Source organism: Natrix helvetica (genome assembly GCF_964273705.1).
Source record: "Natrix helvetica genome assembly, chromosome: 5".
In the NCBI taxonomy this organism is placed as follows: Eukaryota; Metazoa; Chordata; class Lepidosauria; order Squamata; family Natricidae; genus Natrix; species Natrix helvetica.
The window spans coordinates 1,822,440-2,024,939 of record NC_138551.1 but is presented as its reverse complement, the minus strand read 5'-3'; the positions used below and the strand labels follow the sequence as shown (position 1 = coordinate 2,024,939).

The window sequence follows — 202,500 nt, the reverse complement described above, 5'->3', positions numbered from 1 at the left end:
AGAGAGAAAGAAAAAATCTAAAATGCAGCAGAAGGAAAACAAAAAAGAGAGAACAGAGAAGTGGAAGAAAAATGCAAATTCTTCTCTTTTGGCGAAATCAGGCAGACTGAAGGGCTTGCAATGAATGAATGAGTGAATGAATGAACAAACAAACAAACAAACAAATGAACAAATGCATCTAAAACCCAGCAGAAGAGAGGAGATAAAGCCAAGAAAGAGAATTGGGAATAAATGGCAGGATCCCTGCCACGCCAAGGCCCGGCCTCTGCTCCGAGCCAGGGGCACTGTTAACACGGCCGAGGAAGCCGGTGCCAAGAGGGGCGTTTGCTGGAGCTAAGCAAAGGGGAAGAGGGCTGGGGGCAGCCCCACAGACGAGGAAGGGCTCTTTGGACCTTCTGGAAAGAGGAGAGCAGAGTAGATGGGGCGGGATGGGCTCCAGGTCGCCCAACCTCAGGGCAGGTGAGACTCTGCCGCAGGTGGGATGACAAGGATCGGGTTTGAAAACTCAGCCTTGCTTGGCTGCCATCCGGGGGGGGGGGGGAAGGGCAGGGTCGTCTCGGGAGTCCCACACCCAGCCTATAAAGACCTACATGACAAGTTTGGCTCCTGGGAGGAAGAGGAAGCTGTCAGCAGCAGACTTGATGGCCAGGGGCCACGAGGAGGGAGGGGAAGCGGATGGGGTGCTTTGGCGAAATTCTCCTGGCACCTGCAGGCAACTGGCTCCTACGAGAGGTTTCTGCAGCTTTTGCAAGGCTTTGCTGTTGGCTGCTTGGCTGCAAGGAATCTAGTTAAACAAAGACAAGAACTAGGGGTGAGAATAGAAGAGGAGAAGAGAGAAGAGAGAAGAGAAGAGAATAAATATTGGAATGAAGAATAGGAGAGGGGAGGAGAGGAGAGGAGAAGAGAATAAATATTGGAATGAAGAATAGAAGAGAAGAAAAGAGAAGAGAATAAATATTGGCATGAAGAATATAATAGAAGAAAAGAGAGGAGAAGAGAAGAGAATACATATTGGAATAAAGAATATAATAGAATAGGGGAAGAGAGGAGAAGAGAGGAGAGGAGAAGAGAAGAGAATAAATATAGGAATGAAGAATAGAATAGAATAGGAGAAGAGAAGAGAAGAGAAAGGATAAATATTGGAATGAAGAAGAGAAGAGAAGAGAAGAAATATTGGAATGAAGAAGAGAAGAGAAGAAAAGAGAAGAGAATAAATATTGGCATGAAGAATGTAATAGAATAGAAGAGGAGAGGAGAAGAGAAAAGAGAAGAGAATAAATATTGGCATGAAGAAGAGAAGAGAAGAGGAGAGGAGCTGCAAGGGATCTTGGAGATCTTCTAATCCAGCCCCCTGCTTAAGCAGAAGAACCTCTACAATCTCAGACAATTGACTGTCCAATTTCTTTTTAGAAATGTAGTTTTGGAGCACCCATGACTTCTGGTGTCAAGTCATTCCACTGGTTAATTGTCCTCCCAGTCGGGAAAGTTCTCCTTAGTTCTAGGTTGCTTCTCTCCTTGATTAGTTTCTACTCATTGCTTCTTGTTCTACCCTAAGGTGCTTTGGAGAATAGCTTGACTCCCTCTTCTTTGTGGCAACCCCTGAGATACTGGAAGACTGCTATCCTGTCTCCCCTAGTCCTTCTTTCTCTTAAGCTAAACATACCCAGTTCCTGCAACCGTTCTTCATATGTTTTAGTCTCCAGTCCCCTAATCATCTTTGTTGCTCTTCTCTGAACATGTCATGAAAGTAGTGTTCTAGTATCTCAGGGGTTGTCACAAAGAAGAGGGAGTCAAACTATTTTCCAAGGCACCTGAGGGTAGAACAAGAAGCAATGAGTGGAAACTAACCAAGGAGAGAAGCAACTTAGAACTGAGGAGAAACTTCCTGACAGTGTGAACAATTAATCAGTGGAACAGAAGTTGCCTCCAGAAGTTGTGAATGCCCCAACACTGGAAGTCTTTAAGAAGATGTTGGATGGTCACTTGTCTGAAATGGGTATATGGTTTCTTGCTTAAGTAGGGGGTTGGACTAGAAGACCTCCAAGGTCCCTTCATCTCTATTATTCTATGTTATCATGAAAATAAGGATTTAGGAGCAACAAGATAGCAGCATTCCAGTATTTGAGGGGCTGCCCCACAAAAGAGGGGGGGCTCAACCTATTCTCCAAAGCACCAAAGAAAGCAGAACAAGAAAGAAAGGATGGAAACTAATCAAGGAGAGAAGCAATTCCTGGAGGAGGAATTTTGGATGGTTGGAACCATCCAACCATCCATCAGATTATAACTGCCATTTTGTTACAATGGTGTGGAAAAAAATGACTTATGATTTTTTACATTTAATGACCATTGCAGTATCCTTGTGGTCACATGATCGAAGTTCAGAGGCTTGGCAACTGGCATGTACTTACGACGGTTGCAGTGTCCTGAGGTCACGTGATCCCGTTTTACGGCCTTCTGACAAGCGAAGTCAACGGGGAAACCAGATTCTCTTAGCAGCTGTGTGACTATCTTAACAACTGCAGTGCTTCACTTAGCAACGGTGGCAAGGAAGGTGGTAAAATGGGACAAAACCCATGGAGCAACTGTCTCACTTAGCAACAGAAATTTGGAGTTTGATGTAAGTTGAGGACTCCGTGTAATCAGTGGAACAGCTTGTTATGGGTGCTGCAATGCCGGAGGTTTTCCAAAGGCGATTGGGCAGCCGTTTAGCCGGAATGGTGCATGGTCTCTTGTTTGGGGGGGGGTTGGACTAGATGACCTACAAGGCCCCTTCCAACTCTGTTTATCTGTTAAATAATATTAAACAGATAATATGAATAATATGATGAATAATAGATGAGTTAATGAATAAGGGATGAATGGATGGATGGATAGATGGATAGATGGATGGATGGATGGATGGATGGATAGAGATGGATGGATGGATACAGATAATTAATAATTACCGTATTAATCATAATTATTGGATGGATGGATGCTCTTCTTTCACAGGGACTAAAACCTTATCACCCCAAATCTCAATCAGGAAATAAAATCCTGGCATCCGCCTTCCACTTCTTATCAGAAACCTTGGCCCAGAGGGACTCAGCCATGCCAAAGAGGTCACTGTGACCAGGGTGTCATTATTTGAGGAGTTTAATCCTTGGGAGAAACAGGAGGACTCAGAGTTGAAAATTCTCTTCTATAAAAATTGAATCAACTCATAAAATTTTGATTTACATGGTGCCAGGAGACACACTGGGAACTCAAGAAAGAGGAGAGACTTTGAAGAACTCATGAATGCATGGGGGGGGGAGGCGGACAGGGGTTACCACAAGGACACGGGGGCCCAAAAAGTCAAAATGGCAGCTGCAATCAAAGCCCCACTACCCCTTTTACACATGCCAGGGCTGCCATCTTGACTTTTCAAAGCAGAAGGCCATAGGTCCCCCCAATCCAAGACAAAACCAAGACAAAATGGGACACCCCATTGCCAAACTGTGGATAATAACAGAATAATAACAGATTAACAGAGTTGGAAGGGACCTTGTAGGTCATCTAGTCCAACCCCCCCTCCGCCCAAGCAGGAGACCCTACCCCATTACTGACAGATGGCAGCCCAGCCTCTTCTTGAAAGCCTCCAGGGATAAAACTCCCACAACATCCGAAGGCAATTTCTGTTCCATGGGTTGACTGTTCTCCCTGTCAGGAAATTCCTCCTTATTTCCAGGTTGAATCTCTCCTTGGTCAGTTTCCATCCATTGTTCCTTCTCTGGCCTTCAGGGGCTTTGGAGAACAGTTTGACCCCCTCCTCTCTGTGGAAGCCCCTGAAATATTGGAGGACTGCTATCCTGTCTCCCCTGGTCCTTCTCTTCATTATATTAGACATATTCAATTCCTTCAACCGTTCTCTATATGTTTGAGTCTCCAGTCCCCTAATCATTCTGATTGCTCTTCTCTGTACTCTTTATAGAGTTTCCACATCTTTTTGATAGATTTGCAGCTGGCTGAGAAATCACACTCAACAACGTAGTTCCTTAATGGAACTACATCTACAGCTCCCACAACTTCCGAAGGCAACTTTGGTTCCACTGGTTGATGGTTTTCCCTGTCAGGAAATTTCTCCTTATTTCCAGGTTGAATCTCTCCTTGGTCAGTTTCCATCCATCGTTCCTTCTCTGGCCTTCGGGGGCTTTGGAGAATAGCTGGACCCCTTTCTCCTCTCTGGAGTAACCCCTCAAACATTAGAACACTGCTTTCATGTCTCCCCTGGTCCTTCTCTTCCCTAGACCAGCCAGGCCCACTTCCTGCAACCGTTCTTTGTATGTTTTAGCCTCCAGTCCTCTCATCGTCCTTGTTGCTCTTCTCTGCTCTCTTTCTAGAGTCTCAACATCTGTTTGACATCACGGTGACCAAATTTAGATGCAGTATTCATCACTGGAGTCTTTCAAAAAGAGACTGGATTGCCATCTGTCAGAAATGGTGCAGAGTCCCTTGCTTGGGTGGCGGGTTGGACTAGATGACCTCCAAGGTTCCTTCCAACTCTGTTAATATGTTTAAGTACGGTCTTACCAAGGCCTTATAAAGCGGTAGTAACAGGAGGCTGAACATCCGTGCCCTCCCCGCAGAATCACGGCCTCTGCTCCGATCCCAGTGAACTCCTATGCCAGTTTGAGCCCTGGCACCCTCGGTGGCATTTCTGGAGCGAGTCCTCCATTCAAAACCCCAACAGCTGCATTGGGTGGGCGCCTACCTTACTCCCACGGCTGGATCGGAGCTTTGAGATGGTGTCCAGCGCCCGGGGCTCAGCCCTGGTTGGACCCAGGATGAAATGCGAAGCATCTTGGTCATCTGAACCATGCCAAGCAGTTCAAATATTGGGCAGAGAGGGATGGCATGCCGCAGGCATGTCTCTGGCATCCTATTCTGGCACCTTGAGCTGAAAGCGGAGAAGGAACTGGCTGGGGGAACAGCTTGAAGGGTGAAGATATGGAAACGAAACACGGCATTTAGATTCATTCTCACTTTCCGGTCTGTTTTAATTTGGAGTGGGGGGCTCTGGACTTCTCACAGCCTCCTACAACAATTACAGCTAGTCCTCGACTTATAACAGTTCGTTTAGTGACCGTTCAAAGTTACAATGGCACCCAAAAAGTGACGTATGGCCATTTTTCTCACTTATGACCGTTGCAGCATTCCTGGGGTCACCTGATCAAAATTCAGACGTTTTGGCAGCTGTCTCGTACTTATGACCGTGGCAGTGTCCTGGGGTCACGCGATCCGCTTTTGCGACCTTCTGACAAGCAGAAGTTAACGGGGAAATCGGATTCACTGGACAACCGTGTGACTAACTTAAAAACAGCAGAGATTCGCTTAACAACAGTGGCAAGTGAGGTCGTACAATGAAGTAAAACTCATTTAATAAATGTCTCACTTAGCAACGTACATTTGGGGTTCAGTCGTGGTGGTAAGTCGAGGACTATCTGTACTTTAAAATCTGCTTTGATTTGAGGATCTGGGTTCAGGTTTGAGTTGGTCAAAGTGAGTTTAGTTGGAGAAGTCCGTGGAAAGTTTGAAAATTTAGCTCAATCAATGGTGGCTAAACTTGGCAACTCAAAGACTTCTGGACTTCAACTCCCAGAATCCCCCAGGCAACCCTTCAGTCCACTGCTCTGGCTGAACACTGGGTGGGGGCGGGGGGGTTGAGTGAGCCTCTGATCCAAATGGTGTCCTTTCTTCACCCCCACAGACGGCCCTAGACAGATGCTCAGCCCCCCAAGATCCTTCACAGGCTTCACATTCCATAGTGGGATACTCAGAGACCCTAGTCCTCATTAGACCGTTGACTGGTGTATATGTTGGGGGAAAAGACTGTAGTTCCTCCTGGCTCTTTTTTTCTTTCTTTCTTTCTTTCTTTCTTTCTTTCTTTCTTTCTTTCTTTCTTTCTTTCCTTCCTTCCTTTTTCTTTTTTCTTTCTCTTTTTTCTTTCCTTCCTTCCTTACATTTTTCCTTTTTCTTTTCTTCATTCCTTCCTTCTTTTTCTTCTTTCTTTCTCTTTCTTTGTTCTTTCTTTCTTTCCTTCCTTCTTTTTTCTTCCTTCTTCTTTCTTTCTTTCCTTCCTTTTTTCCTTTTCTTTCTCTCTCTCTCTTTCTTTGTTTCCTTCCTTCCTTCCATTTTCCTCTTTCTTTCTTTCTTTCACTTTCTCTCTTTCCTTCCTTCTTTCCTTCTTACCTTTCTCTTTCTTTCTTTCTCTTTCCTTCCTTCTTTCCTTTTTTCCTTTCTCTTTTTTTCCCTTCCTTCCTTCTTTTTTCTTCTTTCTTTCTTTCCTTTATTCCTTCCCTCTTTTTTCTTCTTTTTCTTTCTTTCTCTCTTTCTCTCTCTCTCTCTTTCTTTCCTTCCTTACTTACTTTCCCACTCTCTCTTTTTTTCTTTCTCCCACCCTCCCTCCCTCCCGTCCCTTCCCTTCCTCCTCTCTGCCAACACAACTCCCTTCTAACACTGAAGGTGTTTCCTAGTTGGGTAATGAAACATCTGCATTAATACAACCAAGCAAGCACCCAGGACCCCTCATTTCAACCCTGAGCCCCAAATATTCCCCTTTATTAAGACCCCCAACCTCTGGCCAGGCAGGCAGGCAGGCAGGCAGGCAGGGGGGCTGGGTAAGACCTTGGGTGTGGCCAGGTGGAGCCCTTCCGGGAGAAAGCTGCTCCTGGAGCCATAAAATTCCTCCCCAGTCCAGAGAGAGCCATCCGGGGCATAACTGGAACATCTCAGGATCAAGGCATACTTAAAAGCCGGCAATTATCTCCTGTCGGAGGCCGAAAGGGAAAGAGCTCATTGCTCTGCTAAAAGTTCCCTTCTTGCTCTCATGTAGGGACATGAAACAGGTGTGGGCAGCTGGAAGCACCACGCAGACCTGCAAAACAGGGGGGGGGGAGGCGTTTGCAGGAGCAAGGCTGCATTTGACGCATGTAAGAAGGATGGATTCCTCAATTAGGCTGGGGTCCTTTGGGAAGGAGTTTCTCAACCTGGACTGTTTGAAGATGGGTGGGCTTCAATCCCCAGAATTCTCCAGCCAGCAAAGCAAAGGAGGAGGAGGAGGAGGAGGAGGAGGAGGAGGAGGAGGAGGAGGAGGAGGAGGAGGAGGACTGTGGGGTCCTTGGTGCTTTCTGAGCTGGGTAGTTTTCTTGCAGACGTTTCATGACCCATCTAGATAACATCATCAGTGCTAGAAGGGAGGAGGAGGAGGAGGAGGAGGAGGAGGAGGAGGAGGAGGAGGAGGAGGAGGAGGAGGAGGAGGAGGAGGAGGACTGTGGGGTCCCTGGTGCTCTCTGAGCTTGGTGGTTTTCTTGCAGACGTTTCATGACCCAACTAGGGAGCTTCATCAGTGCTAGAAGGGAAGGGAGGAGGAGGAGCTGGCTGGGGAATTCTGGGAGTTGAAGTCCCTTCATCTTGAAAGGGCCCAGGGTTGAGAGATCCTGTTTAAGGATATGGAAATAACACTCCAGTTATGGAGATCTTGCAGTTTTCACAGCCGTGAGAAGGAGGGAAAGAGGATTTTCATAGACTACAGGTAGTCCTCAACGTATGACCATTCATTTAATGGTACAACAGCACTAAAAAAAAATGTGACTTTTTCACACTTACGACCGTTGCAGTGTCCCTGTGGTCAAATGAACAGATTTTGCATTCTTGCCAACTGCATTCTCGCTGTATAATGGGGGGGGGGGGTGTCACGAGATCCCCTTTTGCGACCTTCTGACAAGCAAAGTCCAGGGGGAAGCCAGGTTCACTTAACAACCGGGTGACTCACTTAACAACTGCAGTGATACAGCAGAATATTAACAGAGGAGTTGGAAGGGACCTCGTAGGACATCTAGTCCGACCCCCTGCCCAAGCGGGAGACCCTACACCATTTCTGATTCACTTAACATCTGTGGCAAGAAAGGTTGCAAAGTGGGGGCAAAACTCACTTAACAACTGTCTTGCTTCACAACAGTAATTTTGGGCTCAGTTGTGGTCGTAAGTCGAGGTCTAAGGGGAATAAAGGAACCCTGGGAATTCTGGGAGTTGAAGTCCTCACCTGTTTAAGCATCCTGGCTGGGGAATTATGGGAAATGGTCTTAGCAGCCAAACCTTGTTCTCCCCCGTTGTGAAACCACTAAGGATGATTGTGTCCCTCAGATTCACAGAAAAATAGGATTTTCCTGCAAGCGTCTGCTTCCCGTCCGCTCTCTGGGTTCCCTCCATAGACTCACGGAGGCTGAAAAGGTGTGTGTGTGTGTGTGTGTGTGTGTTGTGATCCGTGCTGCTTAGCCTACTGGGGAAACTGAGGCCTGGCTTTGTATCCCCACCTGGTTTCTTTGCAAACAGGCCTCGTGTGGGGTCAACCTAGCCTCCGCGTGTTGCGTTCGGTGGATTTTCAAGTTGTGCGCTTGGTGCGAGTCCAACCACAAAATCTGGATGAGGCTGGCCCCACCTTCCTGTAGATCAGAGTTTCTGCAGCTTTTGTGGACTTCAATTCCCAGAATTCCCCAGGGAGTGTGCTGAGTGGGGAATTCTGGGAGTTGAAGTCCAGAGCTGTAAACTGAGGGATTCTGGGAGTTGAAGTCCAGAGCTGTAAACTGAGGGATTCTGGGAGTTGAAGTCCAGAGCTGTAAACTGAGGGATTCTGGGAGTTGAAGTCCCTGCATCATGAAAGCTGCTGAGGTTGAGAAAGGCTGGCCTCGATGGGGCAGGTAATTTCCCACTCCAGCGATTCCACCCCTCTTGAATCACCTCTGAGTACATCCTCAGTCACAAAACACGGCGTAGGCCTGGGTAACTGTCCACAACATGGAGGCCAAACTCTGGAGGCCAGCCAGGACTTCACCGAGAGAGCAAAAGCTCTATCGCCTGCACAGCTTTCTACAGCAGGATTAAACCTTGCCCAAAAGGCAAGCGGAAAGGATAAATTTAGAGCCAGGGAGGGAGGGAATGAAGGGAGGGAAGGAGGAAAGGAGGGAGCGAGGAAGGAGGGAAGGAAGTATGGCAAAATAAGAAAGATGGGAGGGAGGGAGGAAAGAGAAGAAGGAAGGAAAGAAGGAAAGAAAGACAGAGAAGACGGAAGGGAGGAGAGAAAGAAGGAAGGAAGGAGAAAAGGAAGAAAGATGAAAAAGAAGGGAGGAGAGACAAAGGGAGGGAGGAAAGAAAAGAGAGGGAGAGAGGGAGGGAGGAAGGAGAAAAGAAATAAATAAAAAGAAAGTTCAGAGAGACAAAGGGAGGGAGGAAAGGAAAGAGAGGGAGAGAGGGAGGGAGGGAGGAAGGAAAGATAGGGGAATAAAAGAAAAGAAGAGAAATACGTGTTCTTTTTTTTCCCAAATCATTTTTCATAACACTTCTGAAAACTACATGGATATTTTCATGAAATATGCGAAAGCTGAACTGGACTTGAAAGAAATATTGTCCTGTTTGAGAAATTGGTTTAAAAAAAAAAAGGCAGCCTTAAACCATGAAAACTGACGACAAAGAGCTAAAGGCCCCCATCCAAAAGTACAAAAAAGTTTTTTTTTCAATTTTTCAATTTTATTAACAAACATGTAAAATACACACACACAAAACTTAGACGTACAACACATTTACACAATGCAATACAAACAGGAGCTTCCTGTTCTTTCTAATAGCAATTATCAATCGATATCGCTCACCTTATATTATTTCCCATTCAATTGTATTTCATTTGGGTTTCACCATTCTTAACTCTCTTATTTTACTCATAACTATTATTTTTGAGTTTTGTTATATTCCTTCACTGATTCTTGTTTCTTTTCTCTATCCACCTATAGCATTTATCCCATATCTGGTAGAATTCTGCTGCTTCTTTTCCCTGAATTTCTTTAGTTAGTTTGTCCATTTCAGCACAGTCCATAACCTTTCTTATTATTTCATCTTCGCTTGGAGTTAGTTTGTTTTTCCATTTCTGGGCAAAGGCAATCCTTGCCGCTGTAATTATATGTAATATTAAATACTGAATTTCTTTTTTATGTTTCACAGACATTATTCCTAATTTAAAAAATCAGGTTTTCATTCTATTTTAACATCCGTTATTGCCTCCAGCCAATTTTTGATCTTTTTCCAAAAAATTTTAACCTCCTCACAGGTCTACCATAAATGGTAATACGTTCCGTGTATCGATTCACATTTCCAACATTTTGGGGAGGTATTTGTTGAGATTTTAGCTAAACTTGTTGGTGCCAGGTGCCATCTATAAAACATTTTGTACTGATTTTCCTTGTATGCAACTGATAATGTCATTTTAAAGTTTGTTCCCCAAATTTTTTCCCATTTGTCTAGTTCCATATTATAGCCAAAGTTCTGCGCCCATTTTATCATTTTTTCTTTCACAATTTCCTCTTCCATTTTATACTTCAGGAGAAATTTATATATTCTCCCTATCATCTTTCTATCTGAGCTTTGAATAATTTTATCCAATTTGTGTGGTTCTGTTTCAATGTCATATAATTTGGTATCTTTATTGTATTTTGTTTTGATTTGAAGCCAGTCAACTTTCATGCTCTGTTCCGCCAATTCTTCACTTGTTTTTAAATTTCCCTATCAATTAAGTCTCTATATCTTAGCATTTTGTTCAAATCTATAAAATTTGGATGGGTCGTCCTTTCAGTCGGTGATAGCCAATTCGAAATTTTCACATAGTGGATTTTTTTTTAATTTTGAGCCATTTTTGCAATAACGCTCTTCTAATTAAATGTTTTTGAAAGTATTTGTGCGTTTTATTTTTATCATCCCATAGGAATGTATGCCAGCCTGCTTGCAAAATCATGGCCTTCCAAGGTCAAAATTCTTTTATTCTTTAGCTCTATCCAGTCCTTCACCCATATTATTGATACTGCTGATGCGTATAGATCCCAATTTGGTAATGCTAAACCTCCCCTCTCAAAAAATAAATCTCAGCCACTAGAGGGCAGCATGGTTAAAATCAGCCCCAGAATTCCTATGGGAACAGAATAGGTTTTCCCTTCTTATTTATTTATTTATGTTTTACAAAAGGCATTTGGGCTAAAGGCAGAGGGGGCCCTTAAGTCTCCTAAAATTAATGCCCCCCCCCCAAAGCCCTCACTGGGCATCAGAGGATCTGATGATGGTAATTTCTGCATTTTGCATGCTTTGTGTAGCCGTTAAAGCAGAGTTTCTTAAGCTGGGAAATTGGGAGACAGGTAGACTTCAGCTCCCAGAATCCCCCAAAGCCATCCCTGGGAGTTCTGGAATTGAAGTCCACTCATCTTGAAGTGTACTGGCTGGGATTCTTTGAGGGGAGTTGAAGTCCTCAGCTCTTCAAGCATCCTGGCTAGGGAATTCTGGGAGTTGAAGTCCACCACCTTGAAGTTAACAAGGTTGAGAAATGCTGGCCCAGAGCCCATCACTCCCCATCGTAGATGACAGACTTCATTTGCATGATTACTTGCCGTTCTTAATTCACATCCTTTGCATGATGAGGTTGGGATGATGTGTCACTGCTTCTCGCCCCTGGGCCGGCCCCTCCCTGGAGAAGTCCACCCTGTGCCCAGGAAAAGGCCTCTGGGGTTCTCTTCTGAAGACAGGTGGAAAGCTGCCTTTCATCAGGGGGGGAGCTGGCCCGAAGGAATGAGGGAGAGGGCAGGCAACAGGCAGGAAGTTGGCAAACTCTTTCTTTCTTTCTTTCTTTCTTTCTTTCTTTCTTTCTTTCTTTCTTCCTTCCTTCCTTCCTTCTTTCTTTCTTTCTATCTCTCTCACACACACACACTTTTCTCTCGCTCCTTCCTCCCTTTCTCCATCCCTTCTTTCTCTCTCTCTCACACTTTTTCTCTCTCTCCCTCCCTCCTTCCTCCCTCCCTCCTTCCTCCCTCCCTCCTCCCTCCCTCCCTCTTTCCTTTCTTTTTTCTTTCCTTTCTTTCTCTCACACACTTTTTTCTCTCTCTCCCTCCTCCCTCCCTCCCTTTCTTTCCCTTTTTTCTTTCCTTTCCTTTCCTTTCTCTCTCTCACACACTTTTTCCCTCCTTCTTTCCTTCCTCCATCCCTCCTTCTTTCCTTCCTCCATCCCTCCTTCTTTCCTTCCTCCTTCCCCTCTTTTTCTTTTTTTTCTTGCATTCCTTCCTTCATTCCTCCCTACCTCCTCCTCCTCCTCCTTCTCTATCCTTCCTTCCATCCTTCTTTTTTCTTTTCTTTCCTTCCTTCCCTCTCTCTCTTTCCCTTCCCCTTTCTTTCTGAATATTCACACCATTGGAGGAATAAAATAATCTTCTGCAGGATTTCCATTGGCTGGCATGAGAGCTTAAGTGGAGTGGTGTTTTCACCCAGGTGTTCCTTCAGAAAGCTTCTGTAGCCTTTCTAGGCCAAATTCCTCCAAACCTGGCTCTCCAAAGGGTGGGACTTTTAAAGTCCCCAGAATTCCTCGTCCTGGGAGATGATGGGAACAACTGACCTCCACGTCTCCATGGAAGTTGGCCCACAGATTCTCCCGTCAACAAATCAGAGGAAGAAAAAAATTGGACGTCCTGGCTAGGAGGACAGAAGATTGGAAGCCAATTTGTCTCCACCTCCATGGCTTGAAGGTGGGAGTTGAAGCCCACCCATCTTCAAGCCATCAAGGTTGAGAAGTATTGAGCAGCGCGCATCAGTATGGGAGCCCAACCATTGTCTTCAAGGCCAGTTGAAGCTTCTGAGGGGCCTTCAAGCCAGCCCCACCACCACCACCATGGGGATGGAGGGTCCCAAGATCCACCTGCAGGGGGAAGACAATGGCAGAGAGCCCCCCCCCCCCCCTGCTTCCCAGAAAACTCGGTTGGCTTCCATGAGAAATAAAACCAGGGTTACGTTGGCCTTGCCTTGGCCCAGCACAGATTTCTTCTTCTTGCAGCCCCATAAACCTCCTTCACCCTCTCCCCCCCCCCCCCCAAATGCCATCTTGGACTACATGCACACACACAAAAGGCTCCTGCTGTGTGGTTGTGTGCATGTTTCCTGACAGTGAGAACAATTAATCAGTGGAACAGAAATTGCCTCCAGAAGTTGTGAATGCCCCAACACTGGAAGTCTTTAAGAAGATGTTGGATAGCCATTTGTCTGAAATGGTATAAGGTCTCCTGTCTAGGCAGGGGGTTGGACTAGAAGGCCTCCAAGGTCCCTTCCAACTCTGCTATTGTATTGTATGGTATGTTTTTCTCCGGTATGCAAAAGGTCAAGAGAAGGATGTGAATCAGGCAGGGAAGCAGACCTGTGGGGTGGAATGGGGGTGGGTGGGTAGGGGGTTGCAGCTCAAGTTGTCCTTCTCTAGGGTGAGTTAAGACAGCTGATGGAGCAGCCTACAAAGCTTTGGCTGTCTCCTGAAAGGGGGAGGGTTGTTGAGGGGAGGGGGCAGGGCACACCCCATAGAGTTGCATTTCCACGCATGCAGAATTTTGGAGTTTAGAGTTCTAAATTTAACATTTCAGAATTCAGACTTCCAAGTTTAGCAGAATTGGGAAGTTGAGGAATTTAGGTAGTCTGCATCTCCTGCCTTTCCAGACCTTCTCCCTCTTTCTTTCACTCTTTATCCTAAGAGCATCTCCCAGGTTGGCTGGGAATTGTGGGATTTATACGTCCATCATGATGATGATGATGAGAGAGAGAGAGAAGCAGAGAAAGAGACAAATCAAAAGAAAGAGTGAGAAAGAGAAAAAAAAACACCTGAAAGAGAAAATGGGAAAAGAGAGAAAGTGAAAATAGAAGAAAGACAGAGAGAAAAACAGAATCAGAAAGAGAGAAGTAGAAAGAAACAAAGAGAGAGAAACAAAAGAGAGAGAAAGAGAAAGAAAAAAAGGGAGAAACCAAGAAACAGAAAGAGAGAGTGATAAATGGAGAGAAAGAAACAGAGAGAAAGAGAAAGAGAAAAGGGAAGGTTGCAAATCCTTCTCCTGGGTGGCTGGAGGCAAAATCAGGACGAGAAAAATCAGGCTTTTAAATATGGATGATCCAACAACTCCTTTATTCTCCTCTAATCCTGCAAATCTTGGGAGGGGGGGGGGAGCTAAAGATCCCACTGGCTTCATTACTCATGAGTTAATCCAGTTTTGCTTTGATGTTTCATGCCATGCTTCACATTGAGCCAAATCAGTTACTTCTTGGTAAAGCTGGTAAAATGTGGGATAGAAGGTAGCATCACCACCACATGAATTCCTAACTGGCTGATAAACCGTACTCAATGAGTAGTCCTTAATGGTAGTATAGCCACAAGCAGTGGGGTACCACCCTAGGGCTACGTCTTAGGGCTCTTCCATATCTTTGTAAATGACTTAGACGAAGGAATAGAATAGGAACTCTTTAAATTAATAGAAGCAACAGAAGTGGAATATATTAAAATCAAGATCACGCAGAGTGCTAATATCACTTTACAAAGCCTTAGTAAGGCCACACTTGGAATATTTGCATCCAGTTTTGGTCACCACGGTGTAGAAAAGATGTGGAGACTCTAGAAAGAGTGCAGAGAAGAGCAACAAAGAGGATTAGGGGACTGGAGGCTAAAACATAAGAACAATTGCAAGAAATGGCATGCCCTTCCAATATCTCAGGGGTTGCCACAAAGAAGAGGGAGTCAAACTATTCTCCAAGGCACCTGAGGGTAGAACAAGAAGCAATGGGTGGAAACTAATCAAGGAGAGAAGCAACCTGGAACCGAGAAGAAACTTCCTGACAGTGAGAACAATCAACCAGTGGAACAACTTGCCACAAGAAGTTGTGTTTGCTCCATCACCACCAAATCTGGAGAGGACACCCAAAACTGTTGGAGGTGGGAGGAAGCTTTGATGTCCTCTCCACACTGGGTGTCATCTTAATGGTTGGTCAGATGACAGCTGTGGTGAAGGTGATCTTAAGGGCCCAGGAGCTGCTGAGTTGGTTCTGCAGAGGAAGGATCTTCCTTGCACTGCCACTCTCTGCTTTGGCCCAGCAACCAAATAGGGCAGGGAGGGGCTTCAATGGACAACAGGCAGTCCTTGACTTACAGCGTTCGTTTAGTGACCATTCAAAGTTACAGCGGGACTGAAAAAAGCGACTTAGGATTGTGTTTCACACTTACGACTGCTGCAGTGACCCCATGGTGATGGGATCAAAATTCAGAGGCTTGGCAACTGACTCCTATTTATGACGGTGGCAGGGTCACGTGATCCCCTTTTGCGACCTTCTGACAAACAAAGTCCATGGAGAAGCCAGATTCGCTTAATAACCGTGCGATTCACTTAACAGCCGTGTTGCTAACTTCACAACTGCACCGATCCACTCGACAGCCGTGGAACAGAGCAGAACAGAAGAGAATAATACGAGTTGGAAGGGACCTTGTAGGTCATCTATTCCAACCCCCCTTAACTAATTTAACCACTGCAATGATTCACCGAACAACTGCGGCAGGAAAAGTCGTAAAAATGAGGCCAAATCTACTGAACAGATTTCCCCCTTAGCAACAGAAATCTTGGGCTCCCTTGTGGTCGTACGTCGAGGACTACCTGCGTTCCATTCTTAATGGTTGTAAGCTAAGGACCCCCTCAGTTTGCAAAATGGAAGCAGAAGCTTCCTGGCAGGAGTTCCAGCCATTGTTTCTGTTTGACAAATTATAATGAACTAGCTGGGTACCCATGCTTCGCGACGAAAGCATGGTGATTGGGCTATGCGGAGAAATTGGCTCAGTGGTGGTCGGTGATTGAAACACATACGGGAATATGCTTGAGTCCGGAAGCAGCTCCAGAGGTGGAAGGTACCGACGTTTAGTACTGTGGGGAGCCATAGGCAGCTCCTGAGTGAAGGAGTGGAACATCTGCCAGTTTGAACTGAGGTAACGGAATGTGAGGCAACTGGCAGTTAGAACAGAGTTCTTTCCAGGTGGGGAGGGGGAGTAGAACTCCTTAGCATCAGAGCGTGTTAATTAATGTATAAAACTGTGATGGCAAACCTATGGCACATGTGCCAGTGGTGGCACACAGAGCCCTCTATGTGGGCACATATGTCATCGCCAGCTGTTTTCCAGCACTCTGGCTTACGCAAAGACCAGCTGTCTGGCATGCAAGTGCGCATGAGGACCAGGTGGCTGGTGCGCATGCGTGCACTGGAAACTCAAAGACTGGGGGGGGAGCGCATGCATCTGCACTGGCCACCTGGTCTTCATATTTCCTGCACTCCGGTGTATGCTCATGCATGCGCATGCGAGCATTCCGATTTGGCCCCTTGGTGCCGAAAAGGTTCGCCCTCACTGACATAAGAAATGCGAATGCTCTGATGGTCATTTCGAAAAGCCCTTTCCTAGCAAGCACCTAGAAGCCGAGAGGACACACAGGGGCCAAATTTCTAGTTTGTAGGCTTTACGGTTCTGGGGATTTCATGATGATGCGTGAGTGGTATTTTGCTTTCATAGATATATATAAGATAAAATAAAATGCATCGTCAGAGAGGTTCTGTCAAGAGCATCGTTCTCAAACTGGGGACGTGGTCCAGGCACATCTGCCTTTGCCCCCCCCCCCGGGAGTCCCTGTCCCGGCACACCTGCAGGCCTCAATCCGTCTGTCAGGAGCACCAGCTGGTGACAGCATCGTCCTGGCCCGGCGGCTGCGAGGGGACAGGGACAAATAAGGCCAGATTCCAAGGTCCAAGGTCAGGGACGCATTCTTATATTAATACCCCTTCACGCCTCCTCGCAAGCATCCCGATGACTTCAGGGGTGATGCTGAGGGGGACTTTCCATCGGACGAGGCCAGTTGTCTTCCTCACTGGAGGGTTTGAAGAAGAGGCCGGACAGTCACTGGCCTGAAAGGGTATAAGGTCTCCTGCTTGAGCTGAGGGGCTGGACTAGAGGACCTCTGAGGGGTTGGGGCTTCTGGTGGCAAGTCATTCCACTGGTTAATTGTCAGGAAATTTCTCCTTAATTCCAGGTTGCTTCTCTCCTGGATTAGTTTCCCTCCATTTCTTTTTTCCTTCACTCATTCATTCATGCCTTCCTTTCTTTCTTCTTTCCTTCTAGAATCATAGAACTGCAAGGGACCTCAGAGGTCTTCTAGTCCAGCCCCCTGCTCAAGCAGGAGACCCTGTACCATTTGAGGCAAAAGACTACCTAGTCGCTTCTTGAAAACCCTCCAGTGATGGAGCTCTCACAATGTCTTGTGGCAAGCTGTTCCACTGCTTAATTGTTCTCACTTAGGAAATTTCTCCTTAGTTCTAGGTGGCTTCTCTCCTGGATTAGTTGGGTTATGAAACATCTGCAAGCAAACTACCAAGCTCAGAGAACACCAAGGGCCCCACAGTCGTTGCCCCCACCTCCTCCTCCTCCTCCTCCTCCTCCTCCTCCTCCTCCTCCTCCTCCTCTGCAAACCCCTCTCCCTTCTATCCCGGATGATGTTATCTAGTTGGGTCATGAAATGTCTGCAGGAAAACCACTCAGCTCAGAGAGCACCAAGGACCCTACAGTCCTCCTCCTCCTCTCCACAAACTCCCTTCTAGCACTGATGACGTTACTTAGTTGGTCAATGAAAGGTCTGCAAGAAAGTCACCGAGCTCAGAGCGCACCGAGGATCCCCCAGAGAAAAACCTGCAATTATCCCTGCATGTCTGTTATTTTAGGACCTCCTGCTGGTAGCCTGACCAACCTCTTGGCTCCTCAGAGAAATGCTGAAAGCCCAACAGCATCATTGGAAGCAGAAAGAGGGCCAAAGGTTTCAGGAAGCAGGCATTCTTTGCCCCTTTCCGGAAAATAATTTCCAATCGTTGGATAATTTTAGACCGGCCTTAACAAGCAAGTCCTGGAGGGCATAACACCAAAGATGTCATTGGAAGGAAACTGTGTTTTCCTTACTTTGACCACCATCCTGCAGGGGAATTCACTGGAGAAAGCAAGGAGAAGAGTTAACAGCAAAAGGAAAACAGGTGGCTGGAGACCCTCAAAACTGACCCCAGCCAGAGCATGAAACAACTCAAAGAAGCAGGGCAAGATGGGGAGGGATGGGGAGGCCACCTGAGCCAGAGAATCACCAAGAAATGACTGAACGGAGCACGACATCATCATTGAGATCGGACAGGGTGGGTCCGCTCCAGGTCAGGGAGGGAGGGGATGGGAATGAGAAAAAGGGAGGGGGAGAGCAAGGGGAGGGAGGAAGAGGAAGAAGAAAAAGGAAAAAAAGATGAAGTCAGAGAAGAAAGGAAGGAACGATAAGGAGAGGAAAGATGATAAAGGAAGGAAGGAGATGGGAATGAGAAAAAGGGAGGCAGCAAGGAAAGTAGGAAGGAAGAAGAAAAAGGAAAAAAAGATGAAGTCAGAGAAGAAAGGAAGGAAGGATAAGTAAAGATGATGAAGAAAGGGAGGGAGGAGGGAAGGAAGGAGATGGGAATGAGAAAAAGGGAGAGAGAGGAAAGAAGGAAGGAAGGAAGGAAGGAAGGAAGGAAGGAAGGAAGGAAGGAGAGAGACATGGCCTTTAGAATCGCCAAGAGTTGAACACGACTGAATGGATAATATCGTCATCAACATGTTGATGTTGAACAATGAACAGAGAGAACAATCCACTGGTGGAGCAGAAGTGGCCCCCAGAAGTTGTGGGGCTCCATCCCTTGAGGTTTCTAAGAAGAGACTGGGCAGCCACCGGTCTAGAGTGGTCGAGGGTCTTTTAATTGAGGAGGGGATTAAAGTAGAAGCCCACCAAGGTCCCTTCTGGCTCTATTCCGATGGGTCGAAGATCATCCAATCGGCCTTAATAGGCAGGCAAACGGAGAGCATCTCAGTGCCTTCCAGGTCCCCAAACTTGGGAACTGAAGCAGTTGCCCGAATCCCTGCTTGGGAGCTGATGTCATGGAGAAAAGAATAGCCCAGTTTAGTTCCACCTGATGGGATCATCGCTCCGTTTTTACCCATTTCCACGAAGTCGCCCTTGACTCAAGATGGGCTTCCTGCGGTCACTCAACGCAGGTCATCCTTCCAAGGCCTCCTCTCCAAGCCTCTTCCATCCCTGCTGGGTCCCCAGGACCTCCTCTTTGGCCATTCAGAGCCGTGACGGACGGGTGATGGGAGAGAGCCCTTAGCAAGACCCCAGGGCTCGGACATGAGACGCACGGAGGTGTTTAGGTCATCGATATATTTCAGAAGTGACCAAATCGGAAAACCGTCCTTCTACCGTCCAGGGCTCATCACTCAAGCAGCTGCTTTCAAGAGTTTGGAGTAACAGACACCGAAAATAAGCTCAGCAACAAATAAACAAGCTTGTTTCATTTCATCCTTTGGGAAGGTCAGAAAACGAGATTATTATTATTATTTTGCAGGAGTCCTCTTGATAGGAATCGTGAGCTCATGGACTCCAAAATTCAGATTTATGACCAGTTGTTTCATTTTGCACAGTTCAATTACAAGATTTGAGAATTGAAAAAAACGTTCGTAGATTTTCACGGGTGTAGGTATGCTGGCGGGAGGTATCGTCACGTTTATTCACCTACCTGATATCTGGAAACCAGCCCTAGTCAACAAACGAGCCCCCCCCACCCCCCCAGGCCATTACAACACAAAACAACAACGGACACACAGCCAGCACCAATCAGCACCAATCTACCAATCATGATACAATCACGCAGCCAATCAATCCAATTACTGAAACAAAGCCAGCACTCACACACCCCCACCAAGATTTATAGAAAGACGGCAGCTCTGATCACGCTTTAAGTCCAAAGCCCATCCTGAAGATGGCGAGTGGCACCTCACCGAAACATTGCCAAGACAATCTCACTCTTACATGGAAAAAGACCCGAATACAACAAGACCAGCATACCTACACCTGTGAAAATCTACTAACACACACACACACACACACAAACACACAGATATAATCAGAGTTTCCTCAATTCTCTATTCTTATCCTTGAACTGTGCAACATACACACACAGAGATGTACATATATACATATATACATACATTATATTGTATGTATGTATGTAGGTTAAAATACAAAATACAAAAAAGAAAAAAGAAGACAAAAAAGAAAAAAAGGACAAAAAATAATCAAAACATTAAAAAAGGTGCATCAAAAAAATCACCACATATGCATATCTTATCCCTACTAATTGAATACTCATTCATACATCGCCTGCAGCATTAGTCCCCATCCCTTTCAAAATGGGCCTTCTTTAAACTACTAAATATATCTGCAAATTATCAACCTGTTTCCTGTAAGTTATATTAGTGATAAAGTAGTTAACAGAAAGAATAATGCCACACAAAAAAATTAAAGTTTCAAACTGTTATTGTAGTCCTCTCAGAGAAAGTGAACAGGGGGTTGGACTACAAGACCTCCAAGGTCCCTTCCAGCCTACGATTCTCTGTTCCACGTACTAAGAAGTGAACTCAAAACCCCAACAATGAGGGGACTGGAGGCTGAAATACACGATGAACAGTTGCAGGAACTGGGCCTGGCTAGTCTAGGGAAGCGAAGGACCAGGGGAGACAGGAGGGCATCCTCCAATATTTGAGGGGCTGCCACAGAAAGGATTTCCTCCAAGCTATTCTCCAAGGAAGAATGGATGGAAACTGACCAAGGAGAGATTCAACCTAGAAATAAGGAGGAATTTTCTGACCGTAAGAACCATCAACCCATGGAACAGAAGTTGCCTTCGGAAGTTATGGGAGCTTCATCCCTGGAGGCTTTCAAGAAGAGACTGGACTGCCATCTGTCAGAAATGATAAAATGTCTCCTGCTTGGGTGTGGGGTTGGACTAGATGACCTACAAGCTCCCTTCCAACGCTTTTATTCTCTATTCAATGGAACAGAAATTGCCTTTGGAAGTTGTGGGAGCTTCATCCCTGGAAGCTTTCAAGAAAAGACTGGTCTGCCATCTGTCAGAAATGGTGCAGGGTCTCCTGCTTGGGAGGGAGGGTTGGACTAGATGACCTCCAAGCTCCCTTCCAACTCTGTTGATCTGTTACTCATCCTAAACACTCTGGTTGCTTTCACAACCCCCCCCCCCCGGGTAGGTCTGCAGCAGATTAGCATCCAAAATCACCCCTCATCCTTGTCTAGACTGAGAAATTGGAAAGACACTCTGGGAAAAGTTAACATGGATTCTACTTCCACAGCTGCCAAGGGAGCTCTGAGGAGAAGTCCCTCAAGGCCAACCAAGTTGTGATAAAGTATCTCAGAAACTTTGCCATATGCAGAGCAGTGTTCTCCAACATTGGCCACTTGAAGGCGTCTGGACTTCAACTCCCAGAATGATGTAGAGAGAGATAGCTTTTGACCAGGTAAGAAGGGTGAAGTTTCAAACCGGACCATCTGGGAGATGCGCTCCAAGAAGACCCAACCTTCCATTGATCAATCGGAGGCAAATCTATTTATTTACCTGGCTTGGTTCCTCTCCATGCTTCGCTTTCATCACGGCTCCACCCAAGGTGTGTGGGTGGCTAATTCCACAACCAGGTGAGAAGCTTTCCCTTCTCCTGCAAACTTGGAAGCCTCCTCTGTCCCCGAGAGCCAAACTTCATCAAGGGAAGCCTTCTCCTCCCACCCGCTTCAGGGGCCTGGAGCCAAAGAGGTGGAAGATACGCATCTCACTGTTGGGAAACCGAAAATTACCTTCCCCCAGCGGTTGGCCAAGTCCCTGGGCAGCGTTCGTTTCCTTCCAACTTCACCCCTGGCCCCCATCCGAGATGTTTCCATGGGATGCAAATCAGCCAGGATGTCGCAAGGGAAATCCAAAGAAGGAGGGGAGGGAAATGGGAGAAGGTTCACCCTGGTGCGTTCTCCTTGAGCCAAGGAAACGCTGGAGAAGTTGCGCCATCTTTGAAGTAGAGGAGCAGCGGAAGATTCTGGAAGGGCTGGTTAGGCGAACTCGACTGGATGAGTTAGTCTGGGAGGCAGCCACCGACCGGCTGGGTTTTGCATGGGGTCGATGAATGTAAGAGCTGCGTTAGGCACACACTTTGAAACAACGCAACAAACCATGACACACACCCCCGCCCCCTTAGGAGTTGTTTCATCTCAAAGAGGAGAAGCCCTGAGCTTGGTGGTTTTCTTGCAGACTTTTCATGACCCAGCTAGGGAACGTTATCATGGTAGAAGGGTGAGGGGTTTGTGGGGAGGAGGAGGAGGAGGAGGAGGAGGAGGAGGAGGAGGAGGAGGAGGAGGAGGAGGAGGAGGAGGAGGAGGAGGAGAAGAAGAAGAAGAAGAAGAAGAAGAAGAAGAAGAAGAAGAAGAAGAAGAAGAAGAAGAAGAAGAAGAAGAAGAAGAAGAAGAAGAAGAAGAAGAAGAGGCCTGAGGGGTCCTTGGACCACTCTGAGCTTGGTGGTTTTCTTGCAGACATTTCATGACCCAACTAGGGAACATTATCAATGCTAGAAGGGAGTGGCGTTCTCAGAGAGGAGGAGGAGGAACCATTTCAACTGGATTTTGCAGTTTGGTCCATCTCTTGAGTCCTTCCCAAGGAGCTGAGATAAGGAGATAATGTTGTTTGATGCTGTTAAAGGTCTCAGAATAACAGAAAAACAGACTTGAACCTTGAAGATCTTCTAGTCCACCACCCTGCTCAAGAAGGAGACCCTATAACATTCCAGAGAAATTGCTCTACAATCTCTTCTTAAAAGCCTCCAGTGATGGAGCAGACACAACCTCTGGAGGGAAGCTATTCCACGGATTAATTGTCCTCACTGTCAGGAAACTCCTCCTTAGTTCTAGCTTGCTTCTCTCCTTGGTTACAATTTCCATCCGTTGCTTCTTGTCCTGCCTTCTGGTGCCTTGGAGAATAGCTTGACTCCCTCTTCTTTGTGGCAACCCCTGAGATATTGGAATACTGCTATCATGTCTCCCCTGGTCCTTCTTTTTCATCAGACTAGCCATGCCCAGTTCCTGCAACCGTTCTTCATGTGTTTCAGCCTCCAGTCCCCTCTTTATCCTTGTTGCGCTTCTCTGCACTCTTTCTAGGCTGGGTCTCCACATCTTTTTTGTGTTACTGTGACCAGAATGGAACACAATATTCCAAGTGTGGTTTCACCAGCGTGGTATGAAGGCGTTGTTATCGCTTCTCATGATCTTGGTGCTCTCTCTCTGTTGAAGACACCGTGCGTTTCTGCTGTGGTTCATGAGTGGGTGTCCACTGTCTCCTTCTCAGGATCACCTGAGATTTCAGTCTGGGATTACCTGGTCTTCTCCCATCTTAGTTTGCCTTGGAGGGGGAGATGAAGATGTATATGAATATCTTTCCCAGATGTTGCTCCTCATTCATGAACATCTTCACGATGAGTTGGCAGCTGACCCCGAGGTGCCTTACGGACATGACTTGACATCTCCTTGCTTACATTGTGGTTATGATTCAGTGGTGGGTTTCAAAAATTTTTAGAACCTCTTCTGTAGGTGTGGCCTGCTTTGTGGGAGTGGCTTGCCAGCCATGTGACTGGGTGGGAGTGGCGTGGCAGTCATGTGACCGGGTGGGCGTGACCAACTTGTAAAATGTGGTGAAACTCACTTAACAACACACTTGCTTAGCAACCAAAATGTTGGCTCAGAAACTCTGGCATTGAAGTGTGCAAGTCTTAAATCTGTCGGGTTACAAGACCTTTGCACCTTTAACCCTTTGGGGGAAAAAACCCAGGGGTTTTCAAACTTGAGAGCTTTAAGACTTGTGGACTTCAACTCCCAGAATTCCTCCTCCAGTCATGTTGGCTCAGGAACTCTGGCATTGAAGTGTGCAAGTCTTAAAGCTGTTAAGTTACAAGACCCTTGCACCCCTAACCCTTCAGAAACCCCCTCCCCAAGGGGGGTTCAAACTTGACAGCTTTAAGACTTGTGGACTTCAACTCCCAGAATTCCTCCTCTCACTCTTCGTCTTGATGATGTGTGGACGGGTGCGGGGAGGGAGCTGGAACCGGTTCTAAACGGCACAGTAGATTTGTGGAACCTCTTCTATGGAAGAGGTTAGAACTGGTGGGAACCCACCCCTGTTATGATTCCACCCCAACGTCTTCTTTCAACTCTCAACTCCCGAACTCCCCATGGGGACCTGAGGTTGGGTCAGCCCCATCTTTGGAAGGAAGCCCAAGTGTGAATCCCATATCTTTGAGATCATGGAGATTCAGAGAGGAGATGTAATCTTGTTGGACTTGTTGCTCTTCAGATCCAAGGTCTTGAGAAGAAGAATCATACCACAGACCTTCCCTATTCCAGGATCATTGTCACAGCTTAGAGTAGGAGGTGTGTTGGCCAATCAACTGGGCCAGGGTTCTCCAATCTTGGCAACTATCTGTGGACTTCAACTCCCAGAATTCCTAAGCCAGCAAAGCTGGCTGAGGGATTCTGGGAGTTGAATCCCACAAGTCTTAAAGTTGCCACGTTTGGAGAAGCCAAAACGTTTCCTTCGCTTCCTTTAAGGCAAGCCAGCATTGGACAGTGAAGATATAAGAGAAAGAAGAGCTGGCAAGCAAGGACACAAGATCCTCGCTAGATCCTCAAAGATCTGCTCTCAGATTTCTCTTGGCTCCTTCACTCATATACATTTCCAAACGAGGTAGTCCTCAACTTCCAACATCCATTTAGTGACCAATCGAAGTTACAATGGGACTGAAAAAAGGGTCTTACGACCGTTTTCCACACTTACGACTGTCCCTGCGTTCATGTGATCAAAATTCAGAGGGTTAGCAACTGGCATGTACTTACGACGGTTGCCGTATCCCGGAGTCACATGATCCCCTTTTGAGTTCTTCTGACAAGTGAAGTGAACAGGAAAGCCAGATTCACTTAACGACCATGTGACTGACTTAACAACGTCAGTGATTTGCTTAACAACTGTGGCGAGGAAGGTTATAAAATGGGCTCATTGATGGACTCACAAACGCTTCCTTATCAGCTGGTTTCGAAGTTTGGGTCGTCCACGTCCCCCCCATGGTCACGTAACTTGGCAACCGTCTTACCTTTACGGCTGTTTGCGGTGCCCGGTGGTTACATGACCACAATTGGCCATGTTTTTGCTAGAAACCACGTTTATTTCTGATTTCTAGCCAACCTGAATGGGTTCGCTTAATGACGGCCGCATTCGATTTATGATGGCTGCAAAAAGAAAAAAAAAGATTGCAAAATTAGCTTTGGTCGTTCAGTGGTCCACTTTGCAACCGTCCCAAGTCACGACCGTAATTGTGAGGCTCAATAACAGTCGTAACTCAAGGATTGTCTTATTTTTTTGCCTATTGCATATATTGGAGGAGGGGCTCTTTGTGTAGAGCAGGGGTGTCTAAACTTGGGAACTTTAAGACTTGTGGACTTCAACTCCCAGAATTCCCCAACCAGCATGGCTGGCTGGGGAATTCTGGGAGTTGAAGTCCACAAGTCTTAAAGTTCCCAAGTTTGGACACCCCTGGTGTAGAGCTTTGCAACACACCAGGAACGTACGTTTGTGTGTGTGTGTGTGTGTGTGTGTGTGTGTGTGTGTCTTTTAAAGCACACTTTCTTTTTCCCTTTGCCATCCCAGCTCTAATTGGCCCTTCGGCTTAGTTAAATCTCAAAGCAGGATCACCCCCACATCAAACCGAGGGATAATTGCTCCCCATTGCATCACCGCTAACGGACTCGTCATGTCTGTCTCCTCCTTCTTTTCTCTGAAAAATACATTATATTTTCTCTTTGAAGGGAAGGTAAATATTTTGGCGTTCCAGCTGGCCGGGTGCATCACCGTTTCTTGCACATCTGCGTTTAAACCCCTGGCTTTGAAATGTCCAGATAGCGTTCCTTTTCCTTTCTCCCTAGCACACCATCTGCCAAGAAGGATCGCTTAGTGGTACCCTTTTCCCTGAAGTTGCTAATTTTCCAGCAGCTGCCACTTCTCAATTGGCCGTATAACGGTGGTCCTTGATTTTTCCCTGAAATCAGCAAATTTTCTAAAACTTCTCCAGTTTTGAAAGAGATGAGAGGGAGTCTCTGGATTGAGTTTGTCTAAATGTGTCTAGTCTGATAAAAAGAAGGACCAGGGGAGACAGGATAGCAGCCTTCCAATATTTGAGGGGCTGCCCCAAAGGGGAGGGTCAAGCTATTGTCCAAAGCCCCTGAATGCAGGAGGAGAAGCCAAGGGTGGAAACTGATCAAGGGGAGAAGCAACCTGGAATTAAGGAGAAACTTCCTAACAGTGAGGACAATTAACCGGTGGAACAACTTGCCACCAGAAGTTGTGGGAGCTCCATCAGTGGAGGATTTTAAGAAGAGACTGGGCAGCCTCTTGCTTGAGCAGGGGGCTGGACTAGAAGACCTCCAAGGTCCCTTCCAACTCTGTTGTTCTGTTAGTCGTGGGATCTCCGTCACTTGAGGTTTTCCAAAACAGACTGGACAGCCACTGGTCTGGAATGGTGTAGGGTTTCCTGCCTGAGCAGGGGGGTGGACTAGAAGACCTCCAAGGTCCCTTCCAACTCTGCTGTTCTGTTCTCTTAAATCTTGTGAGAGCTGCTGCTTTGAGGGAGAGGGAGGGAGGGAGCACATAAGGAGAATTAGAGTGTGTGTTAAAGAGAGGGTGTGTGTATGTGAGCGTGCATGTGAAAGAGAGAGGAGGGAGAGAGAGAGAAAGAGTGTGAAAGAGAGAATGTGAAAGAGAGAGAAGGAGAGAGAGAGAGAGAGAGCATGTGTGAAAGAAAGGCAGGGGAATTTCTGCATTTAACCACCCATGAAACCAGTGACGTGCGGTGAGGTTTATGGCTGGTGAGGCTGGTGACGTCATCAGGAAGGCGGGGAATGGCACACGTGATCCTCCAGCACACGTGATCCCATTCCCCGCCTTCCTGAGCGTGCTCTGCCGGTTCGTGCTCCACAGTCCTCGAAAGCAACTGGGGAACTATGAGAACCTTCCTGCCTCTGCTGGACTTTGCGCGCTCCTCGTGGCCGGATGGATGTAGCCAGAGCGACGCCGAGGCAGTCCAGCGGGCGAGCGACCGAGGATCAGGCTGCCTGATCCTCCATCGCTCGCTCACTCGCTTGCTCTTTTGTCCGCCTGGACCGCCTCGGCGTCGCTCTGGCTACATCCATCCGGCCACGCCCGGGAGCTGCGGAGGCCGAAATGTTGTCAGCGCTCCCGGATGACGAAGCCACAAAAGCGACTGGGGAATGAGGAGAACCTTCCTGCCTCTGCTGGACTTTGCGCGCTCCTTGCGACTGCAATAGACGTCCAGAAGTGGCTTTTGTGGCTAATGGGGTTTGGGCTTCCAGCCCAACAGTCCCTGCCACTTCTGCACATCTATTGCAGTCGCGAGGAGCGCACAAAGTACAGCGGAGGCAGGAAGGTTATTGGTGCTTTCGAGAACCCTCCTGCCTCCGCTGGTGGCCCAGCTGGCACCGCCCCGCGCGCGCTCCTCCTCCTCCTCCTCCTCCCTCCTCTTCCTCTTCACTCCCCAAAAGCTCTTCTCCTTACCGGAACTTAGCGGAAGCCATGTAAAAGGGATGGGAGGAAATATATATTATTATTATATATTATTATTTCATGAAGAGAGGTGAGGCTCTGCCTCCCTTGCCTCCCCAGAGCACACGTCCCTCAATGAAACAGCATCCAAAACTGGTCTGCAAGATGCATGGAGAACATCTTGAGATCTCAACCAGGTGCCCAACCCCAGATCTCCTCCTTGGAAACGGCAGCATTCAGCATCCCTCTGGGGACCACCACCAAATGCCAGTGAAATTCCAGAATCTTTGGGCTGCTCCCTTGGAGACTGCCCACCCCCACCCCCACGGCCCCCAACCTTCAAAGAAGCAGACCCTTGTCCCTGGGCTGTGTGTCTGCTGGCAACCCTTCGCTTTGCCTTGGACTGGCAGTCGGAGGGTGTAGGTGTCTCTGCCACAGGCTACGAGGAGGAGAGGAGAAATACCTTTGCAAGGTGAGGCCAGGTGTATTCGGGTGGGGCCAGAGGAAAACGATGCACAGGGCGACTCCAGCATCTGCCTGCTGAGGTCGCGCATCCTCACTTTTAATTACACCTCGGTTGGAAAACTTGCATGATTTGGCTCATTTCGCCCAGCATCATCTCCCCGTGCGCAGATTGCATCGGCAATTTTGCAAAGGTGCACCTGGTGCACTGTGCCAAGCAGAGGTGTTGCCAAGAAGGGGTGGCCGGGATAAGGCGGGCGAGCCGCTGGCACCGTCATGGGCAAGGTGCAAGATTTGGAAACTGGCACCCCTTTTAAGAAGGCTGAAGGGGTGTCTGTGCCTTGATTTATCTCCTGAAAATCAAGAACTATGTTGGGTTTTTTTAAAAGAGAGTGAGAAAGGGAAAAGAGAGAGAGAGGAGAGAAAGAAAGAGAAAGGAAGTGAGAGAGTGAGTGAGAGAGAGGAGAGGGAAAGAGAGAGTGAGAAAAGAGAATGGAAGAGGAAGGAAGTGAGAGAAAGAGGGAGGAGAGGGAAAGAGTGAGAAAAGAGAGAAAGAGAGAGAGAAATGGAAGAGAAAGGACAAGGGAAAGAGAGAGAGTGTGTGAGAAAAGAGAAAGGAAGTGAGAGAAAGAGAGAGAGAGGAGAGGGAAAGAGAAAGTGTGAAAAGAGAGAAAGAAAAAGAAAGAGAGAGGGAGCAGAGAGGGAAAGAGTGAGAAAAGGGAATGGAAGAGAAAGTGAGAGAGAGAGCAGAGGGAAAGAGAGTGAGAAAAGAGAAAGAGAGATAAGAGAATGGACGAGAAAGGAAGAGGAAAGAGAGTGAGAAAAGAGACAGAAGGAGAAAGAAAGTGAGAGAAAGTGTGTGTGTGTGTGTGTGAGAGAGAGAGAGAGAGAGAGGGGGGGGGAGAGAGAGAGAGAGAGAGAGAGAGAGAGAGAGAGAGAGAGAGAGAGAGAAGAGATGAAACTGTGCAAGAGATTTGGAGATCTAGACAGATTGGTTGGAAGGAAATTAAATGCCTTCCTCTCGGGCAGGAACATTTGGGGAAAATGATGGTCCTCTCCCTGCAGCCTTGGAAAGGAATCTTAGAGTAATTACTACTTAAGGAGGATCGGAGGGAGGGCTCAAAACGGTTGAGATGGCATGGATGGGTGTGTGTGTGTGTGTGTGTGTGTGTGTGTGAGGAAGGATGTGGGGTTCAGTTCCATGCCTTGACTTTTTGGGCAGGTCAGGGGTTCTCCCCCCCCCCCCCCCCAGCACACGGTCTCCTTTTTGCACAGGTATTGGAGGTTGGGGGGCTCTGTTAATGCTGCACCCCATTATCCAGGGAGGGGTGACTTGTGGAAAAATGACCCCTCAACAGTGTTGGAAACGTGTGCAATTATCTTTCATTTCGTCAGCTGTGGGGTGCGTAGGAGGAAAGGGATTTCAAAATTCAGCATGGGGAAAACAGTGGTGTTTGGCTGAATTGAGCGGAGGGGGAGAATCATTTTTCCCCCGTCTGTGAGAAGTTTTAGATCCAAACATATTTTATTCCTTGCACTCTTTCCGTCTTCCCTTAAACTCTTTAACAGAATCCACCATGGACTGAGAATCAGAGCCTCGGCTGGATGATGGACAATCAAGCTGAAACTAAGTCAATGAAGAAAAGAAAAAAAGCAATCAGGAGAAAAATCTTCTACTCCAACTTCCTCAAACCCCTAAATAACTTGCCAAGACCTAATCCACATATCAAAGGAGAAGGTCTGCAAACATAATGACAGTAAAGGTTCCCCTCGCACATCTATGCTCGTCTGTTCCCGACACTAGAGAGCAGTGCTCATCTCCGTTTCAAAGCCAAAGAGCCAGCGCTGTCCGAAGACATCTCCGTGGTCATGTGGCCGGCATGACTCAACGCCAAAGGCGCACGGAACGCTGTTCCCTTCCCACCAAAGGTGGTTCCTATTTTTCTACTTGCATTTTTTACCTGCTTTCGAACTGCTAGGTTGGCAGAAGCTGGGACAAGTCACGGGAGCTCCCTCCGTTACGTGGCACTAGGGATTCGAACTGCTGAACTGCCTAGCTTTTGAACGACAAGCTCAGCGTCTGAGCCCCCGAGCACCACATCCCACAAGCGCAACGGAGCTCATGAATTAGGTCTCCCAGCAGAAGTGCATGTTCACCGGAACACACAGACACAGACACGCGCCCCCACCCCTCAGGTGTCACCCTGCAACCAGCGTTTCCAGAGCCTGGACAAGCTCCCCCCCCCCATAAAACTCTGCTGCGGTGCCCCCATTTCTTGGGAGCTGGTCCGAAAAGCAAATGGTTTTGGCTCTGGGAATAAATATTCCTTTTTTCCCTCACGGCTGTCTGGAACTGGTTTTTATTTACTTTTGCGCAACCCCATCTCGAGCTGGAACCCCAAATTATTTTTCCAACCCTTCTTTCGGGGGTTAAGGGAAACCTGGCTTGATCTGCTTGAAGGTTGAGGCAAACTGAAGGGGGCATCATAGGTGGGCGCGCAGTTCAGCCCTGGTGTTTGACCGTTGCAAACTGCAAACTTGAAAACTTTCTCTGCTCAGCGTTCTGGACTTTGAAACTTTCGCTGAAGTTCAGACTGGGTTAAACTTTCGCTTTCTTGGGGTGTGACCCGCAGTTCGGGTTCGTCATAGCTGATTCAGCTTACCTCCTCTTTTCTTTATTTCTTTTTTCCGCCTTTTCTTTTTGACTTTATATCTTGCAGGGTAAAGAATCCTTCGCCTCCCGTCCTTTTGCCTTCTGCAAACAGCGCCTAAGATAACATAGACGGTGGTGACAGGGAAGATAAACCACAGAAAGACAGTAAAATGGTTAACTTAAGCCCTGCTTTAAACTAACTTTACTCAAAGGGAATGACTCATAAAACGCACATTAGGGATGATTGACAATATATCCTTTGTGCATTTCCTTCCTTCCTTCCTTCCTCATTCCCATATCCTTCTTCCATCTCCTATTTCCTCTCTTCCTTCTTTCCTTCTGATTTGCTTCCTTCCTTTTCCTCCCTCCCTCTCCCTCCCTCCCTCCTTTCCTTCCTTCCTTCCTTCTGCTCATTCTACTTTCCTTCCTTTCCTTCCCTCCCTCCCTCCCTCCCTTTCTTCCTCTCATTCTAACTTCCTTTCCTTCCTTCCTTCCTTCCTTCCTTCCTTCCTTCCTTCCTTCCTTCCTTCCTTCCTTCCTCTCATTCCAATTTTCTCCTTCCTCTGATTCCCATATCCTTCTTCCATTTCCTATTTCCTCTCTTCCTTCTTTCCTTCTGATTTGCTTCCTTCCTTTTCCTCCCTCCCTCTCCCTCCCTCCCTCTCCCTCCCTCCCTCCTTTCCTTCCTTCCTTCCTTCTGCTCATTCTACTTTCCTTACTTTCCTTCCTTCCCTCCCTCCCTCCCTTTCTTCCTCTCATTCTAACTTCCTTTCCTTCCTTCCTTCCTTCCTTCCTTCCTTCCTTCCTTCCTTCCTTCCTCTCATTCCAATTTTCTCCTTCCTCTGATTCCCATATCCTTCTTCCATTTCCTATTTCCTCTCTTCCTTCCTTCCTTCTTTCCTTCCTCTCATTCTGATTTGCTTCCTTCCTTTTCCTCCTTCCCTCCCTTCCTCTCCTTCCTTTCCTCCCTTCATTCTACTCATTCTAATTTCCTTCCTTTCTTCCTTCCCTCCCCCTCCCTCTCTTTCTTCCCTCATTTCTATTTACTTCCTCTCATTCCAATTTCCTTCCTTCCTTTTCCTATTTTCCTCTCCCTCCCTCTCTTCCTTCTTTCCTTCCTTCCTTTTCCTTCCTCCCTCTCTCTCCTTCCCTCCTTTCCTTCCTTCCTTCTGCTTATTCTAATTTCCTTCCTTTCTTCCCTCTCCCTCCCTCCCTTCCTCCTCTCATTCTAATTTCCTTCCTTCCTTTTCTTATATACCTCCCTACCTAATTTCCTTCCTTCTTTCCTTTTTCTGTCCTCCTTCCTTTTCCTATCTTCCTTCCTTCCTTTTCCTATCTTTCTTCCCTTCTTCCTCAACCTTAGCAACTTTAGGATGGGCGGACTACAACTTCCAGAATTCTCCAGCGAGGATGGTGGACTACAACTCCATGCTAGCTGGGGAATTCTGGGAATTGAAGTCCACCCATCTGAAACTTGCTGAGGTTGGGAGATTCTGGGTTACAGGAAAGGGAATATGCTTCCTTTGAAGAGCTGCTTGGAGTTCAAAACACCCCAAGGCTGAATCAACTGATCCCCCCCCCCCCGCCTCCATTTCCTCCGTTCCCCACTATCTCATCCTCCTCTAAGCTTATTTGTTTTTCTCGCCAGGCGTCTCCATGGCTCCTTTTGAGGGAGGAAAAGCATCTTGCTTTAGACTTCTCACCAAGCAAGGAGAAAAAGACACAATAGGTAGGAATCAACTCTAAGTTTTAAAAGTACAGCTTTTCATGTTGCTTTCAGCATGAGTCAAGGGATGGAGCCTGCCAGATTTGGGTGGAGAAGTTCAGCCTTTGAGAGAGAGCCAAAAGTGGCAAGTTTTAACCTGCTTTCAGAGAGGATGGAGAGGCATGTGTGATGGCCAGGAGCTCACCTGGGCAGGTAAGGGTCACCTGGACAGGTAAGGGTCACCTGGGTACAGGAAGGATTCGGAAGGATCTTGATGGACTTGAGCATTGGGCTCTGCCCAACCAGGAGCAATTCAGTGGTGAGAAAAGGAAGGTCCTGCACTTAGGCAAGGACAACCAAATGCACAGGTATAGAGTACCTGTGGACAACCGTTTAAATATGAGCCAACCATGTGCAGCAGCTGCCAAAAAAGCCAACACAGTTCTAGGCTGCATCAACAGAGGGATAGAATCAAGATCACGTGAAGTGTTACTACCACTTTATAAGGCCTTGGTAAGGCCACACTTGGAATATTTGCATTCGGTTTTGGTCACCAAGATGTAGAAAAGATGCTGAGACTCTAGAAAGAGTGCAGAGAAGAGCAACAAAGAGGATTAGGGGACTGGAGACTAAAACGTATGAAGAACGATTGCAGGAACTGGGTATCTCTAGCTTAAGAGAAAGAAGGACCAGGGGAGACATGATGGCAATCTTTCAATATCTCAGAGGTTGCCACAAAGAAGAGGGAGTCAAACTATTATCCAAGGCACATGAGGGTAGAACAAGAAGCAATGGGTGGAAACTAATCAAGGAGAGAAGCAACTTAGAACTGAGGAGAAATTTCCTGACAGTGAGAACAATTAATCAGTGGAACAAGCAGGGGGTTGGACTAGAAGACCTCCAAGGTCCCTTCCAACTCTGCTGTTGTGTTGCATAGAGAAGGTCATTGATGCAGAGGTGGATTGCTCCTGGTTCAGCCTGTATCGGACAACCAGTAGTAGCGGCGGTGGGAGGCTCCACCCACTCACCCTGCACACGCACAGAAGCATCACACACAGACGCGAGCAAATGAAATCCTTCCCCTGCAGGGATGGTGAATCATTTGGGCACTGAGGGCCAAAAAGGGAGAACTTTGCCCAGTGCTAGTATGTCAGTAGTGGGTTTCAATTTATTTTACTACCGGTTCGCTCATGCACTTGCACAACACTTGTGCGCATGTTCCAGAGGTGTCCAGGAGGTGGGCAAAGCCTCCTGCCACCACCACTATCAGTTCACCCGATCCTGGGCAAACTGGCAGAAACCCACCTCTGGCGCACGCATTTTGCACTTTACAAGGGCACACGCACTTTGCACGAGTGCACGCGCTTGTCTCGGCTTGCAATCAGGAAGAGGAGCTGCCCAGGGGGCATCACACACCAGAAAATGTACTTGCGTACCAGCCAGCACATCTTCCAGTTATTGTCGTGCATGTGCACAAGCTGATCAGCCGGCCGGTGTGCATGCTCACACTGGAAAATGGAAGACCAGCTCCTCCGGTTTCTGGCAATGCCCGCACGCACAAAGTCCAGCTGGGTGATGCTTTCCATGTGAGCCAGCCGGGGGCTGCAGCAGCCCAAAAGGCCGACGGAGTTCTAGGCTGCATCGAGATCACAAGGAGTAATAACACCGCTTGACATTTTGCATAGGGGATGTGGTGGCTCGGTGGCTAAGACACTGGGCTTGTCGATCAGAAAGGTTGGCAGTTCAAATCCCCAGCGCCACGTAACGGAGGGAGCTCCCCATTCCTTGTCCCTGCTTCTGCCAACCGAGCAGTTTGAAAGCAGGTAAAAAATGCAAGTAGAAAAATAGGAACCACCTTTGGTGGGACGGGAACAGAGTCCTGTGAGCCTTTGGTGTTTAATCATGCTGGCCACGAGACATCTTCGGACAGCACTGGCTCTTTGGCCTTGAAACGGAGATGAGCACCGTCCCCTAGAGTCGGGAACGACTAGCACAGATGTGCAAGGGGAACCTTGATCTTTACCGTATATTTTGCATGAGTGAAGCCACAGGTGGAATTCTGCATCCAGTTCTGGTCATCATGAAAGGAAAAAGGTGCTTCGCTGGCTGAGGAACTCTGGGAGTTGAAGTCCACAGGCCTTAAAGTGGCCACGGTTGGAGAGCCCTGGGCCCATTGAAGAGGAGGATTAGGGGGGACACGACAGCTGCCTTCTGATACTTGAGGGGCTGCCACAGAGGAGAGGATATTGACTTATTCCCCAAAGCCCCTGAGGACAAGACAAGAAATAAGGGAAGCTTGTTAAAGAGACATCCAACGTAGAAACAGGAAGAAATTTCCTGATAGAACAATTAACCAGTGGAACAACTTGCCACTAGAAGTTGTGGGTGCTCCAATGCTGGAGGTTTTCAAGAAGAGACTGGACAGTCATTTGTCTGAAATGGTTTGGGGTCTCCTGCTTGACCTGGGGGTTGGACTAGAAGACCTCCAAGGTCCCTTCCAACCCTGTGATTCTACGCTTCAGTGACTTTATGATTCAGTGATTTTCTGATTCTGCAGTTGTGTGATTTTCTGAGTCTGTGATTCTGAGGTTTCTGTGATTCTATGGGTTTTTTTTTTATTCTGTAATTTTCCAATTCTATGAAACCACAATTTGACTGTGTGTGGGTTTTTTTTTTTTTTGATGCTATAATTTTCTGATTCTGTGATTTTCTGATTCTGTGATTCTATAATTTTCCAATTCTGTGATTCTATAATTTTCTGATTCTGTGATTCTCCGTTTTTTTGATTCTGTGGCTCTATGTTGTTGTGATTATATGGTTGTGCGATCTTGCAATTCTATGATTCTGTGCTGCTCCTCCATCCGTCCCTCCATCCGTTCAGGGCCTGCCAGGATTCCCAAGAAAGCCCTTCTTCCCCTTCCATGTCGAGGGAGACGATTAATTCCTCTCCGGTAAGCTGCCGAACGTTTCCCTTAAATCGCCCTGGGGGCAAACTGCCTTTGACAAGGAGAGATTTAATGCCGTGAAAGGCTCCACTGGGATTCCCCTGAAGTCGGTTCCTGAGCTCAGCGCCTTCTGTGCATCTCCTCCCTCCGCGGTTCTGGAGCCCAGCGACTCCCACCGGACGCCTCCTCCCCCTCCCCCTCACCCCTGGGTTCAGCCTTTTTCTAAGGGCTGCTTTGTCATCTCGGGAGCCTTAAATCCTGGCCTCCTCTGCAGGCAGGTGCTGGAAGGAGTCCCAGGGTGGAGTCGCTGACGAGTTTCATTTTATCAGCAGTTGACACTGCAAGGAGCAGTAGCTCACCGTGTGAGGATCAAGCCGCTGAAGCAACGGGAAGCCTGCCAGGATCAGGGTGGATTCATCTCTTTCTCTTTTAACTAGGCCAACTCAAGTGGCAAAGAAAGTTGAAGGGGGTGAATTTTGCTTTATTTATTTTTTTAATCGGCTTTATAAACCACCCGTTTCCCGTGTCAGAAGGAAGTTTGGGGTGCAGGAGCGGTTTAAAAAAACATGGAGGTGGCATCACAAGGAAGCTGATCTCCTCCCCATTGGGAGAAAAAGGAGGGAGGGAGAGGGAAGGAGGGAGGGAAGGAGAGAGGAAAGGAACGAAGGAAGGAAGAAGAAAGGAAGGAGGAAAAAGGAAGAAAGGAGAAGGGAGAGGAAAGAAGGAAGGAGGGAGGGAGGGAAAATGGGAGGAAAGAAGGTAGAAGGGAAGGAAGGAGGAAGGAAGAAAAGGAAGAAGGAAGAAGAGAAAATGAGAGGAAGGAAGGAAGGAAGGAAGGAAGGAAGGAAGGAAGGAAGGAAGGAAGGAAGGAAAGGCTTAACTATGACACAAAAAGATGGAAAGCCATAGGCCAGGCTGTATCAGATTGAATCTGAATTCAAATCTCGGCTTGAACACAGAGCTTAACTGGTAGCTCCCGGTGGCCTCTCAGTCCAAGCAATTAATTTGGGGAGTGAAAAGGAAGGGAAACAAACACCCCTCAATGCATTAAAAAAAGGAGGAGGCATGGATTACACAGTGGTGGCAATCATTTTGACTTTTTTGACTGCCCTGGCAGGGACTTATTTTGGCTTAGACTAGACAGGGCTAAACAGGTCCCTCCTGTTACTGCAGAGAAATTCACCTGGTGTTTTGCCCAAATCTATATATACAGTATATTTGCCCCTGAATATGGAAATGCTGTTTCCAGCTCAGAAGATGCAGCTGCGCAATCCTCGGACGCCATCTTCCTTGAAGAGACTTATACACACCTCTGAATTTTAGACAAATGGGGCCTAAGAAACCACCAACAGGCAAGTCATTTTCGGCTCCCGCATCTGCCACCTCCAGTCCAAGCATGCAGCAAACGAAAATTACTTCATTGTTACAGCAAGAAGGGGCTGGAGAGGGCCCAAAAGAACTATCTGTTTCCCAAATGTTTCAAGAAATCATGAGGGGTCAAAATGAGTTGAAAAAAGAAGTGACAGAGCTTAAAGAGGGACTCAGAGACGTTAAACATCATATTGCAGAAAATAAACAGAGAATCGTGGTGTTGGAGGAGGGAGAGGCTGGGCTGGAGGAAGAGGTTAAAGCAATCTGGAAGGGAAATGTAGATCTGGAAAACTTTTTGGCAAAAGTAGAATTTGAAAGAATGTCCTTTTTTCTCAGATTCCAGAACCTACCAGAGACAGAAAATGAAGATCTTAAGGCTATTATGAGTACAATTTTAGCAGAATATAGCAAGAGAGATAAAAAACAGTTGTGGTGGGATATGGATCTGGTTTATAGGATTAATTCAACATATGCTAGAAGCCATAATGTTCCAAGGGAGGTGCATGTTAAATTCCTCAGGAGGACCACAAGGGATGAGGTGCTTGGGGCCCAAAGGGAGAGACCACTGAAATATAAAGATGAAGAAATTACCATTCTTAAACAGATTCCGAAAAAGATAAGAGAGAGAAGGAGGAAGTATTCCTCCTTATCAAAGAAATTATACAATAAAGGAATTTGGTTTAGATGGTTATTGCCAGAGGGAATGTTATCTGGGAGGGAAATAGGATTAGAATTAATACAGTGCAAGAGGCTGAAGCCTTCATCAAAAAACATTTCCCCCTCCTCGAGGACGAACATAGCAAAGGTAGTGAAAAGGATAGCAAGGTACAAGACAAGAAGGAGTGGGGGGCTGTGGCTCCCTCTGGGGACAGGGAGGAAGGAGCGATATCGAAAAGGCTCCGGTCACAAAAATAAAAGTATTTGAAATAATAGTAATTGTTGATATTCTAGAAAGTGACAAAGGAAAAATGATTGAACACATGGTTGACAATATAGAATAAGACTCTGTTTTCTGCTTATCTTTTACATTTTGTTTTTAAGATTGTAAAAACTGTGAGATTGGATGGATTTCTATCACTAGCGTGGGAGCTGCCAAAATTTTCTATGTATCCCCTTACCTTTTCCCATAAATGTTTAAAAACCAATATTTTTTTAAAAAAAGAAGATGCAGCTAGCTAGATAGATGATAGATGATAGATAGATAGATAGATAGATAGATAGATAGATAGGATAGATAGATAGATAGATAGATAGATAGATAGTTAGATAGATGATAAATAGTTAGATGATAGATAGATAGATAGATAGATAGATAGATAGATAGATAGATAGATAGATAGATATGATAGATAGATAGATAGATAGATAGATAGATAGATAGATGATAAATAGTTAGATGATAGATAGATAGATAGATAGATAGATAGATAGATAGATAGATAGATATGATAGATAGATAGATAGATAGATGATAGATAGATAGATGATAAATAGTTAGATGATAGATAGATAGATAGATGATAAATAGATGATAGATAGATAGATAGATAGATAGATAGATAGATAGATGATAGATATGATAGATAGATAGATAGATAGATAGATAGATAGATAGATAGATAGATAGATATGATAGATAGATAGATAGATAGATAGATAGATAAATAGATAGATGATAAATAGTTAGATGATAGATAGATAGATAGATAGATAGATAGATAGATAGATGATAAATAGTTAGATGATAGATAGATAGATAGATAGATAGATAGATAGATAGATGATAGATATGATAGATAGATAGATAGATAGATAGATAGATATGATAGATAGATAGATAGATAGATAGATAGATAAATAGATAGATGATAAATAGTTAGATGATAGATAGATAGATAGATAGATAGATAGATAGATAGATAGATAGATAGATGATAAATAGTTAGATGATAGATAGATAGATAGATAGATAGATAGATGATAGATATGATAGATAGATAGATAGATAGATAGATAGATAGATAGATAGATAGATAGATAGATAGATAGATAGATAGGATAGATGATAGGTAGATAGATAGATAGATAGATAGATAGGATAGATGATAGGTAGATAGATAGATAGATAGATAGATAGATAGATAGATAGATAGATAGATGATAGATATGATAGATAGATAGATAGATAGATAGATAGATAGATAGATAGATAGATAGATAGATAGATAGGATAGATGATAGGTAGATAGATAGATAGATAGATAGATAGATAGATAGATGATAAATAGTTAGATGATAGATAGATAGATAGATAGATAGATAGATAGATAGATAGATAGATAGATAGATGATAAATAGTTAGATGATAGATAGATAGATAGATAGATAGATAGATAGATAGATAGATAGATATGATAGATAGATAGATAGATAGATAGATAGATAGATAGATAGATAGATAGATAGATGATAAATAGTTAGATGATAGATAGATAGATAGATAGATAGATAGATAGATAGATAGATATGATAGATAGATAGATAGATAGATAGATAGATAGATAGATAGATAGATAGATAGATAGAGAGAGAGAGGATTGATAGATAGATTAGAGATAGATAGAGATATATTAGAGGAACATCAGACAAAATGGAAAGGCGTAAAAAAGAGCAGACATCGCAGACACAAAAAGATGATAATAATAACAATATTTGCCACAAATAGCTAGGCTGCTAGGGAAACCACACAGGGAGTTGTTGCTTTTAGGGACAACCGTGATGAACTGGGAGGATGTGGCTGTGATTGTTGTGATTTGTGTGGAATTAAAAGCAGGCAATCTGGAGCAGAAAATCCGACCATGAGAAAACAAGAAATGGAGTCAGACAGAAACTGAAAAAGCAGCCACTTCTGGTCCAGCTGAACTCGATAAAAAATGTAAAAAGAAACCCTATCAATAAAATGGAACATTTAATGCTTGTAATGCAGTGGGTGGAATTAAGGGGGGCTCGTCTCAAATCTGAGTCGCACCCTTGTGGCCTTCAGCCCCCATATGCATAATTGGGCACTTAGACGAAAAATAAATTTTATTTAATTTATACATTTTAATCAAAGCCCTAATCAGGTTAGCAACACATTCTTCGTTCTGAAAATCCCACATTTATGTTGCTAAGCGAGGCCGTTGTTAAGTGAGTTTTGCCCCCATTTCCTGCCACTGTTGTTAAGTGAATCATTGCATTTGTTCAGTTAGTAACACGGTTGTTAAGTGAATCTGGCTTCCCTGTTGACTTCACTTGTCAGAAGGATCATGTGGGAACCCCCCCCCCCCCACTCCCTGGGACACAGCGACCATCGTAGATATGAGTCAGTTGCAAAGAGTCTGAATTTGGGTCACTTAATGGCCGCGTGATTCACTTATTGACTGAGATGATTCAGTTAACAATTTTAGCAAAACAAGGTTGTAAAATCAGATGAGATTCAACTAACCATCGCCTTGCTTAGCCGGGGAAAGTCCACTCCCAATTGTGGTCGTACCAATCTGCTTTTCCGGACATAACTTTTTACACTTAGGAGCCCCTGGTCCCTGTCCACACATGGCCGACAGGCTGAGCTCTCTGGCCAGGGAGAAGTGCTTGGGAGGACGGGAGAGAAGTCAAGTCCAGGGGGCAGAAATGACCAGTGGACTCCAAGGGGATCCTGGAGCATCTCAGCTCTTGGGTAGAAATAGGACTGGCTGGATTTCTTCCTTGCACGCAACGACACAACTCGCCTCTTTGTGGGGCCTTTGTGAAAGTTGTGCTGTTCCGGCTGGTGGAATTTTGTGTCCGGAGAGAGACGGCTCTTTCTTATTGCATGCGGGGGGCCCTCTGCCCCCCCTGGACGCTGCAGGTTCCTGGAGGGAAGGTAGAGGATGAGGGGACCACAACGCTCTCTTCCAAGTTGCCTCCCCCACCCCCCCGTGCAATGGGGCCCTGCGCTGGACGGTTGGCTTTGGATGCAACGGACAGGTGTCCAGTGACAGGAGGGTCAGCCGGGCCTTTGCCCAGTTCCTCTGAGGGAGAAGGGCCTGGTGCTTTGTACCTTTTCCTTCCTTCCTTTTCTCTGTCTCTCGTTCCCTTCCTTCTTTCTTTTCCTTTTTCCTTTTTCCCTCCCTCCCTCCTTTCTTTTTCTTTGTCTCTCTTTTCCTTCCTTCCTTCCTTCCCCCCCTCTGTCTCTCTATTTTCCTTCCTGCCTTCCTTCCTTTTTGGTTTCCGTTTTCCTTTCTTTCTTTTTTCCTCCCTCCCTTCCTCTCTCACTCTCTGTTTTCCTTCCTTCCTTTATCTCCTTTCCTTCTCTCCCTCCTCTCTTCTCCTTATTCTTCCTGCCTTCCATCCTTCCCTCCCTCTTCCCTTCCTCTCCTTATCCTCTCTCCCTCTCTTCTTCTCTCCCTCCTCCCTCCCTTCATTCTTTCCTTCCCTGACTTCATCATCTTTCCCTCCTTCCTCTCCTTATCCTTCCTCCCTCCCTCCATTCCTGATGTGACCTAGAGCAGACCCATCCTGTCTGACCTTAATGATCAGGATTGGCGATTCTCTGGTCCAGGTGGCTTCTGCCCCCCTTCCGATCTTGCCCTGCTTCTTTGACTTGTTCGATGCTCTGGCTGGGGTCAGTTTTGATGGCCTCTAGCCACACCATTGTTTGGAGGCCTGGTTTCCTTTTGTGTCAGATCTTACAAATAGCCAAAAACAAGAATAGAATAGGATAGAATAACAGAATAGAATAGAATAGAATAGAATAGAATAGAATAGACTTAATGACTGGACAACAAGAACATTGTCCTCATTGCTGGCCACATTGCCAGCATCTTCCTGAAAGGTGCCACTTCGAAAGTGGTGCTCTAGATCTCTAGATGTTCTTGTTGTGCCCCAACCATTGAAGAAGAAGAAGAAGAAGAAGAAGAAGAAGAAGAAGAAGAAGAAGAAGAAGAAGAAGAAGAAGAAGAAGAAGAAGAAGAAGAAGAAGAACGGTGTCTCAAGAGCTGGGTGCTTCTGTTGACGCAGCTTAGAACGGCCACAGTTTTATGGTCAACTCCACACGCCACTTTTTTCTCCTCCTCCATGTTTGTGAAGGTTCCCTGGATGGGTAGGAGATGGTGAATAACTTCACCAGTTGTCTGAACACATAGAAGTGGAAGGACAAACCTCAAAACAATGTTTACCTTCTCTCCATCTACATTGGCCCTTCTCCCCATGCCGATTGTCCTAATGGGAGGTTACCTCCCTTCCTTCGAAATCTCCGGGGTTGGGCTGGCGTTCCACGGGAGAGTCAAGGAGATCTCCAGAGACTTTTCATTGAACCTCCACACCCCACAAAACAACAACACGGGCTGCTCCAGACTCACGTCTGGCACAGCAACTGTGGCTAAGGAACGAGCGCTGGAATTTCCCGCTGACCACCTGCTCTCGACTCAAGAGGGGAACTCCAGATCGGCCGGGGTTATTTTTACAAGCACTGAGATTATGCTGGCTGGAGAAAGCAGGAGCAGTCGGCAAGGGTGCCGTAAGATTGTTTAATTGGGAATGATGGGGAAGAGGATGGTGACAAAATGACAAAACTATTAACTATGCTCTCGCTCTCTCTCTCTCTCCCTCCCTCCCTTCCTCCCTCCTTCCTATTCTTCTCAATAAGCAATTCAGAATTCCCAGGAATTGTAGCCATGACTCAGAAATTCTTGGTTAGAAGGAGGTTTGGAAGATGAAATATCTGTCTTTAAAAAAAAAAAAGACGAATTTGTATTTGTATTTCTAATCCACCCAGAATTTATTGGAGTGGGCAGCTGTATCTCCTCCTCCCCCTCTATCTCTGCTTTTCCTCCTTCCTCCTCCCCTTTTTCCTCCTCCCCCCTTTCCTTCTCCTTCTTTAGCTCTTCTAATCTCTTCTCTTTCTTTTTCCCTTTTCCTTCCTCCTCTTCCTCCTCCTCTAGCTCTCCTTCTCCTTCCTTCGCCTCATCCTTTCCTCCTGCTCCTCCTCTGGCTCTCCTTTTCCTTCCTTCGCCTCATCCTTTCCTCCTGCTCCTCCTCTGGCTCTCCTTCTCCTTCCTTCGCCTCATCCTTTCCTCCTGCTCCTCCTCTGGCTCTCCTTCTCCTCCTTTCTTCTTTCCTCCTCCTCCACTAGTTCTCCTTGTCCTCCTCTTCTCTTTCTTCTCCTTCTCTAGCTCTCCTCCTCCCTCCCTCCTTGCTTCCCCTCCTCCTCCTCTGGCTCTCCTTCTCTTTCTTTAGTTCTTCTTCTCCTCTTTCTCTTTCTTTCTCTCCTTTCTCTCTCCTCCTTCCTTCTCCTCCTCCTTTAGCTCTTCATCTCCCGTCTCTTTCTATTTTCCGTTCCTCCTCCTCCCTATATAGATACAAGGTCCGGTAGCCCCTCCAGAACTACTCATAGACCACATACTTCTGGAAGTGTTGCTTGAGTTGAGTTAATTAATTATGGATTGTGTGCCCTTCATGTCACTGACAACTCCTAATGACCACATCAATGGATTTTCCTGTGTGACGAAAGTCCTGCTCCAGAAGGAAGTCACTGCCAGACTCTGGGTTGACTTCAAAGGGTAGACTTGGTTGCACAGACACGTGGGCTGATTTCTCAACTCAATCTCTTCTCCCTGCCCCCATAACCTGAATTGCTTGGGGCTGATAATGGGCCTGATAGCACACCCTGCTGAGGTGAAAGGTTGGGCCTGGAGAGGGAAATCAAGAACTTTCAGAAGAGGCAGGTCTTCGTGAATTAAATCTCTTGGCAAACACAAAGAGCCTCTCAAGTGAAGGAGATGGCACCTAAAGTTGACTTCTGAATTCCTGCAGCTATAGCTCTTGGTCTTCCTTCTTTTCCAGCCTCCATATCTATCATATTTCACACTAAAAACACATCCGTGCCTGGCCCGTCCTTCTTTCCTCAACTGACGGAAATACTTGTAGAAGACTTTGAGGGTTAAGGAACACTCCTAGTGTGTGTGTCTTCCCCCTTCTCCAGTTCTTCTTCAAAACTGCTGATTTACAAGACTGTCTATTTCTCCACTCCAGTTGAGTCTGGGGTGTTGCAATCTCTCCTACCTGGACTTGGGCCAGGACTTGGGAGAAAGATTCACCTCCCATGGAAGGAGGGACGGTGCTCACAGACAGTCGTCTGTTAATCAAGGATGGATCGGCCAAGTTTCAAAACTCCAGGTAGTCCTCATCTTACAATTCTTCATTTAGTGACCATTCAGAGTTACAACAGTGACTTATGACCAGGTCCTTGCACTTATGACTCTCTCGGCATCCCAAAGGCTATGTGACTAACACTTGGGTGCTTGGCAACCAACATGTACAATGTTTTGCCGCATCCCATCCCAGGGCCATTGGATCACCAGTCGCAACTTTCTCAGGAGGCCTGCAACAAGCAAGGGAGGGAACAAGATTCACTTAATGACCATGTGATTCACTTAACAACCAGGGTGATGGATGGATGAATAATAGTTAGACAGACAGATGGACTGGTGGATGGATGGATGGGTGGATAGAAAGAGTAGTAAAGCGATAGGTAAGTAGGTAGATGGATGGATGGATGGATGGATGGATTGATAGACAGATAGGGAGGAGTGGATGGATGGATGATAGATAGATAGATAGATAGATAGATAGATAGATAGATAGATAGATAGATAGATAGATAGATGATAGATAGATAGATAGATAGATAGATAGATAGATAGATAGATATAGAGTGATAAAGCGATAGGTAGGTAGGTAGGTAGGTAGGTAGGTAGGTAGGTAGGTAGGTAGGTAGATGGGTGGATGAATGGATGGATGGATGGATGGATGGATGGACAGATAGGGAGGGAGGTGGATGGATGGATGGATAACGGATAGATAGATAGATAGATAGATAGATAGATAGATAGATAGTTATAGAGTGATAAAGCTATAGGTAGGAAGGTGGATGGATGGATGGGTGGATGGATGGATGGACAGATAGGGAGGGAGGTGGATGGATGGATGGATAATGGATAGATAGGTAGATAGTTATAGAGCGATAAAGCTATAGGTAGGAAGGTAGGAAGGTAGGTAGATGGATGGATGGATGGATGGATGGATGGACAGATAGGGAGGGGGGTGGATGGATGGATAATAGATAGATAGATAGATAGATAGATAGATAGATAGGTAGATAGATAGATAGATAGATAGATAGATGATTGATAGATAGATAGATAGATAGATAGATAGATAGATAGATAGATAGATATAGAGCGATAAAGCGATAGGTAGGTAGGTAGGTAGGTAGGTAGGTAGGTAGATGGGTGGATGAATGGATGGATGGATGGATGGATGGATGGATGGATGGATGGACAGATAGGGAGGGAGGTGGATGGATGGATGGATAACGGATAGATAGATAGATAGATAGATAGATAGATAGTTATAGAGCGATAAAGCTATAGGTAGGAAGGTGGATGGATGGATGGGTGGATGGATGGATGGACAGATAGGGAGGGAGGTGGATGGATGGATGGATAACGGATAGATAGGTAGATAGTTATAGAGCGATAAAGCTATAGGTAGGAAGGTAGGAAGGTAGGTAGATGGATGGATGGATGGATGGATGGACAGATAGGGAGGGGGGTGGATGGATGGATAATAGATAGATAGATAGATAGATAGATAGATAGATAGATAGATAGATAGATAGATATAGAGCGATAAAGCGATAGGTAGGTAGGTAGGTAGGTAGGTAGGTAGATAGATGGGTGGATGAATGGATGGATGGGTGGATGGATGGACAGATAGGGAGGGAGGTGGATGGATGGATGGATAACGGATAGATAGATAGATAGTTATAGAGCGATAAAGCTATAGGTAGGAAGCTAGGTAGATGGGTGGATGGATAGATGGACAGATAGGGAGGGAGGTGGATGGATGGATGGATAATGGATAGATAGGTAGATAGTTATAGAGTGATAAAGCTATAGGTAGGTAGGTAGATGGATGGATGGGTAGGTGGATGGATGGATGGATGGACAGATAGGGAGGGAGGAGGATGGATGAATGGGTAGATGGATAGATAGGTAAATGATGGGTGGATGGGTGGATGGATGGATGGATAATGGATAGATAGATAGATTGATTGATAGAGTGATAAAGAGGTAGGTAAGTAGGTAGGTAGATGAATGGATGGATGGGTAATGGACAGATGGATGGACAGTTAGGGAGGGAAGTGGATGGATGGATAATAGATGGATGGATAGATGGGTAGATGGATAGATAGGTAGATGATGGATGGATGGATAGATAGATAGATAGATATAGATAGGTAGGTAGGTAGGTAGGTAGGTAGATAGATAGATAGATAGATAGATAGATAGATAGATAGATAGAAAGAAAAAGGTAAAGCTGCCCTTCTCCCTTCTTTGTCCTCTAAGAAGATCTCCACAAGCTCTTCTTCTTCTCTAACCCAGAGGACTTTTCCAAATGTTTCTGGCTCCCTTCTTCTAACCCAGTAGATTTCTCAGAAAGGAGCCTGGGATTTCCAGATTTCTCTGGAAGGGGCTGAGCCAGTCAAGGGTGGGAAAGGGCCCTGCAGGCGATTCCTGCATCCAGGAAGGTTTCAGAAGAAGGAACTTTCCTTTCGGATTCCTCCCTTGCAGCTTTGCGAGCAAAGTCTTGCGCTCGGAGGGTGAAGAGGCTTTTCCCAGCCCTGGGAGAACCACGAAACGCAGGCTGGGAATTGGATTATTTTTTTCCCCTTTTCTCTTCTCTCTCTCTCTCTCTTTCTCTCCAAAGATCCACCCTCAGGCAGAAGCATCCGAAAATCCAGGAGACGTTGAAAATTCAGCCCTTAAGTGTGACATGAAGCACAGTTTAGTTTTTTATTTGGTGAGAGCTAAAATTATTATTGTTTATTAAAGTTATCTGTCATACTCTCTTTGATAAGGTAACTCAAATAAATAATAAAAAAATAAAACAAAGCAAAGGAATAAAATAAAATAAAAAAAACAACAAAACTAAACTAAACTGGAGCACCGGGGAACTACCAGAGGACTGGAAAAGAGCTGATGTGGTTCCCATCTTCAAAAAGGGGGAAAAAAATTAGATCCAGGAAACTACAGACCTATCAGCCTGACCTCAATACCAGGACAGATTCTGGAAAAGATAATCAAGCAACGAATTTGCGAACACCTAGAAGCAAACAAAGTAATAGCCAAAAGCCAACACAGATTTCTCAAAAACAGATCATGCCAGACTAATCTTATTGCATTCTTTGATAATGTGACAAAATTAGTGGACCAGAGGAATGCCGTCGATTACTTGGACTTCAGTAAGGCTTTTGATAAGGTAGACCATAACCTACTACTAGATAAAGTAGAAGAATGTGGGTTAGACAGCATCACCACCAGATGGATTCGTAACTGGCTGACCAACCGCACTCAATGTGTAGTCCTCAATGGAACTGCATCTACATGGAGGGAAGTATGCAGTGGGGGACCCCAAGGCTCTGTTTTAGGCCCAGGACTCTTCAACATCTTCATCAATGATTTGGATGAGGGAATAAATGGGGAACTCATCAAATTTGCAGATGACACCAAGCTGGCAGGAATAGCCAACACTCCAGAAGACAGGCTTAAGATACAGAAGGATCTTGACAAACTTGAACATTGGGCACTATCTAATAAAATGAAATTCAATGGTGAAAAGAGTAAGGTTCTACATTTAGGCAACAAAAGCAAAATGCACCGGTACAGTATAGGTGGTACCTTGCTCAGTAGTAGTAACTGTGAAAGGGATCTTGGAGTCCTAGTGGACAACCATTTAAATAGGAGCCAGCCGTGTGTAGCAGCTGCCAAAAAAGCCAACACAGTTCTAGGCTGCATCAACAGAGGGATAGAATCAAGATCACGTGAAGGGTTGATGCCACTTTATGATGCCTTGGGAAGGTCACACTTGGAATACTGCATTCAGTTTTGGTCGTCACAATGTAGAAAAGAGTCTGGAAAGACTGCAGAGAAGAGCCACAAAGAAGACAAGAAGCAATGGGTGGAAACTAATCAAGGAGAGAAGCAACTTGGAACTAAGGAGGAATTTCCTGACAGTGAGAACAATTCATCAGTGGAACAGAATTTGCCTCCAGAAGTTGTGAATGCCCCAACACTGGAAGTCTTTAAGAAGATGCTGGATAGCCATTTGTCTGAAACGGTAAAGGGTTTCCTGCCTGGGCAGGGGGTTGGACTAGAAGACCTCCAAGGTCCCTTCCAACTCTGCTATTGTGTTGTGTTGTGTTGTGTTGTGTTGTATTGTATTGTATTGTATTGTATCTATCTATTTATCTATCTATCTATGTATCATTATCCATCCATTTATCCACCTCCCTCCCTCACCCCTTGCTCTCTCTTTCTCCTGCCTAAACAGCAAATGGATTTCATGCTCAAGGGCCATGCTACATTCCCAAGGAGAGGAATTAGCCAAGAGTCTCTTTAATTCCTCCCTTCCCACAGGCACATGGGTCCTTGGCTGCCATTCGGGGTCACCCTGGGAGCAAGCTTTGGCAAACAGAACATCAGGAGTCACTTTCCTGCGGAATATGATTTCCATGTAACATAGATTCCTTTTTTTTTTCCTCCTGGGGGTCTGTCTGAATTTAGCTCCTGATGAATCCCTCACTCATTCTCCAAAACCGCAAAACCGGTTTAAGTTTACAGCCCATCGGTTTGGGCAGAGACGAAGGCACGGAAGGGGTTGTGACCGGACTGCGAAACAGGGGCTGTCTGGAAAGTGGAGGTTTGATCTGATGTATTTATAACCCAGGTTTATTATTGGAGATCTTGTTGATGTCGCTCAGCTGCTACCCTCTTCTCTCTCTCTCTCTCTTTCTCTCTCTCTCTCTCCCTCTCTCTCTCCCCCTCTCCTTCCTTCTCTCTCTCTGTTTTTTTAAGGGTAGGTGGGTCCATCTTCACACTTTGGAATGCTGTGTCCAGTTCGGGTTGCCATGAGACAAAAAAGTTGTCGATTCTTTAGAAAGAGTTCAGAGAAGAGCAACACAGATGATTAGAGGATTGGAGGCTAAAACATCCAAAGAACAGTTGCAGGAATTGGGTACGTCTAGCCTAGAGAAGCACCAGGGGAGGCATGACAGCAGTCTTCCAATGTTTGAGGGGCTGCCCCAAAGAATAGGGGAATCAACCTATTCTCCAAAGCACCAGAAGGCAGGACGAGAAACAACGGATGGAAACGAATCAAGGAGAGAAGAAACCTGGAACTGAGGAGAAACTTCCTGACAGTGAGGACAATTAACCAGTGGAACAGCTTGCCACCAGAAATTATGGCCGTTCCATCACTGGAGATTTTTAAGAAGAGCCTGTAGAGCCATTTGTGTGAAATGGTCTTGGGTCTCTTGCTCGAGCAGGGGGTTTGACTAGAAGACCTTCAAGATCCCTTTCAGCTCTGTTATTCCACCATTCTATTAAAATGTGGTCCTGCAAGCAATTCTGGATACCCCAAGAAAGCACCGTTTGCTCCCCAAACTGTCCTGGCCATTGTCAGTTTGCTTCTGGCTCCAGTTCAAGGTGTTGGTTGTGACCTCTAGAGCCCAATGTCGCATGGGGCTAGGTTACCTACAGAATCATCTTCAGCTTGTTCCATCCCATGAGGCATGGGAAATATCATGCAGACGGTGTCACTTAAAGAATTGAGATCGGGGGAATACCGGAAGAGTGACTCATCTGCGGTTGTCTCCACCTTTTGGAATATTTCCCCCCTGCCCCGGGAAGTGAGGCAGCCCCTCCATCTCCTGACCTTCCAAAAAGGTGTGAAAATGTGGATCTGTGGCCTTGTGGGGGGAAGCATTCAGCCACACAAAAGCCTTCTGTTTACCTTCCAATTAATGTTAACAGCATTTTAATCATCCTTGCCCTTGCGCAATTAACTTTCATATGCTTTTAATATGTGAATGTTTGATTTGTACACTGTCCAGGTTCCCTCTAGGAAGGAGGTGGCTGGTTCAGAAATGTGATAAACAAACAAGCAAGCAAATACAATACAATACAATAGCAGAGTTGGAAGGGACCTTGGAGGTCTTCTAGTCCAACCCCCTGCCTAGGCAGGAAACCCTATACCGTTTCAGACAAATGGCTATCCAACATCTTCTTAAAGACTTCCAGTGTTGGGGCATTCACAACCTCTGGAGGCAACTTCTGTTCCACAGATTAATTGTTCTAACTGTCAGGAAGTTTCTCCTTACTTTTAAGTTGCTTCTCTCCTTGATTAGTTTCCACCCATTGCTTCTTGTTCTACCCTCAGGTGCTTTGGAGAATAGTTTGACTCCCTCTTCTTTGTGGCAACCCCTGAGATATTGGAAGGCTGCTATCATGTCTCCCCTAGTCCTTCTTTCTATTAAACTAGACACACCCAGTTCCTGCAACCGTTCTTCATATGTTTTAGTCTCCAGTCCCCTAATCATCTTTGTTGCTCTTCTCTGCACTCTTTCTAGAGTCTCCACATCTTTTTTACATCGTGGCGACCAGAACTGAATGCAGTATTCCAAGTGTGGCCTTCCCAAGGCCTTATAAAGTGGTCTTAACACCTCATGTGATCTTGATTCTATCCCTCTGTTGATGCAGCCTAGAACTGGGTTGGCTTTTTGGGCAGCTGCTACACACGGTTGGCTCCTATTTAAATGGTTGTCCACTAGGACTCCAAGATCCCTTTCACAGTTACTACTACTGAGCAAGGTACCACCTATACTATACCTGTGCATTCCGTTTTTGTTGCCTAAATGTAGAACCTTACTCTTTTCACCATTGAATTTCATTTTATTAGATAGTGCCCAATGTTCAAGTTTGTCAAGATCCTTCTGTATCTTAAGCCTGTCTTCTGGAGTGTTGGCTATTCCTGCCAGCTTGGTGTCATCTGCAAATTTGATGAGTTCCCCATTTATTCCCTCATCCAAATCATTGATGAAGATGTTGAAGAGTCCTGGGCCTAAAACAGAGTCTTGGGGTCCCCCACTGCATACTTCCCTCCATGTAGATGCAATTCCATTGAGGACTACATGTTGAGTGCGGTTGGTCAGCCAGTTACGAATCCATCTGGTGGTGATGCTGTCTAACCCACATTCTTCTACTTTATCTAGTAGTAGGTAGTAGTCTACCTTATCAAATGCCTTACTGAAGTCCAAGTAAACTATATCGACGGCATTCCTCTGGTCCACTAATTTTGTCACATTATCAAAGAATGCAATAAGATTAGTCTGGCATGATCTGTTTTTGACAAATCCATGTTGACTTTTGGCTATTACTTTGTTTGCTTCTAGGTGTTTGCAAATTCGTTGCTTGATTATTTTTTCCAGAATCTTTCCTAGTATTGAAGTCAGGCTGATAGGTCTGTAGTTTCCTGGATCTAATTTTTTTCCCTTTTTTGAAGATGGGAACCACATCAGCTCTTTTCCAGTCCTCTGATAGTTCCCCGGTGCTCCAGGATCTCTGAAAGATATAATCCAGTGGTTCTGAGATCTCGTCTGCTAGTTCCTTCAGAACCCTGGGGTGCAATCCATCCGGTCCTGGTGATTTGAACTCGTCTAGGGTAGACAGGTGCTCACTTACCATTTTCTTCCCTATTTCAATTTGTGTTCCTAATTTTGTGGTGCTGCTTTTGATAGGTTGGACTGTTTTATCCCTTTGTGTAAAGACAGATGCAAAACATGAGTTAAATAATTCTGCTTTCTCCCTGTTGCTTGTCACCTTCTTGCCACTTTCTCCCAGCAATGGACCATATAGTATCTGAGCTGAATTTAGCCCAAAGGAAGAAACAGAAGGTTGATTTTTTTCAACTTCCCCATTGTTCCCCTAAGTTCTGACATTGGGCTTTTAAAAGCACAGAATCTAAAGGCAAATAGCAGCAGAAGGTTGGCAAAAAATCCCAGAAGCTCAAGCCCTCACTCAGAGTTTCCACAGGGGTGCAAGAAGAAATCTCCACCCCAGCCCTTCTGTTGGGACCCTTTGGCGATAGCAGGTCCAGCTTTGGGGTGGGGGTTGAATCCAGTGTGGCAACAAGATTAGAAGCTGAGCAATCCAGAGCTGCACCAGCTCCAGATGTGGAAACATCTCTAAGAAAACCACCAGCAGAAAGCACTAAGAACCCCACAGTCCTCTTCCTCCTCCCCCCACTCTGCAAATCCCCCTTCCTTCTGACACTGATGATGTTCTCTAGTTGGACCATGAAATATCTGCAAAAAACCCACCAAGCTCAGAGAGCATCCAGGACCTCACAGTCCTCCACCTCCTCCCCCCACTCTGCAAATCCCCCTTCCTTCTGACACTGATGATGTTCTCTAGTTGGACCATGAAATATCTGCAAAAAACCCACCAAGCTCAGAGAGCATCCAGGACCTCACAGTCCTCCACCTCCTCCTCCCCTCTGAAAACCTCCCTCCCTTTAGCACTGATGGTGTTTCCTAATTGGGCCATGAAACGTCTGCAAGACCACCAAGGACCCCACAGTTAAACCCCGAGCTACAAATATTCTCTTCTAACGGTACCAGATGCTGCTCCTTGCAAGCGCAGCGGCGCGTCCCGGGAACGCGTCCCAGCGATGCTCAGTTCGCCAGAGGGCCGCTTTGCAATGCTGGGGCGGCGGTGACCGGCGGGATCTCATTGGCCAGACCCCGGAGAGTCTCACGCCCCCATCTTTGCAAATTGATGTCCACCAGAGGCTCCACCCCACCCCCCTGCAAGTTGAAGTCCGCCGTCTTAAAATTCAAACTTGATCCCTGCTGGGCACCTGGCCCCGCCGCTGTCGGCCGCTTGACTTTCTATGCTACCTCCAGACCCGACCGGAGAGGCGATGAGTCTGGAGCCGGGACGCTTTGCTTCCTTGCCATGCTGTCCCGAGGCTTATCTCCAAAGGTGAGTGGGGCCCCGACCTGGGGAGGGGGATCCCCCTTTTTCTGCTTTGGGGGCTCCCTCCCTGTTATCCTTCCCCCTCTCGGGTAGTGACAGCCGCGGAGCGCACGAAAGACGTCGCTGCGCCTTTGCGCAATTACGCACAGGGGGTCTCCAAAACCGGCCGCTTGCAAAGTGAATTGCATTTTGAGGAGGGGGCATTTTATCCCACTTTTGGGGTCTTGGGCGAAGCTCTCCCGCTCTCTATCTCGGCCGACGAAGCAGCAATTTTGGGGTGCCTGTGCCAGTTTCTTTGAGCAGGGACTTTCTGGAGGCTGGCAAGGCTGAGGAACGACGACGTTTTCCTGCTTCCCCGCTTTGCGCACCTTTGATGCTGGCTGCCAACTGTTGCATTCAGACGACAGCCTTAGCCAGGCGGAGTAAGGATCGAGGGCTGGATTTGCGGAAATGGGTGGATGGAGTGAAGGATTGAACTCGGTTAGGATTTGGGGGAGTGTTGGTTAATTTGTGTGAAGAGCCGCCTGTTAGGTTCACATGAGGGATTCAGACCCGAGTTTCTTAATGTTGGCAAATTTAAGACGGGTGGACTTCAGCTCCCAGAATTCCCCAGCCAGCATAGAGGAGGAAGGTATGTTGGGTAGTTTGCTGCCTTGAGTTATTTGTATAAATAATAAAGGTGGGATAAAAATGAATATAGATTTTTTTAAAAAAAGTATCCCACTCTGATGGTTTTATAGATTACAGATTAACAGAGTTGGAAGGGACCTTGTAGGTCATCTAGTCCAACCCTCCACCCAAGCAGGAGACCCTACACCATTTTTGACAGATGGCAGTCCAGTCTCTTCTTGAAAGCCTCCAGTGATGAAGCTCCCACAACTTCTGAAGGCAACTTCTGTTCCTTGGGTTGATTTGATTGTTCTCACGGTCAGAAAATTCCTCCTTATTTCTAGGTTGAATCTCTCCTTGGTCAGTTTCCATCCATTATTCCTTGTTTGGCCTTCGGGTACCTTGGAAAATAGCTTGACCCCTTCCTCCTCTCTGGTGTAGCCCCTTAAATATTGGAAGATGCTCTCCTGTCTCCCCTGGTCCTTCTCTTCACTACATTCAATCAATCAATCAAGCTTTTATTTCTAAACCGCGCCCTCTCCTAAACAGGACTCGGGGCGGTGTACAGTCATTATTAAAAACCATATACATATCAAAATAGAATACATATACATAAACATAGACATAAACGTAGACGGAGGAGGTAGAAAATATACTGTACCATATTTAATTAAAATACAAATAAGATTAAAATTCCCTTAAAAATTCCACAATAAAATGTTTGCCAGGAGGTGAAAGATGGAGCTATAAATCGGCTAAGCCAGCTAATTGGAACAGGTGGGTCTTAAGCTTCTGTCGGAAGGAGCGGAGGTCGTTAATAGTTCTAATATCGGAGGGGAGGTCATTCCAGAGGGTCGGGCCCATCACAGAGAAGGCTCTACTCCTAGGCGCCACCCGTTGGCACTGCTTGGCGGATGGCACCTGGAGGAGTCCCTCCCTGTGAGAGCGGATAGGTCGTAGAGATGTGTGGGGTGAGATGCGATCCCGCATTAACCGTTCTTCATAGGTTTGAGCCTCCAGTCCCCTCATCATCCTGGTTGCTCTTCTCTGCACTCTTTCTAGAGTCTCCACATCTTTTTTATAGTGTGGTGACCAAAACTGGATGTGTTTATTATATGCTTTTAATTATATATATATACATATTGCATGAATAAATAAATTAACATAAATAAATAAATTTATTTATTTATGTAATGTGTGTTGGGCCTGGTCTCTGGGTGTCATTTGAATTTCGTTGTATTGGCATACTGTGTATAAACGTACAATGACAATAAGGTATTCTTCTTCTAAATGCTCCCGGCTAGGGAATTCTGGGAATTGAAGTCCACCCATCTTAAAGTTGCCAACATTGAGATACACTACTCCAGGGAATTGTGTTGCCCCAGATGGTTAATTCAGCATTGGTATGAAAAGAATCCACTTGGCAGGGCAACAAGCAGAGATAGGGCCAGTGTTGGAACGCAGCGGTCCCTTCTACGCACTCACACAGCCTGGGATGGAAGTGTTGTTTCCCTTCGGCAGACTCACAACCATCCCTGCGGATTGTGTTCGCTTGGGTGCCAGCCCTGAGTGATGGCTGTGGTTGAAGGCGGACTTGGCCCTACGGTTTTCTGTGGCCCTCCCATAAGTATTGGTGGTGCTTGACTTACGACCACAGTTGAACCCAAACTTTCTGTTGTTAAGTGAGATGGTCGTTAAGTGAGTTTTGGGCCATTTTACGACCTTTCTTTGACACCGTGGTTAAGGGAATCCCTGCAGTTGTTAAGTTAGTAACACGGTTGTTAAGTGAATCCTGCTTCCCCTATGGACTTTGCTTGTCACAAGGTTGCAAAAAGGGGTTGTGGGACCCCGGGACGTCATAAATGGGATTGACTTCCCTCCAGAAGTTGTGGGTGCTCCGATACTCAAAGATTTTAAGGGAAGACTGGACCGCCACTTTTCTGATATAGTGGGGGGGGGGGGTTGGACTAGAAGACCTCCATGGTCCCTTCTAGCTCTGTTATTCTATAATTCTATAATAATTCTATAATTCTATTATAATTCTATTATAATTCTATAATTCTATAATAATTCTATAATAATTCTATAATAATTCTATAATAATTCTATAATAAGTCTATAATAATTCTATAATAATTCTATAATAATTCTATAATAAGTCTATAATAAGTCTATAATAAGTCTATAATAATTCTATAATAATTCTATAATAATTCTATAATAAGTCTATAATAAGTCTATAATAAGTCTATAATAAGTCTATAATAATTCTATAATAATTCTATAATAATTCTATAATTCTAACCTTCCTTCCTCCCTTCCTTTTTTAAAAGAAGGTTTTTAAGAAGAGAACAATTAATCAGAGTTTATTTTCAGAAGTCGTAGATGCTCTAACACTGGAGGTTTTTGAGAGGAGATTCAGCTACCATTTGTCTGGAAAGGTACAGGATCTCCTGCTTGAGCAGGGGGTTGGACTAGAAGACCTCCAGGGTCCCTTCCAACTCTGTTATCCTGTTAAAGGCATGCCAGTTGCCAAGTGTCCAAATTTTGATTATGTGACCAAGAGATGCCGCAACAGTTGCAAATGTGAAAAACTGTCCTTTTTTCAGTGCCATTTTAACTTTGAATGGTCACTAAATGAGTCATCGTAAGTTGAGGACCAACATTATTCAGGCCAGGCCTGATCGATGGAGTTCCTATGTGCCTCAGTTGCAAGTTTCATTGGTGGAGAGAAATGATTCCTTGTGCATGGATGATCAGGAAAAGCTGCCCCTTGCAGTGATTAATATCCAAAAATCAAGGTTCAGAATTCAGGAAATTTCTTTTTAAGATCAGATCAGATCAGGCCAATTCAAGAGTTATCCAGTCTAATTTTCCGGGGATGACTTATCTATTGCCAAGGCTGTCATGATCCTCCTGCTTAGTTATTTGAAGGTAGGCTGCGCTTGAATCTGAAGCTCCCACTTTGTTTGGATTTGTTGGCTAACTTCCGTTTTGTTTGTAATAATAATAATGCACATCTTCCATATAGGTTTTTTTTTTTTAATTTGAGTTATAACCATCATTCCAAATTGTCATTCGCGAGACAGTTTCATCTAGTGGTTAAAGCTCCAGGCTAGAAAGCAGGAGCCCGCGAGTTCAAATCCTGCCTCAGCCATGAAAGATGGCTGAGTGACTCTGGGCCAATCAGCAGGAAGCTGGGAGTTCTAGTCCCGCCTTAGACATGAAAGATGGCTGGGTGACTCTGGGCCAATCAGCAGGAGGCTGGGAGTTCTAGTCCTGCCTTAGACATGAAAGGCGGCTGGGTGACTCTGGGCCAATCAGCAGGAGGCTGGGAGTTCTAGTCCTGCCTTAGACATGAAAGGCGGCTGGGTGACTCTGGGCCAATCAGCAGGAGGCTGGGAGTTCTAGTCCTGCCTTAGACATGAAAGGCGGCTGGGTGACTCTGGGCCAATCAGCAGGAGGCTGGGAGTTCTTGTTCCCTCTTAGGCATGAAAGGCAGTTGGGTGATATTGGGCCAGCCTCTCTCTCTCTTGGCCCAACCCACCTCACAGGGTTGTTGTTGCGGGGGAAAAAGAAGGTAGGTTGGCTACAGTTGCTGCCTTGAGTTATTTGTATAAATAATAAAGGTTGGATAAAAATAAATAAACAAATATAGATATATTTTTTTAAGTATCCCAATATGAGCAGTTATTTTAATTATATTGTATACATATTGGATGGATGAATTAATGTAAATAAATGCTGCTGGTTATGGGAAATCTGGGAGTTGAAATCCACCCATCTTCAACTTGCCATGGTTGAGGAATACTTCTGGCTAGGAAGAGGGTCCCCAATCCCCCTCATTTTGTTGAAGCAAGCAGCTGCATTCCGTCTCTGCTGTGGTTTGATATCTACTCTGAGTCAGTTTTCAACGAAGCCCTGGAAAACATCGACGCTGGCCTCAAAGTAAATGGTGTTCGGATCAACAATTTAAGATATGCTGATGATACAGTTCTGCTTTGCCAGTAAGCATGAAGACCTTCAGCTCCTCATCAACAGAGAAATATCTGAAAAATACGGCTTGAAGTTTAATGCCTGAAAAACCAAGATCATGCTCGTCAGCAAACAATCCATTAATTTACCACCAATAAATTCGGAAGGAATGCCCACTAGGAAAAGTTGAAAGGATCATGTACCTCCGTTCTAATTTACACAAAAGCTGGGACATGACCACTGAAGTAAAGGTGTTCTGATCCAGGCTTCCTTAGAAAGCAAGAAACAAAGTCTGTGTCTCGGCAAAACCCCTTTTATTTACACGACTGTGAATTCCTTTCACTCACAGTCAGCAAGGCTTAGCAAATAGTCTTTCAGATGAATGTTTATCCACACGCACCTTATCTCGCTTGGAGAGCTGCCAGATAGTTTCCAAACTCAGGGCAAAGCAAAACTTGGCAGAGAGTCTCTTATAGTCACAAACAGAACTTCCCACTCTTGACATGACCGAAGGAACGAATTGTTTCCTGCAAAAGCCAATTATGGATGGCCAATTATGATTGCCAACATCTGATGATGGATATGGAAGAAGGAGGAGGAGGAGGAGGAGGGAGGAAGAGGAAGGGAAAGAGAAGGGAGAAGAGGAGTTAATGAAAGAGAAGGAGAAGAAAGGAGGAGAAGGAGAGCTAGAGGAAGAGGAGGAGGGAGGGAGGAGGAGGAGAGTTCGAGAAGGAGAAGAGAGGGAGAAGGAAGGAAGGAGGAGGAGAGATAGAGGAGGAGGAGGAGATACAGCTGTCCACTCCAATAAAGAAGAAGAAGAAGAAGAAGAAGAAGAAGAAGAAGAAGAAGAAGAAGAAGAAGAAGAAGAAGAAGAAGAAGAAGAAGAAGAAGAAGAAGGTGGTTAGATTCGGGCAATGAGAGGACAGACTCCAGACGATTGTGACAACAGCTCTTTATTAGTTAGGTAGTAGTGATCCAGCTGAATACGGGGTCGTGCAGCTCCCCTTTTATGGGGAGCTGGCAGACCTCCCGTCCAATCAGAACAACCCCTTGTTCCCGCCCTAGTGGCGGACCTGAGTGGAGACTACTAACAAAGAAGAAGAAGAAGAAACAACAGAAACTGTAGGACCATTTCAACAGGTTTTCAACAGTGTCTGGAATCCATAAAATGGGTAGCATGCTATTGTTGGTTGGTATACGGGCTGGGGAATTCCGGAAGTTGAAGTCTGCCCATTTCAAAGTAGTTGAGCATGTTTCATTTTCCCGACAATTCCTGGTGGTCTCTCATCCTAACCTAAGTTGGTCAAATACTGTTAAACTATGATCATTTCAGCATGCTTTCAGCTGTGTCGAGGCATCCATCATGGTTAGCCTATTCTTATTACTATTTGCTTTTATTTTATGGTATAATGGAATTGTTATTCAATGTCCAGGGTCCCTATGGATGAAAGTGGAGGTGTTCAAAAAAAGATTGAACAACCAGGATGGTATAAGGTCTCCTGCCTTGAATAGGAAGTTGGACTAGAAGACCCTTCTAGTCCTAGGATTCTAAGATTCTATTTTGTTGTTGTGAGTTGCGAAGTTGTGTCCAACCCATTGTGGCCCCATGGACGACGTTCCTCCAGTCCTTCCTGTCCTCTCCCATCCTCTGAAGTCCATTGAAGCTCACACCGACCGCTTCGGGGACTCCATCCAGCCGCCTCCTTCTCTGTCGTCCCCTTCTTCTTCTTTTGCCCTCCATCGTTCCCAGCAGGAGGCTCTTCTCCAGGAAGTCCTTCTTCCTTCTCATCAGGTGTCCAAAGTCTTTTGAGTCTCCTCTTCAGGATCTGGCCTTCTAAAGAGCAGTCAGGGTTGATCTCCTCTGGGACTGACCGGTTGGATGGCCTTGCAGTCCAAGGGACTCAATGCAGAATTCTATATATCTTGTTAATCTATGCATTAAATAAATCCATTTGTTGTGCTGGGAAATGTCTGGACTTGCGTCCAAGATCAGGGAAGGCACTTTTGCTCCAGGGACAACTGAGAGATGGGAGCAGAAAGGGCAAGATGATGGCTAAATCCAAGCAATGGTGGCTGGGGAATTCTGGGAGTTGAAGTCCACAAGTCTTAAAGTTGCCAAGTTTGGACAACCCTGGTATAGAAGATCAGTAAACACAGCTGTCAGGCCTGTAGTTATGTTCCTTTTAGGATCTTTGGCCTGCCACACTTTCTATTATTTCCCTATGCTGCTTCATTAGTGTAGTAGTTGGGAGGGGGGAATAGAAAGGAGTAGATTTGTTGTCATTCTTTTCTAGAAGCCAAGGTCATCTTTTGTCTCCGCACCTCGACACCTGACCAGAAGCAGAGGGGTGGAGATGCCAGCGTGGAAGAAGAAGGTTGGACCATGCGATGGATTTATGGGGTGTGGGGATAGATCATGAACTTTCAACTGGGTGGAATCCCAGAAAGCAAATCAGAGTTTGAATTCCATAGATGTGCTCAGATGTCTGACTTATTAAATTGGAACTTTATGGAAAGTTTTGTCTTGGATTCTGATTTAGTTCTGCATGATACTTGGAACACTGACAACAGCATCACAGGTGGGCATTTAGATCCAGAGGCCCCAATTCCTGCCATGGAGGCTGAGACGTCCACACATCTTAAAGTCTCTTAAGGTTGAGAAGCTGTTCATATTCTGCAGTCCTCCAGAAGTCCATCCATCTCAGAACATGGTGACTGGAAGATTCTAGAAACTGAAGTCCATCCATCTTAAAACATGGCGGCTGGAGGATTCTGGGAGTTGAAATCCATCTTAAAATGAGTGGAGAATTCTGGGAGTTCAAGTCCATCCATCTTAAAACATGGCAGCTGGAAGATTCTAGAAGCTGAAGTCCATCCATCTTAAAACATGGCTGCTGGAGGATTCTGGGAGTTGAAATCCATCTTAAAATGAGTGGAGACTTCTGGGAGCTGAAGTCCATCCATCTACATGTTGCTGAAGTTGAGAAACTCTGAGTGGCGGGAAGCATGCGTGTCTTCTGGACGCAATGAGATTTGCCACGGGGCTCCTTTTTCAGCCGATGTGCTGGGTGTCTGGTCCCACTCCTATTTTGCAAGCCTGTGCAAACGCAGGAAGGCCGACGTCCAACAGACGGTGTGAAATTGCAAACGGAATCGGCATCTCAGCTCCTTGGGCCGGAGGAATGTGGAGCAGGGCCAAGAATGGGGTCCCTGGAAAGCTGCCTTGGACTCTGGAGGCCGCTGGAGGTTCTGGTTACAAAGATGTTTGGATCCCTTCGCAATTGAGGGCGTCGATGCTTGGACCCCTGAAGGAGAGCCAAGAGGAAGCAAAAGGGAAGGAACCAGACACGTTTTGCTGACCCACTAAAGTGTTGAAGCAGCAATGGATGGAAACTTATCAAGGAGAGAAGCAACCTGGGATTAAGGAGGAATTTCCTAACAGGGAGGACAATTAACCAGTGAAACAGAAATTGTGGGTGCTCCAACACTGGAGGTATTTAAGAAAAGACTGGATTGAAATGTTGTAGGGGCCTCCTGCTTGAGCAGAGGGTTGGACTAGAAGACCTCAAAGGTCCCTTCCGACTCTGTTGTTCTTTTCATCTCTTCTCCGAAGCCGCTGAAGGCAGGAGAAGAAGGAGCAATGGATGGAAACTCATCAAGGGGAGAAGCAAGCGAGAAATAAGGAGGAATTTCCTGACATTGAAGACAATTAACCGGTAGAACGACTTGCCACAAGAGGTTGTGTTGCTCCATCACGGAAGGCTTTTAAGAAGAGACTGGACTGCCGTAGGTCAAAAATGGTCCTGTAGGGCAGAGATGGAGGACCTTTTCGGCACCGAGTGCCCAAACTGGAACGAGTGTGCATGTGTGCACCCCGAAGCACAGGAAACCCAGAGGCCAGCTGGTCGACGCATGTGTGGCTGTTTTTTGGGCGTTTCCAGGCTGCTTGTTAGGCCATTTGTGGACTGTTTCCGGCCGTTTTCGGGGTGATTTTCAGGTCAAAAACAACCTGGAAAATGGCCTGAAAAACAAACCCAAAACAGCTTGAAAACAGCCCAAAAACTGTCTGGAAACAGCTTGGAAAGTGGCCCCAAAAACAGCCTGGGTTTTGGGCATTTTTCAGGCCGTTTTCCAGGGCTCTGGCGACTGTGAGGCTATGGCACGTGTCCCCACAGAGAGAGCTCTACGTGCCACATCTGGCACATGTGCCATAGGTTCGCCATCACGGGTGTAGGGTCTCCTGCTTGATCGGGGGGTTGGACTAGAAGACCTCCAAGGTCCCTTCCAACTCTGTTATTCTGCTATTCTGTTATGGTGAGGGGCTGCCCCAAAGAGGAGGGAGTCAAGCTATTCTCCAAGGCACCTGAATGCAGGACAAGAAGCAACAGATTGGAAACTAATCAAGGAGAGAAGCAACTTAGAAGTAAGGAGGAATTTCCTGACAGCGAGAACATTGACCAGTGGAACAGCTTGCCACCAGAAGTTGTGGGTTCTCAATCCCTGGTAGGTGTTAAGAAGAAACTAGGCAGCCACTTCTCTTCCATGGTGCCACATTTTCTGGCCAGCTAAAGTGGGGGAACCGTAGAGCCCTTGTTCCTCCCCCCACCTTGCAAGCGTCCTGCATTTCTTGGCTCTGTTGGGCAAAGAGCCACCTGAGAGTGGGGGAGGAGGAAGCCTTTGGGGGCTGGAGAATTTGTGGCGAGTGGGGAGAGGGAGAGGAGGAACGAACTGAGGGGACAATAGAGGGATCCGCTCCCGTGTAATCCTTTAGAAGACGGAGATACGACTTGTGCAGACAGAAGGCTTAAGAGGGATGGGGAAGAAACCTCCCTGAAAGGAAAGGGAGCAGGGGGAGGGGGGAGGCTGAAGAAGAGGAGGAGGAGAAAGGAGGGGAGAAGAATAGGAGGAGGAAGAGGGGAAAGGGAAAGAGGAGAGAAGAATAGGAGGAGGAGATGGAGGAAGAGAAGGAGAAGAATAGAAGAAGAGGAAGAAGGAGGATGGGAAAGGGAGAGAGAAGAAGGGAAAAAGAGAAAAAGAAGTAAAAGGAGGAGGAGAACGAAGAGACTAGGAGGATGAGGAGGAGGAAGAAGGAGAAAGAGAAGAATAGGAGAAGGGGAAGGGAAAGGAGGAGAAAAAGGAGGGGAAAGAGAAAAGGGAGAAGAAGGGGAGAAAAAGAAGTAGAAGGTAGAGGAGGAAGAGGAGGAGATGAATTGTTTTAGAAATAATTGCTCCTTCCTTCCTTCTTCTCTTGCTCCCTTCTCCTCTCCATTCCTTCCCACTCTTTCCTCCTCCCTCCCTCCCTCCCTCTCATCCCTTCCCCTTCCTTCCTTCTTTCCTTCCTTCCCCTTTCTTCTTCCCTCCCTCCCTCCGTCCCTCCCTTCAGACTTCCTCCTGCCAGCCAAGGGAGGAGAGGAGAGGAAAGGAGAAAAGGGGAGGGGGGGGAAAACACAGCAGGTGCAACCTGTGCAAAGCCCCTCTTAATCCACCCCCACCCCTCCCCCTTTCCAGGGAGTCTGGCTGTCATTTCCGAAATGGGAGTGGCTGATTGGTAAACATCCCCCCCCCGCCTGATCTGGGAGGGAGGGGGATATAATTACCTACCTGGGTGCACCAGCCTTTGATCCCGGGGGGGGGAGGGGGCTGGGGTGCGTTCAGCCCCAGGGAGAAGTCGACTGGCAAGGCTGAGATTAAAGGCTCCTCCCCCCCCCAGCGGTGGGCTTTTGCGCGCCCACATTCCGACACTCAAAGCCCCCCAGATCCCTGGGAAAGGAACTCATCCAGGGCTGGGCTGGCACCCCCAGGGGGCACCTCCTGCACAACCCCCAACCCTGATTTTCACACCCCACGGATGAAAGGGGGCTCCCAAGGAAGGTCTGGGGAAAAAGCCCCTAAGGCAGCAGACTGCGAAAAGTAAGAGGGAAAAAGGGAGGGGCCCCTGACAAGAGAGAGCAAAGAAGGGGCCACTCTTCCCCCTCCTCCTCTCCACAAACCCCTCTCCTTTCTAGCACTGATGGTGTTACCTACTCGGGTCATGAAACGTCTGCAAGAAAACCACCCAGCTCAGAGAACAACAAGGACCCCCCAGTCCTCCTCTTCCTCCTCCCTCCTCCTCTTCTCCTCCTCCCCCAGCTGGAGGAGTTCAAGTGTTTGCCTTAATTTACACCAATTATTCTCTTGAGTTATATAGTTTTAACTAAAGATTAGGTGGATTGATAGATTGATCAATGAATTAATCAGTAAATACTTTGATAGATATAAATAGATAGATAGATAGATAGATAGATAGATAGATAGATAGATAGATAGATAGATGAAAGATAGATAGATAGTCATAGATAGAGTGATAGATGAGAGAGATTACAATAGAAAGATGATAGACAGCAATGAGAGAAACAAACGATGACAGATGCATGGATAGGTAGATAGAAGTACGGTAGATAGACAGAGAGATAGACAGAAATAGAGATAGAGAGATAGGTAGATGGATGGAGAGATAGATAGTGATAGATAGATAGATAGAAGGATGGATGGATGGAGAGATAGATAGATATAGATCGATAGATCGACAGATAGATAGACAGATAGATGATGGATGGATGGAAGAGACAGATATGGAGATAAATAGATAGATGGATGGACGGATGGATGGAGAGATGGATGGATGGATGGATGGATGGAGAGATAGATATATAGTGATAGATAGATAGATAGATAGATAGATAGATAGATAGATAGATGATGGATGGATGGAGAGACAGACAGATATGGAGATCGATCGATCGATCGATCGATGGATAGATGGATGGATGGATTGGAGAGATAGATAGATGGATGGATGGATGGATGGATGGATGGATGGATGGATGGAGAGATAGATGGATGGATGGATGGAGAGATAGATGGATGGATGGATTGGAGAGATAGATAGATAGATGGATGGATGGATGGATGGATGGATGGATGGATGGATTGGGGAGATAGATAGATGGATGGATGGATGGATGAATGGATGGAGAGATGGATGGATGGATTGGAGAGATAGATAGATGGATGTGTGGATGGATGGATGGATGGAGAGATAGATAGATGGATAGATGGAGAGATAGATGGATGGATGGATGGAGAGATAGATAGATAGATGGATGGGTGGAGAGATATATAGATGGATCGATGGAGAGATAGTGATGGATAGATAAATAGATAGATGGATATAGAGACAGACAGACAGACAGACAGACAGAAGGAAGATACCCAAACACAAATCAAAACCTTTCAAGATTTATCTAACATCACAGAAAAAAACAGACACCCCCCCTGGAGGAGACCCCCACTTTCTAGCCCAGGGACCCAAATGCCAATGGGAGGAACCAACCGACACCCCAAGCAGAGCTTCTCCCTCCAGAGATTTTGCCCTCTAGTAAAACCCTCTTTTCATGGAGTTTTCTCCCATGATCCTAAGTCCCCCGATCTCCTTTTGCCACCTTCCCACCAGCAAAGGCAGTGGGGAAGCCAGATTCACTTAACAACAACGTGACCCACTTAAAAACAGCAGTGATTCACTTAACGACAGTGGCAAGAAGGGTCATAAAGTGGGCCAAAACTCACCTATAACAACTATCTCACTTAGCAACAGAAATTCCGGGCTCAGCTGTGGTCATAAGGTGAGGGCTAATGTCCAGAACCTCAAGAACGGATGGAGGGAACCAAAAATCAAAATAATCAAAATAATTTTTCAGGTGTTTTTAAAATTTCTGCTCATTTCCACCAAGCGCATAAAGAAGCTACAGTTAAATACTTGACTTATGACCATCATGGAGCCCCAAATTTCTGTCGCTAAATGAGGCATTTGTTGAGTTTTGCCCCATTTTTACGATCTTTCTCGCCACCGTTGTTAAGTGAATCACTGCAGTTAATAAGTTAGTTAGGTGGTTGTTAAAGGAAACTGGCTTCCCCGTTTGTTTGCCAGAAGGTTGCAAAAGGGGATCATGTGACCCCGGGACACCGCAACTGTTTTAAGTACATGCCAGTTTCCAAACTTCTGAATTTGGATTACGCAACCAGGGGGATGTTGCAACAGTCCTGTGTGAAAAATGGCCATAAATCACTTTTTTTCCACTGCCATTGTAACTTCGGTCACTAAATGAACTAATTGTAAGTTGAGACTACCTGTCTATTTGCTTTTTCCCCTCTCTTTTTTTCTTTCCAAAATCCAGCATATTATTTTTTTGAAAAGTGACATTTCCAGTCTGGAAAAAGAATTTAAGGTACTTGAGGGGCAACTTTTCCAAATCCCATCTGGCTTTATTTCATCCAGGCACATTGATTGATTTTGCTCTCTAGAAATTCTTCTGTCCAAACAGGTTGAAAAATTGATCATGGAAATTCAGGGTCCTGTCAGAATTAATTACGGTGCACCAGGATGTTTCCGGGGAGGGGGAGGGAGGGGACGACATTCTTTTGGGTTTGACTTCGACAGGTTTAGCATGGGAGCTTCCGTTCACATCGAGGTTTTCTCGGGAAACGTTCAGCTGTCAGTTAGAAAAAGTTCTTCTTCTTACTGGCTTCTACGGTAGAAACATAAGTTTGTTGGAATGCAGATATCATCTGAATGCAGCAACTGTGTTTTGTTATCCTGGCTTGAGAGTTTACCATGTTATGTGAAAGCCGCCAGTATAAATGCTCAGGAAGCATAATATCCATCCATCCATCTATCCATCTATCCATCTATCTCTATCTCTATTTATCTGTCTGTCTGTCTATCTATCCATCTATCATTATCTGTCTATCTATCTATTATCTATCTATCTACTATCAATCTTCTATCTCTATCTATCTATCTATCTATCTATCTATCTATCTATCTACCTATCTTATCATTATCATCTCTCTACTATCAATCAATCAATCTTCTATCTATCCATCTATCATCTATCTATCTATCTATCTATCTATCATCTATCTATCATCATCTATCTTCTATCACTATCTATCTATCAATCATCATTATTATCTATCTATCTATTATCAATCAATCAATCTTCTATCTCTATCTATCTATCATCTATCTATCTATCTATCTATCATCTATCTATCTGTCTATCTATCTATCATCTATCTTATCATTATCATCTCTCTACTATCAATCAATCAATCAATCTTCTATCTATCCATCTATCATCTATCTATCTATCTATCTATCATCTATCATCTATCTTCTATCACTATCTTCTATCACTATCTGTCAATCATCATTATTATCTATCTATCTATCTATTATCAATCAATCAATCAATCAATCTTCTATCTCTATCTATCTATCTATCTATCTATCTATCTATCTATAGGTGAAACTCGAAAAATTAGAATATCGTGCAAAAGTTCATTTATTTCAGTAATGCAACTTAAACGGTGAAACTAATAAGACTCATTACATGCAAAGCAAGACAGTTCAAGCCGTGATTTGTCATAATTGTAATGATTATGGCTTACAGCTCATGAAAACCTCAAATGCACAATCTCAGAAAATTAGAATATTACATGCAATCAATAAAACAAGGATTGTACATAGAACAATATCGGACCTCTGAAAAGTATAAGCATGCATATGTACTCAGTACTTGGTTTGGGCCCCTTTTGCAGCAATTACTGCCTCAATGTGGCGTGACATGGAAGCTATCAACCTGTGGCACTGCTGAGGTGTTATGGAAGACCAGGATGCTTCAATAGAGGCCTTCAGCTCTTCTGCATTATTCGGTCTCATGTCTCTCATCTTTCTCTTGGCAATGCCCCATAGATTCTCTATGGGGTTCAGGTCAGGTGAGTTTGCTGGCCAATCAAGTACAGTAATCCCACGGTCATTGAACCAGGTTTTGGGGCTTTTGGCAGTGTGGGCAGCTGGAAAATGAAGTCAGCATCCCCATAAATCTCGTTTGCAGAAGGAAGCATGAAGTGCCCTAAAATCCCCTGGTAGACGGCTGCGTTGACCCTGGTCTTAGTGAAGCACAGAAGTCCAAAGTCCTGTTGCTCAGTGGTCCAAAGTCCTCTTTTCTGATGAGAGCAACTTTTGCATCTCCTTTGGAAACCAAGGACCCAGAGCATGGAGGAAGAATGGAGAGGCCAATCAAGCACAGGAATCCCACGGTCATTGAACCAGGTTTTTGGTGCTTTTGGCAAAAGTTGCATTACTGAAATAAATGAACTTTTGCACGATATCTAATTTTTCGAGTCACCTGTATCTATCACTATCTATCTATCTATCTATCTATCTATCTATCTATCATCTATCTATCTATCTATCTATCATCTATCTATCTATCTTCTATATCTATCTATCTATCATCTACCTACCTACCTATCATCTACCATCTATATCTATCTATCTATCTATCTATCTATCATCTATCTATCTATCTATCATCTATCTATCTATCTTCTATATCTATCTATCTATCATCTACCTACCTACCTATCATCTACCATCTATATCTATCTATCTATCTATCTATCTATCTATCATCTATCTATCTATCATCTATCTATCTATCTTCTATATCTATCTATCTATCATCTACCTACCTACCTATCATCTACCATCTCTCTCTCTCTCTCTCTCTCTCTCTCTCTCTCTCTCTCTCTCTCTCTCTCTCTCCCTCCCTCCCTCCCTCCCTCCCTCTCGATCAATCAATCTAATCTTTAGTTAAAACTATATCTCAGAAGTTGGTTTAAATGAAGCCCAAATTCTGGGGGGCTGGCTGGAGGACTGGCTGCCCCGTGGGTGGGGTGGGGGAGTGCCTTCCCTCTGCTGACACCCTGCAGAAGCATGAACCTATGCATCCAGCTTGCAATACCCACCGTGGCCACCCCCAAAAAGGCTGGAAAAGATCCAGAGGCCCGCTAGGGGGCGCCATAAGGCACTAACGACCCCTGGGAGGGCGCCAGGTTGCAGAAAGCCGCTTGCCTCTCTCCCTGGGAACGGAAGGCCTTTTGCAAGTTAGGAGGAAGGCAAGTCCGGACCCGTCACGGGCTGCAGCCGCTCCAGCCCCCAGTAGGGGGCAGCAGAGAGAAACGCGCCCTCTAAGGATGGCTATGCAAAAAAAAAAAACACAAAAAAAACACCCCACCTTTTTTTTTGCCTCCCAAAATGCAAAATTGCAACACCTGAACGGGGTTTTCTTCATCCCGGGGACCTCCGGCTGGGTTTGGGACTGCCTCTCCCAGAATTCCCGGCGGGACGGCTGAGGATTCTGGGAGTTCCCACGCAGAAACTTGCGGGAACTTGCAGGAACCAGGTGGGGAGCGCGCGGTCTCTTGGCTTTCCCCCCTCATTAGCATATGCAAAGGAGCTTTGCGGGAGAGCGGAGCGGCCGAGGCACGTGCCGAGGGAGCTGGGTAGGTTGCTTTCCCTCCTGCACCCCGCAAACCCCGAATCCTGGCTTGTTTCCCCAGGGAAGCGGACGCTGAACGTGGAATGATCAATTGCCCGGGTCTCTGCTTTGCTTTGGGGTAGGAACCCTGGGGGGGGGGGGGGGAAGAATACCTGGGGCTTTGCAGACACACACACCCCCCACGATTCCTTATAAATTGCAAATCATGGTTTCTCCTTGTGCTTGGTGTGGCTGTAGGAGGTGGAAGAATAAATGGAGGAGGGAGTCCTTCCATTATTTCATTATTTCCTTCCCTTCTTTCCTTTCCCTCTTGCCCTCATTCCTTCCTTTCCTCTTTCCTTCCTTCTCCTTCTCATTATCTTCATTCCCTCATTTCCTCTTTCCTTTAATTCCTATGGCCTTTCTTCTGTCCTTCTTTCTCATCCCCATCTCCTTTTCCTCCTTCCTTTCTTTCCCTCTCTTTCTCTTTCTTTCCCTCCTTCCTTGTGATTCCCATCTATTTCCTTCCTTCCCCTCCCCTCTATTTTCCTCCCTTTTTCCTTCTTCCCTTCCTTATACATTTTTATCTCCTTTCTCCCTCCCTCCTTCCTTCCTTATAAATTTTTTCCTTCCTTCTTTCCTTCCTTATAAATTTCTTCTCCTCCCTCCATCCCTCCATCCCTTCCTTCCTTTTTTCCTTCTTTCCTTCTAAATTTCTTCTCTTCCCTTCCTTTTTTCCTTCATTCCTTATAAATTCCTTCCTTTCTCTCCTTCCTTCCTCTCTCCCTTCCTTCCACCCTCTCCTCTCCTTCTCATTCCCATCTTTCCTCTTCTGTCCTGTGTTTGCATAAAGGCCCAGATATAATTATGAAATCTGAATAGAAAAAGCAGGTAACATCAGTTTCTAAAACACACAACATTCATGTAATATTCAATAATAGAATAACATTCAGGCCTTTGCAAACAAACTGTGACCCTGGACCAGAGCATCCCTGCAAAAGTTCATACAATACAATACAATAGCAGAGTTGGAAGGGACCTTGGAGGTCTTCTAGTCCAACCCCCTGCCTAGGCAGGAAACCCTATACCGTTTCAGACAAATGGCTCTCCAACATCTTCTTAAAGACTTCCAGTGTTGGGGCATTCACAACTTCTGGAGGCATTTTCTGTTCCACTGATTAATTGTTCTCACTGTCAGGAAGTTTCTCCTCAGTTCTAAGTTGCTTCTCTCCTTGATTAGTTTCCACCCATTGCTTCTTGTTCTACCCTCAGGTGCCTTGGAGAATAGCTTGACTCCCTCTTCTTTGGGGAAACCCCTGAGATATTGGAAGACTGCTATCATGTCTCCCCTGGTCCTTCTTTCTATTAAACTAGACATACCCAGTTCCTGCAACCGTTCTTCATATGTTTTAGCCTCCAGTCCCCTAATCCTCTTTGTGTCTCTTCTCTGCACTCTTTCTACAGTCTACGCATCTTTTCTACATCGTGGCAACCAAAACTGAATGCAGTATTCCAAGTGTGACCTTACCAAGGCCTTATAAAGTGGTATTAACCCTTCACGTGATCTTGATTCTCTCCCTCTGTTACAATACAATACAATAGTAGAGTTGGAAGGGACCTTGGAGGTCTTCTAGTCCAACCCCCTGCCTAGGCAGGAAACCCTATACCGTTTCAGTCAAAAGGCTATCCAACATCTTCTTAAAGACTTCCAGTGTTGGGGCATTCACAACTTCTGGAGGCAACTTCTGTTCCTCTGATTAATTGTTCTCACTGTCAGGAAATTTCTCCTTAGTTCTATGTTGCTTCTCTCCTTGATCAGTTTCCACCCATTGCTTCTTGTTCTACCCTCAGGTGCCTTGGAGAATAGTTTGACTCCCTCTTCTTTGTGGCAACCCCTGAGATATTGGAAGACTTCTATCGTGTCTCCCCTAGTCCTTCTTTCTCTTAAGCTAGACATACCCAGTTCCTGCAACCGTTCCTCATGTGATTTAGTCTCCAGTCCCCTAATCCTCTTTGTTGCTCTTCTCTGCACTCTTTCCAGAGTCTCCACATCTTTTCTACATCGTGGCGACCAGAACTGAATGCAGGATTCCAGGTGTGGCCTTACCAAGGCCTTATAAAGTGGTATTAACCCTTCACGTGATCTTGATTCTCTCCCTCTGTTACAATACAATACAATAGTAGAGTTGGAAGGGACCTTGGAGGTCTTCTAGTCCAACCCCCTGCCTAGGCAGAAAACCTTATACTGTTTCAGACAAATGGCTATCCAACATCTTCTTAAAGACTTCCAGTGTTGGGGCATTCACAACTTCTGGAGGCAACTTCTGTTCCACTGATTAATTGTTCTATGGATGCAGCCTAGAACTGTGTTGGCTTTTTTGGCAGCTGCTGCACACGGCTGGCTCCTATTTAAATGGTTGCCCACTAGGACTCCAAGATCCCTTTCACAGTTACTACTATTGAGCAAGGTACCACCTATACCAGTGATGGCGAACCTTTTTTGGCTCGCGTGCCACAACTGGGGGGAGGGCAGGGGGGTCGTGTGCAGTCGTGCCGCATCCATAATGTAATGCGCGACCCCCCCAGTGCGCATGCGCGGACAAAAGGTGCGACCCCCCCCCCATTTTTACATGCTTTTTTCGCCCTCCCAGGCTCCAGAGGCTTTATAGGAGCCTGGGGAAGGCGAAAAGAGCCCCCCCCCCGCCCACCCGGAGGCCCTCTTAAAACGACCCTCCGTGCGTTCCGAGGGCCTTCGGGGGGGCGGGGGGGCTCTTTTCTCCCTTCCCAGGCTCCTATAAAGCCTCTGGAGCCTGGGGAGGGCGAAAAATGGCTTTTAAAAATGGTGACCTCAGCTGGCCAGCGCGCGCATGCCCTGACAAATGGCTCCGCGTGCCATAGGTTCGCCATCACTGACCTATACTGTACCTGTGCATTCCATTTTTCTTGCCTAAATGTAGAACCTTACTCTTTTCACCATTGAATTTCATTTTATTAGATAGTGCCCAATGTTCAAGTTTGTCAAGATCCTTCTGTATCTTAAGCCTGTCTTCTGGAGTGTTGGCTATTCCTGCCAGCTTGGTGTCATCTGCAAATTTGATGAGTTCCCCATTTATTCCCTCATCCAAATCATTGATGAAGATGTTGAAGAGTACTGGGCCTAAAACAGAGCCTTGGGGTACTCCACTGCATACTTCCCTCCATGTAGATGCAATTCCATTGAGGACTACGCGTTGAGTGCGGTTGGTCAGCCAGTTACCAATCCATCTGGTGGTGATGCTGTCTAACCCACATTCTTCTATTTATCTAGTAGTAGGTTATGGTCTACCTTATCAAAAGCCTTACTGAAGTCCAAGTAAACTATATCAACGGCATTCCTCTGGTCCACTAATTTTGTCACATTATCAAAGAATGCAATAAGATTAGTCTGGCATGATCTGTTTTTGAGAAATCCATGTTGGCTTTTGGCTATTACTTTGTTTGCTTCTAGGTGTTCGCAAATTCGTTGCTTGATTATTTTTTCCAGAATCTTTCCTGGTATTGAGGTCAGGCTGATAGGTCTGTAGTTTCCTGGATCTATTTTTTTCCCTTTTTTGGAGATGGGAACCACATCAGCTCTTTTCCAGTCCTCTGGTAGTTCCCCGGTGCTCCAGGATCTCTGAAAGATATAATCCAGTGGTTCTGAGATCTCGTCTGCCAGTTCCTTCAGAACCCTGGGGTGTAATCCATCCGGTCCTGGTGATTTGAACTCGTCTAGGGTAGACAGGTGCTCACTTACCATTTTCTTCCCTATTTCAATTTGTGTTCCTAATCTGATTTTTGTGGTGCTGTTTTTGATAGGTTGGACTGTTTTATCCCTTTGTGTAAAGACAGATGCAAAACATGAGTTAAATAGTTCTGCTTTCTCCCTTTTGCTTGTCACCTACTAGCCACTTTCTCCCAGCAATGGACCAATTGTTTCCTTGACTTTTTATCTTTATCCTCTGAAATCTTATCATTTTCCTCTGAAATTGCCTGCACCAGATAGTTTTGTGAAGCCCTTAACCTGGTTACTTCATGGTCTTCCAGGTTCTGCCTTTGCAAAGCAAGAGGTCTCCGTGGCTTGCAAGAAACCCCAAATGTTGGTCACCCGTGGTTTCCTTCCTGCCTTTGAAAACCTTGGCCTCGTCTTTCTGATCCGCTTTGGGGAAATCGCGTGAAAGTGGATCTACAGATCCCAAGGGTGGGTGGGGGGACAAGGATTTAATGGGTCAAATGCCTTTTGCAGGTTCGTGGATCCACCCGGCCGTTTTTCGTGGACGGACAGCTTCTATCATTCCACCATGTCGCAGGAGTCCCAGACACGGGAATTCGTTCCCCCTGAGGTCTTTGAGCAGCTGTGGGAGATCTTGGAGCAGTAAGTAGGCCGAAGGGACCATGGAGGGAGGGCATGGATCCTCCCCCAAAGCTGTTAAAAAAACCCATTTTAATTCAGGACTGGTGGTCCTCGACTTACGACCACCACTGGAGAATTGGATGGTTTCGTTAAGCGAGCTATCATAAGGCAGCTACTGTAGTCCTCAACGTACGACCAATGTATGTTGCTGAGAGAGAAATGTGTTCAGTGAGTTTTGTCGCATTTTATGACTTTCCTTGCCACATTTGTTAAGTGAATCATTTCAGCTGTTCGGTTAGTAACCCGGTCGTTAAGTGAGTCTGGCTTCCCCATGGACTTTGCTGTAGTTGCCTGAAAGTTTGATCACGTGACTGCAGGGATGTTGCAACGGTCGTAAGGGTGAAAAAGGGTTGCAAGTCGAGGGCTGCCTGTATGGCTTTCTTTATCCTGGGCTGATTTTTGGGAGGTTGCCCCCGGGGCCCCTAATGGTGGTTCAACCATGGTTAGCAAAACGGAACTGGCCCTTTATGAAACCCTTCTGGGAGGTGGCCCCAAGTTTCTGGAAAAATCTCTCCGCAGGGCAAAGATTTTGGAGCCATTAAATTTTTAGAGCATCCGATAAAAACTCAGAAATTTTGCCAGCTTAACGTGAATTGGTGCAATTTAAAGTGAGGTTAAAGGGTGGCTCAGCGGCTGAGACGCTGAGCTTGTCGATCAGAAAGGTCGGCAGTTTGATGGTTCGAATCCCTAGCGCCGCGTAACGGAGGGAGCTCCCGTGACTTGTCCCAGCTTCTGCCAACCTAGCAGTTCGAAAGCAGGTAAAAAATGCAAGTAGAAAAATAGGAACCACCTTTGGTGGGAAGGGAACAGCGGGTTGAGTCATGCCGGCCACATGACCACGGAGACGTCTTCAGACAGCGCTGGCTCTCCGGCTTTGAAACGGAGATGAGCACCGCCCCCTAGAGTCAGGAACGACTAGCACATACGTGCGAGGGGAACCTTTACCTTTACTGAAGTGAAGTTACAAGGGAGCAGAAGTTGTGAGTTTTACTTCAGTTGAAGACATACAACTTTAGTTCCAGAATGAGCAGGTTCCTTTTTTCCTAACCGTTTTGTTACAGAAGCACACATAATGCGCAATTTAAACATCTTAACATCAACTTTCATACAGTGGGCAGATAAATGGCATTATTATTGTATTCAGATGCTTAGTGGAATAAGGAGAGAAGCCGTAGAAATTTTTAAAAATCCTCTAAATTCATATAGAGGATTTTTTTTTTTTACAACCGTTCATTTACAGTCGTTTTAACAACCCTTCCTTTAGTGACCGAACGGCACTGAAGAAAGGGACTTACGACCCTTTTTTCTTCATTTACGACGGCTGCAACATGCTCGACAACTGACTCATACTTATGACGGTCGCAGTGTCCCGGTGGTGTGTGTGTCACACGAGTCCCTTGTGCAACCTCCCGATGAGCAAAATCAATTGGGAGGGGAGCCTGATTCACTTAACGACCGTGTGACTCACTTAATGATCATGTGACTCACTTAACAATGGCAGGGATTCGCTTAACGACGGCTGCAAGAAAAGTCGCAGAAGGGGGGCAGCACTCACAACTGTCTGGCTTAGCGATGGAAATTTGGGGTCTCAGTTTTGGTCGTAAGCCGAGGAGTAGCCGTAATATGGCCCCCAGCCTAAGTGACCTGGTTCAATGCCTTCTGCAGACAGTCCTCGACTTACGACTGTAATTGGACCCAGGATTACGGCCATAGGCCATGCTGCTTATTTAGTGACTGATTTTTAAGACCTTTTGTGCAGTGGTCATTAAGTGAGTATGGCGGTCATAACGCTCGCGGTTTGAAGGGAATTCATTGGTGGCCATGAGTCGGGGCTTGGCTGGAAGCTGGCCTGTCGTAATTTGAAAAGCCTGCTCAGTGACCGGTCGTAACTCGAGGACTCTTTTCCCAGGCCTTTGTACTCCGTGCAGCCGATCAACCTGAACTTCCTGGAGGGAGGCCCCCAGGACGGCCCCACCAACAAGATCGAGATCAGCATGGACTGTATCCACATGCAGGACGCGGAGCTGGGAGACCCCATGTGGGTGAGTGGAAGGAGCCGGGGAGGGCGGGGGGCTTCGGAGGGGGAGGGGGGAACCCCGTGGGCTCCTGGGGGCTGGAGGGCAAGGGATGGGGAACCAGAGGCAGCTCTTGGTGGCCTTTGAACTGGGCGCTCTTCTTGCAGGCATTTCACCACCCAACTAGGGAACGCCATCAGTGCTAGGAGGGAGCGGGGTTTGTGAGGAGGAGCAGCAGGAGGTTGAAGTCCTGGCGCTTTCTGAGCTTGATGGTTTTCTGGCATCATCAGTGCTAGGAGGGATTGGGGGTTGCAAGGAGGAGGAGCGGGAAGGAGAGGAAGAGAGGAAGAGGAAGGAGAAGAAGAGAGAGAGAAGGGAGGAGGAGGAGGAGGAAGGGGAGGAAGGAGAAGAGGAAGAAGCAGTGGAGTAGTAGGAAGGAGGGGCAGAAGGAGGAGGGAGTGGAGAAGGAGGAGAAAGAAAGGAGAGGAGGAGGAAGAGGAAGGAGAGGAGGAGGAAGAGGAAGGAGAGCAGGAGAAAGCAGAGGAGGAAGAAGAAGGAGAAAGGAGAGAAAGGAAGGAGAGGAGGAGGAAGCAGAGGAGGAAGAGGAAGGAGAGGAGGAGGAAGAGGAAAGAGAGCAGGAGAAAGCAGAGGAGGAAGAGGAAGAGAAAGGAAAGAGGAAGGAGAGGAGGAGGAGGAAGAGGAAAGAGCAGGAGGAAGTAGAGGAGGAAGAGGAAGGAGAAAGGAGAGAAAGAGGAAGGAGAAGAGGAAGGAGAAAGGAGAAAAAGAAGAAGTAGAGGAGGAAGAGGAAGGAGAAAGGAGACCCCAGGATATTGCAACTGTCATAAGTGTGAAAAATGGTCATGTCATTTTTTCAGTGCTATTGTAAGTTTGGTCACTAAATGAATTGTTGTAAATTGAGGACTACCTATAGATGCAAGTTCTCCATTCCCCCTTTACTTTGCTTGTCTGAGGGTCGCGAAACGGGATCCCGTCATAAATACGAGGCAGCCCCCAAGTTCCTGAATTTCAATTATACGACCCCGGGGGGGGGGGGAACGCTGCGACGGTCATAAGTGCAAAAAACGGAAGTCCCTTTTCCCAGTGACGCTGCAACTCCCGTCCTCACGTGAGCGTTTGTGAGTCCGTCACTCCCGTTACTAAATGAACGGTCGTAAGTCCAGGATGAACGGCGTTCTTCCTCTCCTGCCGGTGGGGCGGGAGGGTGATCTTCAGTCAGTGGAGCATGGGACCTGGCCTCCCTGGCTCCCCCTCCCCTCCCGGGCGGGTGTGGCCTTGTCGTGCGCCCGTGATTGTCGCTGGGGCGTGTGCCTGTAATCTGCTGTTGACTCAGGAGAGCACTCGGGGGCCTCTTACACAACTCTTGCGGCTCCTCCAACAACACCCCCCCCTCCTTTCATTCATACGCCTCTGGAGGGGGGTGTGTGTCCCCGTCCGGCATCCTTTCCTTGGGGAGGGGGCTGAAAAGCATTGCGCAAGCAGGGGAAAGTTCCTTTCTCTGGCGTGTGTGTGTCTGTGTGTGTGTGTGTGTGTGTGTGTGTGGCGGGGGGGGGGTTTGTCAAATATCCCTCGACAGGTGTCCGCCCAGCCTCCGTGTGCCCAGGAGGGAGTTGTGTGTGTTTGCTTTGCTCTTCCTGGGGAGGGAGGGCGGGGAGTGTGGCGGCGCTGCGCATAGCCCCGGGGAAGGGTTTTTGCTCGGTGTGGGTGTCGACTTGCAAACCCAGCCAGCTTCCTCCACCGCCCCCAGCCCCCCCCGCCCCCCTCCTCGCGCCTAGCCGCAGGGCCAGGCGCCTGCCCAACACCTGCCTCTCCGTTCCTGCCCTGCCTTGCGGGGGACGGGGGGGGGGGGGAGGAGGGAGACCCACACTTTGGGGAAGAAGGAGGAGGCAACGTTTATGCCCAGAAAAAGGGGTGGGGGCCTGGCCCTTGGTTCTGCCGTGGGCAAAAAAGTCAAGATGGCATCCCCAAACGGACAATTAAACCTCTGGTTTTGTGAAATTGTGCAGGGTCTCTCTGGGCTGGCTGGGAGTCCGTGACCCACAGATTGTGTTGCGGGTCTGGGGTATCCATGCAGGGCCCGTTGGAGGAATTGGGTCTGTTTGGGGGCGCAGCTTTACCTAGCGACACCCCGTCTTCTGACCCTGCAGTTTTCCTGGGTGCCTTTTCTAATTGGAGGGTTTTAATATTTTTTACTCATTTATTAAACGGAGATGCATCTCGCCACACCTTGAAAGCAACACGATTGAGCGTTGACGTGTGAAAATAAGGAGGGAAGGGGTGATTGTGGGACCCTCGTCTTCCAAGGGCAAAAGGGGAAGAGGTCAGCTTTTCCTCCCCCACTCCACCCCCAGGGTCCTGCAAAGGCAGGGGACTTCCACTCCCAGAGTCCCTTGCTGTGTGCAGAAGGAGGATTCTGGGATTTGATGTCCGTTTGGGGAGGGTTGACGGCAAACTTTGGCTTTGATTCGTTGAGGAATGGAGTTTTCCCCTTTTATTCTGTTTTTTCCTTCTATGGAGTGCAAATTTGGGAAGTGTTTTTCCAACTTGAGAGCTTGAAGAGAGCTGGACTTCAACTCCCAGAATTCCCCAGCCAGCTGGCTGGGGAATGCTGGGAATTGAAGTCCATCCAGCTTAAAAGTTCTTGAAGCTTCAACAACTCTTTCCAGCTCTTCTTAGCTGGCCTTAGCAACTGGGGAATTCTGGGAGTTGAAGTCCAGCCCTCTTTGCTGGCTGGGGAATTCTGGGAGTTGAAGTCCAGCCCTCTTTGCTGGCTGGGGAATTCTGGGAGTTGAAGTCTGTCTATCTTAAAAGTTCTTGAAGCTTGGAAAACACTTCCCAGCTCTTCTTATCTGGCCTTGAAAGACTAACCAGCATTGCATCAGGATGGGAGACCACAAGGCGATCTTGGCCTAAAGAATAGAGTTTCGAAGCCCCTCGTCCCCAAAGGACCACCAATCCTTTCCCACCCTTGTTACAACCCACTCAAAGGCAACTTGGCCTGTTATATGTAATCCTCGGCCTACAACCCCAATTGAGCCCAAAATGTCTGTTGCTGAGTGAGACCGTCGTTAAGTGAGTTTTGCCCCAGTTGACGACCTTTCTTGCCACAGCGAATCCCTCAGGTTAAGAACGTAACACGATAAGTAAATCTGGACTTTGCTTGCCGGAAGGTTGCAAAAGGGGGTCGATCCCCTGACACACACACCCACCCCGGGGGCACTGCGGCCATCATAAGTACGAGTCGGCAGCCGAATTTTGATCACCTGATTACGGGGATGGTGCAACGGTCGTAAGTGTGAAAAAACGGTCGTAATGCATCTGTTTTTTCAGTTCCGTTGTCACTTTGGACCGTCGCTAAACGGGATGCAGCGTGCGTTGTATGTTGAGGATGGTGGCCGATTGCATCTCGTCTTCCTCTTGGGAAGTTTGCAGCAGCCCAGGCTATGAAAAGCGTCTCCCCCCACCCCCACCCCCAGGACCCAGCCCCGTGGCTGGGCGTCTGGCCCACTCCCCTTCCTCCTCCCCTCCCTTCCCCGCTCATCTTCCCTGCCGCCCCCCAGGCGCTCCGGCCTGGTTCAACCAGTTTGACTAAATGCCTTTTTGGGGATAAGTTCCTCTGCTAAACCAACTCCCGGTTTGATCAAATACGGGCCCCCCTCTCTCTTTTTGGCAGGGGGAAGGAGGGAGCCAGGAGGGTGAGGGGCACGCTGGCACCTAGGAGGGCTGGGGCTTCCTCTTGGAGAAACCCCCAAACTTCGCTCTCCATAGCTTTAAAAAAAACAACAACCCAAAATTAAAGCCGTGGCTGGGGCCCCTGACGTGGCCACCCCCCCCTCCAATCTGCATGAGCCCCGATGGCAGGCCCTTTTGGAGGGCAGCCGTTGCCAGAGGGCGCCTGGCTTGGAGGAAGTCGGCCACTCGCCCCATAGCAAGGCTTCTTGCAGACCCGTTGAGAGGTTTGGGGGTCCTTTGGGGTGCCTTTCCAAAATAGGGCTCGTGGGGGGGAAGGTGAATCAGTGGGAGATTTGTGCCTGCTCCGTTCTTTCTTTTAACTTTTGTCCTATGTGTTTTTATGTTGTACATGAGTCCTTTGGGAGAAGGGCGGCATAGAAGTCCAATAAACCTCAAACCTCCTCATCCCTGGAAGTTTCCGAGAAAATATTGGGACAGCTGTTATTCCCAGATGCCATAGGTCCCATCCTGCCCTAGGATTCTATGATCTTGGGCAGGGGGCTGGACTAGAAGACCTCCAAGGTCCCATCCAGCCCTAGGATTCTATGATCTTGGGCAGGGGGCTGGACTAGAACACCTCCGAAGTCCTTTTCAAACACTACAATTCTATGATCTTCGCCAGGGGGCTGGATCAGAAGACCTCTAAGGTCCCTTCCAGCCCTAGTTTCCTATAATCCTGGGCAGGGGGCTGGACTAGAAGACCTCCAAGGTCCCTTCCAGCCCTAGGATTCTATGATCTTGGGCAGGGGGCTGGACTAGAAGGCCTCCAAGGTCCCCTCAAACCCTACAGTTCTACAAACTTGGCCAGGGGGCTGGACTAGAAGACCTCCAAGGTCTCTTCCACCCCTAGGATTCTATGATCTTGGGCAGGGGGCTGGACTAGAAGACCTCCAAGGTCCCCTCAAACCCTACAGTTCTACAAACTTGGCCAGGGGGCTGGACTAGAAGACCTCCAAGGTCTCTTCCACCCCTAGGATTCTATGATCTTGGGCAGGGGGCTGGACTAGAAGACCTCCAAGGTCCCTTCCACCCCTAGGATTCTATGATCTTGGGCAGGGGGCTGGACTAGAAGACCTCCAAGGTCCCTTCCACCCCTAGCGTCCTATAATTTTATGATTGGACTAAAAGACCTCCAAGGTCTCTTCCACCCCTAGGATTCTATGATCTTGGGCAGGGGGCTGGACTAGAAGACCTCCAAAGTCCCCTCAAACCCTACAGTTCTAGAAACCTGGCCAGGGGGCTGGACTAGAAGACCTCCAAGGTCTCTTCCACCCCTAGGATTCATATGATCTTGGCCAGGGGGCTGGACTAGAAGACCTCCAATTTGGTCCCAGGTTTCTCCCCCTCCCCTCCCCCGTCCTCCCTCCCTCCCTCTGTCCTCCCCTCCCCTCTTTCTGGAGTCTGGAAGGGCCGCCCCCTTAAGGCTGCGAGGAAGGTTGGGCAGCCGGGGCTCCCAGCACAGCCCCACAACGTGTGTCCTCGCCTGGGAAGATGCAGCTCCGTGTCTTCAAAGCGAGGCGCAAACATTTAATTAAAAGGGATTTCAATCTCAGCGCCAGAGGCGTTTGGGCGCTTTGGCCCCTGGGGTTGGAAGGGAAGCAAAGGGTTGTTGCAACAACGACAACAACAACAACAACAACAACAACAACCGCCAGCTGCGCTTCGGTCGCTCCGGCAGCCCTTCCGTTCCCAGCGCTGGAGGCTTGGAGTGGAAGATGGTCTTGGGAATCCATGCGTGCACCCCTGCGAAGCTGTTGGGCTGAGAGGGGCCCGTTGGCTCAGCCTGCGTGGTCTGCCGCTTGGTGGGTGCCCATTGGGCAGTTTGGTCTAGTGGTTAAGGCAGGGGTGTCCCAACTTGGGAACTTTAAGACTTGTGGACTTCAACTCCCAGAATTCCCCAGCCAGCTCTGCTGGCTAGGGAATTCTGGGAGTTGAAGTCCACAAGTCTTAAAGTTGCCAAGTTGGGACACCCCTGGGTTAAGGCATTGAGTCAGAAAGTGGCAGATGGGAGTTCTAGTCCTGTTTTAGGCATGAAAGCCAATTGGGTGACTTTGGGTCAATCACCAGGAGATGGAGAGTTCTAGTCCTGCCTTAAACCTGGAAGCTGTGACCGCCTCTCTCTCTCCCTCTCTCATAGTCCAATCTACCTCACGGGGACACTGCGACCGTCATAAATATGAGTCAGTTGCCAAGCATCCAAATGTAAATCACGTGACCACGGGGATGCTGCAACGGTCGTAAGTGCGAAAACGGCCCTAAGTCACTTTTCCCCCCCAGTGCCGTTGTGCCTTCGAACGGTCACTAAACGGAACGGTTATAAGTCAAGGACTGCCTTGCAGAATCCATCAGGAGCTGCCGGGAGTTGAAAACACAACAGAAATGGATATGATGAGTGCAGGCAAAACCATTTCTTAATGTGTGTTTGTGTGTGTGTGTGCAAAAAAAAACCCATGATGCCAATTGTGCCGAGTTCAAGGGACGCCCAGTAGCAAGGCGAGGTGGGGACTTCCCTCCTGCGAGGTTTTCCTTCTGGGAAAAGGCGGGGAGGATTTGCATTCCACAAACTACAATCGCACACTCTTGCTCCACCGCAACCTGGTTTTCTCCATCGGAGCCCCTGCAGAGGTTTTCAGCTCTCCATTTTCCGGGATTCCTTATTTGGGGGAGGCTGCTTGAGCCCTTGGAGGGGAAATCGGATTGGGGAGGGAGGGGGGGGGTTGCTATCTTTCCTTTCCTGGCACCTTCTTCATTTGTGCACAGTTGGGAGTGTTCCTGGAGGAGGAAGATTCCCCAGAGCAAAGATGCTGGCTTGCAAATCATTCCCTTCCTGGTCTGAGTCTTCGGAAAACCGGATGTCCTGAGGGGGGGGGGGAGGGAAGTGTGTTGACTTTCAAAAATGAGGTGTGTGTGATGGGTTGTGAAAAAAAACCAGTTTTAGAGCAGGGTAGCACAATCTTGGTAGCTTGAACAGTGGCTTCAACTCCCATAATCCCCAGTTAGCATATGTGAACTTCAATTCCCAAAATCCTCCAGCCATCCTGTGTGGACTTCAATTCCCAGAATCCTCCAGCTAGCATGTGTGAACTTCAATTCCCAGAATCCTCCAGCCATCCTGTGTGGACTTGAATTCCCAGAATCCTCCAGCTAGCATGTGTGAACTTCAATTCCCAGAATCCTCCAGCCATCCTGTGTGGACTTCAATTCCCAGAATCCTCCAGCTAGCATGTGTGTACTTCAACTCCCAGAATCCCCCAGCCAGCATGCGTGGACTTCAACTCCCAGAATCCCCCGGCACTACTGCATTCCGTTTGATGTGTATCCCCATGGTGGCCTGCTTACTCTCTTGTGATCCCTTCCTCTGCAGTCTCTCCCTTCTAGGAGGTGGAAGGGGGGGAAAGCAGACCTGGCTGCCTGGGGAATTCTGGGAGTTGGAGTCCACTCCTCTTCAAGGGGCCCAGGTGGAGAAACACTGAGCTAGGGGTTAGCTCCCAGCACTCTTCGGTGGTCCTTGAAAGGATGGGAGACCACGGGGCGATCACAGATTATAGAAGACAAAGATCCAGACAACCCCCTCCCCTCTTCACGTCGACCTCTTCACCTGGTGATTGAATTAAAGAGATTTTCTGGGGGGCCCAACCCCTTAAACAGGGGTTCTCAACCTTGGCCCCTTGAAGAGGGGGTGGATTTTAACTGGGGAATTCTTCAGTCATGTTTGAGAGACAGTTTTCCAGAGATGGAGAAGAAATGGAATATTCCGGGTGGATCGGAGAGGCCGTTTCGAGCTGCGGCAGACGGAAGGAAAGTCCCGAAGAGCCAGCGGTTAAACCGGGATAGAAACAAACCCAGATTTGATGATTGCAATGTGGGTTTGTTTTGAGACGGGGATGAGAGCGCAAACGACTCTCAGTGCATTCCTTATTCTCCCAAAATAGGTTTTAAGGCGCAGGGCCTGTCAGCTTTACGGCTAACAGCCTCCTCGTAAGCACTCAAAACATTTCATCCTCGACCACTGGTAGTCCTCGACTTACGACAGTTCATTTAGTGACCGTTCGAAGTTACGATGAGGTTGAAAAAAACTGCAGTGATTTGCTTAACGCCCGTGTCAAGAAAGACTGCAGAACGGGGCAGAGTTCATTTAACAACTGCCTCCCTTAGCAGTGGGGCTGCATTTTGGTCGTAAGCCGAGGACCACCCGTAACCCTGCGCGGTTTGGCCAGAGCACCCAGAACCGTTAAGAGGAAGGCTGGCAAACTTTCTGTTGTCGAGTGTTTGAAATGGCTCTTTGTGACTGAGTGCTTTGTCTGAGAGCGTCTGTCTGGCCAAGTGTTAAAAATTTCCAATGATGTTCTTAATATGTCAATTGTGCACTTCCTGTCGGCAATTGGCAAAGCACACAACTTGAGACGAAGGAGAAAAGAAACTGGCAAAGAAGGCAAAGTGCTGCAGTTTCCGGTCGTTCAGGGTGAAAATTGCATTCAGCACGGCTGGTCCTTATATTTTCTCTTTCCTTAAAAATACATAGAATAATCAAAGTGAAGAAGATCGGTTGCAGGAACTGGGAATGTCTAGTTTAATGAAAAGAAGGACCAAGGGAGACATAATAGCAGTCTTCCAATATCTCAGGGGCTGCCACAAAGAAGAACGGTGATCAACCTATTCTCCAAGGCACCTGAGGGCAGAACAAGAAGCAATGGGTGGAAACTAATCAAGGAGAGAAGCAACTTAGAACTGAGGAGGAATTTCCTGACAGTTAGAACAATGAATCAGTGGAACAGAAGTTGCCTCCAGAAGTTGTGAATGCCCCAACACTGGAAGTCTTTAAGGAGATGTTGGAAAGCCATTTGTCTGCTAGTTCCAAAATGGGCATGGGGGAGTGGAGGAGACGGGGGGGAAGCAGGGGGGGGCAAGCACGCATGCACAGGGGGGCGGGATGCATTGCATTGTGAGCACATATGTGCGTGCTGTTGCGCACGCACGTGCAATTTTGCCACAGGAGGACCAAAAGATTACCCATCACTGAAGTTTAATTCAATTTTAACTATATTTATGATTATTTGTAAGGTTTTTTAATTTGGTACCTGTACACCGCCCCGAGTCCCTTCGGGGAGAGGGGGCGGTCTAGAAATCAAATCAAATAAATAAATAAAAAATAAATAAAAGGCAAATACCACTCACTCATCACGAAATTTCCAGAACCGTAAAGGCTACAAACTTGAAATTTGGCACGTATGTGTCCTCTTGACTTCTAGGTGCTTGCTAGGAACGGACTTTTCGAAATGACCATCAGATCATTAGTATTTCTTATACAGTAATTAACACGCTTGCCAGTTGCCTTATATTAACACACTCTGATGCTAAGGAGTTAGACATTCTACTCCCCCACCCCACCTGAAAAGAGCTCTGTTCCAACTGCCTCACATTCCATTACCTCAGTTCAAACTGGCAGGCGTTCCACTCCTTCCCTCGGGAGTGGCCTGGGGACTCCTTACAGTACGAAACGTCGGTACCTCACAAAATTGTCTACGCCTTCCACCTATGGAACTGCTTCCAGACTCAAGGCAGCAGGATTGATGTTCCCTTATGTCAGTGATGGCAAACTTTTCTTGGCAAGGGGGGGGGGGGTCATGCGCAGGCATGCCATACCCATAATGCTATGTGTGCGACCCCCTCACTTTTGGCATGATTTTTTCGCCTTCCCCAGGCTCCAGAATCTTTTTAGGAGCCTGGGGAGGGTGAAAACAGGCTCCCCGCCCCGGACTCCCTCCGGAGGCCTCAGGAGCTTCCCTGAAGACTCCGGAGGGCAAAAAACAGACCTACAGGGAACATGGAAGTTTGGGAATGGTGACTTCTGGTTTGTCCGTATTTGTCCGTTTGTCTGATTTTAGACCTCCGAAGCCTTCAGGAGGCTGCCCTGAAGGCTCCGGAGGGTGAAAAACGGACCTATGGACAAACCGGAAGTTCATACGGCCATTGTTTGCCCTCCGGAGCCTTTAGGGAAGCCACCTGAAGGCCCCTGAAGGCTCTGGAGGGCGAAAAATGGCCTATGGGGAACCCGGAAGTTTGGGAATGGTGAGTTCCGGTTTGTCCGTAGGGCCGATTTTCGATCTCTGGGGCCTTCAGGGAAGCCTCCTGAAGGCTCCGGAGGGCGAAAAATGGCCATAAGAGCAAACCTGAAGTACGTTTCCAAAGTTCCGGTTTGCCTGTAGGGCGGTTTCTCGCGCTCCAGAGGCTCAAGGAAGCCTCCGGAGGGTGAAAAACAGCCTCAAAACAAGGCCGAAGTCAGTTGGCCAGCACACGCATGTTTGCTGACCAGCTCACAGGGCAGCACCTCTCATGCCCCAACAAATGGCTTCGCGTGCCACCTGTGGCACGCGTGCCATAGGTTTGCTATCATGCCCTTATGTGTTTCAATCACCGACCACCACTGAGCCAATTTCTCCGGCATAGCCCAATCACATGGTTTCGTCGCGAAGCACGGGCATCCAGCTAGTATTCTATATTGTTATTATTGTGGTTGGCCAACACAGAGCCAGCTTTAGACTGGATTTGACATTTTTACAAAGTATTCTGAGTAAACCTGCCTTTTGTAATTGACTGATTTTTGTCAATGCCCATGGTTGTCACACAGTCTGCCGGATGTTTAAACTGGATCTGGACATTTTTATCTGCCTCTGGAATCTTTCCCAGTGACCTGGGATGGGCAAATGTGGATGTTTGAGGAAGTCTGGCCGAAGGATGGAAGCTGCCTTTTGCAATTGACCAAAGGCGAATTTGTCAATGCCGGTGGTATTAGAATAGAAGAACTTCAACCAATTGGCATACATTAAAATGAAATTTTGTGGCCTGCAACTCTCAAAGGGTCTCCACCTCTAATATACACTACATAAACACGACAAAATAAATAAATACAAAATTATGCACATGTCCACATATATTCTACGACACAGAGAAACATCACAGTCTACTGTATTTTTCGGAGTATAAGACGCACCTTTTTCCCTCAAAAAAGAGGCTGAAAATCTGGGTGCATCTTATACACTGAATACAGCATTTTTGGCCTCCCGAAGCCCCGCCCTCTTCACCAAAATGGCCGTGCATAGCCTTTAGGAGGCTTCCAGATAGCTCCTGGGGGCTGGGGAGGGCAGAAAAGAGCAAGAAATGGGCCTTTTTTGCCCCCCCAGCCCCCAGCAGCACTCTATAAGCCTCCATAAGGCTAGGCATGCAATTTTTTTGACAAAAAACTTTTTTTTTGTTTTTGGGAGGTTTGCAGAGTGCAAAAACTTTTTTGTTTTCCTTTTGGAAAGCTCTTTAACTGATTGATGAGAATTAGATTGATCAAGTGCTGTGCCAGCAGAAACAAAGTCTTAGGTGCTGCAGATTGTCAGCAATTTCCTTCTCCAGCACATGGATAAATACACCTGGAAACATCTACCTACCTACCTACTCTCCCTCCCTCCCTCCCTACCTATTGCATTTCTTTCTCTCTCTCTCTCTCTCTCTCTCTCCCTCCCTCCCTCCCTCCCTCCCTCTACCTCCTACCTACTCATTCTCTCTCCCTACCTATCTATTTCTCTCTCTCCTCCTCCTCCTCCTCCTCTATCTACCTACGTACTTACCTATTCTCTCTCTCTCTCTTTCCCTACCTATCTACTGTATTTCTCTCTTTTTCTTTCTCTCTATTTCTCTACCTACCAAACTACCTACTCTCTCTCCCTACCTATCTACTATATTTCTCTTTCTATTTTTCTATCTCTATCCCTCTACCTACCTACCTACACTCTCTCTCCCCCTACCTACTAGATTTCTCTCTCTCTCTCTCTCTCTCTCTCTCTATCCCTTTATCTACCTACCTACCTAACTACTCTCTCTCTCCCTACCTAACTAATGTATTTCTCTCTCTTTCTCTCCCTCTTCTCTATCAACCTACCTATCTTTTTTTTTTTTAAATTGCCTCTTCAAAACCTTGGTGCGTCTTATACTCCGAAAAATATGGTAGTTCGGATGTATCCATGTACATGGTGAGAAAAACGAATCTTGTGCGTTTACCAGACGGATGGCCTAGGGAACAAAGCTGTTACAGAATGTGGAAGTCCTTCTAGAAATACTTCGAAACCCCCTCCCAGAGGGGAGTAATAGAAACAGAGACTGTGAAGTGGGTGTGCGGGGTCTCTAACAGTGCTTTGAGCTCTAAGCACATAGCGCTTACAAGCAGTCTTCTAAATAACGGGAAGTGAGTTTCCTATAATCTCAGCTGTCCCCACCACTCTCTGTAGGGACTTTCTATCTGAGGCACTGCAACTACCAAGCCAAACAGGGATACGGTTTGTGAAAACGCTCTCAATTGTGCCTTTGTAAAAAGTGGCCAGGACAGAAGGAGAAAGATGTGCTCTCCTCATCCGAGACGCAGGAACTGCAGACGCTGGTTTGCGCGCTTCACTAAGAAGGATGTGTGGATGTTCATTATTATTGTTGTTGGTCATATAGCGAGTTGTTTAGTCTGGATTTGGCCTTTTCATACACTTATTGAGTCCTTCCCAAGGACCTGGGAGAGGCCAGATGTGGATGATGGATGGGTGCTCAAAATCTCGTCACAGGATGGAAGTTGCTCCAAGTCAAGCTGCCTTTTGCAATTGACTGATGGGGTTTTTGTCAATGCCGACGGTGGTTATTAGGGTTTGCCACACAGTCAGCCAGATGTTCATGTTGGATTTGGCATTTTTGTCCATCTGCTGAGACTTTCCCAAGGACCTGGGAGAGGCCAGATGTGGAGGTTTGATGGTGTTAGAGCTACCCTCGCAGAATGCAAGCTGATCTGAGTAAAGCTGCCTTTTGCAATTGACTCATAGAGAGTTTTTCAATGTCAAATATAACAAATAATATACTCCAGGTAGTTCTCGACTTACAACCACAGTTGACCCCCAGATTTCTTGTTGCTAAGGGAGACATTTGTTAAGTGAGTTTTGCCCCCATTTTACGACCTTTCTTGCCACTGTTGTTAAGTGAATTGGTGCAGTTGATAAGTTAGTGACTGGGTTGTTTCGTCAGTGGGGGAAGCCAGGCTAGTGATGTTGCTTGTCAGAAGTCGCAAAAGGGGATCACGTGACCCCGGGATACAGCGACCGTCATAAGTATCAAGCATCTGAATTTTGCTCATGTGACCATGGGGATGCTGCAACGGGCGTAAGTGTGAAAAATGGCCATAAGTCACTTTTTCTAATGCAGCTGTAACTGAACGGTCACTAAATGAATTGTATGTTTTGAGGACTACGTGTATTAATCCGTGATGATTTGAAAGTGGTGGTTAATCCCGCCTTTTAGAGCAGGTAGAGAAATCAGAGTGAAAATACGATCTTGGAGGGATATCAGGGGGATTCATAAAACAAACGAACCAAAATTAAAGTAGTCAAGATTTTGGATGGAGCAAAAAAATAAATAACTCTCAAGATTCTTGTTTAGAGCTCTTGGGTTGGGCTGTAATCTCTGGACAGCCATTAGGGGGTAGTGAAGAGGTTCAGAACAGCTGAACTCTGGCGCCCTCTCCTGGTCACCTGGAGTCTTGCGGCCCAGATTGGCAAAATGGGTCCTTTTTTCTGGCTAAAGTGGATTTGCAACGGTTTTTGGGTGCCATTATAACTTTGGTCACTAAACAAATGGTTGTAAGTCGAGGACTGGCTGTTATGATTGAAACAGTTTATAGAGCTTTATAAGTCTGCCTATCAGATCTTGATTACGATGAGCGACCAGAATCAAAAGTGTGGAAGTGTAAGTAATTTTAAAAGCTAAAACTGTAAAGTATAGCTAGTCTCAACTTACGACAGTTCACTTAGTGACCGAAGTGACAACGGCGCTGAAAAAAGGGGCTGAGGACCATTTTTCCACACTGAATGACCGTTGCAACCCCCTCGTGGTCATGTGATCCACATTTGGACGCTTGGCAACTGACTCGTATTTATGACGGTGGCAGCGTCCCCGGGGGCCACGCCATCCCCTTTTGCGACCTTCCGAAGAGCAAAATCCGTGGGGAAAGCCAGATTCGTTTAACAGCTGTGGCAAGAGAAGTCGTAAAACGGAGGAAAATTCACTTGATTGTCTTGTTTAGCGACAGAAACTGCCATCGTAAGTCAAGGACTATCTAGAGAAGCGCTGAATAGTTTTCAAAAGGACACCAAGTTTAAAATAACAAAGAGAAATCCATTTTCCAGCCTCCTGGGGGGGGGGGGCAGGGGGGTGTCTTAAGGGTGTCTTAAATTGCCAGCTGTGTTTTTCCAGGCCATCAAGATAAGGGGACATTCTTGGGTGGAATCACCTTTTGACCAGCTGCTCCTGCTGACCTCTCCGCCTCTCCGGCCAAGCGCCTCGGCCAAAGGGCAGCAGATGACCGGCTCTAGGGCAGGGCCAACTTCCTGTCTGGCCCTGGGCCTCCAGCCAGGTTGTCTTCTGCTCCCGAGGACCAGCTGCCTCCATGCCCAGCGGGCTGCTCAGGCGAGGGTCCTTGGGCCAGCTGGGGAGTGGGCTCTTGAAGGTGGGGGAGAAGTGCCTGGCGTTATTCGGGGTGGGGGGCGCAGGTGTAGGGCAGGAAGCCGTGGATCCTGAGGGTGTGGCCAGCTAGTTGGGAGGGGACCTGCAGGAGTTTGGCCCATCCACAGTGACCCCTCCTTGCATCGCTTAGAGCCCCTCCGTTTTGGGTCTGTGGGCTTTTTCTCACAATTCAGTTTCAATTGCTCATGAGTCCCCTTCCCCCAGCCCCACCATTCCTCCTCCTCCATCCTCCTTTCTCTCCCTCCTGCTCCTCCTCCTCCCTGCAAACCCCACTCCCTTCTAGCCCTGATGATGTTCCCTAGTTGGGTCATGAAAGGTCTGCAACAAAATAAACAAGCTCAGAGAGCCCCAAGGACCCCACTTTCTTCTTCTTCTTCTTCTTCTTCTTCTTCTTCTTCTTCTTCTTCTTCTTCTTCTTCTTCTTCTTCTTCTTCTTCTTCTTCTTCTTCTTCTTCTTCTTCTTCTCCTCCTCCTCCTCCTCCTCCTCCTCCTCTCCTCCTCCTCCTCCTCCTCTTCCTCTTCTTCTTCTTCTTCCTCCTCCTCCTCCTCCTCCTCCTCCTCCTCCTCCTCCTCCTCCTCCTCCTCCTCCTCCTCCTCCTCCTCCTCCTCACAAACCCCACTCCTTTCTAGCCCTGATGATATTCCCTAGTTGGGTCATGAAACATCTGCAACAAAACAACCAAGCTCAGAGATCCCCAAGGACCCCACAGTTGTCTTCGTCTTCTTCTTCTTCTTCTTCTTCTTCTTCTTCTTCTTCTTCTTCTTCTTCTTCTTCTTCTTCTTCTTCTTCTTCTTCTTCTTCTTCTTCTTCCTCCTCCTCCTCCTCCTCCTCCTCCTCCTCCTCCTCCTCCTCCTCCTCCTCCTCTCTTGATGAGCCAAGCCAACGGGGAAGCCAGATTCAATTAACAACCCTATTACCCACTTAGCAACTGCAGCGATCCACAACTGCAACTATGGCAAGAAAGGTCATAAAATTCACTGAACTCCCTTAGCAACAGAAATTTTGGACTCGGTTGTGGTCGTAAGTCGAGGATTTGCCTGTAACAAATTAACGGGAAACATAAGCAGGATGCATGGATGTTGTTGGTTCAGGCTGTGCAGAGATTCAAGTCTTAATTTTTATATACCGTTTTAATATTCTACTCCGGATGGATGGATAGGCATGTAGGTAGAGAGAGATGATATAGACAGACAGACAGACAGACAGACAGACAGATGAAAGAGAGAGAGATAAAATATAGATAGATAAAAGAGATAGATAGATAGATCGATATAGAGATTAGATAGACAGAGAGACAGAGATCTATCTATCTATGAGAGAGAGAGGGGGGGAGGCTGGCCGGCCGGCCATCTATTGGGTGCGGGGGCTTCTGGGCTGGAGGGGGTGGGTGGGTCAGCCCAGCCTCTCCTGTCTCCCCTAAATGGGGGATCATGATTGAACAAACTCACCCAGGCTGCCTTTTAGGGACCCTCTTCCCCCCACATCCCTCATGTGCCCCCCACTCCCCCCTTGCTCCAGAACCCTCAGTCCAAGAATTTAGGAAAGAAGAAAAAGAGCTGGATGGAGCCCCCCCCTCCCAACCCCTGCTTCCCCCCCTTTCCTTTTCTTCCTCGCAATCCGCCTGCCAGCTGTCTTGGGAAGAGAGTTGGGGTGTGTGTGTGTTTGTGGGGTGCAATCTTGCGTCCAGGCATGGCAGGATCCAGACTCCCTTGGAGGGAGGGGCTCCCCATCTTCTCTACTTTGGGGTGGGGGTTCCATACTCCCAACTCTCTTGGCTGGCTCTGCCTGGGCATTTCCTTGCTGATGGGGAGGGTGCCAGCCAGGGAAGGAGCCGTGGGTATTTCCCCACCCCACCCCACCCCCGTGGGGGGCATCTGGGAAGCCGAAATGACTAAGGGCCCCATCCGGAAGGCAGCAGAGTTGGACCAAGTCGAGAGGAGGTGCAGGAATTCCTACCTCCCTACTCACTGCCTACACAACTTTGCCAACTCTTACTAATGCCCGCAGGGAGGGGCGCCTTGTAGTAGGGAACATAGGGCACTCCTGTCTGAGACAGGGAGTCCTCGGGCTTATCACCCCTCGTTTAGTGACCATGCAAGATTACGATGGCCCTGAAAAAAACCCCAACTTAGCGCCGTTTTTGACTCTTATGACCGTTTGTAGCTCCACATTTCTCTTGTTATGATGGAGTTTTGCTCCATGTGACGTCTTCCCACCATCGTTAAGTGAATCCCGGCAGTCGTGAAGTTAGGAACATGGTTGTTAAACGAATCTCGCTTTCCCTGTGGGCTTCGCTGGACAGGGGGTTGCTAGAAGACACACTCACGCGATTGAAATTTGGACACTTGGCCTCTGACTCACATCTACGACGGTCACAGCATTTCCTGGCTCACTCAATTCCCCGTTCTTGTGACCCCCCCCCCGCCCGCCCGGCAAAGTCCACGGGGAAAGCCAGATTTGCTTAACGGCCGCATTCCTGACTTCCCGACTGCCGGGATTCACTTAACGACGGTGGGAAGAAAGGTGGTAAAATGAAGCAAAATTCACTCTAACCAGTGTTTTGCTTATAACAGTAGAAACGAGGGTCTCCGTTGAGGTTGCGAGTCAAGAATAAAAGTGTCCAACGTTGGAAATGCGATGCATAAATTAAGTGCCTGTTTGCAAAATCAAAAGTTAATTGACGTAAAATGAAGTACCTTTGCACAGCACTCGAAGGCAATTAAAAAACATAGGAGGTTGTGTAGAAAACTAAAAGTGCAATCCATCCACCCATCAATTTCCAAAATAAAGAAATGCCCGTGTCTAAAATTGGAAATTGAGTAAATAAATAAGAAAATGCACTTCCCGTCCGGCCTCAAACCTTCCCCAGCCCTTCTTGAACTCTTTGTCTGGAATGGTCTCGGGCCGTGATGGCGAACAGATGGCGAACGCATGCCAGTGGTGGCACCCAGAGGCATCTCCGTGGGCACGTCCACCGTGGCAGCTGACCTTCTGCTTTCCAGCATGGGTGCATGCCTGCCAGCCAGCTGGTCTTCTTCGCACACGCTGGAGTGCTGGAAACCCCAAGGCCAGGTGACCGGCACACACACGCGCACTGGCCAGCTGGCCTTCGGTGTCTGGTGCTTTGGCACGCAGGTGCCCCTTTCCAATTTGGGCACTCAGTGCCGAAAAGGTTTTCCATCCCTGGTATAGGGTCTCCTAGAGAGGGGGTTGGACTAGAAGGCCACCAGGGTCCCTTCTAACTTTGTCCTTTCTTCCTTCCCTCCCTCCATCCTTCCTCCCTAACTTCCTCCCTCCCTTCTTCCTTCCATTCTCTCATTCTCTGTCCCCCTCAATTCCTTCCTTCCCTCTGTCCCTCCTTCCTTCCTTCTTTCCTTCCTTCCTTCCTTCTTCCCTAACTTCCTCCCTCCCTAACATCCTTCCTTCCCTCCCTTCTTCCTTCTATTCTCTCTTTCTCTTTGTCCCCCTCAATTCCTTCTTTCCCTCCTTCCTTCCTTCCTTCCTTCCATTTCTTTCTTTCTCTCTCTTTCTTTCTTTCCTTCTTCCCTTCCTCCCTCCCTCCCTCCCTCCCTCCCTCCCTCCCTCCCAAAAAGAGGCTTTTAAAGAAGAGACAGCCATTCCTCTGAAATGGTGCAGGGCTTCCTGCTTCAGGAGGGGTTGGACTAGAAGATCTCTTAAGGTCCCTTCCAACTCTTGTTATCCTGTTAGTTGTGGGTGCTCCAACACCGGAGGTCTTTTAAGAAGAGACTGGGCAGCCATTCATCCGAAATGGTATATAGAGTCTCCTGCTTGAGCAAGGGGGTTGGACTAGAAGACCTCTAAGGCCCCTTCTACCTCTGTTATTCTCACGGTTTTGGGTGCTCCATCATTGCCGCTTTTAAAAAATGGACTGGGCCGCCATTTGTCCGGAAGGGTAGAGGGGCTCCTAATTGAGCAGGGGGTTGGTCTAGAAGACCTCCAGGGTCCCTTCCCACACTGCTAGGTTTGCTATTGCAGTCTCCAAAGAGGCTCTTACAAGGCCTTGCAAGGAAGGCTCTGCTCGGAGGGGCAGGCAAAAAAACCCCTCCCCTTGTCTGTCCTGTCCCCCTCCCTCTCTTTTGCCCCATCCGCTGAGCTCTGTCGTCTTCTGCAACCGGCCGATGGGCGCAGGGCCACCGTCTGTTCCTCCGTGGTCGTCTGCCTCCCTCCTTCCCTCTTCCCGAGATGGGTGATAAGGATTCCTTAACCACTTAATGAGCTGGAAGCCAGGAGGCCTCCTCCCACCGCAGGAGCCCAGGTGCGCCAGTAGTTTTGACAGGTAGAGCCAAGCAGGCCCGCCCTGCCCCCCCCTCCCCTCCTCGCCCAGAGACAGGTATATAAGTGAATCCACGGGGAGGGCGAGAGGCACACTCAAGCGTCACTCAAGCGTCTCCCAAGCGCCTAAGTGGCATCACCCATTGGGGGGGGGGTCTCTGGTTGGGTTTGGTCTCTTTTGTTTTTTGGGGGTGGGGGTGGGCTGGTGGGACCTAGATCCACCCTGGAGCCGGAAGAGAGGACAGCTGCCCTGCTTAATCTGACCGCTAACATGTTGTACCTGGAGAATAATCCTCCGACCCAATACAATGAGGTAAGGGGCGCTCTGTGGAACGCAGAAATGTCCTCCCCCCCCATCACCACCACTTGGAGACCCCCAAATTTGTCTCTCCCAAAGGCGCTTCTGTCCTCCACCTCCCCAGGAATCTGGCTTTGAAAATCTCCTTTATTCTTCACTTTTTACGCTCTCTTTCAAGGAGACTCCAAACCCTGCAAAGGTCCTTCTCTAAATTTCCTCCCCCACCCTCCTTTTTTTTTTTTTGCACTTTTTGGCTAACTCTAATTGAGACCCCAATCTGGATTTCCCCCAAAGGTCCTTCTCCAAATTTCCTTTTTTACATTTTTCGGCTAACAGTAAAGGAGACCCCAAACTGAATTCCTCCCAAGTTTCATTCTTCTCTAAATTTCCTCCCATGTTGCACTTTTTCGGCTAATTTTAAAGGAGAACCCCCCCCCCCCAACTTGATTCTTCCAAAGGTTCAACTCTTAAATTTCTTCTCTTGCACTTTTCTCCGAACTTTGAAGACGAGACCCAAACATTTCCTCCAAACTTGCTTCTCCCCGACCTTCTCACGGATGGAAGCTCCAAAATGTACTTTTTTCCCCGCTTTTTCTCCAAACTTACTCCCTTCAAAGTGCTTCTTCTGTCCCCCGGCCTGTGCATTGATAGGGACCCGAATCATCTCTAAAATTTCCCTTTTTGCACTCTCTCTAAAGAAGACCCCAAAACTCGACTCCCCCAAAGCTGCTTGATCCGGACTGAGTTGGTCGGGCTTTGTTTTTGTCCTGTTGTTGTGCTTGACACCCTGGCTGTGATTTGTCATCCGTCCTTAGCAGAATAACTGTCTGGCTGGGGAAAGAAACACCCTCAATGCAAACACTTCTCGCTTTCCACAAATGAGCCACTTTTGTCTGTGTTGACTGTTAAACCATTGTAATTTTTTTTCCTGGGCGGCAGGAGAGACGTAACGCATAGCTGCGGTGGAGAAGCGCATCGCACAGAGTTGTGACGCTTTGTGGGGGTGGGTGGGACGGGGGACATGCTGAAAAACTTTGGCTCGAAATGGGAGTTGGAATTGAGCGGAGGGACCCTGGGTTTTGCGCAAACCCACTCGGTTTTTCTGCATCCGAAGCAAGAAATGTCTCTCCAGCAACAATCTGCGGCTTGTTTCAGCTAAACAATCAATATAGCTGAAGTTTGTGTGTGTGTGTTTGTGTGTGCATAGCATCACCTGAATTCCCAAAGGTCTGAGGTGCAAAAGAGCTGGTTTTTGGAGAGGGTTAAGTCTCGGACAGATGCAAACTTTGGGGGGCTCTTGCGTGGCCCTTGTAGAAAAGGGTTTGGTGCAGGTTGCATCTCCTGCCCAGGAACTGAGATGCCATTCCTAAAAGCAGAGGATAAATCTTGATTCTTTGCTGAAAGCCAAGATTTCAACCCTGGGATTGTTTGTTGCCAAGGGCTCATTCCTGCAGCGAAACCCACTTGGGAAAGTGGCAGTTGGGCACCTGTGATCCTTGCTGGGGGGGGGGGGGAATGTCTTGAAGGAAGAGAATCACTCAACCGTGCCCCTCCCCAAAAGGTCCTTTTTCAAAAGACCTTAACCTTTGGAGACAACCGTGACCTGGATGAGTAAGAATCTCCATAGACGCTCGATCTTGGTCAACTGCCCCGCTGGCTAAATGTTCCAAGTTTCATGTGCCAGTCTGGACCGTAGAATCCCAAGATCGACCCAACCCAGGATTCCGGCTTTCCAAAGCTGGCTAGCTTCTTTGTTTGCTGGTGATTTTGGCGTTCAGCTCATCCACAAAATGGAGGCGCCGTGGCAGGGGCCTATCCTGCCCAATGGGAGCAGATTTTGCTAGGTGCAGCGTTCATTCTGGGGGCCCGGGGATCCTTCCAGACACGGTTGGGTCTTGAGGGACCCGTTTGGCGTTGAGGGATCTGGCTAGTCTTGAGTGGAGCCCTCATGCTTACTTCTCCTAGATCTTCGGCTGTGTTTCTGTTCACCAGGTTTTGTGCTCTCCCCCTCTCCCTTTCCCTTTCTCCGTGGCCTGGGTGAAAGGAATCCCTCTGAAAGCGATCTACTGGATCATCTTTCGGGGCTGGAGAAAAGCTTTGCTAATTCTCCCTGGACGCGTCTCCACCTGTCCGGCTTGACAGCTCGCTCCTTCACACACTTTGAAAGGTTTGCAGGCATCACAATTCCCTTTCTCGCAAAAGCTGCGTGCTTCCTTTGAACTTGGCGTTTGTGTAGTTTGTCCTCGTCTCGGTGGGTCTCCCGACTTCCCCCTACGAGATCATTTTTTTTCTCCCCCTTTAAAAACAAAAAAAAGACAACTACTCGCTCCGTTTTCCTCCCCCTCTGATGTTTAATTATCCATAATTAAACAAGAAAAGCAGTTTGGCGGATTTAAGAAAATTATACGGCGGAGGGAACAGTGGAGGAGCATGCTGCTATTTTGCATGGGTTTGGCCCGGACGCCTCATTCTTTGCAAGGTGGTGGTGGTGGTGGTGGGAAATCTTAATTCTGGGCCTCTGGCATCGTTCCAGCATCTCTGACAATGGGGGCCCGGAGGCCCCACCAGCAGGGCCCCCAAATGTTAAATCGGATCCCTAGCCTGCTTCCTAAAGACGTTTTTTCAAATGTCCTAAAATTTTGCAGGATTTCTGGGCCCTTCGAAGGCTCTGGAGAAATCCAAAGTTTTTGGGATGGGTAAATGAAGCGCCAGAAGCCAAGACACATTGCGCCAGTCTTTGGAGATTGCAATGTAGCAGAGGAAAGCGGGCGGGAGGCGCATGGTTCCCCCCACCCCCTGCTCCTCCTCCTCCCCATCCCCCCCCCGAGTTTCTTTTTCGCAACCCACTGCATCGTTTCTCCATTTCGCTCCTTCCCAGCTCCCAGCGCCTGGTGCGCACCGCCCAGCCTCTTGTGCAAAGCCTTTCCAGAACTTTCTCCACGCGGCACATCCCAAGGGCGCCTAGTCTTTGGGATGTCCGCGTTGGAAAGTCTTGAGCTGCCCCGGGGCCAGTGCCCAGGAACCGGCTCGGGGGCACGCTTGCCCTCTGTGACCCGGGTTGCAAACCATCTGCTGACGTCAGGATGGGCGACGCGAGGCAGACGGTGGCTGTTGTCTCGGTTCCTGACTCACCCGGCGCATCGCGTCAGCTCCCCGAGGGGGGAACACGGGGCGTGGACCACTGAACTGGGTGACCCCCCCACCCCCAAGACGTGGAAGGGGTGGTTAGGCAAGGCAGTGGCAGCCGGGTGCTGAGTCGGCTGTTTGGACAGGAAGCCTGGAGGTCGTCTCTCTGGCACATGGACGCATGGCTGGAGCATCGGTGCTTCTCGTGGCATCCATGCGCTGCGGTTTTGACTCTTTTGGCTGCCGAGAAGGATTTTTGTAAAGGGGTTCAAGGATGTCAGGGCAGGAGGGAAGGATCTTGTGCGCATAACGCTCTAAACACAATTGCACAACTAGTCCTCGACTTACAACCGTTTGTTTAGTGACAGCCTGAGGTTACAGCGGCTCTGAAAAAAAAAGTGACAAGCAGGAGAAGACCTTTAAGAGCAACATGAGGGTTTATTTTGGGGGCGCAAGAGCTCATTGTGGGACTGAAGGAGGCCTAAAAAACAAGGGCTCCTTGGCTCACGACGGTTGAGTGACCGAAGTTACAAGCGCACTGAAAAAAAGGGACCAGAAGCCATTTTTCACACTTAATGACCGTTCCAACATCCCCGTGGTCACGGGAGCAAAACACTTGGCAACTGGTGTGTACTTATGACGGTTGCAGCGTCCCCCGTGATCACTCGTTCCCCTTTTGCGACCAGCAAAGTCAACGGGGAAGCCAGATCCACTTAATGACCGTGTGACTAACTTAACTGCAGCGATTCACAACTGTGGCAAGAAAGGTTGTAAAATGGGGCAAAACTCACTGAGTTAGTATCTTACTCAGCAGTGGAAATCTGGGCCTCAATTGCTGTCGTAAGTCGAGGACTTATTTGAGGGTTTCGGGGGAGACACGGTTCTTGCTTTTTAAGTGGTCAAAGAGTTTTCTTTTTAAACGCACCCCAGTCTTCTTTCTGGCCCAGGGATCAAACCAACCCGCCATTTTCAGGGGTTACACCTCCGCATATTTCATCTAAAGCAACTCCTCGACTTATGACCATAATCGAGCCCAGAATTTATGTTGCTCAGCGAGAACATTTTTTGATGTGAGTTTTGTCCCATTTTACGACCATTCGTGCTGCACTTGTTAAGGGAATTCCCGCAGTTGTTAAATGGGTAACATGGCCGTTAAGTGAATCCAGCATCCCTGTTGGCTTTTCTCGTCAGAAGGTCGCAAAAGGGGAAATCACGTGAGCCGATGACGCTGCCACCCGTCATAAATACGTCCGAATTTTGATTACACGACCACGGGGAGGCCGCAGCAGTCGTTAAGCGTCATTTCGGATGGTTACTAAATGAACTCTTGTAAGTTGAGGGGTGAATGGGTTCAAATTTGCAAAAATGATGCCTCTGGTTTAACTTCCGGTGACTTCATGTTCTCTTGCAACTTTACTTTGAGTGGCTTCCTTGCCCTCTTCTTTCCTTCCCTGTCTACAGCCCTGGGGATTTCCTTGTGGCCTCCCATCCATGGACTAAGCACAAAGCTCCTGGTGGGAGGGGCTTCCCCTTGGAATATGCAAAGGGAAATGGCAGCCCCTTTGCCAAGACCTGCATCTCTCAACTTGGGGCACTCAGAGAGGGGTGGGCTTCAACTCCCAGAATCCCCCATCCAGCATCCTACCTGCTTTGCATATGTTAATGAGCACTCAGAAAATCTGGCCTTGATTTCTCGGGTTAAAGCTGAGATTCTCAATCTTGGGTGGGGGTGGGGGTCGGAAGATAGATGGACTTCAACTCCCAGAATCCCCCATCCAGCATCCTACCTGCTTTGCATATGTTAATGAGCAGAGCACTCAAAAATTATGGTCTTGTTTTCTTTAGATTAGAGCTGAGAGTCTCAATCTTGGGGGTTTGGAAGATGGGGGGACTTCAACTCCCAGAATCCCCCAGCCTGCATCCTTCCTGCTTTGTTAATGAGCATATGTTAATGAGTAGAGCACTCAAAAATTCTGGCTTTGCTGGATTGGAGCTGAGAGTCTCAATCTTGGGGGTTTGGAAGATGGGGGGACTTCAACTCCCAGAATCCCCCTGCCAGCCAACAGAGCAGGAAATGGGCAGAGTTGATCCCATGCTGCCATCTTGCTGAGCTGTTGGCAGCCGATGCTGATGCCCCATGCAGAAGGCGGTGGGCATTCCAGCTTTTGCACCCTGATCCTGCCAGAGGCAAGGTTGCACCATGCTCTGCGCATGGTTGAGGTTGCACAATCCGATCTTCGGCGCTGAGAACACAAAGAACCGCGCCTAGGGAAACGTAGCAGCTGGTTGGAAAACCCTGGGAATATTGCAGAATACAGGTAGTCCTTGATTTACGACCACAATGGAGACCAGTGTTTCCGGTTGGGGTTGCGCAATCCGACCTTCGGCGCTGAGAACTGGAGACCAGTGTTTCCGTTGTTAAGTAGATTTTGCCCCATTGTACGACCTTTCATGCCACAGTTGCTAAGTGAATCACTGCAGTCGTTAAGTCATTCACATGGTCATTAAGTGAATCTGGCTTCCCCGTTGACTTGGCTTGTCAGAGGGTTGCAAAAGGGGATCACATGATCCTGGGACACTCCGACCGTCATAAGTACGAGTCAGTTGGCAAGTGTCTGGATTTTGATCACGTGAGCATGGAGATGGTGCAACGGCCATAAGTGTGAAAAAGTGGTCGTAAGTCCCTTTTTTCAGTGCCGTTGTAACTTTGAATCATCACTAAACAGTTGTATTTTAGGCTTTCTGCTTTTAAGTCCCATAATGAGGTTTTGCGCCCCCCAAATAAACTCGACTGTTGCTTTAAAGTTCCTTTTCCAGGCCGGCCGGACTCCACACCCCATCTTCCACAACAAGCGTGACCTGTTGAGCGTGCTGGCTGGAAGGGATGGGATAGCCAGTCTTAAAAAGTTTTCGGAGAGATGTTTTTTGGCTTGCTTATAAGATGAGATAACTTTTATTGTCCCTTTTTTTCCTGTGAACACACCTTAAAAAAGAAAAGAAAATTTAGGAGAATTGCACAGGAATTAATTCTGCAAGGAAGGGGGAAGGGGAGGCAAACCCCGGGGGCACAGGGAGGCCTGCCTGCCTGTTTCCGGAGAAAGGCTGGTGTGTGTGTGTGGTGTGTGTGTATTTGTGTGTATAGGTTAGTGTTATCTGTTCCTTGGTTGTGAGAGATGGATTTGCTCACAGGAAATTGCAAGTCCTGGGAATGAACAGAGGGAAGGATTTCCATCTGGGAAGGTCCCCCGTTAGTACTAAGTCTCTTGCTGGGTATCTGATTGATTGGTTGGTTGATTGGATGATTGGTTGGTTTGTTTTGTTGGTTGACTGGTTGGTTGGTTGATTGGTTGAATGATTGGTTGGTTTGGGTGGTTGGTTGGTTTGGGTTTGTTTGTTTGGGTGGGTGGGTTGGTTGGTTGGTTGGTTGGTTGGTTGATTGATTGGATGTTTGATTGATTGATTGGTTGGTTGATAGGTTGGTTGGTTGAGTGCCAGGTCCTGGTTGATAGATTTTCTCCAGATGAAATGTCCCCAATCTGGTCCTTCTGGTTTTCTAAGATGCATCCATCACCACCATAACAGTCCATCTTCTTTGATGCTTCTCCTTCCACCTTTCCCAGCATGACACGCTTCTCAGTGGAGCTGGTCTTTGGATTGATTGATTGATTGATTGATTAATGCATCATGTGCCATCACGTCAGGGTCAACTTTTCACCACCATAACTCAGTTGATTTTATTTGATGATGGTTGCCCTCTTCTTCTCTTTCCTTCCACTTTTCCCAGCATGATGGACTTCTCAAAGGAGCTGGTCTTTGCATTGATTGATGTTTTAATGCTATCAGATCTGTGCTGACTCTTAGCAGCCAAAAGAATAGAGGTTCTCCATGGCTGATCTGTCTCCAGCCTGGTCCTTCAAGTCTCCCAACGGTCGTCCCATCACTGCTGTAACTGAGTTCATCTTCTTTGCTTCTGGTTGTCCTCTTCTTCTTCTCTTTCCTTCCACCTTTCCTAGCATGATGGACTTCTTAAACAGTTGGTTTTTGCATTGATTGATGAATTGATTAAATAGATAAGTGTTGGTCTTCTCCAGATGATCTGTCCCCAAATTAACAGAACAACAAAGATCTTGGAGGTCTTTTAATCCAATTATCTGCTCCTGAAATTGGTCCTTCAGGCTTTACAACGGCTCTCCCACCACTGGTGTAACTGGGTCCACTTTGTTTGTTGGTGGTTGTCCTCTTCTTCTCTTTCCTTCCACCTTTCCCAGGATAATGGACTTCTGAAAAGAGTTGAGTCTTGCATTGATGAACTGATTGATCAATTGATTAGGTGCCATCAATGTCGCCTGTCAGCAACCACATGGATAGGTTTTCCCCAGGATGATCTGGTCCTCAAACTGGTCCCTTATGACCTTCAATGGGTCACTCATTGGCACTGTAGTTGAGTCCTTCTACCTTCCTGAAAGTCATACTTCCTCCTTTCCCAGTACCGGAGTCTTCTCCAGGAAACTGAACCTTCCATAAGGTGTTCAAAGTTGGAGTATTTGAGTCTGGTCCTTTTGCCTTGAGTGAGAATTCTTGGTTGGTTGTTTTGATGACCCATTGGTGGTTTTCTTGGCTGTCCAGTGGTCTTCCCAAGAGTCTTCTCAACACCAAAAGTTCAAAGATCTCAATGATCTTCCTTTTCCGTATCTTCAAAGCCCAACTTTGGTTTCCATAGATCCTCACAGAGAAATTGCCCATCCCACACAATGTTGATCTTTGCAGGCAGAATCACATCATTCAGAACATCTGGAGAACTTCTCCAAGGCTTTGGTGGCTGCTCTACCAAGTCTTAGTCTGCTGGGTCCTTCTTCTCTCTTGAGTCCTTTCCTTCTGGATGGTTGACCTTACAAGGCCAATACTTATTGCCACCATTTTTGAAGCTCTCTGCTGCAGCCCCAGGATACAGCATTGTGAAGACACGGGTTGGGCCTAGTGTCCACAAATTTTAACCAGAAGCTGTGTTAGATGCCTCCAAGCTTGCTCGGGTCTCATTTTGAGCAGGTCTCAGGTCTCATCATAGCACAACCTATGGGCTTCCAGATGTGTCTTTTCCTGGGCAATGCCCAGAATTCTATACAAGAAGTTGGTGGGAAAGTTGATTCAAGAAGGCTAAACGACAACAGGAGGGAGAAGCTGCTAAGATCACTAAATATGGTCCTGGAGGAACAGGAATTTGACCCGTTTCTCCGTTCTGTGTTACTCAATGCAGAAGAATTGCAAAAGAATGACGCATCAACCTTTTTCTTTGGAAAATGCAAAAAAAAATATGGCAGATTTAAACGCGGTTATACCTGCATTCTAGCGTTGAAAAGGAACAGAACAGAACAACAAGAGCTGGAAGGGACCTTGGAGGTCTTCTAGTCCAACCCCCTGCTCAGGCAGGAGACCCTGGACCATTCCAGTGCAAAATGAAAAGGGGAGGGGGGAGGGAAAGGAGAATAGGCTTGAAATAAGGGTGGTGAGTGGTGCAAGAGCAGCAGAAATCTATTTAACGAGGTGGGCTGCGAGTCCCCATTCCAAGGTTCCACGAGGACTAGAAACCTGAAGAGGTGGATTTGCTTAGATCCAGCTCACAGGGGGAACCTCTGCAAGTCTTTGCATCGTTCATTAAGGGTGGGATTTAGCTGTTATTTAGGAAGAGGTTCTCTTGGGCTGGGGTCTCCGACCTTGGCAACTTTAAGACTTGTGGACTTCAATTCTCCTGGGAGTTGAAGTCCACAAGTCTTAAAGTGGCCAAGGTTGGAGACCCTTACTCTTGGGTGCGCAGGTAAGCACATCACCTGCATGCCATGGAGCAGGGGGGCTGCATTAGGAAGTCAGTGGGCGCATCGGGGCAGGCGGGGAAGCAAACGGGTGAGGCCACAGAGCTAAGTTGCACTGCATGTGCCTAGTCCCTCTTGAGGAAAGCTTAGGAAGACGTTGGACATTCCTGAATGGAAATGGGGCTGGAGGGCAAGCAATAAACCCCTGGGGGTATTCCTCGACTTACAACTGTTCATTGAGCGACCATTGGAAGGTATAGCAGCATTGAAAAAAGTGACTTACAACCGGTCCTCGTACTTAGGACCATTGTGGACTCCTCAGTCATATGAACAGGAATCAGGCATTTGGCAACCAACCAACCTTCCTTCCTTCCTTCTTTTCCTTCCTTCCTTCCTTCCTTCCTTCCTTCCTTCTTTTCCTTCCTTCTTTTCCTTCCTTCCTTGCTTCTTTTCCTTCCTTCTTTTCCTTCCTTCCTTGCTTCTTTTCCTTCCTTGTTTTCCTTCCTTCCTTCCTTCTCTCTTTTCCTTCCTTTCTTTCCCTCCCTCCCTTCCTTCCTCCCTCCCTTCTTTCCTTCTTTCTTTTTCTTCCTTCCTTCCTTCCTTCCTTCCTTCCTTCCTTCCTTCCTTCCTTCCTTCTTCCTTCCTTCCTTCCTTTCCTTCCTCTGTCCGTCCATCTCTCTTTCCTTGTTTCTTTTCCTCCGTCCCACATTCCCTCCCTTCCTTCCTTCTTTTCTCTCTCTTCCCTCTCTCCTTCTTTCATTTCTTGTTTCTTTCCTCTCTCCGCCCTTGCTCCCTACCTGTCCTCTCCCCTCCCCTCCTTTCCATTCTATATTTTCTCTTCTCTCCCCTCCCCCCTCCCCTTCATATTTTTGCAAAAAAACCACAAACCCAAGAAAACACTCTTGCCCGTCCTTCCCCCTGCGAGGTTTATCTCCCTTTCTGGAGAATGTCTCGGATAGACAGGTGACATCTTCCGCTCAGTGGATTGGCACAAAAGATCGCTTTGCTTCGCTTTTTTCTTTAAAAAAAAAAAAAACACCAGGAAAATAATCTTTTATGCATTCCAAGCACTTCGTGTTGCATTCAAACTCCGGGCACCCGGGACGTCTTCTAGGCTGCTAATTGCAGCTTGTCTTCCGAGGTCCCTTCGGCGGGCAGAGGATGGGGTGGATTGGGCCCTTGGCCAGCCCTGAACCCAGCCTTCCCCTTCCTCCAAATCCCTCTCCGTTGGGGCAGCCTCAAGAAATAATCCTATTTTTTCCACGCTTTCGTTCCTGCCCACGTAAACATCCCAATAAGCCAATTTGTGGCTGGCTTGTTTTAAAAACAGCCAGCCTTGTTTTGATCGAAACGAGGTTGTTTTCCTTCTTGCTTCAATCCAGGGATGGGGTATGTAATGTTATTTTCATTTGGAAAAAAACAACAAGCAAATCAGGTTGCTAGTCCTCAAGGGGTTGGCTTGTGCAGGACTGAAAGAGCCTGTAAGAGATCCACCGATGAAACAAGCATGAATGGCGAAAACCGTCGTAAGTCCATGCCAGTTGCCAAGCCCTCTGAATTTGGATCCCGGGGATGCCACGGCGGTCGTTAAGTGTGGAAAAACGGTCATGAGTTGCTTTTTTCCGGTGCCTTTGTAGCTTTAAACGGTCATTAAATGAACTGTTGTAAGTCGAGGACTGTCTCTACTGATCCACTTCTTGCATTGAGCTTAAAAATGGCTTTTATACGATTACGTTAAAACTTAAAAACTTTATTTTATTTTACTTTTAAAAAAAGGAAACGTGGTGAACGGGATCAGGCTTAAAAAGCATGCTTTCTCCTTAAACTTTGGCTTTGCACCCCAGATGAAAAACGAGAGGAAAATCAAAATAAATGAGCTCAACATCAAGAACGCAGAAGAAAACAGATTCTGGAATGGCCCGGGGCTTTTGCACGGAGTTTTTCGGGGTTTCGGTGGGTGTAAAAATGATGCAAGTGTGGATGGGAAATCATCTCCAGGGTTTACTACTACAGCTTAACTCGTTGTCTCTTGCAAATTGTGGGCCTTTTCAACCGGAGAAAGGGTTTGTGTGTGTGTGTGTGTGTGTGTGTGTTTATTGTTGTGTACCCTGGGCAGGAAACCCCAAGGGAACCGCTGGGGAAGGTCCTGAGGGACACCCATTGGCCCTTCATGGCCCCCAACAGTTTTTACAAAATGAGCTTGGCTCCTTTCCCAGCCTCTCCCTCCCTCCCTCCCTCCCTCCTCAGGCAGAAGCCCCCTGCCCACCATGATGAAGGAATTGGGGAGGGGGTCCCAAGAGGGAAGGAAGGGGGGAAGGATGAAGGATGCTGCCATCTTGACACCATCATCGGGTCGAGCAGAGATCCCGAGGGTTTCCATGTTTGGAGGGATTCAGGATTTTAGAACCTCCAAGTTTTGTTTTGTTTTATTTTATTTTGTTTTATTTTTGTATTCTATCCTACTTTACTCTATTATTTCTTTATATCTTTTCATTTTTTCTTTTCTTTTTCCTTTCCTTTCCTTCTTTTCCTCTCCTTTTCTTCCTTTCCCTTCCCTTCTGTCCTCCCCTCTCCTCTCTGCTCCTCCCCTCCCCTCCCCTCTCCCCTCTCAGTTCTCCTCTCCCCTTTCTGCTCCACCCCTCCCTGTTACCCTCACCTCTCTGCTCCTCCCCTCTTCTCCCCTCCCCTTTCTGCTCCTCCCCCCTCTCTTCCCCTCCCCTCTTTGCCCCTCCTCTTTCTGCTCCTCCCCCCTCCCTGTTCCCCTCCCCCCTCTGCCCCTCCCCTCCCTATACCCGCCCAACTCATAAATAGGCTTATCCTTCTTGTGCTCTGGGGTTTACAGAATCTTCATGTTTTTTTTTAAAGAATTTTATTGGTTTTTAAACATTTATGGGAAAAGGGAAGGGGATACATTGAAAATTTAGGCAGCTCCCACGCTTGTGATAGAAATCCATCCAAATCTCACAGTTTTTACAATATTAAAAACAAAAGATAAAAGATAAGCAGAAAACAGGGTCTTATTCTATATTGCGTCAACCACGGGTTCAATCATTCGACTCTTCGTGTTTTGATATTTGCCTTTTCCCCCTGGGGGTGGGGGTCTGTGAAGCCCCCCAGCATCACATGGGAGAGTCCGAGGGGCGGCATAGAAATTGAGGAGGTGAATAAAAGAAAGGGGAGGGGAGGCTGCCCTGGGGGGGCTCCTCCTTGCTTAGCCCCCCCCCCGGTGTCTTTTGGGGGAACGGAGGGAGGAAAGGAGGGGCCGGCCAGCCCGCCTCCCCCTCCCCACCATCTCCTCCAAAGCGCTTGAGTTGGAAAAAACGAATCTGGCCATTTTGACGCGATGTTTTTCTATCCGCCTCTCCTGCTTCCATGAACTGAAAGGTCTTTGCCTAATTCTTTTGGGGATTGGGTGCGTCTTAACCGTGCCTACAGGTAGTCCTCAACTCACGACCGCCATCGAGCCCGTGCCGTTGTAACTTCGGTCCCTAAATGAACCGTCGTAACTTGAGGACCGCCTGTATTTAGGGTTAAAGCGTTGCCTGTCAGGAGAAGTGCAAATCACAACCGTTGCAGGGCCCTTCATTGCATGCAGGTAGAAAGATGCTTGCACAGTGGCGGGGAGGAGGGGTCGAATCCTGCCACGGGGATCACCAGCTCCACCGTCTCCCTGCAGACTCCGGAGAGCGGAAGAAGTGACATCCCACCCGTTGTGACACCGTTGCCTACATTACACACACACACCCCACACTTTGTTGATCAGCCCAACGGGTGTCGTTGTGGGAGAAGGTGGCATCGGACAAGCCTCGTTGGGTGACTGTGGCTGGGTCTCGTGTTTGGGTTGGGAGGCCAAGGGGCAAAGGAGCTCCCCTTCTCTCCCCAGACGCTGGTGAAAGTGCGGGCCGGGTTGGGGGGCCGCTGGAGGGAGAGGTGGGTATGGGAAAGGGGTGGGGGTCCTGGAGCTGGATAAAAGAACATTTTCAGGAATCCATCCAGCCATCCCTCCCCCTGCTTCCTTCCTTGATGTTTTCCTTGCAGGCGTTTCATGACCCGACTAGGTAACATAGTCAGTGCTGGAAGGGAGAGGGATTTGCAGGGAGGAGGAGGAGGATTGTGGGGTCCTTGGTGCTCTCTGAGCTTTTTTGTTTTCCTGCAGACGTTTCATGGCCTAACTAGGGAACATCATCATTATTGGGTCATGAAGATTGCAAGAAAACCACCAAGCTCAGAGAGCACCAAGGACTCCTCAGTCCTCCTCCTCCTCATACCCACCTCCTCCACCTTCTCCCATCTTCCATCTCCTCCTCCTCCTCCTCTTCCTCCTTGTTCCTTCCTCCTCCTCCCCGTCTCTGTCTCCTCTCCTTCTCTTCCCCCTCCTCTTCCTCCTCCTCCTTCCTCCTCCTCCACCACCTCCTCCTCTTCCCATGAGGATGCCCCCTAATTGGGTTATGAAACTCCTGCAAGAAAACCCCCCAAGCTCAGAGAGCTCCCAGCACCCCACCTTTCAACCCAGAGCTACAAATACTCTCTTCTAAGTAATGTGTCAAGTGGCAGGGAGTTCCATGTGCAGGAGCTGCCACCAAGAAGGCTCTCCCTTGGGGAAAAAACAAAATCCTGCATCCTACCCTCAAGGGGTTCCCTTAAAGCAGGGGTGTCCAAACTTGGGAACTTTGTGACTTGTGGACTTCAACTCCCAGAATTCCCCAGCCAGTCCACAACTCTTTAAAGTTCCCAAGTTTGGACACCCCTGCCTTAAAGCGCTGTGGCTGAGCCTGGAGCCCCTCCCAGCGTGTGAAACTTCAAATCCCTTCGTTTTTGGTGTGGTGTAAATGCCCACTTCGTTTCTCACCCTCTCCTGGTTGCTCTGATTCATCGTAGGACGTGCAATCGCAGCCTCCATTCACCGATTATTCCGTCTTTTGTCTTGCTGGCGCGTTGTCTGCTTTGAATAAAAGCTTCTGAAACAGGCAGCGTGATTCACTTCTCTCCTTCCCAAACCAGCTCGGAAGGACAGAAACGCTGTCAAAGGGCAATGGGTGGAAACTAATCAAGGAGAGAAGCAACTTAGAACTGAGGAGAAACTTCCTGACAGTGAGAACAATTAACCAGTGGAACAGAAGTTGCCTCCAGAAGTTGTGAATGCCCCAACACTGGAAGTCTTTAAGAGGAGGTTGGACAACCCTTTGACTGAAGCAGTGTAGGGTTTCCTGCCTAGGCAGGGGGTTGGACTAGAAGACCTCCAAGGTCCCTTCCAACTCTGCTATTCTATTCTTTTATCCATTCAAAGGTGGGCACTTTCGTCAGCAAAACCTTGCTTTTCTCTCCCAACACTGGTCTCAGGCTTTTGTATAGTTCTAGAATGGAGGACCCTTTCTCCAATAAAACCCTGAAATATTACACTTCATCCCACCCTCTCTTGCATTTCTTTTAAAATATTTGTGAACTGCCTGCATTGAGGGAAGGGAAATGTTCTGGGTGACTTGCTTTAAATCAGTGCTTTTCAAAGTTTGCTTCTTGAAGATAGCTGGGCTTTAATTCTCAGAATTCTCCAGCCATCAATCTTCCAGGAGCCAATTTAGAAAAAAAAAAACCACTGATCTAAACTGGCTGGGGAATTCTGGGAATTGAAGTCCAGCCATCTTCAGAATAACGGAATTACAGAGTTGGAAGGGACCTTGGAGGTCTTCTAGTCCAACCCCCTGCTCAGGCAGGAAACCTTTCACCATTTCATGAAAGCCTATACCATTTCAATTAGCCAACTTTAAAAAACACTGATTTAAACTGGCTGGGGAATTCTGGGAGTTGAAGTCCACCCATCTTAAAGTGGCAGAGTTTGAAAAACATTGCTTTAAATAATGGAGAATTTCTTCTCCTCAAATCGTCACCATTTAATTTTCAGCAAGAGGATTAGAGGGTTTGAAAGACAACGGAGAAGAGAGAAGATAGTGTGCTTATTTTCATGTGAAGGGGATATTTGGATGAATGGATGGATGAATGGATGGATGGATGGAAGGAAGGGAGTCAAAGGCAGAAGGAAGGAAGGGAAGAGAGAGGGAAGAAGGAAAGAAAGAAAAGAGGAAGGGAAGGAAGGACTCAAGAATTTAGAAAAGTTAACTCATGCAATTCTACCCAACCTAATCACTTTCTGGATTATTATTATTTTTTCATTGCAAAATTTTGCTCTTCACTTTCGTTTTTCCGTGTCCCACTGAATGCTTTCCACAAAATGTTGCATTGGGTTTAATTTTAATTTTTTATCCCTTGTGGTTTGGTGGAACAAACAAAAAGATGAATACATTTGAAAGGTGTGCAACACACTCCTGTCTGTCTCGTGTTGAAAATCTGCAAATTCATCTCCTGGTACTGCTTTCGTTTTCGACGCCAATTTGCTTTCACTATTAGAAGGTTTTAAATTTTCTCTTCTGAAATTCTGAAATTATTGCGTTGAATGTTGAGTTGAATGGCTTGGCCAGGGTTTAAAGCACATTATGATCCTCTTAATATTCTCATTTGTGGGGAAAATGGCAAATGGAAACGCCGAAAAAAGAAATCGTAATTATTTCTTTCTGCTGTTGTGCGTTTTCCTTCATTTTCTGCCTCTCATTTTCCGACATTTTCGTAATTCCGTACTTTTCGTGTTCTGTTTGATCACGCATAACTTGTTTTCTTTTACATGTTTCAAAGAATACCGAATTGGAGAAGAGGATTTTAAAAATAATTTCACAATTCTTAGACAAATCGTTGGAAATATTTTTTTAACCTTTTTTCTGCTTGGAAATCATTAAAGGCCGATGAAAGCCATTAAAGTTGTCTGAAATAACCCAGATCGTTGTCTGATGGATACTACTTAGAGGAAAAAATGCAAATGAATCAGTAAATGTGATTTTAAAAATGGTTTAGTAAAATGGGTAGTTAAAATTATGTAAAATGTGTCATATTTTCTCCTGTTAAATTTGCAATTAGCTGTGAGGTTCCCGGAAGTGGAATTTTATTTCTAATTTAGGTCTCTTCGTTTCGGTATTGTTATAATATTTTGTCCTGAAATTTTGCTTAGTGGGCAAGACACGTTTCCTCTAAGGGTTTTTTAACATCCTCTTTGTGAAATGTTGAATTGGTTCGTTTCATTTTTAAAATTGGGCATATTTCAAATTAAACCTCAGGGCGGATGAAATGGGAAGGCATGATAAAAATGGGAGAAAATGAAAGTTTTGGCTATGTGCAAAGTGCCTCGACGTTAAGGTGACTCTGGCAATGGATGATGGCATTTTGGGGATTTTTTTCCCCCCTCTAAATATCTCTCTCTCTCCCTCTCTCCCTCCCTCCCTCTATTCTTTCTTTGGTGTCTTTCTCCCTTCCTCCCTCTCTCCTACAGAGTTGGAAAAGGGACCTTGGAGATCATCTAGTCCAACCTCTTGCTCAGACAGGAGGCCTTGTATCATGCCAAACAAATGGTTGTTCAATCTCTTCCTAAAAACCTAGAGTTTATTTTTATTTTTGGGGAGGTTTGATTTGAGCTTGACTCTGCGGCAAGGACCCATCCATGCTGGGTTTGTGTGGCAGATGGCTGTGGTTTGTAATGGCTTCTCCTCCCCAAGGTTGGGACAACCTTGTGGCCTTCCCACAACCAAGGACTAAACCAAGATCCGTGTCCCTTTCCTGACCTGGGTGGTGTGCACAGATCATCTGGGCTTGTGGTTAACACAGGTTTACAATCCCACTTGGGACCAGGCAGCTGTCGCGGAACAAGGCGGCTTCTACGCGCAGCCAATTTTACATCCTTTTTCACCATGGTCGCTAAGTGAATCACACCAATCCAGCTCCCTCCGCATTGACTTTGCTTGTTGGAGGTCAGCTGGGAAGGTCGCCAAAGGGGATCATGTGAGGCCAGCCACCAGTGTGAATGCACGCCAGTTGCCCAAACCCGAACTTTGGTCATGTTACAGTGGGGATGCGACGGTCATAAGTGCGAGGACCAGGCCCTAAATCGCATTTTCCCCCGTGCTTTTGCCCCTTGCAATGGCCGTGCGTCAGGGCCTAGCTTGTCGAGCCTTAAACTGCTTCGCGGAGAACCTTCCCCTCCCATCTTTTGCTTTAATGGGGAGATTTTGCAAAGGGGAGAAAAATCTCCTTTCTGCTTCCCCAGAGAAGACGGATGGCTGTTGGTGCCGCTTGGCTGGGAGGAAGCCTTCTCGAGTGACTAATTGGGCTCATGGAATCCCGGGGTCTCTGCCTTTCAGGGTTGGGCACCACCGTTTGTCAAGGGGGCTGCACCTCCCCCCCCCCCAGTGATCGCAAGATCAATCGGCCGGAACGTGATGGATGGGCCCAGGCGTCCTTCAACCCCACCATCAGCCGCCAATGGCGGTCATGCCTCCCCCCCTCCAAGGTTGGAGCATTGCACACTGCCGGCGGTTTAGGAGAGGGGTGTGTGTGCGTGTGTGTGTGTATGCAGATGGTGCGATAAAACCATGGGTTTGTGGCCGCTGCTGTCAGAATGGATCTGAAGGATGTTTTCAGCCTCTGGAGGAACTGCCAGAGTTCTGCAGGCTTATGTCCTCTTCCTTCCTTCCTTCCTTCCTTCCTTCCTTCCTTCCTTCCTTCCTTCCTTCCTTCCTTCCTTCCTTCCTTCCTTCCTTCCTTCCTTCCTTCCTTCCTTCCTTCTTTCTTTCCTTCCTTTCTTCTTTCCTTCCTTTCTCTTTCTTCCCTCCTTCCTTCCTTCTTTCCTTCCTTCTTTCTTCCTTTCTTTCTTCCCTTCCTTTCTTCTTTCCTTCATTTCTCTTTCTTTCCTTTTTTCCTTCTTCCTTCCTTTCTTCCCTCCCTCCCTCATCATCTTTCCTCTCTATGCTCCCTCTCTTCATTATTCTTCCTCTCCTTATCCTTCCTTTCTTCCTTCTTCTCTTTATCCTCCCTCCCTCCCTCATCATCCTTCCTCCCTTCCTCTCCTTATTACTTTTATAAATCAAGATGGGGAACATACTTTAACCGATTGTTAATAGAATTGGAAGGGACCCTGGAGGTCTCCTTCCAGCTCCACCGCGCATGCCCTCCCGCCAGCCAGCTGGTCTTCAGATCTTGTTGTGCCCCATTTGGGGCCTGGAAGACGTTCTGCACCAACCTGGAAGCCAAAAATGGGCAGAGGAGGCGGGGTGCATCCGCGGGGGAGCATGGGAAGGGGGGTCATGTGCGCATGCGCAGGAAGGAGCACAGGGGAGAGCACATTGCATTATGGGTCTGGGCACGCACACACTTTCGGCACACGATGGCCAAAAGGTTAGCCATCATTGGGATAGACTGATCTGCTTGGCTCTTTTGAGAGTTTCCCCGTGTGGAATGATAGTTTGTTTGAATAAGCCACGATCAGTTCGATTCACCCATCATGCAAAGCAGAGCCAAAGATGTAACCTTGCATATCAGTGCAGTGAACTCGGCCCGAGTCTTGCTCCCTTGATCGTTGTTTTTATTATTATTGTTATTAGGGTTCTTTCCCTTTGCAATTGACTGACGGGTTTTTTTGTCAATTCCTGTGGTAATTATGCTTCTTGCACAGTCAGCCAGATGTTCAGACTGAAATTTGGCATTTCTGTCCACCTCTCGAGTCCTTCCCGAGAGAGGCAGATGTTCTTGTTCAATATCGTCGCAGGATGTAAGCCGTTTCAAGCAAAGCTGCCTTTTGCAATTGACTGACGGGGATTTTGTCAATGGCTTACCTGGGGTTCAAGTGATGCTCCAGATGTTTGGGGATTGCACCCAAGGTGCCTATCACTAATGGTGCTACCTTTGCTTTCTTTTACCACAGTTGTTCTAATGCTGTTTGCAGGCACTTTATGTTTTGAGACCTTCTCCCGTTCTTTCTCTTCTCTTCTGCCGTCTTCAGATACCACAACATTTTCACTATACAAACTTTTTCGTCTTTCCTATCGACAGTTGTTACATCTGGGGCGTTGTGTGGCAGGTGCTTGTTTCAATTGTCTCCAGGCAATTCAGCTTCTTCACTTTCTATGACTTTCTCTACAGGTAACGGTATAGTCCTCGACTTATGACCACAATTGCAAATCTTTCACTTTGCAACATAAATTGTGGTCGTAACTTGAGGACTACCTGTATTGTCCCTCTGTTATTCTATCTTACGTTTCAAGGAGACACTGAGCGGTGTGGCAGGCTGGTTTCTGAATCAGAATAGAGTTGGTAGGGACCTTGGAGGTCTTCTAGTCCAGCCCCCTACTCAGCTAGGAAATCCTATACCATTTCAGATAAGTTCTTAAAAACTCCAGGGATGGACCACCCACAACTTCTTGTGGCAAGTAGTTCCACTGCTTAATTGTTCTAATTGTCAGAAAGCTTCTCCTTATTTCCAGGTTGGATCGCATAGAATTGTAGAATTATAGGGTTGGGAAGGACCTTGGAGGTCTTCTAGTCCAGCCCAATGCTCGAGGAGGAGACTCCATACCATTCTAGACAAATGGCCTTCCAATCTCTTCTTAAAAAACCTCCAGGGATGGAACACCCGCGATTTCTGGTGGCAAGCAGTTCCACTGCTTAATTGTTCTAATTGTCAGAAAGCTTCTCCTTATTTCCAGGTTGCTTCTCTCCTTGATTAGTTTCCTTCCTTGCTGCCTGCTGCACCTATTTTGAGCTTCCTGTAAGATTTCTACCTCCCCAGAGGGGGTCACAGCATTTCTCCTCCATCGGCACCGCTGTCTTTGCTCCAGATTGGACTGCAGTTGAATAAAATGGCATGTTGGATCACAGCACTGGACCGAGTCAGAAACAGCCCTGGTGCCTTTAAAATAATGCTGTGAAATTTGACTCAGGATTGGGCCAGTTCTGAAGACTTCACGTGATCTTGGTTCTCTGTTTATGCAACCAAGGATTGTATTCGCTTTTTTTGGCAGCTGCCACACAAAGCTGGCTCAGGTTTAAGGGATCATCCAGTTGGACTCCAAGGTCCCTCTTCACACTTACTGTTTTTGAGCCAGGTCTCGCCTAAACTTTGTAATACATGTTTAAAAGCTGCAGCTGCCAAAAAAGCCAACACAGTTCTAGGCTGCATCAACAGAGGGAGAGAATCAAGATCCCGTGAAGTGTTAATACCACTTTATGAGGCCTTGGTAAGGCCACACTTGGAATATTTGCATTCAGTTTTGGTCGCCACGATGTAAAAAAGATGTGGAGACTCTGGAAAGAGTGCAGAGAAGAGCAAGAAAGAGGATTAGGGGACTGGAGACTAAAACATATGAAGAACGGTTGCAGGAACTGGGGATGTTTAGCTTAAGAGAAAGAAGGACTAGGGGAGACATGATAGCATTGTTCCAATATCTCAGGGGTTGCCACAAAGAAGAGGGAGTCAAACTATTCTCCAAGGCACCTGAGGGCAGGACAAGAAGCAATGGGTGGAAACTAATCAAGGAGAGAAGCAACTTAGAACTTTCCTGACAGAGAGAACAATTAATCAGTGGAACAGCTTGCCACCAGAAGTATTGCTCCAATACTGGAAACGTCTTCAAAGAAAGACACAAAAAAGTCCAGCTTGCCTCCGGAAAAAGCACCTTTGGTCCAACCCTGGAGGTTTTGTCAGAGCAGATGGGATGGCCACTTGTCTGAAATGGTCTTGGCTCACTTTGTTGAGCAGGGGGTTGGACTAGAAGACCTCCAAGGTCCCTTCTGGCTCTATTCTGATTGTTGGATGTGCGTCTCTGTTATTCCTTCCGTTTAATGCCCGAGGGTGGGGAGAGATGATGCAGTGAGAGGTGGCTTCGGAGTGCAGAGCCCCCCCCCCTATTTCACCCCCACTCCCACATCCCCTTCCTGGAGCTTCTCAGGCCTCCTTTGTTGTAGAAGGCAGAAGGAGCCCAGCTCTGTTTGGGTTGGGGGCCGTGCATGACCACCCGGACAAATTCCAAAGCAGCTCCCCCCCCCAGCGGGGGGGCTGAGCTGCCACCCCTCTAATCGTCCCCTTGTCGGCAGGCGGCACGCCTCCCAGAAAGTCATCTGCTGGTGACCCTCCGGGCTCTGGGGATGGAGGACGGGAGAGGCTTCAGACAGACACGTTGACCTCTGGTCACCAGCCACCCCTCCCCAAGCATTCCTGGCCGCAGGCTCAGCCTCCCCCCCACCCCCACCCCCGGCACGGGAGGGGGGGCGTCTTAATGCACCTCCGATCACCTGGAGTTTGGGCTGCACCTGTCCGCAGAGGGGGGGCACCCGGGCGAGCGGGGAGAAGGGCTGGGAGATGTCAAGGAGAGGATTAATGGCTATTTAAATAGCAACCAGGAGGAGGAGGAGGAGGAGGAGGAGGAACCACCAGTGAGACAGATGGCTGGAGGCACGCAGGGAATGCCACGCGGTGCGTTCTTTCTTGGCGGTTTGTTTTCCGCTGGCCTTCCGCAAGATGCCTCGGCGGCTCTCTGGAGCCCCCAGCCCTGGAGGAGGAAGTCCGGGAGGCATAAGGGGGAGGGTGTCAAGGGGGCTCAAGGCTGAGACAGAGGAGAGGCTTCTTCTCCTCCTCCTCCTCCTCCTCCTCCCTTCTAACACTGATGGTGTTACCTAGTTGGTCATGAAATGTTTGCAAGAAAAGAACCGAGATCAGAGAGCACCAAGGACCCCACAGATCATCTCCTCCCCCTCCCCCTCCCCCTCCCCATCTTCTCTTCTTTCTGCTCCTCCTCCTCTCCACAAGCCCTACTCCCTTCTAGCACTGATGATGTTCCCTAGTTGGGTCATGAAAGGTCTTCAAGATAAAAGGCAAACTCAGAGGACCAAGGGCCCCACAATCCTCCTCCTCTTACCCCCTCCCTGTTTTCCTCCTCCTGTCCACAAAGCCCACTCCCTTCTAGCACTGATGATGTTCCCTAGTTGGGTCACGAAATGTCTGCAAGAAAACTACCAATCTCAGAGAGCCCCAAAGACTCCACAGTCCTCCTCCTCTCCCCCTCCTCCTCCCATTCTCCTCCTCTTCCTGTCTGCAAACCCCTCATCCTTTGAGCACTAATGATGTTGCTTAGTTGGGTCATGAAATGTCTGCAACAAAACTACTAAGCTTAGAGAGCAAAGACTCAGTCATCCTCCTCTTCCTCCTCCTCTTCCTGTCTGCAAACCCTTCTCCTTCCAGCACTGATGGTGTTACCTACTTGGGTCATGAAACACGAAGCTCAGAGAGCCCCAAGGAGCTTAACACAGTTAACACCCCGAGCTACAAATCTCGCCTGCTACCAAACGTGTCTTTTAGATTAAAGGAGGCACCAGTTGAAGCTTTGAAAGCACCTTCAATTCCTCCCTGAAGCCTCCCCATCGGATATTACGAACGGTGGGCCAAAAACGCCTGGACAAATGAAGAGGGAAGGGGGGGGGAAACATCTCCTCTTAATTGGGAGGCCAAACATTTGAGTTGAGGTTTCAAGCGTTTTGCAAATGTTACGCAAGTGCCTTTGTCTGTCGGTGAGGCTGGGACACGCGTGGAGGCAAAAAAGATGGACATAAAATGGAACTTTTTCGGCCCACGTGACACGTTCCATTCAGTTCCGACTGGCAATGTGTGTGTGTGTGTGTGTGTGTGTGTGTGTGTGTGTGTGTGTCTCCCGCCTTGTGAAATGACATACCGGAGCTCAGAAAACTCCTCTTTGCTAATTTGCCCCGTTGTGACCGGGGACTGTTCTTATCTGGCCTTCCAGATAAAGGGAGGGAAAGTGGCTGCCCTGTTGTGCTTCCATTGTGCATTTTGCGGGGTCTGGGCAATGTGTGTGTACCTGCCTTCGGATGTCGCCGAGGCTTTTCGAAACTTCGCCTCCCTGAAAATCAAAGTGGAACCTGGCAGAGGAGTTTGATTTCTGCCAGGGAGGGAGAAAGCAGGAAGCCTGTTGCATTCGGCCCCGGGCGAAAATGACATTGAATGCAAACGCTGGAATTTGTCAGGAGGGGCAGGCTTCCTTTGAAGACCTTCTCCAGGGCTCTGCAGGAGGGAGGGAAGGAAGGAAGGAAGGAAAAGAAGGAAGATGAAAGAGGGAGGGAAGGAAGGGAAATGAGAGAAGGAAGATGAGGGAAGGAAGGAAGGAAGATGAGAGAAGGAAGGAAGGAAGGAAGGAAAAGAAAGGCGAGAGGAAAAGAAGGAAGAAGGAAGGAAAAGAAATAAGGAAGATGAGGGTGGGAAGGAAGGAAGAGAGAAGGAAGGAGAAGGAAGGAAGGAAAAGAAAGAAGGAAGGAAGATAAGGAAGATGAGGGATAGAAGGAAGGAAGATGAGAGAAGGAAAGAGAGGAGAGGGGGGAAGGGAAGGGGAGGGAGGAAAAAGAAAGAGGAGGAAAGGAAAGAGGAAGGAAGGAAGAGAAAAGGAAATAAGGAAGAGGAAGGAAGGAAGAGAAAAGGAAATAAGGAAGAGGAAGGAAGGAAGGAAGAAGGGAGAAAAGGAAGGAAGGAGAGGAAAAGGGAAGGAAAGAAGGAAAGGGAAAGGAAAAATCAGTGTAGGTCTGTAGCTGATGACCTTGGTGTTTCTTAAGTTCTCTTGTAATACCCTGACAAACACAGCATCATAGAACTGGAAGGGACTTTGAAGGCCTTCTAGTCTGACCCCCTGCTCAAGGCAGGAGTCCTCATACCTGGGGTCTCCAAACTAGGCAACCGTAAGGCTTGTGGGCCTGAACTCCCAGAACTCCTCAGCTAACATGGCTGGCTCTGGGGCAGGAGTCTTAAAGATGCCAAGATTGGAGAGCCCTGCCTTAAGGTTGGCACGGTGGCATCGTTGAGGCTTGACCAGTTGAATTGCCCATTTGGCCCCAACACCCATCCTCTTCTGGGAAAGGTGTTTTTCCGAGAGGAAATTGGAGGAGGGGGAACCTTTCTTTTTTCTTTTAAAGTTTTTATTTTTGTTTCTCATGCACACATTCACAAATATACAATCTCATAACGCTCATTAATAATATGTGTTGCCTTTTAACTTTTATAACCGTTTTTCCTCCTCCTAAAGTTAAAAATATAATCGAGGTTCCTTTTCTGCCATTCCTTACGCCCATCTTACTTTGCATCAACCCTCCTTCTTCCCCTTTTCTCCTTCCCTCCCTTCTTCTCTACTTTCTTCTTTCCTCCTCTCCTTTCCCTTCTCTACTTCCCCTTCCTCTGCCCCACTCCTCCCCGCTTCTTCCCTCCCCTCCCCTCTATCCTACTCTTACTTCCCCTCCATTTCTTCCTCTCCTTTTCCCTTTCTTCTCTCCTTCTCTCCTTTCTCCTCTCCCCTTCCTACCCTTCCCGAGGGGCGCCCTTTCTTGATGGGAGTGGGTGTTGTCCGTGGTGCTCTCTGGGCTTGGTTGTTCTCTGGGGGACGTTTCATGACCCAGCTAGGGAACATCATCCATCCAAGGGAAGATGGGGTTTGCTCTCAGTTTATATACAGTTGCTTTCCCTGACACTGGTGTGTGTGTGTGTGTGTGTGTGTGTGTGTATGTGTGTATGTGTGTGTTTGTGTGTTTGTGTGTGTGTGTTGGGGTGGGGTGTAGTTTTCACTTCGACATTTCCTGGATTTTAGGGTATTGTTTCCTGCTTGATTGTTTGCCTGGTGTTGATCCCTGCTTCTTCGCTGATGATGTTCCCTAGTTGGGTCACGAAATGTCTGCAAGGAAACCACCATCTCAGAGAGCACCAAGGACCCCACAGTTATGCCCTGAGCTACTAATATTGTCTGCTACTAAACGTGTTTTTTGGATTAAGGAGGCACCAGTTAAAATTTTGAAAGAACGTTAAGATTTTTTTCCTTAAGCCTCCTTGTAGATATTATGTATGTCAGGCCAAAAACACCAAGGATGCCATAGTCCTCCTCCTCTTTCTCTTCCTCCTCCTCCTCCTCCTCCTCCTCCTCCTCCTCCTCCTCCTCCTCCTCCTCCTCCTCCTCCTCCTCTTCCTCCTCCTCCTCCTCCTCCTCCTCCTCCTCCTCCTCCTCCCCTACTCCTTCCCCTCTCTTCCTCCCCTTCCTCCTCATCTCCTCCTCCCCTTCCTAATCATTTCCTCCTTCTCTTCCTTCTCCTCCTCTTCTTCCTCCTTCTCCACTTCCCTCTCTTCCTCCTCCTCCTCTTTCTCCTTCCCTTCCTCCTCATCTCCTCCTCCTCTTCCTAATCATTTCCTCCTCCTCTATGCTCCTCTTCCTTCTCCTCCTCTTCCCACTCTTCTTCTTTCTCTTCCTCCTTCTCCTCTTTCTCCTCCCTCCCCCTCTCCTCCTCTTCCTCCTCCTCCTCCTCTCCAAAACCTCTCCCTTCTACCATCAATGATGTTAGCTAGTTAGGTAATGAAATGTCACCAAGCTCAGAGAGTCCTCCCCTCCCCCTGCTTCTTCCTCATACTGATAATGGTACCTAGTTGGGTCATGAAACGTCTGTAAGTCCCTTTGGGGAGAGGGGGCGGTATAAAAATCGAAATAAAGGTAAAGGTAAGGAAACCACCAAGCTCAGAGAGCACCAAGGGCCCCACCGTTCAGTTCTCTTCTGTCGGTGCCTTCTTTATCGGCTGCTAACCCCCTTTGCACGACCCAGGTTGTTCCTTGGCTTAAACAGAGAGTCCCAAGTCCTAGTAAGTGATTTGCACCCGTGCCCCATCCAGTAACCGTCCTCTCTTCCTCTCCTTCTAGCCACAGTACACCAACCTGGGGCTCCTGAACAGCATGGACCAGCAGATCCAAAACGGTTCTTCCTCCACAAGCCCATACAACACGGAGCATGCCCAGAACAGTGTCACGGCCCCCTCCCCCTACGCCCAGCCCAGCTCCACCTTCGACGCCCTCTCCCCGTCTCCGGCCATCCCCTCCAACACAGATTATCCGGGGCCTCACAGCTTCGACGTCTCATTTCAACAGTCCAGCACCGCAAAATCGGCCACATGGACGGTGAGTCAACATTTGGGGAAGGGTTGGGCCGGTGGGTCCCAGGAAGGAAGACGGGGAGGCCGGCTGGATTTGGCACGGAAGAGGTCCTCTTGCGTACGGGTTGCTCACCCTTCCAGAGTTGTGGGCATGTACTTTTCTCCTGGGTAGTTTTCTAGATAATTGTCCGTTTGTCTGGGGGCATTCCCTGCTTATTCATGGAAGAGGTTACTTAGTTGGGTCATGAAACGTCTGCAAGAAAATCAAACTCCGGTTCCCTCCTCCCCCCCCCTCTTCTAGTCCTCCTGATGTTGGTTGGGTCCTGTGAGTAGTTTTCTAAATCAGAGTATTGTTTTCTCCTTGACTGTTTGTCTGGTGTTATTCCCTGCTTATCCATTGAAGAGGTTATCTAGTTGGCTCTTGAAACGTCTGCAAGGAAATCACCAAGCTCAGGGAGCACCAAGGATTCCCACAGTCTTCCTCCTCTTCCCCCTATCCCTCCTCATCCTCCCTTCTGTCCCTGATGATGTTACCTAGATGGGTCATGAAACGTCTGCAAGAAAACCACCCAGCTCAGAGAGCACCAAGGACCCCACATTCCTTCTCTTCTGCCTCTCCACAAACCCCACTCGCTTCTTGCACTGATGATGTTACCCGGTTTGGTAATGAAACACCTGCAAAGAAACCACCAAGCTCAGAGAGTACCAAGGACCCCACAATTCTCCTCTTCCCTCCGTCCCCCCCCTCCCTCCTTGTAGTCCTGCTGATGTTGGTTGGGTCCTGTGAGTAGTTTTCTAAATTAGAGTACTGTTTTCTGCTTGACTGTTTGTCTGGTGTTATTCCCTGCTTATTCAGAGGGTATCTAGTTGGCTCTTGAAAAATCTGCAAGAAAACCACCAAGCTCAGAGAGCACCAAGGATTCCCACAGTCCTCCTCCTTCTCTTTTCAACTGGTTGAAAAGCACACACACAGAGAGATGTATGTTACTCCTCATTGCTGGTCCTATTTTCTCATGGACTGCTGGGGTGACGTCGCTATGGGGGGAGGGGGGGTTTGGGAACGCAGGGCAAAGCAAAATAAGTGATGCGTCAACACACCCATCAGACCGTATTCCTGCAAACCTGGCCTGCAATTAAGCCAAAGAAGTGGTAATTTGCTTATTCGCCTCGGTCTCTTGGAAATTGCAGGTCCTCTGGGCACCTCTGAAATGCTAAGGTCGTATTAACAGGCCGTCCTCGATGTAAGATCATAACCAAGCTCCAAATCTTGACTGCTGAATGAGGCGGTTGCAAAGCCCCAGTTTACAACCTTTCTTGCCACCCGTTGCTAAGTGAATCACTGCCGTTGTTAAGTGAATCCGGCTTCCCTGTTGACTTTGCTTTGTCAGAAGGGCGCAAGAAGGGATCACGTGACCCAGGGACACTGTGACCGTCATAAATACGAGTCCGTCGCTAAAGGTGTGAATTTTGATCCTGTGACCACAAAGGAGGCTGCAACGGTCATAAGGGTGTGACAACTGGTCATAAGGCACTATTTTTCAGTGCCGTTGTGACTGAACGGTCGCTGAGTGAACTGTCATAAGTCGAAGACTACCTGTATTCCAGATCTTGGAGTTTCTGTAATGGGTAGGTCCTGGCTGGTTTTGTTACTGTAGGGCAGAGGTCTTCAAACTTGGCAATTTTAAGACTTGTGGACTTCAACTCCCGGAATTCTCCAGCCAGCATAATTTACTCTCTTGTAATCCCTTCCTCTGCAATCACTCCACTTAGATCAGAGGCCTTCAAACCTGGCAACTTTAAGATTTTTGGACTTCAACTCCAAGAATTCTCCAGCCAGCATAACTTGCTCTCTTGTAATCCCTTCCTCTGCGATCTCTCCACTTAGATCAGAGGCCTTCAAACTTGGCAACTTTAAGACTTGTGGACTTCAACTCCCAGAATTCTCCAGCTAGCATAATTTACTCTCTTGTAATCCCTTCCTCTGCGATCTCTCCACTTAGATCAGAGGCCTTCAAACCTGGCAACTTTAAGACTTGTGGACTTCAACTCCCAGAATTCTCCAGCCATCATAACTTTCTCTCTTATGATCCCTTCCTTCCTCTGCAAACTCTCCACTTGGATCAGAGGTCTTCAAACTTGGCAACTTTAAGACTTGTGCACTTCAACTCCAAGAATTCTCCAGCCAGCATAACTTGCTCTCTTGTAATCCCTTCCTCTGCGATCTCTCCACTTAGATCAGAGGTCTTCAAACTTGGCAACTTTAAGACTTGTGGACTTCAACTCCCGGAATTCTCCAGCCAGCATAATTTATTCTCTTGTAATCCCTTCCTCTGCAATCTCTCCACTTAGATCAGAGGCCTTCAAACTTGGCAACTTTAAGACTTGTGGACTTCAACTCCCAGAATTCTCCAGCCAGCTGGCTGGAGAATTCCGGGAGTTGAAGTCCGCAAGTCTTAAAGTTGCCAAGTTTGGGGATTCCTGCTGTAGGGAGAGGAGGAGATCTGAGCGGTCATGGGACAATCCAGATCTTCTGTCCAAATTGTCACAGAATTGTGGTTTTTAAAAATAATCACCAAAAAGGAGATTGTGTAGGAGAACACATGGAAAGACATGGGGTGGAGTCACACTTGGTTTTTCTCCTGATCCCAACTGATTTGAGGAATGTTAGCCATGCTTGAGCTCTTGCGTTACCTTGGGGAGAAGATGGAACTTTAGAAACGTGTCTCTGTATCTAGAGATAGATGCCAGAGCAAGGGAGAAGGTTTTCTGAGGACTTTCCTTAAAAATATACCCACCCAATTTCTAATCCAGATTGGAGTTGTTCTTCTCAGCTCAACCAGGATGGAGAACATGGCGTATGGTTCATTTAGTGGTCTTCTTTTAAGTGTCAACTTGTGTCAATTTTAAGACTTGTGGACTTCAGCTCCCGGAATTCCCCAGCAATGGCTGGTTGGAGAATTCTGGAAGTTGAAATCAACAAGTCTTAAAGTTGCCAACTTTGGAGATCCCTGGATTAAATTGTTCTTCCTGAGATGAGGAGATGAGGACTCCACAACACGTGATGGACCTCAAGCAGAATCTGGGAGTTGTGTCTTTCTAAAATCAAAGGAAATGTGTTTTGTCTGAATCTGGAAGCTTCATTGCTCCAGGACTGTCATGTGTGAAGGCTTTCAGCCCCAGAGATACGTGTTGGCCTGCACCCTTGATCTCCTGAACGTTGCTTGAACATCAGGAGTTGTCCAGGTGGTGGAACACCAACTGTCATTGTACGTGAAGTTCTGGGAGAACTTGGTGGCTCCTCTCTTGCTTCCTGCAGCTTGCCTTTGTGTTGTCACTCTTAACTTTCACAGTTGTCTTAACTTGGCCCCAAGTCAGAAGATATTAAGATCTCATCGCTGGTCTGCTTAAGTCAACCACTTCTTCTTTTCACTTGATGTGACTTCAAGCCAACAGTTGTCATCCTCCTTTCTCCTTAATGACAGGTTAGGAACCAACCCAACTGGAAGTATCTCTTAGGTTACCGTGACCTACTAACAGTTTTAATTGCACGCTGCTCCACCCAAGGAGTCCTGAAGGTTGAAGGTCTTCTCACAATTTCCACCAACTCCTCCAAAAGTGACTTGAGTTGCCAGAGGAGATTTTATTTTCATCAAGCTTTCTCTCTTGAACTCGTTTCTTTCTCCTGGGTGGGTTAGCAAGAATGTTGAGAACCAGCTTAGAATCTTTCTGACACGGAGAACAATTGATCATTGACGTAGCTTGAGATTGTTACGGACGCTACATCACTGGAGGTAGTCAAGGAAAGACCAGTAGGCCTCAACCTATGACCACAATTGAGCCCAAGGTTTCTGTTGTTAAGCCAGACAGATGCTAAATAGCTTTTTTTTTTTGCCTGATTTTACGACCTTCTTGCCACAGTTGTTAAGTGAATCAGTGCAGTTGTTAAGTTAGTTACACTTTTGGCTTTGCTTGTCAGAAACTGGCTGGAAAAGTTGCTGGATGCCAAGGGATGTATGCAAAGAACACAATGCCAAAAGAAGGGAGGGAGGGAAGGAAGGAAAAGAAAGAAAGATTTAAGAAGAAAGAGAAAGAAAGATAGATTTAAGAAAGAAAAGAAAGAAAACAAATGAAGAAAGAAAGATTGATTTAAGGAGAAAGAAAGATTTCAGAAAGGAGAGAGAGGGAAAGAAAAAAAAACATTGATTTAAGGAGAAAGATTTAAGAAAGGAAAGAGAAAGAAAGAGAAAAAAACATAGAAAGAAAGATTGATTTAAGAAGAAAGATAAATAGATCGATTTAAGAAAGGCTAGATAGAAAGAAGAAAGAAAGGAAAGAAAGAGCAATCCTCAACCACACAAGCGAAGGCTCCCACCATTCCTCCCCCATACGTAGACCAAGGGTGCGTGTGAATGCACAGCCCCGGGTGTGAGGTCTCTTACACGAGAGGAGGAGGAGGAGGAGGAGGTGGTGATGCCGTTGTCCTTGTGTGAGACCTTCGGACACTCCACGCAGGGCCCTTTGGAAGGTGGGTACCCTCCTGTCCGTTGGGGGGCTTTTTCCCCCCTTCCTGCCCTAGCAGAGAAAGATCCAGCCCAGCTGCCCACCTACTCACCCCATTTCTGGGAACACAATTTGGCAACTGACGCTCCGGGAAAAACCAGTTGCGGGAAAGTTGGAAATGAGCCTCCCCTTTTTTTATTGCCGTCCCCTCCCTGCCCTGGAGAAGAAGAAAAGAAAGCAAAACGTTTGCACCTAACTCTGCAATCTTCTTCGAGCCTTGAGAAAGGGAGACTCCCTCCTGCAGCCTGCAGAGTGTAAGAATTGGAGATTAGTCTTAAATTAATAATAACACATTGATCATTTTCTAAGCTAATTTAACATCTATAACTCTTAATATAAATTTCTCCTAGCCTAACAATGTTTCATTAGTCCCATCTTCTAATTTACATATAAATCTCTATAGTTTTTGTTGGGAGGAGAGGGGTTATGAGTAATCTATTTTAAGATGGGGGGTGGGGAGGGGGTAAAGTGTTTGGTATAATATTTGAATGTGAATTTTTGCGGGGGGGTATAGCATTTGTATGAGATTTATATTGTATGGAGGGGGGGGGTGAAAAGGGGGAAAATTTGTTTGTACAAAACTCTTTTAATAAAAAAAAAAATAAAAAAAATAAAAAAAAGAATTGGCTATTTTTACGGGGTTCACCGCCACCCCCCACCCCCACCCCAAACAAACATTTTGCATACAGGTAGTTCTTGATTTGCATCGGTTCGTTTAGTGACTGTTCAGAGTTACAACAACACTAACAAAAGTGACTTGCCGCGTTTTTCACACTTACAACCAGTTGCAGCATCCCACCTGATCAAAATTTGGACGCTTGGCAATAGACTCATACTTACAACTATCGTTTTTCACACTGAATGACCATTGTAGCATCCTTGTGGCCATGTGATCAGAACGCTTGGCAACTGGCTCCTATTTATGACGGTCGCAGTGTCCCAGGGGTGTGTGTGTGTGTGTGTGTGTGTGTGTGTGTGTGTGTGTCATGCGATCCCCTTCTGCGACCTCCTCACCAGCAAAGTCAATGGGGAAGCCGGGTTCACTTAACGACCATATCATTAATTGCAGTGATTCCCTTAACAACTGTGGTAAGAAAAATGTTCCAATGGGGTGAAATTTCTCACCTAGCAACATATAGTTTGGGCTCAGTGGTGGTCGTAAGTCGAGAACTAGCTGTATCGGCAGCGGGTTTAAATACTCGCCCCTGTGTCTAGACCAGGGGTGTCCAAACTTGGGAACTTTAAGACTTGTGGACTTCAACTCCCAGAATTCCCCAGCCAGCATGGCCGGCTGGGGAATTCTGGGAGTTGAAGTCCACAAGTCTTAAAGTTCCCAAGTTTGGACACCCCTGATCTAGATTAACAAGGGACCCATCCCTTTCCCCCCCCCCATGGGGTCCTTCCTACAACTTCTCTTTGGGACGTTGTAGGGAAAACCCAGAGAAAGAGATGAGGAGATGGAGGGTGTGGTGTTTTGCCCCAGGACTTTTCCCAACTTTCACACACGGAAGACAACAAAACCCAGCCAAGTTTTCTTGCATAAGATGGGGTGCTTTTAATTTTGTTTGGGAGGGGCTCCTGGGAGGCTCTGGGGTTACTAGGTGGGGGGGGGAGTTGAAATTTCTGGGTAATGATTCTGCAAGGGGGGGTCTTAGAGAGAGAGAGAGAGAGAGAGAGAGAGAGAGAGAGAGAGCTGGCCTAGGTATGTTTATTTTATTTTATTTTGTATTATTTTTTTTTGTTTTGTCTTTTTATTTACTTATTTATTTTGTTATTATTTCATTTAGTGTTGTTTTGTTTTATTTCTCGTTTTGATTTTTTTTGAATTTTTGTTTTGTGGCCTGTTTTGTTTTTTATCTTTTTTTTTTTAAATTTCATTTTTTGTTTTCTTTCGTTTTTCTTTGGCATTTTCTTTTCCATGTTTTATTGTATTCTTTATTTTTTTCCCCGCTTTCCTTTTGTTTTCTGTTATATTTTTCATTTTGTCTACGTTTCATTTTTTCTCTTTTGTCCTATCTTTCGTTTTATTCTGTTGTTTATTTTTTCTTTTATTGTATCTTTTCTTTTATTCATTTTATTTTATTTTGCTTCATTTTGTATTTTATTTTTAGAGTGTGTGCGTGTGCATAATTATAATTGTATTTGTTTTTCTTATTTTTTATTTTATTTTATTACTAGCCGATAACCTGGGGTTGCCTGGGTATTTATTTATAGGGGGGAAATGTCTGGACCAAATGTAATTTCTAATGTTGGGTTTCCCCCCTTACCAGAGGGAGCCCCCATGTGGAGGACTGTGAACCTGTTACCATGGCAACTCCACTGCGCTGCACAGTAGAAGTCATTTTACAGCAGTACGGTAGAAGCCATTTGAAGGCACAACAGGCTGTATCTTAACACACACACCAAGGGGTATCTTACCCCCACAGTATTTTTCTCCAGAGAGTAAGTCATCTGTGTACCAAGTTTGGTTGAAATTGTTTGAGGCGTTCCAGTGATGATAGATAGATAGATGATAGATAGATAGATAGATAGATAGATAGATAGATAGATAGATAGATAGATAGATAGATGATAGATAGATAGATAGATAGATAGATAGATGATAGATAGATAGAAGATAGATAGATAGATGATAGATAGATGATAGATAGATAGATAGATAGATAGATAGATAGATAGATGATAGATAGATAGATAGATAGATAGATAGATAGATAGATAGATAGATAGATAGATAGATTTTACATTTCTGGGCTGCTCATCACATGGTTGAGATTGTGACATGGTTAATCTAAGGCCGATGCCTCCCACCCACCCATCCCCACCCATCCCCACCCACAGGAGTACGCAAATCGTCACAACTTCTCGACCGTTGGGGTACTGTAGGGTGTGAGTAGATTCCATGGCTTCTCTTGTTCGTCCTTAGGACACAGATTGGCTCTTAAAGTTGGACATGTCGTTCCTGTTTACAGATTGTATTAGCCTATCAAAGTATAAAATGCAAAGGAAAATAAACATCATGGGGGGAAACTAAGGGAAGGGAAGAGAAAAGGTAGAAGAGAAAAAGGAAAGAAAATGGCGTGGACCTCCGACTCTTTTTAGTCTAGTTAGTAGAAGGTAACAGTATTGGAGCCTCCACTTTTCACTTTTAGAGATTAATATATGCTGACCGTTTATATAACAACAAATCTATCTAATCGGCAAAACCAAAAATTCATTTCTCCCCCCCCCCCCCCCAATCCAAGGACGAAATACAGAAGCGATGTAATCTACAAAAACATTATATATATATATATATATGTGTGTGTGTGTGTGTGTGTGTGTGTGTGTGTACGTACGGTATGTGTGTGTGTGTATGGTATATATATGTGTGTTTGTGTGTGCGTGCGTGCGTACGTCTGTGTGTGTGTTTTTGCCCTTATCCATCTTTGCAAACGGTCATTGTTTTATATTGACAAAATTTGCCACTTGCTTTCGGATTCTTTAACCTTAAAGGAAAAGGGGGGGGGAGGGAAACCAGGTTTTAAAAAAAGGGTATTATTTGTGGTTGTAACGTTGTTATCTTCTACTGTGCTAAAGAGAGTCAGAAATCGGTGCCATTTCCACTCCTTTTTTCCTCCTTTGCACTATATTTCTTTCTTCCCCCTCTTAATTTTCCACTACTTTTTAAATTTTCCTTTGTATTTTATGTTTTGAAAAACCAATCCAAAATATTTTTTAAAGGGATGTATTAGAACTTACAGATTTTAAGTAATGGGGTGGTTTTTTTAAAAAAAGAAAAGATTAGTGTTTTAAAACGGAGATGTTATCCAGCCAGCATGCTTCTCACATACTGTTGGCCCTCTGAATTTCCTGCTGGCGTAATGACAGTTTGCTCACCCAAGATGTTGTATTTTTATTTGAAACTAGCAGATAACCCTGATGTTGGCCGGATATTTATTTATAGGGGGAAAATGTCCGGACCTAATGTAATGTTAGGTCCTGACATAATGTTGGATTTTCCTCCTTACCAGAGGGAGCCCCCTTGTGGAGTACTGTGAAGCCGTTACCATGGCAACTCCACTGCGCTGCACAGTAGAAGCCATTTTACAGCAGTACAGTAGAAGCCATTTAAAGGCACAACAAGATGTACCTTAACAGAACACACACCCTGAGGAGTATTAGGGGTCTCTTACCCCCCACAGTATTTGTTTTCAGAGACTAAGTCATTTGTGTACCAAGTTTGGTTGAAATTGCTTGAGGCGTTCCAGAGTTATGCTGGAACATACATACGCCTTCACAGCCATTTATATATATAGATAGATGTGGATTAAGCGTGCAAAGATATCTGAATTTTGATTCAGGAGAAACTGCAGTTTCTCAGGTGTGCTGTGACGGGGGAAGGTGAGGATGGATCTCCAGAGGAAAGGGGCTGAAATGAGGGGGGGAAATCAAGAGACCCCACTGCCCACCCCCTCACCATCGGGGCCCTGTTTCTGTGGGGTGCATCTAATCCTCGACTTATAACCATTCATTTAGTGACCAAAGTTACAACTACACTGAAGAAAGTGACTTACAACCGTTTTTCACTCTTAACGACCATTGCAGCATCCCCGTGGTCAAAATTTGGATGCTTGGCAACTGACTCATATTTATGACGGTCACAGTGTCCAGGGGTCACGGGATACCCCTTTGTCGACCTTCTGACCAGCAAAGTGAACGGGGGAGTCTGAGTCACTTAACAACGGGCTCACTAGCTTATCAACTGCAGCGATTCACTTAACAGAGAAGCCAGATTCACTTAAGGACCTTAACAGATGCAGTGATTCACTTAACCGTGGGGGCAGGAAGGGGCTGTAAAAGGAGGCAAACCTCACTTAAGAACTGTCTTGCTTAGCAAGGGTAATGTGGGGCTCACTCGGGGTCTGGGGGAGTCTGTTGGGGAGGGGGCGCAAGAGACCCTGATCCCCTCCCCCCCAGCCATCAAGGTCATCTTTCTGAGGTATAGAAGGTGGTCGGGTATAGAAGGTGGTCTCCGTGAATGACCTCGAGAGAAAGAAGGGAGAGTCGTCTCGAATGATGTGGGGTCTCCTGCTTGAGCAGGGGGTTGGACTAGAAGACCTCGAGGGTCCCTTCCAATTCTGTTATTCTTTTTTCTGGGTAACTGAGAAAGAAAAGGTCTCTCAGTCCATACAGGGGGAAAAAAAGTGGGGGCGTGGGAGGCATTTCAGAACGGACCCTCCCTAGTTTACCCACAAGGAAAAGTAGATGAGAGGAAAAGTACTGGAATAACAGAGTTGGAAGGGACCTTGGAGGTCTTCTAGTCCAACCCCCAGCCCAAGCAGGAGACCCTGTACCATTTCAGACAAATGGCTGTCCAGTTTCTTCTTAAAAACCTCCATTGACGAAGCAACCATAATTTCTGGTGGCAAGCTGTTCCGCTGGTTAATTGTCCCCACTGTCAGGAAGTTTCTCCTTAATTCCAGGTTGCTTCTCTCCTGGATTAGTTTCCATCCGTTGCTTCTTCTTTCCGATGCTTTGGAGAATAGCTTGACTCCCTCTTCTTTGGGGCAGCCCCTCAAATACTGGAAGACTGCTCTCCTGTCTCCCCTGGGCCTTCTTTTCAGTAGACTAGACATCCCCAGTTCCTCCTACAATGGACCTATTCCCAGGATAAATTCTGGTTGTGCATCTTAGCTGGACTACCTCGCAGGGCTTACTTAATACCTGCTGTTTTTGTTGGGGGAAGTTTGGTTCGACCACTGTGAGCGAGGACAGTTGTGGGTGCAACAAAATCTTGGCACCAGGCTCTCAAACGGAGCTCCCAACTGTGGTTGGATCATAGCACACGTCCTCGGCTTGCAACTGTTCATTTAGTGACCGTTTTTCACACTTAAGGACAGTCACAGTGTCCCCCGTCGTCACAGCATCAAAATCCAGAGGCTTGGCAACTTAACGTAGTTACGATGATTGATTCACTTAACAGCCGTGCCAAAGAAGGTTGTGAATTGGGACAAAATTCACTTAGCAAGTGCCTCCCTTAGCAGGAGAATAGTGGTCATAAGTTGAGGACCTCCCATAACCTCCTAAATCATTTGATGATCGAGAATTGAAGTGGGGAAGACAACTTCTCTGCATTCTCTGTAGATCCCTGTCAAAATTTTTGGGATCTTTTGAAATCTATTGGATCTTTCTCCATCCCCCTATCATTCTATTTCAGGAGTAGACTAGAAGACCTCCAAGGTCCCTTCCAACTCCTCTGTTCTATTCTATTCTATTCTTTATTCTATTCTAAAATTTGTGGACTTCAACTCCCAGAATTCGCCGGTCAGCATAGTCTACTCTCTTGCAATCCTTTCCTCTGCAATCTCTCCACTTTAGGGAGTAAGAGAAAAAGAAACAGACACGGCTGGCTGGCTGGGGAACTCTGGGAGTTGTAGTCCACAGGTCTTAAAAGTTACCAAGGTTGGACGCCCCCCCCCCCCCCCGCTTTTTAGGAGGTACCTGGAGAAACTCAGCAAAAAGCCCCCGCCCCATTCCTGATTGGGATGATGAAAACGCCGGGGTGGGGGTGGGGGGGCGTCATGATTTTGTCAGATCTGGACTGTGTGACTTGGCTCACTTTCTCGAGCCGCCCGAGTGTGAGGAAAGGATGGTTTGACAAGAAAGCCGAAATGAACGCAGGAGCTTCCCAGATAAGAAAAGATAGTTTATTTTGTTAGATTGACATCTCGGCCTTTTGTGCAAGAATTCGAGGCCGCATCTGTAAAATTCCCTCCCCCAGTTTTCCCAAACACCGCAAACCAGTAAAGACTGGGAAAGAAGGATTTTCCCAGTTCACCCAATTAGCCCCTGGGGCTGGGGCTGGATTTCACACCTGACAACCTACCTCCTTGTGCCAGTGCAACTCCTAAATCATCTCACACACACACACACACACACACACACAAACACACTCTTTAACACAGGGGCATTGGAGAGCGTTCTGGTGGTGGCAGAGCAAAAAAAATCCCACAAAAGGTAGTCCTCGACTTACAACGGTTCATTTAGTGGCCTAAATTACAACAGCACTGGAAAAAAAGGACTGAGGGCCATTTTTCACACTTACGACCGTTGTAACGGCCCCGGGGGTCACGTGATCAAAATTCAGACGCTTGGCTCCATATTTATGACGGACGCCGTGTCCCAGGGTCACGTGATCCCCTTTTACGACCTTCGGTCAAACAAATCCAATGAGGGGAGCCAGATTCACTCAACGACCATATTAGTAACTTAAGAACTGCAACGATTCACTTAACTGTGGCAGGAAGGTCGTAAAACGAGGCAAAAATGCACTGAACAAATGTCTCACTTGACGATGGGAAGTTTGGCCTTGATTGTGGTCTTAAGCCGAGGACTCCCCATCCGTGTCCATTTCCATCCCTTCATTAAATGAGTTGAGTCCCTTTTTTGGCCAAGGTTGTTAAGCAAATTGCCAAAGTTGTTAAGTGAATTGTATGGTCATTAAGCGAATCTGGCTTCCCCCATTGACTGGGCTAGTCGGATGTTGGCCGGGAAGGTGACTAGGTCGCCTCTGACTCTTCCCAGGTAAGACGGTTTCAGCTCCAGACTAACCTGGGAGTAAAGATGGTGGGTCCTGTGAGTAGTTTTCTAAATTAGAGTATTGTTTTCTCCTTGACTGTTTGTCTGGTGTTATTCCCTGCTTATCCATTGAAGAGGTTATCTAGTTGGCTCTTGAAACATCTGCAAGGAAATCACCAAGCTCAGGGAGCACCAAGGATTCCCACAGTCCTCCTCCTCCTCCTGGGAGGAAAGACGTTGAGATTCTGGAAAGCGTGCAGAGAAGAGCAGCCAAGATGATCGGGGAGGGGGGGTGGGGAAGGGGGGGCTGGTGGCCAAGGCAGGGAGCAGAAACAAATGTGTGACTTAAGTCACCTTGCAGACAACCACACTTGTGGCTGCAAAAGCTGACGCACAAACAAACATGTCGACTTGTTAAGGTGATGCAAGCTGAATGCAATGGCATTCAGACTTAGGTATACATCAATACACAATTAACCAGTGGAACAGCTTGCCACCAGAGGTTGCGGGTGCTCCATCACTGGAGGCTTTTAAGAAGAGGCTGGAGAGCCCTCTGTCTGGAATATGGTGTAAGGTTTCCTGCTTGGGCAGGGGGCTGGACTAGAGGACCTCCAAGGTCCCTTCCAGCTGCCTTACTCTGTTATTCCGAATTGAGTTGCTGCCAACAGAGGGCCAGGTGAGCCCCTTAACTTTCCTCCACCTTCTCCAAGGTCTTCTGGGCTGCTCAGCCTGTTGTGCCTCTTGTGGCAAGGAGTTGCCCTGGCTGACGATCCCGTTGAAGGAAGGGGGGCTTTCTCTCTCTGGCCGGAAGTCTTCCTTGGCTCAGCCCCGCTTCCAAGGGACGAGGACCGAGGGAGGCTGGGGGGACGGGCAGCAGTCCTCGCATGCTCAGGGGGCCTCTTTGGGGCGCCCCTTCCGAAGGGAGGGGCTGCTGGGTCCCCAGCTTTCCTGGAGCTCCTGGTTGGATTTTAGTCCAAAGTTTGATCTGCAATTGTAGCTTTATTGAAAGCCACAAGGTCATCTTTTGCCTTCTCCTTCCCCTCCTCCTCCTCCTCCCCCTTCCTCTTTCCCTTCTCCTCATCTTCCTCTTCCTCCTCTTCCTTCCCCTCCTCCTCCTTTTCCTCCACCTCTTCCTCCTCCTTCCTCCTCCTCTTCCTCCCTCTTCTCATCCCCTTCTCCTCCTTCCTCTTTTCCTTCTCCTCCTCCTCCTCCTCCTCCCTCTTCTCCTTCCCCTTCTCCTCCTCTGCCTTCTCCTTCCCCTCCTCCTCCTTTTCCTTCACCTCTTCTTCTTCCTCCTCCTCCCTCTTCTCCTTCCCCTTCTCCTCCTCTGCCTCCTCCTTCTCCCTCTTCTCCTTCCCCTCCTCCTCCTTTTCCTCCACCTCTTCCTCCTCCTTCCTCCTCCTCTTCCTCCCTCTTCTCATCCCCTTCTCCTCCTTCCTCTTTTCCTTCTCCTCCTCCTCCTCCTCCTCCTCCTCCTCCTCCTCCTCCTCCCTCTTCTCCTTCCCCTTCTCCTCCTCTGCCTTCTCCTTCCCCTCCTCCTCCTTTTCCTTCACCTCTTCTTCTTCCTCCTCCTCCCTCTTCTCCTTCCCCTTCTCCTCCTCTGCCTCCTCCTTCTCCCTCTTCTCCTTCCCCTCCTCCTCCTTTTCCTCCACCTCTTCTTCTTCCTCCTCCTTCCTCTTCTCCTTCCCCTTCTCCTCTGCCTCCTCCTTCTCCCTCTTCTCCTTCCCCTCCTCCTCCTTTTCCTCCACCTCTTCTTCTTCCTCCTCCTTCCTCTTCTCCTCTTCTTCCTCCTCCCTCTTCTTCTCCTCCTCTTCCTCCTCCTCCTCCCTCTTCTCATCCCCTTCTTCTCCTCCTTCTCCCTCTTCTCCTTCCCCTTCTCCTCCTCTTCCTCCTCTTCCCTTCCTCCTCCTCCTTCCTCTAACCCTTCTCCTTATCTTCCTCTTCCTCCTCTTCCTTCTTCTCCTTCCGCTTTTCCTCCTCCTCTTCTCCTCCTCCTTTTCCTCCACCTCTTCTTCCTACTCCTTCCTCTTCTCCTCCTCCTCCTCCTTCTTGCTCTTCCCCTTCCCCTTTTCCTCCTTCTTCCTCTCCTCCTCCTCCTCCCCTTTCTCCACGGCCACTTCTCTCTCTCCAAAATGGCCACTTCTAATTCTTCCTCATCAGTTTTCATTCCATGAAATGACATCCCTGTGTGTGTGTGTGTGTGTGAGTGTGTGTGTGTGTTCCCTAAAAGCCACATCATGGAACCTTCAGCAGGAAGGAAACTCTGATATGGAGAAGGCCAATTTGTCATTTCTGGCAGGTCTCCTTTTCATATTTGAAGAGCTTATTTGTGTTCAAGGGAGTTGAAACGTGAAGCGGTTCTGTGGAATCAGCATTTCAGGCGAAATCCTTCCAGACTGGGAATCCCCTGGACAAATAAAGAGCTTGGAGTTTGCTTCGCTTCCATTGTTTGCCTGCCACAACACCAAGCCTTGCAAAGTGACGCGGTGCCTGTGAATGGGGGGTGGGGTGGGGGGGGCTGTGTATGCATTAAACCAGCTTCCAAATATAACACCATGTAAAAGTCTGCAGCTCAGCTGGCCCTGCCCAGGAATTTTATTCCATCTGCATTTTGCAGCCTGCTCATTTTTTCCCCTCTGCCTTTTCTGAGCTCGCGCAGCAGTCAGGGTTCAGCTGTCCTTCAAACGGGACTCTGAGTTGGCAATATATTATTTTGTCTAAATACGGCCGGGGAGTGGGGGGGGGTTGTATTTGGGCGTAACTTAAACCCATGCCCGGCCTTATTCATTTATTTTCTCAGATTTATCTTTCTCCTCACATGAGGGAGTTTACACGAAGGGCTTAACCCCTCCGCCCCAGGAAGAGGCATGCGACTTAAATGTTAAAAAATAAATAAAAATACGATGGCTACAGGGAATCCTTGGCTTACAACCTTTCGTTTAATGCCCGTTTGAAGTTACAACAATTTTAAAAAGCAAGTTAGCAGATCACACATAGTGGACATGTGCAAAAGCAAGGAATTACTGGACAAAAATATGTACACGGTTAGAAAAAATGTTTGAGGCAGCACGTAGATTATCATAAGCCAGAAATAATTAGCTGTAGTACCAGAGAAGTGTGACAAAGGGAACATATATTCAATACATGTTTTCATAGCAGCAAGAATCGTATTTGCACAGTATTGGAAAAATGAGAAAACACAAGAGTAATTTCGAACATGGGTTTTGTTTTACAAATGGTTGGACGACAGAGGTGGACATTAGGAGCTAGAAAAGTGTTACTATATAAGCAAATTAGAATATGGAATAACAGTTGGAAGGGACCTTGGAGGTCTTCTAGACCAACCCCCTGCTTAGGCAGGAAACCCTACACCACTTCAGACAAATGGCTATCCAACATCTTCTAAAAAACTTCCAACTGACCCAGACAGTGTGCTTGTTCATTAAACACCTGTGTATATAAATTGAAAATGTATAAACAAACTGATTTTTAAAAAAACTGTGTGATCAAAATTTGAGTGCTTGGAAACTGGCATGTACATATGACGGTTGCAGAGTCCCCAGGGTCATGTGATTCTCGTTTTGCGACCTTCCGACAAGCAAAGTCAACCTCGGAGCCAGATTTGCTTAACGACCGTGTTTCTAACTGAAACCATGGAAGGGATTCGCTTAATGACTGTGTCCGGAAAGGTCGTAAAACGGGGCAAAGCACGCTTACGAACTTTCCCGCTCAGCCACAGAAATGTTGGGGTTGCGAGTCGAGAGATACCTGCCCAATTTTATCCACACAGCCGTAACGGGGACAGTGAGGCTGTGTGGATGGGATGCCAGGGAATCCGTCCCTGGCTGTGCAGGTTTTCTGCAAACTGATATACACCCCAGCTACCTGGGAACCAAGCATCTTGCAGGTAGCCGCTCCCAAAAACGTCACCTGAAAGGCTCCAGGGTGGGGAAGGCAGAGCTGAAGGATCTCAAGAGGATGACAAATGGTGTCATTTCCCTGCCATGACACCTTACTCATCCCGTCCCAAAAAGGCCTGAGAAGGAGAACAGTTCTGTTCCGCTTGGCCACTGACTCACCTGGGCCTTGATGAGATCATGTCTGCTGCTCGGTGTTTCTTGAAAGAAGACGCCCCTTCCCCTTTGCTAGCCAGGATCCTGGTAACAGTAACGGGACAGAATCACGGGAGTTGGAAGGTACCTTGGCGGTCCTCTAGTCCAACCCTCTGCTCAAGCAGGAGACCTTGTACCATTTCAGACAAATGGTTATCTAACATCTTCTTAAAATCTTCCAGTGATGGAGCTCGCCCACAACTTCTGGAGGCAACGTCCATTCCACTGATAAATTCTCACTGTTACGAAGTTTCTCCTTAGTTCTATATTGGATCTCTCTTAACAGGATAACAGAGTTGGAAGGGACCTTGGAGGTCTTCTAGTCCAACCCCCTGCCTAGGCAGGAAAAACTATACCGTTTCAGTCAAAAGGCTATCCAACATCTTCTTAAAGACTTCCAGTGTTGGGGCATTCACAACTTCTGGAGGCAACTTCTGTTCCACTGATTAATTGTCACTCCCTGTCAGGAAAGTTCTCCTCAGTTCTAAGTTGCTTCTCTCCTTGATTAGTTTCCACCCATTGCTTCTTGTCTTGCCTTCAGGTGCTTTGGAGAATAGCTTGACTCCCGCTTCTTTGGAGCAGCCCCTCAAATACTGGAAGACTACTATCATGTCTTCCCTAGTCATCCTTTTCATTAGACTAGACTAGGGGTCCCCAAACTTGGCAACTTTAAGACTTGTGGACTTCAACTCCCAGAATTCCCCAGCCAGCCCTGCCTGTTTCTTTTCCTCCCACCCTCCTTAGAGCGGAGAGATTGCAGAGAAAGGGATTACAAGAGAGTAAGCAGATCACAATGGGTGATATATATTTCAATATACGTGAAAAGTGATGGAGTTTGAAAAACACTGATTTAAGAGCTCTTAAAAATTAAACACTTTGGTGAATCTTGTGTTAACCTAATAAACCTGGAATTTTCCATCTAAGGGTCTTCTCCTCCCTCCCACCCACTCCTGGCGTCTTTTCTGGAGCCCTGCAAGGTTTGTTGTTGTTAGTTGCGCAGTTGTGTCCGACCCATCGTGACCCCCTGGACCATGTTCCTCCAGGACTTCCTGTCCTCTACCATCCTCTGGAGTCCATTGAAGCTCACACCGACTGCTTGGGTGACTCCATCCAGCCACCTCCTTCTCTGCCATCCCCTTCTTCTTCTTTTGCCCTCCATCCTTCCCAGCATGAGGCTCTTCTCCAGGGAGTCCTTCCTTCTCCTTAGGTGGCCAAAGTCTTTGAGTTTCCTCTTCAGGATCTGGCCTTCTCAAGAGCAGCCAGGGAGGATCTCCTCTAGGACTGACCGGTTGGATGGCCTTGCAGTCCAAGGGACTCAATGCAGGAGTCTTCTCCAGCACCAGAGTTCAAAGGCCTCCATTCTCAGCCTTCCTTAGGGTCCAACATTCACAGCCACCCATTGCAACTGGGAAAACCAGAGCCTTGACTAGGCGCACTTTTGATTGGCAGGGGGATGTCTCTGCCTTTTAGTCTGCTGCCTAGATTTGCCATGGCTTTCCTCCCCAGGAGCCTCTTTTGATTCCTTGGCTGCAAGGTAGGCTGAGCCAAAAGGACGCTAAAGCCCCTGAATTTCCTGTCCTCCTTTTCTCATCGCTCCTTTCTCTGCCTCTCCGCCCCGTCAGGGGTTCATCAAGAGTTAAAAAAAAAAAAAAAAAAAGACGACGAAGAAGAGATTTAATTTTTAAAAAATCCTCCGAGCTGCAGGCGATGTAGGTGAAACGGTGTGTTTTGGAGATGAATGTTCTTGCAAGAGGCAAGACTCGGCTTGCAAGGAACATCTGCACCCGATCGCTTCGGTATGGGACGTGTTTGTGAGTCGGAGCCTGCTCCGACTTGTTGCGGGGTGGCAGGAGCAGGAAGAAAGCAAGCCCAACCTTGGCTGGGAAGCTCCGATTTGGGGTCACCGGCTTCCAAGGGACTTCAGTCCTTGGCTTGGTTGGGGGGGGGGAATCAAACTGTAAAAGGAAACGGAGCAATGGATGGAAAGTAACCAAGGAGAGGTTTAAGCTAGACCCAAGGAGAAAAGTTCTGACAGGGAGAACGATGAAATCAGGGGAAAGGCTTCCCTCCAGAAGTTGTGGCGGGTGCTGTGGTTGGCCTTCGCTCGGTCCCTTCCCACGTGCCAGAGACGGTTTCTAGACGCCCTGCCAACCACACTGTGGACTCCGCAAGTGGTCCAGAGATCCTCAACCAAGCAGCGGAGAAGTCGCTGGCACTTCCTTGGAGCTGAGGAGCAAGGCCTGGTTACGATGGGGGCACTCCGCTTGGTCCTGCCCCAGCCTTGTGCCCCAAGGAGGAACAGTGCCACGTGACAGGGCTTCTCCCCCGCCCCTCTTTCCAGCAAGAGATGAGGGCAATGCCATCGTCCACAGGAGCACTGATGATGCTGCCCAAGCTCAGAGAGCACAAAGGACCCCAGAGTTGTTGTTGTAGTTGCTAGGAGAGGCAGAGAGATGGCTTCTTCTTCATCTTCTTCTTTTTCTTTTTCTTCTTCTTCTTCTTCGTCTTCTTCTTCTTTTTCTTCTTCTTCCTCTTCTTCTCCTTCTCCTTCTTCTTCCTCCTCCTCCTCCTCCTCCTCCTCTTCTTCTTCTTCCTCCTCCTCCTCCTCCTCCTCCTCCTCCTCCTCCTCCTCCTCCTCCTCCTCCTCCTCCTCCTCTTCTTCTTCTTCTTCTTCTTCTTCTTCTTCTTCTTCTTCTTCTTCTTCCCCTTCTCCTTCTCCTTCTCCTTCTCCCTCTTCCTCTTCCCCTTCCCCTTCTCCTTCTCCTTCTCCTTCTCCTCCTTCTTCTTCTTCTTCTTCTTCTTCTTCCTCCTCCTCCTCCTCCTCCTCCTCCTCTTCTTCTTCTTCTTCCTCTTCTTCCTCTTCTCCTTCTCCTTCTCCTTCTCCTTCTTCTTCTTCTTCCTCTTCTTCCTCTTCTTCTCCTACTCCTCCTCCTCCCTCCTTCTCTGTGCAAACCCCTCTCCCTTCTAGCACTGATGATGTTCCCTTCTTGGGTCATGAAACATCCGATGAAACCACCAAGCTCAGAGAGCACCAAGGACCTTTCAACCCCGAATCGCCATGTATGCATACACCCATGGCGTGAGTAAAGTATTCTCCTTTATTCATGCCATGGTCCGGCTGAAAGGGACTTCTGCTGACCTGGGTGGGTTTTGCCCTCCTGCTAAAGACCTGCGGCCCTCCAGAAGTGACTATTGAAAGCTTGGTCAAGTTCTCCAGCGTCGCTGTTCTCCAGATCTCTCTCCACCTGCAATGTTTGCACAATACGTCTTCCCGGCTCTTTCGGAGATGGGAAGCCTTCCAGAAGTTGTGGAGAGAAGTTGCGTTTTGAAGCGATCTGGTTTCCCGACCTCTTGAGAAATCCAGTCGATGGGATTTTGGACAGAGGGGATTTCTCTCTTTGTCTCACCTGGGAGAATCTCCTTCCGAGAATTTGATGTCTTGAGCAAGCAACTCTGTCGGCTGCCTTCACTAAAATTACTGACTTCCTTCTTCCTGTCTCATTGTGGCATCTTGCATTTATTTATAGCAGAGGCATGCAGCATTTCTATAGGCTATATATAAAAGGGATTTTTCAAATGCCTGTTCCAGATAACTCCACCCGTCCATCATCCAAACTCCAAGCTTTTCCTTTTGATTGCAGAGAAGACAAACAAGGTGGATTAGGGGACTGGAGGCTAAAACATACGATGGATGGTTGCAGGATCTGGGCCTGGCTAGACTAGGGAAGAGAAGGACCAGGGGAGACATGATAGCATCTTCCATTATCTCAGGGGTTGCCCCAAAGAAGAGGGAGTCAAGCTATTCTCCAAGGCACCTGAGGGCAGAACAAGAAGCAATGGGTGGAAACTGATCAAGGAGAGAAGCAACTTAGAACTAAGAAGAAACTTCCTGACAGTGAGAACAATTAATCAGTGGAACAGAAGTTGCCTCCAGAAGTTGTGAATGCCCCAACACTGGAAGTCTTTAAGAAGATGTTGGATAGCCATTTGTCTGAAACGGTATAGGGTTTCCTGCCTAGGCAGGGGGTTGGACTAGAAGACCTCCAAAGGTCCCTTCCAACTCTGGGATTCTGTAATTATCAACCAAGCCATTAAAATAACCTTCCTCCTGGTAGGTTTCTTCCTCTTGACAGCTTGGTCAGCTGATGTGTTACATACAATCAACCAAGACCACTGAGCTTCATTTAAAGAAAGACTCAGGTCTACTGGCGGTAGAGTGGCCTGAGGAAAGATCTCCAGGCCGGCAGGACCGATAGGAGAGTGGAAGTTTAGACAACCATGAAACTGGAACTCTCCCTTCAGGTTCCTGGCTGCCCGTTGAATCACAGCGATGGGCCCCAGGCCCTAGATAGACACTGATAGGGATGGGTAGAGACAGGCAGGCATAGTCAGGGATGGATGGATGGATGGATAGAAAGATAGAGAGATAGATAATGGATGCATGGAAGCATGGATGGATGATAGGTAGATAGATAGATATATGATGGATGGATGGATGGATGGATGGATGGATGGATGGATAGATAGATAGATAGATAAACAGACAGATGGATGGATCAATAGACGGTGGTATGGATGGATGGACAGATGGACCGACTGATGTGAATGGATAGATAGGCAGATATAAATAGACTGGTATGTATGTATGTATGTATGTATGTATGTATAGAGAAACTGAATGACATGGATAGATATTGAGATGGATGGATGGACGGACTGACTGACTGATTGATATAGATAGACAGATTTGGATGGAGGAAGGATGGATGGATGGATAAAGGGATGAATAAACAGACTGATTGACTGACATGGGTTAGAAAGACATACGGGGAGACTCAGTGCGGCCACTTGTGTGCTGGACCCGTGTCCCTCATGGTTAGTTTCGGCTTCCCGGGAGGTGACACGAGGCTGGCTCCAGGCGATTACCAACGCTTCATTGAGAGAGGGGTTCTTTCCACCGCCTTGAAGGAGGCCCCTCCTTAAGAAGCCTTCTCTGGACCCAGCTTCTTTAGCCAACTATCGTCCGGTCTCCAACCTTTGCTTTGTAGCAAAGGTTGTCGAGAGTGTGGTAGCACGTCAGCTTCCCCAGTACCTGGATGAAGCTGTCTACCTGGATCCGTTTCAGTCGGGTTTCAGGCCCAGGTACAGCACAGAGACAGCATTGGTCGCGTTGGTCGATGATCTCTGGGGCTGCTCCTCTGTTCTGGTCCTATTACACCTGTCAGCGGCTTTTGATACCATCGACCATGGTATCCTACTGGGGTGGGTTGGGAGTGGGGGGCACCGTTTTACAGTGGTTCTCCTCCTACCTGTCGGATTGGTCGCAGTTTGTGTTGACTGGAGGACAGGAATCGACCCTGAGGTGCGTCACTTGTGGGGTGCCCCAGGGGTCTGTTCTCTCACCCCTCCTGTTCAACATATATATGAAACCGCTGGACGAGGTCATCCGTGGTTTTGGGGTACGGTATCATCAATATGCTGATGATACCCAACTTTTCATCTCTACCCCAAACCACCCAAACGATGCCCTTGACGTGATGTCCCGATGCCTGGAGGCTGTGCGGATCTGGATGGGGAGGAACAGGCTCAGGCTCAATCCCTCCAAGACTGAGTGGCTGTGGTTTCCGTCATCCCGATTTGTGCATCTTGTTCCATCTTTGACGATAGGGGGATAAATTTTAGCCCCCTCAGAGAAGGCTCGCAATCTGGGAGTCCTCCTGGACACGCGGCTTAGTTTAGAAGAACACCTGACGGCCGTGACCAGGGGGGCCTTTTACCAGGTTCGCCTGGTATGCCAGTTGCGCCCCTTCCTGGATCGGGATGCTCTGTGCACAGTCACTCATGCCCTCGTCCTTTCTCGCCTGGACTACTGCAATGCTCTCTACATGGGGCTGCCCTTGAAGAGCACCCGGAGGCTTCAGCTGGTCCAGAATGCGGCCGCGTGGGTTATCATGGGGGTACCTAGGTGCTCCCATGTTACACCCCTTTTAGGCAGCCTGCACTGGTTACCGGTTGTTTTCCGGGTGCGATTCAAGGTATTAATTATGACCTTTAAAGAGCTCCATGGCTTGGGCCCAGGGTACCTGCGAGACCACCTACTGCCACCAGTAGCCTCCCACCGTCCAGTGTGATCCCACAGAGTTGGCCTCCTCAGGGTGCCGTCGGCCAGGCAGTGTCGGCTGGAGACCCCCAGGGGGAGAGCCTTCTCTGTGGGAGCGCCTTCCCTCTGGAATGAGCTGCCCCTGGAGCTTCGCATAATCACCGACCTCCGGTCCTTCCCACACGCCCTAAAAAGTTGGTTTTTCCAGCAAGCCGGCCTGGCCTGAAGAAAATAAATGATTAATTTTAATTGTTAATTTTAATCTAATTTCTAAATCTCATTGTAAATGTCTATTGGGTTTTTTGGATATTCTATTTAATCTTTCTTTTAACTTTTGTCATATGTGTTTTTATGTTGCACGCCGCCCTGAATCCTTTGGGAGAAGGGCGGCATAGAAGTCCAATAAACCTAAACCTAAATCTAAAGAGAAACTGATATGGATGATGGATGGATGGATGGAAAAAAAGACAGGCTGACTGACTGATATGGACGAATGGATGGATGATAGATAGATAGATAGAGATGATTGATGATAGATAGATAGATAGATGATAGATAGATAGATGATAGATAGATAGATAGATAGATAGATAGATAGATAGATAGATAGATAGATAGATAGATGATAGATGATAGATAGATAGATAGATAGATAGATGATAGATAGATAGATAGATAGATAGAGATGATTGATGATAGATAGATAGATAGATGATAGATAGATAGATAGATAGATAGATAGATAGATAGAAGATAGATAGATAGATAGATAGATAGATAGATAGATGATAGATAGATAGATGATAGATAGATAGATGATAGATAGATAGATAGATAGATAGATAGATAGATAGATAGATAGAGATGATTGATGATAGATAGATAGATAGATGATAGATAGATGATAGATAGATAGATAGATGATAGATAGATGATAGATAGATAGATAGATAGATAGATAGATAGATAGATGATAGATAGATGATAGATAGATAGATAGATAGATAGATAGATAGATAGATAGATAGATAGATGATAGATAGATAGATAGAGATGATTGATGATAGATAGATAGATAGATAGATAGATAGATAGATAGATAGATGATAGATAGATGATAGATAGATAGATAGAGATGATTGATGATAGATAGATAGATGATAGATAGATATATTAGATAGATGATAGATAGTTAGATGATAGATAGATAGATAAATAGATAGATAGATAGATGATAGATAGATAGAGATGATTGATGATAGATAGATAGATAGATAGATAGATAGATAGAGATGATTGATGATAGATAGATGATAGATAGATAGATAGATAGATAGATAGATAGATAGATAGATAGATAGATAGATAGATAGATAGGATAGATAGCACTTCCCCTCCCTTCAGGGTTTATCAGTACATTCTTTGTCTCCCAGTTGGCAAGTGCATAATAAACTTGGTTAAGGCTGATTTGCCAAGGTAGTCACTGGTTAAGAGCCCCTCTCTGTAGTTTGGGACAGAAGCTTCTTCCACAAGCCCCCATGAAAAGAAATCAGGATGAAGTCTCACAAACTGGTTTAGCTCAATAGCCTACTTAGTATCTCTGTTGGAGAAAATTCAGGATTGACAAAGGAGAGCAGCACAGAAGGAAGCCTGGACATCATAGGTCTGTTATGAGCCTTTCATGTTCAGCTCCAGTCAGAGATGGTCGAACCCCGGCCGGGCCTTCTGGAGTCTGGCACATCTGGAGCAGCTGGGCCTTTCTTCTCCCTCGCTCTGCTGGCAGATAGCAGGAGGTGGGGACTCCAAAATTAGGAGTCTGCCAAAGTGCTCATGCCAACTTCAGGGCATTCCATGAAATCAGCCTCACAAATGACCTTACGAGATTTAACAGATTGACAGAGTTGGAAGGGACTTTGGAGGTCATCTAGTCCAACCCCCTCCCTACTACACCATTTCTGACCAATGGCAGTCCGGTCTCTTCTTGAAAGCCTCCAGGGATGAAGCTCCCACAACCTCTGAAGGCAACTTCTGTTCCATCGGTTGACTGCTCTCTCTATCAGAAAACTTCTCCTTATTTCCAGGTTGAACCTCTCCTTGGTCAGTTTCCATCTATTGTTCCTTGTCTGGCCTTCAGGTGCTTTGGAAAATAGGTTGTCCACCTCCTGTCTGTGGCAGCCCCCCAAGTATTGGAAGACTGTTATCATGTCTCCCCTAGTCCTTCTCTTCACTAGACTAGCCATGCCCAGTTCCTGCCAACCGTTCATTGTATGTTTTAGCCTCCAGTCCCCTCATCATCCCGGTTGCTCTTCTCTGCACTCTTTCTAGAGTCTCCACATCTTTTCTATATGGTGACAACCAAAACTGAATGCCGTATTCCAATTGTGGCCTTACTAAGGCTTTGTAGAGGGGTATCAGTACCTCCCTTGATCTTGATTGTATCCCTCTGTTAATGCAATTTAGGATTGCATTGGCTTTTTTAGCTGTCGCCGCACACGGCTGGCTCCTATTTAGCTGGTTGTCCACTGAGACTCCAAGTTCCCTCTGACAGTCACTGCTATTAAGCTGGTTTCACCCAGTCTGTAGGTGGACGTTTGGTTTTTCTTGCCTAAATGAAAGACTTGACTTTTCTCTACGTTGAATTTCATTCAGAAATCAAGAATGTCCCATGTGGTGTTGAGAACAAGGCAGACATCACAGCTTTGGCATCCTGCAACCATTGGCTGCAGGATGCCAGGAAGTGCAGCCCGACTTACAACCAGAATTGACCACAATATTTCCGTTGCTAAGCGAGACAATCATTAAGTGAGCTTTGCCCTATTTTATGGCCGTTGAGTGAATCACTGCAGTGGTGAAGTTGGTGGTGACACAGTCGTTAAGTGAATCTTTCTCGTTGACTTTGCTGGTTAGAAGGTCGCAAAAGCGGATCACGTCACCCCTGGACATTACAACCGTCATAAATATGAATCGGTTGCCAAGGGTCTGGATTTTGATGAGGTGACTGTGGAGATGTTGCAACAGGCATAAGGGAGAAAAATAGTCATAAATAACTTTTTAAAATTGGGCCGTTGTGTTTTCGAACCGTCACTCAACGAAAGGTTGTAAGACAAGGATTGTGGCAGCTTTGAGACGTGTGGACTTCAGCTCCCAGAGTTCCCCAGCCAGCCATACCTGGGGGTTTTTCGCTCTCCTTCCCCTTAGAGCGGAGAGATTGCAGAGGAAAAGATTATAAAAGAGCAAAGTAGGCCAGAATGGATATACAGTAGTGGCCAAAATTGTGGAAACTTTTCGGGAAAAAGTATTTTCTAAAACTACCTAATAACACCACTGTTGTTGTTTTTTTGCAGTAGTACCATAAGATTATACATTAATGGAAAGATAATTTAATCAAGAATGTAATGCAATAACTTTTATGAAGGATTTGATATTAGAATAGCAGTTATAAAGGGGCGTGTAAGGATGTATAATTATATAAACATAATGATGAGAATAGCTGGGAATTATAACCAGGTCTACATCTCCACCAAAATTAGGCAAGATGGGGAGGGGGGGGGGGGGTTAAAAGTATAATGACTATATATGTATACCTTTTTGTTCTCTCTCTTTTAAAAAAAGAAGGAGGAAGACATATGTTAAAATTAAATATGTATGTTGAAAAGGAACTATAAATACCATCAACATAAAATGGACCTTGCTCAGAGGCTGAAATACACCAAGCAAATGAGATGAAGAGTGTGAAGTAGAGGAGAGAGGGTGGGAGGGGGAGAGGAGGAGAGAAAGGAGGAGTGGAAAGGGGAGAGAGGAGGAGAGAGGAAGGGGAAGTAGAGAAGAGACGGATGGTAGAAGTAGGGAGGGGGAGGAGAGAGGGAGAAGAAAGTGGCAAATATGGTGTATGGAGAGCAGAAGGAACCAATAATTGTTTTCGGGAGTTGATGGATAAGATGAATTGATGTAAACATTTAATAATACAATACGATGTTGGCTATGTAATAATAGACATGTTATGCTATGACAATGAAAAAATAAAAAACTTTAGAAAAAAAGAATAGCAGTTATAAAGAAGAAAAGTGAAACGAGATATGAAAAAATGATCACCATAGAAAAAAAACGAGAGATACAAAAATGATCACCACCTCAGTTAATACTTAGTTGGGTAACCTTTAGCATGACCTACGGCCTTACAACGTCTTCCCATGGGGCGAACCAAGTCTTTTAGTTCTGCAGCTGTTATCGTGTGAAACCAAGGTGGAATGATGGCTTCCGTAAACTGGGTTTTATTGCTGGGTGGCTTCTGACTTAACACCTTTCTTTAGGCAGCTCCATAGATTTTCAATTGGGTTAAGATTCCCAGGCCATTCCAGCAGTGGATTATGATTATCTTGAAAGTTAACACCAAAAGTGGTATTATTAGCCATCAAACCTCAAAAATACACTTTTCCCAAAAGGTTTCGACAGTTTTGGCCACTACTGTACATATTGAAAGGAATGCATGAATGGCAGGGAATTCTGGGAGTTGAAGTCCACAAGTCTTAAAGTTCCCAAGTTTGGAGACCCCCGCCCAGGAGTGGCCAAACCTGGGAACTTTAAGACTTGTGGACTTCAACTCCCAGAATTCCCCAGCCAGCCATGCTGGCTGGGGAATTCTGAGAGTTGAAGTCCACAAGTCTTAAAGTTCCCAAGTTTGGAAACTCCTGCCCCCCACCCCGTAGAGACTCTGCCCAAAAGCCTTATGGGTGGGTCTGTTTTAAGAAAACCGAAGGGTTTAGTTGGAACTTCTGTGCTTCAGGGATGGTGGTAGCTTCATCCTTCAAGCTGGGCTGAAAGACACGCATTGTGAATTGAAAACATTTGCTGGAAAAGGGAAGCTGAGAAAGAAGCCAGGTTGTGATTAAGGGCTTAGCTGGAGAAGACTTTAATGCTTCAAATATCGGAATTAAATTCTTGCTGACTGCAGGGAAAGAAAGAAAAAAGGGTAACCCATTCAAATCCAAGCAGGGAAGAGCTGAGCCTTGTGTATTATCCGGAATTCACAGAGGACCAGGGTGAAATGATGATAATTCGGAAGCATGATGTGTGAAGATCCAGGTCCCTGGAGAAGACTGCCATGGTGGGAAAGTCAGAAGAAGAGGAGGTCCACCAGGAAGAAGGATGGACTAGTTGCATCATGGGAAGACCTGAGAGACAGACCAGGCTGGAGACACAAACAGATGGGGAAGGTCACTAAAAGTTGACCCTGACTCAATGACAGATGATGAACTGACCAATTCCATCGGTCAACTCAAAGACCGACTCTTTTGAGAAGTCCATCGTGATGGGTAAGGTAGAAGGAAAGAGTAGAAGGAGCACCAGTGGTGACATGGGTAGTCTCGGATATAGAGGTGTCGGGGACACATTGGAAAACCTGAAGGAGGATGGGAAGATGATCTGGAGAAGGTCCATCCATTCTAAGAGCCAACACCAGAAAGTCCAACAAAAGCCTTCTGTTTTCTTAAAATCACTTTCGCCTCCTAAAGTCCCTTAAGCTTTCTTAGCTTCCTACTACTCCTTTCCTAGAAGTAGTCGGAAGGCAAAGTATGACTTCCCCCCCCTTTTTTTTTGTGAAGTAATTTTGTGAGATAACAGTTTGCAAGGAGGAGAAGGAAGAGGAGGACTGCGGGAACCTTGGTGCTCTCTGAATTTGGTTGTTTTCTTGCAGACGTTTCAAGACCCAACTAGGGAACATCATCAGCGCTAGAAGGGAGAAGGGCTTGCTCTCTGTTTATATACACCAGTTGTTTGCCGTGTAAGTGTGAGTTGGGTTATAGTTTTGTTCTTGGTGATTCCTTGATAGGGCAAACCATTAGTACATAAACAAAGAGCAAACACCTCTCACTTCTGGCTATGATGGCATTCCCTAGTTGGGTAATGAAACGTCTGCAGACAAACACAAGCTCAAAGAATACCAAGGGCCCCACACTCCTCCTTTTCCCTTCTACCATTGATGATATTACCTAGTTGGGTCATGAAATGTTTGCAAGAAAACAAGCAAGCTGAGAGATCACCAAGGACTCCACAGCTATTGTCTTCTTCTTCTTCTTCTTCTTCTTCTTCTTCTTCTCCTTCTCCTTCTCCTTCTCCTTCTCCTTTTCCTTTTCCTTCGCCTGCGTGCCTGCCATGTCTGCCAGGAAAGATGGTTGCTTCCCCCCCCCCCCTTTTGCAAAGTCCTGGTTTTGTTTTTCCAGGGTTGGGAAGGAAGAGGTGTGTGTGTGTGTGTGTGTGTGTGTGTGTGTGTGTGAGAGAGAGAGAGAGAGAGAGAGAGAGAGAGAGAGAGAGAGAGAGAGAGAGAGAGAGAGAGAGAGAGATTTATACTTCTTTGTGCAGGAATCCAATTTGAAGATTGAACTAAGCTTTGTGTATGAACCAACCGGTCCTTTTGCAAAATCTGCTTATGGAACGGGTGTGTGTGTATTTGTGTTTCCTGGGGAGGAAATACTTTGGGGAGGAGGAAGATACCTCACTTAATGACACGAGGATGTGGTTAATGATGGCGACCAAGACTGCAGGGGTTGCGGTTCTGTTTTGCAGAAGTCCTCGACTTAACAACCACAAGTGAGCCCAACATTTTTCTTATTGCCAAGCGTGACCTTTTATCAATGAGTTTTGCCCCATTTTATGACCTTTCTCACCACCGTTGTTAAGCGAATCACTGATGTGGTTACGTTTGTAACACGGTTGTTAAGCGAATCCGGCTTCCCCATCGACTTTGCTCATCAGAAGGTCGCACAAGGGGATTGCGTGACCCCGAAACACTGCGACCGTTGTAAGTATGAGTCAGTTGCCAAGAGTCTGAATTATGATTGTTTAATCATGAGGATGGTATAACGGTCATAAGTGTGAAAAACGGTCACAAGTAACCTTTTCCAGCGCTGTTGTAACTTTGAATGGTCACTAAATGAACTGTCATAAGTGGAGGACTACCTATATTTAGTGATCATTTGAAATTACAACGGGACCGAAAAAAATGACATGACCATTTTTCACACTTATGACCATTGCAGCACTTCCATGGCCGTGTGATCAAAATTCAGACACTTGGCAACTGACTTGTACTTACGACGGTCATAGCGTCCCAGGGAAACCCGATCTCCTTTTGCAACCTTCTGACCAGCAAAATCAATGGGGGGAGCCAGATTCACTTAACGACCTTGTTCCTAACTTAACAACTGCAGTGACCCACTTAACGGCTGTGCCAAGAGGAGTTGTAAAACGTGGGGCAAAACTCAACTTAATGCCTGTCTCGCTTAGCAACAGAGATTTTGGGTTCCATTGTGGCTGTAAGTTGAATTTCGCACCTGGGCCGAGCTCTGGAGCGATTGGCCATCGCATAAGATCAATCAATCTGAACAGAGTTGGAAGGGACCTTGGAGATCCTCTAGTCCAGCCCTGTCCTTGAGCAACAGACCCTGGGCCATTTCAGACAGGTGGGCTGATAAACCTCCATTGATGGAGCCACCAACAACTTCGGGTGGCAAGCAGTTCCGCTGGTGAATTGTCCTCACGGTTAAGGAAGTTTCTCCTTAATTGCAGCTTGCTTCTCTCCTTGATTGGTTTCCATTAATCGTCCTTCCTTCCTCTCATTCCCTTATCACAAAGACAAAATGATGTCCAAATCTAAAATATGGGTCGTACGCAAATTAAAAAAAAAAAATACAAAGCAAAAGCAAAAAGGCAAAATCCGGTGCTGGAGACCCTGCAGGTTTTAGACTCCCTAGGCATGCATGTACGCACAACCACTCAAACACACACAACACACACACACACACGCACACTGCGCCCTCCCTCTCGGGGTGGGGGGAGTTTGATTTATGCAACTAGCGCAGAGGCTGAAGGTTTCCTGGCGTGAAATCCTGGCAGATGGATTGGGCCGAGGTGGGGAGGAAGAGGAAGGGGGGGGGGTGTGTGTGTCCTAGGCTGGGGTGTGTGTGTGTGTGTGTGTGTGTGTGTTTGTGACATGAAGGTACTTGCACAACTATGTACCAAGACAAGACCAGAGGCGCTGGGCGCTTGGAAGCTGTGCGGGGCTCCGTTGGGACTTGCCTTTCCCGCTTAGCCCGCAGGGGCAGTGGGGAAATGGGGCGGGGGGGGCAGGGGGGAGGACTCTGGAGGCTGACGTGGCCCGTCCTCTGGGCTTAAGGAGGGGGGGGGGACATGAGGAAGAGTTAATGTCTTTGAAGTCTCCAGGTAAAAATTTACGGGCTGGAAGAGGAGGTCCTGGGGGCAAGTGCGCGGGAAGGAGGAGGAAGATTGGGGGGGGGGCGTTGCAGGTGGTGGGCCTGGCGCCCGTTGCACAACGGGGGAGGGTTGAAGCCACCAGGGCCTTCTGAGCAGGGATGTGTGGAAGAAGCTGGGGTTCTAGGCTGGGTTTTGCAGCGTGGGGGGGAGGGGATGCCCCTCAAGGCTTCGCACCAGAAGTCTCTACAAGGGGTAGGCCTGGCCGTCAAGAATGCCCTCCCTCACCCGTTGGCACACCAACTGGAACATAGGTGGTGGTGGGGCGCTTGAACGGGGTGGCTTTCTTGCAGACGTCTCCATACCAGACTAGGTTACATCATCAGGGCTAGAAGGGACCAGGGTTTGCAAAGGGGAAGAGAAAGTGTGTGTGTGGGGGGAGGACAGTGAGGTCCTTGGTGTCCTCTAAGCTTGATGGTTTTCTTGAAGATGTTTCATTTCCAAATTAGGTGACAGTGCAAACCCCCCCTCCCTTCCAGCACTGATGATGTTACCTAGTTGGGTCATGAAATGTCTGCAAGGAAGCCACCAAGCTCAGAGAGCACCCAGGACCCCTCAGTTCAACCCTAAGTTACAAATATCCTCTTTTATCAAAAAACACATTCTTTGCAACATCAATTGGTTGCAGCTTTCCTCCCAGGATGAATCCTGGAGTCCCCCACAAGGCAGCCCACCCTCCTTGTGGCTTTGACCCTCAGATGGTGGGGATCTCCTACGCATGATCTCAAGGGGATTCTTTGAACTTCGGAGGGGGGGGGTGAACCCGCAGCCAAAGGAGAGCTGGCAACGGCTGAGGGACAGCTGGAGAAGGACAGCGTCTTCCAGTCATCCAGATCAGGGGGCGGGGGGTCTCCAACCTCGGCCCCTTGAAGACTTGTGGGCTTCTTCAACTCCAGCATTTGAAGAGAATTAAATTAAAAATGGAGCAATTGCAGAGGAAGGGATCGCAAGAGATTAAGCGTAGCCAACTGGGGAATTCTGGGAGTTGAAGCCCACAAGCCTTCAAGGGGCCAAGGTTTGAGACTCCCGATTTGGATGGCGATCAACTTACACCTAGATCGGAGGTTTCTACCCCCGGCCCCTTGAAAACTTGGGGACTTCAACTCCCAGAATGGAAGATTGCAGAGGAAGGGATCGCAAGAGATTAAGCATAGCCGGCTGGGGAATTCTGGGCGTTGACGTCCACCAGTCTTCAAGTGGCCAAGAGTCCTTCGATTCTGGTGTAAGGTGGCCACACCTTTCCTGGGAAGGCAACTGGGGAACGTTGCAACACAAGGCGGTTAAGAGTCGGAAACCACCCCACCCACCTCGGCCCTTCACACCTGGAGATGTTTGCTGGCACCCAGCTGACCTCCAAGGTTGTTTTGCTTGGCTTCCTTTGACCCATTTTGGGTACCTTTTCAAATTCTCCCTGCCCCGTTTTTGGACCCGGGAGGTGGGTGGGGGAATTCCTGGGCCCCGAGAATCCAGACGTTTTTGACCTCTGGAATGTAATTATGCAATCTCACCTCAACTTCGACTTTGAATGGAAGGACTTGGCTCTCTCATTTTTTGTTTTAATTTTATTTGTGGAACAAAATTAATCCCTCACGGTAGAATTCCCTGTTTATTTAGCAGTAAATCTTTATTTTATTTTATTTCCAGTAGCAGCTTGCAAAAGAAAGAAATGGTTTTTAATCATTCAAACCGTCCCGTTAATAAGGAATATCATTTGCAGGGGTCTCAGCCAGCTTCAGATCAGAAGAGAACAGAATAGCAGAGTTGGAAGGGACCCTGGAGGTCATCTAGTCCAACCCCCCGCTCAAGCAGGAGACCCTACACCATTCCAGAGAAATGATTGTCTAAGCCCTTCTTAAAAGCTTCCAGTGTTGGAGCACCCACAACTTCTGGAGGCTTCTGATTTGCTTCATGATCCCAGGATTCACTTAGCAACGGCAATGATTCGCTTAATAACCGTGATGGAAAAGGTCGGAAAAATCAGCCGCGCAACTCACTTAAAAACCGCCTTCCTTAACAGGAGAAACTCTGGTGGCAAGTGTGGTCGTAAGTCGAGGACTGCCCCTTGACCGCTTTTTATTCTTCATAGCGTAGAAAAAGTTTTGGGTCAGGATCTTCCTGTCTGCATTTAGGCAGCCTGTTTAACCTGGTTAATCAACTGTCCCACATTCGGGGTTTGTACGAGAAGACAACCCAGAATGTGGGACAATCGATTAACCAGGTTAAAGATGTCAAACCTGGCTCAGAAGGTGGCTTGATGTTGGACCCGCTCGGCATCTGGGAACCAGGTTTCAGCTGAGCTAGAGAAGCCGTGTTGTTGTGTGAGTCCAACCGTACAACTTTAACCAAGTTATTGGGTGGGATGTGCCCTTGTTTCTTTTGCACACACACAAACACACACTCTCTCTCTCTCTCTCTCTCACTCCTGGGAGAAACTTATATAAGACTCTCATTGGGCCCGCTGGTTCATACTTACGACCGTTGCTTTGTCTCATGATTCTCCTTTTGCGATCTTCCGAAGAGCAATGGGGAAGCCAGATTCGCTTAACGACCGTGGCGAGAAAGGATAAAACGGGGCAAAGCTCCCTTGACAAATGCCTCACTTAACAACAGAAATGTCAGTCTCCATTGCAGTCATAAGTCGAAGACTGTCTGTACATGCTGGTTTCCAACGAAAAACCCAGAAACCGTGGTCGTATGATTGCAGGATGATGCAAACGGACATAAATGGAGATCAGTTGTCAAATGCTCGAAATGCTGTGTGACCGTGGGGGGCCTGAGGCTGCCGGTCGGAACTTTGAATCCCAGTCATAAGTAGGCTTTTTGCCATCCATTGTGACCCGGGAACAGGAAGTCCTCGACTTACGACCATAAATGAGCCCCCAACTTTCCACTGCTAAACAAGACAGGTGATAAGTGAGTTTTGCCCCACTTTGCGACCTTTCTTGCCATGGTTGCTAAGTGAATCAGTGCAGTTGTTAATTGAGGAACACGGTTGTTAAGCGAATCTGGCTTCCCCATTGCTCGTCAGAAGGTAGCAAAAGGGAGATTGTGTGACCCCGTCATAAGTATGAATCAGTTCACATGACTCCTGGGAACACTGCAACAGTCCTGTGAAAAACGGTCCAAAGTCGCTTCTTTCAGGGCCGTTATAACTTGGAACGGTCACTAAACGAAGCATTGTAATTTGAGAACTAGCTGTATACGCTTGTGGCTTTTGGAATGCAGTGTCGCAGTGCAGATACTGGATCTGGAAGTGAGCCAGGGGGGGCTTCATATCGGAAGGCCGTGGTCCCCCTCTGGTTGCGTTGTGTTGCGCTTGACTCACAATCCTTGAATGGGACTCTTTTGGAGCATGCTGCTGGCTGAGTGGTCTGGTTGTGTTGCGTTGTGTTGCAATTGTTGAATGGGGCTCACACAGAACATGCTGCCAGCTTGGCAGGAGACTGGCTGAGCGGTCTGGTTGTGTTGCGTTGTGTTGCACTTGACTCACAATTCTTGAACGGGACTTGCTTGGAGTGTGCTGCCAGGCTGTGTTGTGTTGTTTTGAGTTGCAATTTGTGAACGGGACTGGCTTTGCAGGCGATGAAGCAAAGGCAGAGGGAAGGCTGCCTGTGGTCAGTTGGGTGTGGAAAGAGTTGCGGGACAAGCCGGCCACTGAGATCAAAGGAGAACGGTTTGCGTCTTGGCCCCTGGGGGACCTTCCATGGTGCCTGAATTAATTTTATTCCTGTTTTGACACCATTTGTACCAATTATCCCAAACTTTCATAATATTCAGACTCTTCTTTGTCCTTTAGTTTTAGTGTTAACTTGTCCATTTCTGCACAATCCAAAATTTTCTGAATCACTAGTTCATCTGGGGGGGAATATTACTTTGTTTCCAACATTGGGCAAACGTTATTGTGGCTGTAGTCAAGAGGTGTATTTAACTTTCTTTCTATATTTCTCCTTGGTTTTTCCCAGCAGAAAAAGCTTGAGTTTGTATTCTATTTCTTCCTCTGTAATTTGTGGTACCCATTTCCAAATTTTCATCCAATATTTTTGAGTTTCCGGGCAGGTCCACCATATAAGACATTTTTCATCATAGCTTTCTTTTCACTTTCAGCCAAGTTATTTTCTTTCATTATTTTCCTTTTTTTTTTTAGACTCCTTTAATACACGAACAATATCTTCAATTGCCCCTTCCAAAATGACACCAAACTTTCATTTCATATTTCTCTATTGGTCTATTTTACTATAAACAATATATGTCCTCTATTTAAGTTTAAACATAGAGAGCATTTCTTTCAATTTTTTTCTACAATTAACAATATAATTTCATCCCCAATCCTTGCCTGGGGATCTGCTTGGAGGCCCAAAGGGGCAAGGGAGATTCTGGGCCTGGATTAGAATAGATCCTCGGTGCAGGAGGGATCCACTAAAGCAGGGGTGTCCAGACTTGGTAACTTTGTGGAGTTCAACTCCCAGGATTCGTTTGGACACCCCTGCATGAAATGTCTTGCAGTGTTGGGAAACCTTTTCGGCACTGAGTGCCAAAACGGGAGTGCGCACAAATGCAGCCGCCTGGAGTGCATGCACATGCCGGAAAGATGCTCTTCCAGTTTGCGCATGCGCACCGCCCACCTGGTCTCCCGGTTTCTGGTGCGCATGCACGCGCGAAGATCAGCTGGCCAATGCGCATGAACGCGGCTGAAACTGGGAGATCCTTTTCTCGGCACGCGTATGCTGGGCAGCTGCTCTTCCAGTTTCCAGCACTTGCAAAGACCAGCTGGCCGGTGCGCCAGAACCTGGAAGAGCAACGGGCATGCCTGGAGAGATGGATCTGGGTGTCACTTCCGTCACGCATACCATGGGTTCATGGATCGATTGGCTTCTCGTAGAGAATATTTCTAGCTCAGGGTTGAACTGAGGGCTCCTGGATGCTTTCTGAGCTGGGTGGCTTTCTTGTAGACGTTTCATGACCCACCTAGGGAACGTCATCAGTGGCAGAAAGAATTGGAGCAAAAGGAGAAGGAAAGGGGGGGAGGAGGAGGAAGACGAGGAAGAAGGCTGTGGGGTCCTTGGTGTTCTCTGAGCTTAATAGTTTTCTTGCAGACGTTTCATGACCCAGCTAGGGGGCGTCATCAGTGCTAGAAGGGAGAGGGGTTTGCAGAAGGGAGGAGGAGGAGGAAGGGAGGGCAGGAAAAGAACTGCGGGGTCCTTGATGTTTTCTAAGAGTGGTTGTTTCCTTGCAGACATTTCATGGCCCAACTAGGAAACCTTATCAGTGCTAGGAAGGATAGGAGTAGGAGGAAGCAGGAGAAGGGAAAGGAGAAAGAGGAGGTGGAGGAAGAGAAAGAAGAGGGGCAATTGTAGGAGGAAGAGGAGGACTATGGAGTCCTTGGTGCTCTCTGACCTTGGTGGTTTTCTTGCAGACAGTTCATGACCCAACAAGGGAACATCATCAGTTCTAGAAGGAAGTGGGGTGGAGGAGGAAAAAAAGAGGAGGAGGAGGAAGAAGACGACTGTGGGGTCCTTGGTGCTGTCTGAGCCTGATGGTTTCTTGCAGACATTTCACGACCCAACTAGGGAACATCGTCAGGGCAAGCCCCGTTCCCTTTCAGCACTGAAGATGTTCCCTAGTTGGGTCATGAAACGTCTGCAAGAAAACCATCAGGCTCAGAGAGCCCCAAGGACTCCATAGAACTTCTCCCTCCTCTTCCTCCTCCTCCTCCTCCTCCTCCTCCTCCTCCTCCTCCTCCTCCTCCTCCTCCTCCTCCTCCTCCTCCTCCTCCTCCTCCTCCTCCTCCTCCTCCTCCTCCTCTCCACAATACCCCCTCCCTTCTAGCACTGAAGATGTTCCCTAGTTGGGTCATGAAACGTCTGCAAGGAAACCACCCGGATCTCGGAGCTCCACAGTTTGTTTCTGGTTCCTAATTTTCTCCAGTTCTAGCACATGGCCAGAAAAACCCTTCCGGGCACATGCAATTTGGGTGGGGGGAGGAGGTGGGTGGGGGGGACACTAATGCCTCCCTGCAGATTGCTGGCTCAGAGAACCCTTCTCTCTCTCCCCCCCCCTCCGTTTTCCCCCCCCCCCCCATCCCTTGGCTCAAACTGACTCCGTGGCCCCTTTGCTGCCTCACACCGGACGCCTTTCCCGTCTGTGGCTTCCTTTGGGCTTTGCGCCCCCCCCCGGGGTCTCCCCTCCTCACATCTGTGGTGATTCGGATGCAGGCAACCCCCCCCCCCCCCCATCCCCAGGCCTGATGTCAGCATCTCTCTGCTGGGCGCGGCCCGGGGGAGGAATGTGCCTCACCCAGCACTCAGTGGGTAATTAATCCCCACAACTGACAGGTGGCAACAGGCGGCATGGCGTGGGCCTTGTGCGGGGAGGCTGGCTGGCGTGGGGCTGGCAGGAGAGGGGGGAGGGCTCGGGCTCTGGAAAGGGGGCTCCTGTGCTGACCCAGAGGGCGCTCGGCTGGCATGCTTGCAAATGGGAGACCCTCCCCCCCCCCAATTGGGTGGGGTTTCCTTGCATGGGGAGTTTTGGGGATGCTTTGCAATTTGCTCTGAATGGAGGTGGGGGGGTTTGACCCCCTGGCCAGCCTTGCAAAGTAAGTCCTTCGCCTGGCGTTCCAGGTGGTCCTCGACGTACGACCACAGGGATAAGTCCTCGACTTACGCCCACAATTGGGAGCAGAATTTCCCGCAGCTCAGCAAGGCGCTTCTGAGGCGTGAAGTTGTTAGGTTGAGTTGCGCCGGGGTTTTTTTTTTTTTTTTTTTGCCATTCCTTGCCACAGTTCAGCAAAGATCACCTGCGGTTGTTAAACGAATCCCCCGGTCAGGAAAAAAAGGGAAAAAAAAATACTTAAATATCTTATTTGAATAAAACGATCCTTTTGACACAATTCTGCTTTATTTCCCTCGCTATGGAAATAATATGTATTATTTCTATGCCATACCGATTTTCTCCCAGGGTTGCGGGGAGAGGGCACGTTCTGATGGTCGTAAGTGTGAGGAGTGGCTGTAATTCGATTTTTCCCAGTGCTGCAGTACATTATATTGGATAACCCTTTGTCTGAAGTGGTGTAGGGATTCCTGCCTAAGCAGGAGGTTGGACTAGAAGACCTCCAAGGTCCCTTCCAACTCTGTTATTTTGTCACCTTTTTCCTTTTTGGGGGATGGGGTCTTTTTAAAAAAAAAAACTTTCTTTTTTGTTTTTCGTCTGCCTCTCCCTGCTCTCTTCTGCTTTTTAATCCCTGGAGTTGTGAGACGTGTGAGTTTTGCAAACTTTTTGTCAACAGGCCGTGCACAGACGGGGGCGGGGGGGGAGGGCGAGAGGGAGGGAGGAAGGGGGCGGCTTGTTTGAAATAGCAGACAGGTGTGAGAGGAGGCCGGCAGGCTTGCGACGTGTGCCCTGGGCGGCTGTGGGACTCGCTGGGGGTGCCAAGAGGCGTAACGTAGCCCATTTCTCCTTCCCTCCCACATAGACACACACAACCACACACACCCCAGAAGGTGTGATGAGGGGGGTGGGGGGGCTGCCTGGCAGGCGAACAGGGTCCCGTGGGGAGAATGCAAATAGCCACAGAGGCTGCAGCGGGATGCATTTGGGTGCACAGAGCATGGGATGTGTCTATGTGCGTTTGGCATGAAGCAAAATTCTGAGTTGGCAGAGATCAGGATTCTTGGAGCCCCTTTTCGGACGTGCAGGTTTTAAATAAAGATTGCGAGGGTTCCTGGGTTCCTGCTTTTAGGATGGTGTAGAAGATTAGGTTCAGAATGGAGCTGGAAGGGACCTTGGAGGTCTTCTAGTCCAACCCTCTGCTCAAGCAGGAGACCATTTCAATCCAATCTTTTCTGAAAAGCCTCCAGTGATGGAGCCATTCCCAACTTCCGAAGACAACTTCTGTTCCAGTGGTTAGTTGCCCTCCCTGTTAGGAAGTTCCTCCTTAATTCCAGGTTGCTTCTCTCCTGAATTAGTTTCCATCCGTTGTTTCGTGTCCTGCCCTCCGGTTCTTTGGAGAATAGTTTGACCCCCCCCCCCTTCTTCTTTGGGGCAGCTCCTCAAATACCTAATAAGTCATTTTTTTTTCTGTAAGTTTGAATGGTCACTAAATGAATTCTTGTAAGTGAAAAAGTGGATTTTGCGAGGACCGGTCATAAGTCAGTCTTTTTCAGGGCTGTTGCAAATGATTGTAAACTAAGGACTATTTGTATTTGTTTTGCAACGAATAGCAGCCAAAGTCCAATGCGTGTTTAAGGCAAAATAAAGGCTGCCCCTTTTCTGCCCACCGCCTGGGTCTTCATTCTGATAAATTACTTTTTTTTCACGAGGCCTTTACTTACTTTATTTATTTTAAAAGCACATTTTGGGGCAGGGGGAAAAAAACCCTCCCGTTTCCTCTTCGCTCCGAATGTCGCAACCCACCTTGTGTTCTTTTTTTTTCTCTTCTTCTTCCCTCCTTTCTTCTTTTTCTCCTCTTTTTCTCTCCACCCCCCCCCCCCAATTATCCGGCCTGGCACGTTCCTGTTTCCGCAGGCTGTGTAAACCCTTTGTGTCCATAAATCCATAGCCTGCGGGCACCACACACACACACACACACACACACAAAAGGCGGTTGCACAATCTCACATTGTCGCACTTTAAAAAGAGGGCTTAAGACACGGAGAAAGAAGAGGGGAGGGGGAAAGAAAACACTCTTGGGCAGCCGCACCCACAGACTCCGGGAAGGAAAAGGGGCTTGGGGTGGTGGGTTTTTCAGGGAGGCAGGGGGTGTTGGGCCGGGGGAGGAGGGGGTTTGCTGCTGTCGTTCTGCAATGCCAGGGGACTCCCCCAATTTTGAGGGGTGAGTGGGTGGGTGGAAATGCCTTGGCCTGGGGCTTGTGTTTTCCCAGCTGCCACAGCCAGGCCCCTGCGTGCCACCTTCCCACCCCCGGGCACCTCTTGCCAAGGGATGTTATCTGGACAGGCTGCCCGGGGCTGACTTGGCGCCTTCCTGGCACTCCTTTTGTGTGCGGCCGGTCCAGGATTGGCATCCGTGAGCAAACAGACACGGCGTTCTCTGAAAGGGCCAGCTGGCGCGAAGGATGCCCACGCCAGCGCTGGTGAGGGTGCAGGCAGGGCCAGGGGCTTTCCAAGGGCTTGGCATCCTCTGGCAGAGGGAGGGGGCATCCTAAGGTGTGTTTTGGCCATGCTGGAGTCTTCCCCCCCCCCCCCCCCGCTCCACAGCTTGGAAGCTGGCACGTGGCTAGGAAAGCTTTGTGCTGGTGGGTTTATTCTCTTCGTCCTCCTTTTCTTCTTCCTTCTGCCTCTTCTTCCTTCTCCCTCCTATTTCTTCAGCTCCACCCCCCCCCCACTCCTCTTCCTCCAGGACCCCCAAGTCTCCTGTTCCTCCTTCCTCACACAACCACCATTCCTCTTCCTTCCCTTCTTCCTTCTTGTTGTCTTCTCCTTTTCGTCTGTCTTCTTCTTCTATTGTTCCTTTTCCTTCTTCTTTTTCCTTACTTTCTCCTCTACCTTCTGCTTTTCCTCCCTCCCTCTCGTTCCTACTTCCATCCCTGCCTTCCTTTTTCCTTTCTCCCTTCAGCTTTCCCTTTCTTTTTGTTCCTATTTCCTCCCTCCCTCATTTCTCCCTTCCTTCCTTCCTTTCTCCCTCCCTCCTTCGTTCCTATTTCCATCTCCCTCCCTCCTATCCTTTTCTTCTTTGCTCCTATTTCCTTCATCCCTCTCCTCCCTCCCTCCTTTCTTCTCATTCCCATCTCCTTTACTTCCTTCTCTCCTTCCCCTCTCCTTCCTCTCTTTCCTCCCTCCCTCCCTCTCATTCCCATCTCCTTCTTTCCTTTTTTCCTCCCTCCTTTTTCTACCAACTGTTCCACCTTCTCTGGGGAAAGGAAATCCTGGTTTGATCTAAGCTAAGGAATCAGAAGTGGATTGTGAACCCTTGGGGGCCATTTCTGCCCCCCCTTCCTTGCAGGGATTGGGCCGCTGTGGGTTCCGCGAAGCCCCCGTCTTTTTTGCCACCCCCGATCCCCACCCCCCACGAGGCTTCCCAACCTGCTCCAGGCTGCAGTGCAAGCAGAAGAATGCTCCCTTTATGTGGCTTTATTTGACTTTTAACAGGGTTTGATTGTCAATTGCTCAGCTGCTTTTGGCAGTCGGGCAATTGAAGTATTTCTCTTTTAAATCCATAAAAACCAGAAGCCTTTGCAAAGGCCTGTCCTGGAGGGAGACCTCTACTCTGCACCCCGTATGCAATAAGAACGGACGTGGGTAGTCCTCGACTTACAATGATTCATTTAGTGACCGCTCGAAGTTACAACGCCGCTGCAAAAAGTGACCTTTTTTGCACTTAACGACCGTTGAAGCATTCCCCGGAGTTACGTGATCCAAATTAAAAACACTTGGTAACCGATTCATATTTACAACGGTCCCAGGGAGACACAGGAGCCCCTTTTGCGACTTTCCAACAAGCAGAGTCAGTGGGGAATCCAGATTCACTTAACAACTTTGTCACTTACTTAAGAACTGCAATGATTCATTTAACAACTGTGGCAAGAAAGGTCGTTAAAATTAGCCCAAATTCGCTTAACAAATGTCTCGCTTAACAAATGTCTCGCTTAACTAATGTCTCGCTTAACTAATGTGTCGCTTAACTAATGTTTCGCTTAACAAATGTTTCGCTTAACAAATGTTTCGCTTAACAAATGTCTCACTTAACTAATGTCTCGCTTACCTAATGTCTCGCTTGACATGAGGAATTTGGGGCTCCCTTTTGGTCGTAAGTCGAGGACTACCTGTACCTTGGCACCTTGGGCATGGGTGCAAATTCTGCGTCCTGCGAACCAGCCTTGGGTGGTTTGCGGGAAAGCCCAGCGGCTCATCCAGCCTTGATTATTTCACCCTTCTCATCGCTCTCCTTTTCCCTTTCTCTCATTCTCTCTCGGCGCAGTACTCCACCGAACTGAAGAAGCTCTACTGCCAGATCGCCAAGACCTGCCCCATCCAGATCAAGGTGATGACCCCCCCGCCCCAGGGGGCAGTCATCCGAGCCATGCCGGTCTACAAGAAGGCCGAACACGTGACCGAAGTGGTCAAGCGGTGCCCGAATCACGAACTCAGCCGGGAATTCAACGAAGGTGAGTCCAAAGCAGGGGTGGATTTCAGCCGGTTCTGGAGAACCGGTGGCGGGAATTTTGAGTAGTTCAGAGAACCGGCAAATGCCACCTCCGGCCGGCCCCAGAGTGGGGATCTTACAGTACCCTTCCCCTGCCACGCCCACCAAGCCACGCCCACAGAACCAGTAGTGAAAAAGGTTGAATTTCACCACTGGTCCGAAGGGGAGGAAAGGATGGAGAAATTATGGTGGCGGTAGTGGAGGAGGAGGAGGGAGATAGGGAAAAGAAGAAGAAGAAGGGAAAGGAATAAGGTTAAACCAAATTCTCATTTCACATTTCATCTGTTGCTACCTGCATCCTCAGGTTGAATTTTTTTACATAAAAATTGGGGTCCCGTTTCCAGTTCCCTTGAGGCCGGAGAAGGCGGGAATTTTGAATTTTGGATCGATTTCCATCCTCTTCTTTTTCCAGGCCAAATTGCGCCTCCCAGTCACCTCATCCGCGTGGAAGGCAACAGCCACGCCCAGTACGTGGAAGACCCCATCACTGGCAGGCAGAGCGTCCTGGTCCCTTACGAACCACCCCAGGTGAGGGCAGGGGGAGGGATCCCTGCCAGGTGCACACCTGAAGGTTAAAGTTAAAGGGGTTTATGGGTAAAAGGATTCCCAGGCACAGGTATCTTCTCAAGAAACAGCCGTACCTGCTTGGAGTAAGACAAGGGTCCATGTAGGGTTGGATTTGGTGGCTACACAGGGATTCTAGGCTGCTTCCTCTTTTGACTCTGCCCCCAGCTTCTGCCACCCTTTCTCCTACATATCTCCTTCCTTCCTTTCTTCTTTTGTTCTCCATCTCCTTCCTCCCCTTCCTTCCTCCCTTCTGCCCTCCCTCCCTCTCCTTCTTTTGTTCTCCATCTCCTTCCCTTCCTTCCTTCCTCCCTCTTTCCCTCCCTCCTCCTTCCTTCGTTCTCTAATTTCCTCCCTCCCTCCCTTCTGCCCTCCCTCTTTCCTTCTTTTGTTCTTCATCTCCCTCCTTCCCTTTCTTCCTTCCTCCCTCTTTCCCTACCTCCTCGTTTGTTCTCTAATTTCCTCCCTCCCTCCCTTCTTTCTGCCCTCCCTCTCTCCTTTTGTTCTCTATCTCCCTCCTTCCCTTCCTCCCTCTCTCCTTCTTTTGTTCTCCATCTCCCTCCTTCCTCCCTCTCTCTTTCCTTCCTTCCTCCTCCCTTCCTCCCTCCCTTCCTTCTGCTCTCCCTCCCTCTACTTTTGTTCTCCATCTCCCTCCTTCCTCCCTCCCTCTTTCCTCCCTTCCTCCCTCCCTCCCTTCTGCTCTCCCTCCCTCTCCTTCTTTTGTTCTCCATCTCCCTCCTTCCCTCCCTCCCTCCCTTCTTCCCATTCCTATCTCCTTCCTCTAATTCCCATCTTGCCAAGCCCAGAAGATCAGGTCCAACATGGAAGTCCAATGAAACCGATCTGTTGCTAAAAGCCTACACCCAGGAATTTTCTCAGCTAAAAGTCAGCATGTGCTAAGATGTTCCACGGAATTCAAGGGAGGTTGGACTTCATTTGTGGCTACTGCGGGGATTCTAGGCAGATTCCTCTTTTGACTCCTCCAGCTTCTGCCACCCTTTCTCCTACACCCCTCCTTCGTCTCAGTCCCCAACTCTCTCCTCCCTCCCTCCCTTTCCCTCCTCCCTTCCTCTTGCCCTCCCTCCCTCTCTCCTCCTTCCTTCTCCATCTACTTTCCTCTCTTTCTAAAAGATGAGATGCAAAATGTAGCCACACAGGACAGTTTCTCCACATTCTGCCTGGAATCATCCTCTGTTAAAAACTGATTTTAAACAGAACTACTATTAGACGTGTTTGTGTGTGAGATAGTTGCTGAATTTTTTTTTAAATGCCATGACTCATTTTTAAGTGTCTGAAACGCATCTGAGAAAGGGGGGGGGAGCATTTGGCACAAAGCAAGACATTGTTCAAGAAAATATACTGCAAAGAAAGAAGATTAAAATCTGTGTATATTCATACATGCACCAGCATTCTACTATTATTTTGTTTAAAGTTCTCCGTGAAAAGCTTATTCTTTAACGACCCAAATCCCTTGGCTCGTTGCAATCTTGCAAAATCCCCCAAAAAATCAAGCTGAGAAGATTGTCATCGTTTCCAGAGATGAGTTCGAAGCTATGAGAGATACATATATCTTTTCTTTTTTTTTTACCCCTGCGTGTGGTCGTAAGGAACCGTTTCCCACTCGCAAACAAGACGCTTGTCTTTCAGTCCCTGTGATTTTGCAGAAATCGCAAAATTTCCCATCTTGGCCGCTGCCGAGTTAACAAGCCAGGAAGCCGCTTGCATTGTAAAAGGTGCAAATTTGCCGCTAGTCCACATTGTGCAAGCCAAAACAAGGACCTGGTTTCCTGCAAGGGCGGCAGTGAAAAAGAGGATGAAACATCCAGGAAAGCAGGATAGTGTGTGTCTGTGTCTGTGTGTGTGTGTTGTGTGTGTGATAAACCCCCTATCCTTTGTGTGGCATCAGCAGTCCCAGCACCCAACAATTAGAGAGACCTACAGCTGAGATTCTTAAGTAACCCGGAAATTCAACCCGACGTTTCCTGCTTTTTCCAGGTTGGCACCGAATTCACAACCGTCCTCTACAATTTCATGTGCAACAGCAGCTGCGTGGGTGGCATGAATCGCCGGCCCATCCTCATCATCGTCACGCTGGAGGCCCGAGAGTAAGTCGGGAGGTTGCGGGAAACCTGAAAGTGACACTCAAAGGCTGCTGACCTTGGAGGTCATCTAGTCCAACCCCCTGCTCAAGCAGGAGACCCTTTCACAAATGGCTCTCTCCTTAAAAGGCTTTTTTAAAGGAAGGAAGGAAGTGGGAAGGGGAAGGTGGGAGGGAAGGAAACAAAAGGGTCACATGAGTGACCCGCTTTACGGCCATCATTATTTGAGTTGTGGTCATAAGTTGAGGACTGACGTTGTAAAGATACCTCCTGGGTAAACCCATCTCAATACGATCTGCTTCACACACAACATACAACTTGGCTTTCACGCCAACACTGTAACTTGAAGATTCCCACCCCCATCGATAGCAATCAGGGTTAACTCATGGTTTGGAGCTGGTTAGTTTGTGGTTTGTCAGATGAGCCATATAGAATAGAATAGAATAAGGAATAGAATAGAAATGAATAGAATAGAATAATAGAATAGAATAGATATTGGAATATAGAATAGAAATGAATAGAATAGAATAATAGAATAGAATAGATATTGGAATATAGAATAGAAATTAATAGAATAGAATAGAATTCTTTATTGGCCAAGTGTGATTGGACACACAAAAGGAATTTGTCTTTGGTGCAGAAGATGCTCTCAGTGGACATAAAAAGACAGGATACATTGGTCAAGAGTCACAAGGTGCAACACTTGATGATAGTCATAGGGTACAAATAAGCAATCAGGAAACCATCAGTATCAATATAAATCGTAAGGATACAAGCCACAAAGTTACAGTCCTGCACTCATAAGTGGGAGGAGAGGGTGATGGGAACGATGAGAAGATTAATAGTAATGCAGCCTTAATAAAAAAAATCGACCGTGTTGTAGGAATTAGTTGCTTAGCAGAGTGATGGCATTCGGGAAAACTGTCCTTGTGTCTAGTTGTTCTGGTGTGCAGTGCCCATTTTGCATCATTTTTGAGGGCAGGAGTTGAAACAATTTATGTCCAAGATGCAAGGAGTCTGTAGATATTTTCACGGCCCTCTTTTGACTCGTGCAGTGTCCAGGTCCTCAATGGGAGGCAGGTTGGTAGCCATTGTTTTTTCTGCAGTTCTGATTCTCCTCTGAAGCCCGTGTCTCTCTTGTTGGGTTGCAGAGCCAAAGCAGACAGTTAGGGAGGTCCAGATGAGAGACCCGGTCATTCCCCTGTAGAAGGATATTTGTATATTTGTCCTCTGTTCAGCCAATCCTCGAGGCATTTCTAGAGAGGGCTATTCTGGCCTCAAGGGGATGATGGGTTTTGTTTTCTTTGTTATTCAAATTTTTATTGGTTTTTAAAAAAAATTTCAAGGAAAAAGGGTTATAGGGTTATAAAACAGGTTTTGTTTTCTTCACCCTGCAGCGGACAAGTCCTTGGTCGCCGATGCTTTGAGGCTCGGATCTGCGCCTGCCCGGGCCGGGATCGCAAAGCGGACGAAGACAGCATTCGGAAGCAACAGGTCTCCGAAGGCACAAAGAACGGTGATGGTACGAAGCGCCGTAAGTAGCCAGAAGCAGTAGCCTTCACCGCGGTGCATTTCAAGGGTTTTTTCCCCTTGAAGCCGGGTGGGCTGCAGCTCCTACCAGAACTCCTGGGCACAAAACGCCCTCCCTTTGCAGGCATTTCTCATTCTGACCTCCTTACTCTCCTATCGTCCCTTCCTCTGCGATCCCTCCGCCTTAGCAGATGGGGGGGGGGGGAGAGAGAGATCGAGATCAGGCATAACTAACTAGCTAGGGAATTCTGGGCGCTGAAGTCCACCCGTGCTCAAGAGGCCAGCTTTGAAATACACTGGTTTAGGAGGAGGTCAGTGTTTGATGTTTGCCTTTTGCGCTTGGATAAGTGTTTGTGGGCTTAGCTCAGCTGGCTCGTGTGGGCCGTCCAGCGCATTTTGCACAAATGGGCCGCGAAGCCATTTCCTAACCAGGTTCAGCGTTTGTGTGAGTGCAGCTCCGGTGTCTGCCGGACGGGAGGTAGAAGGTCCTCACCCAGTCTGAACTTGTAGGATTGCGTGCAGTGGAGTGGAACAAGCAAGCCAATAAACCCCAAGTGAAATGCTGGATAACAGCATCAATCAAGGCAGGGTAAACAACCGTGATAGAGCCAACTTCCGAGTCAGAAGGGAAAAAAAGATAAAATGCCAGGGGTTTGAAGTGGAGAAAAAAAGAAAAAAAGAAACAAGCTATGTTGTTAATTAGGCCTGACGAATGTCAATGGAGCATCCATTGGTCAGGGCAGTCTACCTCTAATGACTAGGGATTGGACAATTTTCATCTTTCTGGGTTATGAAATGGACTTTTTTTTTTAAAAAAACAAAGCTACGGTGTCCCTTAGGCCTGACGAGTGTCAATGGAGCCTCCATTGGTCAGGGCAGTCTACCCCTTTTTACCACTTGCTGGGTAATTTTCATCCTTCCGGGCTTCCCGGAAGCTTCTGGAAGGTGGAAGGAGAGGCAAGCCTTCTGAAAGATTTGCGTTTCCAGGTGGAGGAAATAGAGACAGTCCTCAACTTACAATGGGTTGCTTCGAAGTTACGACAGCCCCCCATTTACGGCTGATCATAGCAGTCACACAACCCGGATTTGTGGGGGTTTGGGGGGATAAATGGAGCTTTACTTCCAGTTTCTGGCCCAAACACCCAAAAACGAACAATAGGTTTGCTTAACAACGGCCACATTCGCTTAATGACTTCTGGGGGGGGAAACGGTCGTAAAATCAGGACGCCCATGGGTTGACCTGCTTTATGACTGTCTCGACTTACGACTGTAGTGGACAGGCTCCATTATGATCATAAGTCGAAGACTACCTGTAGGGATTTACTGCAGGAATCTCCAAACTCAGCCACTTTAAGACCTGTGGACTTCAACTCCCAGAATTCCCCAGCCAGCAATGCATTGCTGGCTGTGGAATTCTGGCAGTTGAAGTCCACAAGTTTTAAAGTAACCATCTTTGGAGACTTCTGATCTAGTGGTAGCCAAGATTTACAACCAGGTTTTACTTTGCTGGGAGTTGAGTTCAGAGGAAGAACTGGTTGAGGAAGTTGGACCGAAGCCCCAATCTGCTAAGACCTGGTGGGCTGCTCCCCTTGTCTCCAGAGACCTTCTCCAGAAGTTTCTCCAGCTGAAACCTGGTGCTACAGAGACCAGCACCTGAAGCATCTTGAGTCTTGGAGCATATCCTCCATCTGGGTCAAGATGAGTTCTTCTTTCTTGATGACCCTTCCGTTGGCCAAGATCTTCTCTTGGTGGGCCTCCGTGCTCTTGTTCATTCCGAGCTTCAGACGCAGACTCAGAAATGGCAACAGCTTCTCCGAATTGAGATGTCCCAAGGAGATGACTTTCCTTGAGGCCCCTGGGGCTCATTGTCTTCTGCTTCCCCTTCGTTGGCAGCTTTCCGGCAGAGCACGCATGGCATCCAGATGACTTCGGTCAAGAAAAGACGCAACCCAGATGATGAGCTCCTGTATCTCCCAGTAAGTAGAACCAGGACTTGGGTAAAAAATGTGGAGGTCTTCACTTCCTTGCAGTTGGGAGAATGACACCTTGAGGTTTTTTTTTCGGCAACCGGCAAAGCCAGGTAGATCCCTCAGAAGGTGCGAGACCCTCTGCTGTGTTTCTGAGCCAATTCAGGAAGGTGGGAAGTCAAGACCACCTTCCCTGCATGGGGTCTCCAGAACATGGACTACCCCTTTTCTGACCGGAGAATTTGAAGGGAAGAAGGAATGAGGTTTTGGCTACTTACTCAAAACGTGGACTTCTGTGTTTTTGGGGACATGGTGAGCTAAACTTGTCTCCTCTCGGGAGCTAATCGGGGCCAGATCTGGTGAGATTTTGGTTGGGAGGAAAGGAAATTTCATAAGCTTGTTAGTACGTTGAACACAGTTGAAGAAGGCAGGAGGACCATTTCCATAGGACCACCCAAAAAGACAGTGTAGATGTAGACATGGGGTCTCCAGCTCAGACTGAAAGATACTTTTATCTGTCTGAAGGTCCTTTCTGATAGGAAAGAACATTTGTCGTTCAGAGTTGTGCTTGGTGGTTTGCTTCCAGATGTTTCACTCCTCTTTATTTCCTCTGGGAGGGGTCATTCACTGTCAACCTGTCCCTTTACTCCCAAGTCGACCCTTGTTCCTTAGCAGTTCCCTTATCCTGGCAGTTCTGAGCATGCGCACATCGGGAACAGGCTCCAGCTATTCTTCTGCCTCACTGAGGTGTGACTCCGAAGGCAGCTGATAACTGTCGGACGGCCTTGGCCACATCTCTGCCTACGACACAGAGCCCTCATCAGAGCCTTCCCCAGCCTCCAGGACTGGCCCATCTTCCTCCCTCCCCTGTCCCTTAGGCCTGACGAGTCTTAATGGAGCCTCCATTGGTCAGGGCAGTCTACCCCTTTTTACCACTTGCTGGGTAATTTTCATCTTTCCGGGCTTCCCGGAAGCTTCTGGAAAGTGGAAGGAGAGGCAAGCCTTCTGAAAGGTTTGCGTTTCCAGGTGGAGGAAATAGAGACAGTCCTCAACTTACAATGGGTTGCTTCGAAGTTACGACTGCCCCCCATTTGCGGCTGATCATAGCACTCACACAACCCAGATTTGCGGGGTATTTGGGGGGTAAATGGAGCTTTACTTCCAGTTTCTGGCCCAAACACCCAAAAGCGAACAATAGGTTTGCTTAACAACGGCCATATTCTCTTAATGACTTCTGGGGAGGAAACGGTTGTAAAATCAGGACGCTCATGATTTTGTGCCCCCCTTTCTGCGTCCAACACAGAGCCCCCGTCAGAGCCTCCCCCAGACTCCAGGACTGGCCCAGCTTCCTCCCTAACCTCCTCACTGTCCGAATCTGCTGCCAGATCCACTGACCACTGACCAGCCACAACAACTGTTTTCCAAATATTTATATATCAATAAAAAACATTAAAAAAAGGAGGAGGAGAGGGTGTTGGCCAAGGGCACTGGGGTCTCCTCTGGGCTCCTCGTTCAGGTTTTCCCCTTCTTCTTGCCTCAGGTTCGAGGCCGGGAGACTTACGAGATGCTGCTGAAGATCAAGGAATCCCTGGAGCTGATGCAGTTCCTGCCGCAACACACAATCGAGACCTACCGACAGCAGCAGCAGCAGCAGCAGCAACACCAACACCTGTTGCAGAAACAGTGAGTCCTGGGGTTGTGACTTTGGGGCTGCGTTGCCCCTGCATGAGGAATGTTCTTTGCTTTGAGACTTGCCGTGTCGGATGGAGTCTCTTTGGTCGTTGGCCATGCGTTTGTCTTTCCCCGAAGGGAGAGGGCTAGGAGGTCGGCCTTGCCTTGGCTGTGTGTGTTTGTGTGTCCCCTTTGAGGTCATGTAGATGTAGTCGGCTGGTAAGAACAGGTGGCCTTTCAACCATTGGGACCTCAGCTCCAGCCTGAAGAAATAAGTTAATTTCCCAGCAATGGGAATGAGGAGAGAAGAAAATAATTGGAAGGCACCTCCAATTCTTTGCTCTTCTAGTCCATCCCCCTGCTCCAGCAGGAAATCCTACACCAGTGTCTCTCAACCTTGTCAACTGGAAGATGTCTGGACTTCAACTCCCAGAATTCCCCAGCCTGGCTGGGGAATTCTGGGAGTTGAAGTCCAGACATCTTCCAGTTGACAAGGTTGAGAGACACTGTCCTTCACCATTCCAGATCTGTGGCTGTCCAATCCCTTGTTAAAAGCCTCCAGGGATGGAGCACCTACAACTTCTGGTGGCAAGCTGTTCCACTGGTTAAATTTCCTCACTGCCAGGAAATTTCTCCTTGATTCCAGGTTGCTTCTCTCCTTGGTTAGTTTCCATCCATTGTTTCTTTCTTGCCTTCAGGAGCTTTGGATAATAGATTGCCCCCCCCCTCTTTGGGGCAGCCCCTCAAATACTGGGAGACTGCTATCATGTCCCCCCTGGTCCTTCTTTTCTCTAGAACGGCGAAACCCAAATCCTGCAGCCGTCGCTGTGGGTGGCTCTCCCATCTTTCGAATCTTGATCAGTTCTTTTGAGTCTTTTCTGGCCTTCGACTGCTGGTCCCAGCTGGGGCCACTGGGTGTGGGCTACCTGGATGGAGAGGTGGCTTTGGGGGCACCCCCTGCCCTCCTTTCCTACTTTAGAAATGGGGGTCTTTGGGGGAGGGCAGCCCAGAAACATCTGTGTCAACAGAGGTGCATGGAAGATAAGCAAAGGTGTTTCCTGATTCAGTTCAAAAAGGGATTAATTAGTGTTTTAAGAGAGGCAGGAGATGTTAAAACAACATTTAGATGTTTAGATGTTAAAAAATATATATATCACAATTTCCAAAGCAAAAATATGTAGAGATTCTCCATCATCCAGGTCAGGGTTCTCCCAAAGGTGCTTTTTTTCAGGAAGCAACCGGACTTTCTGGTTTTTCTTTGAAGACGTTTCGCTTCTCAATACAATACAATACAATACAATACAATACAATACAATACAATACAATACAATACAATACAATAGCAGAGTTGGAAGGGACCTTGGAGGTCTTCTAATCCAACCCCCTGCCTAGGCAGGAAACCCTATACCGTTTCAGACAGATGGCTATCCAACATCTTCTTAAAGACTTCCAGTGTTGGGGCATTCACAACTTCTGGAGGCAACTTCTGTTCCACTGATTCATTGTTCTGACTGTCAGGAAGTTTCTCCTCAGTTCTAAGTTGCTTCTCTCCTTGATTAGTTTCCACCCATTGCTTCTTGTTCTACCCTCAGGTGCCTTGGAGAATAGCTTGACTCCCTCTTCTTTGTGGCAACCCCTGAGATATTGGAACACTGCTATCATGTCTCCCCTAGTCCTTCTTTCTCTTAAGCTAAACATACCCAGTTCCTGCAACTGTTCTTCGTATGTTTTAGTCTCCAGTCCCCTAATCCTCTTTGTTGCTCTTCTCTGCACTCTTTCTAGAGTCTCCACATCTTTTCTACATCATGGCAACCAAAACTGAATGCAGTATTCAAAGTGTGACCTTACCAAGGCCTTATAAAGTGCTATTAACCCTTCACGTGATCTTCATTCTCTCCTTCTATTGATGCAGCCTAGAATTGTGTTGGCTTTTTTGGCAGCTGCTGCCCACGGCTGGCTCCTATTTAAATGGTTGTCCACTAGGACTCCAAGATCCCTTTCACAGTTACTACTGTTGAGCAAGGTACCACCTGCACTTGTGCATTTCGTTTTCCTTGCCTAAATGTAGAACCTTACTCTTTTCACCATTGAATTTCATTTTATTAGATAGTGCCCAATGTTCAAGTTTGTCAAGATCCTTCTGTATCTTAAGCCTGTCTTCTGGAGTGTTGGCTATTCCTGCCAGCTTGGTGTCATCTGCAAATTTGATGAGTTCCCCATTTATTCCCTCATCCAAATCATTGATGAAGATGTTGAAGAGTCCTGGGCCTAAAACAGAGCCTTGGGGTCCCCCACTGCATACTTCCCTCCATGTAGATGCAGTTCCATTGAGGACTACACGTTGAGTGCGGTTGGTCAGCCAGTTACCAATCCATCTGGTGGTGATGCTGTCTAACCCACATTCTTCTACTTTATCTAGTAGTAGGTTATGGTCTACCTTATCAAAAGCCTTACTGAAGTCCAAGTAAACTATATCAACGGCATTCCTCTGGTCCACTAATTTTGTCACATTATCAAAGAATGCAATAAGATTAGTCTGGCATGATCTGTTTTTGACAAACCCATGTTGGCTTTTGGCTATTACTTTGTTTGCTTCTAGGTGTTCGCAAATTCGTTGCTTGATTATTTTTTCCAGAATCTTTCCTGGTATTGAGGTCAGGCTGATAGGTCTGTACTTTCCTGGATCTAATTTTTTCCCTTTTTTGAAGATGGGAACCACATCAGCTCTTTTCCAGTCCTCTGGTAGTTTCCTGGTGTTCCAGGATCTCTGAAAGATATAATCCAGTGGTTCTGAGATCTCGTCTGCTAGTTCCTTCAGAACTCTGGGGTGTAATCCATCCGGTCCTGGTGATTTGAACTCGTCTAGGGTAGACAGGTGCTCACTTACCATTTTCTTCCCTATTTCAATTTGTGTTCCTAATCTGATTTTTGTGGTGCTGTTTTTGATAGGTTGGACTGTTTTATCCTTTTGTGTAAAGACAGATGCAAAACATGAGTTAAATAGTTCTGCTTTCTCCCTGTTGCTTGTCACCTTCTTGCCACTTTCTCCTAGCAATGGACCAATTGTTTCCTTAACCTTTTTCTTGTTTTTAACATGTTGGAAGAAGCTTTTTTTTGTTAATTTTTACTTTTGTGGCAAATCTTTCTTCATTGTGAGCCTTAGCTTTCCTCACTTCATCTTTACAGGCTCGGGCTATTTGCTGATATTCTGCCTTAGTTATGTCCCCCTCCTTCCACTTTTTATACTTACCTTTTTTGTCTTTCAGTTTGTCAGATAGTTCTTTATGCAGCCATGCTGGTTTCTTTTGGGAGCTGTTATTTTTCTTCTTCATTGGTATTGTGCTAGACTGGGATTTTGTAATCTCATTTTTCAAAGTTTCCCAAGCTTCTTGAGTTGTTTTCCCCTTGAGGATTCTCATCCATGGAATTCTTCCCAAGCTCTCTCTAAGTTTATTGAAATTAGATCTCTTAAAGTCCAAGACTCTGGTTTGACTTTGTTCTACTACTTGTGTTTGGATAATGTTGAATTCCAATATTGCATGGTCACTTGCCCCCAGGGTTCCTATGGCTTCAACACCTTCTATCATTTCCTCTCTGTTAGTGAGGATTAAGTCCAATATGGCCGATCCCCTTGTTCCCTTCTCTACTTTTTGGAAAACAAAGTTGTCTGCTAGGTTTGTTAGGAACCTGTTGGATCTTCCACTTGGTGCAGAGTTTGTTTCCCAGTTGATGTCAGGGTAGTTAAAATCCCCCCATTACTATTGTGGTGTGCTTCCTACATAACTTAGTTAGCTGACTAGCAAAAAGTTCATCTACTTCCTCTGCTTGGTTGGGTGGCCTGTAGTATAGACCTAGGGCAGTGTCATTTCCCCCCCCCCCCCAACCTTTAATATTCAGTTTAAATGTTTATCAAGAAAATCTGTGAATTTAATGCCAAGTAACTCAGTCCCTTTCTTGCATGGGTGCAACCCATCTCTTTTGTACAGTTTTTCATTGGACCAGCTGCAGACATCATGACTAATAAAACCAAAGCCTTCCCTTTTACACCACTCCTTTAGCCACACATTAAACTCTGCTACACGCTGGCCCTTCCCTTTTTGTTCCTTATATACAGGTAAAACCTCTGAAAAGATAAGCCTACAACCTATACTACTAAGTTCATACCCCAAGCTCTGGAAATAATTCTTCACAGAAAGTACATCTTTTTGGGACAGATCATTTGTGCCAAGATGTATAATAGCATCAACATCACAGTCCTTACTTGCATTCTTGACTATCTTAAGAATACGCCTCTTGTCTCTGCTGGCAGTAGCACCTGGCAGACACCTGACCTCTTTTAAAACCTCCATATTCTTTCCTAAATTTACATCGCTTACAATTGAATCACCAACCAGAAGGTGGCTTCTCTTTTTGTTTACCTTGCTCTTCTTCTGTGACTGATGTGTGATACCTGGTTCCCCATTTCGCATTTCTGAAGAAAGTTCTTTGTTTTGGACCACGATCCCCTGCTTATTTGAGTCATCATTATTCTCCTCCAAGGAGCTTCTTCAGCTCTGACTGGAGGGTGGGGAAATGGAAGGATTTTATATTCCTTGCAGACAGCTAGTCATTTGCATCCTTTTAGAGGGTTGTTGAGGCCACTTGGAGTTTTACCTGTGTCCTCAGGGTCACCTGTGTGGTGCAAATCGTTCCTGTAGTCTCCCATTCCCCCCCCCCCTCTGGAAATCCACCATTCAAAGGGTCTTCACCCCAAATTGTACAGCTAAAAGGAGGACACTGTGTCCCTGAGGTCACAGAGAAACCTCCAAGTGGCCTCAAGGACCCTCTCAAAGGATGCAAATGACCAGCTGTCCGCAAGGAGTATCAATCCTTCCATTTCCCCACCATCCAGTCAGAGCTGTTCTAAAAGGAGAAGCAAAATGTCTTCAAAAGATTAAAAATCCCAAAGAAGTCCAGTTGCATCCTGAAAAAAAGCACCTTTGGGGCAATTTCCAAAGCAAGCTACTCCATTTAGGGAGAACCTCTAAAGAGCATAATGACCGAACAGGAAACCTGCTTGCAAAATACCGCAGAGGGCAGGGGCCTCTTACTATACCTGAACCCAGAGGGGGTCTTCTCTGCAAATGGAGGTGCAAGCAAAGAGGCCAAAGCAGGAGCCATCATCTTCTAACCTCAGGCAGTCCTCGACTTACCACCACAATCACATTTCAGTTGCTAAGCAAGGTAATCGTGAAGCGAATTTTGTCCACGATACAACATTGCTTCCTACGGTTGCTAAGCGAATCACGGCAGCTGTTGGGTTAATAAAATGGCCGTGAAGTGAATCAGCTTCCCCTTGGACTTGTCAGAAGGTCGCAACCGGGGGGGGGGGTCACCTGACACCCCCCTCTCCTGGGGACGCTGCAATGGTCATAAATACGAGTCGGTATTTAGCCAACGTCCTAATTTTTGATCCTGCGACTCTGAGGATGGTCCTTAGCAGTCATTAAGCGAAATCCGGTCCTATGTTCCTGTTTTTTCAGTGCCATTGCAACTTAAAACGATCGCTAAATGAACCGTTGTAAGTCAAGAACTATCTACACACCCACACCCACACATCGCAGGCTGCCTGATGCAACAGAGGTACAGGGCTGGACTGTGTTTCAAGAAGGCCTGGATGGCTGCATTTGACAGGGGGAAATGATGGATGATTTTGCCCTTGTACATAAAAAGGCGAAAAGGAAGTAGAAGAATTTGTTTACTATGCTGGTTTGCTCATAGCCTGATTCACCTTCCAGCCACCTGCACACATTCCTTGCTTATCAGTTCCGCCAAGACACCCCCCCCCCCAACCTCGCAGGATCCAGACCCTGCGACTGAAAGACACCACAGAGAAGTCTCAGCCCCAGGAAACGGGGAGAAAGGGTGGGTTTTAACCTCTGTTTCCCCCCCCCCCCGCCCTCCACCTACCCGTAAATAAATCAATAAATATTGTTAAAGAAAAGTACGGAGAATAGGACTTCCGGTGGAAATGGGCGTCCCAAGAACTTGGTGCGGGCCGTGGTTAAAAAGGGAAACCCAGCAGGTTAAGATTAAGCCGGTTTCAAAGGTGTAGTTGGTTTAATGGTGGTCTGTTGAGGGGAACGAATGTTGGTCGGAAGGAAAACGGCGGCCCAGAAAGGTGAAAAGTTGAGTGCGGTGGGAACGGGCAAAGTGGAAAAAGCCAGCAAGGAAGGTGGAAAAGGAATGAGAGATGAAGTTTGTAGAGAAAAGGTTGTGATTGTTATAGAAGAGATACTCTTCAGATGCTTTGGTCCAAGAGAGAGGAGGAATGAAAACTGAACCACAGAAGAAATAATAGGAAAACACAATTGGAAGGGACCTTGGAGGTCTTCTAGTCCAGCCCCCTGCTCAGGCAAGACACCCTATATACCATTTCAAATCAATGCTTATCCAATCTCTTCTTTAAAAACTCCAGTGTTGGAGTCCCCAGAATTTCTCTTCCACTGATTAATTGTTTTGTCTGTCAGGAAATTTCTCCTTAGTTTTCTATTGGTTGATAAGTTTTGGTCCGTTGGCTTCTTATCCTGCATTCGGTTGCTTTAGAACAGGGGTGTCCAAACTTGGGAACTTTAAGACTTGTGGACTTCAACTCCCAGAATTCCCCAGCCAGCAGAGCTGGCTGGGGAATTCTGGGAGTTGAAGTCCACAAGTCTTAAAGTTCCCAAGTTTGGACACCCCTGCTTTAGAAAGTAGATGGACGCCCCCTCTTCTTCGTGGCAGCCCCTCCAATATTGGAAGACTGTTATTATATTTGTAACGGAAGTAAAGGGGTGCAGAGAGACGTTGTGCAGGATGGATCAGGCAAAGCCTGACAAAAATGAGAAGATTATAAAGTATCAAGTTTACAAAGTATTATAAAGTATAATAAAGTTTAAAAAGTATTATAAAGTTTATAAAGTATTATAAAGTTTACAAAGTGTTTTAAAGTATTATAAAATATTACAAGAAGCAACGGATGGAAACTAATGAAGGAGAGAAGCACTCTAGAACGAAGGAGAAATTTCCTGACAGTGAGAACAATTCATCCGTGGAACAATTTGTGAAGTGTGCCAACTTGGGGAAGGCTTCTGTGCCCACTTCCTGTAGGGCAGCCAAATCTGGCCTGCAAGACTCCGAACCTCCACTAGAGGGTGGCTTAAAAAGTCTGAGAAGCCCTTTGCTGCCTCCTTGTGGTCATCCAAGAAAAGAGCTCCCTTCCCTTCCCTGGACGTTTCTTCTCCCTGGACAAAAAAATTAGCATGTGTGGAAGAGCTCCAGGCAAGCAGCAAACATTACGGATGTTTTGCTTTCGTCTGCAGCCTCCTTGGGGGTGGCACGCATGTCACAGATGGCACACGGAGCCATTTGTCAGGGCACGCGAGGTGTTGCCCTGTCGCCTGGCCAGCTGAGTTCAGTCTTTTTAAAAGCCATTTAAAAACCGGCCCTACGGGCAAACTCGAACTTCAGGAATGGACTTCGGTTTGCTCGTAGGGTCAGTTTAAGCCCTCCGGAGCCTTCAGGGGCAAACCAGAAGTTGGGGGAGGGACTTCCGGTTTGCCCGTAGGGGGGTTTTTTTGCGCTCCTGAAGCCTCCGTAGGGGGCGGGGAGGCCCTTTTTGCCCTCCCCAGGTGCCTATAAAGCCTCTGGAGCCTGGGGAGGGCGGAAAGTGGCCTCAAAAAAAGGCTAAAGTCAGCTGACAGGGCACCGCCTCATGTGCCCTGACCAATGGCTCCAGTGATGGAGTATCCACAACCTCTGAAGCTCCACTGGTCAATTGTTCTCAGTGTTAGGAATTTCTCCTTAATTCTAGGTTGTATCTCTCTCTGAGGAGCTTCCATCCATTGCCCTCCCTTCTCTTTCCTTCCTTCCTTCCCTTCCCCCCCTCTCTCCCTCCCTTTCCTCATTCCTCTCATTCCCCATCTCCTTTCTTCCTTCCTTCCTTCCTCTCATTCCTCATCTCCTTCCTTCCTTCCTCTCATTCCCCATCTCCTTTCTTCCTTCCTTCCTTCCTCTCATTCCCCATCTCCTTTCTTCCTTCCTCTCATTCCCCATCTCCTTTCTTCCTTCCTCTCATTCCCCATCTCCTTCCTTCCTTCCTTCCTTCCTTCCTTCCTTCATCTCATTCACTATCTCCTTCCTTCCCCTTTCCCCATCTCCTTCCTTCCTTCCTTCATCTCATTCACCATCTCTTCCTGCTTTCCTTCCTTCCTTCCTTCCTTCCATCCATCCATCATAGGGCTGCAAGGACCTCAGAGGTCTTCTAGTCCAACCCCTTGCTCAAGTCAGGAATCCTCAGACAAATGGCTCTCCAATCTCTTCTTAAAAACCTCCAGGATTGGAGCACCCACAACCTCTGGTGGCAAGTTGTTCCTCTGGTTAACTGTCCCCACTGTCAGGAGATTTCTCCTTAATGCCAGGTTGCTTCTCTCCTGGGTGAGTTTCCGTCCGTTGTTCCCTGTCTGGCCTTCAGGGGCTTTGGAGAATCGATTGTCCCCTTCCTCCTCCCTGTGGCAGCCCCTCCTGGCATCTTCTGCCTGTTGTGTGGGGTCCTTCTGCACGCAGGGCCCGTGCATGGGGGGGGGGCGTGGGGGTTTGGAAGATGCTTCCCTGCGTCGGCGGAGTTTGATGCTTGCTTTGAAGTGGAAACAAACGAGCGTTTTTGGCATGGAGAGGGTGAAAATGCAGAGTTGGCTTTAAATCTGTTTCTCTCCTGGCTTCCCTTTCTGGATTCTCTCCACCTCTGAGCCCCTCCTGATCACTGGGGACCCAAAGCAGAGGGTCTCGTACTTCAGCCCAGACGCTGCTTCTAGGGGGGCTCCTCAGGGGGAACTCTCTGCACCCCAATGGTGGGGCTGCTCCCTGCTGCTGCTGCTGTTTAACCTCCGTGGGAAGGACTGGGGTGCCACCGTCTTCCCCAGGGAGCAGAGCCCCATCTCAACGCCCGTGTCCCCCTCCCTCCCTCCCTCCCATCCTTCGGGCCGTCCCAGATGCCGGAATTGAAGGATGGCCTTGGATCCCCCTTTTTTATCCAAGCGGATGGAGGACCTCTGGATTTCCTTCCTCCTTCCCCAAGAGGGAAACGGGGGAGGTTGAGGGACCTGGGGGCTTGCACATTGGCTCAGACTAACCCAGCTCCCTGCCACGACCTCCACTCTGGCCTTTGCATGCCATGTTTCCCCTGAAGTGGTTGCATGCTGCCTGCACCCGGTGATCAGGCAGCCTCCTGCCCTCTTCCCTCCTCTCCTTTCGCCACTATCTCCTTCTCTCCTTCCCCTTCCTCTCCCCTCCTCTCCCCCACCTGTCCCTCTCCCCATCCCTCCTCCCCTTTCCCCACCATCTCCCTTTCTCCTCTCCCTTCCCTCCTTTTCCCGTCCTCTCCTCTCCCCCATCAGTCCCTCTCCCTGTCCCCTCCTCTCCTCCTTTCCCTGTCATCTCCCTCTCTCCTTTCCCTCTCCCCATCTCTCCTTTCCTTGTCATCTCTCCCTCCTCTCCCTTCCCTCCTTCTCCTCTCCCCTCTCCCCCCATCAGTCCCTCTCCCTGTCCCCCCTCCTTTCCCTGTCATCTCCCTCTCGTCTCCCCCACGTCCCTCTCTCCAGGGTTCCTTCCAACTCTGTTATTCTAATTCCATATTCTATGTTCTCTCCCCTCTCCTCTCCCCTTCTCCCCTCCTCTCCCTCACCCTCACTCCCTCACCCTCTCTCCAACTGTTATTCAACATCCCGTGTTCCTCTCTCTCTCCTCCTCCTCCTCCTCCTCCCTTTTCACGCCTGTCTCTTCTCCGATTCCTCCCTCGCAGCCTCCTCTCTGCCTGCTTCAGGAGCACCGAGGCCCGGAGGGACCTTCCCCAAAGACTGGACACGGCTTTCAGACATTCCGGCCACCCCGACTCTGCCGTCCACTCCTAAAGCCGGCCTGTTGGAAGGGGGTGGGGGAGGCGCCCTTTTCTCTGACTCTTTTCACCCTGCGGGGGGACAGGACTGGATTTCTGAGCCGTAGCCAGGACAGGTGGCGGATTGAGCCTGGGGGCGTGGCCAATGGGGCCGTCACGGGCTCCTGGCGCTCATTCGCCTTCTGCGTCCATCGTTTCAGTTGCACAAGTTCTGGATCGTCCCAGTCCTCAACCTACGACGTCAACGCCAGACCTTGGGACGTTTTCCTCTGAGCCGGACTCTGTTTCCCAGAATTCCTTAAAACGGGGCCTTAAGAAACACCTTCTGAATGGAAACTGGGCCAAGGGGGCTTTTTCAAGAGGCCACTGACTTTGGGTCTCTTTGAAGACGTTTCGCTTCTCATCCAAGAAGCTTCCTTCAGTTCTCACTGAATGGTGGGAGATGGATGGATTTATATCCCTTGCAGCCCTCTGGTCATTAGCGCTTTCTCTGAGGGTCATTGAGGCCGCTGGGAGGTTTATTGGGGTGGGGGTCGTATCCCTCCCCCTCGGGACTGTTGAATTTTAACAGAGATGGACTCTTGGAAACTCGGATTTTAAATCCGTATATGGGTTGGTTAAATGCTGGTCAGAGACTAGTAAGATAGATAGATAGATAGATAGATAGATAGATAGATAGATAGATAGATAGATAGATAGATAGATAGATAGATAGATAGATAGATAGATAGATGATAGATAGATAGATAGATAGATAGATAGATAGATAGATGATAGATAGATAGATAGATAGATAGATAGATAGATAGATAGATAGATAGATAGATAGATGGATGATAGATATCTCAGAGATCGTGTTTCTGCGGGCAGAGAAATGGATAGATAAATGCCTTTTCTTGGAGTCTTGGATGATTTCTTGCCATCCACAACCCACAACTTTTCTGCCTTTGTAGCCAAAAGGGTTTGGGAGACACCTCTTGGTTGGGAGGCTGGGGTTTCCCTCCATCCACAATGGACCTCTGGGTTCAAGCCCATCCGAGGCCGTGAGATTCTGGCAGCAATTCCAAGGTGTCGACACTTTCCAACATCTCCTCCTCCTCCTGCTTCGGAGAAAGATTGAGAAATGGCTTTTGATGTGCTGTCATTGCGTTGTTGTTTCTCTCTCTCACACACACACACTCAATGTGTGCTACCACACCCAGAACACATTTTGGGACAGAGCTGAGAATCGCACAGAGTTTGCCGATTGCCGAATACATTGGTTGTGAAATTAAATAAAAGGCGTTCGCCTCCTAAAACCAGAGAAAAATCAGGATTGGGTACATTTTTTTTGCAGTTTCTTTTTGAGAGTGAAGAATCAGAATTCACTGCCTTGTAGGACCTTCCATGGAGATACTCAGGTCATTCCAGAAGGCAAGTGGGCTTTCTTATTTGTTTGGTTGGTTTCCTTGGAAATGTTTCGCTTCTCATCCATGAACTGAAGAAGCTTCTTGGATGAGAAGCACAAAGTTTCCAAAGCAAGAAAGTCCAGTTGCTTTTTTTGGGGGGGGGGACACCTTTGGGTTGAGGGATCTCCTTCAGAACCTTAGAATTGGAATTAGTTTAGAATCTTCTCTAGCTCCCCTCTTCCTGCGACCCTGTCTAGTGACACAGAATGGGGTCATTCACCATGGGAAAACTGGCTGCCGTACAATTCAGTTTAATTATTTAAAATTATTTGTAAAAGTATTTTAATTTTTGTCATTTCATTTCATTTGTCCCTCCTTTGGCATCCTTTCTTGAATTATTCTATTTCTTCTACTATGTCCACTATTTCTTTGATATTAGTGTAACTCTTGACCCACAAGGTGGCCACGGCCAATTGGCCACGCCCGTTTGTCAGACTTTTCTGCTGGGGTGGATGGATGGATGGATATAAGATACAGGGAGGGAGATGGATGGAAGATGGAGAGATGGAGGCTGCAGGGAGAAGGAGGGAGGATGGATGGATAGATAAGTGTGGATGGAGGGCTGGCTGGCTGGCTGGATATATATAAAATACAGGGAGAGGGATGGAGGCTGCAGGGAGAAGGAGGGAGGATGGATGGATGGATATAGGATACATGGAGGGGGATGGAGGGATAGAGGCTGTAGGGAGAAGGATAAATGGATGGATGGATGGATATAGAATACACGGAGGGGGATGGATGGAAGATGGAGAGATGGAGGCTGCATGGAGGATGGATGGATGGATGGATGGATGGATATAGGATACATGGAGGGGGATGGATGGAAGATGGAGGGATGGAGGCTGCAGGGAGAAGGATGGATGGATGGATGGATATAGGATACAGGGAGAGGGATGGTGGCTGCACAGAGAAGATGGATGGATGGATGGATGGATGGATGGATATAGGATACATGGAGGGGGATGGATGGAAGATGGAGGGATGGAGGCTGCAGGGAGAAGGATGGATGGATGGATGGATGGATGGATGGATGGATGGATGGATGGATAGCACCTCAGTCTGCAAAGGGATAACATCCTATAACATCCGTGAATTACAGCTGTAATGGAGTTTGGAATTTCCATTATAAGTCATGACCGTCATAAGTCAGGGCACCCCATGTGACCATCCCAATTTTATGAGGGGGGGGACTACTGTGGGGTCCTTGGGGCTCTCTGAGCCGGGGGGGGGGGTTCTAGCACTTTCAAGGCCCAACGAGATCATGTCATCTTATCCATAAGCAGCGAAAGGTTTCAAGCCCAAAATAAAATGGCCCAGTTCTCACAACTCCACTTCCAGACACTTCGCAAGCGGACGTGAAACAAAAATATTACCGAAAGATAAAAAAGGCGACTGGCATAAGACCTGCCCGGTCAATTCCGACGGTGCAGGCGACACTAAAAGGTTAATGCAATCAGCTGACCTAAGACAGCTAAGACCGAGGCTCGGATAGGAGATCCCCGGGGTGATGCAAGAATGAAGGAATTTGCACCCGTGGCCTTGGACTGGCCTCGATCTCGAGGCCCCCTGGAAACTTGGGAGGGAGGGGTCTGCTGAAACGCAGCCTTTATTGTCTCCCCCCCCCCCTTTCCAGTAAACCAAGGGACCAAAGAGGTTTGCGACAAGTTGGGACACAGCATGAAAATACAGATTTCGGCTGAAACCCAAATCTCGCTGCGTTGCTGCTTTGCTCGGGGGCCGACCGTGGGCAGAGGTGGCGTTCAGGCGGTTTGGCCGAACCAGTAGCAGCCTCCCACTCGCCCTAGCTCTATGCCGTCCTCTTTGAGGCCGGAAGCGTGCGCGGAATGGGTGCTCACGGGGCGAACCAGTAGTAAAAAAATGTGCAACCCACCGCTGATTCTAGGGCCGGGATGGCGAACCTATGCCACGCATGCCAGAGGTGGCACGCAGAGCCCCCTCCATGGGCACAGGCACCGTTGCCATCTGCTCTTCTGGTTTCTGGCCAGCTGGTCTTCGCAGGTTCCAGAGCACCAGGAAACGGCCGGGAAATGTCCTGAGAAATGGCCTGAAAAACAACTGGTTTTGTGGGCACCAGAGCTCCTGAAAATGGCCTGTTTTTTAACCATTTTTGGGTCGTTTTTTTGGGCCAGTAAATGGCCTGAAAATGGCCAAAAACCCCAGGCAAAAACCAGGCATGTGCACGCTGGCCATTGGCCTTCTGGTTTCCAGCACACCAGCCACACACTCACACACACACGTACATTCACACGCGCTCCAGTTCGGCACTTGGTGCCGAAAAGCTTGGCCATCCCTGCCCCAGGGCCTTGCTTGTCCCCGGTTGGAGTCCCTCTCCAGACGCAGGCGGCCCCTCCTACGACGGCCCCACCCGGAGCAAAGTCTCTGGAGGTCCGGGGGCTTTTCGGGTGGCCCCTGGGGGTCCATCTGGATTTTTTGAGTGGTTCCGTTGCTGGAACTTTGCGGATTTAGGGGATTTGTGTTAGGGAAAAACCAACTTTGATGGTTCGATTGCCTGGTGGCCCTCAGCCCTGTCTCCACGATGTGACAACTGTGTTTATGATGCCTGTTTAGAGAATCAAGTGGCCGCTAAGCAAATCGTGTGGTCATAAGTCTTAATCCAGTTTCTCTAGTTGTCTTTTTTGTTTTTGTTTTCTGGAACCTGGCAAAACAAAACGTGGCAAAACACGAATCCTGTCTGTCTGGTGCTGCAGCCAGTTGTGAGTGGGAGCCAGATGCCAAATGCCCAGAATATCCCCCCACCCCACCCCCCACCCCCCGAACCATGAGGGTTGGTGAAGCAGTTGCAACTTTGAGGAGGGGCCCTAAATACGGAAACTTTTTTTCAAGTCTGTCGTTCAGTGGCCATTAAGCAAATGGTCGTAAGTGGAGGACTAGTGAAATGCGTTTGAACTCTCTTGAGTCCGGGGCTGAGTTGGGGAGGCCACCGGACCTCCAGCCCCTCTCAAGCCAGCAAAAACACCGCAGTGACCGCCAAGGGTCACTGCCTTCACACCATCCGACAAACCTATTTACGTCTATGGAGATTCTCACCCATCCAGGCCGTGTCTTTGTGTGTGTGTGTGTGTGTGTGTGTGTATGCGTATATGTGTGTATGTGTGTTGTGTATGTATATGTATGTGTGTACCTATATATGTAGTATGTGTGTGTTGTGTGTGTGAGTGTATTTATTTGTCAAGCATGTATAAGATAACAGATATAAGTATAAACATGATTATGAATACAGGAAGTGAAGACGAATAATCATGGGGATGTTAGGAGACAGAGACGGTAGGGACACATGGGTCCGTTATGCATGTCATTTTATTCAAGGTAAAGTTAAAATACAAGAACAAACACATCCAAAAGGACAAAATAGGGGGGGAAAACCCCCCAAAGCTCTCAAAACATTAAAACAGAAACACTCAGAAGGCATGATGAAAATTCTTCCATGTCACAACGGATGGACAGGTTTAACCACAGTTTCTGGTGGGAAAAGGTGACCACTCTAGACCAGGCCAAGTGCAAAAACTGTAGGGCGGGGGTGTCCGAACTTGGGAACTTTAAGACTTGTGGACTTCAACTTCAAGCCAGGCTGGGGAATTCTGGGAGTTGAAGTCCACAAGTCTTAAAGTTCCCAAGTTTGGACACCCCTGCTGTAGGGTATTCGGATAGATCAATAGAGAAACAGACTTTAACAACTTATATAGATGATGCAAAAAAGACAATCAACCAGCCGGAAAAGGGGGGGGGGGGAGAACCTCTCCACCAGCAACCACATCACTGTAGATTTACTCCAAGGTTACCATCAGACTAACCATCAAGCCAGCAACACCCCAATCAAGGACCTGGCAAAGAGCCAACAGCCCACCCAAAGAACCTCTGAGACCACCCACCACCAAAACTGACAGGGCAAGCCATCAGAATATAAACTTGACAGCAAACAGCACTCCTTACTGGCACTGATGGTGTTACCTAGTTTAGTAATGAAACGTCTGCAAGAAAACAAGGAAGCTCAGAGCACCGAGGGTCCCTCATGTCAACCCCAAGCTACAAATATTCTCCTTTATTTAAAAAAAAATGTAAATAAAAAACCCCCCACCATTATTCCTCCCCCCTCTAAATGAATAATGATTATAATGATTATTACAGCATTGGTTCCCACACGTTGCAAAACAGGGCCCTGTAAAAATTATAAAATAATAAATCTATTTGCAAATTATTGATGTAGTATAACATGAAGATTATTATCTTCTACATGTTATGCTTATAGTGACAAAATAGTTAACAGGAAGAATTGTAAGACTAAAATAAACGAAAATCAAAAGTCTCTATTATTATAATCCACTCTGGAAATTTTTCCGTGGCATCTTCTCTATCCCAAATCATTCCAAAAGATAAAAACAATTCGGCCTGGATCAAATTATTATAGTATAGTCTTTTATTGTCATTGTACAAAATAAATGCAAGGAAATTGCTTGGAAATATCCACGTTTGTTTCTTAATGCCATCTCTTTCTCAAGTGTTGTCTAATGAAATATCATAGATTTGGTCTCCAGAATTAGTCCGTCTTCCCATCAAAGTCCCAACTAGAAATGGTCTCCCATGGAGCGCAATACATCCATCCAACCTCCCTCAAACTTAAAAGGACTTGTCACTTCCCCTTTTAGTCAGATGTTGTAAGGAAATGCAGACTTAAACTTCGGAGAAACCTTTGAAATCCACTCTATTCGTTCTCCGGCCGTGAGAAAATCTCTTGGGTTTGAAATTGGATCAAAGTCCTTTTGTATTCACTTATCCAAAGTGAAGGGATCCTTGGTGCTCTCTGAGATGGTTGGTTTTCTTGCAGACGTCTCATGACCCAACTACGTAACACCATCAGTGCTTACAAGGGAAGGGGGTTGCAGAGGAGGACACCTGTAGGGTCCTTGGTGCTCTCTGAGCTTGGTGGTTTTCTTGCAGACGTTTCATGACCCAAGTAGGTAATATCATCAATGCTAGAAGAGAGGGCGGTTTGCAGAGGAAGAGGACTGTGTGGTCCTTGTCCTTTCTGAGCTTGGGGTTTCATGACCCAGCTAGGTAACAGCCTCAGTGCTAGATTGCTTCCTCTTTATGTACAGACTTCTGAGCAAAATTGCTTCCTTGCAGACAGAACGTCCATTGCCCAACTAAGTCACAGCATCAGTGCTGGGTGACGTATGTGTTGATCCCCTGTTTCCTGGCCCAGTGGCGTTTTTGGGATCACGCCTGGATGAAACCTTCCCCTCCACACAGGGGTGTGGGGAGCCCTGCTCCCCTTCCATCCGTGGTTCTGCAGCTGGGACCCCATTGACCCCATTGAGCTCACCCTGGTTTTTCCTTCCCAGCATCCCTTCAACTTTCTCTTCCTCTCGTTCCAGCAACTCCCTGCAGGCTCAGCCTTCCTACGGCTCCAGTTCTCCCCCGCTTGGCAAGATGAGCAGCATGAACAAGCTGCCCTCCGTCAGTCAACTCATCAACCCCCAGCAACGCAACACCCTGACCCCCACCAGCATCCCTGACAGCATGGGAGGCAACAGTAAGGGACTTCTTGTTACTGGGGTCCTTCTTTCAGCCCACGTCAGCGGTCCAAACGGCATCCAAGGCAAAGGATTCCTCAAAGTCCCAATTTATGAAGAGAGCCACGTTGGCACATCTGGGAAAACCCGAATCTGAAAGCTTCCCAGTTTCCCCCACCCAGTTGAAAGTTCAAGATCTTTCCTCCCCCCACCCACAAGTCCATCCCACGGTCCAATCTCCCACTGCCACAAAGACAGATTCCACCCATCCAGTTCCGGTCAGGTGCAGAGGTGCAAAGACAAAGGATGACCTTGGCTTTCTAGAAAGAATGTTGTTATGGCTACATATCATCTAACTCCCTACAATCCCCCCTCCCGTTTTCCCACCATAGACAAGGCATCGTAGAATAATAGAAAGTGTGGCAGGCCAGAGATCCAAAAGGAAAGATGGCTGCAGTCCTGACACCCTACTTTTCTTGTCTTTGTAAATCCCTCAAGGGAACGGACGTCTCTGACACGCCTCCCCCCCCTCCTGTTTTCCTCGCAACGACAACCCTGCGTGGTGGGTTGGCTGGAGGGGGGGGACACTGGCCCAAAGTCACCCAGCCGGCTGTCACACTTAAAGCTGGGTTTGCAAACTGTGAGTGGGAGACCCCAGTTTTGCAAATTAGACCACCCACCACAATTCAGAGCAATGTTTACTGTATTTTTCAGAATATAAGGCGCACCGGAGTATAAAACGCAGCAAGGTTTTGAAGAGGAAATGGTTTTTTTGAAGTTTTTGCACTCTAAACCTCCAAACAAACAGCCTGTTTTTTGTGAAAAGGGGCCCATTTCCCCCCCCCCCAAAAAAGGGCAGGAATAGCCCTTAGGAGGCTTGTAGAGTGCTCCAGGGGGTTGGGGGGGGGGGGAAACGGGCTCATTTTTTGTCAAACAAAGGGCATGCATAGCTTTCAGGAAGCTTATAGAGTGCTGCTGGGGGCTGGAGGGGCAAAAAGCGGCAATTTTTTCGTTCATTTCTGCCCTCCCCAGCCCCCAGGAGCTCTCTGGAAGCCTCCTAAAGGCTCTTCACGGCCATTTTGTTTGAAGGGGTGCGGGGCTTCTTCAGGAGGAAAAAATGCTGTATTCGATGTATAAGACGCACCCAGATTTTCAGCCTCTTTTTTGAGGGAAAAAGGTGCGTCTTATACTCCGAAAAATAAGGTGTAAAAGCAGGTGGAGGTTGTTGCTCCCAGTGTGGTGGGTTTTTGAAGTTATGGCGGACGGACATGGACACGAACACACACGGGAAGAGAGAAAATTGTGCTTGACTCAATTTTGAGGCCTTTTGCAAACCTGAGCATGGTTTGCAGTCCTTGGGCCAGCAAAATATGCTTATTGGGGGAAATGGATTTGGTTTACGACGGTGTCATTCACTTAATGGTCTCTGCAAAAAAAAAAATCATCATCAGCTCCAGTCCCATGGGTGCCTTAACTTGTGACCGCAATGATTTACGGCCGTAATTCCAAAATCAGACACAGCATTTTGTGAGGGTAGGCATTGCAGTCTTTTGCAAACTTGAAGACGGGTGGACTACAACTCCCAGAATTCCCCAGCCTTTCTTCTGACGTGCCGTTTCTTCCCTTCTTCCGCCCAGTTCCAATGATGGGAGGCCACATGACGATGGCGGGCGACATGAACGGGCTGAGCCCCACCCAGACGTTGGCCCCTCCCCTCTCCATGCCCTCCACCTCCCACTGCACCCCGCCTCCGCCCTACCCCACAGACTGCAGCATCGTCAGGTGAGTGGGCGAGCGAGCAGGAGGCTGGGCTGGGGGTGGTGGGGGTGGCGAGTTCGGTTCCAGCGTGGTCGGCCCCGAGTTCGAATTCTGCGCCCTTGGCGGAAGCAACCTCTTGCGCTGGCTTAGCAACCTGCCTGTTTCCCTCACTTTTGCGGGGACAAGCTCTCTGTCTGTGCATCTCCTAAGCTGTTGTCGTTTGCACAATAGGTGTGTGAGGGAATGGGAGTGGGGGAGGGGGGGAACCTGCTCACCCAGTTAGGTCCCCAAAAAAATCACAAAAGTGACCACCAAGCTTGGCCCGCCCGGGATTTTAGGCACTTTTGTCAACACACACTTCAGACTGACAACAACTTTGGGCCTGAAGTGACCAGCTGGGCTAATGAACTCTCGGATTGACTGCTGCAATCCTCTGCCTGTGGGGCCGCCCTTGGAGACAGCACCTTAACCACCCATGGTGTCCAAAGGGCTGCTGGGATCTCAGAAGCACCTTGAGGGGGGAGGGGGAGGGGTGACAGATGCCGAAAAGCTTCAATGCCCCGTTTAAGGGATTTGGTCTTGACCTGGCTCGGGTTCGAGACTTCGTAGATGGTCTTGTCCCGCAAGACTCCAGACACGGATTAGCTTCTCGCACTCAAGACTCTCTTGGTGGTCCTCCTCTAGATACAAGGGATGGTCCCGCTTGCCAAGGGCGGGGCCTCTGTGCTCTGGATGACCCTTTAGCCAGGACTGGCCGCTCTCCCCCCTCGGCGTGGGACTGTACTCCATGGCCATAAGACAATTCAGCAAAATGCAAAAGTCAAATTAATTTTGACAGCACCGTGGGCGATAATAATAATAATAAAAGAAAAATAAAGTCTAATCCAGAAATACAGGAGTTACCGTAATTTTGACGCAAACCTGGTCACCAGTCGTAAAACTTAACCGAACGAAACGGTTAACGCAGCCCTGGATTGTCCCACCGCAACTTGCGAGGGGGGGGAGTGGACTAGAAGACCTCCAAGGTCCCTTCCAGCTCTGTTCCGTTCTGATTCTAAAATGGCCGTGAGGAGTTGGCTGGGGCGAGTTACCCTAGACCCTCCCCCCCCTCCCCCTCCTCTGGGTGGTTAGGGTCTCTTTGTTTAACCTTCTGCCCTCGCGCCTCTTCTTTAAAAAGCGGTGGATGTGCTTCGGCTGGGCCCGCTTTCTGCCTCCGGGGTTCGGGGCGGCTGGTTGGGCGGCTGTGGCCTCGCTTCGGTGCTGCTTGGTGCTTGGGAAGGGAGCCTTACGGGGGTCCGGGAGTCGCCGGTGCAGCCGGTGCAAAGGAATTGCCCCCTTCCCCACCAGTTTCTGCACTGGGAGTCCCGAGGGGACTTTGCCTGTTGATTCCACAGTCTCTGGGAAGTGGGGCTTCCTTGGGGGGAGCCTCTGCCCCCCGCCCCACCCCCCTTGCTGGGTCTCCTTCCGTTTTCCTGGCAACAGGAAGCGCCCCTCTCGGGTCCCTTCCCAGCGATCAGAGCTTGGGCGTTTGCTTGCAGACATTTCATGACCCAGCCAGGTAACATCGTCAGTGCTAGAAGGGAGAGAGGGGTGTGCAGAGGAGGGGGGAACAGGAGGAGGACTGTGGGGTCCTTGGTGGACTCCGAGCTGGGTGGTTTCCTTACAGTTCCATGACCCAAACTAGGTAATATCATCAGTGCATCCAACGTCATCAGTAGCATTGATGATGTTCCCTAGTTGGGTCATGAAACGTCTGCAAAAAAGTCACCAAGCTGAGAACAACAAGGACTCCCCCAGTGCTTTTTTTCCCCCTCCCCCTCCTCTTCTTCTTCCTCCCCCTCCTTCTCCCTCTCTCCCTTTTTCTTCCTTCTCCCCCTCCTCTTCTTCCTCCTCTTCTTCTTCTCCTTCTACCCCTCTTCCTCCTCCTCTCCCTCCTCTTCTCCCTCTCCCTCCCTTTTTCTTCCTTCTCCCCCTCCCCCTCCTGCTCTCCCCCTCCTCTTCTTCTTCCTCCTCTCCCTCTTCCTCCTTCCCCCTCTTCCTCCTCCTTCTCGCTCTCTCCCCTTTTCTTCCTCCTCTCCTCCTCCTCCCCCTCCTGCTCTCCTCCTCCTCTCCCTCTTCCTCCTCCTCTCCCTCCTCGTCTTCTTCCTCCTCCTTCTCCCCCTCCCCCTCCTCTTCTTCCTCCTCCTCTCCCCCCTCCTCGTCCTTCTCCCCTCCTTTTCTTCCTCCTGCTCTCCCCCTCCTCCTCTTCCCCCTCCCCCTCCTCTTCTTCCTCCTCCTTCTCCCTCTCTCCCCTTTTCTTCCTTCTCCCCCTCCCCCTTCCTCCTCCTGTTCTTCCTCCTTCTCCCGCTCCTCCTCCTCCTCCCTGCAAACCCTCCTCCCACCTAGCACTGATGAAGCTACCTACTTGGCTCTCAAAACGTCTGCTAGCTGAGAGAACTCCCGGGGGGCCCTGGATTGAACCCTCAGCTAGAAATATCCTCCTTTTATAGAGTGCCGGGTGCGGATCTTGCCATGTCGGGGCTCTGCAGTCTGGGTGACCTCCTCATCTCAATTTCTCCTTCTCTCTTCCTCTTCCTCCTCCTCCTCTTCCTCTCTTGCCCACCCTCGTCGTTCCCCCCCCCTTCCCCCCTTGCAGTTTCTTAGCGAGGCTTGGCTGCTCCTCCTGTCTGGATTATTTCACGGCGCAAGGCCTGACCAGCATCTATCAGATTGAACACTACTCCATGGATGTAAGTAACCCACTCTCCCTTTCGCTTCCCGGGCGGGCGGGCGGGGGGGTGGGCCAAAATGGGGGGCAGGCGGAGGGGGGGGGCAGATGGGAGACGAGGCACGTGGTGGAAAAACCTCTGGCTTCTCCTCCTGAGCCGCTGCGTGTAGTTGTAGCACCATGAGGGTGAATCTATGGGCACGCCTGCCATCACCCCCTGCTCTTCCGGGTCTGGCTGCGTGCATGCATGAAGACCGGCCGGCCGGAGCAGATGCCGGAATCCAGAAGCAAACATCTGGTCGGCATGCATGCGCACAACAGACGCTAGAAGAGCAGCTGGCTGTTGCGGGTCCTTCCAGGTTCCTGCGCGTTGATCCAGTTTTGGCCCTGGGTGCTGAAAAGGCTCCCCATGACAGTCGCAGGGCGTGTTGCAAGATTTGGGTGCAAAGATGGAGCCTAGCAGGGCAGAGAGGAAGTGCCCAGTGCCGGTTTGCAAACGGCCCCAAGGAGAGACTGGCAGCCCTGCCCGCCCCCACCGCCCCCCTCCCTCCCTCTGCAGCTCTCCCCTTGCAACTGCTCGCTTGGCCGGCTGCCCTGCTGCGGAGGGGCTCTTTTGGGGGTCTCTGCGCTTCCTGGCTGTCTCTGGCTGACCCTCTTTTGCTTGGGGCTGGGCCTCGGTGGGAGGGAAGCCCTGGCCGTGAATCACTGCAATTGTTACACCGTCCTTAAGTGAATCTGGCTTCCCTCACTGAATTTGCTGGTCAAAGGGTCGCAAAAGGGAATCGCGTGAGCCCCCCACCCCTGACGCCACAACCGTCATAAATACGAGCCAGTCGCCAAGGGTCCGGTCACTTTTTTCAGTGGCGTTGTAATTTCGAACGGTCACTAAATGAACCGTTGAGGACTATCTGTATGCAGGCTGTTGCCGAAAGCAATACAGTCAGGAAGGGAGGAAGGAAGGGAGGGAAAGAGAAAGGGAGGGAGGGAGAAAAAGAAGGGAGAAAGAAGGAAGGAAAGAATACAACAATTGAAGAAGGAAGGAGTATACAAAAATTGGGAAAAGAAGGAAGGAGTGAGAATAAAAAGAGTAGGATGGATGAAAGAAGGAAAGAATTTAAAAATTGAGGAAGGAGGAAAAAGGAAAGAAATAAGACAAAAATTGAAGGAAGGAAGGAAAGAATGAGAAGGACTGGAAGGAAAGAAGAGAAAAATTGAGGAAGGGAGGGAGAAAAAGAAAAGGAAGAAGGAAGGAAAAACTACAAATATTGAAGAAGGAAGAATACAAAAATTGAGAAAGTAAGGAAGGAGTGAGGAGAATGAGAAGGGTAGGGAGGAAGGCAAGGAAAGGGGAAGGAAAGAAGGAAAAAGACAAAAATTGAGGAAGGAAAGAAGGAAGAAAAAGGAAAGAACAAAAGAAAGTCAAAAATTGAAGGAAGGAAGGAATACAAAAAGGAAGGAAGGAAGGAAGGGAAGATTGAGAAGGGCTGGAAGGAAAAAAGACAAAAATTGAGGAAGGAAAGAAGGAAGAAAAAAGAAAGAAAAGAAAGTCACAAACGAAAGGAAGGAAGGAAGGAAGGAAAGTGAGAAGGGCTGGAAGGAAAGGAGAAAGAGCCTTCCTTCTCCCCTGGTGCTCACTCTCTCTCTCTCCCCCCGCAGGATCTGGTGAGCCTGAAGATTCCCGAGCAGTTCCGCCATGCCATCTGGAAGGGCATCCTGGACTACCGGCAGCTGCACGACTTCTCCTCCCCTCCGCACCTCCTGCGCACGCCCAGCGGCGCCTCCACGGTCAGCGTGGGCTCCAGCGAGGCCCGGGGCGAGCGGGTGATCGACGCCGTGCGCTTCACGCTCCGCCAGACAATCTCCTTTCCTCCCCGCGACGACTGGAACGACTTCAACTTCGACCTGGATGCGCGTCGGAACAAGCAGCAGCGCATCAAAGAGGAAGGGGAGTGAAGCCCAGCCCAACTCCCCTGCGCTCCGGCCAGCCCGAGGACCCTCCCCACCCCGAGGGTCTCCCCACTGCTCTGATTTCTATTCCTGCACCCCCTCCCCGAATCGGCGGGAGGGGAGCCGAGCGGCATGCCACAAACTCCCACAGCTTTTGACCTTCAGCGTTTTCTGTGCTTTGGCTTAAAAAGCTGACCGTTGTGTTGTTGTTGTTTTAATCAGTTACAGCTAAGGGGGGGCGGGGGGGTTGCGAATGCGTGCGGGTGTGAGGGCTGGGTGACTTTTACGGTTAAGAGTAAGGAAGGCACCCTCCCCACCCAAAAAAATGGATCACTTGTCTAGCAAATTACAGCTCTCCACATTTCTGGGAGTTTACCAACTCTTTGGCCAACTTGAGTGCGCCTAGTGGTTGTTGTTTCCAGCCATATGTTGTGGCTTGGTCTTTCCCAGAATATTTGCATGGATCTCTTGTGGAATTGATCGGTTTCTGGTGCTTTGGGATCCTCACTTCAGAGCAGGGGTCCAATCTTGGCAACTTTAGAGGCTTGTGGACTTCAACTCCCAGATTTCTTCTGCCGGCACTACAGAGATTACAGAGAAAGGGATGACAAGAGAGTGAAACAGGCACAGGGGGGATACGCATGAAAAAGAGGTGCATTCGTGTCCGGGAATTCTGGGAGGGAATTCTGGGAGGAAGGCAGGCAGGAAGGGGAATTGGTGCAACTCTGGGAGTTGAAGTCCACAAATCTTAAAAGTTATCATCATTTAACCACAAAGTTACCGATTGACCAAATGCTGCTTTCCTTTTGAATTTTCAAATCGGAAAGACGAGAACTTTCCAGATAAGACAGGTGGGATGTGGTGGAGGTTGGTTGCATGCGGTAGGTGTTTCAGCAGCACCCTGGTCCCTTCCGTTGCAGCCACATGGGTAGGATGGTCCCTCCTGTGCATTAAGGAGACGACCACCGAATTTACAGGACACCGAGTCGCTGGAAAACCATATCTTTGCGTTTGATTCTCGCCTTCCTTATGGATTGTTGCTTTGCACCAGAAAAATGGAGCCTCCGGGTTTTTTTCTTTCGTTTTTTTTCACCCTAGCTGCAATAGCCACATAGGTGTAGTAGCCGCACCATGTAGTAGCAACAGCCTCTAGTAGCAATAGGCACATAAAGTGCTGGGAAGTGAGATGCTAACCCGAGATAGTTGGGATCCCCTGGGAGGAAGTCGGTCACACAGGTTGAGGGGCGGGGGGGCTTCTCCCACTAGCCCAGAACCCCCCACCCCACCCCAGGCTGCCTGGAGGAGAAACCCTGTTGTGGTTTCCATAGTTATGGCTTCTTTGCTCACGCTAGTGCAAAGGTGAGCCACAGGGTTAGCCCTTCCTCTCAAGTCGTGGCCCCATTTCGGAGTTTAAGACCCTGTTCTGGGTTCAGAATTTTAAGGTCATGTTGTATTTCCTGGGTGGGTGGCGGGATAAGGAGGAGGGTCGCTTGGGAAAGAGGGGGGGTCTTTCCTTTGGTTGGGAGTGCCCCCCCTCACACCCTTGGCTTCTCTTGATCATTTCAATGTAGGGGGTCTTTGAGGTTGTTTTATCAATCTTTCACCAGCTGTTCTTTCCGATCCTTCTTTCTTCTCTCTGTTCATCATCCATCCTTATTTCCCATCCTTCTCTGTTCCCTCCCTCCCTCCTTTCTTCCTCTGCTCTCTTCCTCTCTCCTTGTCCCCCTTCCCTTCCCCTCCTGTTCCTCCTTCCTTCCTTCCTTCCTTCCTTCCTTCCTTCCTTCCTTCCTTCCTTCCTTCCATTCCTCTTTCCCAACCTTCTCTGCTCCCTCCCTCCCTTCCACTCCCATCTCCTTCCTTCCTTCTTTCTTTCCTCTCTTCCTCCCTTCCTCTTCCTCCACCCCAGTTCAACCTCCAGGAAGGTGAATTTTCAAGCGCGGCTTCTTTGCAAACCTTCGAGGACTTCTTGGTGAATGAAAATCTCTTTGTGGGCTTTGGGAAACATGGTGTCCACCTTCCCTGTCCAGCCTTCGCTCTTATTTGCCTTCCGCTCCTCCGGGCTCCCCCCTCCCCCTGCCTCCTTCCTCAGTCTTCCTCCCACCGCCAACCCTGCAGTGCTGGCCTCCCTCTGCCGCTCCCGTTGCCTAGCCGCAAATCCTTTGACCACTTTGGCCTTCGCACATCGTCAGGAAGACAAAAAAAAAAGTTTTGTAAGTAGGGATTTTGTGTTGTATTTTTTTTTGTAACATCCTAGAATCTTTTTACATCAGTTCTTTTTTTTTTTGTATTGTTGTTGTCTTTGGGGATATCGGGGTGCCTCAGAACCACAGTTTTCTTTGCATTTTTTTTTAATTAAATTGTTTTTTTTTATGGGGAAAAGCTTGATTTGCAACCTGCTATGGGGGACGGAGAGTCCTCACACTGTTTCTGCCCCACTGAAAGGGGGGTGGGGGATAGGATGCAGACCCTCCCCTTTAAGGGAAGGGAGACAAAGGGAGGGGTGGGGGCTTGACTTGACTTCAAGAGTCCTAGATTTCAAAGTTTATTTTGTTTGTGTCACTTCAACCACTGTATCTACAGGCTCTTCGTGACTTGTAAGAAGTATTACAAAAAAAGAATGATGATAATAACCACTCGTCAATGCCAGTGTAAATAAACCACGTTATAAAAGCCACATTAAATCTTCCTCGCGTTTGAGGTGGTCATTTTATTTGGGGTGGGGTGGGGGGGCAATGGAGGGTGGAGGGGGTGGGCCGATTGGGGCTTTCCCTGGGGGGAGGGCAGATTGAGGATTTGGGGTGTGGGGAAGGTTGCATGTGCCCTGGCCACCTGCTCTTCGCGCATGCATGCGAGCCAGAAACCAGAAGATTATTTTCCCGGCACCTGCAGGGTGAAGACCGGCTGGCCGATGCGCTGGAATCCGGAAGAGCAACGGCTTGCGTGGCCAGTCACGTGGCTCTGCGTGGCACTTTTGCCACACAGGCCATAGGTTCGCCATCACAGTTCTAGGAGGTTCTGAACTCACGACTGACCCACTGAGTTGGTGTCCGCTTGGAAGAACCGTTCCTATAAAAGAAAATCCTCTGTGGATCCTCTTGCATGATCCAAAAAGAGCCACTTCTCTATTTTGTTTGGGACAGATTTGGGTGAAATCCTCCACAGTCTCCATGCCATCCCAAGGTCCTTCCTGGCAGTGAGGGCAGTGGCACGTCTCACCACTGGAGGTTGCCTCCATCCCTGGAGGTCTTTAAGAAGAGGTCGGACAGCCATTTGTCTGAACGATGGGAGGTCTCCTCAAGGGGGCTGGACTAGAAGACCTCCGAGGTCCCTTCCAACTCTTGTTATTTTGCTTTTTCTGTTCCGATGGCCTTCTTCAAGCATCTCGGCGTTCCGATCCCAGCTGCGGGGAGCACATCCCGTTCAGATAAAGCAGCCCAGGGATTTTCCCAGCGTCCTCATTTGCATCTAGGGATGAAGCGGAGATTAAACATGAGGGCTTCCCTGGAGCCTGGTTGGCAGGGAGATGGATTTACGTAAGTCTTAGAAGCAGAGCACTAGTGGAGAGTAGCGGTGAAGGTCCTGGGTGGGAAGTGCGGTGCCCAGCCTGGTCCACTGAAGGGAGGATGGTTAAATGCTCCACCTGCAGCCACAGAAGGATGGGTGAGAAATTCAACCACAGAGGAACAGAGCTACCTTTCTGAATGGCGTTGGGTTTCCCACATGCCAGTGCTGGAGATGAAGTTGACTTGGACTCATGCAGGCTTCAGGCTCCTTGATGCCTCTCTCAGCTGGCTGGTTTTCTTACATACTTTTTAGGACAAAACTAGGTAACGTCATCAGTGTTAGAAGGGAAAGGGGTTTAGGGAAGAGGAGGAGGATGGCTTTGGGGGTGCTCTCTAAGCTTGGTTTTCTCGCAGACATTTTGTTACCAAACTAGGTAACGTCATCCGTGCAAAACCAAGAAAGCACCAAGGACCCTGCAATTCTCCTCCTCCTTCCTGCAAACCCTTCTACTTTCTAACACTGATGGTGTTCCCTAGCTGGGTCAAGAAACATCTGCAACAAAACCACCTAACTCAGAGAGCACCAAGGACCCCACTGTTCAACCCTGAGCTATAAATATTTCCTTCCATTCCCATCTTCCTTTTTACTCTCTCATGGTCAGTGCCCATCACACCTTCTTTTAAAAAAGCCTGAAGACTAGAAAGGAAAAAAAGAAGATGTGACAAGCAGCAGCAGGCTAATGGTCCATACCAATGGTCAATTATGACTTAGAATAACTTTATTGTCACTTTGAATGGACTCTAATCGACATAAATTTAAAAGGATATTTTGATGCATGCAGCTCTCAAAGGGTCACCCCCTCCCACGTACACTACATAATCATGACTGAATAAATAAACAAAATTATGCATATACTCCCATATTCTATGACACAGAGAAACATCACAGTCTGGTTTGAATGTCTACATGTACGCAGCGAGAAAAACGAATCTTGCAAGTTTACCAGACGGAGGGTAAAGCCGTTCCAGAATCTGGTAAAAGTCCTGCTAGAAATACTCCTCCCAGAGGGGGGGCAACAGAAACAGATGGTAAAGTGGGTGGGTGTGGGTCTCTTAACAGTGCTTTGAGCATTGTATAAGCACATAACACTTTTAAGCAGCATCCTGAATAATGGGAAGAAAGCTTCCTATAATCTTCTCCACTGTCCTCACCACTTTCTGTAGGGACTTTCTATCTGATGCTCTGCATCCAGGCTTGCCAATCCCCTTCTTCATCCAGAGGTCTTTGCACACTGCTCCCCCCCCCCCACCATCTCCCTTCCACCAACCAGACTTTGGGGCAGGGATGTGTTGCTCTTCAGGGAGACATTTTGTCAAGTGAGTTTTGCCCCGTTTTTACGGCCTTCCTTGCCACCGTTATTAATGGAATCCCCACAGTTGTTCAATTAGCAACAAGGCTGTTCAGGGAATCTGGCTTCCCCGTAGATTTGGCTTATCAGAAGGTCAAAAAAGATCATGATCCTGCGACCGTCATAAAATGAAAAGTCATCCAGGAGAGGAGCAGCCTGGCATTAAGGAGAAACTTCCTAAGAGGGAGGAAGGACTTCTAGTCCAACCCCCTGCCCAAAATATGGAATCACAGGGCCGGAAGGGACCTTGGAGGTCTTCTAGTCCAACCCCCACCCTAAGGTCACAGGATCCACGTTATCAGTGAAGGACATTTACAAGTTGCCTCTTCACCCCAGTTAGCCTACTAGGACTCCTTGTTTACCCAGAACCAACTCCTGGCACTCCCTTCTTCTCCTCCACAGGGTTACCTATTCTGGCTGCCCTGCGGGCAAAGGCAGATTGTTTTGAGCTTTTCTGTCCTCCAGCCAACCACCGTTTCAGTTCCATGCTTGGTCTTCAGGCTGGCATCCCTTGGCAAAGAACCAGCCAACCACCAGCCTTCCTGTGGAGAAAGCGGTGCCCTTAAGGGACCCGCTAAGCGGTGGGAACTCACTGAAGGCGGGGAGGGAGTGAACTCTGCCTCCAGCAATGACATCCATGTAATGAACGCTGCTGGAAAGCTTGTCTTGGGTTGGCAACGCCCAGGGTGTGCCAGGCACAAGGTTTGGCTTTCAGCGCAAGGGTACAGAAGAGCTGACGGGCAACATCACCGCTGCCAGAACTTCACAGGCGCAAGGAACAATGGGCTCCGTGTGCTCAGGGAAAGGTGCCTTGTGATGCCCGCTCGCCCCAGGCGGTGCCCACATGCTTCAAACCACGCCTTGATTCCTTCAGCCGCTGTGATTTTTAAACCTCGTCTACTTGGGGGCCTTTGGGATACTCGGCTGCATACCAGCTGGGTTCCCCATACAGACCAGACACAAATGTGGACGCTGGTTAATGTGTCCGTGCAAGCTGTAGGGGAAGGGGTGGCCGGACCAGGGGGTGGAGTCAAAAGAGGAATCAGCCCAGAATCTCCACGTAGCCACAAGCGGCCTAACCTACAACCTCCCTTGAATTCTGTGGGGAGACTTCTCCCAGCAGGGGCTGAGCATTAGTTCAGAAGTTCCCTGTGCATGGGCTTTCAGCCATAAATCAGTTTAATTCTGCCTTCTGATGTGGGCTTGAACTTTTGCACCTGACAAGGTGGGAAGGAGAGGAAGGCGATGGGAAGGAGGGAGGAAGCAAGGAGATGATGAATGAGAGGGAGGGAGGGAGGGAGGGAGGAGATGAGGATGAGAAAAAAGGAAGATAAGGAGAAGAAAGGAGATGAGGTTGAGAAAAAAGGAGGAAGAGAAGAAAAAAGAAGGAAAGATGAGGATGAGAAAAAGGAGGAAGAGAAGAAGGGGAAGGAAGGAAGGTAATGAGGATGAGAAAAAAGGAAGAGAAAGAGGAGAAGGGAGGAAATGGGAAATGAGAGGAAGGAAGGAGATGGGGAATGAAAAAGGAAGGAAGGCAGGAAGGAAGGAAAAAGGAAGAGAAAAGGGAGGGAGGGTGGAAGGAAGGAGGGAGGGAGGAATGAAGGCAAAGGGAGGGAAGGAGGAACGATGGAAAGAGATTGCACCTGACAAGATGGGAATGAAAGGAAGAAAGGAAAGAAGAAAAGGAAGGAAGGAGGAAGGAAAGAAGGAGGAAGGAAGGAAGAGATGGGGAACAAGAAGAATGAGAAGTGTAAGAGAAGCGGTGCTAGAACTTTGGGATGGAGTCAAAGGAGGAATCCGCCTGGAAACCCTACATAGTCACAAGCAAGAAAACTGAAATCCAACTTCCCTTGAATTCCGCTAACCCTTATCTTACTCCTAGCAAGCGGCTACTCATAGATCGGCTGGATTGTCCTTTCCCTTGTGGACAGACCTGGCCTTTTGCGCCTGACACAAACCTAAGATAAAGAAGAGCATTTCCCGAATCCCTTCCGAAGGGATGCAACCCAGGGGAAGGCTGATTCTGGCGGATGCCCTGGATGGGTGGATAAGAATAAAATGAAATAGCACAGGGGGGAAAAGCAAAACAAACCCCAGAGATCTCATCAGAATTGGAGCCTCTTTGAAGATTCTTGGGCGAGGAAAAAGGCGTGGGTTGGTTTGCAAAAGAAGGCTTAGGCATAAATCTCCAGGTATGTGAACACAACAAAGGAAAACCATTCCTGATTCTGGTTTGGTTGGTTATGGTGAAAGGCGGAGAGAATTAAGCCAAGAATTCAAAGCTGGTGAGAAGTACCAAGAAACCATTAGGACAACTAGATGTTCGGTAGCAACTTTATCAAAAAAGATGGCTACGGGAGGAAGGAAAGGGGGGGAAATCAGAACGGGGACCTGTACTGATCTAGGCTTCCCCAAAAAGCACGAGGCAGATTCCGGGTCCCGACAAAACCCCTTTTATTAAACGAATGTGAATCCCTCTCCTTCACATTCAGCCAAGGCCTGGCAAACAGTCCTTCAAAGGAATATTTATGACCACAGACCTTATTTAGCTTGGAAAGCTGCCATGCAAATATTTCCCAAATGAAGTGCTGTGCAAGGAAAGACTTGGCACAGAGTCTCTGGGATTCACGGACAGATCTTCACACTCCTGAAACGAATCTAACGAAAGAACGAACAAATTGTTTCCTGCAAAAGCCCACACCCCTTTCGCTCCTCTTTTATTCCCTCTGGGAGGGGCCATTCATCGTCCACCTGGGGCCTTACTCCCAAGTTGACCCCTGTTCCTTAGCTGTTCTCTTTGTCTGGCAGCTCTGCACATGCGCATACTGGGAACAGGCTCCAGCTGTTCCTCTGCCTCACTGATGTCTGACTCTGAAGGCAGCTGATAACTGTCAGACGGCCCTGGCCCCCTCTCTGCCTCCGACACAGAGCCCTCCTCAGAGCCTCCCCCAGACTCCAGGACTGGCCCAGGTTCCTCCCCAACCTCCTCACTGTCCGAATCTACTGCCATCTTCGCTGGCCGCTGGCGGGCCACAACAGGACTGTAGAACTTTTAAAACAACCAACCTGTTTCGTTCAAAAGGAAAAGCTTCGATCAGATGAATGAGATGCATAGGCGATTGGCACAATTTAATTTAAATTTAATTAAGTTTTAAAAGTTTAATTTGTGGAATAAACAGCATTCGTTGAGAAAGATGCTACCATATTCTTCCTGATTTCTTTTGCCCGCTAGACTACAGATAATCCTTTACTTACAATGTTTTGTTTAGTGACCATTCAAAGTCACGACGTCACTGAAAAAAGTAACTTATGACCATTTTTTACACTTACGATTCTTGTAGCATCCAAATTCAAGTGACCCAAATTCAGATGCTCAGCAACTGACCCGTATTTATGACGGTTGCGCTGTCCCCAGGGGTCACGTGATCCCCTTTTACGACCTCCTGACTAGCAAAGTCAATGGGGAAGCCCGATTTGCTTAGCAACCATGTTACCGATTTAACGACTGCAGTGATTCACTTAACAAAGGTGGCAAGAAAGATCGTAAAATGGGGCAAAATCCACTTCTGTCTCACTTAGCAACAAAAATGTTGGGCTCCATTGTGGACGTACGTCGAGGATTTGCCTGTAAGTGGCTCCCACAATTTCCTTCCCCCAGGGAGAAAAGGAAAGTGAAAGAAAAGGCAGCGAAAGGAGAACCATTTTCCAGGAATAGAAAGAAGAGGCGAAGAGAGATTTATCTCCCAAGAGGATGAACCTACAAAGGACGTGGGAGCTGCTTGCAAAAAACAAACGGACACACCCCAAAGTATTGCACTAATGGGAAGAAAATGGGGTGGAATGACGACACTCTGGATTGTGAGAAATAGACTCCCCAGTCAGAAATTAGACAGTCATGAAGTCAGAGGAGCAAGCAGTTTATTGCACATAAAACTACGTTTGAATTTGAATAACAGAGTTGGAAGGGACCTTGGAGGTCCTCTAGTCCAACCCCAACCCCCTGCTTAGGCAGGAAACCCTACACTACTTCAGACAAATGGATATCCAACATCTTCTTAAAAACCTCTCACTTGTCCTCATTGTCAGGAAATTCCTGCTTAGTTCCAAGTTCCTTCTCTCCTTGATTAGTTTCCACCCAGAGTTGGAAGGGACCTTGGAGGTCTTCTAGTCCAACCCCAAGCACCAGAGGGCAGGATAAGAAGCAATAGTTGGAAACTAATCAAGGAGAGAAGCAACCTGGAATTAAGGAGAAACTTCCTAACAGTAAAGACAATTAACCAGTGGAACAGCTTGCCACAAGAAATTGTGGGAGCTCCATCAGTGGATGTTTTTAAGAAGAGACTGGACAGTCACTTGTCTGAAATGGGATAGGGTCTCCTGCTTGAGCAGGGGGCTGGACTAGAAGACCTCCAAGGTCCCTTTCACCTCATTCCTATTCTATTCTATTCCATTCCATTCTCTGTTCTGTTCTGTTCTATTCTTCCTATCCTTCCTATCCTATCCCACTTCATGCTACTCTACTCTACTCTACGCTACTCTATTATACAGTATAACAGAGTAAGAAGGGACATCAGAGATTTTCTAGTCCAGCCCCTTCCTCAAGCAGGAGACACTCTACCATTCCAGAAAAATATTTGTCCGGTCTCTTCTTAAAACCTCCAGTGATGGAGAACTCACAACTTCTGGAAGGAAGTCGTTCCTCTGGTTAATTGGTCTGGGATTACAGAAGAACAGAGTTGCGAGGGACCTTGGAGGTCTTCTAGTCCATCCCCCTGCTCAAGCAGAAGACCCTATCTACCATTTCAGACAAATGGCTGCCCAATTTCTTCTTTAAAGCCTCCAGTCATGGGGCACCCACAGCCTTTAAGAGAAGGCATTCCACTGGTCAATTGTCACTGTCAAGAAGTGGACAGAGAGTGGACATGTCTACTCTCCCTCAGCCTGGAGCTGTGTACCTCAACCATCACCTCTTTGAGATGCGTTGACTGCAACGGACCCTTTTGAGACCGCCCAAAAGCTTTCATTCTCCAAGAAGCCCCTACTTGAGTGAGGGAAGACAACACGGCAACTGGATGGGGAGCGCCAAGGACTCTTGTCCCCTATAGCAATTGTGACTCAACACCCAAGGATTGTGCTGAAGCGTGAAAATCAGAATTGCGTGCAGGAGGGGGCCCAGCGCTCTTCCTTTGCCGGCGGAGCTGGGGTGTGTGACACAGACCCCCCCCCCAAACCCTCGTATCGCAAACTGA

At 47.7% G+C, this 202,500-nt stretch overlaps 1 protein-coding gene across 8 annotated transcripts; it reads left to right on the top strand.

Moving 5' to 3' along the window:
• Positions 1-68,164: 68,164 nt before the first annotated feature.
• Positions 68,165-195,024, top strand: TP63 (tumor protein p63; the record flags this gene model as incomplete). 8 transcript variants are annotated; one of them, XM_081956067.1, is made up of 14 exons in its annotated part: positions 68,165-68,367; positions 72,607-72,735; positions 74,684-74,816; positions 119,205-119,459; positions 160,962-161,148; positions 161,599-161,714; positions 163,746-163,855; positions 165,247-165,383; positions 167,273-167,355; positions 168,887-169,029; positions 185,790-185,947; positions 187,565-187,709; positions 190,321-190,414; positions 192,049-195,024. In XM_081956067.1, exons 2-14 carry the CDS (start codon positions 72,662-72,664, stop codon positions 192,343-192,345), a joined length of 1,932 nt encoding a protein of 643 aa, XP_081812193.1. In that variant the 5' UTR covers positions 68,165-68,367; positions 72,607-72,661. The 8 variants fall into 8 exon arrangements, with proteins under 8 accessions (XP_081812193.1, XP_081812190.1, XP_081812189.1 ...); XM_081956064.1 differs by having other exon boundaries at positions 68,349-68,481; positions 165,247-165,371; XM_081956063.1 differs by having other exon boundaries at positions 68,349-68,481; positions 168,887-169,017.
• Positions 195,025-202,500: the final 7,476 nt, after the last annotated feature.